This window comes from Globicephala melas, chromosome 18 (assembly GCF_963455315.2).
Source record: "Globicephala melas chromosome 18, mGloMel1.2, whole genome shotgun sequence".
NCBI classification, from domain to species: domain Eukaryota; kingdom Metazoa; phylum Chordata; class Mammalia; order Artiodactyla; family Delphinidae; genus Globicephala; species Globicephala melas.
Window position 1 is genome coordinate 23,958,413 of NC_083331.1, and position 225,950 is coordinate 24,184,362.

Sequence of the window (225,950 nt, forward strand, 5' to 3'; positions counted from 1 at the left end):
CAGTGAAGAGCTAGTCCACAAAAGACCTAAAGAAAAAATATTAAAAGAAAATAACTATTTTATTGATCTTAGTGATTCAAGCAAGCATTTTGTGCTAACTTTTTTAAATTCAGTCATTTACAAAAAAAAAAAAAAAGAATTCTGAGACGTAAAAATTTATTAAGCAATCCAACATGAATATTTGAAAAATACGAATATTGGCACCTTAACGAGATACCAAATTATTACAAAAATCTTTTTAGGTTCAAAATGATTATAAACTAGTTTATCCATATCTAGTCAATCTCACTGCCCTTTTTTATTACAAATAAGAAAATATTTGAAAGCCTCAATAAGAAATATTTCAAAAGCCTTTTAAAAATCTAAAGCAGAGAACGTCACAAAAAGAATCTCAGCCTTCTTGCCTCCTAAAAGTCACTCTATCCCTACAGCAACTGTGAATGCTCTAAACATTCTTATTTCTTGGGCAGAAAGGTTTAATAACAAACAAATGAGAATACGAAATCTGTACATATCAAATAAAATCAGATAAAAACAAAGCCCTTATATAGGAATCTCAACAGCATACCAATGACGAGAGTTCAAAAACATCCAAGTTAAATGATTAATACTGTAGTATTTAAAACACAGCACAGACATGTGTTTATACACACACACATACACATCCTCCTTGGGAGAAACTCTGAAACTAAGTCTCAGCTTTTTATCAATGCTTTAATGAAGTATCTTTTAGAGCTTAAATCAACCTGGGCATTAACCACTCAATATCCACATTTGACCACAGTAACTTGTCCCTTCATTCAAAATCTACTTGCACTACATGCCTATAGATACGGAGGAGAACAAGGCAAATATAGCCCATTTGGATCAGAGTCTTACAAGGAAAATGTTTTATTACAGTAAAGGGCAGGAGTGAGAACTGAATACTAAATCACTGAACACTAAAAAAACTGAATCAATAAAGATTTGAGAAATGGCTAATTAGTTTCAATCAAACTGGTCTTCTCAAGAATTACCTAGTTGAGGTTTTCAAGACATTTACTTAATATCAATTTATACTATGAAAACATTTATAGGCAAAACCACAACCTAGTCCCCTGCAGAACTGAAAAAAAAAAAACCCTAAATTTTAGTGGAGTTCTAATTTTATATTCTTCCACAACAGAGATAAAACTAAGTGTGTGTGCAGGCAGGCACACACATGTACCTCCCTTTAGAGATTTCTATATTCTGATTTTTCACAAAGAATTCTTTTTTAGACAAAAAATTCCTATTCTATTCTGAACTAAGAAAAATCGTAGTGGTCTCTTTAACAATAAAATTTGATTAATGACTGGAATTGCAGCAAAACTGTCAGGCAAGGGAGGTCCCCATAGCACAAGATAAAGAACCATACACCAGGATGCAGAAAAGTAGCATTTGTGTCCCTGTTGTACCTCTCATTAGCTTTGTTTCCTCTAGGTAAATTGCAATATCTCTGCATCTGTTTCCTCCATGTATATTACATAGGTGTGTATGATGTATATTACCTCGATGTATATTACCCTACTTACTGGACAAGTTTATTGTAAGAATCAAATGGAAAATTTAGGGGAGGCACTTGGGAAACCATAAAACATAGGTAAGAGAAAAATTAAATATTTACTTACGGACCAAAATGATCAAAAGGACCAAAATTCTCAAAACAAGGTGTAAATACACAGGTCTATGTAACCAAGGCAAGAAAATAATTCTTTTCTTTGTCCCAGGCCAAGTCACTCTCCTTTTTTTTTTCAGCTGCCAAAAACCCTCAGGGGCAAGTGGACTTGCCTCAAACTTCACATAAAACATATAAAACATAGAGGCCAACACAAGGGTGCCAGCAAAGTGAAACACTCAAATTCATCTCCTGAGTAAACCGGCACCACCTTTCTGGAGGGCAATTTTGTACTGCATGTCAGAACCCTGAAAATATTCCTATCCTATGACACAACCGTTCTATTTCTGGGAATTCATCAAAGGAACTGATGCTCCTGGAGCAGCGAGGGTTCTAAGGAGAGTTTATAATGCACCAATTGCTGTGCTAAGAGATTTCCTTGCACATCTCATTTAATCCTTAGGACTGGCAGAGCAGTACTCCAGTTCTACCATGAGAAAAACAGAGGCAAGAGGAAGGGGTTAACAATTCACCAGGCCCACACAGTAAGCAGCAGAGGGCTGAGATGCAAATCCAAATCTTCAAATTCTAGCACCCAGGCTCTTACCCTCTTCTCTATAGTGTATATAGGCTTGAAAAGCTGTTCACCACACTTCGTAATAGAGGGAAATAAAGAAGCACTCTAGATGCCAGAAACAGGAGAGAGACTGAATTACCTAGAGTGCAGTCCCACAATGCCAGGAGGGCAGCCATTACACACAACTTGGAAGGACAGAGGACCAGCACACAGAGCATCTTTACTTTCTCAGACCCCTAACCTTGCAGAGAGGGCGGTGTTGGGAAAAGAGATGAGAGACAGCAAGGACCTTTGCAGCTGCTGACTAAACTCAACAAGAGCAAAGATTAAACTCGAACTCACTGGAGGCTTCACCAGGCAAGAAACTACTGACCCATTACCTCACCTGAAGGTGGAGGTGCAACAGGCCAAGCCCCTGAGGGAAGAAACAGTCACACGGAAGTAGGGGAAGATCAAGGGGCTCTGATACAACATCCCGGATCTGACACCTCAAGCTACCCCAGTTCATTACCTGCAATATTCCTGAACAGCTGACCTAATAGAACACCCTTTTCAAAGCTGAGTACTAAAGAATCCGGTATGGACCTATGAAGAACCATTTAAAAACAAAACAAAACAAAAAACCACATAAGAGATATACTAAAGAAAGAAAAACACTCCAGACAAATATACTCATGCCACCTGAAACTCACATTATCTGTTTTTAGAATAGTACCTCAGAATTTATATTAATAAAAAAGAAACTAAATTTAATTCCACGTTTACACTCGCTTCACTCATTGAAGAAAAATACACTTACTGAATCCTACTCCATAGCTTTGTGTTCAACTTAAAACATAAGTAAAATATTAACCTCACAAAGAAAAAAAACCTATGAGAGAATATCTACGCAACAGTCCATAAAAGTGGATCCGGCATGAGATGACATGACTCATACTTCTGATAAAGCAAAGAAACAAAAATCATCTTTGAAAAGATACAAAGGCAGATGGGGGGAGAAAGTAACACAGTAGGGTTCCCTCACCATCTTTTATAATTAGAGAGAATGTAGTTTTAGACAGATTTCACAAATGGAGCAAAAATAGAGTATTTTCCCTTGGAACACCTTTATGTTACAATAATAAACTTTTCACTTAACGCTTTTTTGTTTTGTGTCCCATTCTTGGTGAGTAAACAAGAGTCCTAAATAGGGAATAACTAAGGGTGTTTCCCTAGAGTCAAATAAATTAAAGTGAACCTGGATAATTTTTAAAAAAGCAGATCAGAGGCAAAGTACAGATGGGCAACGCAGACAACTGAAAAGTAAGCTGCTGGAGCTCAGGAAAGCCACAGGATATAAAACCACCACCATAAAATAAATGAAATCCCCTGAGAAGCAGCAAAAAAGCAGAATAGATATTACAACCAAGAAAGTTTTAAGAAATATCACAGAACGTAAAAGAAAACAAATGAAAGATAGAGAAACAATTATAAACAGTAAACAGGTATTGGACACTTTGAATATATTACACCTACCCCTTTGATCCTGCGATTTCACTTCTGAAAATTTATCCTACATGTGTACTTGCACAAAATTCACAAAGATATATGTGAAAGAATATTCACGAAAACAAAAAAGGATGAAAAGCTAAAGATAACCTAGAAGCCCATCAATTCAAATAAATTATAATACTTTCATATGACTATTACCCAGCTGTTGGAAAGAGAGCAACACATACTGATGTGACAGCATGTCCACAATATATTAAGGGAAAAAGCAAGTTACAGGACAATGTAAATAGTGTGCTCTCTACTTGAGATTTTTTATTTTTAAAATGATATACACACACAACTGACACTCATGTGTGTGTTTGTACAGGCCTAGGAAATACTATGATAGATATAGACTAAACTCATGATAGTGGCCACTTGTGACAACTAGGATTTTTTTTAACGTCCTAAAATGTCAAATACCTATAATATGGAAAGATGATAGATTATTAAATAAAATAAGGCAGCTTCCAGCATGTTCACATTATCCCATTTTGTGTAAAACCTCTATGACTACATGTGTGCATTTATATAATACATGCAATATAAAAGAGAACATACACTAGATGGGTATAAACATTGGCTTTATCTGGGTAGATGCAATTATGTGTTTCTAGATGTGCATAAATTCTTTTATAATAAGAAAAATATTTCCAAAGTCTTTCCTCTCCTCTCCTCTGGCCTAAGTATTCAGGTCAGCATCATATATTTCTTGATCTTTTTTTTTACCATGAGCTAACAGAGCCAAGGACTCTCTGAAATTCCTTCCTAGCCCTCTATCGACAATACTGTCCTATTGTGACCCTCCTCCTCCTGCACTAGTTCTCTGACTTCAGTACCTGTACGGATCAGCTTAAATCTATTACCTCCCTCCAACAAGATCTGAATTCAGGAAGTCTACATGGAACCCAGAAATCTGTATCTTTTACAAGTACCCTATGTGGTTTCTGACTGAGAAACGGCTGTCTATCTATCTCTTTACCATTACATTAGTCTCCTTCCAAAATTATTTCATAACTCGTTACTCAATGACTAATAATTCTAACCTCCTCTTTGGTACTCATTTTATTTAGTCTTCCAAGGATATTTTATTTCTACCTCTGGTTTAACTATGCAAATAACTCCCCAACATATATCTCCAGTTCAGTTCTTGCATCTGAGTTTCAGTTCCTTATACCCAATTTTTATTAGATACTTCCAAGTAAATATCCCAGTTACTCCAAAATCAGCATGTTCAAAAACTGAATAAAACTTTCCTCTCTAAACAATCTCCTCCTGTTTTCTCTGTATCAGTAACACCCAGTAAACCAGTCAAGCCAGTAGGTCTTTCCCTCAGTCACTACTGACTATCACATCTAGTCAATAACCAAACCCTAACCCATCATCCTCCTAAACTTCCCTCAGATGTGCCCTCTCCTCCATCAGCTGAACTGCTACTTACTCTTCACACATCAGTTCAAGGACCTCCCTTCTTGAGAACGCTTGGCTCATCTCCTGTATCCCTCCTTGCCGGAACAAGCAGCCACCTCCTTTATGTTCCCACAGTGGTTTGTCCTTTATTCCTTTGATGCCATTGTTTGCATGCTTCCCTCCTTTTGTGAGTTTTGAAGACAAGTGTTTGTTATTGTATTTGTATTCTAGCACAGTAAGCATTCAAACGTCCGCTGAATAAATAAAAAGCAATTATTTTTAAAGAGCAAAGCTGACCTTTAAATGTTGGAATGGACACTTCTACATTTAATGAATTATTTGTGAAAATATAATTAAAAGTTTCCAATAATTTCTACTTTTATAATATTTATAATAAATGCTCCAAGTATATATTTTGGCCAAATCCCAAACGTCCAAGTGTTAAAAATATTCTGTTGAATATAACTAAATAGGGCAAAATATATGAAACATTGCTTTTCAAACATCAGACGAGAGACAACGCAAGACTATGATCCCTGAGAGAAGAGAAACACTTCCAGGTCACAACACAAGGAGAGGAAAGCTAAGCAAGTCTGCAGTCTCACCGAGCTGCAGAAACAGAGGCCGTAGTTTGGGAAGGCCAAGGTGGTTAGAACTTGCAGGGCAGATATACTGGAGGGAGAGCTCAGAAAGAGTGAGAGCTTTAGAGATCTGCAGGTGGGCTTCCCTAGGGTCCCTGACCGAATGCTGATCTGTGCCGAGTAGCTGAGGTTGGGGAAATAACGACTAGAAAGCAGTAGGCCAAACAACACCTGGAGCCAGACAGGGCTTGGGAACAGTCCGCATTCCCACCAACCAGAGTGGGAAAACTTTGTAATGTATCAGGTAATGGATGGACTCCTCAGAAGGGAATTGCTTTAGCTGAGGAACTAAGTCAGCACTACGCGGAAGGCTGTTCTGGACTCACCCTAACAAAGCTTAAAGGCGAGCCTCAAAACAACCCAACAGATTCCAAATGACCGACCTATTAACCCCAACTAAATCCAACACTCCTAAGGATTACAACAAAACTGAGCGAGCGACAGCATAAAATTCAGTGACTGGCACACAGTCAAAAATTATCAGGTACACAACAGAGGAGAAAAATATGACCCATAAGCAGGAGGAAATAAGTCACTAAGTGCAGATCCAGAAGTGAAAGAGATGATGGAATGAACAGAAAAGATGTTAAAACTATATTATTGGAACAAATGTGTTCCATACACTTAAGAAGGGAGAGGAAAACATGATCATGATAAGGAAAGAAACAGAAGAGGGAAGACACTCAAATTGAACTTCTAGAGATGAAAATAAAATACATACCAGATGCAATTATAACAGATTCGATACTGCAAGAGAAAAGTTCAGTGAACTTAAAGACCTAGCAATAGAAACTATCCAAAATGCTGCAGAGAAACTTAAAAACAAACAAGCAAAGCAGCATCGATGGCCCACTGTAAAAGGTGAATAACTGGAATCCTAAAACTTGTGGGGGGGGGGGCAAGGGGGCAATATATGAAGACAAAATGGCTCAGAACTTCCCAAAGTTGATGAAAACCAAAAACTAATAGATGCAAGGAAGATTAACAAACCCTAAGAAAAATAAACACGAGGAAGACCACACCAATATACATCATAACCAAGTTTCTGAAAACCAGTGATAAAGAGAAAAATCTTAAAAGCAACCAGACAGAAAAGTACACATTACATACAGAAGAACAAAGACAACAAATTTCTTATCAGAAACTATGCCAAACCATAAAATAAGACAATGGAGCAACATCTAAAAAGAGTGTCAACCCAGATATCCATACCCAAATATCTTTCAAAAATTAAGGCAAAATAATTTGAACTAAAAGAAGCTGTGAGAATTCATCCCCAGCCAACCATCACTAGAATCACTGTTTAAAACAAGAAAGAAAAAATTCCACAGGCAAAAGAAAAACAATACCTGATGGAAATTTGGGTCTAAACTAAGGGTAATACCTCAAAGGGTCAATATGAGGGTAATATAAAAAAATATTTTCTCCTTTTTTAATTCCTTAAAGAACAACTTTAAACTGACAATAACAATGTAATATGGGGTTTAGAAGTAAAGTGTATGATAAAATAACACATAGCATATGGTGTGCTGGAACTGAAAAAATACTGTCCCTACACTATACAAGAAGTGACATTGCTAAGTTACCTTGTAAACGCCAGAGCAACCATCACAAAAAACCAGAATAATACCTAATAGCAAACAGTGGTGTGAAGGGGATGCTATCCCTTTCTTGCAGATAAGGAAGCTGAGTCTCATCTTCCTAGGATGGCTATAAGAATGCAATTAAATAATACATTTAAAAACAGTACCTCATATAGAAGGAACTGAAATGTTAGCTCCTTCCTTGGGTACAGACCTGCTGTTTAACTTATAAAATCTAAAAATACCACAGCTATCAGTTATTACTTTGTCTTTCAAAACAATAGTCAATCATGTAAAAAAGATGTGACTGTAACCTAATTGATTATCTATTAAGATATTTGCTTCTCTATAGTTTCCTGTATACCAACAATAAACACAACTTTAAAAAAAAAACCCTAAAATATTGAGGCTGTGCTTTCAATGTGAATATGCTTCCTAGAAGGTAGAGTAATAATGTTCTTAACCTTATGCATAACTCCCACCTACAAGATTATTTTTAACAAAAAATATGTTCAGATTTTTAACTCAGGAACACAGTTTTCCTTATCAGTAACATCTGTGACGCCACGACTCTTAAGAGTATATGGCTGAAAAAGCATTTAAGCAGCTCTTGCAAATAGTAATAAGGCTCTACCCTAAGCTGCCAGCAGCAGGAATGAGTGAACGGATCTGCTTTGTAGATGGTCCAGTGCTCGGCACAGAGGAGACATTCTAAAAGCCTGTGCGGAACTTATTAACCGACAGAATACATGAGGCATAAAAACAGGAAGAGTGTGGAAGATAATTTCTAGGTTTCACGCTTGGGGAGCTACAAGAAATACCTGGCAGACAGCATTCTTTTATGTCGAGGTGCTATCCAAAGGGCACCTAAAAAATACATTCAGCTGGCACGGCGAGAGCTAGAGATGCTACTCTAGGAATCATCCGCATATCCAGAGCTTGAAAGCTGATCCTAGAGACAGGGAAGAAACAGAGGATCGAGAGGGAATCTAAGAGGACAACCATGATAAAGGGTTCCCGGCAGGTAAACGAAGAACCACAAATAAGTGGCAGTCAAAGCAGGTGAGGCAGAGATTCAGAATTTAGGGGTCACTGAAGTCAAGAAACAGTTTTAAGTATGGAGTGGCCAGCAGTAGACTTGTACACTCCTGAGGGCAGGAATGATATCCTTCCTTCTCCAAACGCTGCAGGAGTCCGCGCCACAGTGCCCGCCACACAGCTTGCCCTCAGTCACAGTCACGCCATGTTTTTCACAACAGAAGGTGCTGTTATTGCACCCATTTTACACATAAGAAAACTGAGGCACAAAACATTTACATAATTCGCCCTCACACACCTAGGAGAATCTGTCCTGAAGGAGATCATTGCTGAGAGCAAATTTAGCGCAGTACTAGGGAAAAACTCAAAACTGCAGGATGTTAGAAGTACACCAGAAGTACCCACCTTTTCTCCCCTTGTTCACACCCCCTGCACTAGAGAACTTGCAGTACCCAGTCTGAAAAAGTACAAACTGTGAGACACACCTACATCTCCTCCCCCACCCGTTTTCCCATTTCCATCTTCCCCCACCCTCAGCCAACTGGACTACAGGTAGGTACCTGACCAACTGAAGTATCTCTCCAGAAATTTCAGAATTAAGATATGGAGATATTTGTTGAGAACCATGCTACAAAATCAAAATATGTTGTGTTGTCACCACAGCAAACCAAAGTTTCATGCAAACCAAAGGTATGGGGAAGCAGAAACCAAGAGCTTTAAAGAGAGTCAATCTGAAAGAAACTGTAACAGACATTACAGAGTCATAGAGACACAAGACTATGTCATGTGTTTCCAGAGAAAAACTGGCAGAGTAACTGCCTCAAGATGTTCTGGTTTCCAGGACGCTGAGCTGGGCTTCAGAGGCAGTCCTGCAACTGTAGGACAAACGCCCTTTTTAAGTAAGTTAATTCAAATGGTTTCTGTTCCTTGCAGCCAAATAATCTCAAGACATCAGAAGAGGTCAAAGAAAAAACACTGGGTAAGCAGTCACTATGTGCTTCACAGTAACTTTGAGGTTTTTAGCTCTCCTATCAGGGATGAAGAAAAAGAGCTCCACTAACATCAATGAACAGATCTGCTGGACTCCCAAACACAAACTCTTTTACACGGTACCTCATTTTCATTCACATAACATGCAATCCATTCCAAGCCTCTATGCCATTTATCTTATTTTTTTCCCCATGAAACATTCTCAGATTAATCCAAAAATGTTAACTTTTCTTCTGTCCAGTCTCTAACCTATACATTTCAAATGCCTTTATGCTAGTATTTTATAATAAAATAAACTTGTGTATATATAAAGATGAGTGGCAGATCTGTTTGGTTTGTTCTTAAACTGATGAAGTGTTTTTGTCTCCTTGCTTTACCAGTTTATACACCCTTAACTCAAGCCCAGGCCAGCTTAGATCTTTTCCTGACCTGTCCCACCCCTCATTTCCTCCGAATGGCTGATTTTACTACTAAAATTCAGGCCACTTAACAGAAAAAGGATAATTCAGCTTACCTAAATATTTATCCTTCCCAAAGTGACTTCAATTACTTCTCAAAGGCACTATGAAACAAGTATCTACATCCTAAGCTTGAAACCCTTGCCAAACGGTGATAAAGACCAGCAAAAAATTCTGGTTTTCTGTCCCTGAGAATCAGTTTGCCAAGATGAAATGGCAGAGAACTTCTTAACTCTGTAACAGGTCTCTTTCGCCCATTCTCAAAAAGACACTGCTAAAGTTTTTCACATTTTCTCCAAGTATAGACAGCTCCACTGCCTATTTATAACTAGAAATTTTCCTAAGAATAACCTAAAATGTATCATCTGATTTGGTTTGATTTACTTTCCCAGACATTAAGTTCCTGGAATTTTTTTTAATTAAAAAAAGAAAGACAATTTAAACGTACTATCCTTTTACCAGCCTCAAAAGGCAAAGGAAGACTTCTTCAGCTTCTAGACTTATCCCAGGAGTTCAGAAGCCAGAGAATTTCTCACTGTGGTTCAGGGACTTCAGCAAGTCCCATATCCTCAACAGCTGGGAAATATCATTAGCCTGGAGGTAAACCACTAGGCCCTTATTAGTAGTGCAGCTATGTGGGTACAGACACTCATCACTACCAGTTCAGCCTGGGAATCCATTTGTTCTGACTGCCTTACATTCTCTGATCACTTATAAACTGTTAGTCACAGCTACAACTAACAGTGAAATTCACTGTCAACCTTTGGGTCAGTTCTGCCAGAAGGACCATAAAAAAGTATGCATAACCAGCGTACTAACTGAAAAACGTGACTGTGTATATAAAATGATTCATTAAATGGCACTATTTTAACTAACACTGATTGTGCTAGGAACTGTGCTGCCATTTATCCTAAAATCATAAATAATAATAACACATTAAAATCTTCTTTGCATTGCTGAGTACCCTAAATTTTCTGAGTACTCTATATTTTCTATTTCCAGACATATCAAAATCAGTATCAATCAATATAACATCCTTAACGAGGTGGAAATAAGGTAGGGAAAGCTTATGAGTTTTGCAAGGGGCTGAATAATTACAAAGCTGAAAAGAGAACCAGAATTTTTAACTACAATCTGCACTAAAGCCATTAGGTATGTACCTCAGCAGTATTTCTCACCCTGAAATTTCCTTAGCATCTTAAGCTAAACCACTTCCAGTTTAATAAGGTCTCCGAGGAGGGAAAGCAGAACTGCTACCACGTCATACCACTGTGGTTTAGGTTCTACTGCCATTGTCATTTTACCAACGTTTTTAATACTTTGGTCACGTACACTTTTTTTAATAAAGCAGTTTAAGTGCCTGGAATAAAAGAGTAAGTACACCCAATCCATTCGGAACATTGATGGCCAGCATTTGAGCCATGTAACAGCGTTGAAGAAAATCTGACAGCAAATCCAAATCAAAACACTCCGAGGAACTGCTGGACGCTTTCCGTTTTTGTCACAAGATTTGGTTTGTGCCTGGTTCCAGGGCTCAAGGGTTCTGACAGTGAAGGATGCTGTTCGAGGACAAAGTGCAATGTCCTCCTCCTCCATATGCTCCTGTGCGCGCACCACGAACACAAACTAAGCATACGCAGCAGCACGCACGGAGGGGACCCGGCTCTGAAGACCACCCTGGGGATGGAAACTAAGCTTGTCATCCAAGGGGGACGCTGCTCCGCCGCCACACTCGGACCCCTGGAAGACCCATCTCCAGCCCGAGGACACCCCTCCCCCACGGCCCGGTGCCTCGAGCTTCCTACCTCCGCCCCGCTCCTCCCGCCCTCCTCCCACCGCCGTACGAAGGCGCAGCTCGGGGCAGCTCCGAAGTCGGGCAGGGACTGCGGGTAGACGAAGGGGCTGGGCGCCCGAGCCAGGCCGCTATATCCACCGCGGCCCTACACCCCGCCTCCACCCCAGCCAACGGCGCTGCTCACGCCGCGGGCGGATCCGCGCCCGGCTCACCTGGGGGCCGCAGCCTCCGCAGCTCACAGGCATGTCACCGGCCCGCAACGACCAGCCGCACGAGCTGCAGAGCAGGCGGGCGCCCCCTCCCGCAGCGGCCCCCCAGCCCTCCCCCCCTCCCCGCCCCGCGGCCCGCCCCCGGCCTGCCCACCCCCGGCTTCCGCCGCAGCAACTCCAGCCCGCAACACCTCCTAGTCCTCACGCCTCCCACTCACTCACGCGAGAGGGTGGCACGCCTCTCGCGAGAAGAACCCCGCGCCAAAGCCCGCGCAAAAGTGGGTGGGCTTTTTTAAAAAGGAAAAAAGGAACAGGAAAAACCTTCCCACGTGCTCCAGGGCAGCTAGCAGGACCGCCCCGCGCATCATGTGACCACGCCCAGCTGCCCCTCCATTGGCCAGAATCCGCTGGGCCAGGGGAGCTTTAAACTCGAGGCTGACCTTCGAACCTGCTGCAGACGTCTTGCGCGCTTCCTGGTCCGTTACCTTGGAAACTGTTTAACCCTTTCCTCTGGCAAAATATCCAAGTCTTGGCTTTCTTTCTGCAGTTTTGGTTTAAGGCCCTGCCACCTTTCCTTCGTCCCCTTGGTTTTACCGCCTGGGGTCAGTTGGGCTCCCTCTTCGCCCCAGGCTAGCTTTGCTTTCTTCTGATTCCCGGGGCCCTTCTCATAGCGGCAGCCCCACCAGATCGGACGGCCCAAGAAAGGCTCAACCTTTGGGATAGCTCCGCCCCTTCTCCCCAGCATCTCTAGGGAGGATCACTCACAGCGCACCAGGCCAACTGCCCTATCCTAACCTCAACAATTAGCATCAAGGGATCTCCGGGCCCTAGTGCTCACCCTTCCGTCGTTACGCGATATCGGAATCGGGAAGTAAAAGCATTGGTCACGGAGAAACCAAGCTCTAGATGAAAAGCTAATATGTAGAAACAAGGTAGAATCAGAAGGGCGAATCCAATGATGTTGCAGTCTCCTCGAAGACGTCTATCCCTCAAGGGTGGAAATACCTGATAGATGAGAAAGACGTTTTTAAGTGTATCCTCATTATGAGTTTTGCCCTGGTTGGGAGAAAGGGGCAGGGAAGAAAGGGTATATTCGTATGTTCATTTCTTCATTTAACAAATTTTTGTTGAGCTCCTACATATGTTAGGCACTCCTCCAGGCTCTTGATTGAGCTGCCTCGAAGACAGATAAATCTAGGTTCTAGGGAGCTTATGGGGGGGAGGGGAGAAAAATGTCGTTAGTGTTAAGCTCTGTGCAGAGGAAATACAGTGAATGATGTGATGGTGATTGTGATGGGGTGACCCTTTTGAGGAGGAGACATTTAAGAAGTGGTTGGCTTAACAGGCATGCAAATATCAGAGGGAAGAGCATTCCAGGCAAAGGATACAGCTAATTCAAAGGCCCTAAATAGGGTTTGAGGGGGAAGGTATGAGAAAGTAAGAGGAAATAAGCTTGGAAATGTGCTTGGAGAAGTAAACAAGCATTGGTTACATCCTGTAGGGCTTTGTAAGCCAATAAAGGAATTAGGGAGTTTATTCTGAGTGCAGTGGAAAGCACTGGAGAGTTTTAAATAGGGGAGAGACACCTATGGTTTAATTTTTTTAAAGCTCTTCGCTGCGGAGAATGGATCTTAAGGAGACCACAGAGGAAGCAGGGAGATTAGGAGATTTGTAATCTATGTAAGAGAGACTCCTGAAAATTTTTAATTTCCAATGACCTTGACATTCCTATTCTAAAATCCATTAGGTCAGAGTCCTGGTTCTGTTTGCCTGTTTTGTTAAGAACATCTAGATATCCTTCAGTTACTGCTGTTTAATTACAGTTGGAGAAATAAATGGGAAATTTTGTTACTTGGGAAAATGAATGGCCCAAAAGGAAAGTCACCTTTGATTTGTTTTCCTCCATTTACAACACACAGATAACCACCTCTTCTGTCCAAAAGTCAGTTCTAAGAAAAACCAACATAAAATGATGTTCAATGCAGATATTTATTCCTAAGTATAAGATTTGAAAAGATAGAGGTTGAAGGCTAGAAAATGAAGATGTTTCACTAACAGAAACAGAAATCAGGAGACCTGAGTTCCAACTGGAAGAACTCATTAACTCAAGCAAATCAAAGTACCTTATCATCCTTGAATCTCAGCTTCCTCATACATAAAACAAGGCAATGAACTAACCTACACGCAAAGTGGTTAAGCCTGAATTACACTTTGGCATGCACACACCAGCAAGACGGAAGCTGAAAAGGGAAATGAAATGAATTTTTATAAAAACCTAACAGAGTCGTCAGCACATGCCAAATGAAATTGGAAGTGCGTGCGCGCGCGCGCGCACACACACACACACACACACACACACACACACACACACACACACACACACACACACACACACACACACACACACACACACACACCAGCTGAGGAACTATGAAACTGATGAATACAGATACCAGGAATGTTTCCCTAAGAAACCTTGGCCTTCTCAGAGTGTGAAAACGGAAGCATTGCCACCTGCTCAACCTCATACTCCCTTTCTCTGTAGCTATTTTGAACCTATGTAGTATTTAGTGAATAATGATGCACCTTTTCCTAATCAAGATTTAAGAACTAGAAAAGAAATGTTTAAAAGATCTGGAGCGATATTTTAAACTTAACACCTTGGTTTTAATGAAAATAAGATTTCAAGAAACATTGTATCTTTTTTTGAAATGAAAAGTGCTGAATGAGAAAAGGTATTATTTTAACACATTAAGATCATTCTTTTAAACTGCTGAAGGAACTGAGTACTCCTTTGAGTGCTGTTTGCAGTCCTTATAATGATTAACTGAAACAGCTGCTTGTTACTGCTAATTTAGATGAACAATGGGCTCAACTCTACCATTCTAACCTAAATTAAAACAGCCATAAATCCTCCCAAGTCACACTAGCAACACAGTCACTGTGGTGTCTCTTGCCAGCTACCATTATTTTGAATCCAACGAATGTAAAGTGAGAAGAAATTAGGGTTGAAATCCATTTCTACAGGTGTCCCTAGTTCCTGGATTGTTTTTATTTTCTTTTTTAACAGCTTTATTGAGCTATAATCCACATACAATACAATTCACCCAGTTAAAATGTACAGTTCAGTGGTTTTGGTATAGTCCCAGAGTTGTGTAATCATCACCAAAATCTTATTTTAGAACAGTATTTTCCCCCACAACAGAACCCCCATACCCATTAGCAGTCAATCCTCCACCTTGTCCCCAGCCCTAAGCAATGACTAATCTATTTATGCGTTTATAAATTTGCCTATTCTGGAAATTCCATATTAACAAAATTATCCAATATGTGGTCTTTAGTGTCTCACTTCATTCACATAATGTTTTCAAAGGTCAACCCTGTTGTAGCATTTATCAGCACTTCATTTCTTTTTATTGCCCAATCGTGATTCCATTGTATAGATATAGCACATTTTATGTATCAACTTATCAGTTAATAGGCATTGGATTGTTTCCACTTTTTGCCTATCTGAATAATGCTGCTTTGAATATTTGTGTACAAGTTTTGTGTGGATGTTGCTTATTCTTTTTTAATACTTTAAAAAATAAAATATATCCAGTTTACAAAGTCCATTTTTTTTTTTTCCCTAGCACAGCTACTTCTCTCCTAGCTTTGTCTTTTTTGCCTGCTGTTTGAAATATGTACACTCTATCCCCAGAGGGTTGGCATTTCTACTTGGGTAATTCACATCTGACCATGTCACTCCCCTGTTTAAAACCATTCAGTGGCTTATTATGGTTTGGCCCATGATCTTCCTAACTTTCTCCTCTGCTCTGATATCATTCTCCTTCTTGGACAAGTCTTCCTTTCGGTTGCTTGAAATAGGGCCAGACCCTCCCTGCTTCAGGGCCTTCCCACAGGCTGTTCCTTCAGTAGTAATGTGCTTTCTCTCTCCATCCCCCCTTAGCCTCTGAATGCCCATGAATCCTTCAGCATCCTGCTCTACTCTCATTTCCTCAAGAACTCTTGTCCTAACTCCCCAGACTAAGTAAGATCCTCCTTATCTAGGACTCTCTACTTTTTCTTCAAAGCATTCATCAACTTACAATGATTCCTATTGGAGTAATTATTTGGTTAATGTCTGTCTCTATCCTCCGCTAGATAGTAGGATCCCTGAGCAAGAACCACATCTGTTTTTAGTTATACATGCCTGGTACATAGCGGGTGTTAGTAGTTATTCAATAGCTATTCAAAGGAAGGAAGGAAGGAAGGGAGGGAGAGAGGGAGGAAGAAAGAGAGAGAGAAAAAGGAGGAGGAGGGGGAGAGGGGGGAGGAGGGAGGGGAGAAGTAGGAGGAGAGAAGGAAGGAACAGGGAGGAGGAAGAGGAAAGGGAGAAAGGAAGGAAGGAAGAAAGGAAGGAAAGGAGTTCTGTTTTACCTCTTTTGCTAGAATTGAGCTAAATTTTAGGCTCACGATGGAGGCTGTTGGGCCCACGGTGCCACCTCAGCAAACCAAACCTTAGAGAACTTTCATGTCCCTGTACATTGTCCACTAGACCAGAAACAGTATATCCAGTCCGCCAATCCCCAAATGCCAAGCCAACTCTGGACTTATTTCCTTGTTCCTTCTCTCCCCAAGCAAGATCAACTCTGTGGCCCCCCCCAATCAGATATTTTCTATTTTTCTTTTCCGTGTTCTTTATTCTTTATTCTATAAAAAGCTTCCTGGCTTCCACTCCATTTGGCAGTTCTCCAAATGGAGACCGTCTGCTTCATGAAGAGGTAGTTTATTTGTATCACCTAAATTGTTTTCTTTAATCTTTTTTTTTAACACCAGGAATCTTCAGTAAAGTCTTGATAAATGTTGTAAGCCCAATCTGTGCGGTGGCAAAGGGAATTAGTAGAAAGCCTGTCCCATGCTTGAGATGGTATAGCAGGGGACACACATGTCCCCTGCCCACGCTCCCTGCAGAAGGGGGTGTAGAGAGGGGAAGGCCAGTGGTGTACAGTGAAGCTGAGGCAGCAGAGTGAGAAGTCAGAGAACACAGGCTGTGTCTAAGTGCACCTAACATTATGCCTAGGAAAGCCTCACACGTCCCCAGGACACATTCTAGTGGGCTAATTTCTAGCAATCAAGTTAGTAGCTGGTGGGGTCTTCTCCAAAGTAATTTTGCTATTTAATGGAAATGTTACTTTCATTTGTTTACATAGCCTGACGGAGCCAAGACGTTTGGTTTATCAGCGCATGAAAGAATTATGGTCCAGCATGGATGAATGATTTGTTCTTGATCACTGGGGGCACTAAATGTCATAGTTCTGACTAAAATTAGCTGGTTCAATCTGGTTCTACCTTTCCACAGAACTAGGCGTGCTGCACAAAGCTAGCTACTCATTGTCATCCTCCTAATGACCTTTTGACTACAAAGGATACAGGAAAAGATAATAGAGCAGACTACCTTTTCTGGTGGTTGCTTTACAAACATTATTTAGTAATAATAAACCAATGTAAAACATTTGGAAAGTGGGAAAATATGAAAATTATAATTTCATCAGCCATTTAAAAACAAAAATGCTTTTTAAATTTAAAAGGTGAAGTTTCTCATTCATGACTGTTTTACTAGCATGTATATTACACCACAGTCTGTTGTATCGTTTATAACTTATACTTACTTTACTCTTTTGTAGTGAGTCTCTTGAAGGATAAAACTCATCTTAACCATTCTTATAACATGATACGTAGTAATTTTTTTTTATCGAAGTAGAGTTGATTTACAATGCTGTGCCAATCTCTGCTGTACAGCAAAGTGACTCAGTTATACACAGACATTCTTTTTAAAATATTCTTTTCCATTATGGTTTATCCCAGTAATGTTTTCATATATATATATATTAGTGAATAATACAGGTGATAATTCAGAAGTGCCACTCCAAATTAGACATCTTGAATTAGCAAAATAAATTTGAGTACTATTATATATCCTACTCACATATAATAATTCTTCTGATTTAAAACATCATAGGTATAGCTAAATTACTAACTTAACTTCCAATATGTAAAATACAGCTATACCATCTTTTAAGAAAACATAATGTATATTGTTTGAAATTCAAAAACAAATAATCATGTCTAAATGTAATTACTTCATAAGACAGTTTTTAAAATATCAGTGCCTTTCTGATTTTAAATAGTTGGTATAGAGTTAATTATAAAATAGAAGAGCAAAGGTTCATAAAACACTTATGTTACAGACCTTTCTAATTCAGAGAAGCACAAATGTAATCAAGAATTTTTAAAGCATTTAGCATAATTAAATGGAAAAATAATTTACAAAAACATTTATGTACAACTTTTCAAAAATGTCGTTAGCAAAAGGTGAAATAGACTTCCTCTTCATATGAGCCAACAGCATATATGTTTACTACATAAAAAAAGATATTAGATGACTTACCCTGGATTAGGTATCTAAAGGGCAAGGGAAGTCCTTTGAATATTGTCATAACCTTATGACAAGAGAAAACAGATCCTAGAACAAGTTGTTCCTGGGACTATCATTCCTTGTTGCTTGGTTGCTTTGCTTTTCAAATGAAACATTAACTTAACATGAGATAAGAGCATCTGTATTCATTAGTTAACTCACATGAAATTCAACAGAAATATCCTTATGTGATTAAATCTTTAAAAGTAGGTAATACTCATACATGCGAAATATGAATACTGCATGCCTACTTCTGGCCCCAGAAGCATTAAACACTGTAGTAAAAATCTAGGCTGAAAAATCACAGAACTTTTAAGATACCCTGAATGCTTCCCAGGCTTTAAGAAATCCCTGTTCTTTGTGGGATTTTAAGCCATTAAATTGTGCTAGAGATGTCTAGTCTAGCCCCATTCTAGTTTTTTGTTTGTTCGTTTGCGGTACGCGGGCCTCTCACTGTTGTGGCCTCTCCCGTTGCGGAGCACAGGCTCCGGATGCGCAGGCTCAGCGGCCATGGCTCACGGGCCGAGCCGCTCCGCGGCATGTGGGATCTTCCCGGACCGGGGCACGAACCCGCGCCTCCTGCATCGGCAGGTGGACTCCCAACCACTGTGCCACCAGGGAAGCCCCCCCCCATACTAGTTTTGATCCCTATTTGTTTTGGATCCCCTGGGGTTGTCCTAGAACAGATTTGCTCTTCTTCCCAGCAATGAAACCTGTGAAATCAGCCAACCTTCCAGAGGATAACTAGGAGTCCTCATAGTCAGTTCTCATGAACTTCAAAGCAACCCACCATCTCTGCTTTACTGGCCTACATCACTTCATGGTTAGCACTATCCTCTTCCTCTGAAGGACGTGGCTACCGAAATATAAAAATGCAACCTTAGGCTACATGAATGCTAGTATGATGCTCAGAACAAAAGAGGTGGTGGCCCTACTCTACTCTAAGTTAGTCAAGTCCACACCTGCATTAACCAGTGAGATATGACCAGAGGTGAGGGGGTAAGAAAATATGTCATAGGTAAAATTTCACCTGTGTATTTCACTTGGAAAAGGGAAGATTCACAGGGATATAATAAACTGAAGTCGAAATACTGTCATACAAGAAATGTCTTAGACTTCCGTTCTTCCAGAGGGAAGGGAGTAGATCTGAGTTCAAATATAAAGTGGAAAATAATTAGCAGTGTCTTAGAATGCAATGGGTTATCTTTATAAACAGTGGATGTCAAATTTCTTGAGCTATGTGCAATTTTTTATTTTTATATCTTGTTTTTTTGTATTCTTTTTTTTCTTTTTTGGACTAAGTACTCACGTTGAGCTTCACTTCCTCATGCTCATGCAATTTATTTTTAAGACACGCTTTTTAGAGCCCAAATTGGTAAGGGCCTAATCTCTGACTTTGTCACATTTTGCTCTTATTTCTAAATTGATTTAAAAGTTCTTCCTTTTTAAAGCCTGTCCTTATCTCACATTTGATTGTGCAGGTTGCTATCCTTATCAGTTGCTGTAATAAGATTCTTACAAAGATCTTGTCATCTCGAAACATCATGCCTAAAGGCAGGGCATAATGGGTGTAACAAGATTCCTACAGAGGTCCTGTTTTACACTCTAACCACCTGTAATTCTTGCTCTCTTTTTCAGATGGTCAGTAGCTATTCTGAAACTCCTGTATAAACTCTTGATGAAAATAAGATGTGCAATAAATAAAATATGATAGAATACCACACCACCTTTTGTGTATGGCTTGAGGAAATGTCATTCTTTTATGGGAAAGAGAAGTCAACATTTTACAAGGTACTACTTGGGCTTTAGTGTCAAACCCTGTGCCCTGCCAACTTCAATATTAGTCTGAATTTTTTATAACTGTTCTTAATTATCATGAACATTTCTTGCTCACTTTACGTGATTCTAAGAATTCAGCTAAGTTCCAAGTGGAAAAAATGTCCTCAGCTGATGTCTGCCAAAATATACATCATCCTATTCGATTCTGGATCATTATTACCTCTCCACACCAGCATCCTCTGAAGTGCTTGCATTTCTACCTGGTCTCTCCCGAAAAAGTCAATGCAGCGTTCTGCTACAGCATCCCTTCATTAAAACACGACCGGACAATGCCATTTTGCAAACAGAGAGCTCTTTCTGCAGACATAATTGATTCTCAGATACCATTCGGAATCTGTACACCAGTTCCTTCTGCCAGGACGCGGCAAACGCTTCCTCTCCTTGTTTTTAACAATCTGATTCACCACCTCCCCTGGGGACAGGGTTTTGTGACACCACAATGTTCCGTCCTCTGATCCAGCCTGTATTCCACCTCCTGTCCCTCCTCCTGAAATGGCAATAATATATGAAGAGACCAAGCAAATCCTCCACCTGCCCTCAGGGAGAAGTCTCTCTCAAATTACCTGCAAGCCATAGAAGATTGTCATGAATCCTGCCCTCTGTTCATTTGTTCACCACCTCGGCCAACTTGGGTTCTACTTTCCTTGACTCACGACTTCTAATACCTGCAGGTCAAAAAGTGAAAGTTACAGGATGTAATGATGTACAAGATATACATAAGAACAAACACCTGCTGGGGGAAGCCAAAGGCTTTCTGTGCCCCATGCCAAGCATTCAGTTTCCCTGGGCCACCTTCATGATGGATTTCCTCATTAAACACCCTGCCTCTCAGTGATATAACACCAACTTCATGGCTGTTCCAATAACAAGTGGCTCACTTCCACCTATGCCAGGAGCCACTGGGATACTCATATTGGTCATGTTTTACCTCTATAAAGGCATCAACAAAATTGCTCCAGTCTGAGGACCACTCCGTCCCCCCCAGGCCCCAGTATTTATATGCAGGGTCACTTTACATCCTGTTTTTGCCTGATACAATCATACACAATCCTGGTATAATCACAGTTTTTGCTGTTATTAATGCCTCTTTTCTTTCTCAAAAAAATCTGTTCGTAAACTAAATTATAATGACATCCTATTTATATCCTGCCTTAGACAGACCCTTTTTTACCTGCCAGGTCAAAATGGACCTGTCTCGGATACCACCCCAGACTGCTAGCCAGACAGAAATAACCAGCCAGACCTAAAGCTATATCTGCAGCCTCACTCTTCCCACTACCAAGGTAACTAATTGGTCATTTCTCCTTCCCACCATCTAAATTGTTTATTTAAATGTCATCCACACTTACCTCAGAATATCAAATATACATGAACTACATTTTCTAACCAAGGTACTTCTTGGATTTATTCCTCTTTGTCAGTGTTTGTAGCTATAGAATATGTTGAGGAATTCTAAGCCACAAAGGGTAACTGACAAGCTTTCTCAGGGAAGCCAAAGTGACCTTCAAATGTTATGTCAGCAGTGGTACCCAGGGGCAACCCTATTGCATGTTACTAATCTCAATAACATCCTGGTAATTTCACTCCTTACAACCTTTCACAAAGCTACATGGCACCCTTCTCATCTTCTCAGCATTAAGCCTATCATATTGGTGACCTACAACTACAGCTCCTAAATGCTCTCAAATTCTACAACTCTCAAATCAAACAGCCTCTCCCTTATCCTGCCAAATTCAAGTCCCACCCTTCACACTAATAAAAGATATTTAGGAATACATAGTTCATGTCATACCAGATTCTTGGATGCACTGGAAAAAACTCCAGTACTTCAATAAATGGTATACAAGCAGAAGACCAGAGCTGAGAGCCTACCATCTCATCTCTGCTTGTCATTTGGAGTCTTTGGTCACTGCCCTACACAGAAGATGCAGAATCCCATAATGCTGAGATGTCTACTGCCATCTGGTGTCTAGAAGACTAATTAGTCCACTTGGAGGAAGTGGCATCACCTCCTATCCCCAAAGGTCTGACTCCCCCTGAGAACTCCTGAAAAGACATTTGGCAGGAAGCCTCCATAGGATAAATTTTTCTCCACACTGACTCTGCCTAGCTCCTGCTTCACCCATTATCTTTGCCTCTATGCAACCTACTTGACAGCTGTGCTACTTGAAGGCAGACAGGGACTGTGTGTTGTTTATAATTGATGTTTCCTCTGTCACAGAATTAGGCAATAGGCATCGTTTGGGCAGCAGACTCATCTCTGCTGCCCCACTATATCTTTTAGCCCTCTCTTTTCATACGCTGGTCTGGAGGCTTGGTGCGAGGAATGGCAACAAAAAGTGGAGCTCTGGGATCAGAGTTAGTAGCCTTGAGGATAGTGGAGCTCCAGGGTGCGGGTGATCCAGTTGCTAATGAGTCTAAATCAGGCATGAGCTGTAGTAGTCTCTAAAAGTGCAATAAACAGAGAGGTCTTAGAAGAAGAAACCTAGGTAGAGCCAAAGAGGAATCTTCAGAGAGCAGAAAGACCACACTGTTCAAATGCAGGGCTATTCAGGAGATCTAAGGCAAAGGGTTGCTGACATGTTGTATTTCACAAGGCAAGTAGCTTGGAAGCATGCCATCCTGGGTGTACGCTTAAAGGACTCATGATGCCCCAGTCATCTCTAAGACAGCATTATATTTCCAAGAAATATAGACATATTATAGACCTTTAGGTCTAAGGAGTGAGGGAAGGTTAAGAGAGACAGCTGTGTCCTAATAAGTGGTTTTTATTTTGAAGGCCTGGATCTCAAGAGCATTTAATTTGATCAGTCTGACACAGGTTAGGAAGGAAGTCTGAAAGCTTAGCAAGTACTGAGAGCTGTGAATTTTCATCACTCTTAGCTGGGCTATCTATTACACTCATCCACTAGATTGGGACAGGTTTTAGACAACAGAGCTGGGTGGAAATCCAATCTGGAACTCAGAGTTCCATATCCCCAAAATAGTTCATGAATGCAGCAGGTGTCAAAGGATCTAACAACGAGTATAAGAGGTTATCCAAAAAGTGGACAAATCCAAGCTCAGGGAACCTAGGCTCCGGAGACACTCAGAAATCCAGGCTGACAGCTGGCAGGAACTAAGAATGTGTATCAACAAATAAAATAATCTCTATCCATATGGGTGCAGAAGTAGGACATCAGTTGAGGAAGAGAAATGGCCCAAACAAGGGAAGCTTACGTTCCTGGATCAACTCCTCAGTTACCAAGGACCTCAGGTTCAATGAAAAGAGAGGAATCAATCGTATGAATCAGCAACCAAGTTATTAAATGGAGACATAAGATCAGAGTGAACAGAAGTTTTGAAGTTAGGATAAATCCTAGAACCTGGTTCAGGTTGTTTTGCCAGGAGAATATGGAGGTAGATGATGGGAACTATAGTTTTAAATTATGAAACATTTAAAATAATAAAATAAACTAAAGGTAATATAACAGATTTTTTTTAAAGTAAAATGTTCCAGGTACAGTTAAAGCTTTATTCTCACTGTGCTTTCTCCTTCCCTTCCATAGGAAACCACCAGCCTGAAATTGATGCATATCATTACCACAAATGTTTTTATACTTTTACTATATGAATTCATAAACAATATATGCTATTTGAGTGTTTAAATTTTTACATAAACGGTATCATGTGGTGTGTACATATTTGGCAATCTGCTTATTCTTTCACTCAACACTAAAAAATCCAACATACTGATTGATGCATGTTTATGCGATTCATTGATTTGTATTAATAGACACGTTTATTTATGCATTCTCCTTTTATTAAATGTCTCTATTTTTCATTAATACAATCTTGCAATACACATTCTCGTACATATCTTTGTGCCCATATGTACATACCTAGGAATGGAATCGTTTGGTCATAGACCAGAGGTATCTGCAACTATTAAGGTACTACCAAATAGGTCTCCAGGTGGTTGTACTGATTTACATTTCCATTTGCAGGGTGTACGAATTCCCATTTTCTTTTATCCTTGCCAAAACCTGTGTTATCACACAGTTTTACCAACCTGAGGGGTCTAAAATGATATCTCATTTCCCTGCATTTTTATGACTACAGTATTATTGAGCATATTTTTAGATGTCTGTTGATATTGCTTATTCTGAATTCCTTTGATGGAAGTTGCCTGTTCGTACAATTTGCCCATTTTTCTAATGGACTGTTTGCTTTCTGAAAATCATTTTATGTGAATTTTTACAGAAGTCAAAGCATCATATGAAAAGATCATTAGTCATTAAATAAATGCAGAGTAAAGTCACAATGAGATAACCTCACCTACTAGAACTTACCTATTAGAACCGCCTTAAAAACTGACAATACCGGGACTTCCCTGGTGGTACAGTGGTTAGGACTCCAAGCTCCCAATGCAGGGGGCCCAGGTTCAATCCCTTGTCGGGGAACTAGATCCCACATGCATGCCAAAACTAAGAGTTCACATGCTGCAATTAAGGAGCCCGCCTGCTGCAACTAAGACCCGGCACAACCAAATAAATAAAAAAAAAAAAAAAAAAAAAAAGACAAAACCTGACAATACCAAGTATGATAAGGACAGGAGCAACAGGTACAAATACTCATTCATCAATGGTGGTATTGAAAATGGCACAGCAATTTGGAAAACTGTTTGGTAGTTTATTATAAAGTAGATATAGAGGCATATATCTACCATATGCCCCAGCAATCCTATGGTGTTTACCTGAAGGAAAGGAAGATACATGTTCATAGAAAACCTGTACACAATTTTTTATGGTGGTTGTATTCATAATCACCCCAATCTGGCAACATCCCAATTTCCTTCAACAGGTGAATGGATAAACAAACTGGTAAACTCATATAGTGGACTCCTACTCAACAATAAAAAGGAAAAACTACTGATATAAGCAATGAGATGGATGATCTCAAAATATTTTTATGCTAAATGAAGGAAGCCAGACTCTAAAAGCTATATACATATGATTCCATTTAAATGACATTTTGGAAAGGGCAAAAATATACAGAGAAATATAGATCAATGATTGCCACAAGCTGTGGGAGGGGGGATGGGTTGACTGGAAACAGGCCTTACAGAACTTTTTTGCAGATCAAACAAATATTCTCTACTTTAATAATAGAGCTGATTGCACAACTCTATGCATTTGTCAAGATTCATAGGACTGTACGGAATAGGATGAGTTTTCCTGTTTGAAAATTATATCTCAATAAACCTGACTGCTTGACATATATACACTAATATGTTTTAAATGGATAACTAATAAGAACCCAGTGTATAAAAAAATAAATAAAATTCAAAACCTCAATAAACCTGACTTAAAAATAAAATAAGTGATTTATAAGATATATGTATATATATTATATATACATGTATGATATGTGCTTATATATCATATATACATTTGTGTATATATATATATAATAGATACTAATTCATGGTAGTTTTTATGTTGGAAAGTATTTTTTCCAGTCTGTGGTCTTTTAACTTTTGTATGTTGTTTACTATTGAACAGAAACTTAACATTTTTATTCAGTGAGATTTTGAATCCTTTTTAAAAAATGGGCTACGCTTTTTATGCCTTACTTAAAATAATCCTTCCATAGCCCAACAACACAAAATATTCTCTTATAATTTCCATTTTTTTGGTAACATCTTTATTGGAGTATAATCACTTTACAATGTTGTGTTAGTTTCTGCCGTGTAACAAAGTGAATCAGCTATACATATACATATACCCCCATATCTCCTCCCTCTTGCTTCTCCCTCCCAACCTCCTTATCCCACCCCTCTAGGTGGTCGCAAAGCATGGAGCTGATCTCCCTGTGCTATGTAGCTGCTTCCCACTAGCTATCTCTTTTACATTTGGTAGTGTATATATGTCAGTGCCACTCTCTCACTTCATCCCAGCTTACCCTTCCCCCTCCCCGTGTCCTCAAGTCCATTCTCTAGTCTACAGTATTAGTATTACAATTTTTTATAGTAGTCTTGAGATGTTTAGTATTCTTATTGTCAGCTTAATGGGCATTGGCTTCTGTCCTTTAATTGGTTGTCACTTTTGCTGAATTTCTGCAGGGATATGTATTGAACAAATTATAAGAGGTAAGTTTTATGCTCTGTTGCATATTTCTTGTTATTAATTTCCAACTTAACTGCCCTGTGGTTGAGTCCCTAGTTTGTATGACCTGGGTTCTTTAAATTTGTTGACAATTGCTTGAAGCCCAGAAATCAGCCTTTCAAGCTCTAGTTTATTTTCTGTAAACTAGGGGCTTAGTGGAGAGGTTAGATCAGATCAGTGATTCCTAACCTTGGTCAAAGGTAAGAGTCATCCAGGGAGGGTGATCAAAATGGTGCCCTGACCCCTTCCCCAGAGATTCTACTTCCATAGGTCCTGGACACTTTTTAACATGCTTTTCAGATGATTCTTGGGAAGTCAGCTGAGCGTTGGAAACTGTTGAACCAAGGTTGCATTTTTAAAACTGTAGAACTATGGGCTGTGACCTGTTAGTGCAGTGGTTGGGCTGCCGTCTGTTTTTGTAAATAACATTCTATTAGAACACAGTCGTGCCCATTATTTACATGTTGTCTGTGGCTGTTTTCCTGCTGCAGTGGCAGCATTGAGTAGAACTGGAAAAGCCCACATGGCCCACAAAGCCCCAAGTATTTACTACTTGGCTTTTTACAGAAAAAGTTTGCTGACCCTTTCATTTGCAGGCTATAAAATCACTTTAATAGGTTGCAATCGGTATTTAAAAAAACAAAATAGAAAATATTAAAACACATTGCATGTGCATAAGTGCTGCTTTGTTAAACTTAATATGTAAACATATATGTTTATACATATATATGCACACACACATATGTATATATTTGTATATACTGGGAAAAAACGTATCTCTCACTGTGAGTAGCAGTCAAAAAAGCTAAAAAAACCCTAAACGGTAAGATCTTTGGTCCCTTCCCTTTGCGGACCTTCTCTCAGTTGCTAGGGCGCTATGGCAGCGTGGATTGGGGTGGGAGGGAGGTCTAGGGGGGAGAGGAGACATGCAGAGAACGTGCTTTACTGACACCACGCTTCTAGGGGCTGCGTCCTACTTAGTAAGTCAGTGTCTCTCCTTTAAGGAAAGGTAGTGCTCAATGCCCATATTTATCCATAATGTCATTGCCAGAAGTAGGACCAACCTGAGTCGTGTGAGGGTGTGAGGACATTTCAAATGGGACTAATACTAAACTTACAGGGTTGTGATGAGGATTAAATGTACATAGAGTGTCTCAAACTAAGAAGTGCTATACAATGCCAGGACGCTACAATTTTTCATCTGTAGCCTCTCTTTCTTGTGGTTGGAATCCACACCCCAGCCATAGACAAGTTCCAGGATGTTACCAACCATAGCACTGATTGTCACATTTTGTGAATGTACCAGCGGTGGCACAAGGACTGAGGGAGACAAATATCAAGGCTAGAGCTAGGGAAGGAAAGATAGAGTCAGATTCTTGGACTACTGTGACAATTCTTATTTCTAAAATAATAATAATAATAATAATGCAGAGAAATCTACTGTATTTAGATTTCCCGGTGAAAATTTAATTTCCTAGCACTATTCCATGGTCTGAATGTTTGTTGAAATCCTAACCCCCCAAGGTGATGATATTAGGCAGTGGAGCCTTTTGGAGGTGACTAGGTCATGAGGGCTATGCCCTCATCAGTGGGATTAGTGCCTCCCTCATATAAAAGACTCCAGAGAGCTTCCTGGCCTCTTCCAACATATGAGGACAGAGGGAGAAGATGGTCCTCTGTGAACCAGAAAACGGGCTCTCACCAGACACAGAATTTCCCAGTACCTTGATCTTGGACGTCTCAACATCCAGAACTGTAAGAAATAAATTTGTGTTGTTTAAAATCCACCCAGTCTATGGTATTCTGTGACAGCAGCCCGAATGGACAAAGACAGACGATAAACTGTTAGCTGCCAGGATTAGGGAATTGACCTTCTGATTAATCAAGAATTATGGCTATATAAACAAATGACTAAAGAATTATTACAGAATAACATATAATTTGCCTTTTAAAGTATAAGTAATTTAATACGGTGACTCAGAAAGTCCTTCAGAATCAGGCAGTGTCTCAGGGTCACCATGGAGATGCATAAAAGTTTTGGTTACTAGTGACTTGTTTTTAAAAGGAAGCTGTATAACAAGCTTTTTTTGGAGTTCAAACTCTGATTCATTTGTTTCCTAATTTGGTTAGGATTCTGCATAGTTTTCCTTTATATATAGTCAACTGCAGAATTGAAGGGGACCCCAAGATGTTCTGGTCCTATGGTGAAAACATTTTCTTCCTTACACAGAGTTCACATTCTCTCAGCCTCTGTTTGAACCCTTCTCTCAAAGGGGAACTCATTCAATGAGACAGTCCAGGGCATCTTTGGATATCATAGTTTTTCCTGTCAATTTCACTTGCTTGTCTCATTTAAAAGTATCCATCAATAGGTGAATGGATAATAGTATGTGTGTGTATACACACACACACACACACACACACACAATGGAATACTACTCAGCCATAAGGGAGAATGAAATTTTGCCATTTGCAGAAACATGGATGGGACTTGGAGGTCATTATGCTAAGTGAAATAAGCCAGACAGAGAAAGACAAATACTCTTTGATATCACTTATATGTGAAATCTAAAAAATACAACAAACTAGTGAATATAACAAAAAAGAAGCAGACTCAACCTAGTGGTTACCAGTGGGGAGAAGGAAGGTGCAATACAGGGGTGGGGGGAGTGGGAGGTACAAACTACAAGGATGTATTGTAATAGGCTACAAGGAGGTACTGTAAAACATGGGGATATAGCCAATATTTTGTAATAACTGTAAACGGAGCGGAACCTTTAAACGTTGTATAAAACTTGAAAAAATTTTTTTTTAATCTCAAAACTAAGGATGAGCAATCAACATACCTACATCTTACAGAACACACTAAGAACCAATATTTTGTAATAGCTGTAAATGGAACATAACCTTTAAAAATTGTATAAAAATATAAAAAATTTAAAAAGAACTTATGCAAGTCCAACTCCCCGCAACAGTCCCTCAAATACTTAAATCAATTCTACGTACAACCTCATCTCCTCCCACCTCTACCCCCTTTCCCCAACCCTAAAGTTTCTCTTTTTCAAGCTAAGAATCCTCCAGTCCCTCAACTAATCCTCCTGGGGCAGCGTCTTGCCCCACTTTCCACTGAATGTAATAAAGATTGCTGTTCTTAAAGAAGAGTGCCGTATTAGACTAAGTGGCCACTTAAGAAACTGTTAGCTCTCAGCTCCCAGTACACACTTTGATCGTCTGCTCTGCGATGCTGGGGTTAAGGCTCTTGCAATACAAATGGCATTGCTCCCTGCCAGCTGGTTTTCTACCCGCTCTGCCAATGGGCTACACAAGAGGGAAATTGGAAAGTGGGAGGGGAAAAGGCTTACTCTTCCTGTTTTGTTCACTGTTGCTGCCGGCGTCACCTGGGCGCCAGTTCTCACTCTGGAAGGGCAGTAGGTCCCATTCTCCAGCCTAGAACCAGCTTCATCCCACCCATCTCCCAGAAGCACCATCTGGAAAGCAACCCCTCCTCCAAGGTATGAGTCCTAGATCTGTGGAGCCCCTTTTCTGAGTCCCTGGGGTCTTTCAGGACAACTTCATCTTTTTCTTTTTTTTTTTTTCTTGTGGCCTCTGCGCAGCTTGCAGGATCTTGGCAGTTCCCCGACCAGGGATCAAACCTCTGTTCCCTGAAGTGGAAGCACCGACTCCTAACCACTGTACCGCCAGGGAATTCCCATAACTTCATCTTCTCTAATGGCTTCAAGCCACCAGATGAGGCTCCCAGATCTGTATTTCTTTCCCATGCCTCTCTCCAACATTGTCATGTATCTTATGGACATCCTACAGTCGTCTTAAACCCATGGATGCCCGAATATGAATTTGACCAAGGTACTTTCCTTTTCAGTTGGTAGAAACCTGGAATTCTTCTTTCCTTTTTGTTCATCCACCGCCAGTCTCCAAGCGCAGGCCATTTCATCTCAGTGTTTCTCAGATCTGTTCCCTCCTTTCCAGTTCCACTAAAACTGCCCTAAAGAAGTCCCTCAGGGCTTCCCTGGTGGCGCAGTGGTTGAGAGTTCGCCTGCCGATGCAGGGGACACGGGTTCGTGCCCCGGTCCGGGAAATCCTGCAAGCTGCGGAGCGGCTGGGCCCGTGAGCCATGGCCGCTGAGCCTGCGCGTCCGGAGCCTGTGCTCCTCAACGGGAGAGGCCACAGCAGTGAGAGGCCCGCGTACCGCAAAAAAAAAAAAAAAAAAAAAGAAGTCCCTCATTATCTGTTTCTTAGACCTCCAGCTGATCTTCCTGTCCTTAGTCCTCTGCAGGTCAATTCCACCCACGGAGGTCAAATCTGATTGCACTGTTCTGCCCTCACCTACGCAAGTTCCATCTCCGGTCTCTTGCTGTACTCCTTTCATGCTTCAGCAACACTGAGCTGTACCCACCATGCTGTTTCGCTGTCTTCTGCTGCACTGTCACCCCTGCATCACACACACTTACTTTGCCTGGCTAACTGCTTGAAGACTCAACTCAAGGTCACGTATCCAGGAAGGGGCCCCTAAACCTCCTCGAAATCCTCCCTTCCTCTCTGCTCCCCCCATACTTGGTTGCAGATTTTCATCACTGCACATAACACTCTGTGTTACAATAAGCTTTCTTTCTCACTAGACAGGACTATTCATAGATCACTTCCGCTGGAAACAACACCTGTCACATATTTGGTTCTTAACAAGTGTTTATTGGTGAACTTCAAGAACTCATTAAGGATAAATCGAATTATGTTTTTACCATGAATTCCCCCACCGGGCGGGATATTACTCAGCAATAAAAAGAAACAAACTATTGATACATGCAACAACCGGATGAATCTCAGGAAATTAGACTGAGTGAAATAAAGAAGTCACACCCTGTATGATTCCATTAATATAACATTCTTGAAATGACAAGATTATAAAATTGGAGATGGATTAATGGTTTCCCAGGGTTAAGGGTGGGAAGTGGAGGTGGGAGGGCAGTAGGTGTGGTCATAAAAGGGCAACACGAGGTATCTTTGTTATGGGTCCATGTGATGAGAAAATGTTTCAGCATCTTGACTGTGTCAGTGTCAATATCCTGGTTGCAATATTGTACTATATATAGGCTTGCAAGATGTCATCACCAGGGAGAAATGGGTAAAGGGTACACAGGATCTCTCTCTCTCTCTCTGTTATTTTTTTACAACTATATGTGAATCTACAATTATCTCAAAATAAAAGGTTTAATTTAAAAAAAAAGAGGGATTCCAACCAAAAAGAATGGAGACTTCACACATTGTCCAAATGCATTCTTTTTATTTGAGAAGGACGATCTCAAGGCAGTGCCCTTTGGAAAAGGCATCTCTCATCATCATGTACATCGAGATCAACCATTACTCTCGGCAAAGTACAAAAATACACACATCAGTGACTTTCATACAATAAATACATAATCATGCATCCCACAATAAAAGGCACAGAAACCTTAGTAGTCATAAAAATTACTAGCTACATTAACAAAGCCACCCAAATTATCAGTATAAGGAACTGTAACAATATATTCCAAAGGTGAAAACACATAAAACATCTTTAAAATAGTATGCAATAAATATCTCAATTGTATATATTTTAAAAATTATGCCATTGTAAACAGCATGTAAACAAACAAAACTCACGTTTTCTTACCATTATTAAAAGTCATTAGAGCTAAAGTTATAACCTCTGCTCTGTCAGGTATATTTCACTGGCAAGTGTACTAAGCAGTTTAAAGTTTCACTCTTTTCTGCAGCAAACAGAGCCCACTGTGTAATAAATAGATAGGATCTCCATCTTTCAGATACAAGTTTCAAAACAGACTACCAAAATGTAGTAAATTCTTATCTATAAATAATATGGCAAAGGCTAGATCCCAACTATCTTCTGCAATGCAAGGGACAAAAGGAACAATATTGTTAGGTTTTCAACATGATGATAAATAGGAGGTAAATCACGACTGATTATCTTTTTAAAAAATATTTATGTGGTTGCGACGGGTGTTAGTTGCAGCACGTGGGCTCCTTAGTTGTGGCATGTGAACTCTTAGTTGCAGCATGCGTGTGGGATCTAGTTCTCTGACCAGGGATGGAACCTGGGCCCCTTGCATTGGGAGCTCAGAGTCTTAACCACTGTGCCACCAAGGAAGTCCCATGACTGATTATTGAAAGGTAGAATGAATGTGCTGAATATGACGGTCAAGTGTCCAGCCTTCTGAGCCTCTTTCTTTTGTGGTCCTTTTACAACATCGAACGAAGAGTAAAGCTCTATCAAACTAAGAATTTCCTTTTGCTAGAGAACATAGAAATGGTTGATACTTTATACTGATGGAAAACGGTGACTTCCAAATATGCCTATCAAAATGTAAATGTACATACAAGTAAGGTTTTTTCCATACTTATCGACAATAGTTTTTTCCTTCTCATAAAGGAACCCAATTGCCTAACCATCAATAAATATTCAGAGAAGTTAATTTTTTATAACTCACATATTTTTGTTTTGTTTCATCTATATATCAGTGCATTGTGGCACAAAAATACCAGTAGTAGATTTACTATATGCTTAGGTAAGTATGCTACCTGTTACGTAGTATTACTCCCTACTCCCCATTAAAAATAACTGAGGTGGAAACATCAACCCATAACTTCAAGTAGAGCCTTTGAAGTATACCAGAAAGCACTATTTACTTTTTCCCTCTACTGTGGGTTCCCAATGTATACTTCATATATTTTGGTGTGTGTGTCATTAATGAGGATATATGCCTTCCTAAAATGGACTTAAAATTGAACTTGTGTCCTACAAACTCATTAGTCAGTTGGATCACACATAGCACCTATGGTTGTGGAAATGGGGTTCTATAGGATTGATGAAAGATGTACTTGACAAGTGATGGTCAAAAATTATTTGTGGTTGACCTGAAAATACAAAAACTGTGGACATAAGAATGGGATTACTTATTTATGACACAGAATTTAGTTTTTTGGGTGGAAGGTGACCACTTCCCTGAAAAAATCTGATGAATACTACTTGATTTAAAAACATGTCCTCCCAATTTCTTAAACAAACTGTAGAAGAATCATCATGAAAACGAACTTGAACTCTTTCAGACAAGAGCTATGTCTTATTTTCTTCGTATCCCCGGCATTAATCAAATGTCAAGTGTAGAGCAGGTAGAAAAATATCTATTAAGTGAGTGAAATAAGAGGCCATTTAATTACATGCAAATTTTGGATTTATTTAATTTTTAAAATTATTGACTTTAAAGGGCTGTTTCTTTTTTAGGGCGGGGCCATGCCAGGTGGCATGCAGGATCTTAGTTCCCTGACCAGGGATCGAACCCATGCCCCCTGCAGTGGAAGCGCAGAGTCCTAACCACTAGACTGCCAGGGAATTCCGATATAGGGCTTTTTATGTTAACCTTTATCATAATTTGGAGACATGGAATAACGCCTTTATAGAATCACAAAAGAGAAAACAAACCCTTAGGTAATAGTTTTTAGTCTTTATGTTCTATATGGGGTGATAGCAGTGGCAAACAAGCCTTCTTATATTTGCATAATAAAAAATGAAATAATCATTAACTATAGATGACCTGATATTGCACAAATTCAGTCTCTATCTCTGGTTGAAAACTATTTTTCAGAAAATTACACTTTCATTACCTTTTTAAAAATTCTTTCTCAAGTCTCATTATTTTGTGTAGGTAATTAGTGTATGTATTTATGTAGATTGTATACACTGAATACCTGCCAAAGAGAGAGATCATCTTTAGGGCATATTTATGGATTATGAATAAGAAGTAGTTGGCAGTTATGTGAAAATTTACTAAGCTTCAATTTTAGAAACAAGAATTCAGATTTGGTAAATATTTCTCATGAATAGCTAACAAATGATTATCCTTCACAAAGCAACTGCTCTTCCCTGCTGTTTCTCTTCTGTTGCTTCTCCCAGGGTCCATGCGGTCTTCTGAATACACATCCCCCTCACGTGGACTCTCAGGGAAGTCTAAGCGTTCATTTGTGAAAGTATAAAAATACAAAGAAGTTTGGGCGCTATATTACCTTCATTCACTCAACATTTATTAAAGTCCTATTACGTGCTAGCTAGACACTGAGACTACAAAGAGAAATCCAGTTGTGGGCAAGCAGATATATATATATTGAATTACTGAAATGTGATATATATATATTGAATTATTGAAATGCGATGTTATTTTAATAGAAGAAGTTTCAAGAGACTATGGAGCATGGATGAAATACTTAACCTGCCTGGGAAGTCAGGTAGAGTGTCATAGAAGGTAAAATTTGAACTGAGTCTTGAATGAGTTGATCTACAGCATGTGATTATGCCAAAGCACTGAACCGTGAGAAGTTCCAAACTCCTGGGTTACAAAAGGTCTCTAGAGGAAATGGTGGGTGACAATGCTAAAAATGGTGGGAAGAGGCAAGGTCATGGAGACCCTTATCCATCACGCTAAGGAGTTAGGTTGCCATGCTGTAAAGGAGGGAGAGTCTAGTTAAGAATTTTTAGCAGGGGCATGACAAAACAAATCTGTGTTTTAAAAAGACCAATCTGTCAACCATGTGGAAGATGGACTAGAGGCAGGGGAGAATGAAGGTAGGAAAACTGGTCGCTGAAAAACTCTGGCAAAAGCATAGGAGAGGGGCTTCCCTGGTGGTGCAATGGTTAAGAATCCGCCTGCCAATGCAGGGGACATGGGTTCGAGCCCTGGTCCCGAAAGATCCCACATGCGGTGGAGCAACTAAGCCCGTGCGCCACGACTACTGAGCCTGTGCTCTAGGGCCCGTGTGCCGCAACTACTGAGCCTGCATGCTGCAACTACTGAAGCCCGCACGCCTAGAGTCCATGCCCCACAACAAGAGAAGCCACCGCAATGAGAGGCCCGTGCACCGCAACGAAGAGTAGCCCCTGCTCACCACAACTAGAGAAAACCCGCGCACAGCAAAGAAGACTCAATGCAGCCAAAAATAAATAAAGTAAATAAATTAAAAGAAAATTTAAAGCACAGGAGAAAAAAATGGTAAAGGTTTGTACTGATAAAAGTCTGAACCAAGGCATTAGCGCTTTGCTTTACTGCAACTAATTAGAAATACAACATAAAATGTCAATTCAATTTTTGAGATGGACAAAAAATAAAATATGCAACTGTATAAATACTAAAAAAACACTTTGATATAGAAAAGGCTTTGGCTTATACAATTCCAAAGCAAGATTAAGTTAAGCCTGTGTTTTGTTCCATATTTTAGCTTATGAGTGTCTTGGCAGAAAAACATAATCACATAATGTTGCTATGAGAACTGTGTCATCTCTCAAAAGCTTTCTGAAAGCTTTTCAAGTAAAAGGAGGCAAGGAAACAAAAGAACTGCTCAAGTTTGCAATTCTTTCATGCTCGTCATTATGTATATTTAAAAATTGCTGCAAAATGGAAATCTGTAAACAGGGTAGGGTCTAATTAAAATGATAATTAATTTTAATTATACTAAGGTCAACTGTATATCAGGTCATTGCAGGAAGCAAATTTCCAGAAAAATAATTTTTTCCCATCACTGTACCAAATCATTCTGGAATCATCATTTAGAGATCTGTTATTATGAAAACTAAGTTGTGCCATTAAGACAGATCAAAATATATGCAAATGAGCTCTGAATCAGTCTCTTCCCTTATGTCATACAGCTTACACCCTCTTAAAATTCCAGCATTTTTAGGGGAGGGGGATGTAGCAGGAGCTCCAATGTCGTAAATAAATACCAGATTTAGCAAGGAAATCTTTAAGTCAAGGATCAGACAGTGACTGAATTCAAATGTCAGGGAAAAATAAAGTCAATATTCATTTACCCTTATCTATATTTAATAATTTTAACTAGGTTGTTCGAATTTTTCCCCCTTAATTGTACTTAGATTTCCATTATGGTAATAATTAAGACAATCTCTAGCTTAGTTTCTTTACAGGAAGTTTTGAAGGTACTTTGCATTGTACCATTCCATGGCCAAAGAAGGTAGATAGTGATGCATGCTTCAGATCAAACAGCAAGGAAACCATTTAGAATTCACTTAGTATAGAAAGTAAGTGACGTCACAGAGTAAAACAAGGTAAGGGAGTCCGGTATTCCGTTTTTAAAAACGCTGATTTAAAGAGACATTTTCCTCTTTGGGGAGTTAATCTAAGAAAAGATGTGAAAGTCTTAGCTAAAAAAAAATATATATATATATATTTATATATTTATAAAATTGTTGTCTGGGGTGAGTGTAAAAAAATTAAGTTACTCTAAATTTCTGAAGATTTTAGAAGTGAGTTTTTAGCCTATACTAAAATGAATAATATGAACCTGTAGTACACAGATGAACATACCCATAACCTTCTCTGGTGCTGATAGTACTAATGTAACTTCACTCATTTTAAAAATGAACAGAAAGGGATATTAATTTGGGCTTTTAATTTTCATGTGATGGGATAAAGTCTGGGAAGCTTTTCTACACATCTAAAACAACAGTGGGAAAGAAGTAGTAACTTTAAGTATGATTCACACTTAGCTAGTTTCTTTTGTAAAAGAAAAATTAACAAGTACTTATAATTGATAATATTGTGTGCCATTTCTAATTAGGGAAACCGAGGCACCAAAACATCTAGCTCATAGTAAGGACACACTGAGCCAGCGCCAAAGTCAGTTGAGGAACCCAATAAACCTAAACCATATTCCTATCTCCAGAATCACAGAATTTAGCTATTTATAATATTATAAATTTGAATACTTTTTTATTGTTTCAAATGAAAGGAAAATCCATCCTTGCTAACAAATTTCAAGGCTCTAAGCCTTGAAAGGTTCATGAAAATCAATCTCTTTACTCTGTATGGTCTGGTCTGACCTACATGTACCAGAGTTCTTCTTTGGGAAGTTGCTAAGCCCTTCTGACTAGTTCTCCCTACATCACTTACTAAGTTGAGAAAATTTGCCTCATGTAATAAACACAAATGATCAGGTTATCCAAACTACCTGCTTAATTGACTTCCAAATTTCAACAGTAGAATGGGCTCCCTAAACTCACTGGTTATTTTGAAAAGATACAGATACAATCCCAGACTTCACCAGTGTGACTTTTTTTTTGTTTTTTGTGGTTTTGTGCTCACCATACATCTCACACGCTTTGCATTTTTATAATATAAACTGAAAGATACCTATGTTCAAACTCTCGATTTCCAAAACTTTCACAAATTACCAAGCTCCTTTTTCCTTTAATTTCCATATAATGTTTCTCATATATTTTCTTTTTTCCTGCCTTCAATAATTGCTTGTGCAATAATAAAATTAATATAAAACTATGTCTTTTAAATTCTAGTAAATTAATTCTTAATCTTCTACTATAGTTCTTAAATAGCTTACATTTCATCTACTGCTTACACTGTAAACCAATAAAACAGTTGAATTTAGGGCTTATTAAAGTGATTTCTTTGGTATATGACACAGCCTCATGGTAAATCAGAACAGTTATTTTTCTTCCTTGAAAACGTGATTTTATTCTGTGTGGCATGTTGTGCTATTGTGTTTAACATTTTTAGTTTTTTAAAAGTTGAATAGAGAATATTTTCAAACAGAAAGAATTCAAAACTCAATTAAAATCTCACTGACTTAACTGACAGAAACAGACAAACCATTATTCCTCATAAGTACTCTGACTAAAGCAGCCCAGAGTCAAATGCAAACCTGTTAAAAATATACACCCTGAAACCTAGAGCTGGAGGTATGTGAAATTTGGAGGGTTCCAGATTTTTAATGTTCATTCAAATGTCATATTGGCAGTATAATCAACTGAGATCTCTTTTACAACAAAAATTGAAAATTTACTACAGAAAAGCAGTCCTGACTTGAAGATAAAATATATATTGGCAAAATATAGCATGATGAATCCCTTGGTTACAGTAAATACTTAATATTGGTGATTTCATTTTTGGCTTTATGCCTTTTTCCATATTTATCTTAAACATGAAATTTTTTTTTTTAACAAACTCCCTATTACTTTTCAGTTATCTATGATGGTAAAGAATCAGATTTTTACACGGAAAAAAACTGGGCATCTGTTTGACAGAAATGAGTACTTCAAGTACGTAAGTAAATCATTAACAGAGCTGTTACACTCTAAGCAACAGCAGTAACAAAGAAAAGATCTAGAATAAGCATTTTGTATAAAGATTACATTTCACGACATAATAAATAAATGCACTGATTTATACAACTTGTAAAAACCTTCTACTGATGATTATGAGTAATACTGTCTATTACTGACTTTGCTGATATCAGCACTGCCTCGCATAGAGTTTCAAAAGGTAAAATACTTGCCCCCAAAGCCACAAAATATACAAAGCTGGTTTGTTATTAAATACTTTGTCTGCCAGAAGTCCTACAAACTAAAATACATCTTGGCAGTTTGAATCACCAGCGTGACCAGTTTTTCGGTATAAAAAGATAAGAAAAATTTTAATATGAAAATTAATAAAACCAGTAAAAGGAGAAACCTGTTGTATAAATAGACATTTTAATGTAAAACTGAGACTTTCATTTCACTTAAGAGGAAGAAAAAATTCGATACAACTTACTTGAAGATTTGAAAATAATTATATTTTCCCAGCTCTAGATAAATATATTACTCCAATTTATTAGTCATCTTCAATATACAATATATAACTCACAAAACTGGGAATGTTACAATGCCAAAACCTTTCACAGCACTAGTTACCAGTTACCAGAACTGTAAGAAATCTTTAGCTACATATCAGCTTAATACTTAGAATATAGAAACAGATATGGCTAAGCAGTGGCAAACAATAGTGCAAACAGTAAGGACAACAAAATATATTTGTTTTCCTTTTTAGCTTGAATATCTAACTGCATTATCCTACTTCAGTGGCATTATCAACTGAGTATGAAACTTACGTTAATCCATTGAGAAAGTAACCCTATGTTCCTTTAGGTTTGATTAACTTGCTCTTGAAATGCAGTTCTATGAAATATCCAGACTATTCATAAATTCCTATACGATGAATAACTTGTAGCTAAAATGAAATATTTTATGTGGAGTTTTTATAACGTTTAAGTAGTGGCTTGGTTTCTATTTTTCTAACTAAAACTTGGAAGTGCATACAAAATTAAGAGGGAGAGGATATAAATATATGTAAATAGAATCTTAATTACATAAAGGGAATTAACCTGTTCATCTATATTAGTCATATGGGGTTTTTCTTAAACATCGTTACTGAGTTTAAGGCAGCCTCAGTTACTCTGTTAAACTTCTTTTCCTGAAAATAACAGAAAGAAGTATACAAATAGGTACAGTCCAGCTGTCTTTTTATCTCTCCGTTCTCTGTCACGATAAACCTTTACAGTTTTTTATTCTAAAGGAGATGTCTCTCAACGAAACTTGGAGGAAATAAAGAGGAAACAATAATAACAATAAAAATGAATGCTTTGTGTATTAGAAAAATCAATAATCATTGCCCCTTTAAAGTTTTGCTTGTTTCTTTAAAAGGCATTCTATTGCAAGGGCAACATATTCCCCAACTGACACAGAGATTGCTATACAAGAGTCACTGGGGAGATGCCATAGCAGAGAGAAACAAGCCCCAGGCCCCATGGCACTTGGCGTGGGGCAGTGAGGGCAGAGGCATGGCAGCCAAGCTCTGGAAACCACTTGGGAAGCTATTCCATTGACCAATAATATTGAGGAATCTTCACTTCTTACTCTTTTCAGCTGATTTAAAGAACTGCCACGAATATCATCGATCTCTAAACCCATTGTTTCATCCAACCTGCATTTGAAAAATGCAAGATAAGTTCATTTTGGAAGGAGCGAGCAGGAGAGATCCTAGATGTCAAGGTTGAAAGATGTAATGTTTCTACAGCTTAATGAAAAGCGGTATCTTTAAGGAATTCACATCTATACAACAGAAAAGCCCACTATGTTGTCAACCCAGTGGGAGATAATAGGTCATTTACTTTAGAAATGATGTAGAGACGTTTCCACTCTAATTTTCTAAGTCATAGTTTTGCATGGGTATTTCCTTCCTCAATTCCTGTTACAAACAACTTCTATGGAGATTAAAGTAGTGGTCTCTTTATTCATTAAAATTAGCTAAAGAATCTCTAGGCAATAATGTTTTGGTCATTATATAACTATGTAAAAATTAAGTAAAGGCTTACTGACCATATGTCACACTCGGACAGATCTTATTATAGAATTAAATAATTTGTATTTTGAGGGTCAAGAATATATTATTTTTCAGGCACTATTTTAAGGAATTATTAACTATCTGAAAATCAGGATAAGTTAGCATAATAAGAAAGCCAGACTTTAGTCTAGCAAAACATGCCTTCTTTTAGGGTCTTAATGACACATTCACTTTACGTGTAATCATTTTGGGTCTCTCTCTCTCTTTTTTTTTTGCATGCCTAGTGATTCATTTAATGTGTGCATGTGTCCTCAAGCATGAACTATGTCAATAGGATAATCTACTAATAAACGAAAGTGAGAAGTACAAGTTGGTGGAGATCAACCCGGTCTTTACTTATCTCAGTACATATTCTTCTGAAATGTTCCCTGTGACTTAAGTTGTGAACAAATGAGAATGTCACATGAGCAAATGCAGATTGTTAGTGACTTAGATGTGGGGTGAGGGGCTGGAGAGAGGCCAGTTGTGTTGGCCAATCTCCTGTGTGCCACCTTATCTACCAAAATATAACCAAAATATATACTGGGTAGGTAGGGCTCATCTAGAACCTGGATTAGGAATAAGGATTGAGAAGAAAACTCAGCTGGGTGATGAATGAGTTTCAGCTCATTTCTGGGACTAGTTGGAGAAGGGATAGAAAACAGTGGATTGGACAGCAAGCTATTCTGAGAAACTTCAAAGACCTCAGATCCCTCCTAGCTAGGAGAGAGAAAAGCGCATCTAGGCCAGGGCTAATCACCCAACAAATCTTATTAAAAGGAAGATCTTGACTCAACAGGGCTGGAATGGACTGAGATTCTGCATTTCTATAAGCTCCCAGGTGATACGGATGCTGCTGGTGCATGGACCACATTTTGAGTAGCAATGATGCAGAGCAGTGCTATGCAGTAGAATTTTTGCAGTGATGGAACTATTCAACATCTGTATTGTCTACTATGGCTACTGAGTGATGGAAATGTTGCTAGTGCAACTGAGAAACTAAATTTCTAATTAAATTAACTTTAAACAGCCACATGGAGCTAGTGGCCACCATGTAGGACAGCACAGATCTTACACATTCAGGGATCACCTCTTCTCGGCCACAGCAATATATGTGATGGTCCTCAAATGATCTAATCCATCAATTCATTTAGATTAGTAACTTTCCTTTTATAAAATGCAAATTGTAAAATCAGTTTCTTTACATTGTTTTCTTCCTAACACTTGGCTAGATGACCCACAGTGGGTGCTAAGTTGGGGCAAGATAAAAGGAGTCCGTTTGTAGTGGGACAGTTGATGAGGAAAGGGCAGTGCGTGGCAGTGAGAATTTGAGCAACCATCTCTATTGGGCACGTGGAAAAATGGGAAGCCAGGAAGTAAGCAAGAAACTCAGAAAGTGAGGTGGAGGGACAGATGGAAGAGAAAAATTGAGTACTCTGAAATTTTATTTAGGCCTGACCCTGTCCCTTTCTTGACAAGTAAGTTGTTCCTCAGGAAAACGAGCAGTGAAGGAAAATGAAAGCAAGTGGATGTGAGCTGTGATTCCCCTCCAGCCCTCCCAAATTATCTACATGCAGCGGAGTCTGGTGGGGAGGAAAGACGGCAATTACAGCTGGCAATCAGGCCCAGGCTTGAGCTTCTCACCTCAGCTTACACATGGACCAAAGTGCAGAGGCCCCACCTGCACTCCCCAGAGCCGGGATCAGGCCACGTGGAGAAGCTCTTCCTATCTTTGTTGTAACCTCATCTACCATGAGAAGCTGATTCCTCTGCGAGGCTGACACTGGCCTCTGGAGGCCCTGAGGGCACCATCCTGGCAAACAGGCGTGAGTGATGTCCTTTGGGTCCCACATAGCTATGCACAGACAATGCATACAGTGAAAAATGCTCTTATTCAAAACCCATTTGCTGGAAAATTCTAGCTAAGGATTCTGTTAACTGAGGTTCAACATATATAATGGATGTTACTCAAGAGTGAAAAAGCAACATCAAATACAAAATCTAATCATTTACATCTTCCTCTTAAATTCTGAACATGTGATAACTAGATAATCTTTCCTATTGGCAAAGGAGAATTTGGGGAGAGTGAAAATCGGTAACGATGTTTGCATTAATTCATTCTTTTCTAGGATTTCTTGCCTCCTTGCCTCCACCTTTCCTTTTTGTTTTTGTTTTTTTTTTTGTGGACAGGGATCCGCAATCTCAGCAGAGAGTTCTGAGAACACAGGGAAGTGCTTGAAAGAGCAGGACACTTTGCAGGGTGAGGGACTCTAAAAGGGACTGGAAAGGAAGACCTTTGATTTCATAAGTGTGGATAACATTAAAATTAACTGAGTAGCTCTTTGCTCTTTTAAGCTACCTGATACAATTCGCTTTGGAAAATTTCCATTTATTCACAACTTAGGTAAAATATATAGTCAGACACACTTGGTCAGGAACCTATCAAGTTTCATTTATTTTTCAGATGCCCAAATTTTGTGATTTTTACTGGTAAATACTCAAGTTATAAATAAGGATAAGCATCAAATATTTAAACCCTTTTGATATAATTAAATTATATGTCAGACAATAGCTCATTTTAAATGTTTTCCCATCTATATTTCTCTTTAAGCATCTGGAAAATAAATGTCTAGAAAATATCAATGAGAGTATAGTTTAGATTACATGTACACAAGTGTGAATGTACATATAAATGTATACGTGTATATATGTATATCTTTTGAGCACCTACCTAGAGGGCTACTTTGTTGAAAATTGTTAACCACTGGGTCAGTAGTACCCCGTCTACTTCTCTTATATAGAAGATTTTTAAACATTAGAATTAATTGTTTGGTATATAATGTCTAAAGAAAATTTATTTAAGGACATTTTTGTGACTTTTTGATATGTATGCCTTTGGCTTTCAAAGATTTTGATCATTGTAATGTTGACTCCTCATGCGCTAGACTGAAGTATAGTGGTTTACAAAAAGGAAAATAATATCTACCTGATAGGATGTAAGAATTAAGTGAGATAATAATAAATAATGGAAAGCCCTTAAGAAAAAATTTAAATCTCTTTTGTTGGGAAGTTTGTGTCAGGAGTCCCTTTAGCCAGTGGACGAGTCTGGGTGACCAATCAGTATACCAATCCCAGTTGAGACGTTGGGGAAATTCCTGGATGTCAACAGTCTGCTATATTATACATGCAAACAGAGTATTAAATAATTATTTAATTGAAATGAAAAATTTAAAACAGAATGTGGGAATTTTGGTACGGAGAGCTATAATAAGTTTTGTTAGGCAACAGAACATATAATTTTATGAAAATATCCAGAGAATTTTCTTAATGTGCACACCTACTGTTTATGATAGGTTGGTATAAAATTGGCTTGCATAAGATATATATCATTTGTTGATTAGGGCACAGACACATGTTCACAAATTCTTAGATATAGAATATTTATGCAAAATTCCACATCAAAGAACAGAAAAGTGCCTTTAGCCAACCAAAAGGTACTTAGGTAGTAATAAATTAAATTCCATTAAAACTGACATTAAAGCTAAGTGTTACATATTAAATGTGACATGCAAGAAACAGAAAGACAATTCAGGCAGGAACATCGTGCATTAAGATTTGCATTCATTCATAGTATTTGAGGGGTTTTAACCATATTCTTTGACCACTGAGAGCTAGGAATCTGAGGTGATACCAATTCAAAACACCACTTAATTTACATCTTAGTCTTCTAGCCAGTGATTTTAAGTAAGAAGCCAATGCCTCCAATAATGAAACCCAAGAAATTTCAGCTACATATTGTTATGTGTTTGCACGGTAAGAACATTCCATCTGACCAGGTTAAAGGAAAGTAAACATTGTGCAATTCCACCTTTTGGACAATGCAATTGTCTCAGATTCCTCCCACCTTTTTACTAATATGAGCAAATTTGAATGTGTCAGGTTTGCACAATAAGAAAATGGCTTTGTGGAATGTATTTTTGTGGCACAAAATATTTTCTAATACCTCAAATCAAACTTTTCACCCATATCAAGCCGTAGAGGTGCCTCAGTGGTGCTTATTTATCTAGGCAGAAAACTACAAGAACAGCCAATGGCTCCCAAGGACTTTGTATTAAGTAGCAATTACTTTCCTTCCAAGGAACAGCACCAATATGATTACACCTCAGACTGGGGGTGTGCTCCTTCCAAGCTCTTTAATTCCCTGGAGAATTCGCTTCATATGACCCACTTTCGGTATCCCCAGGTCCTAAAAATAAAAAAAAAAGGTAGAAAGAAAGAAAAAAGAAAGAGGAAGAAGTTTACTGACAAGAGAAAAACTGAGGATTAAATATTTAACTAGCTAATAACACAGTTAGCATTCAGCTCATTCGTTTTAGTTTACATTCAATGATTTAGGAAGTAAAAGTTAGAAAAGTAAGTTTATAAAACCAAAAAAACCCTGACATTAAAAAATTGCCGACCAGTAAAAAAATCACATCTTACACAACTCTTAAATGTAACATTCTCATAAGTTATACACAAGGGCAATTCTTTAAGAGTCAAAATTACTTCCTCTTTTTTCTTCTTCTTTTTTTTTTTGTTTTAAAAAACACAGGTCCGGGCTTCCCTGGTGGCGCAGTGGTTGAGAGTCCGCCTGCCGATGCAGGGGACACGGGTTCGTGCCCTGGTCCGGGAGGATCCCACATGCCGCGGAGTGGCTGGGCCCGTGAGCCATGGCCGCTGAGCCTGCGCGTCCGGAGCCTGTGCTCCGCAATGGGAGGGGCCACAACAGTGAGAGGCCCGCGTACCGAAAAACAAGAAAACAAAAAAACAAACAAAAAAACCACAGGTCCTTTTGTGATCTCTGAAAGAAGTGACATGTGACACCAGGGTATCCACAATTAGTCTTAAAACAACTATACATTTCCTTGCTAAAATATTAAACTTACAAGTGAGGCCTGATCCTCAGGGAAGACTCCAGTGCCCATGACCTAAATGTGGAATCCAAATGCATTTGAACTTGCATTTAGAGCCTTTGATTTGAGTGAAATATTTAAATATTGCTTATACTTCGTAATGTATAAGTATAAACAATTACATAAACATTGGTATGTATCTGTGGGTTGATGCTTTTCCTCAAAACACTTTTGACCCTTTCCCTCAGAATTCTTGTTTCTTAAAGGACTATCTTCCTAAAAAAGAACCAAGGAACCAATATTTAGTTTTCAGAAATGAATGGTGATTGCAGAGTGGGCAGCACAGAGCAGGAGCCTGGCGAACAAATACTTGTTGCAGTGATAAATGAGACCCATCCAAGACAGCCATAGTATTCGCTGTCTGAAAAACTAAAAGAGATGGTGAAGGCCTCCCTATAGCTTCTTTAAGCGTAATGGGCATCATCAATTTGTGTGAAGTCAGACAACTTCTTCACAAAACAAAGAACGTGAAATATTTGAAAATTAGGAAAAAGATGACTTTCAAAGCAGCCTAGAAAATATAAGGTACCACAAGATTATTTGTCTGAGAAGATACACACACACGCGCGCGCGCGCGCTCTCTCTCTCCCATATACTTTATGATCTCCTTGAATTCTATAGCAGCAATGCTACTGATGATTCTGAATCCTTCTGGAAAATACTCCTTCCACAGCCAGTGCTCTTTTTGAGCTTGAGATAATTTCAGGGTATCATTTTTACAATATTTAACTGACCCTGAAAAATATTTGCTCATATGATACCAGGTCATCCACAATTAGTCTTAAGGCAACTACACGTTTCCTGAGCGTGTGCTAAAACAGCAAACTTAAAAGCAAGGCCAAACCCTACAGGAAGATAGAAAGGCAGATGCATTTAGATTCTTTGATTTGAGTGGCATATTTTAATGTTCTTTATACTTTGTGATAACATAGTTATCTGATTAAGAAATACCTTTAATATTAAATATTTTATTTTAGGCCATGTGCCCACTGTATTCTCAAGAATAAAAACTTCTTTGAGAGATGCAGACTCTACCCAGAATTATTATTTTGGTGTCTCGAGATGAATGTTTTCCCTAGAGTTACACTAACTTCTTAGCTATATTTTCTTTAGTTTGAGTTCAATACATTCACATCTTCTAGGAGTTAGGCTGTGATAAAGTTATGCCATGATGTCTGTTATGTATTTATTTTTATCATATTCTTTAGTGTTGACTTTTTCTTTCTTTGGATGAATAGCTTTAACTTTGCAGAGGCATGCTTTGTAGATACTGTTACCCTTCTACGCACACATATACAACTTTCCAAATGGAGAAAACAAAAAACCAACCAAACAAAACCCCTGTGTCTTTACCATTTGCTTTGTTATCCCTCACTTTTTCCTACTGCCTTCTAGGAGGTAAAATAATGCAATCAGTTTATTTGTCTGTTAAAACACATTAGCAATATTTCCCCTTTCCCACCTTTAGACTGTCACATTGCTATCTCTAGTTGTTTTGATGATAAGGAAGTAACACCTGAGCCAAGATCTGAGGAGAGTTAGCCAGGTGACGGGGAGGGGGGGAAGCATACCATAGGAGGGTACACCCTTAAGGTGAGAGAGGTCAGTATTTTTAAGCAAATGAAATAGGGCCAGGGTGGAAGGGTATATAGCCCAGCAAGGGCCAGTATTCCATAGCAGGTTGACTATATAGGCAGACCTTGTAGGCCTCCCATAGACGCGAGTTTATTCTAACTGAAATGGGAAGCCACTAAAAGGTTTTAAGCAGAAAAGTGATACACCTGATGTTAAAATGTCACTGTGCAATGTGGATAATGGACGAGAGAGGGCACGAGTAGCAATGCGAGGGCCAGTTAGGAAGATACTGACCTTACACAGGCAAGAGGAAGGACTGTGGAAAGGAGAAAGAGAAATGTATGGAGATTAAAGTCAAACTATGTGATGGGTTTAATGAGTTAGGGGGGAAACGATAAGAAAGAGGAAGGTGCTAAATATGACCTTGGGTTTCTCTAGCTCACATCCCTGAGTTGCTAAGATGTAGAGCACCGGAGAAGGGGCAGAATGGGAGTAGGACAGGAGAGTAGAAGTTTGGTGTGGACACGTTAAGATTGACATCCTGTGTGATGGCCAAGTAGCAAGTAGAGTTGGTGATATAATCCTAAAGTTTACAAATGAGGTCACAACCTTGTGAACCCGTGATATATTCAGACAGTATTCGAAGCAATGGGAATGGACAAGATTACCTAGGGAGTAGGTAACCCTTCACCAACATTAAGAGACTTTCCTCTGAAGGGTCTGCTCCCTCTTACAGCTATAACCACAGAGTACGAGGATAGCTCGTTCTCTAGCTCGGTTTTGTTCCACTGAAGGCTCTTTCTGTAAAATTACTTTCCTTTCCCATTGCCCCACACCCTGTTTTAGAACCAAAAGAGTTAAAATGGACTATGTCAATAAAACTTCTAAAAGAAAAGTTTTAAGGGAAAGAATGTAATTTGCATTAAAAATAAAAACAACAAAAAAGTTTCATGAAAAACTAAATAGAAATTTTACTAACATAATTCTTAATCAGCAGCTCCTTTGTACTCTTATTTTTTTTCCAGCCAGGTCCTATCAGTCTAACTTTGACTTTTCTGTGTGAGCTTTGTTTTTTCACTCTGCAAATAACTGCTTCACTCACTGTGTGTGTATGTTTATATATGTTTGTATGTACATATATGTAACACATACATGTCTACTTATATACACACATAGCCTTTTCCTTGAACATACGATTATTCCCGGCAAATGGAATGCAAGCTTCTAGAGGGCAGATGCCACCTAGAGAAGCTGGCATAATATATTAATCAGTAGCTATTCAATAAATATTGCTGCCTGCCAAGGATATCAGAAGCTACACAAATATGTTCCACGTAATGATCCTCTACATTTAGTTTTTGGTGTATTCAAGTGTTGAAGTAATTTTTACTTTATGAACTGTAACACTATGTATTTTGCTATGTTCCAGATTTGGGACTCTCAACTAAGATAATTAGTTAAGCTATTATTTTATTATTATTCTGGCTAAAAATGTTTAGGTATAAGTGGTGTCTACTTTTGATGTGCTAAAACTTTATGACTCTGCTTTATAAAAATCTGTACTTTAGGTTACCCATCATGGGGTCAAAGATCTCTGCTAACGTATTTGTAGATAAAGGCACAACCGTTCATGAATTTATTACTAATTTACTGTCTCATAATTCCATGCATTTTAGAACCTGGTCTACAGGAAAGGAATCAATCCAACAAATGTTGAAGGCTTTGTCAGTTGCTTATGAATCAGTCTTGGAATTTTTAAACGGCAGCGTGGGGTAAGAAAAGATAACACTACAAAATCCTACTTCTAACCCTGGGACAGAATATGCTTCTTTGGCCATTTCTATGGTTGCGTCTCCACCCAAAGAATAAAAGGGAACTGCTGCAGACCATGAATTAATACTTTTCGTTCCCTGTCATAAAAGACAAATAGACTTTGGGCTGCCTTCTAGCAAAAACAAGGCATAATTTTTACTTCATTTACTAAAGAAAGTAATAAATTTATTTTTGAGAAGAATACAATTTTAATAATAAGTCATGGAAAGGAAATTTGAATTTATTTGTCTAGTTGTTCATGTGACCTCTGAAAGCTCAATTTTGAAACACAACCAAATCATAGGATTCCAAGTAGCCACTGCTGTAAGTCTCTCATCTAGTTCCATATATTAGAAAGGCTTTGTTATTGGCATTTTGAATTAATTTTTAGTTGTTAACCTTTAATTAGATATTTTCAGCAACAATATCGCCTTTCACGTTGATCCAAAAAAATGAGCCGATGGAAATATGATCCATTTGGAAATATTAGCACAGGAACAGCCATACCAATGGATGCAGAGAAAACTTACTAAGTTCATGCTAAGCTTTAGCTATAACAGTCAATGATTTTGACAGAAAAATATTGCTGACATTCTTGTTTCAAAATGCATACCAGGAACTCAGACCACAGGACAAGGCATATTAGATTACTGCACGTTTGCGTAACATAAGCCAAGCTATAAGCACAGAACAGAACAGCACAGGAGAAAGGAGTCTGTTTTGCAAGAAACATTTTAAGAGCAGAAGTAGCACAAAGGAAATACCTTAAGATCTCGCCTTTCCAGGTGCAAGAGTTCAGCCCCTCTGATGTCATGACGGATGAAGATTTCTTTGTACTCTCCCAAATTGAGCAGATCCAGCCAAGCAGCAACTTCCTCTGTGCCCCATTTCTGAACTACCAAAGTTAAGAGCAAAACCCCCTTAATTTCTACATGCTCAATGCATCACAAAGCACAGGTTGGCCAAAGAAGATGCGAAACAGAGTACAGCGGCAGTGCTAGCAAAGGGAAAGGTTCAAGGTATTGTCTCAACAAAACTGCAATTCCACGTTTTCCCATGCAAGTTTCAGACTATCAGTCAACACCAGGATCTGACTCTACAAGGACATTCACTGCTGCGCACCTGTGCCTTTCTCTTTAGCTCAATTTCCTCCTTAAAGCCATGCAAACTGCACAGTATGTATAAAAAATGTATTTCTCATGATTAGGATCAGTAGTACAAGGTCTAAATAAGCTCTGATGATTTCCTTAAGGACCATATATGAAACTTACTATAGTTTAATTAGCTACAAATGCTAATTAAAATTTAAAATCTGACACAGGGTACAATTTTACACAGATTTCTGCTTCAGGTCTTGCTGACTTCAAGTACTGCCTTTATTGGTTTTGATGATTACCATTATTGATAATTATACCAATAAATGTATTGTTAAATCAATTTAATGTCATCTAAAAACTGTCAACACCGCTTTCTAAGATTAGTTGGGTTGTTATTTTACAGTATGTACAATCACTCTTTTATACATTTTACCCAACATTGATTAGCTTAATAAAAGTCTCCTTGTTTGCCACATTTGGTTTCAAAATGCCCTTCAATAGCTGCTTTACGATTGTCAAAAATAAGGTTATGTATCACTTTTCAAAATGAGATGGCTAACTCAGAAGAGTTACAAAATGATTTGATTATGAAAGGCACCTACCATCATATACACAGAACTTGAAGGTCTTTAGCAGTAGTACAGCATTAAATTTAATCTCTAAGGAAAGGTGGAAAGGGAACTTGAAAGAATACCCAAGAGAGAGTTTAATCTTTGCTTGAGAATACAAGTGTCACAGTGGACTGTCATTACTGAGGGGCTGAAATGGCATCGTAAGTCCTTAAAAGAGAAGGAAGAGAATATATAACTTGAGGTGGACAATATATCTAGCAAGTTAAAGGAGTAAACGAAAGTTTCTACGTTCCATTTATCAAAATGATACAGATTTTGCACATTGAAGAAGGAAAACGAGTTACAAGTCTTGAATTATTGTTAGCAAGACGAAGACCCATCTAACAGACATGCTGACGTTCACTCAGCAAAGTAGAAGCAAATCGGCAACCACCTTGTAGACTTGTTAACTGCATGACTACAGACTCCTACTCGTGTTTGGATTTATTTTAGGTGTGATATGACTTTTTTATTATGGTAAAGTGAACATAAAATGAAATTCACCATTTTATAGTGTACAGTTCAGTGGTATTTAGTACATTCATAACATGCTGCAGTAATCACCACTCTCTAGTCTCAGATCACTTTCATCCCCTCGGTGATGAGGTGATACCACCTCAATACGTTATTTTTTTCATAATGTTATCCCTTCCCTTCCCGTGTGGATCACCTACCAGCCTGTGAACTTGTCTTCTGCTTCTGAACCTTTTCCTTTTTGAATTTGGGCACAATACGAAATACTGTGCTTCTGCTGTTTCTCTTGGTGCAATCCATGGGGGGCTCCTGTTCGAGTCGAGCAAGAAGAGAATTTTCTCAGGATATTAGGAGAAGAAAAACCCACTCTGATAGCACAGATAACATAGATGTAAGTTATCCACACAAAATATTGTTGAAGTGATAACTTCTTCCCCAAAAGTTCACGATGTTACGTACTCCTGAAAAGGTACCGATTCCCATAAGATGCCTTTGTTCACATAAAAGCTTTTTCTCGTTGGTTCAAGAAAAGTGCATCTGAAAGTAGTCTCCCCTGACCTGTGGTTTCCCTTTCCGCGGTTTCTGTTGCCTGCGGTCAACCACGGTCTGAAAATACTACATGGAAAATTCCAGAAATAAACAATTCATAAATTTTAAGTTGTGCACCGTTCTGAGTAGTATGATGAAATCGTGAGCCATCCTGATCTATCCCATCTGGGATGTGAATTATCCCTTTGTCCAGCGTATCCCATCTGTTGGTCACTTAGTAGCCATCTGAGTTATCAGATCAACTGTTGTGGTAGCACAGTGCTTGTGTTCCAGTCACACTTATTTTACTTAATAAGGGCCCTGAGGCACAAGAGTAGTGAAGCTGGCAATTCAGATATGCCAAAAAGGGGCTGTAAAATTGCTTCCTTTAATGAAAAGCTGAAAGTTCTCGACTTAATAAGGAAAGAGAAAAATTGTATGCTGAGCTTGCTAAGACCTACAGTAAGAACGAATCTTCTGTCTGTGAAATTGTGAAGAAGGAAAAAGAAATTCATGCTAGTTTTGCTGTTGCATCTCAAACTGCAAAGGTTATAGCCACAGTGCATGAGAAGTGCTTAGCTGATATGGAAAAGGCATTACATTTGTACAACAAGATATTCTGAGAGAGAGAGATACCACATTCACATAACTTTCATTACAGTATATTGTTATAATTGTTCTATTTTATTATTCGTTATTGTTGTTCATCTCTTACTGTGCCTAATTTATAAATTAAACTTTATCTTAGATATGTATGTATAGGGAAAAACATAGTATACATAGGGTTCAGTACTCCTCTGAGGTCCACTGGGGGTCTTGGAACGTATACTTCCTGCAGATAAGGGAGGACGACTATATTCAAAATGTATTTTCTCCTGAACATCTCTTTTTCAAAGGATGCATTCAAATTCTATTGTCACAAAGCGTACACATTTATAAAGAAACAGGACAAATTTTACATACCTCATCCTCATTTGGGTGTAAGATATAATAAAGCCAAGGGATCTCTGTTAATTTCTGTAGCTCCACCTCCACGGAATGCAAGGCATTGGATACCCGCTCTTCATGTGGAGATTCCAACTGCTATTTGACCAGCAGATTAAAAACAAAATAAAACAAGCCTCAGTGACCAACCTCAAATAGAATAAATTATTTTACTGACACTGAACATCCTCATCTCTTATCAGACGAGGCTAGATTGTTGTTGGTTTTAATACAAAAGAATATGGAAAAAAGAACAAATTATTTTATACTGAGTTCATTTAAGCAAATCTGAATAGATTTATTCCTTACTTCCCAAAGACGATATAAGTAGCTAGTGTGACTTTAATAATTTCACATAGAAAAGTATTACTTATGGTGATGTTTTTTCTATGTAAATCCAGCCCTCCTCCCTTCCTATCCATGCATCCATCCGCCCATTCTGCCGGCTTGCACTAGGGAGTAATCTCATTATTCTACTTCTTTGTGGCAAAAATCATTCTGATTTACATAGGTCGCTGTGTGAACAAATAATAATATTTTAAATTGGTCAAAAATGTGTCATATAATAAGAACTGCCTGGCACAAAAATCCTCTGGATAATTAAAATAACAGGTTAAAAAAAGACCCATGGATCTCAGAAAAATTTGTGACAAAAAGTTGTTGCACAAATCAGGGCAAAGCAAAAAGCTAAATGGCTTGTAACCTGGAAGAGGGCTAGCAAACTTTAAAGAGAATTTAACTGGTCACCTATTATCCACCCATTTGAAGCAGTTAGTAAAAGTCACTTACAAATTCAGTAAATGAATAAAGGTGAAACAAACACTGTTAGGTGCAGAATTGAAAGGGAGGTGACTGAATTCTAGTCCTGGCCTTTTTACTAACTATGCAACCAAGGGAAGATGAATTGATTTCAGGGGTCTTAAGTTTCCTTCTCAATAAATAGTAGAAAGTGACTACACACTTTCTAAGATCTCTTCCAGCTAATCAATACTTTTATAAACTACTTTAAAATTGTAGAGTACCTACATATAGGTTCACAGAATTTTAAGCTGAAGGTTCAGAGAGAATATTACTGTTATTTATTAGGGACATTATTTTTCTCCCTCTGTTATTCAAGGGATCTAGCATTTCTAGAAGTTAATAAAATTATGGAGATTTTCCACCAGGTCAAATAAAATTTACCACTTTCCTTTAAGTCTAAGAATATATGTCTTACAAAATTGATAAAATGGTTATTGCATATTCATTCTACAAGCAAAATGAAGCATATAACTTAGTTGCTCTCAAACACGACTGACTATTTTGATATCAATATTGCCAAATATTAAAAAAAAATTCACTGGTATACATTTCAAACCAAACATCCATATTTGACAATGACAGAAGAATTAAAAGTGGAGGGGAATCCTTATACGTTAACATAATATAATTGATTAATATTAACCAAGTAACATTTAATGGGTATTTTCAGTGTAGAGAGCTAAAATACAGTGTAAGTTATGCTTTTAGTTCTCGTCAATCAGAAATTATCTTAAATGTATTTCAAATAACATGAAAAAAATACATGTCCTTCATCCAATAATTGGGACCAAGGTCACAGCTCACTGGTTTTCCTATAGGACTAATTTTAGAAGAGCAGCAAGAAGAATTCAGGTTAATAATAGAAGTGCCAAGAATAGCCAAGAAGATTTTCCCATTGGTTTTATCAGAAGAGATATTCAATGTTTCTTCCTAAAAATTTCTCTTCACGACCATAGCAGAGGCAGCCACCTCTGGCCCCAAGGAAGTTATACTTGAGCTTCCCTCGGAGGTGGGTAAAAGCAATGGACTTCATGCAGCCTTGAAGCTTCTCTTCTAAGAGCAAAGGATGCTCCAAGGGTGATACATTTTACTCTGGACTCCAGTCAAGCAGATATTCCAACCAATCACTTACAGTTGGCTAGTCTATGGAACACACCTCTCGTTCTTCCACTGTGCCAGATGCTATGACTTTTATTCTCGCTTTTATTTAGATGTATACATCTTCCCAAGAAAGAGATAAAATTACAGTAAAGAGAAATGTTTTAAGATCATCACCTATCAATTAATCAAAATTGTTACAAGGAAGAAAACAATAGCTAATGTACCTGGCCTTCTACAGTTACAACAGCATGTGTGAATAACCTACAATGGAACACTAGGTGGCGAAAAGACCCAACGTGCTAGAACATTTCAAGGGTGAGGGAAGAAAGGCTGATTAGTAAAGGACTGAGGTCCATGAACTTGTGGTCTGATTCAGACTTGGCTGCAACTTGATTTCCAACACCAATCTTGAGTTAACCTACGAATAGGTCTAGTTCTTGAAATTTAGTTCTTGAAACACGGAATCTAGAAAGCATCATCTAAGCAAATCTAGAAAATAACAATCCTATTTCAAATGTTAATTCCAGGAACACAACTCATGATTTCCTCTACTTTTCTGCATTAATGGGTTAATGAGTCCCTAGGGAATGTCTACCACTCTCTGTAAAGTTCAAGATTCTCAAAGCCGACTTGGGGGAACATATGTATGCATATGGCTGATTCCCTTTGGTGTACAACAGAAACTAACACAGTATTGTGAAGCAATTATACTCCAATAAGGATTTATTAAAAAACAAACAAAAAAAAACCACGATGAGGGGAAATCTCTACTCCTGTTAGCCTAAAGTGTAACTCCCAGGTGTAGCCATAAATTTTCTTGAAGGCAAAAGCTAGGTAAAAAGGAAGCTCTAGGGATGGAGGCCGGAGGCTGCTTGTGCATTAGAATCTGATGAATGCGTGCTCCCTAATGAACACAAGAACCATACATTTATCTTCATTCTGATGTTATCCACCATTTCTTTTCCTTACCAAAGGAACCCTGCCAACTAGTAAAGACTCTGTTTCATTATACAGGGCCTTCACATTGATGGCTATTTCAGTGGCAGTGTCTCTCGTAAGACTCTAGGAAAAAAACAAAACAAAACATCAAAGACAAGTAGTTCTGTATTAAATTGGGATTCAATCATCAGCGAGTACTTTACACTTTACTCTTCCGATTTAAATTCACATCGCAAATACTTTAAAAAGTCTACCCAAATTCTATGGTAATTGCAAAATTTCACACTCACATTCGTTAGCATGATTACCTCTTCTAATTCTGTGAGCACAGAGCCAGAAGAATGCACTGACTGTAGTGAATACACCCAGGACCACATCTCCTACACACGAACATGTATATGCTGGCGACAACAGACACATATTCCCACAAGAATTAAGTCAAAGAAAATTATGTCTTAAAAGGGACATTATCTGATCATAATTAATTCTATCCATTGAGTATCACTCTCCACAGTTCCAACCGGATTGATTTTTAGATTTTAATAATCTTGAGGACTCACACTTATTTGTATAATAACTTAGGTAAATCAACTGAATAATTGAAAGGGTAAAAATAATGTTACCAGTTTTCTCTATGCCCTACATCACATTTCATCACATTTCTATTCTATCCACTCTATTATTAACTTCTACATTAGAAAATTAACTAAATTTACTGATTTAGTAAAACAAAATGGAGAATAATTTCAGTGGACAACCTCAAAAATGCATGAACAGCTCTAGTTAAATGCATGATATCTAGGCTTGCCCTATATGAAGGTGCAGGGGAGAAGGTAAAAAAGAGGAATGGCAGTACTTAAAAAGAGAAGGAGCACAAGGAAGATGGGAAGGTGACGAGTGATGGAAAGTGAAATAGAAAAAAAGGAAGCAAATTAAAGAGCAGGAGTGGAAACACAGCAGAAAAGGAAAATAAAGAAAAACCTGGCCACAATCGAATGATAAGCTTCTGGCTGAGACGCGTATAGACTAGTATTATGTTCTTTCAAAGGATGTGGCACATTTTGTATCAAGCTATATGTGGAACACCAAAAAATCTGCGGAATGGGCATTTACCATTGGCTCCTCACCTCTGGGAAGCGCGGGTTGGCTTTGTTCAGTGCGTGGGAGCATGCGTTCACTGCGTGCGCCAGCTCTTGCTCCAAAAGACAGTGGATGGTGGCTGCATCACAAATCCTGAAAGCAAAAACGAGGCAAATGGGCTTCCCTGGTGGCGCAGTGGTTGAGAGTCCGCCTGCCGATGCAGGGGACGCGGGTTCGTGTCCCGGTCCGGGAAGATCCCACATGCCGCGGAGCGGCTGGGCCCGTGAGCCATGGCCGCCGGGCCTGCGCGTCCGGAGCCTGTGCTCCGCAACGGGAGAGGCCACAGCAGTGAGAGGCCCGCGTACCGCGAAAAAAAAAAAAAAAAAAAGGTCATGAAAGGAAATTTATTTAATAACTGCTCGATTATGAATGGCATGGGGTAGATTTACAAAATTCAAACCCTATTGCAACAAAAAATACTAACCCCAAATCTTCTATATAAAAAAAGTTAGACCTAGAATCAGAGATAAGCATATTGAGGTGTTATTTGGAAGAAGAGGGCATAGTAACATTTCATTTTGCTGTATCACTGGAAAGTTGAGAGGGGTCCCAAATGTAGAGCGTAGACACATCTTTTATTCGCTGAAACTTCAACCAGGCACAAATACAACAGATTAGGGGAAAAACATTGCCACATATACCTTCTATATGCTAAGTGCTTTATATTCATTATCTAATTTAATATTCACAACCTAAAAGGTAGCTGTGGTTACCTTTCTCCACTTTATAGATGAAGACATTGAGGCTCAGAAAGATTTAGTATGTGATACTGAATCACATACTAAATCACATGCAGTGATAGAGCCAGGATTTGAATCTACGTCTATCCAACGCCAAAGCCTGTAGTGCCACTGTCCTCTGGAATATAAACCTTCAAGAACAGTCCTAGAATGACACGATTCTGGAGGCAATGAGGCCAAGAAGAAAAAGGAGGAGAGGGACTTCCAGGTGGTCCAACGGTAAAGAATCCACCTCCCAATGCAGGGAACGCGGGTTCGATCCCTGGTTGGGGAACTAAGATCCCACATGCCACGGGGCAACTAAGCCCGCGTGCCACAACTACTGAGCTCGGGAGCCTCAACGAGAGAGCCCATCTGCTGCAAACTACAGAGCCCATGCGCCACAACTAGAGAGAGAAAAAAAAACCCCGCATGCCACAACTAGAGAGAAGCCTAAGTGCCACAATGAAGAGCCCGTGCGCTGCAACTAAGACCTGACGCAGCCAAAAAAATAAAAAGGAGGAGAAGTTCTACTGATTGCTAGAAAATGATGTAAGCTTTGCAGGTGACAAGAAGGTAAGACTATCCTAATCCTTTTGCTTCTAACATCTTCAAGGAAAATGATCTTCAATCTGGAAAGGGAAGAACAAAAGAAGAGATAGAAGCCCCACATGGCTGAATCAAGAGTTTAATTCTTAAGGATCCTACATTGATATCCAAGGCACAAAGGAACTTGCAAATGTCACCTAAGCATCCTTACCAATAACCTTGAGAAATCATGAAGAAGAGGTTATTAACAAGAAGAACAGAGATAAATAAACGTTATTCTAATTTTCAAGGAAAAAGAAAGTTGTAAATCAACTTCAGATTAACATTTTCAACTGCTAACTGAATCTCCTCGTAGGTATTTCTAATGTAACTGAAATTCTGTAAGTCCAATATGGAACCCATCATTTTCCCTCTCAAAATCTGTTCCTCTTCCTGAATAATATGGCTTCATCAAAGGCACCTTAGTCTAACCAGCCATTCACTAGAAACCTTAGGATCATCCTGAACATGGCTGTGTACCAACTTTAGACCCTAACCTATCTTAAATCCTTCTTCTCCTTCCCATCTCTACTGCCTCAGTCCATTGTTTCCTAACAGGACCATTCTGACAGTGTTCACCCTTGCCCCAGCTTTGCTGTTCTGTGGACAGTGCTTCACATTGCTTCCAGAAACATCCTGATAAAGATCTGTCCCCCCCCACCGCCACTCAACTCTCTGTCCACATTTTCCACACTCTCAAATATACCACGTTAACATTTCAGTCACTCCAAACACCCTGAGATTTCCTAAAAGTACCATGCACTCACACTCCTCTGGGTTTTATTACCCAGGCTGGCTCCCATTCTTAGATTACTCCTTCTCTTATTCTTCTTTCAAGACTAGGCTGAGAAGTCACTTCCTCCAGGCAGGCCTCCCTCACTGCCTCTGGCCTCCTCTGGGCATCCACAGTGCCCACTGTGTGACATGTGACAGATCTTTGGCCACACATCTCCCTCCTACTACTCTGCCAGCAAATTATGAAGAGGGACTGCAGTCATCGTGGCATCCCAGTGCCTAATATGATGGTTGGCACACAGAAGAGGCTCCAAATTATTTGTTGAATATTGAATGAATACATTGTGAAAATTAATGAGTGATCCTGATTTTCATCATTTGCAAAATTTATAAAGAGATATGGGGAATCAAACTAGGTAGACCAAAAGCAAATCTGGTCAACCTTCACTTTTTTTTCTTTCTTAAATTTATTTATTTATTTATGGCTGCATTGGGTCTTCATTGCTGCATGTGGACTTTCTCTAGTTGTGGCGAGCAGGGGCTACTCTTCATTGCGGTGCGTGGACTTCTCACTGTGGTGGCTTCTCTTGTTGCAGAGCATGGGCTCTAGGTGTGACGGCTTCAGTAGGTGTGGCACGTGGGCTCAGTAGTTGTGGCATGTGGGCTCAGTAGTTGTGGCTCATGGACCTGGCTGCTCCGTGGCATGTGGGATCTTCCTGGACCAGAGCTCGAACCTGCGTCCCCTGCATTGGCAGGCGGGTTCTTAACAACTGCACCACCAAGGAAGCCCCTTTCCTTCTTTTCTATTTCAACATTTTGATCAGTGACCAGGTGAAGGTGTGGGAAAAATATGAGTGACCATGCTCAGAACACTGAATACACCAGACATGCTGTGCTAATAAGCACTTCACATGGTGGGTCTCACTTAACCTTCACAGCGACCTGGTCAGGCAGCTTGTATCCCCATTTGGTGGATAAGATTTAGGTGAGGAGGAGATAAGAAACTTGCCCACCGTCCCTCCTCCCCCCTGAAGTCTGCCCCTGGTCATAGTGATTTTTAGCCGTTTTGCATTCACAGAACTTATTATTTTTATCTTCTCTTTCTGTCTCCTAAAATTTATTTCTGTGGTCTCACAAACTCTGTGATACGTCTGCCAGAAACTGATTCTTGGACTCTTCCCACATTCACCCCCTGACTTTTTTTGGGGTTTTTTGCATGGTTAATGTTTGCATTTCCTTCTACCTCCCATAAACACTTAAAAATTATGAGGCACCATATAAGTGAGTAGTATAGTGTAAAGATTATGTGTAAACTGGGGAAATAATAATGGAAGGGTTTTATATATATATATAAAACATGACAGGGTTCATTAGGCGAGTTCTCCATTGTGTTTCAGGAAGTCAGATATCTGGCCTGTGGAGAACACAGGTCTGTGCACGTGTGTGTTGGAGGCGAGCTGATGAAAAAAAACAGTGAATACTAAGGCATAAATGAAGCAGCAAATGAAGAAGGAGGGTAAAGGCATCTCTTCTAGATACCCCAAACAACTGCAATGATGTATTAAAACTACAAAAACCAGGCTTTCCTGGTGGTGCAGTGGTTAAGAATCCACCTGCCAATGCAGGGGACACGGGTTTGAGCCCTGGTCCGGGAAGATCCCACATGCTGCGGAGCAACTAAGCCCGTGTGCCACGACTACTGAAGCCCGTGCACCTAGAGCCCGTGCTCTGCAACAAGAGAAGCCACCACAATGAGAAGCCCATGCACCACAACGAAGAGTAGCCCTCGTTCACCGCAACTAGAGAAAGCCTGTGCGAGGTAACGAAGACCCAACGCAGCCAAAAATAAATAAACAAAATAAATAAATTTATTAAAAAAATAATACAAAAACCAAAATTGGCCAAGACCAGCATTCTCACAGCTCCCAAGGTTCACAGGACTTCGGTACCTGGTGATGAGTTCCTCTGCAGCCTGTGAGCACAGCTGCATCTGAGACACCTCTTCTGTCGCCAGGTCAACTGCATGCTGGATGTACAAATGCGTTCGAAGAACTGGTTTACCAGAATCACACTTCTGCTTATCTTCCCAAGATTTCAGAGTGCTTTCAAAGGCCTATTTAAAATCAATATTGCAATGAATTGTTAGTTTAGAGCTCCGAGGCCCAAATAAATGTGTATTTAGATAGTACATGAGTGACTCTGAAATGACTATTGTTTTCCCTAATCTAACACCTCATTAAATCTATCATAAGTACAAAAAAGATATTTTAAAGTTTTCTAGTGGACTGCAACTAATAAAAAGTAATGTAATTGATGATGATGATTATATGACTGAAAAGTTTTTAAAAAGACAGCTTCAATTTATGCTTCAGTGTTTACTATTATATGCATAACAGACAGGATGGATATTGCAGCCTTATTTGTTATGGGTGTGACCTTAATTAAGAATACATATTCTGGGGACTTCCCTGCTGGTGCAGTGGTTAAGAATCCGCCTGCCAATGCAGGGGACAGGGGGTTGATCCCTGGTTCAGGAAGATCCCACATGCCGTGGAGCAACTAAGCCCACGTGCTGCAACTACTGAGCCCACCCACTGCAACTACTGAAGCCTGTGTGCCTAGAGCGCCTAGAGCCCGTGCTCTGCAACAAGAGAAGCCACCGCAATGAGAAGGCTGCACACCACAACGAAGAGTAGTCCCCGCTCGCTGCAACTAGTGAAAGCCTGCGCACAGCAACAAAGACCCAACGCAGCCAAAAATAAAATATAATTAAAAAAAATATACAGATTTTGGAAAAGGCAAAACTATAAAGACAGTAAAAAGATGGGGTTGCCAGGGTTGGGATAAGAGAGGATGGGTAGGTGGAGGACAAGTGATTGTACATTTGTCAAAACCTGTAGAATGTAGAACACAAAGAGTAATGTAAACTACTATTTTAGTTAATAATAATGTATCAGTAGTGGCTCATCAGCCGTAATAAACGTACCACACTAAAGCAAGATGTTAAGGGGAACACACTAGGGGAGTATAATAGGGGAATAGGGAGGTGAGGAGGTATTTGGGAATGGAATCAGAATTCTCTGTAGTTTCGGCTCAATTTTTCTCTAAACCTAAAAAAATAAGCTAATTATTTTAAGAACTAAATAAATATTTGTTCATATTTTAAAGCACAATCTAAATGTCAGACTTAAAAGACAGTTTAAATCTTTTCCCTTGGTTTCTATTTTTCAAAACAATTTAAGATTCTTTTTAAAGGAAAATTTAGAAGAATGTTGTTTTGTTACATACCCTGTCCCTTGTGAGCATCTGAGCTCTGTTTTTGTGCACAATTTTGATAATCCCTGGAGGCTGAACCCATGCTTCGCCATCCACCTGCACTGGGACTCCCTCATCACCAAATATAGTGATTTTTACTGTACGGCACTGAAATAAAACAAGTTATTTTAGAGTACAAATCATCCTGAGAAGCTGACACTCAGTCTTGTATTCACACTTGACTTTTAATCCCTTCTGTGGAATGTAATGTTATGCTTTTCCACTTAGGATAACACGGTAACAACTGACATGACAAGAAAGCCCATTATTTTACAGATGAATATACAGTGTAGGAGTCATTTGGAATAGCTTTCTCAGTGGCCCAAATAGTGAAGTCAGGTTTGAGTAGAGAAACCAACCTGGGCTATTCGATGGTGCTGCAGTTTAATGACCCTTGAAACTGCCATTTGCACGCTATCAAATATTGCAACGACTTCCAGGATCTTGTCATCAAATGATGGTGCAGCAAATATCTAAAAGAAAAACCGACATTACACTTCCATTGATAAAGTTAAGGTTTAGGTGAAGTGGCACTTCAAGCAATGTAAACTCTGCAACAGACATATTTTTAAAAACTTATAAAAACCATTAGCAGAACGGTAAGTAAATATTATTATGAAATGATAATCTAAGGACAAAAAAAAGTCACTGAACATAGCTTAAAATAAACAAACACAATAAAAATGTTTTAAAACCTACACAGATAAAATACTCCATGTCCCTCTTATAAAGCACTCGTAGGACCAATGAACTAATATGTTTCCAAATAATTCGTCTTGATATAAGATGTATTAAATACCTGTTCATATTAACTCAGATATCTTGATACAATGATGCATGCAACTTTAGGAAACTTTAAAATTTCAAAAGGTGATGCAGATTTCATAAAGTTAAAGCTAATGAACATGCAAATTATGATCCAATTCACTTGATATGTTCTAAGGGAAATCTTTCAAGGTGTTACAAGCAATGTGCGTATGTGCTTTATACCTACAACGACTTTTCAGCACATTTGAGAACATGAAAAGAAATCTCAAAGGATGAAAACACGTGGGCTTATTTTGCTTTGATGTTAAATGCATTTTCACAAAATCAACTTAACCTACAAATTTTCAATTTCAGTTGTATTACTTTGTTCCTTTTATGTCCTCTTTTACTATAACATAAATAATTATGCCTCTGAAAAAATATTCAGTATAAAGTAGTATCATAATTAAAATTTTTACTGAAAATATCAGGACACGAATTTGGGAACTTTTCGTTATCAGACTGCCTGGCTTTAAACCCTGTCTCTTCTACTTATGAACTGTGTGAACTTTGTGTCAGTTTCTTCACTGATAAAATTTAGATAAAAATTGAGGGTATTAAGTTATGAATGTGAAGCTCTCAGAATCCTGTCTGCCTATCTTTATTTATCTTAATCTCACTGATTTCTTCTCCTTAAAATATTTAAGAGTGATGACGGGCTGACAAATAATTGGTTGCTAATTTAAATTTTTATACTCCAATAGGATTGGAATATATTCACATTATGAAAATTAAAAATACTTTCCAATTTATTTTATACTTTAATCCCTGCCTGCACATTTAAGAGCCCTGAGAAATTTGTTCAGTGGAACCACTACATCATGAGCTTCAAGTCAAAGGGCTTATCATTCAGTGTATGTGACTCTTCAAAGATCATGGTAAACTTCTCATTTTTATTGCTATATATACTTCCATAATTGTGCCTTCTCTCATTATCTTTAGGACAAATGCATTTCTTTTTTTTTTTTTTGGTGCATGGGCTTCTCATCACGGTGGCTTCTCTTGTTGTGAAGCACAGGCTCTAGGCGTGCAGGCTTCAGTAGTCGCAGCATGCAGGCTCAGTAGTTGCAGTACGCAGGCCCTAGAGCACACGGGCCTCAGTAATTGTGGCGCATGGGCTTAGTTGCTCTAAGACATGTGGGATCGTCCCAGACCAGGGCTTGAACCCGTGTCCCCTGCATTAGCAGGCGGATTCTTAACTACTGTGTCACCAGGGAAGTCCCTGGAACAAATGCATTTCTTAGGTTGTGTTTTCTTCTTTTTTAATACAGGAAAGCATAAAAACAAAAATAGCCCTAAACCTCAATGGCCAAATGAGCCCTTTGACATTTCTAAAAATTAAAATAATAATAATAATATAAATCTGGAAAATTAAAGGTATAGAAAGGTATTTTGGTAAGCAGAATAATATTCTCCTCCCTGCCGTCCAAAATGGCCATGTCCTAATCCCTGGAACCTGTGAATGTTACCTTACATGGCAAAAGAGACTCTGCAGATGTGATTAAATTAGGGACCTTGAGATGGGGAGATTATGCTGGATGATTTGGGTAGTCCCAGTGTAATCACAAAGATCCTTAGAAGTGGAAGAGGGAGGCAGAAGAAGAGATCAGAGTAAAGCAACGTGACAAGGACTCAACCACCTTTGTTGGCTTTGAAGATGGAGGAGGGGACCCTGAGCCAAGGAATGTGGGCAGCTTCTAGAAAGAGCAAGGAAATACTTACATCATCTTCTTTAGTTCCGCCCCAAAAGTTAGTGCCTCCGGCGTAGCTGGGAATGTTCAACACTGCTATCCCTTGCAGACTGGGGAGAGGAATATACTGCCCATCACACTGTAAGGTCAAAAGCTTAGAGGTCAGATAAAAAGAGCAAAACCACAAGTTTGGAAGATACTAGAATACCAACGACAAAGGATGATGGAGGAAGGTTTGTGCATAATGTGTGCTTTCCTGTAAATATATTCCTCCACATTACCTTTATCTTATTGTTTTAATTTAAAAATTTTAAAAGGGTAAATAATTATAGCCGAAGTTGTTACAGAAAACCAAATTGAAAAAAATGTTTTACAAAACAACCGAAGTGTCCACTGACAGATGAATAGATTAAAAACGTGTGATATTATAAACTTGTGATATATATATAAATGGACTATTATTCAACGATGAAAAACAAGGAAATCTTGCCATTTGCAACAACATGGATTGGCTTGAGGGCATTATGCTTAGTGAAATAAGTTATAGAAAAAGACAAATACTGTATGATCTCACTTATACGTGGAATCTAAAAACAAAGCAAACAAACAAGTAAAATTAAGCTCATAGATACAGAGAACAGCTTGATGGTTGCCAGGGGCAAGGGGGTAAGGGGTGGGCAAAATGGGTGAAGGGAATCAAAAGGTACAAACTTCTAGTTATAAGATAAATAGGTCATTGAAATGTAAAGTACAGCATGGCGACCATAGTTAATACTCTATTGAGTATGTGACGGTTGCTAAGAAAATGGATCTTAAAAGTTCTCATCACAAGAAAAAAAATTCTGTAATTGTGTATGGTGATATTTATTAACTAGACTTATTGTGGTGATCATTTTATAATACATATAAAATACTGAATCATTATCCTGTACAGCTGAAACTGATATAATGTTGTATGTCAATTATACATCAAAAAAAGAAGAAGAAAACAAATGTTTTATCTCTTCTTTCCTCCAAAATCAGGCAGTACTTTTCATGAGTCTCTCCCAAGTCACTTAAGATATTCTTAATTGCGTAATAGTCATCTTTGTTCTTACTTTAAACATTGAAAGCAGGCTCTTTGAGGGTAAACTCTGGCTCCTAACCATCTCACCTAGCACCTCTCACACTCTCTGGTAGTTTGCTTGTGCTCTGTAACTAACTGGTGACTAGCTAAACTCAAGACTGAGCTTTTTAAGGAAAAAACATGTATGTCAGAAAGCACTTTACACTCCATGCCTTCTAATTAATCACGTAAATGAAAATGAATTACCACTTAAATTAAAAGAAACATACAATATCACATAGCTGGCAAAGTAATTACATATGACATATGAGTAAATTCTTACTGAATAGAAGGTTTAAGTCTTCGTTTTTAAGAGAGGAGTTTGCAGATGTCATACTTAAAACAGATGCTATATTTTCATTAAGTAATTCCCAAATTTAAAAATAATTAACATAATTTTAGAAAAATTGCATTTTAATGCCCAATGAAAATTATCTTCAACCTTTAGAACAAATGAGAATCCGGTCTGAACCCACTTTTCAAATATTTTAAATAACTGAGAATACTTCCTAACACTAACCCTTACAGGTGTTTTTACAACCTTTCTTTTCTTTTACATAAAAACACATTCAAAGGTCCACACTGTATCTAGGCACCTAGGGCCATTCGTGGCACATAACTGGTAATCAATGTGTATTTGTTAAATGAAAATATTTAGTGGAATAATAAACGTTTTTCTGAACCCAGAAATTGAACAAATATTATATGGCTAACAAAGGAAATGGAAAAAATGCTATCTCTGTAAGTATAAAAGGCATATTTAAAAAAAAATTCAGAGACGTCCTTAAAGATTTTATAATGGATACACTATTTGCAAGCATAATATGGAAAAAGATGAAAGCTGTCAGAAGTTCCACATACTTTGCTGAGTTTAATATATATGCATTAGGCAAAACACCCATGGTTAAGAGCTTAATATCCATTTCATAGAGCCTCATAGGAAAAAGGAGCAGTACAGATTCAATAAATTAAGGTCACCTGACTCAACTGTTTCTCTCATATTTGGGAGTAACTTCAGTAGTCTTACATTCTTTTATAATCTTCTCTATCTCCCCACATTTCCACTTGTGGTTCATAATGTGGCAAAATGCTTTAAAACTGCAGTTACACTTTTTTTTTTTCTGATTAGTGTCTGCTTTTTCTGCTCCTTTCACTAGGCGATGTGGTGTAGTGGGAAGATAGTGGGCCCGTTTTGAATTCTGTCATTTATTTGGGCAAGAGCCTTAAACTTTCAGAGCCTCATTTTGCCATACCTTGTCCATATAGTGTGGCCAATAAGGTAAGGGACAGGAAAGCATCTAAAACACATAGTAAGGAGTCAGTCAATGTCTTTCTTCAGTCATAATTACGAATTAATGTTTTATGGGGAAAAAACATTGGAGTTGAAACTTCGGCTTCTCCAGTTATCAACTGTTTGATTTTAGTTAGGCAAGTGACTTCATGCTTCTGAAATAACTAATAATACCTGCCTCATAAAGAATGAAAATAACTACCTCATAAAGTTTAAGAATTAAAGGTGATTTGTATTGATAGGAAGCATTTAGGAAACTTCAATTATTATGACTTAAAATATAGCTATAATAATTATTATTGAATGAACTGAACAAAGATAGAAAGTACTATTATATAACAAGCCAAATTTAACAAATTATGGAGACATGTTATGAGATTATGGAAATATGTGAAATTACAAAAAACATGAAGTAAAAAACATGAATTAACTATTTGTTATCATGTATTTCATTATAGATTACAGGTGAACATTGTTTTTTTCTTTCATGTATCTTAGTATTTAAAGGACTCAAAACAGTATTTGATCATTATTTCACTTAAAAAACAGAACAAGCTGCGAGATACATGTAAATTAGTTATATATGGACAAAAAAGTCATCCTTAAGAAAAAAATTTGAATCTTAACGACAGTTTTCATTCATAGGTCAAAGGTGTTTCTACTCTAAAATTAGGAAAATTTGATGTTACAATGTTATCCTGCATTTCTGGCATTCCCATGATTGTAGAGAGGATTGTAAACCTTACTCAAATGTTCTAAAACTCCGGTATGTATCAGATTCACAGTTTATGTGGCTTGAAAACAGGGTTTATGTTTGCATAATTCTTTTCAGTTTAAACTGTGATTTCTCGAACATTAGGTCGATGAATTATGATTCTGCACGAAAGCATTATTTTATCCATTTTGCAGATGGAGAAACCAAGGTTAAAGTCTTTCTTCTGCACAAAGTCAAGACACTTCTTCCATACAACACAACAGGGGAAGGAAAACTTCTGAGCAAAATGTTAAGAGTTTTTTTGCTAACAACTGGCACCTGGTGAAAGGGACTTTTCTGGGCAGAGTTTCCCAAGCCTTGGGTCTTCTTCTCTACCTTTATCCCAAGGGATCCGGCATCAGGGAAATGAATTTTTAAACAACGGACCTTCCATAGTCCATAGTAGCAGGTGTTTTGTTTGTTTATTTTTAACTCTGGCAAAGAATTCTCTAATTTTTCTACTTTACCTTTTGTGTATATTAACATGCTTTCATTCATCTTGTTTTACTAAATTTACTTTCCTTTTAATCACTCAACATAAACTTCTATGCTAAATGTTTTATTTGTGGATAGATTCAGATAGATTCAGGGGTCTGTTAACTGGAATGGTAAAAACTTCTCTCTTATGGTCAGCAACCTCTGAAATCTAGCATTGCACTCAATTATAAATGTAGATAGCAATCCATATTAGCAATACCCATGACATCATCACCATTAGAAACAGATGTTTTCTATTACATGACAGATGTTTCAGATATCTCTTAAGATCTCTGTTCATCATTACTTCAAAAGTATGGTACTTATTATATATGCTGTTAGATGTTTGTCATTTTATGTGGCAATGAAGAAACACATATAATACTCTATAACACTTTAAAAAATATTTTGTTAATTTATTTCAATATTATTTTCTTTTGTATGTATATATATTTAACTAATGCTTTAAAAATAATATTCTGAGCAGGGGTCCATAGTTTCACTAGCATGCCAAAGGGGTCCACAGCTCAAAAAGTGTTAAGAACCTCTGTTAAATGGAGATTACAAAGCAGCTGTGTAGGATATTGTTCAGAATTTGGACCACCAATAAAAAAGGACAGAAGTAGTACTTCTGCAGAGCTGAAGGCTCTTCCAGAAATAAAGGCAATGGAGTCATTCTGAATCCAGATAGTTCCCTAAATCTTAAAGATGCCCAGCTATGGGTCTTGATCACAGCACTTAACAAATTAGGGTAAAATGATCATTTGCCTATTTCCTTCTCAATTCAGGGCCAGGAACTGTGCAAGACAACGGGGATAACAAAGATGAACACAACTTCCTACCTGTCCTTCAGGAGAGTGTGGCCAACGAGGGGACGTGAATAAAGAAAATGAATGATTACACTACAGTCCAAAGGCAAGAACCCAAGTTGAGTAACGGACAGGGCTGCCAAGGATAGTGTTTACTAAGTGTGAGCCTTCCTCATTTTGTACCTTTTCAGCCAGTAACATCTATCTTAATTTTACAAGCAATGATAAATCAAACCAGCTGATCATGTAGTTATGCTCTAGAGTGGAAGGTAGAACAGGCTTATCTTTACTAGGACATTTAGTTGATAATGAATGAGCCAGGCACCTCTTGATAGTCTACGTTCCACTATCAAGATAACACCTAAAATAAAAACGTCCTGTTTAATACACTGAGTTGTCAACTTAAGATTTGCACGCTTTTCTGTATGCAGTCTATACCTCAATTTAAAATATCTAGTTATAAAAAGATACAAGATAGGAAAGACATGCTTATCAGCATAAACAGTGAGCCCTGGATCAAAGGTGAAAGAAAATAACATTCTAAGAAAGCAGTAGACTTTTCAGAGTCATGTCCCCAATTTTCTTTTTCCTGTTAATCAGAGATTAAATAACTTTTGCTGTCCTTAATTTACTATTTAAATTAGTTTAAAAATACTAAAAAGTTTAAATGCTCAAAATCTCTTTTCATTTAAGTAACTTGTTAGAGATAATTAAAACAAAAAATACATTTAAATTAAAAGGTTCTATTTACTATGATATTTTGAGGGATTTGTGAAACTTCAGGCATTATAGAATTGGGTCAGAATTTGGAAACTTAAAATGGAAAAATCTGTTTAAAATGCTATCCTGGGGACTTCCCTGGCGGTCCAGTGGTTACGACTTCGCCTTCCAATGCAGGGGGTGCAGGTTTGATCCCTGGTCAGGGAGCTAAGATCCCACATGCCTCTTGGCCAAAAAACCAAAACATAAAAAACAGAAGCAATTGGGCTTCCCTGGTGGCGCAGTGGTTGAGAGTCCGCCTGCCGATGCAGAGGACACGGGTTTGGGAAGATCCCACATGCCGTGGAGCAGCTAAGCCTGTGAGCCATGGCCGCTGAGCCTGCGCGTCCAGAGCCTGTGCTCCGCAAGGGGAGAGGCCACAACAGTGAGAGGCCTGCGTACCACCAAAAAAAAAAAAAAAAAAGAAGCAATATTGTAACAAATTCAATAAAGACTTCAAAAATGGTCCACATCAAAAAACATCTTAAAAAAAACGCTATCCCATATATATGTACTCCCATGGCCCTACCATTTCACAGAGCACCTCAATTCCATAGGAACATCCAAATTTCAGGATCTAATGACAATGGTAATTGTGTCACGCATATCCAGTGTCTATACCTCCTTTGGTGTGAAGTTGATAACCACGTTTATTTTTTCCCCTCAAGTGTTTAAACACTATTCAAGAGAAACGGAGGCCAAATCAGCTCCACAAAGAAATCTTTTTTTTTTTGAAAGTAAGATAATCTGAAATGTCTTTACTTCTAGATGAACTTACCTCAAGTTGAACTCTCTGTTCCAAATTCTTGTACGATCTCTGTAGTAACTCCCGGGTTCCGAGGACTCCATACCACATCAGGTTTTTAGTTCGGCTCCTGAAAATAAATGTTGGCAGAGAATTTCAGTATAACTATTATTTATTTACTCTTGAAAGGCAGAGAGAGCAAAAGAGGTAGTAAACGAAATTAACGTAAAATTACCTTTGCATAATTACATTATTGCTATTACCAAAATTACCTGCATTTTTCAGGGTGCTCCTCTCTCTTATTATTAAATTCTAATGAAATTTTTGCATCTAATCCAATCCCAAAGTAATTGTTCATGACACATTTTTCAGAATATCCATCTCTATAATAAGGAAAAGTACATAAAAGTCAATTTCTGGTTCCTAAAAACAATTACAATCTGCACACAAAATAGCACTTAACACCATTCAAGCCTCCATTTCTTAGAGAAGAAAGGGAAGCTTAGCAGGAATCATTTCCTATTCACATGCCATGCGCACGACCCCAGTACATGGCTGTGAGTTTCACTACATATGATGTAAAGTGATGGTGGGCAGGGCAAAGCAGAGACAGAGTCATGGTAATGCTTTTCTATTAATTGTAACAAAATCTTCGTTCTACCTCCCACATAAGCCCCTCACTATGCACACAGATGGGAGGGCCTTGCAGTCAGATGTCAATTGTCCTCTTTTTTTAATTAGAAAGTCTCCTCCACACTTGTACTTTTATTGAACATTTACTGAGCAGAAAACAACTAGATCGAGTCCCTTCTTCTAGGTGCTCTGGAAAGTAAATACAAAGGAGTACAGTAGTGTCCTTCAAGAGTGTCATTAGAGAAATGAGACATAACAAAAGCACAATTAAATACGGAAGTAAAAAGAAGTACATACTGAACAGCTAATTTTTTTTAAGGAGTTTTGAGAAGGGAAGGGACCAATGTGGGCCAGAAGCTTTCTGAAATAAGTAAACCTAGAGGTCGAATGTGGAAAGATGGCAGAATTGGCAAGACGGAGAAAAAATGAGGTGAAAGCAATAGGCAAAATGTGAGGAGGAAGGCAGTGATGAATAAAATATTCCAGGGAAAAGTGTGCAGAGCTGTGACTCACTTCGCCATTGGGTTGTTATCCAAGACCACGCACTGGAAGGGACCTACCTCAGATCATGAAAACCACTGTATTTCAAGTGGGTCAACGTACTCATCATTATCGACTTTTGAAATTTTCTGATGATCCTTTTTGGATGTGAAACTATATTTACTGCAATGCATTTAAAATGTTACCATTCGTATAAAACAGAAACAAGGAAAGCCAAAACACAATATTTGCAGGAGTATTTTCTTACACTGAATCTGGATCTGGGTCGATGAATGGCGTTGCACCGAAAGGATCAATATTTGCTAGTAACATTTTGTTGATAATAGAGCTCCCAGCAATTGAGGCAGCCAGTCCTGCTCTTAAACCTGGACGGAAAAAAATACAGGATCACATGTTAAGAGAAAACCAGAAAGAGCCAGTCCATTGTTTTTAGACCTAATCAGAAACACCTTGCTCCCAAAGCATGGCTTTCAGTCTCTGTTCTTCTCATTAGTCATAACTAAGAACTATGATGTTGGTAAATACAAGGGTTTTTTTTAAACTTTTTATTTTATATTGGAGTCTAGCCGATTAACAATGTTGTGATAGTATCAGGTGCACAGCAAAACAACTCAGCCATACATGGTAAATACAAGGTTGTTGATGCTTCTTGGGATCTATATGTTGTCATAAAAAATGAAGCAGGTGAGGACCTAAATAGGAATCTCTTTGTGACGGTTTCTTATTTACCATCAATGATTCTGTAACTTCAACAAGTAAATATTACTTCCTTTTTATTAGCAAATAAGGTAGTAAGCCTGTAAGGAATTTACAATAAAGGCTGAATTATCCAGAATGTCATAGAGTTATCACTCCCATACTCTCCAAACATAGATAATGATACTCAAGTAAAAATGTTGACATGCTAAGGTGAAAATTCAGTTTTGGTGTCAAGAATAAGTAGCAAAATATTAAACACAGGTATTTATGAATTTTAGAAGAATACAGTATTGAACATAAAAATGAAGCATTTATATTACCTCTAAATATGCAAAACTTCAAATTCATTTCAACAACTAGTTAGCTTTCGACTAACTAGTTACGGTATTCAAAGCTAACGAAGTTTATGATCTACAAACCCAATATTAAGGCTAGAAGCACTAAAGTCTGGCGAGAAGACAAAGGAATAGGGACCCAAGGGAACAGATCGACAAAAAGGAAAGAATAGTTCAGAAAAATATGTCATGCAATTGAGAAACACGAGGAAAAAAAGTCCTTTCGTTAGCAAACATTTCTTTCCTCAACAATGTGCTCCTCTTAGAAGACGTTCATTATGTAACTACAAAGTTTAGCTGATTATCAAATAATCAAGATGAATTTTATTCTGTCATTTAATTTCACAGTTTTGAATATGCAATGGTATACTCTGCTATGACAGTTCCCTTTATGTCTAAATAAGTAAACAGATGAACAAAACAACCATGCTGGTGAGAGAAAAGAACAGTTTGAAGAGGTGAAGAGTCATATTTCAGATGCCCCATAGAAAAGTACAGTATTTTCTAAAATGTTTTAAGGTTAGCCATATTTACAGCTTCAGCCCAGAAATGTTCATCCCAGGGCTCCAGGTTTGAAGAGAGATATGACCTCTAGACATGGAAGCCTTTCCAGAACCAAATGTGTTCTGGATTTATCTTTTTTATTTTAATATTTTTATTAAGATATAATTTACATACCATAAAATTCACTCCTTTAAAGTATATAATTCAGTTGTTTGTAGCATAAACACAAAGTTGTGCGATGATCACTATTAATTGACAACTTTTTATTACTCCCCCAAAGAAACCCCTTACCCATTAGCAGTCATTTTCCATTCCTCCCATTGCCCCCTATTCTCAGATCCTGGGAACCACTAAACTATCTTCTTTCTCTGTGGATTTGACTATTCTGGACATTTCATGTAAATGGAATCATATAATATGTGCCTTTTTGTGTTGAGCTTCTTTTGCTTGGCATAATGTTTTCAAGGGTAGTCATGTTGTAGCATATATCAGCGCTTCATCCTTTTAATGGTTGACTAATATTCCATTGTATGGATATACCACATTTTGTTCCTCCATTCATCAACTGATGAATATTTGGGTTGTTTCCACTTTTTGGCTGCTATGAACAATGTTGCTAAAAACAGTCATGTACTAGTTTTTGTGCAGACATGTATTTTCAGTTCTTATGGGTATATATGTAGTAGTAGAGTTTCTGGATTATATGTTAACTCTGTGTTTAACCCTTTGAGGAACTGCCAAACTGTTTTCCAAAATGGCTGCACCATTTTACATTCTAACCAGCAGTGTATGAGAGTTCCAATTTCTCCATGTCCTTGCCAATATTTGTTATTATCTGTCTTTTTTTGATAGTCATCCCAATAGGGTAAAGTGGTATCTCATTGTGGATTTGACTTCATTTCCCTGTGAGTAATGATGTTGAGCATCTTTTCATGTGCTTATCGGACATTTGAATAACTTTTAGGGAAAATGTCTACTCAGATTTTTTGCCCATTTTTAAATTGGGATATGTCTTTCTATTGTTGATTTTTTAAGATTTATCTATATATCTTGGATGCTAGTCCTTTATCAGATATATTATTTGCAACTATTTTCTCCCATCCTGTGGATTGGATCTCACTTTCTTGACAGTGCCCTTTGATTCACAAAAATCTTTAATTTTAGTGAAGTCCAATTTATCTTTTTTTCTTTTGTTGTTTGTGTTTTTGGAGTCATGGCTAAGAAACATTGCCTAATCCAAGGTTATGAACATTTATGTCTATGCTTTCATTTTATAGTTTCATATTTTTAGCTCTTACCTTTAAGTCTTTTATCCATAATGAGTTAATTTTTATATATGGTGTGAGGCAGGGGTCCGTCATAATTCTTTGCATGTGAATATCTAGTTGCCCTGGTACCACTGATTGAAAAGACTATTCTTTCCTCATTAAATAATTGTCTTAGCACATTTGTTGAAAATCAATTGACCATAAATGTAGGGGTTTATTTCTGGACTTTCAGTTCTATTCTATTGATCTATATGACCATTTTCATGGCAGCACTATGCAGTTTTGATTACTGTAGCTTTGGAGGAAATTTTGAAATCAGAAAGTGATTTTCCTTCAACTTTGTTCTTCCTTTTCAAGACTTTTCAGCTATCCTGAGTTCTTCGTATTTCCATTAAGAATTTTAAGGTCAGCTTATCAATTTCTTCAAAAACGGCAATTGTGATTTTGATAAGGGTTGTGTGGAATCTTTGGCTCAATTTGAGGAGAGCTGCCATCTTAGTAATATCTAGTCCTCTGATCCATGAACACAGATGTCTTTCAATTTTGTTAGGTCTTTTAAAATTTCTTTCAACAATGTTTTGTAGTTTTCAGTGTTCAAATAGTTCAGCTTCTTGGTTAAATTTACTCAGTTTTTTGGGTTATTTTGGATGCTACTGGAAATTATTTTCTAAAGATCTTCAGATTGTTCATTACTAGTGTACAGAAATACAATTATTTTTTATATATTGCTCTTTTATCTTGAAAACTTGTTGTTTTTGTTTATTAGCTCTAATTGTGCGTGTGTGTGTGTGTGTGTGTGTGTATATATTCCTAGGATTTTCTATATACAAGGTCAAAGCATGAAGAGATACAGTTTTGCTTTCTCCTTTCCAGTTTGAACGCCTTTAATTCTTTTTATTTTGCCTAATTGCCCAAGCTAGAAGCTCCAGCTCCAACAAGGCTAGAAGTGGCTAGTTTGGACATCCTTGTCTTGTTCCTAATATTAGGGAGAAAGATTTCAGCCTTTCACCATTAAATATGAGGTTGGCTATAGGTTTTTCATAGATGCCCTTCTCAGGCTAAAGAAGTTTTTTTTCTATTCCTAGTTTGTTGAGTGGTATTACCCCTGGAAGGTGTCGAATTTTTTTTAAATGGCTTTTCTGTATTTATTGAGATGATTGTATAGTTTTTGCTCCTTATTCTATTAAGATGGTATATTACATTGATTAATTTTCATATGTTGCATCAATTCTGCATTAGTAGGATACTATTCACTTGATCATGGTGTATAATTCTTTTTATATGTTGTTGGATTCAGTTAGCTAGGATTTTGTTGAGGATTTTTGTGTTACTATTCATCAAGGATATTGGTCTATAGCTTTCTCATGATGTCTTTGACTGGTTTTGGTGTGAGGGTAATACTGGCCTCACAGAATGAGTTAGAAAGTGTTCTTTCAACAACAACAACAAAAAGACACAAATGATCTTATTTCCAAAGCGGAAAGAGACTAACAGACAAAGAAAACAAACTTACGGTTACCAAAGGGGAAAGGGACGTGGGGGGAGGGATAAATTAGGAGGCTGGGATTAACATACACACACTACTATGTATAAAATAGATAACCAACAAGGATCTATTGTATAGCACAGGGAACTATACTCAATATTATGTAATAACCTATAAAGGAAAGGAATCTGAAAAAGAATATATGTATGAAACTGAATTGCTGTGCTATACACCTGAAACTTACATGATAATGTAAATCAACTACACTTTAATAAAAAATAAATAAAATGTAAGTTAAGAAAAGTGTTCTTTCTTTTTCTAGTTTTTGGAAGAGTTTGTAAGGGACTGGTGTATTAATTCTTCTTTAAACATTTGGTAGAATTCACCAGTGAAGCAATTTGGGCCTGGGCTTTTCTTTGGAGAAAGTTTTTTGATTACTAATTCAATCTCTTTCCTTGTCATAGATCCAGCTAGATTTTCTATTTCTTCTTGAATCAGTTTCAGTAGTTTGCCTGTTTCTAGGAGTTTGTCCATTTCATCTAAGTTATCTAATTTGTTGGCATGCAATATTTTATAGTTTTTCCTTACAATCCTTTCTATTTCTGTAAGGTCCATAGCAATGTCTCCTCTTTCATTCCTGATTTAAGGAACTTGAATCTTCTCTCTTATTTTCTGGGTCAGTCTAGCTAAAGGCTTATCAATTTTGTTAAACTGTTCACAGAACCAACTTCTGGTTTTACTGATTTTCTGTAATGTTTTATATTCTCCTATTTCACTTATTTCCACTCAAAACTTTATTATTTCCTTCCTACTGCTTGTTATGGGTTTGTTTACTCTTATTTTTCTAGTTTATTAAAGTGGAGAGTTAGGTTTTTGTAGTCATTCTACTTTTCAAATATAGACATTTAATACATTTCACTCTAGCACTACTTTAGCTGCATCAAATAAATTTTGGTATGGTGTATTTTTGTTTTCATTCATACCAAAGTATTTTTTAAAATTTCTCTGTGATCTGTTTTTCTTTGACCCACTTATTTCCACATATTTGTGCATTTCCCAAATTTCCTTCTGTTACTGATTTTTAATTTCATTCCATTGTGGTTGGAGATCATACTTTGTATGATTTCAATCCTTCTAAATTATTTAGAATTGTTTTATGGCCTAATATATGGTCTATCTTGGAGAATTTTCCATATGCACTTGAGAAGAATGTATTTTGCTATCGTTAGGTGGAGTGTTCTGTAGACATATTAGCTATACTTGTCTTATGTGTTTTTCAAATTTTCTATTTCCTTCTTACTGTCTAGTTGTTTTATTCATTACTGAAAGTGGGATAATAAAGTCTCCAACTATTATTATTGAATTATGATTCACCTTTAAAAATAATTTGTAGGAGAAATTGATTTTCAGGGTGTAATTTGGGTTCCAATCTACTCTGGAACGAATCTGGAAAGTTTTCACTGAGTCAAACAAATGGTACTTAAGGAGACCTCTGAGACATGTACATCTACATCCCATCCTTTCCACACAAGTCCTTTGGTTTCTGCTAATATTATCCTAATCCCAAGTCTTTATCCAGGGAAGGCTATGGAGATACATAAAAGGTAGTAGAATATAAGATCAAATTTACCATGAGTACCTACATGCAGATTCCTGGGCTCCACTCTAGAACTACTCGATCAGAATTTCTCAGGGCAGGGTTCAGAAACACTTGCTTTAATACTTCCTAGGCAACTCTTGTACACACCAAAGTCTAAGGATCTGGACTCTGACTTACAAGAGTACCAAGAACATTTTCTTAAAGGAATATTTACCTTTAAGAACACATTTCTAGGGACTTCCCTGGTGGTTCAGTGGTAAAGAATCCGCCTTACAATGCAGGGGACGCAGGTTTGATCCCTGGTCAGGGAACTAAGATTCCACATGCCGCTGGGCAGCTAAGCCCACATGCCGCAAACTACAAAGCCCACGTGCCCTGGAGCCTGCGCACCACAACTGGAGAAGAGAAAACCCGCACACCACAACTAGAGAGAAGCTTGTGCACCACAATGAAGAGCCCACACGCCTCAACGACAGGTCCTGCATGCCTCAACGAAGATCCCGGTGCCACAACTAAGACCCGGCATAGCCAAAAATAAACAAAAATAAATAAATAATAAATCTTAAAAAAAAAAAAAAAGAACACAGTTCTATAGTTCAGGAAAATGAGTACTTATACGTTTTCACGGAAATACTTAAAAATACACCATGTTTCAGAATCTGTACTACCTGGGCAGATTATTCTGGTATTGAGCACTGGGAGGTTTTCTTTACTGGTTGCCACAGCAGGACCAGAGCCAGAGTCAGTTTGGGAACGACTTGCCCGGCCATCTGGAGACCGAGGTGCAGTTTTAACTGTTGGCAAAAAGTCCAGATTAAAAGGAGATAAAGTTATAAAAATAAGCAAGTCCTTACACACTCATGACATGAAACAATTTCATACATGTTTAATCAGTAGAACCAAAAATAATTACATTGTGTTTATTCTTTTACCATTTTCTGTTCATTTTCTTGGGATTTACTATGTGGAAGGAGTCTGCCACAGTTAGAAGTCTTGATCTCCCATTTTGAACAGATGGCAATTAATAAAAAATAGATGCTTACCGTAATTAAAGGTCAGTGATACTCATAATTTGAATGTGAGAAACCCATTATTAAAAAAAAAGGAAATTCTGAAGCCTGACAATTTTTGAAAACGGAACATGTGTTGCAGTGTATACTACCAATGCAATCCTTTTCTCAAAAATGTTGGATAAATGATAAAATTTAAGGAATGTAATTCCCAGAGCTAACAGTGAAACATGAGTAGCATTTTCTTCTACACTTGGAAGGAAAAATATTATTTTTTCAAATGAAACCAATATACTTTTCCTGTACTTCCCAATTAATTATTTACTCAAGACAATGATTTGTCCAAAACAGTTTTATCATATTTTTATAAAAGCTCAATATGTTTAAAAAATTATTCCAAAACAGAATTACTCTCAAAGTAAACAACAAAAAGAGAGATTTAATTCTATCTAAACTGGGGCAATTTAATGGAGAGCAAATAGTATCTTTAACTAATTTAGGAGCGATTGGCAGGTGTTTAAAAAAACAGTAATCCTCAAACTCAATTTAAAAATACTCTAAAACTTAATTATCTTTACTCTCCCTAAGACTAATTACAAACTAACTATATTAATCTTACACACTCAACTCTCTGTTCAAAAACAGTCCAGGTGCACTAAAGAAAAGTAGCAGAACAGCCACTTTTTTTTTTTTTTTTTGACAGATGGGAGCCCTGGAACTAATTTCTAATAAAAATAACCTTTTGATATTCATCTCTGATAAAAAACAGAGTGTGTTCTAGTGACTAAGATTGATCTTCCATTGCAGGTAACTAAATTAATGTTTCATGGTTCTTCTTAAACATAACATTTCATTGATCATATTAATGTGTATTTTGCACATCTCAGATGTAAGAATTATTATATTATTCAATGATAATACAATGAATATGCTTCAAAAAATTAATGATTAATACAGAAACACTTCTACTGCTACTGATTCCCACTAAATTGGATTACTAGCCAAAAAATAAGATCAAATACTGCTCCCTAAAGACTTGTATAATCTATGCCTATTTCAATAACGATATCTACACCACTATATCTGTATTTTTTTGGTTTCCTTTGCAGGCTATAATGGAAGTGTCAAATTCATGAGAGTATATAGTAAGGTGGGATGGTCGCTGGTTAGAAAACCATTACCAATGAGTGCTAAAAAACCAATCCTCCAAAGAGAGCCATTCATTATGTCCAGAATGAGTAGCGTACAGGTACTGGAGTATTCTTGCATTACAGAAATATCTGGAGAATATTGCTCAAAACGGAGCATCGTATTTTAATGGGGTATCATAGTGACCAAATGGGTACAACCAGAAAAAAAAAGTATAAAATCATCAAATTAGATTGGTAAAACAATTTAGGAGAGAGAATCTGGAAAAGAAGATACAATGTGTGGGAAGAGACTATGATGCCATGAAAGCTGTTTTCAGTATCATTTCAGGGTTGCCGCACAGCAGAGTCATCTTCAATATCGTGAAATGATGTGTGTAAAATTGCTTTTAAACTAGCCATAAAGCCCTACACAAATGTCAGTAGTTGTTACTGTTAACATTATCATACATAAAAGTTTATTAATAATAACTGTAATCATGGGTAGAAATTTAAGGAAGAATATATAAAGCTCAATACATTAACAAAAAAAAAACTTCCTAAGAATTAGAGCTAACCATAAGAGGGGGACGAAGTGAAAGTGAGTAGTCCGAAGGCTCAATGACCATCGGGCAAGGTTGTAAAATATGCTTGCGTTGGATTATATTCTGCAGTGGGGCCATTTAAGGTCTAGAAGATCTAAGGTTATAAAATTGGGTTGTGTGCTGGAATAGGTACACATAAGGTCTAAAAGGACTAAGGATGTAGAATATAAAAGCACTGGTTGTATGTCAGACATGTGAGGTCTATAATATGGTCTAATTTCAAAGTTTCTAAGAGTTTTAAATACAATTAAGGACTACTCTTTCAAAGTTAGTGTAGTTAGCAACAACAGTGGAAGTAGTAACAATAATCATAATAGTGATAATGACAGCAAACACTCCTTTACAGCACAATGTACCAGGTGCTATTTTAGGCACTTAATGTGTGTTAACTTATTTAAAGGTCACAACAAGTAGGTACATTATTATCATTTTATCATCACTATTATCATTATAGCATTTCACAAATGAGGAAACCACAGAGAACTTAAGTAATCTATCCAAGTTTATATGTAATGAAAGTAAAAGCAAAAATTTAATGATGGCAAACAGTTGTGATATAATATCAATTGATTTTCATTAGTACTATGTAATTATTTTCATATTATCTTCTCATCTTCATTAATATTTCTGCTTGTTTTATTCTAGTAAATTAACACTTTTTCCCTCATACAACATGAAAAATTAAAAGTATAAATTCATTTTCAATTAAAACCTAAAAGGTAGAGAAATAGTTAATATTATTCAAGCAATATTATTCAAGCAACTACACAATAATTTCCTGGCAAAAATAATTTCAGTAGAGATAGGGTTGTAACTAGATGTCCTATGATTTAAAAACTTAATTTAGCGATAAGGATTATCAGCTATCTAGGCTGATCAATGGAACTCAAGGGACTGATAAATTATTTAAATGTCAAGTTTTATGCATGTGAGGCCTGCAGCTTCCATATTATTCTCAAAGGAATCTGAGGGTTAAAATAGGTTAAAATCTGCTGTTTTGGTGTTTACTCTTTCTTCAGGAAAATTAAGATACTTAGCCACATTTGGTCCCCAAATTCTTAGTTTATTATGATGATTTCTAGATCATGTGATAAAAAAGGGATGTGAGAGTACTTGACAACGGTCTAAATAATGTTACCTTCCTTATTTTAGCATTCATGAATATCTAAGCTTTAACTTCTGAAAAACCTTGTTAAAAATAAAAATACAAATAGTTTATTTCAAACTGATAGGCCTTTCAAAAACTAAAAGCAGAATTACATTTTATTTAATTCCAAAATAATCTTATCACAGTTTTCTTACCAGTTAATGACGCTTTTGCATCATCTTCTTTTGATTCATCTTTAGACTCATCTGTTTCTGTGCTATCGTAATCAAATGATTGATTAACTGGTTCAGAGGAGTGAACTGTCTGGTCATCCATCACTTTAAGTACCCAGAAGAGAAGTATGTTTGAACAAGCAAAAATAAGATCCATAAATATTAAAATATGCTTAAAAAAGGAAAATTGAAATAGAAACCCAAAGAGATTCCACATTCACAAATAAGCACTGATTGGCAATGAACTTTGGGGTCATGTGATGTCTGTTAAGTACTAGAGATTATAAAAGGAAATATTTTAAATTGTCAAAATTATATTTTTAGTGGAAGAGGAAAATAAAATATAAGAACTTTAGAGAATGAAATACAAGTCCAATTACAAGTTACAATCTGTTTCTGAATATTAATTATTTATATTAAAGTTAACTTCTAATCTACTACTAAAATTCTAAGAGAAGTATACATGTTACATTAATACAAAAAATTAAAATATAGGTGTAACTTTTATAAACTCTTAAAAAAGCAACATCAACATTTAGGAAATAAATGTTAAAATATTTTCAAAGTAGTTTATAGGTTTGATATTCTTTAAGAATTTAACAGATTCCAGTTTAAAAAAATTTTAATTTTAGAAATATGATTTAAAGGTAATTTTTAACTTTATTTTAATGTTTCCAGTGTACTTTATCTCTGAAACTTTTTAAAGTGTGTCCAGGCTGACCAACAGGAAAATTCCCTTGTGCTTGCCACGGGAATGCTGCTCCCTTCTTCAGAAGTTACTTTTGTTAATGTGTACCTTTTCCGGCCTCTTCAATGACTTGCCTCACTGCTTTCTTTAAACTGTTTGCCCGCAGCATTATTTCCCTCGGTTTGACAGTTTTCTGGGAGGAAGGTTTTGTAGTGTCATCCAAGAGTTGTTCCTTGCTTTCACACAAGGATTCTTCGCTGGACGATTCCACAGGATCTTCTTCTACAATGACAGGGCTGATGCCCGGGAGAACTGGACTAACCTGGGAATCTGTGTGCAAAGCCTGGAGCAGTTGTTCAAGCTTCTCATTTAGAACTGAACACTAAGAAAACAAAAACGCGGTAATGAATCTTCATTTAGTGGAGATGGAAAGTGATAGTTTAAATGAATGGTTTTTGATTTTTAGAGGAAAGATGCCTACACTGATATTTATCATTAATTGGTTATCTATTATAAATTATACCTTAGACAGCTATGGACTTAATAATTTATAATTTTTTTAAAAAACAGCACAATTATTCTGTAAATTTACTGATTTATACTTCCAGAACTATTCAAGCACCACTGCACACGTGAAAATCTTTACAATCTTCCAAAAGCTATTTTTCTTTAAAAGAAAACAACGAAAGCTTCACGATAAAGTGACACATTACATTAACAATTTACACATTATACAAAATTTGCTGTACATTATACAAAACATTGCATAAACTTTTTTTTTTAAGTAATCAACTTACGGCACTGCCAAGCCTGTCTGAGTCTTGTAAACTCACCTTCAAACCTTTGGCTTGCAAAGGAGTGACAGTACTTAAGGGATTATTGGCTCAAAGAAAGAGAAAAAGGAATATGCACAGGATAAGGAAGAACGATGCAGAACGATACAGAAAGAAAACAAGTACTGGGCCCTTGTTTCTTTCTGCTTTTCTTGAATTTTTAAGAGTAAAGAAACATTTAGAACTGAAGCTATTGATGCTACTGCCTAATATACAGTTTACCTCCACACAACTTCCAGTCCCTTCCGCCTCCCTTTGTTTTTGATGACATGCCAAAAGAGAGTTACAGCAGAGATAGTTATGAGAAAAAAGTGTGAGTACAGAGGGTTTCTGTTTTCTGAAGCTCTCCACAGAGCAGAAAAACAAGAGAAAGAGGCTGAAAACTTCAAATGTATATTTCTATTTTCTTTTCCTTCCACTCAATCAAACCACCATCTACAGCTGGGGAAGATCATTCCTTTGCAAAGCCCAGGAGAGCCAAGCCTTTTGTGAGAATGCCCTGTCGTGAACAAATGAAAGCAAAGATGATAGCTTTCAAGGTTCAGTAAACTATTCTTATTTTAGCCTCAGAAAGCTCACAACGGAAAAGAAGTATCTATAAAGAAAAAGGCAAAGCAAGAAACAGAACCCTGAAAGAGGCCGAGGATCATAACATCTGGGAAATCCAAGCAGTGATGCTGGGAGGGAACTTGAGTGGCCAAGGTTTGCCTGGAAGTGGAAAACCATTCCTCTTCCCGCTGGAAAGCCAACTTCCCAGCATTTCCCCCCATGTGACCCGACTACTGTGCATTTCTCCTTCAAAATGTCAATCAGTGGCAAAAAGGAGTTGAGTTATCAAGTTCGGCGTGTTGGTCTTCAGCAATGCAGTTTTCCTACATATTAAAGGGACTAACCATAAAGCATGTATTAAACCCTCCTATCTGATTCAAAAGTAATTTTTCTCTTGGTTTAAGATATTTTGGCAAGAAAGCCACTTAATCAAGTTAGCTGTAAAACACAGTTCAATATTAACACTGTCAGTAAAACACCTTCATGTCCTGAACACTTCCCGCTTACTTTATTGGCCACGGCATCGGCTGCAACAGCTCTTTCCAACGTTTTTTCATGCGCCTTCTCTACTTTGGCAACGAAGTCCTTTACAGTTTCACAAAGTACCCTTTGAAGAAAAGAAATTGTGCAATTCAGGAAACTCGGTAGGCTGATTTGCTTTGATTTACAAACATATTTAAAAATAAGCACAGTTAAGTAAACTGTTAAAATATCGGGATCATTTGTTTAGAAACCCATACTTGTATTTGCTGTGTAACATGTCCTATAGAAGTTCAAGACATTAGAAGTGATAAACGGATACATGAATAAACCTTGCTCTACATAATTTAAATAAGTCATTTTAAGGTTATAACAAGCCTTTCTCAAATATTTAAATTTTTAAAATTCTTGAGAAGAGTAGTTGTAGACCTTATTTAAAAAAGAAAGCATTATCTTCTGCACCTTATGTAACCTTATAACAGGACTTTCAGTGTTGAGCAGACAAGAATAAATCTGTCACTAATGGTGTCACTGTTGCTCTCTTATTCATTATATAGGTAACTATATTCTTCCTGAAGAGGAAAGAGGTTGTGCGTTATGCTGGAAACCAACCTGCCTCTTGACTTGAGTTATAGTCTCTGTAAATCCATTCATTTTTTTCCTTAAGATAACCAATGTAATACCATGCAGACTAACTGAATTTAGGTCTTGTTCGTGTCAGCAATATATGGTTTACTTGTTCCCATTTTCTGAGAGGTTTTTTTTTAAAATGTTTATTTATTTATTATTATTTTTTGGTGCATCAGGTCTTAGTTGCAGTGTGCAGGCTCTCTAGTTGTGGCACGCAGGCTCCAGAGCACTGTAGGCTCTGTAGTTGTGGCGCGCAGGCTCCCGAGCGCATGGGCTCTGCAGTTTGTGGCATGTGGGTCCTCTAGTTGAGGCACAAGGGCTCAGTAGTTGCAGTGCATGGGCTTAGTTGCCCCGCAGCATGTGGGATCTTAGTTTCCCGACCAGGGATCAAACCCATGTCCCCTGTATTGGAAGGTGGATTCTTAACCACTGGACCACCAGTGAAGTCCCTGAGAATTTTTGTCTACAGAATAAATTGCATTTACTTAATAACTTGTTTTTTATTTTTATTAATAAATCACATCTATAATGACTAATTAGTCCTTCTGAATCTCAGGAGATAACTCATGTTACCATTACTGAACTGACAAAATTACAAAGTCAAGGAAATGTTGACTTTATGTTGATGAACTACATTAGTTAACCTACTTATTAGCTATGCTGATGAAATACAGCTTTTCCATCAGCATTTTCAACATTTTAACATGGTTAAAAATAGCTTAAGCTACTGGGAATTACTATTTTATGAAACAAATATAAACATACACAAGAGGTTTAGTTAAAACCTTCTGCCTTAGTGTATCATTCAACAAGTAAATGGCATTAACAAAAGAAGGGAATTCTTTATTTTATCTAGGTGGTAGTTAAAAGAATGTAGATGTAAATGTGTGTGTGTATTATCTTTTTCTAATCACTAATAAAGTTGTACCTTTATGATTTGAGTACTTTACTGTGTATATGTCGTGCCTCAAATAACACAGTTTTTTAAAAGTAGGGAGAACTATTATAGATTTTCTAAGTCTTAGAGACATAAAACCCAAATGCAATACATGCCCTGTTTGGATTTTGATTTGAACGAATCAATTGTCTAAAAAAACCTTCAAGAAAATTAGGGGAAATGGAATATAGGTTGAGTAATTATTATTAATTTTATTAGACTTTTTAAAAAGATTATTGGATATACATACTGAAGGTGGAATAAAATGATTTCTGGGATTTGCTTAGAGATACTCCAGCAAAAGAAAGTGGGGAGTAGATGACAAAATGTTGATAAATACTGAAGCTGAGTGATGGGTATGGTGGGAAATCATTATACTAGTGTCTCTACTTTTTTGCATATTTGAAAAAAATCCATAACAAAAGTCAAAGTAAAAATATACTATTTCACTGGTACAAAGTTATTACACATTGTCCTCTCTTTTCTCTCTTGAACCTCTTTATGGCAAATCCCCCAGAATTTTAACCTGCTGTTGTACAGTTCAGGCATCTGGGTGGGCCTGGGAGCTCAGACAAGGGACAAGAGGGGACCAAGGTTGTAATAGAATCTGCTTAAAGGCAAATGAGCTAGTCAGGGAGGAATCCAAAGCCAGGCTAAGAGTAGAGCCTAGACAAGGAGCCAGGCGGAGGTCAAGGAAAAACTGTGAAATGCAGTTGGGTAAAACATGAGGTGATGATACCATCATTTAATACAGCACTCTGTAGTTTATAAGCTCTAATTTTATTTCATTACTCAAGTGAATTCCCCTAACAGTTCCATGAGGCAGGAAGGACAGGCATTCTTTCCATTCTTACACTTGATAAAACAGGCATAGGTCACAAAGCCAGCAAATGGTTGAATCTCATCTAGGGCCTCAGACTGACATAGTACAGCACTGTGACTGATGTCAGTGGTTTTCAAGCTGTTTTTCAGAAATATTTCAAGGATTTCACGAAAGCTTGATTAAAATTTCATTTAGAATATAATTTTTTAACATTTTAAAATATAGAATGTAAGATTTTAACATTTTAAAATAACTGTTAGGCATACAAGAGCTTTTACTTTAGAATTCACTATTTTTTGTGCAAATCTCGTACTATATTTAATGCAGTTTCCAGTTATTTCTGTATTTCATGTTGGTTACATGGTCGTAAGGAAATTGTCTTCGATTAAATAAAAATGGCATCCTTACGACCATGTAACCAACATAAAATACAGAAATAATTGGAAACTGCATAAAACATACAACTGCCACCTATAACCTTATTGCTTATTTCTCTGTTAAATAACTAATAATTTAATCCTATCCAATGTATTAATGCCAACAAAATAAAATTTTAGTTTTTTAATATTGGGATTCTGCATAAAATTTTATTTGAAAAAAGACAGTTATAAGTCAATTATCATCTTAAAGAAATAAAAAACACATAAAATGTAAAAGAGGCAGTAATCAAACACCCGAAAGCCAATATTAAAGCTTTGCTAACATCTGAACTAAGAAAGGTGGCCAAATAAAATATTTACTTAACTGTATTAAAGAATAATTCTATAACTTGTTATACCTTTAAAAAGTTTCCATTGCAACTTTCAATCTTTTCTAGCCACGTCCTCTAAAATGTCCCATAAAGAGGCACTTGACTCATAGGGCAAGGGTGGCAAATGCAAATGTCTTCCTCATAGAAGTCACTTAAGAAATACCAGAGGAAGTAACTTTGGTATGTGAATTTGGCCCAAGAGGAGAAAGACGATAGGGAGTGCTAAGGCCTGGGACAAAGTAGAGATTTGTACATTTCACCATAAAGCAATCTAACTAATTAAAAAACACCCAATCGAGGCATCAACCAAAAAACCCATCAGCATCACTGCCCATCAAATAAAGCGCATCTGGAGCCCACTAATCTGGGCAACCAGTGTGCTTCCCTTGCCTTTTGCTGTAAACTCTTTTCCTATTGCTCAGTCCTATCTCCTGTTGCTGAAGGTTATGGCGCCAAAAGTAACTGTCACTACATCTGTGCTTTGGTCACAAGCAAATTTGTTTTTCGTGATTTATTTTGTGTTTCCTTGACTTCTCTGCAAATTAAGTATGTAACATGTAAAGTTTGTGTATTTTTCCCTCCATCACTTCCCCACTCCCTTTCTTTCCCTTCCCTTTCTCTCCTCTTTCTGTATATCAGTAATATTTCCTTGCTAAGCCTGAATCCTAAAGCATGCTGTTACTTTTGCTCGTCAGTTGAAAATTTCAGTGGGTTTCACTCCTTCCTGTAGTTTGACTTTCCAGTTCTCATGACAGCAATATAGGGTGCTTCAAGACTAAATCCTAAATGCCAGACAGGCAACATTCAGGATAATAAAATCAAGGAGCTTTGGCTCCATGTATGGAATCAACTTAACTAAAATCTGATAACTTTGAATTCAAATATAATTACATCATTTAAACATACTGAGAAATGTCATTTTGAAAAATCTCATTATTATTTTCCTTTTCCTGGTGTAAACAATCTCTGAATAGTAGTGTTTATGGAAATAATGAATTATAGCGAAATGTGTTTTCCACATCATAATTAATCATAAATGTTTCTTTACATAAGAACTTAGATTAATCAAATTCTAAACATTCACTGTACCTTTTTGACAAAAATGTTTCGAATTAAGCCTCAAAAAAATAGCCTGTAAATAAACTCCACTGCAAATAAGATGCTAAGGTGGCTTTTAAAAAACCAGTGCAAATGTAGTATATCTAGTTCTATAACCTACTTCACAGGTATTTTGGGGGGCGGAAATCACGAAGAAATGTCATAAGTGGTAGGAAACAGCTTTCCTTTCATTTTCACCATATAACTATATCATGACTTGAACTCCACAACTCACTTGGCAGACGATATGACCACTGCATGTTCATCAGAATTGAGGATTTTTGTAAGATGAGCTGCAACTGAGTCTTCATAAATTGTCATCTGAAAAAATAAAAAACTCACACTGTATTATTGTTTCTGGCATTTATACAACTCAGTTATTACTGCTTCAAAAATGGGACCATTTTGACTCATCTGACACATGGCAATGGCTGTAATGAAATATAAATGGATTTAATGAAATAAATAATATATGTGAAAGAGTCATTATACAAAATAGATAAATATTTCCTTTCTCTGAAAGGCTCTTTGTTTCTGGAATTCTTTAATTCATATTCTTAGAAAAATCCATAAAATCCATTAAAAATTTCACTAATGTCAAATAGCTGAATATATAAAAAAAACTCTTACAAGTCAGTACAAAAAAAGCGAGACAATCTAATAAAAATTGGCAAAAGACTAGAAATTAAAGAGGAAGATAGGGCTTCACTGGTGGCGCAGTGGTTAAGAATCCGCCTGCCAATGCAGGGGACATGGGTTCGAGCCCTGGTCTGGGAAGATCCCACATGCTACGGAGCAACTAAGCCTGTGTGCCGCAACTACAGAGCCCACATGCCACAACTACTGAAGCCCGCACGCCTAGAGCCCATGCCCCGCAACAGGAGAAGCCAGCGCAATGAGACGCCCGCGCACCACAATAAAGACCCAACACAGCCAAAAATGAATAAATAAAATTTTAAAAGTGAAAAATAAATAAAAAAATAAATAAAGAGGAAGATATACAAGTGGTCCATAAGCAGATGAAAAGGTGATCAATCTCATCAGCCATCAGGGAAACAGAAACTAAAACCACAATGCAACACCCCTGTATATCTGCAGAATAGTTAAAAGGAAAACAACAGCAATGACTGGAAAATGCCATGTGCTGGCAAGGTTGTGGAGCAACAGAATGCTCGTACACTGCGGTGGAGGCATGAATTGATACAAACACTCTGGAAAACTGCTGGGTAGTATCTATTAAAGCAGAACGTATGCATAACACTGTAGGACTCAGCCATTCAACTTCTGCTTATACTCAAAAGAAAGGCAGGTGTGCTTTCCCAAAAGACATGTGCTAGAGTGTTCACAGCAGCATCCATTCAATAGTAGAATGGATAAAAAACTGTAGTATATTCGTGCAACAGAATACTACAGGGCAATGAGAATGCATGGTGTACCACTATGTCACAATACAGATGGATCTCACAGACATAATATTTAGGGAAAGAATTCAGAAATGAAGGCGTGTACACATACAAAATGATTCTATTTTATAAAGTACAAAAACGGACAAGATTAACCTATGCTGTTAAAAGTTAAGATAGTGGTTACTGGGGTGGGAGGTGGGGTGATGAAAGAAAGGGGGACACGGGGCAGGGGGCGGGTACGGGTAATGCTGCCTTGTGTCTGGGTGTTGATTACATGCGTTCATTTAGTTTCTGGAAACTTACCAAGCTGTATGTTTATGACATGTGCACTTTTCTGTATGTGTAATTCAATAAAAAGTTTTTAAAATGCTGAATGCATGTCATTCAATCATGTAAATAAGTATTTCTCTCAACGAAATAATCAAATGCTAAAGGAATCCCATATCCCCTGATCTATTTGACTCAAACTTTAACATTCTGTTGAAAGAACACATCTTCCTAATACGTAAAAATGTGCACAATATTTAAACAGCCTCATATTCAGAGCCTTCCACCAAATGTTTGCCTCTACTCTATTCCATGTCACACAGCTCAAAAATGTCCATTATAAACTATCTGCTCTATTCAAGCTGGCCTCCAATGCTCTTCTGACTCAGGTAACCTTTCATTGCTTTTTACCAATCAGCATCAGTTTATTCACACACAAATGAAGATTCAATTACCCGTCCCCCTCTAAAGCCTTCCTGACTAGCTTCTTCCCAAAGCAATCTCAGTCCTGCTTTACACCCATTGCCACCAATGGCAACCAGTGTGCTACTGATTTAAATTTCTATCTTACTGCCTTCAAAGGCAGAGCACATATGGAAAAGAAATTTTACCTGAAAGAAAGGAGGAGAGGGGAGGAACCTCAAAGTTTCACACAATATTGTATTGACTGATAAATCTACTTACTGATCCCTGGTCTAAACATTAAAAACCACATCTTTACAGTTAAGATCAGAAAAATGAAAATGTATCTTCTTAAAAAAGCAAAGGAAGGAAATACTCTTCCAAAAAATTGATTTTATTTCTTTTCCCTACAGGGTAGACCGTCATAGCACATAAGAGGGTCGAGAAAAACTATCAATTCCATTTGAATTTACATTAAAAAATCCAAGTTTTTGTCCATTAAAAGTAACCAAAGGCATAGAGTACAACCTTTTCCAGAGGAAAAGGAAATAACCTCTATATCCAAGGATAAAATTATTATTATTATTTTTAATAAATTTATTTATTTTTGGCTGTGCTGGGTCTTCGTTGCTGCATACAGGCTTTCGCCAGTTGAGAGCACAAGCTCAGTAGTTGTGGTGCAGGGGCTTAGTTGCTCTGCGGCATGCGGGATCTTCCCAGACCAGGGCTCGAACCCATGTCCCCTGCATTGGCAGGCGGATTCTTAACCACTGCGCCACCAGGGAAGCTGGGATAAAATTATCGATGCCACTTATTAAGCTATTATGTAGTCACTTAGCAGCCTTAGGAAGGTAAAGTAATAACAGTTGACGTTTTTTATAGTGTACCAGGCACTGTGATTAAATACTTTGTATGTATTTATTCTATTCATTGTCCTGTTTTACAGCCAAGGCACCTAAGGCTCAGGTGAGTGATTTGCCCAAGAACCACAGCTAATGAAGAGCAGACAAGCTACAAGTAGGGATTCTGGGGCTTATTCCATCACACCCCCCACACACACCCTGACCAAGCAAGTCTTGGTCTTTGCCTAATTGTATCTGTCAAATATAAATTTCATAATTGATCAGGTGTATTACTATAACAGCCTCCTGGTTGGGCTTCCTCTCCTGCCCCTTTTCAAACCATTCTCCACTTCATAACAGAGTGATTTTTTTTTCTAAAGCACAACTCTGATCATGCCACAACCCAGCTTAACACGTCTAAGTTTTCTAGAGGAAGTCAAAAGTCTTCAGCTAACGTGTAAGACTCTCCATGATCTGAACGCTCCTTTCCTCTCCTCTGCCCTGTCTTTTGACACCCTTCCCCTGCACCACACGCTCTAACGCTACAGAATTACTTGTAGTGCCCCAGATGTACCAAGGTCCTTACTATCAAGCTCTGCGTAATGCTCTTTTTCAACTAGCTGATTCTTACTTCTCTTTTTTTGTGCTGAAAACCCAGTTTAGGTACAACCTCCTCTGTAAAGACTTCACTGAACTTACCAGGCTAAGAACCCGCTCTTCTGTGCAATCATTATACCCTGAAAATAACTTAAACATTGCTGGTCATTTCCTTGTTTGGCCCTCCCACTAGACCAGGGATTCCCAAACTTTCTGGGCTCATGCATCCTTAGCGTCTTAGTAATTTCGTCACAGTGCCCCTGGGCCAAAAGAAATACTTAGTAGTAGTTAAGTCCAAACAGCTTAATAAGTATTTATGTCCTGACAACTTAATAACTATTTGAAAAAATAATACACATAAATTAAAAGAAAAGAAATACCTCATTTCATTCTTAAATAACTAGTCGTGAGCCTGTGGGCACTGTATACATCTCAAACCTTAGAATCAGATTGGACCGTGATACCCTCATTTCCTATTCAACACTAATTTTTGTGTGGAGTTTGCTTTATATCACAGCAGCTACTGAAAATCCAGCTGCACAAAAACATAATGTCATCAAAAGGAATGTAGTGCAACCTAATATTTAAACTGTGTACTACCTCAAGCTAGTAGTTTCTGTGATGTCCAACAGATGTTGAGTATTACAATGTTTTCTTTGAAATTTAAAAGAATCTCATGGTAGCCCTCTGAGTTCACTGAGGTGCCTGGCACACAGCTTGGCAAACATAGCTCTAAGCTGATTGAAACTAGAGGGTAAGTCTTTTATTTCCAGTCCCAGGTACCAACAGGCACTTAATATTGTTGAATGAATGAAAGAAAACATAAAGTTACAACTTCATAGCATGCTATTACCAAGCAGCTAGAAAACAGACAGAACTGAGGGGAAAGAAGTTTTATTATTCAGTAAGAGTAAATTTAGAAATAAACTAATCTGAAGATTTTCATTTCCAGAAATTTGAGGCCATTCTCTCCTGTGTTTTCAGGGAGTTGACTGGGGTACAGCAGCTCACACCTTCTCTTTGACTACCTTGGCATTGATAACAAGCATCTGTAGACTTACTAGACTTGTATGATTGGGGAATGATACAGAAGAGACCAAAAACATGACCTCTGCATCAAAAAGCTTTTAATCCAAAAAGAAAGCAGTAGGAATCTGGCTTCCAAGGAATACATAAGGCCAGAGGGCTTTGATGTCAAGATGTCCATTGTTCTAATACAGTTTGGTATTTAGATTAAAAGAAATTTAACAATACGACTTTTTTTTTTTAAGCCGTGCTGCACAGCCTGTGGGATCTTATTTCCGTGACCAGGGATTGAACGCAGGCCACAGCAGTGAAAGTGCCAAGTCCTAACCACTGGACCTTCAGGGAATTCCCTAACAATACTAATTTTTAATTCACTGTCTACTTTGTGCTAGTCATCGTACCAGATGACAATATAATTAATGGTGAGTGACAATATAATTAATGGTGAGTGAATAATATACATTGCCTGATCCATACAGTGTGATAGCAGTAAGATGATGGAAGGTGAAGGGGGCTGTGGAACTACTGAAGAAAGACACAGACGTAGGACTTGGGAGATGAGGGATGACCACTTGGAGTGAGTGGTGGACACCTGGAATGAGTGATACCTAAGCTGAGACTTGAGGTGAGAACAGAGTGAACTAGTATGAGGCCAATGGAGAGATGCATATTCATTCGCCAAGGGGTAGAGGAGAGAAGAACCTGATGGCATGGGGATTTTACATTAAATGTAAACAATACATTTTCTGATAGTGAGCATTAAGCAATAGAATCATTGTTACTGAAGGAAATCATGGAATCACTATTCTTACAATGTTCAAAAAGTACAACAACAAATAGAATTACTTAATTATGGCCATAAGGAATTAATCAATAAAACTGTCATGATTCCTTAAGCTCTATAATTCTATGGCGCCAGCAGAATGCTAACAGTTAATAAGAAGATCGACCACATTTTGTGGCCTTTTAGGGAAAATCGAAAAAAACAGTAATTTCACAATCATGCATAAGGGAATCCAAAATAAATATTTTACTTAAAAAATATAAGCTGGAACATTAGATTGACCCTACGAAGAAGGAATATTTAGCTCACTTTTATTTCAGTTTTCAAGGCAAAGAAGTCACACAGTGACTGGTCAGAGTGACAAAGAACACTCATTTAACCTGTAATCTTAAGGCACACTATCTCTTTGTTATGAAATACTTTAATAAAAAAGCAAAATACATGAAGTTTCATTCAAAACTCCTTTACACTAAAAAAGAGCTTTCTTCCATGTAGTTACGATTGTACCTCATATTTAGTGACTACATATATGATAAAAGTAAATTGTCTGACTTTATCTTATATGCTAGGAAATGGACATCTTGAAGTAGGAAGAGCAAAATAATGTCCCTTTTGTCTCTTTGGAGAGAAAATTAATAACATTTAAAAAATACTATTAAGAAAAAAGATTGGTTCCTACGAAAACATGTTTATAGTTGAATAAAATAATAATATAAACAAAAATGCTGCTGGAAAGAAAGTAGTAAATATATTAATCTTTCATAGTAATTACCTCTGGGTGGCAGGACTGTAAATAAAATTTTTACCTTCTTTTTTATATATTTTTGTATTTTCCAAAATTTTTAGAAGCAGTTTTTGCTACTTTTATATCAGGGAAAAAATTTAAATACAGTTAGCTTCTTTAAGAAATAGCCCATGTTTCTAGTTATCATTCCTTTCCTTAGTTTTGACATGATCCTAATTTTCTTGAGGACAAAACAAAGATTTCAACTGTAAAATAAACAGATGAATTTTCCTAGAGGGAAAAATAAGCTATCATAGATCAAATGGTCTTAGTGAGTCAGAGAATAATCCTTTGAAAATTAGGTTGTTTTAAATCTCCAGTGCTTTGAGGTTTAATCAGAATGCTGAATCTTTAAGAACGTCTAAAAACTGCAGTTATTAATGGTCTGTAGCAGGGATGGAATGAAGTGCACTGTCTTCCTTTGTTTTATCTCGATCCACAGACTTAACCTAGAGGCCTGTCCTGATGCATCCTCAACACAGCACGGAAAGCAGGAAGAGAGAAATTCTAATACAATATTCTGGTGACGAGTAAGCATTGATGAGTGTCTGGAGCTGGGCGAACATCTAATATTCAAACAGGTGCTCACGGGTGAAGCAGAAGATGAGTGAAAGCTAACAGGAGCCTGGCATCAGCTGGCTTCCCTGGAGCCCGGTTGGTACGAGTAAATAGGCAGGTGGAATATTCAGGGAGAACTATTAGGGTGGGAGCAAGGGAACCTGCATGCCTGGTGCTTTCCACACACTCATCACCTCCTTTAATCCTCCCAACACTGTGGTCTCCTCAACAGCTGAGGTCCATGAAGATGCGACCCACAAAGGCGAGTGATGTGGCTGAAATCACACGCCCAGGGTGGTTGTCATGAAAGGACACTAACCTAGATGGTAAGGATTCTTTCCTCTGGAGGAGAAGACCAGAAGCAGTCAATGAGACCAAACCCCAAACAAGAAAAATTACCATTAAGTGAACATACTACCATATCTTATATGTTTTTTATTGTTCAAGACACTCACCCCCGTTTTCAAATGACAAAGAGATAAAGAGTTAAAGTCTTACATAAAATTCTTCAGATGCTTCTGGAGGTTCTGGAAGTAGAGAAGCCTTTGCTGGCAATTTGAGTTCATAGGTCATTATACTCCACCTGAAGGGAGAAAAATCCTTGGTCTAAAATTCCTTTAAAATTTAATAAACTGACTTTGTTCTTACCTCACATACACACAGATGCACATATATTCATGAACTATGGTTTGCTGTGTCTAAAATAACCAAATATGGGAAGAGATGGACTTTTGGTAATCTCATAAAATGCTGAATTCATAATTTATGATTTCCATATCTTACCAATTCTCTGATTGGTGACTTCCAAACATCTGAAGGCTATGGCCCACAGTAAGAAATGCAGATATGTAACAAGACCTCTCCTCTTCACTAGGTGCAAAGCATTCTGACTTTTCTATTCCTTTCTGTTTCACTTTTTAAATAATGCTCACTGCAATTTCTAACTAGATTATATAAGTTGCTAATGGGTCACAACCCTAAATTCTAAAACATGTCCTAGATTAAACAAACGCGTAGTACCTACGAAAAATAAATCATTCTGCACGTAACAATCTGTCTTGCCAAAGCTTATACAGACATGAAATGAAAATTATGAAAATTAGATAAATAGTCCTTCTTACATTAAGAAAGTAAGCATGGGATTGAGAGGAAAAAATTAATAGAAATAATACTTAATTGAGGCAACTTTATTTCAATTAGCTGTAAATATTAATTTCAAACCAAACATTGAATCATTTGGTGTTAGAGAAAAGCAATCAACTCCAGATAAATCCAGTCTTCTATCTAAACTAATTTCAAAATTTGGGAAGAACAATTGGGTAGGGACATTATTGTTGTCAGTAACAGGATGTGAAATAAAAGGTCTTTCAAAGACACAAAGCATAATAAGAGCGGTACTGTAACACATGGATTTTAAGAAAAGCATATCACAGTGGATGCCAGTGATAGAACCTAGAGGAAAATCCCAAGATTAGCATCAGTATGTAAAGAGAGCCTAGTGCATCATTCAGACTAATAAGTCTTTGCATAAAAATTCAAATTCTGAGAGAATTCCCCAAAAGACACAGGTTATATGTTAGGATGTATAAATGAAATAGATGTGTATAGCTACTATTCAACTCTTGACATGAATACTGTAAATACACATTTGAACACAAAAAGTCATCCATCCCTTCATTCATACACGCAACAGGTATGTACTGAACGTCTCAAAGTGACAGTATTCCAGGGTCAGTCTGGAAATACAAAATTGAATAAGACTTTTCTAATAAAGCTTGTATTCTAGTGCAGTAACAGATGTAATACAAGCAACAAATAAAACAATTAAACTTTGTAAACTTTCAAATAGGGAAAATCACAATTGGAAACATGAAAGTCCAGTTCCGTATATCTGGCAATACTTCTCTGGTCAAAGGATGGTTAAAGAATTGGGAAAGAAATCCACCCAAATGTCCTTGCACCTTCCACGCTATACCTCCTCCCTTTATAGGCAATGATTGGAGCTGATGAAATAGGAGAAAGTGGCAGCACAAGTCAGGAAGGGATGCTTATTGGTACCAGCTAAGCAGAGTTGAAAGCAGAAGTTACAGACCCATTTGGTGAGTATGTGCATTAAACAGAGTGCAGTGTTGAAAGCCCCTGGGAAGTAGAGTCTGGATTTCATTGCAGACAGCCAGTTCAACCACTTATTAGCTACGTGACACTGCTAATATAAAAACCTCCTGAGCCTTTTCACCTGTGAGATGGTATGATAATGATATTAGCCATTTCTAAATGTACAGTGAGGATTAAAGGAGATGATACTCTATCAAGTAAAGTAACTAGAAGGGCCAGGCAGACAAAAAATACTATTCATTGTTACTCCACTGTCTCCGCAAGACCCAATTTTCATCTTTGTAAAACAGTCATAACAACGCTTTTCTTAGCCAGTGTTGTTTTGAGGGTCAAATAAATTAATATATATGAAAAAGCATATATGATGTGGAATATTATTAAACATCAATTTTTTCACCTGTTCTTTACAAATGGTATTCTTAAATTAGTAAGGAAAGCACTGGAACAAAATATTCTTATGTTTCTAAACAACAGTCCTAGCTTTTTAAATCCCCTTTGATTTGTTTTTTCTTGTGCTTTTTTGGGTTTTTTTGCAGGTCTGTATTAAGGAATTTTACTAAGGGGGTGTTGTTTCTCTGCTAACCACCTAGAGAAATTAATTTTTATAACTTACAAGGGAAAAGCACACACCCAGAGCAGAGGAAATGCCTCACAGCATTTCCTAGGTTGCGGGGAGAACGGTATTTAAATTTACAACAAAAAGCCATTTAAAATACCTTGTGGGGTTTGGTTAGCACTGAACTGGGCAGTCATCTGGGAAATCACCTCCAGGCTCCTTAAAGACTGGAGACTGAGTCCACTTTATGCTCCCAAACTACTGGGGGATCCCTCCCATGACTGGTTTGGGATAAACACAGGCAAATGCTTGCCAGCCCAGCTTTCTTTCTAAATCTTCTGTCAGCAAAAGAATCACCCATTACAACATTACCTTATGTCAGGCAAGGTTACAATTAATTAGGTTATAGCTTATTTTAGAGTAATTACATTTTAGATTGGTGGCTCCCTGATGGGATTTCGTTATTTTCGGGAAGAGTACCACAGATGGCTAATCCTATCAAAGTTGTTTTGATTCATGCTAGCTCCAATTTATAATGAGATTTTGACATTTGTGTCCCACTTGTGATGGAGGTTACTGAGCCCTGGTTGCTCCCTGTACCCCAATTCTAAACACCTCCTGCATAATACTCAGGGCACACACACTGCGATTGCTTTTTTACATGTGGGGCGTTTAGAGAGAAAGCAGTTAAGAGAGGCAGTCGAGGATAACATAAAAACAGTGATAGCTCCTTCATGTGAATCTGTCTTCCTAACACTTCCCTGTCCCTGGGAAAAGATTGTTTTTTAGTATTTTGTTGGTTCAATTCCTTCTCAATGTGTATAATTAAGAAGAGATATTCTAAAAAATCTAAAGTTTACATGTTTTTCTTAGTTTTAATGAAACCAGAAGATGAAGGGACCATACCTATTATACTCATCAAAAGCCCCCCCACTAACTATTTAAGCTTTCTGAGCCAAATAGCAGTTAAAAGTAATTAGTATCAACATAGCCTTCTATATTATCTTTAAAATAATGGATTCAGGGTTTCCCTGGTGGCACAGTGGTTGAGAGTCTGCCTGCCGATGCAGGGGACACGGGTTCGTGCCCCGGTCCGGGAAGATCCCACATGCCACAGAGTGGCTGGGCCCGTGAGCCATGGCTGCTGGGCCTGCGCGTCCGGAGCCTGTGCTCCGCAACGGGAGAGGCCACAACAGTGAGAGGCCCGTGTACCGCAAATAATAATAATAATAATAATAATAATAATAATAATGGATTCATTAAACTAGTTTCCTCATTTTTTTTTTTTTTTTACAATTCATTCATTCACTCAAAAAAACATATTTATTGAGTGTCTATTCTGTGCCAGGCTCTGTTCTAGACCTCAGGGGTGGACCCCCGTCAGGGGTTACCGTCAGTACAATTTTAGAAGAGAATTTGTTATTACCTGTCCAACATTTTGGTGCTGGCTCGTTCCAGCTTCTCAAGTATCTGAGGAAGTTGGGTGTCGTCATCGTATGAGCCTCCCCAGCCAAGAACCCGGGCAAGGTCGTTTCCTGTACCCAGAGGCAGTACTCCCAGCTGACACTGAAAGACAGCCCCACAGGAGACCTCAGACAAGTTGACACATAGGGACTCTGACATTTCTGTACATCACTGGTCAGCAGGTTAGGATAACTAGCAGTGAAAGGAATGACCACTTGCCTGTTTATTCAAGTTGAGCTTATCAATTTCTGACAAAACCCAACCTACACTTCCATCTCCTCCACAAACAAGAATCCGGAAATTGTCAAACTTCTGGAATAATCTTAAACTGAAAGAAAGAAGTATTTTATTTTAGTGTAAGTAAATAAAAATCACGTTCCCCAATTCTTTGTCATTCTGTTAGTTATTGGTATTCATGTTCAGATTAAATATAGGAACTCTTACATATGAATTATACTATAAAAATCAATTTGAGTGCAATGTGTAACTCAAGAAAATGTCTTAATCATAAAGCGGAAAGGAGATTATAAGTAGAAACGGAGATAAAATTAGGAAAAGAAGGGAGTGAGAAATGAGAAAACAAAAAAGAAGCAGAACCCAGGAAAGAGAATGAAAGGTAAGCGATAGGAGACGGTAAGAGTACTGACTTTTCTCTTTACTTCACAAGGATATGTTATTTCCATGAGTAGCATATTACAAACTAGGGAGAAGAATCTAGGGCACTGGTGCTCCTGAGTGGCACAGGGGCAGTTCCTCAAGAGACCCACCAAACCTTGCCCAATGTACCCCTGCCATACTCCCTGTAGCTGTTTTGCTTCCTCTTTTCCTATTCTCAGGTCAATCTTTCTACTTCTATCTTCCTTCATCTCAAATTTTGACACATTTCACCCTGAGAATGTACCTTTGTACACCTCAAGTATTGTGGAAAATCGAAAAAAATATGGAGACAATCTCGAGAAGTTTCACAAAGGGAGTTGCTTAGAATTTTAGAGGATGGGTAGAAAAAATAAATGTCAAACATGTAAGATATTGGAACCATCGAGGATTATAAAACAGATATGCTAGAAAGGGGGACAAAGCTAACCAGCAATGGAGAGACAAAGGTGAGGAGAGAGGCTAGATGAGGAAGTGCCAGGACACATGCAGGAGAAAGGAAGGGAGGTACGAGCACATAAGGAAAGAGCTGGGTTCAAATGAAGAAGACCAACACTCATGGGACCAGAAGGGCTTGAGACAGCAAGAAAAAGGCAATGGAAACGAGAAGGAAGACCCTGAAAGGACACAGTGAAAAGAGGCACAAAGAGAGACTGAGGAGAGACACAGAGAAGATAGGAGAGTGCTAAATCACAAAACACAAAGGCCTTCTCAGGAACTGGTATCTAAAATCTTCATTTCTACTTCTGTGTTTATGATTTAAGGTGACAGTGGAACCCAAGAGAAAAGCCGAGTTGGCGTAAGTAAATTATAAGGAGATCACAGGCTCTTGGGTCAGATGACACAATATCGCCTCTTCAACAAAAATCATATATATATACACTGTATATATATGATTCAAACTGAGGCACAAAATGTATTCAAAGTGCCTCAAGGCATATTTTCCCTCTTGAAAATATATTTAAGCTTTTCCCCCCAGATTTTAGGTTATACGACATTCCAGAAAGTTTGAAATGAACAATGAACAAAAGTACTTATTTGTCATGTATGGGAACTGAGTCTGAAATCCTTGAGGGCCTGTCCTTGAGGCCCACAACAGTATCTGTGCTTTGGTTAAATAATTGATTATTTGTATTATATGCAACTCAGTACTACCCTCCCATGCAAATCATTTTCTCAAGTTATTTTTTGTATTTCTATATTTACACAAGTTGATCTACTTTGTAGAGCTAAGCAAACAGAATTGTTTGATGTAGGATATATTCTGAAACATTTTCTAAACAAACTTTAGAACTTTCAGCACCCACGAAAGATATATAAATATCAAAAAGTTTATGTTAAAATTTATAATCAGAACTTTAAAAAAAGGGAGATGTCAGAAGATCAACACAGAGATGTCTAGATGAATCTGCAATTTTCATCAGCTGAAAAACCAAGTGTATTTCGTGCTCAGTGCTACATATCATTCAAACGAGATTTATCAATAATCAATTACCCTAAATGAGGACCGCCATTCATCAAATCAAACACCTGAGCTGGATTTAGTAACTGTTTAAATCGGCGAAGAAACTTTACTCCCTGATTATCTCCACTCTTAGAATTGACAAAAACCAACAGAGGACTAACACAGAATGAAAATGTTGCTCTACAGAAACCTGTTAAAAAAAAGAAACAAAACACAGCACAAGATCAATACGTACAGCCTTCTCTTTTTAAACTCTTAAAAAAACTTCAGAGGAAAAAAGATAAATTCATAAATAAAGAACCTTGTTTATTACTTTAACAATGTTATCATTTAGCGCCCCAAAAGGAGATAGGTTTATTATTTACACACTAAGACCATAGAACTTATCTTTTAAAATGTGCACTATAATGAAAAATCATACCAAAGATGGTAAAAGTATTAATCATACATAAATTGAGATCTACCACCTGCCTTAACAACACTTAATTATTAAGAGAAACCAATCATAGTCTATAAATTCACAATTGTTAAAGGATTCATGTTCATTTTCGGCATTACATTTAACTCCTCCTTGATAAGGCCTTAGAAAATATTTTTAAATTTTATAATAAATAACAGAACTTTGATATATCAGGGTTTGGTTGGGGGGCTGTTAATAACACAGGTTAACAAATCATATTTTCTGCAGCTTATAATATCTATGATATCCTCTGGCATCATTTACATAAAAAGTTTGAAAAGCATAAGGCACTTTATCGATGCAAAACATTGATAAGAGTTCATGGTAAAAGCCTTTGTAATATGGTTTGCTTACAAGGAAGTTATTAGTATGCTATTCCAAAACCAGTGCTGTAAACAGGTTCTTCAGTACGTACAATTAAGTTGTAAAATTCCAGAAAAAGTGAATGAATTTATAGGAGTATAAATTCCTACAATGAAATGGTAAGAAAACACATTTCAATAAGAGCTATGCTAACGGGCAGCTTCAATTACGGAGGGGGAAAAATTGCTTATAAAAAATTAATCTTTTCATATTGCATTTTGTTACAGAATAACAATTTTATTTGCTGAAATGTAAATCTTATACACTGTAATTTCACCACTGTGTTAATAGTTATGTTTTTACACCTTAATTTTAAAACGTTCTTTTATAAATTAAATGTACTGTTCTGCAATTGAAATGGAATTATTATATAAAAACTAACCAGAATAACCAATTACAGTTCTATTTATTCTAGGAAAATAGATGTACATATCAACATTTGATATACCAGGAATATACATACTTACACTACTGCTACATACCATCAGAATCGGTGCTGTTCAGTGCAATTGGAGGTATGACAGATACTCTACATTGGCCAAGTGGACATATAGGATGATATAAATCTTTGCAGGCAGTGTGTACCTAACAACAATGAAATAAACCTTCAGGAATCATAAAAACACATCAATGTTTTATTATGGTATAAATTATATCTAAGGAACTGGTAAATGAAGATCAAGTGCATCCCAAAATGTTCAGTAATTCATAAATTACTTTAATGGCACAATATTTATACTTCTAAGGAATGGCCTAATCATTTTAGAGATAGGAATTTGATGTGGTCTGTACAGCCTGTTTTCATGATTGTCTCAGGCAAGTAGTATGTAGTCAGTAAATGCCTGGTGAAGGGAAGGAGAGCGGAAGAGAAGAGGAAGAAGTGCAGAGGAAGGGAGGAAGGAAGGGAGGAGGAGGGAAGGAAGAAGGGAAGCGAACGAGTGAGTGTCAATATAATTGTCCATAGGAAATGATGATGACATCTACCTTATAAAATTCTTACAGAATTTAATGAAGATTAATACAATCTGTAATGTGTCTGCTCTTTCTGCAGTGATCTATAACTTGCTATTCACACATCTTCTATAATATTGTCATGTTATTATACTTATAAGTACATCCGTGCCTATGTTCTCAGCTAGACTTCTGGCTCTGTAAGGAAAAGGAAAAGGTCCTATTATTGCCCCCTCATCTTGGAAAATGATACACATCACAGGCACTCAGCAAGTGTGTTAACTCTATAGAACAAAAAGTTTCAAGGTCACGCAAGCAGGGCAAACGTATCAAGTAGGACCCAGGCAATTTAGAATAATTTATGTACTCAGCTAGAGAGCCTTTAAATGTTTCATTAGTAAGAGCAGGCACTTCCTAAAGCACTTATTTAATAAGGCTTTATTTTATTAGTCCTTTTAGAAAACTGGCATATCAATTAAACATGTATTTATCAAAACTTTTGAGAAAATAGTTGAAATTTAATAGCGATTCTTGTTCTGCTGATGACCTAATTTTGGACCATTTCCTGTTATGACTTATAATCATTAACAATCCAAATGGATTTTAGAAAAATGAGCAAGCACAGATAGTTTTAAAAGGAATTTAAAACGTATGAGAATCATAGGGTATTTTGCTCTATGATTACAACAATGTTAAATGAGAAAAGCAGAGATAAAATTGTATCTTCACTATTTTTACAGAAAAGGTAAAACTATGCCCAGAGATTGGACAACAGCTGGAAAAATTAAGAGTTATTAGGATTGTGGAACTATGACTGTTAGGATTGTGGAACTATGGTTTTGTTTTGTTTTGAACCAGGTGACTACGTTTAGACACTAGATGTTTTGCTGTTAGAAACTCATATTTTAAAGGCATCAAAGTATCATAATGGATAAATGACAGTGTATAGGAAGTACAAGATTAAAAGGCACGTAACAAAAGTGATGGCGGCCCAGAAACCTGCATGTCTAACTGACACATGGAATGATTTCATGCAAAGGTGATATTTAAGTTTGCCAGGAAAAAAGAGGAAAGACATTCCAGAATCATCCCTTCTACAGTCTATAATAATACTTCCGTCCCATTTGCGAAATTTTTAAAATGTGGCAGAGAGTAGAACAAGCAAGTAAAAAACCTAATTTAACTCCTACTGCTTTTCTAACTCCTACTGTTAAACTTAATAAAGTTTAAAAACTGCTGACTAATTTATCCCTCCCCCGCTTTCCCTTCTGGTTACCATAAGTTTGTTTGCTATGTCTGTGGAATAAATTAGGAGTGTGGGATTAACATATACACACTATGATATATCAAATAGATAACCAACAAGGACCTACTATATAGCACAGGGAACTATACTCAATATTTTGTAATAACCTATAAAGGGAAAGAATCTGAAAAAGAATACATAAACATATATATGCAGGTATAACTGAGTCACTGTGCTGTACACCTGAAACTCACACAACATTGTAAATCAACTACAATAGAAAAAGACAATTACTGACTAAACACAAGTAGCAACCTATATATTGCAGGTAAAGACAACTTACACAAAACCTTTCTAAAATAATTCATCACACAGATGACCTGCTTTCTTTTCAAAAAATTAGAAAAGAACAGCTGAAGTTCCAGAAGTAGAGAAATAGACTTCAGTAAATGCAGACTAATAAAAATAGTGGTAGATGCATACATCAGTGGTTGTCCCCCCAAAAAAGAAATCTTAGGTGGGATGGAATCTTGATTTAAAATCCTGTTTACGTGAGCACTCCTTTAAAATAAGGAACAGCAGAAGGGGGTTTTCAGGGTTAGGGTTGCACCAAAACTCCAAAGAGAGGTATCTAATATAGTCTGCATATTATATTAAATGGGATAAAAGAAATAAAAAGTAACATCTATGTCAATAAAAGAGGCAATCGATGAAGAATAACAAAAGCATGGGGATGAAGAAAATCATGTTCGATTCAAAAATGAAAAAGAGGGGACTACCTTGGCGGTCCAGTGGTTAAGACTCCTCACTTCCACTGCAGGGGGCATGGGTTCCACCCCTGGTGGAGAACTAAGATCCCGCGTGCCGGGCAGCGCGGCCAAAAAAAATTAAAAACAAAAACGAAAAAGAAACACAAGATTGTCTATCAGGCCTGACTAAAAAATTATAGGACTTCTTTTTCTCTGTGGCCTATGGACTCAATCGCATTGATTATGAAATCAACATGTCACACGCACATCTCTTGCATTTGCTCATCTTCACCGTGCTTATTAAAAGCAATGGTTTTCCATCTTTTTGTTGGGGGGAGAGGGGCTGACTTCCAAGACTCAAAACACGACCAAACAACTCTGCCCCAAAGCAAGACAATCAGCATCGTAATCAGACAGCATCACCCGGCGCTCAGGTGAGCACTCACTGCCTCCTCGTCCTGCTTTTAGCCCCACGTCACCCTCTGAGGGGCATGAGGTCACCCTCTGAGTTCCTGCACCGACTGCCCTCCTGCAGGGTGGAGGCCCAGTCCTCACACAGTCTGGCAGAGATGGGACCCTTGCTTGCCGTTGGCTCCACGTTACGCTGTGTCTGCTTCTCACCACTTTCTTGCACATGCAAAGAAGTTTTAAAATATTTACTTATTTATATAACATAAATGTATATAACCTAAATTATATCAGTGCACAGCCTACTGAACTCGGCTTCTTTCTCTCGGAGAACACACACGGGATTGTAGCAAACTTACACTTGGCCTGTTAATCAAAATTTGGTGGCTTTCTGTGGGTAACAGGTAGTAAAACAGGCTGAAAACAGCAAACCACTTAAGGGCGGCTAAAGCTTGATGAAAAACAATAAAACTGTGGGAAAGAGGTCCTCACACAAAGGGACAAGAGTAGGTGTCACAAAAAGGGCATTTGCAAAAGTAACCAGAGTGGAAGGAACGCATCTTGAAAAAAGATGAACCTTACAAACGGGTACGTGTACTACCAGGCTCTGCTCTGCCATAAATTCTTAGCTTTGTCTCTAAATCACACAGATGGAAAAGGTACAGAAAGAAACATTTTAAATGGAAAATAATTATAAAACTCTCACCATCGTTTTACACCAAAGGCATCTCCAGTCTTGAAGACGGAGAACGCTGCCACACGTTTTTTCACAGACAGCACACTTGGCACTCACGGGCAAGTTACCCTCGAGCCACTGGTGGGGCATAGCCAGCTGTGCAGCAGAAAGAAAGGGCAGTCAAATTAAAGACCATGGAGGACATCATTCTTAGCCAAGGGAAGAGATACAATGATTTCTTACTCTATGGAATCAGCACCATGTATCATTCGTGGCATACGTTCATTTCCCCCACATTTATTGAGCATCTATTATGCCCTGAGCACTGTAGGGATATAAAGATAAGTAAGACTAAACCCCTGCCCTGCAGGATTTGCAGTCTCGCTGAGGAGAAAGGCACATAGAGAGAATATCATAAAGTGACCACGAAGTGTTATCAGCGATTCACATGCAAGGCAGTCAAGGTTTTGAAGGTGGGGGGCACCACTGAGAGGAGGCCCCAAAGTCTCAGGAGTGAACATCTGAGTAAACGGCTGAGCTAAGCCTTAAAGAATAACTTAGTTGGCCAGATAAGGGTCCACAGCACCAGCCCAGCACAGCAACCACTCCTAAGCCCTTACACAACATTCCCCTTGAAACTTAAGAGCTGAAGGAAGCTACAAAGAACTGGACTGAAAATAAAAAGTCACAATCAACCAAAACCTTCCATCTAATCATAATAATAAACACTTCCCCTGAACCCTCTGTCGTAATTGAACTAATAGACGCTCCCACTTAATTTCCACAGGAGAGGAGAATAAAAGAGCGGAGGTGGAGGTGCCGGGGAGAGATGGGAGACAGTACTGAGTTTACCCCATCCTCGTTCTCTATGATGTCCTTCCCGATGGAGGCCAGGGTCGTCCACTTGCAGTTATTTGTTGCTCTCACTGCACACCTTTTATGAGCCTTGAACTTACACACTAAAAAAAAAAAAAAAAAAAAAGTGAACCATTGCTAAATGAATATGCACTTTTGGACCAACAATGAAAGGAAATCACAGCATGAAATTTTAAAGTGGTCGGGGGGCAGAAGAAAAACAATATTTGTAAAAGCTTCTATTACTCTTCAATGATATTCTAAAAAGCAAATATGGCTATGTGTTTATGAAACACTTTGATCAAGCTATAGATTGCTACTTAAAGAGATTCCACTTACTCTAAAAGAAGAAAAGAAAGGAAATAAATGCAAAAAAAACTTATTGAGGAGGAGGGAGACAACATACACACAACAGAAGAAAATAAAATTCAGTAATACAGGAGGGCTGGTAACAGTCAGTTTCTAAGTCTGGGTGCTGGCTACATGAATGCGTTTAATTTGTGAAAATGCAACAAGCTGTGCACACTTCTGATATTTGCTTTTTTCTGTACGTATAATATACTTAAATCAAAAGTTTGAAACTACCAGAGAGATAAAGACCAAGATAATTCAGGGGAATTTTAAAGTGCAAGTACGTCAAGAAAATATCCAGGCATCATGGGAAATAGGTTGACGAGGGTCACAAAGATGGCACTGTCTTGAAAGTATCCTGTTGGGATGACTACATGACAATGTAGAAGAAAGGAATGATGAAGTGACGTTCCTACTACAGGCACCGCTAATTCTCCCAGGCCATATTATCAAAAAGGTGCCTGCAAAGGAGAAGTAAGAGGAAACAACCGAGACAGAAGCCGCACATACATGAAAAAACAAATAAACCACAGATGACTTGAAAAATTAACCCTTGCTTATGAAAATCAGAACTTGACTCCTACTAAGCTTATCCATCCCTCTAGGGACACACATTATCCAAGCGTTAATGGATACTGATGTTATTATAAAAGAGTTTCTGACTTTTCAGGCGGCTCCTTATCACATGGTTTTGGAATTTCTACCAGTAAACCGTTAACAAATTTGAAATGACGGGTTACGCACCATTCTCTTTAAATTGTCCTAGTTTGATGTAACATGAAAACGAAGGGGTCAAGTAAAATAATTAAGATGCCTATAACCAAATGTTCAGAATGCTTCAAGTATCATGAATAGCCGATATATAAATGGCCACTTAAATTGAGCTGGTTTTTCCTTTAAAAATATTAGTCTATAGACACTGGCAATGTTTCATTTACCTGCTCTTTTGTGTACAATGACAAGCTCTTTCCTAGAAATCATACTATTTTTGTTATAAATGACTTTGTGACTAAGCACAGACTTCGTATAGGAAACAAGTTTTCAACTGAATTTTACTGCTGATAAACAACAGTATAAAGAAACAGCACCATAGGAAATTAGCTTAGTTTGAAAAAAAAATTTAGCATGACCGTTCCTTTTTGCTCCAAGTGACTTTTAAATTATTTAATATTTTAAACTATTTAAAAGTTGTCATCTGTTACTGTATTTCTCAAGAGCATGGTTCTAGTTTTAGTTCTAGTTTTAAACAGCAGGCTGCTTTTTAAGTACAAATAAGTACTTGATATTAACAGTCAGTATTTTTTCTAAGAGGTAAAGAAGGAAGTAAAAAGAGGGCAACAGAGTATAATTTCATGGCTTTTTGAAGATTTTGCCATTAAAAATCAAACAGCTCATTAAAAATAAAAATCACTTTTGTAATAATAAAGTTCTTCATGCAATGAGCCTTGAGAATTACAAAGTTGCTTAATACAACATATACAACATATAATGATAAAAAATAAAACAAACTGAGCTGTAACTATGGACACTAAGGAATGGACTTGATTACTAGGCACCTTAATTTGTGCCTAGTAATTAGCTGACAATTAATTTTCTCCAAACAAGTTATTCTGAAATAAGGCACTTTTTCCTGACCTGTAAATTCATTATTTTAAAACCATAAAACATAAAAAATATAGTGACATGAAACAAATTATGATTCTTTATTGCAATATTCAATCTTTACCACTTTGTAAGTGTTCATGGGTACTTAACATAAAAATAAGTACCCATGTGGAGATATTTATGCTGTTGATTTAAAAAAAAAATCACCACTTAACTTTTTATTCTTAGAGTGCTGTATAAATAACTGTGAAGCACAATTATGCTCTGAAACTATAATTAACATTCTCAATTGACTTACGGGATTATTTATGAAATGTATTTTCTGTTTTCTATTTTTCATTCATATATTTTGCATATGCAAGGCTTTAAAATCATAATTTTAGTTATTATTCAACACAAGACACAGACTCTTTACTGTGAAAACAAGGGCAGAAAGATTAAGTAAATTTAGTGGTGGCATTGCACACTGGAAGCGAGATTCCATTCTAATACAATGTTATTCATTGTCATTGTTGAATGAATTTTTCCTGTATTTGCATCTCTGTTATAACTTTTAAAGCGTCTTGTATTTTAAGCCCTTAGTTTTATCAAGCAACAGTTTATTCAGATTTCAAGGGGGTTTCTAAAGTTTAACTTTGCTTACAGTAAAAATATCCTAAATAACTACAGTCTCATAAAATAAAAAGGCAACTTTTTTGTATATTCATAAAACCCTTGGGATTTTTAAAACCTTCTGCTGCAGTTTTAAAAATACTCCATGGGCAAGACGCTGCAGATTTAAAAGTTTTATTAGCAGAGAAAATGAATACTAACATATATTCCCCTAAAAATATAATTTAAAAATACTATAATTGAGACTTTAAAAAAGTCAGGAACTTACTTAGTAATAGAATAATGTTAACACATGTATTTAAAGACTTTGAAGTTTTTTATTCTCACCAGCTAATATAGTTTTTATTTTTCTTTTAAAATGCTTAGAAAAATATTCAGTCATCCCACTATTAACTTCAATTCCTAAACAGTTAACTATATTTAATAACACATAACTCTCAAAACAGAAGGATACCACAGATCAGATCTAAGGCTATTTTAGATTTGATTTTTTTTTTTTAGCATTTTGAGGATAATAGACTATAAGGTAATAGTAAAAAGACCTTCAAAATAACCCCATATAATATTACAGCCCTAGTAGAGTTACAGGAACACTTTTAGATCACTAAAGTCATAAAGACCAATTATATCTTTGTTTGCAATCATTCTTTAAATCTAAAAAAAAGTTTAATGCCTCCTCCAAATTCTCATTTTCATGAATTTTAATGCATCAAGCCATGATGCAATCTGTAATTGTTTACTTGGTGAACTTCTTATATAACGCAGTTACAAATGTCTACCATATATTTGACTAGAAAAGTAGTGTTATTGTATGTACTCTCTCATTTCATTTTCATAGTACTCTGTGAGGTATAAATGACTATTATCCCCATTGTACAGATGAGGAAGCAAAAGTCTAAAAGGGTTAAACTACTCCTGGTCATAGTTTGTGGTGGTAAAACTGGAATTGGAACCCACGGGGTTTAACTACAGAGCTCTATTCTTATCCACTAGGCTGTGTCATTGTCATATTAAATAGCTGAAATACTGACATATCTTGGATTTTGTAATTTAAAATGAATTAAAACTATGACTCCATTTCTATTTTATTATTTACTTATGATATAGTTTTATTACAAGATTACCTAAGAATTTTTTGTATTAGAGAGAAAAGCTAAATAATGGTATTATATGTAGTTCAAAAGTAGTACACAGTGATGGAATCACTGAGGTATTAGATTAAATAAATCTAAAGAACGTATGAGTTTTCTCTTGTTGACTATTAATGTATTTCTTTTAAGTGGTTGCTGTTCTTAAATTTAAAAATAACCCACAAATCCTGCGATGAGAACAACAGCATAGACCTTATTTTTAGAAAACTTTAAAGAAATTTAAAAGGATGACATCCGTTTAAATTAAACATAAATGAAATAAAACATTTAAAACAATGCAACATAAGTAACAATCTAAATCCTGCCAAAAAGTATATACTGTCCTCACAGAAAGTTTTGTTCTCTGTAATTAAACAGAACAGAAAAAGAATACTAGAAAATTAGAAGGATACACAAAGTCTAAAGAATTTTCTTTAAGGGTAGTTGCTAGTTCCTCAGGAGGGAAATGCTACATTTTGATTTATACGTCCCTTCAAATGATTTTATGTTATCTTTTCCTGAGCCAAAATATTTTCCAAGTTGGTCCTATGTGTGCAGAGCTTCACTTTAAGCCACAGTAAAATTAAAACACTCTGGTCCCACTGACACACTCCCAGCTACTGCTTCCACCCAAGGGAAATGTCTTCCTATGATGACGTTTCTCTGTTCACAGATGTACCCGTCCGTGGCAGCGTGTTTACAGTAAGGTCAGTGTCATGGGAGAACAAACCCTGGATGTTACTGTACCTTCGCAGGACAGGCCATGGGAGGTGACCCCAGAAAGACTCTCTCGGCAGACGTTACAGAAAGTGGGTCGGGCATGGGAGCAGGCGTACCAGTTATGCATCCCTGAGAAATGTTCCACATTAAACTGGGCCACCTAGAAATGAGACGTTAGCACAGATTTGCAAAACAAGAGAACAGGACTACGTTTGGAATGTATATAGTTATGATTACAATTTCAAATCCACAATTTTTTTTTTTTTTTTGCGGTACGCGGGCCTCTCACTGTTATGGCCTCTCCCGTTGCGGAACACAGGCTCCGGACGCGCAGGCTCAGCGGCCATGGCTCACGGGCCCAGCCGCTCCGCGGCATGTGGGATCTTCCCAGACCGGGGCACGAACCCGTGTCCCCTGCATCAGCAGGCGCACTCTCAACCACTGCGCCACCAGGGAAGCCCTCAAATTCACAATTTTTAAAACTAAAACACTTTGCTTTAACTTAAAAAAAAAATCAGTACCAGGTTTAAACAAGTTGCTGAATGAATCTACACGTACTTTTTTTTTTTCGCAGAATATAACTTTAGCGCTACGGTTCACATTTATTCTCTAAGAACACGAGATGACAGGAGAGAGGCTACTTTACCTCGTAAGTTTCTCTGGTCTGTACAGACTTCAGCGAGCTGATCCAATCCTCCATCTCTTTCCTATTCTCAGCGCAAAGCATTAGTCTTCTGAATGGAGTGATTATCTGAAAGGGATAGTGCAACCTGATTGTTATTAACCAACAAAGAGAGATTATTGCAAGACCTAACAGCTTACAAGGTGGTACCATTTCTAATCTCTTGAGTCCTTACTTCCTTGATGAAGAAAGTAAGATTCTCTGTAAGGTAAGTGGATTTAGTTCTCAGTGTGATACAAGGTGGTCCAGGAAAGAAAAAGTCTAAGGAGACTTTTCTTCTCTTTGCCTTCATTGCTATTTACTTATCAGGCTTTCTAGCCTTTTACCCAAGGCTATGAACTCATATAAGCAGAATATTCTTGTTTCATGTAATATATCTTGAAAATGGATTCTAAATAAAAATCAAAATAATTCATAGTGAGCTAGAATTAACCCATATTTTTCAATATGGAAATTTTGAAAAATCAAAGGAATGCAATATTAAATGATTTCATAATTGGTTTATAATAGTATCAAGACTATTCTACTTTAAATAATGTTGGGTTTACAGATCCTTTCCATGGCCTATTTTAATATGATTTATGTGACGGATTTTCTTCCCATTGTGTAGAACTCCACTGTACTACTTTTTAGCGAGAACAGGGAAGAAGAATTAGCATATAAGTCCTTTAGTTGGCTTTAAGGGATGAAAATAATTGTGACTTTCATCTTTTTATCATGTTTCCAAAGAAGGCAAATTAATTATATCAAGAATCTTAAAGCAAGATGAATAAAACTTCATGCTGTTATAGCACCAGAAACTTCCAAGTAAGATTCTGAAATGACTTGAAAGCAGGCCCTATTTATGTGTGAATACAATATTCTGGTTGCAACCTTGAAGTTGCTAAATTTTAAGCATTTACTTCAAAGAAGAGACCATTTACTTATTTGTGAAAGAAAAGCAATATGTTACATTCCCACCTAGAACCTATTTCCAAATAATAAATTATATATTTACTTGTAGAGAAAATTAGAAATTTTCCCAGGTTAAAAGCCATTTGATCAAGTGATAATCTACATATTGCGGTAGAGAGAGCAGATTTCCCAAGTTACGGAAAAGCAATAATTATCTCTAAAAAAAAAGGAACCCTTCCCAAAAGGAGTAAACTAGCAAGCCTCAATCACTAGTGTTCATCTTAGAAAATAAGTCCATTATTCAAAGCTATAGAGCTCAGTGCAGTTGTAGCTACTCACCAGTCCCTGCTTCCTCTCATCTCTCATTAGTTTAGGCTACACAATCCTTCCATAGACTAAGGGGCCTTTAATACACTGGACAGGCACTCATGCTTAAATACAGCCGGCCAGACGTCACATGGATGTCGAGCATTAACCATTCAGCACTGGATATTTGTTAATTGCATATGAAATTGAACAGAACCTCACTTTTGCATTTTCTTCTGTTTTCCACTACGCTCCTTGGATAAAGCTTATTAGCAATTGGTCACTCCTCTTCCTCAATAAATAGTTAATGCAAAGAGCAATGCCTCCCTCATTACTTAGGAGCCAAATGGATGCTTTATTGCTTCAAAATGTTTTTCTAGGACAGCTCATGAAATGCCGCAGAGAGGGACCATTAAAGCATAATACACCCCTGGCTCTGATGACTGGCACAGCACTCCAGAAATCTCTGTGTGTCAATGGACTGACTGAATCAATCTGATATTTATCTGAATAAATATCACCTCTAGCATGTTTTATTTAAATTTTCTGCTATACTATATGATGTAACGCTAAGGATTCCCTCTCTCTCATTAAGATCTTAGAGTGAGTGAGACATGTATTACTTAGGTAAATAAACCAGGCTTTCTATTGTATTCTTCAATTTTGTTTTTTTGTTGAATTCTAAGTAAAGCAGGATGTCCGATGGTTTTAACTATCTTTAATGCCTTTCTATTCTTTAAAAGCCATTGTGAATTCAATAAAAAGAGGGGAAATGATAGAGAAATAGCTTCTAATTTTTCTTGTAGCTTTTGGAACTACATAAATGCCTCAACTCTAAAGGATTTCGGCAACATAAATCATGCATGTACCTCATACGCTGACGAAGTAAAACGTTTACATTTGCAATTTCTCCTTTTTTTAAAAAAATGTGTTTTAAAATAGGCAGTAATAAGTAAAGATCATGACATATTCTTAAAATAAAAGCTAAGTTTTTAAGAGCCAAACAGAAATTATAAATAATTGTGATTTACAAGCCTTGTGATTAAGAAATCTATTATAAAGTTACATTATAAGATGTTGACATAAGGAAAGAAAATCCTTCATAAATCGTGCGATGCAGAGATGTCTCGCTTTGTGGCTGCAGGGTGAAAAATACCTCAGGCAGCAGCCTCGGACCAACTGAAGACAAGGCTGGTTTACCAAGCAAGCCTGTAACATCTCCCAGATTGTCCCTTTCCTCTCTGGGCTAATCACTCCTCAGGCCTCCAATGCTCTGAGTCCCCTCCCCAGCTTTTACTTAAATTCTTCCTCATCGCTGACCTTTGTAGAAAAGAATATGCCAACAGTCCCATCTGCTAACTGACAGGCTCTAGCTGTATCCTCACTGAACCTCATTACACTACAGTAGTTCCTCATCCAAATCTTTGTCAGGAAAATATCTGAGGAGCCACAGACTCTGAAAATTATCTGAAATTTATCTGAAATTCTGAAAGCCTTTTTATTATGACAAGGGAGTAGGGTGGGGAGATGGAAGGATAGAGGTGGGGGCTATTCCCAGGGAAGACTCTCTGAGCCTGTTGGGGGCCAAAGCCAGGATGTTTCTAGAACTAGAGGACTCTTTAACTTTCTTGAAGGATCTGCAGTTTATCTACCCTAAAGTGTCCCCTAGCCCCTGGCCTCATCTTAACCCTTACTTTTACCCTCTCTTCCCACTACCGCAACATTCCCAAATGACTTTTTTCAGGCACATCTGAACTTACGTCAGTAATTAGTTTCTTCAAACTATAACCACCACTCCCATCTCAGGTCCTGGGAAATACACCTGTCATCCACCCCAGCATTTATTGAGTGTTTACTGCATGCCAGAGCCTGGGCATACAAACCAACCATATGGGCTTTGCCTTACCAATCTATAAGGGAGATGGGTAAGTAAACCAAGATTTGCCTGTCCGAAAAAGTGCTATATAAGATGGAGTACAAAGGAAAGACATCTAAATTCGTTTTCTAAGTGCTACTTCAAATAATATACAAACTCCACAGGAACAGAGATATTGTTCTACTTTGAGAGTTACTGGCCTCTAAGGGTTAATCCAACAACACTATTATGTTGTATAAGGATCAAGAATTTCTCAGTCTGGGAAAGCACGTAAATACATAAAACAGATATAAAACAATCTGGCATTAAATATATAAAATTCCATCAAAGAGTACCATTATAGTTAAGACTTTAAATATATAAACATGCACAGGAAAAAAACCCCAAATACCGTACTGGTTATCTTTCAGTGAAAGAATTGCAGATAATTTAAATATGATTTTTTTTTGGTTGGTTTATGGTTTCTAAAGTAAATAGGTAGTGTTTCAGTAACAAAAACATTCTTTAATTTTTTTACTAACAGAAGAATGGGAATTTAGAATTTAAAACTTTGCACTGTTCCAAAGCTGGAGTTTTCCAACTTGGCTGCACTTTAAAATCACATGGGAGACTTTTAAAAACCCCAAAGTCCAGGCTATGCTCCACACCAATGAACTCAGAACCTATGAAGGTGGGACTCACCTACCAGTTTTTGTTTTATTTTTTTTAACTCCCAGGTGAGTCTGAAGTGCAGCCAACTTTGGGAACCTGTGTTCTAAAGATATTTTATTGCAAATTCCCAACTGGAAACCACTCATGTAACAGCAGAGTGATTCACTGCCTAAACCCTGGAGTCAGACGGACTCAGGATGAATACCAACAGCATCCCTTCTTACGTGTGTGGCTATGAACGTTTCCTTGAGCCTCAGTTTCGTATCTGCAAGAGCTCTGCTGAGTGTGGTGTGGGTTAGAGAGACAACCCAAGCAAAGCCTTCAGCACAGTGTCTGTTACAAGCCAAGCCTCACTAAATATTAGCATCACAATTATTCTCAGCGCTGACAGGGATGACGTACATGTTTACAGCTTTCTTCTATAAGGTATATATTTCTTGTGTAAGTGCGGTACACAGACAAAAGTAACAGGAGCTTAGGACAAAAACGGAGGCATTTTGCCAACGGAATAGTCACTGACTAGCAAACCACCAAAATAGAAATAAAGATAATGACCTATGCCTTAGAAGACATTAGGAAAACATCAACAAACTCATTAAGAAGAAATGGTCTCCCCTCCCCTTCAATGCACTGCGTCTAACCTTACCCAAAGCAGGAATATAACGGCAAAAGGCTTACCAAAGAGCATGAGATCCCAGTACAGCAGTGAAAGAGTTCAGAATGCCGTCTCTAGTAGGTATCATGCCTAAACTGTTCAAGATAGAGGGTTCCTCCTTTTAACTCAGATTTCTGATTCTGCAATGAAGGAAATTCTGCAACCTTCTGTGTAACTTTAAGGGTCCAACAACTTCTTCTGTTCAAAAATTCTTATTTCTAATCTAAAGTTGTTTACAACATACTGATCACATCCGCACCCTGGCATACTTATTGTTGTATCTTTAGTGATTAATCCTGAATAGCCCTGACTGAAATAAGGATTCATTTGCAGTGAGAAGCCTTTCTTGGAGAGCAGGACAAACAAAAAGTTTAGTTGTGCTATAACAATGTTTGTTGTCTGTACTTACTATAACTTAGGGGATATAATTTGACTTTTGTTAAAGCCCCATCAGGTATAAACACGTGTCTTTATAACACTAGGTTTGCTATACCTGAAATTGCCTAAAGCTCAGTCTTAATATTCCTCTTCCATCCTTCCTCATAAAGTCTATATCCGTCTCTTAAATTATATATGTTCCTTTTTTTTCCATTCTTCATTTTTGGAATGAAGTAATTCACTTTAACAGCTTAAATGTGCCAAACTGCAACGTAGTTGCAGAACACTCCACACATATGTAGTGTTCTACAAAATACATCTTATGTATTCTGAGAGCAGAGATACTTCAAAGAGTAAATAGGGATCATTACATCCAAGGGCATAGGTCTTTAATGATGTGTTTGTACCTGAATCAAGAGTTTTTTCAAAACATAGACAACCACGCTCCAAGTTAGATTTGGTGAATCAAAATCTTATTTTGGGGGGAGACGTGGATAATTTCAGATGGAAATAACTGTATATTGGCAAAACTATACAGGTAATTCTGGTGCACACCCATTTATCAACCACGAAGGGTAGGTAACGGAAGCATCCAACTTTCCCATTAGTCAAAGCAGGATCTGGTCTAAAATAATGTAAAGAAAGTGCTCTTAATCTTTATGGGCCCCTATCTCCCTTTTCTGCACCCTTCTGCTCCCAAATTTCCAGTGTCTCATCTGCCCCTAGTAATATTTCTTTGTGTGGGACCCATCTGTAATAGCCTCCCACCTATAGCACCCCACGTGATATAACAGAGTTTACAAAGTGGTGATCTCTGAGGTTTTTGTGGCCATTTCTGTTGAACCATGAAGTGCTGTGTTGTAAAACAACAAGTTAATATCCATCACATTAGACAGGTTCTTTGCTCATCACAATACAAGCAGCTTAAATCTATTTTCTTCAGCTGGCCACTCCACACACGTAACGGTCCATGGAGGCATCTGAATTTGCAAATCCTATACAAACTCCCATGACTCCTTTGCCTTCTAGGGTCAGTGCTTCCCTATTTTATTACAGTCGCCTCAAGCCCCATCGGTTTTCTCAGGTGACAACTACTGATCTAAAGAGTAATTTTTTCTGAGGTGTTGATAGACGAGAAAGGTTTATTTTCTCCTAAGGGTGCCTGAAGTTTAACAGGAGACTTAATAAAAGTACAGAAGGTCACGACGAATGTATTTCTGGTACCAAGACCAAAGAAAGTGCCACAGGTATTTTCGACAGAGAGTGTAATTTAAATCAGATAGTATAATTAAAATAAAAGAATTTTAGATTAGGAAGAGACTTTCTCATACTGACGCAATACCATAAACATTATTCATTTTATAGCTGTAATCGCTGTGGAGTCTGCAGTAAGTGCTCACGATGAAAGACTAGGTTCCATGAAATCCTGGAACCCAAATTTCACAATATCTAAAATAATGTAAAATAACTTATAAAGATGTAAGGGACTAATGGTAAGACCAAGATCAACAGGTAATTCACGTACATGGGAGAACCTATCAATCTACAGCTGGAATTTATAAAGCAATTTTGCTATGCAGGCGGCACACTATGTAAATATCAGTAGGATGCTAATTCACATTGCTGGGTAGTTGAACTAAGGTCTTCCCTACTCTCTTTCAGAATGATCTAAAAATCTTTTCATATGTCTGTTTAGGACCATGTTTAGATTTATAAACAAACACACACAGACCCTTTACGGAGAGTATGTGAAGAGTCAAAAAGTATATCTGAAAATCATTCTACACTTTTGTTTTTGGCTGAGTGATCGTCCTCCTAGCTGATGAGTCCTTTCAGCTGAATAACAACCTACTGATCTTAGTGGGCATTCCTGGAATGTAGAGTAGGACGTATCAAACGTCCCCATAGGCTCTCATAATAAAGGGGGAGGCATTAGTCATGGACTTGAGGAAACCTGTCTCAAAGCTGCTTATTATCCTATCCAAGAAGAAGGTATATATCATCTGGATATGATATTAAATTCAAAAGTCAAACTACAACAATAATTACCTATACATTGATATAAATATTTGAGAATTCTGTGGCATAGATATGAAACGTTACTCCCTTGGGGCAAGATTCTACGAAAAAATGCAAGTATTGAAAAAATAAATTCTAATGGAAATTTATTTGTAAGTACATAAAACATTTATTCTGAAAAATCTACTAATTATAGAAAGGGAAAGACTCCTGGATGAGAGCAGAACATCTTTGCTAGGAATATGTGTCTTCTTATCTACAAGAACACTTGACTACAGACTTATGGCAAAAAGGCAGTAACACATTGATTCTTCAATCATCTCTGTAAATTAAGTCTGGTGTTAATTTTGTTACAACATATTGAAGAGAAAAAAAAATCTAGAAGCTCAATGAGTTTTCCACAATTACGTAACCCACTTCCTACATGAGGAGTTTAAAAAGTGTTACAGCAAATTAAAAAAAAAAAAAAGATTATTCCTTCACTGTAAAATACTGAATTGAGTAACTACGGTCAACTCAGTAAATCTCTTTCACAGCTTCTCCATACCTAGGCTTTTGTTTGAGAAGAAAGATGGAAAAGAGGTAGAGCTAAAACTGGCAACCATATTTTAAGGGATGCCTACTGAAGAATGAGGGGCCAATACAATGATGTGAAAGATCTGCTTTAAAACACTTTAGATAAAATAGGGAAGAGCGAATGGATGAAGCAAGTGTGGCAACAATCTAGATAATAGTAAGAGCTGGGCAGTGGGCGTGTGAGCGTTCATCACAGTTATCCTGAGTCTGTGTATATTTGAAATTTTTCACAATTAAAAAAAAAAATGTACCAAATGTTTGGGAACCCCAAGCAAAACCCTTCAAGGAACTAAGAAGATGAGGGACGTGGGTGTCTTAAGTCTCAGCTTGCAGGCCATACCCACCAGGACCCAAGCCTCTGACCTCCTACCTCTTTCTCCCATAGCAAACTCAAATTAGATGAGTAACGTGGTTCCCTTTCTCAAGTGACCTAAGATGTCCACAGGAGCTAGTGAAGTAAGACTTCTGATCGCTGACTGAGATGGGGTGGAAGTAAGCTGCAGGGAGCTGTGCGAATTTTACTTCCATCTAATTCTGGAGTTTCAGTGACTCTGCTTAAGATTAGTTCTGTAGATCATAAAAGTTGACTAAGGAATCATGGCTTCATAACAATGTCGTTTTCTGTGCTAATTTGATTTTCCTCAAATATAAATAAAACATAAATTCTGGTACCTGTTTCCATGAAAAAAGGAACCACAGATGTCAATACTATCAGTACCAATATTCTCAGTATTTCCACAGGATCTCACTTTCTAAAAAGCAAAGTTACCCTTTACTTGAATTTAAAAATATAAAATACTCTAAAATCAAAATTTTATTGAAAAGCATTTAATGAAATGTTAACACAATAAGACAGAGACGCGTAAGCTGGCAGAATCCAAATATTTTTCAAATGAGCAACTGAACTCAACATTATATAATTTATATAGTCTTAGAATCCTTACAAAAACTGTAAAAGAAACCAGCCTATTTAACATCTTTATGGGAATATCTTGTCTTTAAGGCTTTGTTTCATACTAATGGTCCTAACCGTCACTTCCCAGAAGCATCTGGTTCACTAGAGAGCCAAAGGTAGAAGGACATAGTGAAATCTTACAGGGTAGAGACGACAGTCCCTTTGAGGTTGTGCTCTTCTCCCTGCTCTCCCTGGAAAAAGAGACAAGGCGAAGGTTTCAGGGAGTCTACCAGGAAAGGCTATAAGTGTTACCTGCTGGAGTATGCTACTGTATCATTTACATAGATAAATTACTTGTACAATGACAAACCACTGTTTCTTTGAAGACTAATAAAGTTTGGATCCAAGTCAGTACTAAAAGTCTCTTAGAATTCAAATGAACTATAATTATTAATGTTAGTCAATCCCTATTGTATTAGTTTCCTATTGTTGCTATAACAAAGTATTCTCATACAGTTGTAGTAGTCAGAAGTTTAAAATCAAAGGTGTCAAAGGGCTGCATCCCTTCTGGAGATGGTAGGAGAGAATCTATGTCCTTGTTATTTCAGTTTCTAGAGGCTGCCTGCATTCCTTGGCTTGCGGTGCCTTCCTTGCATCATTCCAACCTTCTGCTTCCACAGTCTCATCTTCTCTGACTCTGATTCCTCTTGTCTCCCTCTTATAAGGACCCCTGTGATTACACTGGGTCCACTCCAGTAATCCAGGATAATCTCTTCCCAAGATCCGTAACATAATCACAACCACAGAGTCCCTTTTGCCATATAAAGGGGTGTTCACAGGTTACAGAAATTAGGATGTAAACACCTTTAGGGTTCATTATTCAGCTTACCACACCCACAAAGTAAATATAATACAGTCATAACTTTCGATATTGCAATAATGAACTGGTAAATCAATGACACCTCTACTATATTTTCTTATTATAGTCACAATTTTAATTAATATCCATGGGTGCAAACAACTTTTCTTCAAAGGAATTAATAATTACGTTCCTTAAAAATAGGAGGCTCTCATGTTGATAAATAAACAGAAGTATTACTCCCGCAGCATCCTACATTTTCAGAGTGCCTTGCTGTCAATATGGTCACATACATTATCTCAGTTAATCATCCATATCTATAGCTGGCCTACGTGATAGATAAAAAGAAATTTAGCCTGTTTAAAATCACAAACTCGTTAAATAGGAGAGCCAGAGTTTACAGTCAGAACTTCCGGCTTCATATCATAACCTCTTTCCTTGTTAAACCAGACAAGTAGAGCTTGTTTCTCAGCTGCCTTTATGTGCACCATACAACCCTGCTGAAAGTGAAATCTCTTGTGCTATAATTTGACCTGTCCAACTCTCAGAAACCAAGAGTCATCAAACCAATTATGTCGATTGAAAACAAAAGGGTTAGGATAAAGCAAGTTTCAGACTAGCAATAACAAAATAATATTTCCTGTAAATAATTAAGCTACAACTTCATTTAACTATATAATAGTATTTATAACTAAAATATCACTAAAAATACACTTAGCTCACCAAAATTGGTTTAAAATAAGATCTAAAAATTACTGATCAGCATTCTAAGAGGAGACCAAAATCAAGTAATATTTACACTGCCAATATAAAGCAAGCCTATTTCACAACTACCAAAGGGAATTAAAAGAATTCAGAACTGAAAGTCAGGCCACACAAATCAGCTGTGTAATTCTATGTAGTTTGCTTAGTGTTTGCAAGTTTGCAAGCTCCCCATGAGTCCAACACCCAAGTGTTTGAAAATCAGAGCTGACTAATAACCTGATAACCTTATCTAAGGTCCCACTTTCACTCGCCACCACAAGGCGCTATTCTCCCCTTTATAGCACTTTTCTCCACTTAGATAATAACATCTGGTTATTTTCGGACTCCATCCACTTCATGTCTGTTGCACAATTGTATTCTAAAAGTCAAACACACACATACAAACACACAAAACATAAATAAATAATAATAAATACAAGTCAAACATAAGTGTAGCACAGAGCATATTAATGTCTTAAGCAATGGGCAAAGATAATGGGTTAGATGAGCTATAACATTACGAGAAAAGTGCTGAAGGTTACCTACGGTGATAGTTTAAAAACTTACACTCTCTATTTGAATCCATCCATCAAACTACTCATTCAGTCACTAGAAAATGTAAAGAGTGCCTATTATATGCCGAGCAATATTGCAGCCCTGGAAATACTCTGTCCTTTCACTCAAGGAGCTCATGGTACAATGGGGAACACAGATACGTAATTTCAATATAGTCAGTTCCTGTCGTCTTCCAAACCATTTTGGCCTGACTTAAAAGATCCTTCAAGATCTGGACCCTTATCTATGCTCTCAGCACCCAGGGTGCAACTAGAATACAGTGAAAGGGCAGCTAACCAAAACTGAAGGATCAGGGAAAGCTTTGTGGGAGATGACACTCAAGCATTTAAGGATGAATGTCAAGTAAGATTTCGGAGGGGATGGGGAGGAAGCCAGAGAAGGGGAAAGGAGGAAGGGATATTGCAAATGAAGGGACACACAAACACACAGATGAAGAAAGGTCAAGGTAAGGACTGGTATTTTAAGTAGTGTGATACGACAATCACAGGTTGCAGAACAAAGAGAAACCAGAGAGGTAGTTACGAAAAACCTTTTAATCACACTCAGGAGTCTGGATTTGATCTTCAAAGTGACACAGCACTACGAAAGGACTGTAAGCAGGAAAGAGACACAAAATATTTTATTTTAGAAAGGTAACTCTGGCAGCAATGGGGTGGGTCAGCTGGGCAGTCAAGAGACAGGGGAGAAGACTCTTGCGAAACTGTGGGAAAGGCAAGACAGGACAAGAGTTCAGGGTGGCGATGGGGCTGCTGTGGAGAGAAGCCGTCTATGAAGACTGGAGCCAACAGCAGAGATGATTATGGGTTTAATAGCGTTTTCAGAGGCAGCATTAACGGGCCTTGGTGACTGGCTGTGAGAGATAATGAGGGAGCAGTTTAGATGATTCCAGTTTTCACATTTAGAATGAAAATCAGTTTAAAGCCCAAAATACTATTTATGGAGTAATTATAACAGGCCAGGACCTGTGTGTGCTAAAATATATCATATCACATATCATATATTATAGCATACCCTATTACATCATATATCATATCGTACCACATCAAATTTCATCCACACAACTCAAAAAGTAGCATCCATTTTACATTTGAGGAACCTAAGGCTCAGAGAGGTTTGTAACTTGTCCAAGGTCACAAAGCACACGTAGAATTTGAAACTAAATTGTGTCTGCTTTCCTAGCCATCTACTAGAGAATGAAAGAATAGCAAAGAATTTACTGGCATTATCCTAAAAGGACAGATAGAACAGGCTGTACAAGCTACTCACTTTTTCTCCCCTTAAAAGATAATCAGGGATACTACAGTTATATCTCAATCCTATATATACTTGTACATTCTTTAAAGATGAACAAGAAAAGGTACTGGTAAGATTATAATAATAAATTTAATTTACTAATATAGACAGGTTTCTGCAAACCAGACACCTTTGGAGAACAAAAGTTTGACAAGATTAGATAATCATATGTAGCCCTGTATTTGAAGTATTACACTGTCCATGGGAAACTGAAAGGTTTTTCTGTTTGTTCAGTATTAATTTTAGTAACAAGGAGCACAGTGATTTCAGAAATTCTTTATGGAGGCTGTAACACACACTTCCCCCGTAAACTAGCAGTGGCTGTGTGTTAATGGACACAGTAAAAGATTTACCACTCATCTAACATTTTTCGGCTGCACCAGCAGCTGGAATGACGCATTGGCCCCATTCCCTTGGCACCGCTCCTTTGGTTTGTAACCACACATTGCTCTGTACGGAACACATATGCGATGGGAGTTGTCAAAACAAAATAATCATCTTGCTTGTACTGCTCACGACAACACGAAAACATGTCTAAAATCTAAAATTTCCATTACATCATAATCATACTTAAGGAATAGGGAAGATGTTTGAATATGCTAGAAATGTAAAAAGAGCCAGGAAAACGATACTTAAAAAAGTACTTTAAATCGTTTTAATAGTCTTTAAAGCATCTCCATCAATCACCTACTAGACATCACCAGGCTATCTTACCATCATTTTAAATTCTCAGTGTCCGATTCACAATGTCTTCTTTTCAGGCCCCACAAACCTGCTTGTATTCTTGTTTTCGACCCTTAATTAAAGGCATCATTTACATACCGACCCCCCCAAATTCAACAACTCTACGTTAGCTTGCTCCTCTCCCTTCTCCCTTCCCTTTGGCTATAGTTCTCCTGACTTTCCCAAAACAACTCTCATCCATCCCTCCCTTCCCTCCTATTACAGGTGCTCTGATATGTACCCTTATCGTGGTTTCCTTGACACTGCAGCAGTGTTCAACTTGGGCTTCCTACTAGATCCATCACTCTTGTCAAATGCATCTGCTAGGAAGCTGTCAGAAAGGGCTCCCATGTAGCATCTAAAATTTTTTTGAATAAGTAATTTGTGGTACAAAAAATATTTCAGGCTTCCCTGGTGGCGCAGTGATTGAGAGTCCGCCTGCCGATGCAGAGGACACAGGTTCATACCCCGGTCTGGGAAGATCCCACATGCCACGGAGCGGCTGGGCCCGTGAGCCATGGCCGCTGAGCCGGCACGTCCGGAGCCTGTGCTCCGCAACGGGAGAGGCCACAACAGTGAGAGGTCCGCGTACCGCAAAAAAAAAAAAAAAAAAAAAAAATTCAAAATGTATTTAGAAGGAAAATTACCTCTCCCTTTTCGAGTGTGTCCCCAGCTACCAAGCGTCCTTGCTGAAGGCAAATATCTGTAAGCTTCTGTTACCCCTCCAGAGACACTCTTTGCATTTACAACACATATGTGGTCTTTTGAGGTTTAAATGCATGCGTGTATGCACACACACAGAGTGACATTTTATACATGCATGCTGTTTCACATCCGGCTTTTCCCACTGAATAAAACTTGAGAATTTGGTGTGTATTGTTACACAGAGAGCTGATTCATTCTTTTTCATGGTTGCATAACATTCTACCGTGTGATATATTTCATCATTCATTTCAACCAGTTTCTAATTTGCACATTTGGATTGTTTCCAATCTTTCCCTATTACAATGTGCAATAAATATCTTTGTACATATGTCTTTGCACACATAATTGATACATTTCATCACCTCTGCTAATTCTGGATGATGTGGGCAGTAAAGGTATTGATGAATCTAAAAGACTTGAAAAAACTTTCTTTACAATCTACTCCATAAAGTATGTATCTTTTTTTTTTTTTTTTTTTTTGCGGTACGCGGGCCTCTCACTGTTGTGGCCTCTCCCGTTACGGAGCACAGGCTCTGGACGCGCAGGCTCAGCGGCCATGGCTCACGGGCCCAGCCGCTCCGCGGCATGTGGGATCTTCCCGGACCGGGGCATGAACCCGTGTCCCCTGCATCGGCAGGCGGACTCTCAACCACTGCGCCACCAGGGAAGCCCTAAAGTATGTATCTTGATCGTATTGTGTTAAGGCCCAGGTTAAAATTTTTTTCAGCAGTCATTTTGAGTACTCATGTCAGTACTTGCTGGTGGGCATGCTTCTACCCATCCTGAAAAGGCACATGCAACCTAGAACATCGTCACAGGAACAACACTTTACCTGTACGAAAACAAAACAAAACAAAACACTCTGATTTTTACAAAGGTTTCCAAAGGGAGAAGGATTTGCTGCTTTGTCCTGACAGCTTTTCTTATATTATGAGCCTAACAAATAGGGAAGTCCTAATTGAGCAACTATGAAAAATTCATTATTGTTGGCATCTTTTACTGATGGAACTCTGAAAGAGAAAATGGCCATTTGTGCAGAAACCAGACCACATAGGCCAAACATTCAACGCTTATAGACATTAGATCCATAGAACATACATCCGTACAACGTAGAGAATACTGTGACTCTTCCCACCTGAAATATTAGCAGCAGGCCCATATGACTTCTGGTTACTGTCCCAGTAACTACCCACCATCAGACATTCATACTGTAGAGGGTTGTGCTAGATTATGACAAAGCATTAGTGAAGTGTGCAAAAGCATCCCATTTGCAGGGACAAGATACCCTACCAACTGATCCAGAGAGACCATGTCATTAGGTGATGTCCAGTGTCTGGATCAATGGAAGACATAACTCAACCTTGCTGGAAGGGGCCCAATTAAGCGCTGATGTCAAGGGCCAGGTTATCCTATGGCCACAGCCTCTACTCTAAGATGCCAGCTCTGTTTAATAGCGTCTTGATAATAATCTGTTTCTCTCCAAGATTTAAAGACCATCTTCTGCCTTGAGTCTCATAGCGGGGGGCAGCTTACAAGAAACTTCTGAGAGTATCCTAAGACAGCTGTCCGATCTTTCATAAACCCTGATCAGCTAACACAGCCTGAGTGTCAGGACTGTCCAAAAGCCTTCAGATCTGCTACCAGCAAGTCTCATCCTGTGACAACGAGAAAAACTAAAAAGGAACAATATCTCCAACCGGAGAGCAATCCACCTGCATGTTGTCAATAGGAAGGTCTTGCTTCTGATGCCCCCTGTCTGTTGCTGACTAGATTGTAATCTGTCTTCCAGGAGTAAAAACCTACCTTTGCCTGCATGCATTGAGATTTGATCTTGGCAAAGTTTAAACTGGGTCCATAGAAATGTTTAAGGCAGAGACTACTGAACTGAAAAATCTCTCCTTTAAACACTTTTTTGTTGCAAATTAAATTCTTACCAGAGACCTGTCACAATGCAGAGAGCAATCAAAACTGCTAATCCGGGCTTCCCTGGTGGCGCAGTGGTTGGGAGTCCGCCTGCCGATGCAGGGGACACGGGTTCGTGCCCCGGTCCAGGAAGATCCCACATGCCGCGGAGCGGCTGGGCCCGTGAGCCATGGCCGATGAGTCTGCGCGTCCGGAGCCTGTGCTCCGCAACGGGAGAGGCCACAGCAGTGAGAGGCCCGCGTACCACAAAAAAAAAAAAAACCCAAAAAAACCCCAAAAAACTGCTAATCCTCTCTCTTCCATTAAAGATAATTCACCTAATGACTATCACCAAAATTGACCTTGGGTGGCAACCAAGCAAGCACTCTAATCACTGCTAGCTGGTACACCGGTCTACACACCCTTCTTTCCACCTGTAAGGTAGTGAGGATTCACTAGGAATGGCCGGACTGGACTAAATCCTATTTAAAATGTTGATTACTGCTATTGCACCCATAAAATTCCAATATGCTATTCATCCTCATGGAAAAATCACAGGCTTTAAATATTAATGATCCTACTTGTTAACTACATAAATTTACAAAATTATGTTCTCTGAACCTCACCTCTTCATCTATTGAAGGGAAGGAAGAATAACTACTTCATGGGCTTAATGAGATAATGAGGTGAGATATAAACTAAAAATTACCTGCTATGTGCTCATTACTCCTTATTGCGGGTTACAGGACCGACCAAAGAGGTTTTGGAAATGAATAATCATTTATTTTTCTTATCTATATTATAAACACCTTAAATTTTTAAAACATGTAGAATAATAGTTTTTCCTTAGTACTGTTTTAATATTTCATTAACATTCAAGGAGGACTTAAAATTATTTTAATATTAAAAAAAATAAGTGGTTGTTTTAAATTCTCTAATGGAGCCAAAATCTGAAAAGCGTAATGACGTGTTCTCATTTTTAGCGCATTTCATGCCAGATGCAAGGCCAGATTCTGAAGTCATCAATAAGACCAGGTGTGATGAACAAAGCACCCCTTTTTGTGTGCACATCATTTGGGTTTTGTCAGCGTGATTCAAGACTGCAGGAGGCTTGGACCACTCATAAGGCCCAGGACAGCAAACATCTCTGGAATTTTCTGGAGCGTTTGAGCACCACCACGGCTCTTCACTATTCCCAGTTTCTTAACAGGGAACCAAGGATTCTGACTTCCTGGGAGATCTGGAACGTCAAACTCCTTAGAAAACAGGACTCTACCCTGCTGGTCAGTACAGAACTTCCAAGATACTAAAACTCTTCAAGATTCTGCTGTTTCAGTCAGAGGCCACAAGGTAAAAGGATATCTTTAGCTGATATCCAAACATTGATGATGGTTTTGGTTATTTTTGCTTTAATTTTTTTTTTACTAGTAGTTTATTTTCCCATGTTAGGCCTCTATTCCAGGTACCTCTGTGAGACAGGATATGATCTCTTACAGGGTTTGAGGTTTCCTTCTGTACCACAAATGGGGATCAGAGCTAACCTAAATGAGTATGGAACTAAGGAGCCTTCAACTAAGAGGCTTCAGCCATGTTAAGACCACAGTGAAGACCAAGTAAATCGCATAGCCCTTCTCCAAAAGGGGTATGGTGAAGCAGCCAGGCTGGCAGCATGAAGAGATCTCCTGTGGAAGTCTGCACAGCTTAGAAGCCTCTGTACAACTGGATGGCTGGTCAGCCTGGGGCTGCTCCTTTGAAACTTGAGCAACCCTTGCCCGTCATCACGCAGAATCTCTCAAAAGAGACAATGGACCTAGAAGTTTAAGTCCACGTAGCTACAGCTGCTGTCTCCAAGATCATGGTGCGAGTGATAGCATCAGCTCAGGACCATCTAGTTGGAACCTGGGAAAGGCCTAGTACGTGGAACGTATCAGTGAAATGCAGATTTACAACTAGCCCAAGAACAGGAGGCTGTGCAGCATGTAGCCATTCACTGGGAGCCTCAATACGGCACGGGCACTGTGGAGGTCAACCCTCCATGATACAGGCCTGACCTTTCATCTGGGTGGACGTCTTCCACTGGCCATCCCCAAGGTGCCTGAGGCTAAGGCTTCCCAGGGAACCAGCTTCATAAAACACTGGTGTTTAGGGTCAGGAATAAGCAGTTCTACATGGTTCACCATATTTTGGTGGCAGAAATACTGACACTGGGTATGTGTTTGCGGAGAAAAGTAGATGAAGCAGTCCAGAGGATTTTGTCTATGGAATCCTGAATGGTCAAAGAGTTTGCGTAATCTCTTCTCTTTCCTATAACTTGGGCCCCTGTGATGACACAGTTTCTAGTCTTAGTTGGGAGGCAGTTCATTGCTTTTTGTATCCGAAGAATCCTATTCTAAGGCCACATATTCTAAAGACAGGGACCTACTCCTGGAGGCTTTTAAACTTTTTCAAAATATGGTACTCAGTGGCCAATTCCTTTTAGTCACCACTGTATATCCAGAACCTAGCACAGTGTCTGATATATACAGCAAGCTTTTGATAACTATTTGCTAATGAATGAACGAATGTCTAAGGGCAGTTCTGGAAGTGGAGGACCAGGTGGGGAGTGGGCTGCTGTGCAACAGCCTAGGGGGAGAGGAAAGGTATAGAGGCAGCAGGTGCAGGTTACTGACCAGGAGCGCCATTCTCTCCCTGAGTCATGGATCTTCAGCAAGGCCAGGACAGGGTAAGGGGCAAGCGGTAATGCCAAGCACGGCTACTTAACATGGTACCCTGTCTGGGCCTCCAGGGACACAGTTCTCTCGACGATGAGCCCTCTTTCCCAACATTTTGATGGTGTCTATTCATACCATCATTCATCAGAGGGTCTGTCTGATGAAACTGATTTGGAGACCCATGGTCTGATCATGCAACCAAGCCCAGGTTCCCAGAGCTCCCGAGCTGCCCGAATACTCAAGGACATGCTCACTGGTTCTTGCCTTACTTTAGAAAGTCCATTTGAAAGACTTATGGAAGGTTACTAGTGATGGTGGAGACCTCAGTTAATCTCTTTGAAGGTTCATGGAAGAGTACTAATGAAGGTGAAGACAAAGACACACTTCTCCCACCCACACCTTATTTCCACCCCAAGATTTTAGTCTAGCAACAAAAGGACCAACATTTTCTTACCTCCTAAGACTCTGGCCTAAGGAAGCTCACCATAATGCTGAGAAGTATTTCTCTGGGATATACTCTTGGAAAAGATCTACATCACTCAATGAAAAGATGAACATGATACTCCCACAGAAACAATGCTAAGACATTTCATTTATAAAAGCCTGGCGTCAAAGTTATAGAAAACCAAATACAAATTTCAAACTTAACGTATAAATTATCAGATTCATAGTATAAAGTCTAAGCTAAACTGTATATAAGTCAACTTTAAAAGGGAAAACAATAACCCCTCAAATTGCATGAATGTGGTATCACTTGAGTGCAATACAATATTTTAACCAACATAGACATTAAAAAATATGAGGTTTGCTACTATCTGGCATCTAATAATTATGTGGAAAAACTGCAATGGTTAATCATAGGCAAGAATCATGTTTGTAAGACTTATTGTTGGTATAAAAATAACCTGAGTCATGATGTGTAGATTTCAAACAAGGATACACATGTTTATGGGTATATTATAATACTACACCACGGGGGAAAATTAGGAAACTGTGCTCTCTAGGCTAAAACTTGAAATAACACCTTTCTCTCAAAGAAAAATTAGAGTTTACAAATATCATTCATTCCTTCAACAAGACACATTCCTTCATTCATTTAACAAATATTTATTGTCTTTCCACTCTATGCCTGGCCCTGTGTTAGCCTTGGGGATTCAGTGGTGAAGAAGACAGTCTTTGTGCCTAAGGAAATTTCAGTCTCCTCCATCTCCCCTCCCACATACACACACCATGAAACAACAGCATTCTTGAAGGAAGGTCCCTTAGCTCCTGCTGTGTCCTATAACGAGACAAAGTGTGTAAAATGTCCAGCATGGAGTCGAGCAAGCTCTACATCCACTGCTCCTTGCCTACTCCCAACAAATGCCGAGAGCTGAGAGCCCCGAATTCTGTACTAGCTGCACACAGCTGTCAGTCATCCAACCTTGAGATAGTCATTTCAGCTCCTTGAACCTGAGTCTGCTCTGAGGACTCTCTTCTTGAAGGCCACTTTCCGATCACAGGGAATGAGATGACTAGAGATTTCTAATAATGGGCAGAGCCATTAGCTCACAAGATGCCAGTTCTATCAGATGACACAGTTATAAAGTTCTCTTTTGTGTAGAGCTGAAACGGTCCCTCCGTGAATTCAACCACGGATCTTTGTCCTGTACGCCAAACCTGTCTACTGCTCCTTATCCATAATAATCCCTCAAATATTGAAAAGATGTCACATCTTCCCAAGTCCTTAAAATAAAAAGTGCCCTTTGGGCTTCCCTGGTGGCACAGTGGTTAAGAATCTGCCTGCCAAAGCAGGAGACACGGATTAGAGTCCTGGTCCGGGAAGATCCCACATGCCGAGGAGCAACTAAGCCTGTGCTCCACAACTACTGAGCCTGCACTCTAGAGCCCGTGAGCCACAACTACTGAGCCCACGTGCTACAACTACTGAAGGCCGCGCGCCTAGAGCCCGTGCTCCACAGCAAGAGAAGCCACCGCAGTGAGAAGACTGTGCACCACAACGAAGAGTAGCCTCCACTCGCTGCAACTAGAGAAAGCCCACACACAGCAATGAAGACCCAATGTAGCCAAAAATAAATAAATAAAATAAAAAATAAAAAAGACTCTATGATTGACTTGGAGGAGAAAAGACAACTGAACGTGTAAAAAGCAACCACAGGAATACTGTATGAATCATACTCATTTACAACTCCACAATAAAGAGGCAGGATAGCAGAGCAGTCAAGAGTACAGACTGAGGCCATATAACCCAGATGGGTTCAGATTCTAGCTATTTATATGCATTGGATGTTAACCTCTCTGTTTCAGATTTCTCCCCTATAAAATGGGAAGCATAATAGAACCTACCTTATAAGACTGATATAAAAAAGTGAATGAGTGATCAGACATAAAGCAGTTATAAGAGGTACAGAGTAGACTAAATATTATCAAATAAAATAGGCAACTTATTTATCTAAGTGATTATATATTAACATGTTTATCTAAATGCCTGTTTTGCAATGTGCATTCACAAATGATATAAAAAGAAAATAACTTTTCATTATCTCCATGTATCTAAAGATTGAGTTATTAATGGATAAAAGTAAATTGACACTTCCTTAGGTTCAAAGGATGTGATATCTCTCTTAAGAGAGAAGATGAAGTGAATTATATTAACAGAGAGGAAGCTAAGAGGAAAACAGAATAAACAGAAAGTAAACATGAAAGAAACAAGTTCTTAACATTTTCCCCTTCCATGTAAACACAGTCTGCTCATTTCGACTACACTATGAATGCATAATTTTCAGCACTTTATGTGCAGTAAGAGTATTCTCTGTATTGGTTTGTTTTTATGTCTACTTTTAAAAACCTCATCAGAAGAGTCATCATCTAATGCTAATCAACTTTCGGTCATGTCTACCTTGGCAAGTGACCCCTGAACTAAAATGACTCTGTTTCAGTGCTCATTTAGTTCTAAAAATAAGTACTGCCACACGGCATCTGTTTCCATACAACTAAGCCAGCATGGATATGAAGTAACAATGGGACTTCAAACACACTTGTAGATCACTCACTAACAATGCTAAGGGTGGTTAAATAAACAAAATAAATTACCTCTGTATTTCTTTCTAGTTCAAAAAAAAAAAAGCTCTCTTTACAAACCTTCCTAAGAAGTTTTACCAATGTTGATACAATTTCTTTAAAAATGATGACTCACTTATTTAAGGTTTAGCCCAAACTTCATTAAAATTTAAAGAAAACAGTCATTTGAACAGTACACTTTGAAAGCCTAATGTATACCACATCATTGTGATGGCTTTCAAATCATTAAAAAGCTCTTCTTTAGCAAATAACATTTACCTAACAAGGAACAACTGTATTCCATTTGTTACAAAATGGTTGCTTTTCCCAACAATACTTATTAATATTAGATAAAAGTGGAAATAAATCTTCACTACACCTCTGAGAAATAGGCAGCATGGAATGTTTTCTCAAGATAAAGTTCATCCATATTCTCTTTCAAAATTCCCAAACTTTTAAAAGTTGGCAATACTGTCACTTGTGAAGGGAATCGAGAGATAATAAGTTTGTGGTAACAGTTGCCACCAACGTGTATCAAACTGTACGTGCTCATCACTGTGCTAGGTATTTTGGTGCACTATCACATTTCATTTAATCCTCATAACCTATGAGGCAGATGCCATTATTACCCTCAATTAAAGTTAAGGACACTGAGATTTATAGCAATTAACTAATTTGTCTAGGGTCGCCTAACTAGACACGGCCAAGCCATGACCCAAACCCCGACTGTTTGACTTCAGTCTTAAGCTCTGCAATTGGAAAAATTAAAAAAAAAGCTGGGGATAGACATGCCATGATTAGTGAGAAAGAGACAAAGAGAGCTGTGGATGTGAGAAGAAAGACAACAGAGGCAAAGACTCCAGACGGAAAGAATACTGTGCAAGAGGAAAGAGCCCTGAGTTAAACAGGAGATCTGCAATCCCTTCCCTGGGGGGCAACAGTATGACCAAAGGGAAATCAATTCTCTCTAGTTTAATATAAGAAGAGCACATTCACATACAGCACAGAGGTATGTTAAAGATAAAAAGGTTAAAGTGAAAATAAAACTCCAAAACACCATGCAAATATCAATAAAATAAAAAAGAAAATTAAAAATGGACAAAAAAATTAATGTTTCACTGATTCCACAGTTATAGAAAATGTCATGGCAGAATTTTAAACTACAAATAAATTAATTGTGAACATTAACCTAAACGCTCATAAAATGCCAATAAGGCTGTCTGGAACTGTTCTTTTCTGTTCCCCGATCACATCACCGACACCTAACGTCACAGAAAATGCATTCAACGTTAGTAGGTTTTGCTGTTGTTGCCTGATGCAGAAGACACTTGTAAAACCAGAAATGCAAACTTAGGTCAAAATTAGCCCAATGTAGGGTAATTAAAAAGTATACATGTATGTGCACGTGCATGTGTGTGTATTTAATTTATCATACCTATTTATTTTGACATTGTGAGACCTGGAGCAGAGGAATCCAGCTATTCTGTGAAACCAACAGACACTGTGAGATAATAAACAGGCATTGTTTTACGCCACTGATCTGTTACGAAACAACAGAAAACTAATACAATACCTGAGGCAATTTAGACAACCCAAAAAACAAGACAATTATTAACTCCAGGGATGGGAGCATAGGCCTGTTTAAAAGTAATCATCGTGTAGGTAGAACCATGTCTGTAGATCCTTTGACACCACCCTCAAGATGTCTGTGTCCCCTCCTCTGGAAGCTCAGTCAGTCTCAGTGCTTGCTCATAACCACAGAATGACTTCCCCAGCTAAGTCAGTTTCTGCCCCGCTCTCTAGAACACTCCCTGTAGAACCCATTTTAACAGAGTTTGACACTGGGTTTTTGGGTAAAGCACAGCTTTTCCACTTTCCATTTACTAATTATAGATTTTCCATTTACTATCATCCCTTGTCAATACATCATCCTTAGGGACTTCAAGGCAAAGAGTAGAGGCTGTAATGAGGCAGAATTCAGCTGTCGCTGGATTCCCCAGCCATAACACCACCGAACTACACCATTAACCTCTGACACGAACTGGCCAAAATAACACCACGGGTAGCAGTCACTGTTACCCAGGGAGGTGGAACATTTAAATATTTAAAGATAGGAAGGATTGTCAATGACTGGTTGAAAACATAACTCTTATTCCATTTTATACCCTGGAAAGTTCTACCAAATTGATTTGCTATAAACCTCTAAGCAATCTGCCTAACAGTTTAGTCTCGCATTTCTCGTCCAACAAACTTCAGAAACGAAGTTTGGTTGAGTGAAACATTGGAAATTTCTTGAAAATATTTCAACGAAAGTCTCCTCGTGCCCCAAATGAACTTTCATCTTATTAATTAAAATCAACAAATACTTATGGATAAGGTACTATGAGATAAAAATGTATAACAGTGTTCCTATCCTCAAGGAGGTTATAAGAAACATACGTACTTAGCCAAACACAAGGCAGAATATAGTAAGTTCTGTGAGAAGGTACAAAAGGAGAGACTGCATGCAGTTGGAGGTCCAAGAAAGAGCTGTACGAAGGATTTGAATAACCTCTCCCAAATCTTAAATTTCGGAACCCTCACTCAGACTGAACTCTAGATCCTTGTCGGGGAGAACCCCTTATCCACAACCCCACCACGAGTCTCCACAGAGGGGAGAAAACTATTGCTCACTTCCCAGGGAAGACAAGTGGTGAATCTGATAGGTTAATCGCCTTACCTGAATTTCACCTGGGAGGAAGGAAGAATAAGCACCATTTTGCCCTCCGGCCTCCAACAACTTATCAGAAGCTCTGTATTTAGTGGTTATTGGATCCTGTTCAGCCATTAATAAAGTCATCCCGTATTCCTTATGCTCCGTTCTCAAAAACCGAGAACTCACGGGGGAAGATGGATCAGTTACTGATCCCTCAAACACCCAACAATCCCTCTTTATCTTTCTGTCCAGTATGCCCTATAAACCACCAATCCTGGGCCAATCTAGTTGCTTTTCTTTACTCCTATCTTTAAGAAAATGCTATAGGCCCAGGAATTAAGACCATTACTTATCTCCAATCTCTGGTGGACACTAGCTACTACCTAGTAATCTTCTACTGGTCAGTTTCGATTCTTATTTTCTACAGAAGCTCCTCCAAACCCTCCTAAAGTCTTATTCATAGCATATGACCTCATCTGCAATTTCACTGAGAAAACAGTAGTGTTTGGGTTTGAAATATATGAACTTCCTGCCCGCACCTACTTCCGTAAACCTTCTGTCTCCTATTCAAGGCTCATCTCTTAACCTGTGCTCCGGGTCCCACCCCCTGCAGTTTACCCAGCAATCACGCTCCAACAATTATTTCCTTTCTCTCCTGCAGCTTCAGCTTTTGATTCTAACAATTCTTTCCTCTCTTCATATAGACACACTCAAAATTCATTTTAAAAACAAAGCAAAAGATCCTCAACAACAACAAAACCAGAAATGCCTCTTCAGACCTAAACATTCTTGTTGCTACATGTCTGCTCCTTTTTTTTTTTTCTGGTACGCGGGCCTCACTGTTGTGGCCTCTCCCGTTGCGGAGCACAGGCTCCGGACGCGCAGGCTCAGCGGCCATGGCTCACGGGCCCAGGCGCTCCGCGGCATGTGGGATCTTCCCGGACCGGGGCACGAACCCGTGTCTCCTGTATCGGCAGGTGGACTCTCAACCACTGCGCCACCAGGGAAGCCCTGCTCCTTCTTTTAACCGCCAAACTTGTAGGACAAGGAGTCCGTGCTGGCTCTCTCTGCCTTTCCACTTAGCATTCGCCATGCAGCCTACTGCATGCCACCCTCCACTGCAACTACTCACATCAGTGTGACCAAATGACCTCCTGATTCAGATTCAACAGACACTTTTCCTTTCTTCTTTGACTTGACCTCTCTACAGCATTTGATGTTTAACAACTTCCGTCTTGAAACTCCCTTCCACTGGCTTTTTATATATCACTGCCTCCTGATGCTCCTTCTATACTTCAGAATGCTCTCTCTCAGTCTTTATTGGTCAAACCTTACATTTTAACTTTTTCCCAGGATTCTATTCTTGGCTGTCCTCTCTCTTCTCAAACTCAACGGTCCCTGGGGAGGGGGTGGGGGAGGAATATTCACAGCATGAATTATCGCACATGCCCATAAATCAATAAGACTAAATCCGAACTCATTTGCTTCTTCTCCATCCCCTACCCTTACCAGTGCTTACCTCCATCATGGCACTGCTCTGTGTTTGTTTATCTGTCTGACCTCCCTGCCCTGGCACGCCTAGGGGATGAACACAAAACACTGCTGTCCATAGTGGAAGCTTCCTAGGGCAGGGGCTAGGAGTGTGGAAGGGGTTAGCGACCTAGCAAGAACAATGCACCTGAGAGGACCTAAGGAAAATGTAGCTGTAAAAGTATCCCAGGGACCTCCCTAGTGGCACAGTGGATAAGACTCCACGCTCCCAAAGCAGGGGGCCTGGGTTCGATCCCTGGTCAGGGAACTAGATCCCACATGCGTGCTGCAACTAAGGAGCCCACGGGCTGCACCTAAGGAGCTGGCGAGCCACAACTAAGGAGCCCGGGAGCTGCAACTAAGGAGCCCACCTGCTGCAACGAAGACCTGGTGCAACCAAATAAATAAATAAATATTTAAATATTTTTTTAAGAAAAAGAATCCCAGATGAACTTCACTGAACTACACCATGAATATCTTGAGGGAAGTGATATATATATATATATATGTATATATGTATATATGTATATTTTATTTTATTTCTCTGAATCCCTTGTGTTTATTAGCACGAGTGCCTAGCAATGGTGGATCCTCAATTCATATTTAATTCATATTTTTGTAATCAAAGTAGTAGAAAAAGTATGGGATATCTGAGATAAGCTTTGAAGAATTGGTAGAATTTCAACAGCTGTTGATGGAGGAGGGATCATTTAAGTCAGAGGGAATGGAAAAAGCATTAGGTTCAGACAGAACTGCTGGACTGGTGGGATGTATAAGGACAAATAATTATCAGTATGCTAGAATGCTGAGGAAGGAATTTACAGGACTTTACGGCGGAGTTACAGATGCAACCTGACAGGCGGTGGCGAGCCAGTGAGGTCTTTTAAGCAATGTGATTTGCAATTGGAAAAAAATTAACTGGAACAGAGGACACTTCTTTAAATAGCTGCCAGATGAATTACCTAAGTGAGAAGAAACGAAGGCCTGAACTACAGCAACTAGAGTAACTGTAGATTGAAAGGAGAAAATATTATTTTTAAGACTGAAGGTAAAAAACCAAACTTTTTGAATATTTAAGAACAGCGGAATTAGCTGAACATTAAAGGGAGGTGAAAATTTTAAGGCACTAAAATTAGAAGGTCTAAAAAGAAAACTATATAAATACTTTTAAAAAATACATTTAATACATTGGTTTATTGACCCAAACAATCATGACACGTTGGGTATTAGCGTCTACAACGTACTTATCAAGTTTACTGTTCTTGGTGAGAACTCCAACACGTGTGACACACAGCCGGCAATTAAAGAGGGCGTTCAGTACAAGCTCACGAAAGATCATTCTGTAACTTTTGAGGGGGGAGTTACCAGAGTATAACCATACCGTGAAGCTGTTGTTAGCATTTTTTGTGCTTGCTTCAGCTACACTGGCATCTGAGAGGTCAACTTCATCAAATATCAGAGACTGTTAATGAAAAAGAACACAAACATGTCAAGTGCAAACCTAACTGAATGCTCCTTAGTTTTTTTTTTTTTTTTTTTTACCGTCACATCATGACCATGAAGCTATGTCAGGAATTAGAAAGAAAAACTGAAATTACTGATGCTTGGTGAGTAAAACCATAAAGTTCAACGAACACATAAATTCCAAACTGTAAAGGACTTTAAAGAACTCCCCTGGCATATTGTTTCATTGAAAAATGCTCTGTGCTCTCCAGAAGCATCGTTTATGGGAAACCTACTACTCAGTGTATGACATACACACATACTCGCACACTCCCCACAATGAGAAGAACTAGTCCTGGCTCAGATCACGGACAGTTACTGAACTTTTTGAACGTGACCTTCCTCATCTGTAAATGTGTTCAAATGAGATGGTGCATGTGCTCTGCAAATATAAGATGACATTTCTTTTATACTCTTAAAAGTTTTATTTATTTATTTATTTAATTTTTTTTTTTTGCAGGCTCCAACATTTTTTTTTTAAGCTTAGAAGTGATTTTAATCAAAAAAGTTTCAGTGGTTAAAAACTCCATAGAACTAAAATCTTTAAAATGGACAATTGAAAAATTAGGAAATTCTAGTAAATAAATGTATCCTTCCCACTCTGAGTGAGTTGGTCCTTGTTCACAGTCATTCAATGTTCTTCCAGTGAGGCAGGTATAACACCACTCCTCTAGGACTGCTAGAAAGAGGCTCCCTTATCTAGTAACTTTTACCACCCAAGATCTCCAGGGGGTTATGCAACTCTACTTCAACCCAACCAATCTGACCGTAAGACTTGTTCCCTGACTGCAAGGAATTTATAATCTAGCACGGGAGCTGAAATAGACACAACTTGTTTTAAGTAAGGGAGACTACTAAAAGTGGAAGAGCAGACACTACAAAATGCTATGGAAGGTCACAGCAGAAAACAAATGCTTTCTCTTGTGAATAATGGAATGAAGACAATTTGGGGGGGACCTTAAAGAAAATAGGGAATTTCTTTAAGTGGAGATAGAGGAAAAATCATCCTGGGGATCGAAAACATGGGGCAAGGCTGTAGACTATCAAGTGGTCAGTGCTGTCTGGAGATAAATGTGAGAGGTCAGAATGGAGCCAGATCAGGGATAACCATGAACATAATGACTTTTAAAATAAGATTATTCTATGTTGTTATTACTTCCACAGCTGCATAAACTAAGAATTAGGTTTGTTTGTTTATTTATTTATTTTTTACCTCCTGGTGGACAACTCTACTAATTATATCACAAACACGTGTTTTTTAACACAGAAATGATCGATTATCCTACTGGCGCAGTAACAATAAATCTTAATATTTTTAAATTGAAGTATAGTTGGACATACAATATTATGTTAGTTTCAAGCGTACAACATAGTAATTTGACAATCAAATACATCATCAAATGATCACCATGATAAGTCCAGTAACCATTTGTCATCATACAAAATTATTACAATATTATTAATTATATTCCGTATACTATATATTAAACCCCCATGACATTTAACCCTCCCCTCTGGCAACCACCCATGTGTTCTCTGTATCTGTAAGTCTCTTTCTGTTTTGGTTTGTTTGTTCATTTGTTGTTTTCTAGATTCCACACATAAGTGAGATTGTACGGTATTTGCCTTTCTCTGACTTACTTCACTCAGCATAATACCTTCTATGTTCATCCATGTTGTTGCAAATGGCAAGATTTCATTCTTTATGGCTAATATTTCATTATATTCATTACAAACAATTGGTCTGTTCAGATTTTCTGTTTCTTCCTGATTCAGTCCTGGAAGATTGTATGTTTTGAGAAATTTATCCAGTTCTCCCAGGTTGTCCGATTTGTTGGTATATAGTTTTCATAGTAACCTCTTGTGATCCTTTGTATTTCTGTGATGTCAGTTGTAACTTCTCTTTCATTTCCGATTTTATTTATTTGGCCCTCTCTCTTTTTTTCTTGATGACTTTGGATAAAGGTTTATCAATTTCATTTATCTTTTCAAAGAACCTGCTCTTAGGTTTTTGTGGGGTTTTTTAGTCTCTATTTCATTTAATTCCGCTCGTAACTTTACTATTTCCTTCCTTCTACTAACTCTGGACTTGTTTATTCTTCTTTTTCTTGTTCCTCTAGGTGTAAGGTTAGATTGTTTATTTGAGATTTTTCTTGTTTCCTGAGGTAGGCCTGTATTACTATCAAATTCCCCCTTAGAACTGCCTTTGCTGAGTCCCAAAGACTTTGGAACACTGTGTTTCCATTTTAATTTGTTTGGAGGTATTTCTTGATATCCTCTTTGATTTCTTCAGTGACCCATTGGTTGTTACTGAGTTTGTTGCTTAGACTCCATGTGTTTGAGTTTTATTCCAGTTTTTCTTGCGGTTGATTTCTAGTCTCATACTGTTGTGGTCAGAAAAGATGCTTGATGTGATTTCAGTATTTTAAAATTTATTGAGATTTGTAGCCTAATAAAAGATCTGTCCTGGAGTGTTCCATGTGCACTTGAAAAGAATGTATATTCTGCTGTTATGGGGTGGAATGTCCTGTATATATTATTAAGTCCCATTGAGTCTAATGTGTCATTTAAGGCCAGTGTTTCTTTACTGATTTTGTCTGAATGATCTAATGACTACATTACATTGATGTAATGGAGTGTCAAAGTCCCCTACTATTATTGTATTACTGTCAGTTTCTCCTTTATGTCTGTTAATATTTGGTTTACATATTCAGCTGCTCCTCTGCTGGGCATATATATATTTAGTAGTGTTATATCTTCTTATTGGATTGATCCCTTTATCATTAGGTAATGCTCTTCTTTGTCTCTTGTTACAGTCTTTGTTTTAACGTCTATTTTGTCTGCTATAAGTATTGCTATCTCATGTTTCTTTTCATTTCTATTTGCATGGAATATCTTTTTCATCTCTTCACTTTCAGTCTGTGTGTGTCTTTAGATCTGAAGTGAGTCTCTTGTAGGCACCATATATATGGGTCTTGTTTTTTGTATCTATTCAGCCACGCTGTGTCTTTTGATTGGTGCATTTAGTCCATTTAGATGTAAAGTAATTATTGATAAGTATGTACTTATTGCCATTTTTGTGAATTGTTTTCTGTTTATCTTTGTTGTTCTTCTCTGTTCCCTTCTTCTTCTCTTGCTCTCTCCCCTCGTGATTTTTTTTTTTTTTTTTTTTGCGGTATGCGGGCCTCTCACTGCCGCGGCCTCTCCCGTTGCGGAGCACAGGCTCCGGACGCACAGGCTCAGCAGCCATGGCTCACGGGCCCAGCCGCTCCGCAGCATGTGGGATCTTCCCGGACCGGGGCACGAACCCGTGTCCCCTGCATCGGCAGGCGGACTCACAACCACTGCGCCACCAGGGAAGCCCTCCCCTTGTGATCTGATGATTTTCCTTAGTATTATGTTTATATTCCTTTCTCTTTATTGTTTGTATATCTGTTATCAGTTTTTGGTTTGTGGTTACCATGAGGTCCTTACACAACAACCTCTGTATATAGCAGTCTATTTTATGTTGATAGTTGCTTAAGTTTGAGCATGCTCTAAAAGCACTACATTTTTACTCCATCCACCATTTTATGTTTTTGATGTTATCTTACTTTGTGTATCCCTTAACTAATTATTGTAGATATATATGGTTTTACTAGTTTTGTTTTTTAACCTTCATACTAGCTATATAGGTGGTTGATCCACTACCTTTACTATATTTTTGCCTTTACTGATGAGATATTGTCTTTCATAATTTTCATATTTCTAGTTATAATTTTTTCTTTTCTGTTTAAATTTCTTTAACATTTCTTGTGAGACTGGTTTAGTGGTGACGAACTATAAAGTAGACAAGCTATTGCTTGTCTGGGGAACTCTATCTCTCTCTCAATTCTGAATGATGGCCTTGCCGGATAGAATATTCTTGGTTATAAGTTTTCTCCTTTCAGTACTTTGAATATATTGTGCCACTCCCTTCTGTAAAGTTTTTGCTGAAAAGTCAGCTGACAGTCTTATGGGGACTCCCATGTATGTAACTAGTTGTTTTTCTCTTGTTGCTTTTAAGGTTTTCTCTTTAGCTTAACATTTTGGCATTTGAATTATAATGTGTCTTGGTGTGGGTCCCTTTGGGTTCACTTTGTTTGGGTCCCTCTGTAATTCCTGGGCCTGGATGTCTGTACCCTTCACCAAGTTAGAAAAGTTTTCAGCCATATTTCTTCAAATAGGTTTTCTGTCCTTTTCATTCTCTCTTCCCCTTCTGGGACCCTTATAATGTGAATGTTGGAATGTTGGTATACTTGATGTTGCCCAAGAGGTCCCTTAAACTATCCATTTTTTGGTTTCTTTTTCTTTTTACTGTTCTGATTGGGTGATTTCCACTACCTTATCTTCTAGACCACTGGTCCTCTCTTCTGCATCATCTAATCTGCTGTTGGTTTCCTCTGGTGTATTTTTCATTTCCATTATTACTTTCTATCTCTTTGTTGAAATTCTCACTCTTCTATACTTCTACTGAGTTCAGTGAGTATCTTTATGACCATTACTTTGAACACCTTATCTGGAAGTTTGCTTATCTCCATTTCATTCAATCTATTTCTGAGGGTTTGTCTAGTTCTTTCATTTGGAACATATTCCTTTGTTTCTTCATTTTGCCTAACTTTCTGTGTTTGTTTCTACATATTGCGTAGATCAGCTACGTCCCTCGGTCTTGAGAGAGTGGCTTTGTGTAGAAGGTATCCTGTGGGGCCCAGTAGCATGGTCTCCCTTGGTTACCAGGGCCAGATGCTCCAGGAGTGTCCCCTTTGTGGGCTGCATGTGTCCTCCTGTTGTGGCTCAGCTGCACTTGCTGAGGGGGTGCTTGTACGCAAGGATGGACCCCAGTGTGGCTGGCTGCAAGGCCCAGTTGCAACTGTTGTGGGTGCTCTGGTGTGTGGGGCTGACCCCTGGGGCAGGAGCCACTTTAGGGGGACACTAGTGTTGGCCAAAGGTGTCCACCAGGTCTAACAGGGCAGGGGGCTGTTTTGGTGGGGCTCCAGTGCCAGCTGAGGGTACCCACCTTAATGTTTATTTTTGAAGGAACAGTAAAATATCCATTTTAAATGGAAGCTCATCATTACAATTTTTTTCTTCCAAAGCTACATCATTCTTATTTCATTCAATTAGTATATAAAAATTATTTAAGCCTTGATTTTATTTCACTGTGATTTTTATTTCTAAATGCTAGCATAATTGAGTGATTGTCTTGTGCCAGGTATTATGTAAGCACTTCATGTATGTAATTTCATTTAAGCTTCCTCTCAACAACATGCTGTCCACAGCCACTCCACTGGAATGTGCTAGAATTGGGATACAAACTCTTGTCTGAAACCAGAGTATGAACTCTTAGCAACTACAGCAATTCTCTCTCTCATTTCCAGGAAAAGATTTATGGGGTAAAAAGTAGCAAGAAAGGGGGGAACCCAAATTTAGAGTTTATTATATATAATAAGGTTACACTTAACTGTTCATTTTACTTGGAAGGAAAAAAGAAAGAAAGAAAACTGCACTAGGACCATCCTATAAGATTGTCCTTAGGGGAAATGGCATGAAACTGACTCAAAAAGACCCCCTTAGGATTTGGTCCAAGATGAATCACATTTATATGGAATTTATATCAGAGCAGTAATGATAGTGAGCCCCAAGACAAAAACAGTTTATAGAACCAAAATTTCAATTCCATCTACAGCCTTCGAGGGCTTGCAACTAGTATTCTCTCGAATTACCTTTGAGTCCTTTGCATAATAAAGTGTACGACCTCGAAGTTTGAAATATCGCTTTTTCCATCTTTGGAAAGAGCTGGTTTGCTTCAACAGCTGTCCCTCTTTAATACTGGTCTAGGGAGAAGCAGAAACACAACAACATGATTAAAATGAAATTCAAAACCAAATAAATTTCAAAATTAATGACACACTATCATTAACATTTTGAATATTATTTCTCATGCTTTGCAAATTACATGAGAGAATATTTTATTCTCCCCATCCAACAAGCGAACACATGTGCAAAGTCCCAAAGAGCAAAGGTGAATTCAACATGGTGACTCAAAGCAGTCATAAACACTATGGAAGACACATGCACAAAACTAATACTTTTCAATACAGTGTGATGAGTACATGTACATATATAAGTACATATATACTTGTATATAGTAAAATGGTGGAAGGGTGGAGGTGCAGTATAATGTAATGGTTAAGAAGGCATGGGCTCTGGAGCCAGAAACCTGTGATCAACGCCTGGTGCCACCACTTAGTAGCTGGATGATCTTAGGCAAGTCAATAAACTTCATGGCTTTATTTATTCATCTATAAAATGAGGATGACAACAGGACATACCTTATAGGGTTGCTGTTGTGAGAAATTAATTTTAAAAACACGTAAAGGTATTTACTGCGTGGCACATAGTAAGTGCTCATTAAATGTCAGTTACCATCAGCTATGTGTTATTGTAACAAACACATACTCAAAGCATGGTGCATGGCAACCCGAAGAAGGAAGCTCTGCCTCAGAGGGAGTCAGTGATGTTGTCCTCCCAGAGGAAAGCCTTAGGTGGGTCTTGAAGGAGTTTGTCAGAATGATAAGGAGTGGGAGAAGGGTATTTTACATGTGTGCAGAAGTAGAAAGGTATAAAACAGCACAGATATTTGGGGAATCTTCACAGAGTTTCTGGTTATAAACACAGGGTAGAGCTTGTAACGGGGAGCAGCAAGAGCTGTGGCTGGAAGAGGTGGGCAGGGGCTCTGGGAATCTGGGCTAGACCCTGTGCTAAGTGCTTTATGTATACAAGTTCATTTTATTGCCACCAACGACATCCTTGGAACCCCTCTGACTTCATCTAGTGTCTCTGCTTCACTTGGTCACCTCCATTCACAATGATGCTTTGCTTTTAAGTGGTCATGCATGCACGTCCCTTAGGACTGGACACTACCTATTCTCTCCTCCTGGACTGCTCTTCCCTCAAATATCCATCTGATTAACTCCTTCACCTCCTTCAAGTCTCTCACCTTCTTAATGAGACCCACCTCACTGACCTCCTATTGTACATGCTCTCCATATCTTCCCCCATCCAGATCTTATTTACTTCCCCACACAAAGTACTTTCCATCTTCTAATGTATAATGTAATTTACTTATTTATTTATTGTGCTACCCCTATTAGAATATAAGTTCCCTGAGTTTATTATATCTAATAAAATTAAATTTAATGTTTCATTTCAACTGGAAGGAAAAAAAAAAGGAAGAAGGAAGGACACTTTATTTATAGCAAACTAAACTTACAGCCTTCCTATGAGACTGTCCTTAGGAAATATGTCATGGGATTGACTCAAATAGATCCCCTTGGGATGGGGGTCCAAGATGGATCACATCTATCCTGAATTCACAGAAGAGCAGTAATGCTACAGTGAATCTCCAGGGCAAAAACAGCTTACAGAAGCAACATTTTATATCCATCCCACTGGACTGCACACTGATGTGTCTCGAATACCTAGAATATTATCTGGCACATATGATATGGAGATCCATATGAATGAATAGAAGATGCTGAGATTAAACCCATGTCTGTTTGAACTCCAGAGTTTATTTCCAACTTTCACACTATACTCTCTTTTATTACCAACAAGACATAAAATATTGAGAAAAGTTTGTTGTCTCTAATATGGTAGTTAGGTCACACTCATGTTTACTTTCAGTTTCATTAAAAGATTCCCTCTAGAGCCTGCTCTCAGATGGTCCTCCAGGAATTGTGAGAGCATTAAAATTTAATGATAACAAAATACTTTTGAAACTTCAGTACCAAAGAGCCCGACTTAGAATCAGACAGACAGACTTCAAGCCAGGCTCCGCTACACGCTAGCAGTATAGATCTGCGTAAGTTACTTCAGCTCTCTGTGCCCAGTTTCCTCCCCTAAAATATGGAAATAATAATGCCAACTTCACAAGCTTGTTGCATCTAATTTAATTATAAGATAATGCCTGGAGAGTACTTAGCACACTATCTGGGTTACAGAAGATATTTAATAAATGGCAGAAAGTGTTATTATGATATCGTTATGCTATTAAGTTCACGGAGTATTTGCCAGGCACCAAATTATAAGAGCTTCTTGGAAGAAGTGAATAAGTGTTTGCAGGCCTCTGTGAGAGCAAATAACAGCTGGAGCAGAAGGAGAGTGTCAAGAGATGAGGTTAAGGGAGACAACAGCCAGGCAATGCTGGCCACAGAGGGGAGCTTGCTTTTTATTCAAAGTGCAAAAAGCTAGTGAACTGTCTGAAGCGGGACAGTGAGAATGGGGAAATGGGTGAGATAGAGTGGAGGACCAATTAGGAGGCTGCTGCAGGAGTCCCAGGGAGGATAGAACTAAGGTTGTAGCATCACTGAGACCGACAGAAGTAGAGGAATTTGAGACGTTATTTTGAAGGCAGAATCTACCGGCCTTGCTGATAGACGTGAAGGGCAAGAGAGAGAAAAGAACCAAGGGAAAGTGTAAGCATTTGCCTTGGGCAACCAGATGCAGAAGACTGCGAGAGAAAAGGGTATTAATAAGGAAGAGTTAAGTGGTGAGCTGCCCTGCTGCAGCATCCGAAGTTACCCAGGGTAGAAAGTCTATATTCTTAAACTTGATCACAAAGTCTTAAAATGCTATAAAAATATAACTCATCCAGAGAACACATCTCTTGGCAATTCAAATTATAAAAGTGGGTGTTTTAAGATTTTTGTAAAGTTCTGTTGAAGGCAATGAGGAAGAAAAGTTAATGTTTAGTCTACTTATGTTCTATCAGGCTGTTTCTAAAAAGCATAAATAATCTAATATTTCTTCACATTGTTACTAATTTTCTAAAATGAAAACCTGATTACATTATGCCACTGCTTAAATCCTTCCTTAGTTCTATCTTTTTTTTTTTAATCGATGTATAGTTGATTTACAATGCTGTGTTAGTTTCAGGTATACAGCAAAGTGATTCAGTTATACACACACACACACACACACACACACACACACACACACATATTCTTTTTCAGGTTCTTTTCCCTGAAAGGTTATTACAAAATATTGAGTATACTTCCCTGTGCTTGTCTGTTTTGTACGCAGAAGTATGTACATTTTAATTCCACACTCCTAATTTATCCTATCTCCCTCTTTCCCCTTTGGTAACAAACATAAGTTTGTTTTCTAGGTCTGTGGTTCCTTTTCTGTTTTGTAAATGAATTCATTTGTATCTTTTTTTTTGCCTGCAGCATAAAGTCCAAACTTCTGTATGTATCAGAGAAGACCCCTGCATGATGCTGTCCAACCTTCTCGCTTGCCCCTCCTGCCAGAGGCTCCTCCCTCTGCCCTAAACGCCCCCTCCTCAATCGCCTGTCTTGAAAGCGCCCAATCATTTCAATTCTGATCTAGTGCCACCGCCTCTGGAAGACTTCCCCACCCCCTAGGAGGAAGTGAACACTCCCACCTTTGTCTCTCGAATGTGTCCTTCTCCTACCTGTATAACAGCACCTATGACAACTGAATGGCATGTTTGTGTTCCCACCAGGCTGTGACCTTCATGGAACGAAGACCATGTCCTACGTATTTTAATAATATCACCAAATAACACGTTAGCTGACACTTTAAGGCCTCCATAAATGTTAAACCAAACAACTTTTAAAGTGTAAAAGGGTATATAACTTTGTCTTTTAAAACGAAGATAGAATTAGGAAAGAAAACAGGAAAGAATGGCTATAAATGATTTTATGGTTTCCAGCATTCAGCAGGTCTGCTTCTTTTCACTGCATACAAAAAACAGCAAATACAATGCAAAAAAGTATATGTGGACCCCGAGGTGCACTCCCCGGGTGAGGGTTTGGGGAGAGATACTCAGAGGAACAGGAAAATGTCTATCTATGCTGGTATTATGGCTACTGATAATTTAAAGATGCTCCTTACATAGTCACTTTCAAGGCAAATAATTTATCTGTGTTTTACTATATAACTTTATGTCCTTTAAATCTTGCACAAGCATGGATTTATTTGCAGTGTGTGAGTCTGAGGAGAATACATGCATTTACAAACTTCTCTATGTTATAATATACAAACAGTCAATTTTAAATTCTTGAAGAAAGAAAAGAAAGAGAAAAACATCTGAAGCTAGCTTGCTTTCCTCTAGAGATGTGATTAAAAAGACTTAACTAGGAGGCAGTTTTTCACATGAAAGTTAATCCTTAAAATAAACGTCTGTTTATATATGGCAAGTTAAACAAACACTTCTCATAAAAGAAGGAGCATAGCGAAAATGATTAATCTGTAACAGCTCCTGCAAATATAACCATATAGGCAAAGCATGGTTCAGAGAAAAATGCTGTGGTTCGAAAAATCTCAAAATAATGAGCAAACTAAAGGAAGAAACAAGGAATCTTTCTTGAAAATCAAAATATTTATTATATTCAATATTAATGTTCAACTAGAATAACACATTGAACTTAGTAACAGACAGAAGAATTAGCTATGATCCGTTATTATTAACAATCTATGAAAAATAAGCATTCGATTTTAATTTTATTTTGTTCACAATTTCTAGGATAAGGGATGAGCTCTCCCCTCCCTCAAAATAAGGCTTAGAAACATTTGCGTTTAATGGCCACTTCGTCATATAATCTGGCAGAGATAGGTTTAGTACAATCTGACCTTCATGAAAAACCAGTGAAGTTGTATAGCCCCTAACCGTAATCCAATAACCCAGTTTCCAAAATATTAAACACAAAAAGTTAAATGAATGTGGCTTTGAAAAAAAAATCGTTTCAATAAAATAAGCTTTAAAAGTTTTAAGATCTCTCTTCTATCTGGCTTTCTGGGACTGTTTGCTGTCCAACGTCTTACAGCTGTGCAATCGCTCATTTCGCGCCCCTCGCTAAAAGCAAACAAAAGTAACTTCTCTTTTAAATTATACACACATGAGCGCTCTAGGATTTCACCTAACGTTTCAGAAACACCTCTGTGTCACAAGTTGAAGTTGTTTTGATGGCATACAGCTTCAGTGTCCTGAGAAGAGTGTAACTTTGCAAACAGCCCTTCAGTGAGCTAAAAATCTTTGAAAACATCAGTTACTGCCTGATTTATCCGATAAACGTACACTTTCCCATGTTGGCTTTTGGGGGGACATCAAACAGGTGTGCTGAAGAGCCTGATGTGGAGAACTGGAAACGTCAGTGATGACTCATCTTTCACAGATGCCTTCAAAAGTTCCAGAAGAATCTCGAGCTTCTCCTAGTCTTGCCCCAACACGACCCCTTAATTTCTCTTCCAGGGAATGGGAATGGAATTTGTTGTGATGGCAGATGTGGGCTGTTATGGACTAAATGTTTGGGGGGCAATCCTAACGCCCAATTTGATGGTACTAGGCGGTAGGGCCTTTGGGAGGAGACTGTGTCAGGAGGGTGGAGCCCACGTGAATGGAATTAATGCCTTTATATGTGAGACCCCAGAGCACTCTCCTGCCCCTTCCACCATGTGAGAACACAGCTAGAAGATGGCTATCTCTCCCAGTACATTGATCTTAGACTTCCCAGACTCCAGGACTGTGAGAAATAAATATTTATTGTTTAAGCCACCCAGTCTTCGGCATTTTTGTTACAGCGGCCTGAACAGACTAGGACAGGGGTCAAGAGAATTTTCACCACTCTATACTTTGTATGTAATCACTTCTTTCCTATCTCTTTTAACTCTCTATCTACTCCACCCTCCCAAACAGAGAATTAGTCTTTGTCTTATACCTTTCTTTGCTGTATTTGGTTATATAAGGTCCAGGAAAGCTGTCTATGTACAGAACCTATAACATCATGAGTCTAGACTTCCTTGAATGGTAAGCACCTTTAATTTTACAGACCTTAATTTCTAAAGTGGAAATATCCTTATATGCTGTATATCTTTATGTGCTGCTGTGACATGTGAAACAATGGATTTGAAAGGATACATAATTTTTTAAAAAGCTGGTATGACAAGATACCATCATCATTAACATTCGTCCCCGTGCTAAGCATTATTTATTACAGAACAGATCTTATCTTTCAATCCATCCCTTTCCACTCCTCCTGCCTTTGCCTTAGTTCAAGCTCCTCTCACTTCCTTGAACTCAGCAGTACCCTACATGTCGTCCAGGCGATGAGTCTTTCCCACCACCAGTCCATTGTTCCCACCATGGACAGAATTATCTATAAGAAATATTTTTGATCCCGCCAAACTCTGCTTTAATATGTTCAGTGCTTTCCTATCACCCACAGTGTAATCCCAGACTTGTGAGCTGGGCACACACTCTTCCTTCCATAAATGACCCACTTTCTGTAACAGCTTCATCTTCAGCATTCCTCCTAAATTCCTCTAACGGGAGAGGAAAAGAGAAGTACCTGCGGATCCCCAAATCCTCCATGCTTCCCTACGTCCAAGCTTTTACACGAGCTCTTCCTTCTACTCATAATAGTTTCCTCTGCTTCTTCTTAGAAACCTCCCACCCCATCCTATCATCCTCCAAGGCTCAGGCGGCCACCATATCCTGGGTGCATCCACAGCGCTATGCCCACACATAACTTATAGCATTAATCATGTAGAATAGGAACTTTAAACAATTCACGGCTCTCTGTCTCCTGTATCTTATTGATTTTTCCATCCTACACATATAACCATGGACTTGATACTAAGAAAATAATGACTATATGTTAATAAATTTATTCAATAATTAGGAAACAAAAAGTAAGAAATTAAGAGGACTAAAACATATTTTTCTGATGAGAACTTGAGGAATTAAGTGGAGAAAAATATTTCAATTTTTCTCTCTCCAGCAAGTCAATATACTGTCAGAAATCACAAAGGAAATAGACCTGACTCCCCAAAAAAGCCCTGGATTGAGTTCCATTTCTGGCTCCACTTACTAGATTTGTGGCTGCAAACGAGCAATAACATTTATGAGCCTAAGTTTCCCTACCTGTAAGGTGAAGATCACTGTCACCTGCCTTGTATTCTTCAGAGTTGTTAGGACAAAACAAAATGAAGTGTAAATATCTTTCATAGACTCCCAAATGCTGTATAAAGTGTCATTAATAAGCAAGGTACTATTTTAACAGGTCATACTTGTGGGAAAAGGTGTTTTTAGTGGGACTGACACAGTTCAATAAAGACAGACCATTTCTGAACAAGAGCCCAATGCTTATATTTAGAGAAATTATCCCACAAAGATCAGCTTTAATCACATAAAGTATACCGTTCCAAAATGTATAGTTTTCTGAACATTTACGTAAGAGAAATCAATCATGAAATTGTATTTAATAATGGAGCAGAGTTTAAAACTGCTATATAGTGTTAGTATTTTACTTTTTTAGAACATCAGGCTTATTTACCAGTAAGAATTAGAAAATGATGACAACTGCTGTCGGATAACTCCACCTGGATGCCACTGACTCTTCAAAATTCAATTAGGCTCAAACTGATCTCCCCATTAGATTAGAGTAGGGCCAGGCCCACCTTATTCACCACCGTAGCCCCAGCACTTACCATAGTTCCTAGCAGAGAGAATAGCTCTTAATTGCACAAAAGAATAAATGAAGTGAAGACTGATATTCAAATAAAGCAGTTGAATGTCTTTTAGAGGAAACTTGAACTGTACACTATCTTAAGAGCTTTTAAAGGAGAGCCTGGGCAGGAAATGGACAGCATTCTGAGAACTGCACCCAGAGGTGCTTATTTTGTGGCCATCTCTTTCTCATTTGAAAATGTCCCTGCAGCAAATTTAAGCAATTAGTTGTTGACTATTCTCTTGGGTTTTTCTTTTTTTCCCAAATTGAAAGCCATTCTGCTTTTATTCACTACCATTCCATCATTGCTAAGGAAGGCCATCTATCGCATCAGCATTAATATTGTATTTGGGTGGTATCCAGACTTACATCTATAAAATGTGTAAATCAATGATTATTTGTAATAAACTTTCTATCCTTCCCTATTCTATCCAACAGCTAAACTTACATTTGCTTGAAAGGTCAAATGCAAACCACACAGATCTGAATTCTACTCTACATCTCTAAACTAAAAGTCTATCTTCATCACCAGATTGCACTTTAACGTATGCATCTTCTATGACAATATCACTTTGTTCTTTTATTAGCTCCTCTATTTTTTGCCTGATTATAAAACAAGAACTATTTTTCTCCACACATATGCCAGAACTTATATTGAATGACTACTGCCCATCACCTTTTTTTTAAATTAATTTATTTTATTTATTTTTGGCTGCGCTGGGTCTTCATTGCTGCGCGTGGGCTTTCTCTAGTTGCAGCGAGTGGGAGCTACTCTTCGTTGATGTGCGCGGGCTTATCATTGTGGTGGCCTAGAGCCCGTGCTCCGCAACAAGAGAAGCCAGCGCAGTGAGAAGCCCGTGCACCGCAACGAAGAGTAGCCCCCGCTCGCCACAAATAGAGAAAGCCCACGCGCAGCAACGAAGATCCAATGCAGCCAAAAATAAATAAATTTTAAAAAATCTCTGTTCGTCATTATGATGATCAGTCAGTTTTAATAAACTCTCATAAACATATTTAAGTATAATAATTTGTATAAAACCTTGAAAAGATATAATTTAGCACTTTAATTGATATTCAGTCTGATCATTTACTCTTATTTAGCTCTGAACATTTTACAGATTTGGTGTTAGAATCTTTCTAAAACACGGCTTTAGGAAGTACTGTATCTCTATGTTCAAAATGTTTCTTTCCTCTGTATATGGAACCCCATTAGTGTACCACTCCTGCCCTCTTTCCACCCCACTGGCTCTGCTCCAGCCAGTGGGGGGAGCCATTTGGGTTTAATAACTGAGCATGCTCACTCAAGCTCTTCCCTTAAACAGATTTGATTTGCAGAAGGAGGCTAGAATAAGACCTCTGGATGAGGAAACGAGGAGTTGGGAGCTGCACTGGACACGACCATGTGGCGGGAAACGGGGGGCTGGAGGCGTGTGGACAGAAAAGAGCAGCCCTAGATGCTTAATCTTCCCCCTTCCTGAATAATGTCTCCAGCCTGCACCACCCCCCAAACCCATGCTGGCACCCGCCTGACCTCACTGAGAAAGTGAATACTGGCAGAGGAACTGCAGTGGCAATGATGAGGACATGTTTCCGTCAGGAGCCAGAGGATAATGCAGTGAGCCAGCAAGATCCCAGCTTACAGAAGAATGGAGACAGCATGTGTTCCCGGAACCAGTATTTAAGGATAACGCAGTAAGGTGATGCAGGTGCCTTGTTTACACCACAAAATATTTCCCTTTCTATAAACTGCCACTTGAAGCAGTTGTCCTCAAGCAGTTTTGTGTATCAGAATATATGACCGTGCACTGTTTTTTGATTTTTTAAAATTTATTTTATTTAAGTATAGTTGATTTACAATGTTGTGTTAATTTCTGCTGTACAGCAAAGTGACTCAGTTATACATATATATTTTTTTCATATTCTTTTCCATTATGGTTTATCACAGGATATCAAATATAGTTCCCTGTGCTATACAGTAGGACCTTGCTGTTCATCCATGCTACATGTAATAGTTTAGAATGCACTATATTTATAAATTAATGCATTCTAACAGACATTATACCAACATATTCTAATTACCCTCTATGTCAGCAGACCATCTAACGATGATGAAAGTAGTTTGTCCCCTACACTGGTTTGTAATTGTCTTGAGAAAAGCTATAGATATGATTACCTTCCTGAGACTGTGGTTATTTTGTGAAGTTTTATTTGTTCGTTCCTAAAATTAAGCTTTCTCTCCATTTTTAATATGTTCCTTCTTTAGGAGTTTCTAAATGTTACTTTTTGGATTAATATTAAAGTGATAAAAATATATGGTTTTATAAAGTGCTCTTATACTTTTATTCAAAGGAGAAGGAACAAAATGTCCATGCTGTGTACACATCAGATGTACTTTTTTTCATGAAACACCCTGAACTACAACACATTACCACAGGGTGGTAGTGGTGTTATGCCCGATGCCCAGCTTTTTCTTTCAGAGCCAGGAACATAGATGGACCTTTTGTCAGTTAGACGGATCCTTGCCTAGATCCCGTGAGTGGCACATAATAACTCTGCTGTGAAGGGGTAAACAAATCTATCCTTCTAATCCTGAATTCACTTCTTCCTTTATTAAAGGAAGGATTCACTCACTTCCAAGAATAATCCCTTTGCCTACACATGACATTTTGATGTAACTACTTTCCCACTCGGCCACAATGACACAACTATTTTGATGCAGGGGCATTTTGATGTGGCTAAAATAAACCACTGAACATTACTTTTTGTTTTTAACTAGTAAGTTTGCATAACAAACGACCTCACGTCATGCCCAAGTGTCGCACTATTGCTGCCCTGTGTTCCCAGTTCAGACGGCAGTGCAGCCGAGGGGTCAGTGGTCAAAGGGTCCAGACAGTCAGGGATGGGACGGGAAATGGGGTGATGCTCCATTTCCTCCTAGAGTCCTCTGGTTAGAGGACTCTAACAAGGAGTCCTATCTTTACCACATATATTTATCTCAGAAAGGGCTATTAACCAATCTGTGTAAAATATCTGTTTATTTTCTGGAATTTCAATTGTAATCTTCAATAATCTGCTCTTCGAGTTCACTGGTTCTTCCCCAGAGATTATCTGGGTCCCAAGTGCAAAAGAAAATCTGTTACATTTCTGCCAGTTCTCTGAATTCATTGATAGATGGGTAGGTAAGTAGATGCGTAGGTCAGTAGACAGGTAGGAAGGAAGGAAGGAAGGAAGGGAAAAGAGGAGGGAGGGACAGAGGAAGGAAGAAAGAAAGAAAAAAAGAAAGGAAGGAAGAAACAAAGAAGGAAAGAAAGAAAGAGAGGGAAGGAATGAGGGAGGCAGGGAGGGATTATTTTTAAAATCATAAACTCCACTCTAATGATGGTTTCAATCGGCAGGACTGATACCCCTAAAAGGATAACTCGGCTCTAGTAGATTTTTTAAGACCATCTTAATTGTTCCCCCAAATGAATAAAATCAAATGTGACTGTGCTCTGTGATCAGAACAGGGCAGAGTAAAGGTGAGAGACGAAGTCTGGGCAAATCACTAAGTAAGACGATAACACACACACGAATACCAACACGGGTTCCATACTTCGGTCCTAACAGTGTGCTCCTTTATCAGGATCCATTTCCTGTCCTCCATTTATTCCTCCTCTGAGATCTTCCCTGCCCTACTCTATCCCCTGCCAGAAAAACTTAACTCCTCCCTTCTTTGTGCTATGTTTGTGCATTGTTCTTACTCCTCTCTTTGCCTTTTAGTGTAGTCATCTGTTTGGCGTGATGCACAGGGGGGCAGAGCTGTACGGTCTGGGTGCAAATCTCAGCTCCACAGCTAACCAGTTGATAAAGACCTGGAGCAAATTACTTAACCTTTCTGTGCCTGAGTTTCTTGTCCTTTGAGTTGTGGATAATAACAACGATAACTAACTTGTAGGGGTGTGGTAAGGACTAAATGAGTCAATGTATTCATGTAAAGTATTTACAACACTTCCTGGCACATAGGGCTCAGCAGATATCAGTTGGTCTTATGTTATTCTCGCTCCTGTCCCTTATGAGGCAGTAACTCCCCAAAGGCAGGACCACGTTTACTCCATCTTTGTATCCCTGGTACCCAACACCATGCCCATCACCTCAGTGGTACTTATAATTTGTTTGTTAAACGGAACCGAACTCTTTCCTCTGTCTTCCATCTCTGATTGTTCCCTCTCCACCCGTTCTTTCCCCCAGCATGTCTGCTCTTAAAGAGTATAAACTTGTTTCACCTCTTGATTATGTCCCAGATTCCAATCTATGCTTGCCTCTCCTTTAAACTTCCTTTAAAGTCCTTTTTTTTTTTTTAAAGTAGAGTATTCTTATTGCCTCTTTCATCTTCTTCAGGCTTAATGCCTAGCTTTCACTCTTTCTTCAAGAAAACTGCCCCTTGGCTATTTCCAAATACATCCTACCTGCCAAATCTCTCTGGGTGAACTTATCCTCCCATTATGTCCTCTAAGTAGATACAGATCTCCTAAAACAAATTTCTCCATTTATTCTCAGTTTTTAAACTCTAGCTCCATGGAGATGCTATCACCAGCTGAAACTCAACAAGTATATTTTATTTCATGTAATATATGTTTTTGCGTAATTTTTAAAAACACATTTGTCTCGTCCAGGAAACCTAGATTCTAATTCTGAAACTTCTGGGAAATAACTACACAACACTGGGTAAAAGTCACCCAATCTGGAATTCAAAACGAACTCGGCACCTTCCCACGGCAGCTCTGCTCCTCTTCCTGTGACCCCATCTGTCAGCAGCCGCAGCAGCATTTTCCTAAGCACATAATCCCCAAACTTCTGAACTATCTTTAATTCTCTCTTGCCCCTAAATTCCTTAGTTTGCCATCAAAATGATTTTGAAACACGGTCTTCCTGTCTGTTCCTGCTGCCCGCGCCCCAATTCTGGTAGCTCCGTTATTTCTCACCTAGACACCTCCTATGATTTCTCCTATGGAGAAATGAAGAACAGCAGTGCAGGAAGAATCTCCTGCTGGAGACAGAGCTGGACCAGCAGCCAGCCTGCCACCAGTACCCATCCGTCATTTGGAAGTGACTGCTTCCCCTTAAAGTCTGGCCCGAGTGTGGAAAACAGCTCCACTCTTAATAGCCCATAATAAAATGGGGGCAAGACAGAACACCCAAACAAGTCTTTACCGAAGGCTGGCGATAACAAAAGGACGAAACACAAAGAAGACCTTGCCAGACAATATGAACAAAATATCTCTTGTTCTCCAGGCTTGTGAGCCCAGAGAGGGACCCAGGACCTCTGCGTCTTGGCTCTCCCAGCAGGTGCACACCAGATGTTCCCTGACCGCCAAGGAGCACAAGCTCAAGAGGCACCACATTCAAGGTCTCCAAACAAAACCCACGATGAGGAACCTTCCTCGCAGTTGTTTTTCATTCACAGGGATGCTGGCTTACTGCGAAGGCCTCAACTGAACAGCACAATCCAACAAACGTTCCCTATTGTTCATAAAAGGAAATCTAGTCCGCGCTAATTAATTCTCTAGACTCCTCTCCTCCAGAATTGTTTCCTTAAGATACAGCTCTCATCCTGTCGCTTCCCTGTTCAAAATCGTGGTTGGTTGTTCATAAACCACAGAGTAAAACAAAAACCCTGCGTCTGAGGCCCTTGACTGTCTACATCTTTACTTGACTTCGTAGCCCCCTCTCTACGTGCAGCATCCAGCCTCACTGGTCCTGCAGCTTATGCTCCCGGCTTACTGGTCTACCTGCCATTTGCTGAACAAAACACGGACCCTCCTATCTTGGGACCCACATTTACATGTCTTTCCAGAGGCCTGGAATGCTTTTCCCCAGGATCTTTCCTCCTCACTGACTCACCTCTAACTGCTGGGCTTAAACACCCTCCTTTCCAAATGCACCACCTATGTAGAGCTCACTCATTTGCAATTCCATGTGCTCGGTCCTCATGGAGCCCAATTTGCAAAAGGTAATGGATTCGCAGAGGAGAGCAATGTGCTAAGATTATGTTTACTCTAAAAAGCTTATCTCTCATTTTCAATATTATCAGTGGTACGTGAATTCTGAAAAATATATTAATTACAGTATGAGAAAAAAATGAATCATAAAACAGATCAACTTACCCACTCGGTCTGTAGACGATAGTTTAACCCTATCTCCCTAACCCCCAAAAGTCATTCTAGGATCCAAATTATTTTATTTCTTCCTCATCCTACTCAAACTCCAATCCACTTGAGAAAAGCTGTGTTGAGAAAAGTGAATGTTTGGTTTTTGGCCTGGAGTGGAACATTTCTTTTTCCCTCTCTTCAATTCACATATCCCTACATCTTGATGCCTATGTTAGGCCATATCACATATGTGTTATCTTTATTGTACACAGTTCTCCGTGTACACATAGAATTTGTCTGCTGAGGTTAAACAGAGCCAGGGAAGATTCTAAGGCTTGCTGTACTTTTCCCCTGGAAGGTGAGGCAACCAAAGACTACTTCGCTCCGATGCCTAATACAAATTCCTTAAGTTCAGAGGTGCCAATCAGGTTCTATGATTCACACATGAATTATATCGTATTTTACATATCTTTTCATTCTTTTAACACATATTGAATGCCTACTACATGTCAAGAACTATTCTAAGCCTTGGAGATAGAGCAGTAAACAAAACAGATAAAAACGCCTGCCTTCCTGGAGCTAATAGTATATTGGAGATCACACTTAAGGTTCTAGAAAGGGTTTTCACAACATCTAATTTCATTTTAACCAGAAATGAAAGGTGTGTATAATCTACTCATTTACTTATAAACCTCACTAAACTAGTTTGTAAGTATGAACCCAAAAGTCTGAAAATAGCATGCTAAAGAATACATATAAAAGTTTAGGACAACATCCTATGACCACTCAAAGAATAATTTCCTACATGAGAAAGTAAGTTATCACCTCAGAGTAGCAGAACCTAAATCCAAATGGGCTACAGGAAGAAAATTTACCACTCACTTCCAAAAAGATGCCTGTTTACTTTTATCAAATGTATAACCTGAGGTTATAAAAGTTTAAAAACTACGCACACATACGAACACGCACACAACTATACACATTGTTTTAGAAGGCCAAGGTCATGTATATTTTTTTATGAAAAGCACCTTCAGAAAAATTTTTTTCATAATGACTCTACTAATACTGCTTTACTACTAATATCAGTTTTTCCTATGGTGGAAAGATGGCAAGTAACTAAAGTCGGAAACGTTATGATGGGAGACTATAGGTCTTAGGCATTATATAAAAATTTGTTAATAAGTAAGCAGTCTCAGGATAGAAAGATTCTATGTAGATCAGAGAGAAACCTTTTATGAGAGAAACAGCTAGTGGTCTACCACAGTCCATTCTTCCTTTCCCCGGTACTTGGCCTTCTAGCTACAAACTCCATTTCCTGGCCTCCCTTATATGCAGCCATGTGACTAAGTTTAGGCCAGTGGGAAGTGAGTAGAAGAGATGGGGGCAACTCAAGTGTCATCCCCTTAGAGACACTCGGCCTAGGTTTGGACTATATTTTCCCCAGTTTCTGCTGGCTGGCAATGGTGATGACTTGGGCAACCTTGAAATGTGCCCACTGATGCTGCATTTCCCAGGTGCTGAATGTTTGTGTCCCCCCGAAGTTCATACGTTGAAGCCAAACCCCAGTGTGATGGTATTAGGAAGTGAGGCCTTTGGGATGTGAATAGGTCTCTACCCTCATGAACGGGATAAGTGCTCTTATAAGAGAGACCCCAGAGAGCTCCCTTGTCCCTTCTGTCATGTGAGGACACAGCTAGAAGATGGCCATCTACGAACTGGGAGGCAGGCTCCCACCAGACACTGAATCTGCTGGCACCTTGACCTTGGACTTCCTACCTCCAGAACTGTGAGAATAATTGTTTTTTTGTTTCTAAGCCACCCAGCCTACGGTATTTTGTTACAGCACCCCAAACAGAGTACAACGCGAACTCTTCACAGCTGGATGAACGCTGTGGCTAAGCTCTTGCACATGGGATTTGAGCAGAGGTCATGAGTGCCCTCTGGCCTAGGCCTTGATACATGGGCCTCCCTCCTCCAAGTTTTCTTCCTCCGCTTTCTGGTTGGAACCTGGAACATAAGGGACACCCCCAGGTAAGGACAATCCCTTGGGGAGATGGCAAGGAAACAACACAGAAGGAACCAGGGTCCCTGAGTGGCCTCATGTAGCAGAAATACTCACTCACCTCAGAAACCTTCCTTGGACTGTGATGTAAGAGAGAAACTTCTTTGTTCTCTCAGTCTCTGAATTTGGGGGGTTTCTTTGTTATTACAACTTGGCAACTCTATTATTCGAGCTATGTTAGAGTCATCCCACCAGCTCTGGACCACATGCCTCTGAACTGTTACTGATGAGAGAGGAATACATTTCTATATTATTTAACCCACTATATTTTGGGGTTTTGGTGACAGCAAGTTAGTCAACATATACTATGTTCCTACCATCTAATCTGTAATAAGTCAGTATATATAATTCTAGGAACAGGTACAAGACTCTACCCAGCATCCAATATCTTTTTCTCCTTCCTCACAGAACCCTGATTAGATACCCACTCTTTCTCTGCAAGTCATATGCTTAGGGGTTGCTGAACCTATTCCTAGCTCTAGCAAGTACATATTAATTAGTCTAATAAGTTGCTATGAGGATTCCTTTCCCCGTGCCATCTGTAATTAGTTCAGAAGTGGGATGAGACCTAATTCCAGCCAATGAGATGTGAGTGGAGGTCTGGGGGTGGCGAGGGACTGCTTTTGGTATACCAGAAAAGAGAGCCTGTTTTCTGTCTGCTGTCTGGATGTGACACCTAACTGATAAAGTATAACGAGAGTCCCCATAGAACAAACATAATAAATAAACCAATCCTAAGAACAAAATAGAAATAATATACTACCCCAGCCTAATCATGAGCTGAAAGAAACATATTTAATTACTAGCCCCCTAATAGGCTTAAAAGGCACTGGAACCACCACAAACAGAAAAGAACTCAGCTGTTGTTAAACGGCGTCTTCCATTCGCTTTACTCTTACTTCAAAATGGCAATCCACAAAACTGTGAGGCTTGAAGATTCCAAAACTAGAAACCTCAAATAAATCTGTAACAGTCTCCTGCTTATCCCAGACTACAGAGTACTCACGGAAAGAGCAGCAAAAATTCCACTTGCCTGATCCATTAATCCCTGTTGTTTCTCTTCAACGGAGCACATCGCAGGTTATTATCCTTTCGCTTACTTCTGATTAATTCTCAACACAGTCTCTTAAAAGCTTTTCTAAACATTCTGTACTCTCATCAAACTCCTAAATCAGTATAGCCATTACCCCAAATAAATAAGGCTCCCTGGAGTGCAAGCAGCAAAAACTGTGTCCTTCATCCACTGCACCTTTAATCCAGTCAGAAGCCTATGCCTTCCCCGTCATGGATGAAATCCATTCCAAAGCTTTGCCAGTCATTCACAAAAATTCAAAGTTCTCTGGTCACCTGTAGTCACAAAAACCATTATATTTCAGTAAGTAAAATGTCCAGCCCAAACTCGAAACTTTATTCAAAGTTCAAGATTCTCCCCTCCCCAGTCCAGGCTGTTCCGGAAAGCCTTCTTCTCTTGAATATGTCAGCTCCTTCCTTCCATTTACTACCCACAGTGCCTGTCTCCTCAAAGGGGCCTCTTCATGGGTTCTGCAAAGATTTTCCTTCTGGAAACGTCCTTGTGCAGCTCCCCCTAGTTTGGGCTCAAGCAAAGCCTCTTCAGGTGATCACTCAGAATGCCTGCCCACCCTCCAGCCTCTGCGTCTGATGGGCACACCTCTAGCCTGTACTGCAAAGGTCACACTGTCCCTGGTAGAAAAGGCTCTTGAGTAGGGCCACTCTTAATTTAAAAGATCACGCACCAGGCCTTCTCCTGGTCCGTGGAAAACAAACCCTGCTGCCTTGTTTTTTGTTTTGTTTTGTTTGTTTTTTACTGAAGTATAGTTGACTTACAATGTTGTGTTAGTTTCAGGTGTACAGCAAAGTGGTTCAGTTATACATACATATATACCTATTTTTTTATTCTTTTCCCCTACAGGTTATTGCGGGATATTGAGTACAGCTCCCTGTGCTATACAGTAGGTTCTTGTTGTTCATCTATTATATATATATAGTACTGTGTGTCTGTTAAGCCCAGACTCCTAATTAATCCCTCCTCGCCCCCTCCCTTACCACTTCCCCCTTTGGTAACCGTAAGTTTGTTTTCTATGTCTGTGAGTCTATTTCTGTTTTGTATGTAAGTTCATTTGCATCATTTTTTAGACTCCACATATCAGCGATATCATACGATATTTGTGTTTCTCTTTCTGACTTACTTCACTCAGTATGATAATCTCTAGGTCCATCCATGTTGCTGCAAGTGGCATCATTTCATTCTTTTTTACAATATTCCATTGTATACATATACCACATACCCTTTATCCATTCATCTGCTGATGGACATGCTGCCTTGTTATTTGCGAAAGCACAGCTGGCTCCAGAGCAGCCGAGCCTCTTTGCTCTGAAGCCAGGCAGGCAGGTAGAGCTCCAGCATTTGACCTCTAAACTCGTCTAGTCCAGAGCCAGTGTCCACACAGATCACGTCAAGAAAGCCAAGTGGGGCTTCTCTGGTGGCGCAGTGGTTGAGAGTCCACCTCCCGATGCAGGGGACACGGGTTCGCGCCCCGGTCCGGGAAGATCCCACATGCCGCGGAGTGGCTGGGCCCGTGAGCCATGGCTACTGAGCCTGTGCTCCGCAACGGGAGAGGCCACAGCAGTGAGAGGCCCGCGTACCGCAAAAAAAAAAAAAGAGAGCCAAGTGGTCTCCTTCCAACACCCTCACTCAGGTGAAAATGGAAGCATCGCATTTCCTCCCGCCCTCTCAGCCCCTGTCTTGGTCTCTTCAAGCTTGCCCACACCTTCAAGGTGGTGAACTAAGAGGTGCAAATCTTACTTGGGAATGTGGATATCACTGCCACCTATGGTTTGCAATCTTCTGGGGCGTCACCCAAAACTGAAACAGAGTGAAACCCATGCCAACGTCCTGTTTCTCTTGTTTATCCCAACATCCAGTATGTCTACCTCTTCGTACTTACTCTTCCTCCAATGTCTAGAACAGATCCAGTCCTTCTCTTCTCACAACTTTTTTTCCACACACCTCTTTCTACTTGGCCATTACTTGTTCCCCTACGTCTCTCGCTCTTGCCACTGTCAAATCTCTAGGACCAACTGTCTAAACTCATCTCTTCTGTTTTTTCGTCAGGCATTTCCTCTGACCATCTGTAGATATATTTTTTTCCTCCAGAAGTCTCTGAAACACAACTCAAAAGTCACTTGTGACCTCTTAGACCAGGGCTGTCCCATAGAACATCCTGCAACGATGGAAACGTTCTATCTGCACCGTCCCAGAAGCACTCGCGACACGTGGCTATTGAGCACCTGAAATGTACTAGTGAGACTGAAAAACTGAGCTTTTAATTGTTAATTTTAATTGATTTTAATTGAAATAGCCACACATGGCTGGTGGCTATTGTGCAGGACAGCACAGTCTAGACAAATCAAGTGGCTTGTTCCCAGTTTGCAATCTACCTTAATGTTACATCATTTGGTACTGCCAACATTCCTCCAAGAACTTTTCTTTAACCATTAGTTCTAGGAGACTTTTTTTTGTTTTTCTTTTGCGGTACGCGGGCCTCTCACTGTTGTGGCCGCTCCCGTTGCGGAGCACAGGCTCCAGACGCGCAGGCTCAGCGGCCATGGCTCACGGGCCCAGCCGCTCCGCGGCATGTGGGATCTTCCCGGACCGGGGCACGAACCCGTGTCCCCTGCATCGGCAGGCGGACTCTCAACCACTGCGCCACCAGGGAAGCCCCGAGGAGACTATTTTTAAAGAGTGTGCATAATTTAAATCAATGGCCTAAAGTAAGAGGCCAGAATGGGCTGGGGAAACAACATAAATATATGCAAAGAGTAATTAATCAGCAAGTGGTGTGTGCTTTGGGGAAGGGAGGAGACAGGAGTGAAGAGGATGAGCAGATTAGGGCACATTCTAAGGGCAGGGATTATTGGGGGCGGGGCGGGGGCACTGGGTGGGTAAGCTAGACATGGACCGACCGTAAGGACCACTGACACAGCTTGGGGAAAAAATCATGGAAATAAAAATTTAGAGCAGAGAAGATACCTACAGATGAGAAAACAAAGATGCGCTTAAGGTCTTGCTTTCCCCCACAATAGGGTTTGAGTTTCAAGCATTTAATTATAAGCTTCAGCGCTTTAAGAAAATTAACTCGGGCTTCCCTGGTGGAGCAGTGGTTAAGAATCCGCCTGTCGATGCAGGGCACGTGGGTTCGAGCCCTGGTCCGGGAAGATACCACAGGCCGCAGAGCAGCTAAGCCCGTGCGCCACAACTACTTAGCCTGGGCACTAGAGCCTGCGAGCCACAGCTGCCGCGCCCACACACCGCAACTACTGAAGCCCGCGTGCCTAGAGCCCGTGCTCTGCAACAAGAGAAGCTACCGCAATGAGAAGCCCACGCACCGCAATGAAGAGCAGCCCCTGCTCGCCGCAACTAGAGGAAGCCCGCGCGCAGCAATGAAGACCCGGTGCAGCCAAAAATTTAAAAAAATAATTTTAAAGAAATTTTTTTAAAAAAGAAAATTAACTCTAGCAGTGGGATGCAAGAGAGATTAGAAAGGAGAAAGTCTGAAGGTAGCTCTGATAAGCCAAGAGGAAGGCAAACTGGATTCTACAAGGTGGTTTTCAAATAATTTTAGTAGTGGATTCTCAGTGTATATGTGAGATGTTTTAGTAAAGTAAATTCATCTTTCGGTTTAAGTGGTTAAAATTGTATATTACGATATGAATAAAAATTGTATATTACAACACGACCAAACTGTTTCAAAATCCAGGCCTTTTTCCAAACATGACTATTGCATTGGCACCAGTCAACACTTTGGTGGTATCTAATGTGTAAAACTTCATACATACTTTGTTTGCCCATGCTGTTTCTCATTACTGTTTTTGAAATGTTTTCAAACATATTAAAAAAATGAAATCCAGAACAAATGCTTATTGATCCCGTGAAGCACCTCTGCAGCCTCCAGCATTCTGGGGAATACAGTGTGAAAATCATTCAGCCACAGGTTAGGGCCCAAGATGTCCAGCTCCATCACTCTGCTTTATGGCTTTCCATCGCAATTATCACCTTCGAACATGATGCACAATCTATTTATTTATTATACTTATGCTTTTCATATGATGATACATGATTTATATTTATATATGATTTTTATATGTCTTGTTCACTGCTGCATCCAATTGTGAAACAGTTGCCTGGCACACAGTTGATGCTCAATAAATATCTGTTGAATGAATGAATTCAATATCTTCTGAGCCTCCGCCCTCGCTTACTAGTGCTGCTTCGCCTGCAGTGAAAACAGCCTCAGACCCACCACCTTCTATTCCAGCAAACACTAAACTACACCCATTACATCCTCTGTTGTGTCAGACCTTCTCCCCCAGTGGGTAAACACCAACCTCCCATGCTGCCGATAGGATCCTATGCGAAGCACTTTCCTAACACATCCCACATTTTTCCTGAAATTTTCAAGGTCCATATCTCTGTACCCTGAAGGGGTACAGGCTCCTTGATGGCCTTTCTTCAGCCCCAATACTTTGCACACTCCCTGGCACATATCAGTTACTTAAACAAATAGGTTGAGATGCTAGAATCGAATGGGCAAACTGGAGACACATTACAAAGGAAGAATCAGCAAGAACTGATAACATGGGATACAGAGAGTAAAGAAGAGAGAGAGGAGGACGGCAAAATTGGTACTACCATTACAGAAAGCAGAGACACTAGAGGGTGGCCCAAGCGCTGTGATGCAGGACAAGCTCTTAGTGGGGAGGTTGTGGGTTGGAATGGGCCAGGAAAGAGCTGGTGAACTGGGTACCTTTACAGTTACTCACAAACCTTCTACACTCTGTCAATCAGGGTGGATGAGAAGATGAAGAGCTCAATTTTAAACATGCATTTGTGACAGAAGGCTATCCGAGCCGAGATGAAGCATCCTTTCGTTATCTTGGCCCAGAAGAATTTCTCTCTACTGTGACGTTCTATAGCACTAATATAAAATTTAGCATTTCATCATGTTCCCTGTGAATTTGTAATTGTTCCAACGAGAAAAGTTTTTGCTAAACCCTTACACACTTCAGTGTACTCCTGGGATGTGCCCTTAAATATATACAACTTAACTTTTCTCAATTAACAGTAGCTCAGAAGCACAGCCTTTAGCTTAAGAATAGCTCACACAGCACTAGCACATATATGCACTCACATATTTATTTAATTATTGGATTTTTAATATAACTCATTTTAGAAACACATACTACTTTTATTTATTTATTTATTTATTTTTGGCTGTGTCGGGCCTTCATTGTTGGGTCTTTGTTGCTGCGCTGGGGCTTTCTCTAGTTGCGGCGAGCGGGGGCTACTCTTCATTGCAGTGCGCGGGCTTCTCATTGCAGTGGCTTCTCTTGTTTTGGAGCTCGGGCTCTAGGTGTGTGGGCTTCAGTACTTGTGGCACATGGGCTCAGTAGTTGTGGCTTGCGGGCTCTAGAGCACAGGCTCAGTAGTTGTGGCACGGGCTTAGTTGCTTCACAGCATGTGGGATCTTCCTGGACCAGGGATCGAACTCGTGTCCCCTGTGTTGGCAGGCGGATTCTTAACCACTGAGCCACCAGGGAAGTCCCAGAAACACATACTACTTTAAAAAAAGTTAGGAGTAAATTATTTATACTACTGAAGTATTCATCGCATATTTAGATCACAAAGAGAGTAGCATTACACTACGAATTTAAAGAACGTGAACACATGAGGAATCATATACTTAAGAATCTTCTGATCTATTTTGGGGTTGTCATCAAAAAGAGTGGCTCTTAAAATATGGTCCAACGGCCACTACACACTAGCAAACTTTTAAGTATTAATTTTTAAATTAAGACATTCATTCCTTGAGATACTGCCAGTTACAGCAACACTCGATGGACCTAGAGAAGTGAAGTAAGTCAGACAGAGAAAGACAAATATCATATTATATCACTTACATGTGGAATCTAAAAAATGATACAAATGAACCTATTTACAAAGCAGAAACAGACTCACACATATAGGAAACAAATTTATGGTTACCGAAGGGGAAAAGGGGTGGTGGGGAGAGATAAATTAGGAGTTTGGTATTAGCAGATCAAACTACTATATATAAAATAGATAAACAACAAGGTCCTACTGTATAGCACAGGGAACTATATTCCATATCTTATAATAAACTATAATGGCAAAGAACCTGACAAAGAATATATATGTATCACTTTGCTGTACACCAGAAACTAAGGCAACGTTGTAAATAAACTATACTTTAATAAAAAGAAAGATATTCATTCTTTTACCACCTCTATGAAGTTTTAACTTCCCAAATTCCCAATTTAAAATGGCTGATTGAACACATGCTTTTAGCTCTACTCATTCTCAATACTTCAAAATCCCAGAAAGGGATTTCTAAAAAGGCATAAAACCACAAAGATAAACAAAATGAGAGAAGACAACAACTGCAACATTCTGTAAATGTAAAGCAGATGGATGAGTGTGGATGTACTTAGCACAATGTAAGACAGCAATGAGGAAAAGGTGAAAATCAACCCCCTTGAATGAACAATCCCCAAATGGCTTAAGAACTGACAGCACCTGGTGCCTCTGGATGCCAGATAAAGGTGAAGCTAAAAGGAAGTGGTTGAAAAATCTTGTTTAAAATCACTCAGCACCCCCTTTCATCCCTGCATCCCCCAACACCTCCACCCTCGATCTCTTCAACCTCAGCCTAGCAACTGCCCTCCCCAAACCTGGACTAAGACAGGAGGTTTATTCTGGAGAGGATCACACAGAGGATGCCTAGAATTGAAGCCCAGGCATAACTGAAGGCAGGGATATAACATTAAAAACAGGAGAACTACACAAAAGACTCTTTCCTCAATGGATGCTGGCAGCCAGGACTACAACTTTCCAGTGGAAGAGTCTTCTTGGGGGGATCTGACAAAGTGAAGAGAAGACTTAAAGATAATGGTATCAGAGGCCACCAACAAAATGGCCAACCTGATTATACCATGACAAGCCTCTACCCGCCTGCGCGCACACACACACACACACACACACACACACACACAGAATCCACTCAGCTTCAAGGTTCGTTCCCTCTCTCCCTCTCTCTCTCTCTCTCAAGCTCCTCCCCAAGCCTCCACCTCCACATACAAATACACACACACGTACATACATATATACGTGGATATGCGTCTAGCTAGCTAAAGACAGGAAAATGTAATAAAAGAGCTGGAAAATAAAGTTGAGAACATCTTCGAGAAAACAGAACAAAAAAACCGAGAAGATGGAAAAGGGGGGAGGGGAGGGGAATAGGAAAATGAGATGATGAGTGGAGAAGGTCCAACATTCACATAATAACGATTCCAAAAAGAAAGAACAGAGAAAACACAACGGAAGAGATCATTCAAGCCAGTTTCCCAGAACTGAAGACTGAAAGGGTGTAAAGAAAAGCCCACACGGTGGATGAAAATAAACCCACATGAATATTGCTATGAAGTTTCAGATTCCCTTGGAAAACAGAAGATCCTTCAAGCTTCCAAAGTGAATGGGGAAAAAGCTATATACAAAGCACCGAAAGTCCAGATTGTAAAAGAATTTCTCTGTTCTGGAAACTAGAGGATAGTGGAGCAATGCCTTCAATGTTCTGAGGGAAAAAATAATTTCCAAACCAGAATTCTAAACCCAGTCAAGCCATCAACCTAGTGTGACTGAAAAACAGAATCACCTTCGGACATGGAAACCCACCTGCCCGGGACCCTCTCCTTCCACATGCTCAGATGCATCATCTGTCTCTGTATAATCTCTACACAACTCTCCTTTCTCCTGTGGTTTTCCCCACTCCACCTCAAATGATACCTCCTCCTCGAGAGTGCTCAGTCAGGCAACCAGAACATTCTCTCCCAGTGGTTTGGCAACTTTAATCATCTTGCAAATCCCAGTAAGCATAGGAGAATGTGCAATGTATTACATTATTAAATTAGAGTTACTGAAATTCACTGGTGGGATAGAGTAAGCAAGTCTGGAGTGATTGTGGAAAACTTACCACATAAATGGGATCTGAACTGAATTTGAAGTTTCTCAAAAATGACTTGTCATGACCTTAAACTACTGAATTTGCATAAGTCAAAATAAAATTATTCATAAAATAAAAAGTTTCAACTCTTAAGAAAATAACAAACAACAGGGCTTCCCTGGTGGTGCAGTGATTGAGAGTCCGCCTGCCGATGCAGGGGACGCGGGTTCGTGCCCCGGTCCGGGAAGATCCCACATGCCACGGAGCGGCTGGGCCCGTGAGCCATGGCCGCTGAGCCTGCGCATCTGGAGCCTGGGCTCCGCAATGGGAGAGGCCACAACAGTGAGAGGTCTGCGTACCGCAAAAAATATATATATATTTAAATCATAAAATTTCTAAATAAATCTAATTGAATCTTTTTTTAGATTTATTTTTTTTATAAAGACGTTTCTTTTTTTTAATTGAAGTAGAGTTGATTTACAGTGCTGTGCCAATCTCTGCTGTATAGCAAAGTGACTCAGTTATGCACATGCAGACATTCTTTTTTTGATATTCTTTTCCATTATGGTTTATCACAGGATATTGAATATAGTTCCCTGGGCTGTACAGTAGGACCTTGTTGTTTGAATCTCCTTTTTGAATAAGATTCTTAAATGGCACACTGTTGCACACTTGTCTCTTAACTCTACCCGACGGATAACAGTCATTTCATTACACAAATCTATGTCAGTGAGAAACAGGAAAAATATAAACGCTTTATGAAGCATGAAAATTCAAACAAAGCATTACTACAGAGATACCAGGACAAATCTCTGTGAACTCTGTGGTGCTTTTCACAGACCCACACTAAATTCTGCTTTCTAATTCATGACTGAAAAAATGTATCTTTAAAGATGAATGTCGTATTACAAATCTGAGTCACAGTTTGCTTCTTAAAGCTTCTTAAAATCTAGAAGTGTAACCAAATCCGATCAATTGTTGCTGAGCGCTATTTTAACAATCACCTTTATATAGTTTCTGCAAGCTTTTCTAAATTGTCGTAAAATACACATAACACAAAACTGACCATCTTAACCATCTTTAAGTGTACAGTTCAGTAATGTCTGCTACACTCACATTACTGTGCAACCAATCTCCAGAACTCTTTACATCCTGCAAAACATAAACTCTATATCCGTTAAACAACTCTCCATTCTCCCATACCCTCAGTCCCTGGCAACCACCACTCTACTTTCTGTCTCTATGAATTTAAGAACTGTAGGTAGCTCATATAAGTGGAATCATACAGAATTTTTCCTCTTTGTGACTGGCTTAGTTCATCTAGCATAACGTCCTCAAGGTTTACGCACGTCGTAACATGTATCAGGATTTCCTTCCTTATTATGGCTGAATAATTTTCCATTTTATATATATATAATATTTAACACATTTTGTTTATACATTCATCCCTTAGCCTTTGGAATGTTTCCATCTTTTGGCTATTGTGAATAACACTGCTGTGAACATGGGTGTACATATCTTTTTGAGACACTGCTTTCGATTCTTTTGGATGTTTACAGAAATGCCTGAAAGATCTCTATTCTTACTGCTCTTAGAAGAAAATTAAAGTCTAATAATAAGTGAGCTAAAAATACAGACATCACACAAACACATCACTATGTAGTAAATATCTTTGGAAAGGTACTTCTTAAGTGCTACAGAAATTCACAGAGGAAAGAGCGAACTCAGATTATGAACTTTAAATATACCTGGATCTTCCAAGAGTTGAAATAATTTTTAAAAACTCATATTTCAATTTAAAAACTCTGCCTACACTAGCCTCAAAAAAAAAAAAAAAAAAGCATAGGACTATGTTTCAGAGCCTTAAATCCTAGCATTGTTTTTTCTGTTCTACTTTACGTTTTTTCCCAAAACAATCCATTCCATCCACATAAAAGACAAGCTCTGCTGCAAAACTACCACCTTTTAACATTTCAAGAAGTACGTCTGCTACATCATAGCAGCCTCATTGCGTCTATTTTGAGAACTATCAGAGCTTTCAAACCACCTACTGCCACAAACTCCAAATCACAATCACTGTACCTTTCCCCTTACATCGATGTATCTTAAAGTGTATTCCATGCAGCCATGACCATCCTGGGCAGTTTACGAAGGCAGGATTGCCATTATTTTGTGGGAGTTGGAGGGAGGGAGGGAGGGAGGGGAGGGGAATCTTTGAAACTATTTTATTTACAGACATTTTACAAATATGAAATGAAATATTATGATTTACAGTTATTATATTCTCAAAGGTTCCCTATGTCCTATCAACATAGTGTTGGTCAGTGCACCAAAGCTATTATTTAGTTGATGATCCAGCATGCCTCAGCTAACATTTTTATAATTTTACATTAATATAACTTAAATTTGCATTTTTTCTTATGTTGCATCATATTCTCAATTCATTAAGTGGATCAGTAGCTCAAAATGGATGACTGCTAGTTATTTCAAAGCAGGGATAAAAATAGCAACATAAAGTACCATGAGCAAGAAGAATAGTAAACAGAAATCCAGGGTGCATACACAATATCCATTTATGGGATTAAAGTTTATTTTATATAAACAGAGAATAGGCATTATGAAATTTTTCACTGGCTTAATATAGCAGGATTAATTTGACCACTACCAGCTGTTTTACCAAATTTGCTATACTTCTCTGTTACATTCAGAACCTAGGCAGTTATAAAGTCCTTGTAATTTTGTCAGGACACTGACAACCCAAATTATTATAAGTATATTGCAGAAAACTAAAATCTAGCATGCTTAAGCTACTAATCTGGAAAAAACAAAAATCGAATCCTTAGCTACCCCTCTACAGCCTACAAGGATAACTATATAAAATTGCACTCTAAGCCTGTATTGGTTGCATCAAATATAACCACAGAGGCTATTTTAATATTAGTTCAGGATGAAAAGAACATAGGCAGCGCTCTACTGAGCTAAAGCTTAAATATTACATTAAGGTAACCCACACTTTATTATGTTTATGTAAAGTTACCATTACTATCAATTTTTTGAAATAGTAAAGCTCTTTAAGATGAATGAGGCTATTGTGAATAACTTCCTGAAAAAAAATCCTGGTAGTTTTAAATATTTACACCTAAACTAAAAACACACAAGCACTCTTATATACAACACTGAATAGCAGATGGGATCATTTCCTACAATGTAGTAGCGAAGAAAAAAAGAACAGATTGTACTATTTCTGTTTGGAAAGCAATAAGATGAACAGCAAAGAACTTCCAAGAGATACCTGTGAATAAACAATTCAAAAAATTTTTGTCTTAGGTCACTTTATGGTGCAAATATTCATAAACACATAAAGTACACATATGTATAAATGTCTATGTTCTTTATATTAAATATTTAATATATTTACATAAATATCAATGACTAGGAGTTCTTGTATCACTATGTAAAGATTGTTATTTAAGTCTGGTCACCAGTTTCTATTATTCTACTATTCACCTTAATCTGCTCTCATATTTGATCCTATTGCTGTGGTCACCACTTCTACTTGGAATCCCCAGCTGCCCCTCTCCATGTGCCTCCTGCACTTAAAACTGGGTATAACACCAAGCTCACTTTTATTTCTTATTTTGTATAATTCTTGAGAAAATATGTTGGCTTCTGGGGTATTTTTTTCTTTTTCAATTTTTTATTTGTTCATTTATTTGGGGGAAGGGGGCTTGTTTCATTTTCAGTATTTCTTTTACGCTTTTAAAGACAGAGAAAGCCATCTGTCCTAGCTCGGGTGCCCGAGAAAACTGAGTCCCAGGCATTAAGAGGAGATAAAGGATAACACGAGGAAAGCAAAAGGGGTCACCAAAGAGAAGCGGGTGGATAGGTGGGCCAGCCATGAATTCGCAACCAGTGCGTCCGGGAAGCAACAGACACCACAGAGCATCCCATAAGGGAGAGGGCTGGGCCCTATCCCTACCCCTGTTGGGTTGGGTTTCCCAACCTCCGGCAAGTGTCTGGGGCAGGCAGGGCGCCCCCTGCCGGGCTGGCAGCTGCAGCGCCAGGTGAGGTGGCAGCTGTGAATCCCAGGAGCACCGGGTACAGTCAGCCCACTGTATCTGCGATGCCAATCCTGTGTATACCGACAGCCAACTGTACTCTGCCAGTTTATATAAGGGACTTGAGTGTCCATGAATTTTGGTATGAGGGCGCTGGAACCAATTCCCTGGATACCTAGGGAAGACTGTACTCCCTGCATTCTGAATGGTAAAATAACACAGCCTTGCATTCTGTAACTCTTTATGGTTTTTAACGTGTCTCCATTTGAATCTCACAGCTGAATAAAACAGAAAGAGAGGACGGCACGTCACTGGTTTACAAATGGAAAAAAGAATTTCAGTGACCTCACAAGTGTCACATCACTACGTACTGGTTTCACTGCCCCCTTCAAGTCTCAAGTTCCTTGAAGCAAAAAGCAAATCTTTTTAATCTTTTCTTTTTTTTTTTTTTTTTTGCTTCTCAAACATTTTAAGATGCTGACAACTGGCAGCATGCTTACTAAGATCCTAATTTAAATTCATTAACTTTAAAAAAATTCCCATGATCTTATCTAGTACTAGTCTAGCTAATGCAGACATTTCTAGGCTTTTTTCCTAGACCAAAAATAGGAAGAGTCTGGGCAGCCAGAGCCTCTGGCATAAATCCTCTCAACTCTCCATTATCCCAAAGATCTAGAACTGATGGCTCATTTTCACACTCTTCAATTCATTTCAAAAGACTTGCACCAAGTCCTATGCTGGGCCCCAGAGATATTTAAACCAAACAAGCAAAGGCTGGGGATTCTAGTCGGAAAACAAATATAAATTAATAATACAACTTGTAGAGTAAAGAGGAATATGGAATATTATTGATGCCTATGGGGGGGGGGACACTACCTCCTCCAACAACTTGGATATCTCTTAAAAAATTAAACAAACAGCATTCTAGAACCTGGTAAAAATGATGCTTTGAAAATACTAATGTGACTACTTGGAACAAGCCAGAATTATTTTACACACATTAATTCTACTACAGGACAAGCAATAAGATCGAATGATGCATGACATCCAACAAAAACACACTATAAACTAAAATATTAAACTTGAGCCTTTGCCTCTGAAAGGTATTAACATTGAGGAAAAACCCTATAATAATAAAATGGAAATTGATGGGTAAACATCATTTCAGATAATAAGGCAAACAACACAGGAAAAAAATATTAAGGGATATGAAAATCCTAAGAACATAAAGGTCACTAAAAATATAGTTGAAAGGTCTAGAAAAACATTACAAATGACAGCTTTACTTTTTACTATTATTTCTACCAATAAAAAAATATGTTTTCCTTTCCTTCTTTACTAATTCAGTTCAAAAGCCCAGCAGGTGGGGCAGAGCAAGGCGGGCAAGTAGGAGCTATTGGAGGTCAAGCAGGGTGATGAAGGTCTGTCTCTATACAGCCCTGTGGGGAGCATCAGTGGCTTATAACCCACTGAGTAAAATAGAAAGTCGTAAGTCCATACTGATGTGTGCAAAAAATAAATTGAAAAATAAATGGAGAGAATAGAAAACATTTCCTCAGTAAAATAGCAACTAATAAATATAGAAAATGATGAAATTAGAAAATCCAGTTGGCAAATACCAAATAACTGTCCCCCAAAATGCTACAGCATTTTAAAATATGTATATAAGATGATAAATGTGGAATGAAGAATGATCCGAGTTTTTGTTTTCCCAGCACTGCGTGAGTGAAGCAGCATAAAAATTAGGAGTCCGGCTCTGTGACTTACTGCCAGGACTTAATTCTTAGTTACTTCTCTGATTCTTGGTTTTCTCAACTGTAAAGATATATGAACTAGATTCATGGTTCTAAACTGTTAAATTCGAGAAATCTTTTTTTTTCTCTCCCCGAAGCAAAATTTTATATGGAAGCTACAGTCTATAAAATTTAGATAAGCATCTTGGGGATAAAATTTTCTGAGGGGAATTTAAATAATAACTAAAATGGGTATACTTAATGAAAAATGCTCAGAAATCTGGAGCTTTCAGATGTCAAGAAAAATATGTAGGGCAAGAAAAAAAAAATAGACATGAAGGGGCTTCTCTGGTGGCGCAGTGGTTGAGAGTCCGCCTGCCGATGCAGGGGACACGGGTTCATGCCCCGGTCCGGGAAGATCCCACATGCCACGGAGCGGCTGGGCCCATGAGCCATGGACGCTGAGCCTGCGCGTCCAGAGCCTGTGCTCCGCAAGGAGAGAGGCCACAACAGTGAGAGGCCCGCATACCACAAAAAAAAAAAATAATAATAGACATGAAGGATTCTGTTATAACTTAATATTGCAGACCTGACATTTACAGTAGGCAAGTTCAGTGGCCTTCCTAGAATCTAAAAGTCTTAGAGAAAGATTTCTAAAAGGTGAGTTGGTTCAGAAGCTAGTTTTCAAAAGATTATCAAGAATTGGAACTAGTTCATTCATTTTCATTACAGCAAGCATAATTAGCAAAGGATTCCACCAGAATATTGCCTGGTTACAGGCTGATACTGGAAGTCACAAAATACTAATTGAGGAATATCAGAACTGGAAGGGTCACTGGCCGCCTAGTCCGATCTTCTATCGCAGAGGACAGAAACCCAACCCATTCAACAAGTACTCACATATCTGTATGGCAGAAAACTCAGCATCTCATAAAGTACAGACATAAGGTACAGACTAGATCTAGAACTGGAAAATTAAATGCCTTCCCTAATACTCTTCCATTTGGTCTGAAAAACATGAGCTATTCTGTGGAATGCACCACGTCAAAAAGCGTAAAGGAGGCTTCCCCGGTGGCGCAGTGGTTGAGAGTCCGCCTGCCGATGCAGGAGACGCGGGTTCGTGCCCTGGTCCGGGAGGATCCCGCGTGCCGCGGGGCGGCTGGGCCCGTGGGCCATGGTCGCTGGGCCTGCGCATCCGGAGCCTGTGCTCCGCGGCGGTGAGAGGCCCGCGTACCGCAAAAAAAAAAAAAAAAAAAAAAAAAAAGCGTAAAGGAAAAGGACACCAATAGGTGAGGATAAAGAAATCTAAATAACAGTGTTTAAACAGAAACATAATTTTTCTATTTGGGTATAGGGAAAACTAAGACATTACATAATTTAACTTCAAGGATAAAGAAAGAATTATTCAGACATCCAGATAGAAAAAGCAATGTGAGGAAATCAGGCTGCTCTCAGATTTTTTCCACAATACAGAAGTCGAAGACAATGGAACAAAATTTGAAGGGAAGGAAAATGGGACTTATATTCTGCCAAGTGATTCATGTAAAAAGACAACAGGCAGACATTCCCAAACCTAAAAAGAAGTTAAAAAAAAAAACCCGTGCGCCATTCTCGAAAGGACTCGTAGGTATAAGACAGCTGCGGCAGTGGCAGAGGTGCTTCTAGTAGTAACAGCAGCCTCCGGACCCCTGATGGCACCGAAACACTTACAGTCCAGTGGTCGCCTCTATTTTTTACTCATCCAGCCTCTCGGGGATTTTTGTAAGGACCCAACTCCCTGAATTAAATCCCTTTCTGTTTAAAATACCTAGAATGTTTTGTTTCCTGCACTGAAACCTCACTGGTACAGTACTTTACTGTATTTATTTTTATTCTTCACAATCACATGTATCGTATTTCTTTTTGTAAAAACAAGACAGTGATTTTGTTTAAGCAAATTAAAAAAGTGGAAGCAAATATGACAAGATACTCATGCTGTTTAGTTCTGAACAGTGGAAATACGAAAGGCTAATATCTTCTTTTAACTTTTTCTATACCTTTTTCCAAAAATATTTCTCTTTGAAAGAAATAAATAGATCGTTTCACCTGCAGAGAGAGGATTAGAGGAGAAGGAAGGCTGGAATTGGGAAAACCACTGAGAATGCTGATGCAATCATCTTAAACTGCCCTTGCAGGAACACGTATAGCTAGATATGTTCATCCTAATTCTCTCTGGTGGAAATAGAAGTAGGTAACATTTAAATTTGATGGTCAACAGTCTCTTCTACTTTCTTTAGCTGGAAAAGCAGATGACTGCCTTGAACCAAAAGTCAAACAAGTTTGAGATGTTTCTAAACAGGCTGACCTTATTCACCCTAACATTTCCATTAAACAGATAGAAGTTCAAGGACAGGGCCAAAGATGATAAAAATTACTTTCCAATTTCTGTTCTTATTCAGATGAACAATATTCAGAAATTTGTATTTGTCATTCCTTATTAATCCTTTTAAAATTTCCTGGGTAGATGACCTTATTATTTCTTAGTATTGCAACACTAAGCCCAGTGCCATCAGTAATAATCAACAGTAAAGTTTCATACAAGCTTTCAAAAGCTCTAAACAGAATTGCACTAATTATGTATTTCTACTCTGAAGTTTGCAACATCATCCTTTTAAGTATTAATAAAGTGATGATCTAAACCATATCAGAAAAACAGTGTTGAAAATTCATAATATGGGCAGATTAATTAAGACTAGAAGCATCTTCTAGTCTTTTGATATACTATAGTTTCTCAAGGGGTATGTGAAAGATTTTATGAAATGGTCAAGTGGAGGGATTATTACAAATATAAGCAACTTAAAAGCACCAACAAGGATGTCTGAACTGCACTGCGAAAAGTGTGAATAAACATTACGGAGAAAGAGAAAGTGGTGCATAATTCTATATTCTGTCCTTGGCGACTTTCATGTTAACAGGATACAAGTCTTAGTTACAAACCACCAAAAGAAAAACACACACATACACACATTTAAAAACACATAAAACATTCTAATAACTTCTTTCTCAGTGCTATAGAAACTGGAGTTATATCAAATTATCTTAACTAGCAGGCCTTAGGTGCTTCCCTTGGATGAATTGTACTGGCACATCTGAATGGCATATTTTTTAAAACAATATTGTGTTCCTTATGTATTCTTGGAAAATAGCCATAAATTACTTATAAAGTAATCAAATTCACAACACTATATGTGAAAACTCCACAGTCACAAAAAATAGAAACAAAGTTAGAATAGTCAACTGTAGGGAATACATGGTCAACCTGAATGTGAACAGCAGTAAGATTTCGAGAAAATGGACAATAAAAAAGATTATAATGTTTTCTTGCAAAACACTCTACTGATATAAACATTTTGTCTTTCGCCTTCCAGCTCTATGTTGGAGGTTGATTTTTCTCTTCTTTCTTCAGCTGGTCATTGTCCAAAAATCCAGTGCAGAAAGTCTTCCATTACAGGTAATAGAAAATAAATTACTATGTTAGCACAAATTATACATCCAAATATACCACACATTGAATTCTCTTTGTTATATAATAATTCTCTTAGTCCATATGGGCTGTTATAACAAAATGCCATAGACTAAGTGGCTTATTAACAACATAAAGTTATTTCTCACAGTTGCAGAGGCTGGGAAGTCTAAAATAATGGGAAGTCCAGGGAGCCAGCAGATTCAGTGTCTGGGGAGGGCCAGTTTCCTGGTTCATGGACAGCTGTCTTTTCACTGTGTCCTTACATGGCAGAGGGGGTAAGGGAGCTCTCTGGGGTCCCATCAGTAAAGGCACTAATTCCATTCATAAGGGCTGCACCCTCACAACCTAATCACCTCCCAAAGTCCCACCTCCAAATACCATCTGCTGAGGATTAGGTTTCAACACAGGAATTTTATAGAGATACAAACATTCAGTCTATAGCAATAATACTTTTATTCTGTAGCCCAATAAAGAATTGAGCTGTTTCCTGTCCAACACAGTTGTCTGTTACACAAGCTATAAACAACATGAATAACAACTTTTACTAGCCAAGTAATTTTTTAAGCTTATTTTAAGGAGGCTAGAGTCTTGGTTTTGTCAAATCATAGACTGAATTTTGAGAAATTTATTTATAAAAGCCATTTGTACAATATTTACAATTTCCATCTGCAATTTCCAAAAAAAAGGTTATAAGAGGATTATATACAGTGATCCAAAATGGAAAGTGGAATCACATTGAAAGTGGGCTCATATTAAAAGGAAAAAGCTATTATTTTTTAATACATCTTTATTGGCGTATAATTGCTTCACAATACTGTGTTAGTTTCTGTTGAACAACGAAGTGAGTCAGCCATTTGCATACATATATCCCCATATCCCCTCCCTCTTGCATCTCCCTCCCACCCTCCCGATTCCATCCCTCTAGGTCATCGCAAAGCACCGAGCTGATCTCCCTGTGCTATGCTGCTGCTTCCCACTAGCTATCTGTTTTACATTTGGTAGTTTTTGAACATCACAAGATTTAAAAACAGAAATCAGTTACTTCCTTTTATGGGGCTATATTAACAATGAGTTAAAACTGAAAATGATACATGTAATAAATTATATAAGAAGTGGTTTTCCTTGGTCCTGACTGACGGATGCTTACAAAAAAGCTGGTTGAGTTAGAGGCAAACACTGCCCTACACAATCATGAGGAGGAATTCTGAGTACACCTTGTTTGTTGGTGGCATTTGTTTTCTCACTGGATCCATGCTTCCTTGCACCCCACAGACTATTTTATCAGGCTGCAGTCTGTGTGTTTTGAAAGTCATAAAACTTTGTACTTGAATCTGCTCTGAGTTTAGCCCACGCTTTACTAATACTAACTCCACTTTCATTCATTTTTGGTGAACACCTTTTCACATTTTCAAGGATAACTGTTCCAAAAAAATTTTCATTACTCCACAAAATTCTCACTACAACTTTTTCTTCCTTTAATGAGGAGACTGTGAAGATTATTTGGAATCTCTGTGAACTTTGCTGTCTCACCCCATCTGTTACCTCCTGAAAAGTGCTCTGTGCATCTGCTCTCTGCCTTCCCTTTTGTGTCAGAACTTGTATCCTTTCTCTTTTTTGAAGGCCAGTTCCTCCACATGTGCTCATCTTTCCCGTGGCCTCTTCCTGTTTCATTTACCTTTCCTGAATCTTTCCTTCTCCCCATGTCTACAAACATTGAAAGTCTGTTCTTCCTTAAACTATTCTGGAAAAAGCTATTATTGAGTGAGATTTCAAGCTTAGTACATTACACATTGTTTAAAATGGTTCAGGAGATTTAGAGCCTTCAAAAATAAAAACAGGGGACTTCCCTGGTGGTGCAGTGGTTAAGAATCCGCCTGCCAACGCGTGAGACACGGGTTCAAGCCCTGGTCCGGGAAGATCCCACGTGCCGCGGAACAGCAAACCCCGTGCGCCACAACTACTGAGCCTGCACTCTAGAGCCCAGGAGCCACAACTACTGAGCCCACACGCCGCAACTACTGAAGCCCGCATACCTACAGCCCGTGCTCCACAACAAGAGAAGCCACCGCAATGAGAAGCCCGCGCACCACAGTGAAGAGTAGCCCCCGCTCACTGCAATAAGAGAAAGCCCACGAGCAACAATGAAGACCCAGCGCAGGCAAATAAATAAATAAATAAATAAATAAACAGGAAGGTTCAATTAGGAGCATAGAAATCAAGGATGGAAATAGTTAACAGGGATGGAACTGAAGTGCCAATGAGTTTGTAGAATGTAGACAGCAGCCTGAAAACAGGAAAGAGGAATAGGAAGAAGCTGCTGAAACAGGTACCAGCAAGTGCTGATGCGGAAACTATGATAATGGATGAACAGCCATCGGTGCCTCATGCCGTTACTAAGAGAGTCCCCACCTTCACCCTCCTTAGATTTCAGTTGGTGGCTCCAGCAACCCATAGACACTAGTAAGTAACATTTAAGTAGAGTCTAAACAAACGGGCAGAAGCTATGGGGACTAGCTGACAAATCTATTGAGGGCTACGTTTCAAAGGGGCTTCTGAAAGAGTTGCAAGTTAAGGGAAGAGAATGACAGCATTTTACGTACAGATTAACGACGGTACAAAAATAATGATGGCAAAAGTCAAGCTGAGTACGTATCGCACTTTTACACTTAGATGTCTTATTCATTGATGTCCTTAGTCCCAGGAGACACACTTTTATGATCAAGTAAATATTTTAAAGTTCCTTCACTTTACACAGTGAGACACAACATAGCAGCATAACCACCATAAACCTGCCAGCCTGAAAATTAATATCCTAAATGTACTGCCAAATTGGAAGGATTATTGCACTTTCAAACAACACTAGTACATTTTTTTTAACATCTTTCTTGGAGTATAACTGCTTTACAATGGTGTGTTGGTTTCTGCTTTATAACAAAGTGAATCAGCTATACATATACATATATCCCCATATCTCCTCCCTCGTGCGTCTCCCTCCCACCCTCCCTAACCCACCCCTCTAGGTGGTCACAAAGCACCGAGCCGATCTCCCTGTGCTACGCGGCTGCTTCCCACTAGCTATCTATTTTACATCTGGTAGTGTATATATGTCCTTGCCAGTCTTTCACTTCGTCCCAGCTTACCCAACACTAGTAAATTTAAACGTGAACTTATTTAACATGTTGCAGAAATAGGACCTAAAGCAGGAAACTGTACAAAAGACACAGACAGCAAACTGAAGCTCACTTTTCCAAATCTCATCTCATTTAATCCTCATAACAACCCCAAAAGTTGAACTGAATTATCTCAATTTTAAAGTTAGGAAACTGAGGCTAAGAGATGTTAACTATCTACTATCATACAACTAGGAAGTATAAGAGGCAGACGGGCCTTTGTGTGCCCTTAAAAACTCAACACTATCCATTGCCATGCATTGCCTCTCGAATGCTGGGTGTGAAACAAAGCACCAGGTACTATTCATTTCAAGAATGACATATACCTTCATATATTCAATTCCATTTTTCCAAAATTTGTTTTGTTAAGCTCAAACTATGGATTTATTAGAAGCAGGTTCTGAGGTATTTTTCAACATTAAAAAGTCACATCAGATAGTGAACAGCTAAAATGTAGGAGCTGTGTTTTATTAATCTTTGTAATTCCAGAACATAAATAGTTCCTATGTCCAAGTTGTTTGGGGATGAGTGGATGGATGGATACTGGACGGTAGCCTGTTTTGAAACATTATCTGAGTCAGGAGATACACAGATACGTTATAGCGTGTAAGCCAAGGTAGGGTAAGGATGCCTTTTTTTCCCTTCCATATGCAGATTGTTTCAAGTGTCTTCTTAATAGTTATTTAACATGCCACTGATAAATAAAAAGTTTCCAAATATTTCTTTTGTTTATAATTTATTCCAAGGAGAAAGGGAAGATGAAATTTAGTGCTTTTCACAACTGATTTTGAGTGAGATACCTGAACTTTCATCATCCTCAGGATATAGATTTTGGTAAATGTGGTGACCTTACAGAAGATATTAAACTGTAAGAATAATAGGGTTTAAATGGCAAAAATCATGTTTTGAAGAATTACTTAATATGCCTAAGTTACTCTTTCAGAAACACACATAACTTCTGTAATAATTCTCTATGTCCAAAACACAAAAATGCAAATAAACCAGCATCCTTCAACTGTTAGGGATTTTCTACTTTGTATCTTAAAACCATAATGGCTCAATGAAAAGAAAAATCTTTAATTCAAATAGATCATAATGAGTATAAACAGAACTTAGTAAATTTTCTAATTACTCTTTCCTGTTACATACAGTCTAACAAAAGCACCATGGTTCTGTGTGAACCCTTGAAAAAGGTTCCATGAGTTCAGTGGACACTAAAACATAGCGTCTTAAGGGAAGGGTAACAAAGTAATAATAGCAGAGTACTAGAAGAAAAAGCCAGTATGCAGTTCAGTCTTGTCAGAATGCCATTCTTCCCTGGTGCCTGACTTCTAGCACTCACTGTTCAAGATTCACTTCAATGTGACCTCCCCTGGAAGCCTTCCACCCAAGAGTGCCCTCTACGTTTGCCTCTTATAGCATGCATCAGTCCCCATGTATATATATATTAACATTTGTACTCATGGCTGCCTCCTCTGATGAAAGAAGGGAACATGTTCTACTAACTTTATATCACCAGCACAGAATGAACCCTTAATAAATGGCAAAGAAAAAAAAGGGATTACTAGGCTTCATACCCTACTATAAAACATTGAGAGTGTCTATCAGGCAGATCCTGGTCTAAAATTGAGTTACTCTTACTACACAGATATCAAAGGGGAGGATGACTATTACCACAACAACTAAAATATGTGAAAGAATTTCTCAAAACTATACCTATTTCCTTATTCATTCAACAAACACTTTTTAGGCAACTGCTATGTGACAGGCAGTGCTCTAGGCACCGGAGACAGAGCAGGAAACAAAATAGACAAATATCTCTGCCTCCATGGAGTTTACATTCTGGAGTTAGAAGATGAACAATAGAGAAAATAAATAAATGTACAACGTAGGTATCAGACAGTAATCCGTGCTAAGGGAAACAAGAGAGAAGGAAAGGAAATTGGAGCATGCCAGACTGGGTGGGGTTTGCAACTTTGCAGGGCTTTGCCAGAGCAGGTCTCACTGAGAAGGAGACATCTGAGGGGAGAAGAGAATCTTAGATATTTTTTCCTTTGTTTAAAAACTCAATGGTAAAAAACATTATGTCCTATAAGAGGTTGATTATAAACAAAACTACAATAGACAATGCCTTGTCTAGGCTTTCATAATGAGATTTCACAATGTAGTAAATTTAGAAACTCTTTAAAACAGAACTAATGGGATGCCACTGTCTGATGACAATGGGCAGATCTATGTTTCTTTGCAAAGTAAACATTCTTTTTTCTTGATCATCACACAGTAAAGTTTGTTTTGGATGCTGATTTTATTTTAAACATCAAACTTGCTATGGTACATTATCTATATTCCTTTAATATTAATATAATAACTGACCACTATTAAGTACCAATTATGTTCTGCCCACTGTTCTAAATACTCCTATTATCTTATTTAAATGCTCACAACAACTCCATGAGGTAGGTACTATTATTGTCCCAGTTTTAACGATGAGATTGCTTGAGAGAGATTAAGTCACTCTCCCAAAGTCACTCAGGTAGTAAGTTGGACAACTGGGATTCAAGACCAGGCCTTTCTCAAAAAACAAATTGTCCTTAATCACCACACTCTACTGCCTTAAAGGAGCAGTTATGTTATATAGCATTTCAGTATACCTGCTTATTAACTGTCCAAATACAAACGTAATAGGGAAAGAGACCTCATAATAAATTCTTTTCTTGTAATTCAGATACTAAGTAATATGAACTTGCAGAAGCAAAATAATAGCCCCTATTTTTAAAGACGGCTTCAGGAATCTATTACATAAACACAGTGAGTAGTGATCCCAGAAGTGTCATTATGATATGGAAAAGGAAATAAAATGTAACTGATAAAAACAAAAGTAAACTGTATCCTTCTGTCTCTAAGAATATATCTAGTCTCAGAGTAGTTCCTTTTAAATTAAACCAACATAGGAGTGAGAAATGTATAATTGATTGCTAGATCAACTGTAGCAATAATTAATAATTAAACCCAAAGATTAAGAACTAATATAAAGTGTTGAGGTCAACACACACAATGATATCTGTTTGTTATTTCAAGCCTTTATGATCTTTCTGGGACAAAAGCCATTTTTCTATGACATGAACAGATTATCTCAAAGTCAAATATGTGTTTGGTGTAGAGAAAAATGGGTCCTCTTAATGAAATGAGTAATTCTGTGTTCTACCTTCAAAATTCCTCTTTTGAGTGTGTTGAAAATTAAAACACAAACTAGTTTCTCTTCTGACAGAACAAATTTTTTCAGTACACTATCCTGATTTGATGGGTTCTGAAGTGATGGGTTTCAACTCAAATACTGGCTTTGCTTTCATGGATAATAAAAAGTACTTTTAAAATCTCTGATAATTCTTTTCTCCTGAAGAACAAAAAATAAGGAGCTCAACAAAATTAAGTATTTGAATAAATGCTTTCTTGCAGAATCATTTTCTAAACTGGACTCCATAGCGCATTTCAGTTTTCCTTGAAAAACAGACATTAGTGATATTTTTCCTTTCAAGTGGTTTAATATACAGTTGATTCTCATTATTTGCAGTAATGTCCTATATAGTTGCCATGGAAACAACAAAAGACCTCAAATAGCCAAAGCAATCTTGAGAAAGAAGAACAAAACTGGAGGCATCATGTGCCCTGATTTCAAACTATATTACAAAGCTACAGTAATCAAAAGACTATTTTATTGGCATGAAAACAGACACATAGATCAATGAAACAGAATAGAGAGCCCAGAAATAAACCCATGCATAAATGGTTAATTAATTTACAACAAAGTAGCCAAGAATATACAATGGGGAAAGGACAGTCTCTTCAATAAATGGTGTTGGGAAAACTGGACAGCCACATGCAAAAAAATAAAACTGGACCACTCTCTTACACCATACACAAAAATCAACTCAAAATGATTTAAGACTTGAATGTAAGACCTGAAACATAAAACTCCTAGAAGAAAACATAGGTGAAAGCTCCTTGACATCTATCTTGACAATGATCTCTTGGATCTGACACCAAAAGCAAAGACAACAGAAGCAAAAATAAACAAGTGGGACTACATCAAACTAAAAACCTTCTTTACAGTAAAAGAAACAATTAACAAAATGAAAAGACAACCTGCAGAATGAGAGAAAATATTTGCAAATCATATGTCTAATAAGGAGTTAATATTCAAAATATCTAAAGAATTCACATAATTCAATAGCAAAAAATAAAAATATGATTAAAAAATGGGCAGAAGATCTGAATAGACATTTTTCCAAAGAAGACATACAGATGACCAACAGGTACATGAAAATGCACTCAACATCATTAATCATTAGGAAAATGCAAACGAAAACCACAATAAGGTATCAGCTCACCTGTTAGAATGGCTATTATCAAAAAGACATGAAATAACAAGTGTTGGTGAGAAAGTGGAAAAAAGAGAACCCTTGTGCAATATTGGTGGGTATGTAAATTGGTGCATCCCCTACGGCAAATAGCACGGAGTTTCCTCAAAAAATTAAAAATAGAACTACTATATGATTCAGCAACTCCACTTCTGGTATTTATCCAAAGAAAACAAAAACACTAACCCAAAAAGATATATGCACCCCCATGTCCATTGCAGCATTGCTTACAATAGCCAAGATTTGGAAACAACTTAAGTGCCCATCGATGCATGAATGGACAAAGAAGGTGTGATCACATCTTCTTTGTCCATTCATGCATCGATGGGCATACTGTTCAGCCATAAAAAAGAATGAAATCTTGCCATTTGTGACAACATACATGAACCTTGAGGGTATTATGCTAAGTAAAATAAGTCACACAAAGACAAACACTGTATGATCTGACTTATATGTGGAATCTAAACAACAACACAAGAACCAAAAACCAAAAAAAATCCTCACAGATACAGAAAACAGATTGGTGGTTGCCGAGGGCAGGGCAGGGGGCCAAATGGGTAAAGGGAGTCAAAAGGCACAAAAACTTTCAATTCTAAATAAATAAGTCATGAACATGATGTGATGTACAGCATGGTGACTATAGTTAATACTGTGTTTCATATTTGAAAGTTGCTAAGAGAGTCAGTTTTAAAAGTCCTTATCACAACGAAAAAATATTTGTAATTCTGTAATTGTGACAGATGTTAACTACACTTATAGTGGTGACCATTTTGCAATACATTCAAACAGTGAATCATGTGACACTTGAAACTAATATGTCAATTATAACTCAGTAAAAAATTGTTTTAAAAATATAAAACTGAATAGAACAGAAACAAAAGAAAGAAGAAAGAAAACACCTCAAAACTCAAAATAAAAAGTTGCTGTGAACACTGAATTAGCAAATACTGAACCATAGCTCCAAGGGGAAATGCAGGATTAAGTTCCTATGAGACATTCCATCAACTGATCAATACATAACCTTGTTTTATGTGTTTCTTTTAAAACATATTGTTGGTCCATTAACATTGAACTTATGGCCAATAGCACTATAACTCAAGCGTGAAGGAAGCTTAGCCAACTCACACATTTTTTTCCATAAAGTACACTGCAGCCTTCTTGCTTTTATAAACTAGAGACAGCATTTCAGCACTGTTTGGGGGCCATTTCAAACAGCGAGATCATCAAGAGACAACACAAAAATGTGAAAAATACCTCACTAAATAGATCACACAAAGGACACATGTTGACTGTATGGGAAGGCAGGTTTTCACCTGGTTCAGTCTCAGCTGGGGCCACGCACGTGTAGCAACTCAAATTTTCCACCACTCTATGCATGTCCGGGAACGACCACCAAAGCACCGCAAGTACCAACTTTGGAGTTACAAATAAATTTTAGCAAATAGGTGAATTAGCAAATACAGAACCCATGTGAATGATGAGGATCCATTATATAAAATGTTAAGTAAATGCATGTAGTATTGTTTATTATGTGAAAAATTATACTAAATGTTGTGCTGTGTTACACAATGATGTCAGCAAGTTGCACTGAAGGTTGCCGGATACCTGAAGGTATGACTTCTGACCTCACAGTGACGCAAAGGCAGCAATTCACTAATATTTGACATATGTTATCACTGACTTGGGCCATGTATTTTGTCTTATAATGTCAAATTACTGATAAATTTTAATGGTTTCTGCATATGAAGCATTTCTAATTGACATGCTTATACTCTGTGTCAGGGGCTGAAAGAAGGGAATTTTTCACTAAAGGAGTCCATTTTGTCAGACAAGTTCCTATTAGTGTTCTTTCAATACATTATAATTTGCTAAGTATTTTTTGTTCAAATAAGTTTTAGAAATGTTGCCAATAGCCAAGGCTTTTTATTATCAAAAATTTGAAGAGTTAATATTAAGTTTATTAAAAGAAACAAATTAAAAGCCTAGGTCAGTCTTAAGGTATGTTCAGCTTACTAGCCATATTTACAAACCTGGCAAATTTTAACCACCCTTTTTAAGGGCTATTGATTTTATTAGGTTATGCAGACTTCCAACTTCTAACATCTCAATAACATCTTTATAGTAATCTTATTTATAAGTAGGGATCACACCTGCAGGGGTTTTTTGTTTGACTTTGCTTTTACAGAAATGATAAATTGCTGAATTATTATTCAATTATTCCTTCATACAGAAGAAGAAAAATTAATGCATGCTGCTAGGTGAATAATACCATCCACCTTTGATTATTCCTACAGAAATGTTTAATTCACCTCTAGAAATATGAAGAATTATGCCACTTATTTATCAGACACATTTTATTAATGCACACCGAGTGGTATCTGAATTCCTTTGGTGTATGAGAATTCAAAAATTGTTTTGCATTTTTCTGTAATAAGATATATCCAAATTTAAAAACTAAAGTTATTTCTTATTATAAATGCAAACATGTAACCTGTAAAAAGAATTTAAAAACAGAAATAAAGAGAGAAGAGTAAATATCCATAAATCTGTAATACAATGAGAAACCACTGTATCTCTGTTATCTCCTTCCACGGGGCTACACATGGCTACACATGGTATTATAATCTCCTTTTTCTGTCCATTATATTGTGGGTATCTTCCATGTCAACATGATGTGAATTAATTTGTCTATCTGTTCATTTATGTACCTCCTGAACAACTTCTTTCTGCCAGGCACTGTGCACCTGAAGGAACAGTGATTTTTTGATAGGGATATAGCAAAATCATTTAAACAATGCTTTATTATTGGACATTTGTGTCATAAACATAATATGAGAATCTTTTTTAAATTTTTATTTTATTTTATTTAATAAATAAATAAAAATTTATTTATTTATAGTTGATTTACAATGTTGTATTAGTTCAAGTGTACAGCAAAGTGAATCAGTTATACGTATACATATATCCACTCTTTTTTAGATTCTTTTCCCATATAGGTCATTACAGAGTACTGAGTACAGTTCCCTGTGCTATACAGTAGTTCCTTATTAGTTATCTATTTTATATATAATACTGTGTATATGTCAATCCCAATCTCCCAATTTATCCTCTCCCCCTTACCCCCGGTAACCATAAGTTTGTTTTCTACATCTGTAACTCTATTTCTGTTTTGTAGATAAGTTCATTTGTACCCTTTTTTTTAGATTCCACATATAAGCGATATCATATGATATTTGTCTTTCTCTGTCTTAATTCACTTAGTATGATAATCTCTAGTTGCATCCATGTTGCTGCAAATGGCATTATTTCATTCTTTTTTATGGCTGAGTAATATTCCATTATATATATATACCACCTCTTCTTATTTTATTTTATTTTATTTTTTTTTTTTGCGGTACGCGGGCCTCTCACTGTTGTGGCCTCTCCCGTTGCGGAGCACAGGCTCTGGACGCGCAGGCCCACCGGCCATGGCTCACGGGCCCAGCCGCTCCGCGGCATGTGGGATCCTCCCGGACCGGGGCACGAACCCGTGTCCCCTGCATCGGCAGGCGGACTCCCAACCACTGTGCCACCAGGGAAGCCCCACCTCTTCTTTACCCATTCCTCTGTCAATGGACATTTAGGTTGCTTCTATGTCCTGGCTATTATAAACAGTGCTGCAGTGAACAAGGAGTGCACGTATCTTTTCGAATTATGGTTTTCTCCAGATATGTGCTCAGGAGTGGGATTGCCGGATCATATGGTAGCTCTATTTTTAGTTTTTTAAGGAACCTCCATACTGTTTTCCATAGAGGCTGTATCAATTTACATTCCCACCAACAGGGTAGGAGGGTTCCCTTTTCAGAATGAGAATTTTTCTAGCTAAACACAGGAGTAATTTGGGAAATCATCTGCCTTGCAACTTGGTTCATGGTGAGTTTCAATATGTCAGGATTCAACAAGCTTTTACTTTCTGTTTTCTTCCTTAGTATCACATTTTAAAATTGTCTCCAACCCTGAGACTATGCAATTACTCACCTTTATGTATTCTAGTACTTTTATGATTTAATTATTATAAATTTGATCTTTAACCCATCTGGAAACTATGTAGTCCATAGTGTGAGGTAAGGATTGGGCTTCCAGTTTTTTTAATTGAATGGTGAGCTAGTTGCCACAAGAGGAATTACTGAGTAATCCATCTTTTACACCACTGACTTGAAATATTATCTGTATAGTAAAATATATTCTTATATATTTACGGGCAAGTTTCTGGACTTTTTATTCTGTTCCACTGATCTCCCACTTTATTCCCATATCAAAGCCACATTAATTTTTTTGTAGCTTTGTGCTAAGTTTAATTAATCTGATTGGTTAAGGCCCACTTCATTACTCTTCCTTTTCAATATGTAACTAGATATTATTGTATGACCTTTCAGATCATTTCAGCAAGCCAAAATCCCAATAGCAAATGTATTTGTAATTGTGTAAAATTTACAGATAAATTAGGTGAAACTTAGACCATTCATTTGAATTCTTTTTGTCCCTCAGCAAAGTTTCATAGTTTTCCTGATGTTTTCATAATCGTCTTGATGTTCTGCACATTTCTTGAGTGTTTCACTAAAAAATGCTTGTAATATTAGTATTTTAGTTTATAGTGGGCTGTTCCTGTGAAGGTTGCTTTATAATTTGTTTTAATTGTGGTAAAATACACATAATGTAACATTTACCATCTTAAGTATGTTTAAGTGTACAGTTCGGTTGTGTTAAGTACATGCACGTTGTTGTGCGACCATCACCACCATCCATCCACAGAACGATTTCATCTTGCAAAACTGAACCCCTGTACCCATTAAACACTAACTCCCCATTCCCCACCCCTTCCAGCCCCTGGAACCGACCATTCTATTTTTTGTTTCTCTGAGTTTGACTACTCTAGGGACTTCATGTAAGTAGAATTATACAGTATCTGTCCTTTTGTGGCTGGCTTATGTCACTTAGCATAATGTCTTCAAGGTTTATCCATGTTGTAGCAGTGTCAGAATTTCTCTCCTTTGTTAGGCTAATGTCCTATTGTATGTATAGACCACATTTTGTTTACCCATTCATCCATCCGTTTTTTTTGGCTTCTATGAATAATGCTGCCATGAACATGGGTGTACACTGCTTTATAATTTAACTATTTTATATATAACATGCTCATAGTATACTATCGATGGTGAATTAAAGTGTACGTCAAGTCCCCAGGCTTTATCAGCCTGTAGATATACACGGAGTCACAATGATGACAGTGACCCATATTTTACTGGCTATTTCTCTTACTTGCTCACATAGGACCCCAGTCCTCTTCCTTTGCCCACGTATTTCCCAAGGAATGTCTCACACATGCTCACACTTTGCTTTAAGAATAAAGCCAAGCTCATGTGACTTGCTGTTCATTCCAGCCTCTCAGTTATACCACATATAATAAGACCCTTAAGGTACTGCTGCTGTATAGGGAATTTCTTCCTGTCGGCTCATCCTATCTACTCTCCTGCTCCATAACCAAGGAGAACGAAGAAGCTGATCCAACAAGCTAGAGTGCTTCTTCTTTAAGAGGAGGAGGGGAGGGCTACCGTGGTGGCGCAGCGGTTGAAAGTCCGCCTGCAGATGCAGGGGACACGGGTTCGTGCCCCGGTCCGGGAGGATCCCACATGCCGCGGAGCGGCTGGGCCCGTGAGCCATGGCCGCTGAGCCTGCGGGTCCGGAGCCTGTGTTCCGCAACGGGAGAGGCCATAACAGTGAGAGGCCCGCGTACCGCCAAAAAAAAAAGAGGAGGAGGGGAAAGACCATGAATACTCAAACGGGAATAATTTAGAACTGTTATGACAGGTATGGGTGATGATAAGGCAGAAGTGGTACCAGGGGAAAGTTGAATCTCCTCCTTCAACATTCCTCCCTTTGCTGTGGAATCTTAACTAGATTTATGATAAAATCTCTGTAAACTTCCCAACTTAACAAAAAGGTTTACAATCAAACAGCTCTGAGCTCTGGCATGCCAAAGGCAGAATAAGCCTGACATTTTTTTCACTATGACTGAAGATTTCACTAGCACCTCACTCACTTATATACTTGTAAGCACGGAGGCACCTTCTTGAAAAAGGGCCATTCACCTCAAGATGCTTGAATAACATAGCTAACATTTACTAGCATCTACTGTGTGCCAGGCATTGAGCTAAGGACTTGATCCTCACAAGAGCTTTAATACGAGGAAACCAAGGCTTAGAGAGGTCCTGTAAGTTAACCAATAAGAGCTGGAACTGGGACTCATGGGTTACTTCATGCATGTTAGGGTTTCATTTGCATGATTTAAAAAAATTCCAAACCAGATCTATTTATTTCTTTGAGGAACTGTTTGTTGCATGCTCTACATAAAATATTCTCTGTACTTTACTGATGGAGGGACACAAGCTGTGAGTACATGATCTCACGATTTCCCCAGGAAAACCGATTAGTAATGCATCTGTAAAACATATTTAAAATAATTAAAACTGGACAGCTTCTTTTGGTAGTCTTTCTTTTATCTTCTTTCTTCTTCTTTTTTAATTTGAATGACTAAAGTTTAACTCTGCAGTGATTTTCCCTTCCACCCTTCCTTAGCTGCTGGGTCCCACCCTTACTTCCTAGGACCTGCTTCAAGCACTCGTTGGATACCTAACACAAATGCCAGGGCTTGTCATGATAATCTCTCCTCCAGTATCCACCCTCAATTTCCCCATCCCCTCTTGCTTTGCCATATTTACAGAGACAAACCTTAACCCCGGTTTAATCCAATTCTCCACTTATTCCGTGCTTATACCCTTGCAGCCAAACATGGTCCCATACCAGGCTGGCAGTGCTTACCTTAAACTCATGGCCCCTCACTTCACGTGTGCCCTAAATGCCACGTGATACTCACACCATATTTCTCTACTCCATTCACTTTCCCACTCTCCCCATTCAAGTATTTCATACCTTTTCCTCTCTCTTCAGATCGCTAATATCTTCTCAGCTGAGGACCCAGCTTCTTATTCCACTAAGAAAACTGAAGGAATCAGAAAAGAACTTCCAGAAACGCTTACCACTGCATCTACCCAATACTATGGATAAACTGCCCTGCTCCCAGCAAAGGAGCTCCCAGCTACTCACAAGATCCCATCTTGCCACACGTATTTAAGAACATTGCTCCAGGAATTTTCCTCTCTTTCCTGCATCATCTAATCTTCCCTCTCAACTGGATTATTCTCCTCAGACCACCAATATTCTCTTCTTTCTCCTAAAAAAAAGAATCATTTCACTATTTTAAAGAAGCCCTCACTTGAGCCCTAGGTCTCTCTCTCTACCTGTGGCTCCATGTCTCTCCTACTTCTAAAGAGTTTGTTTTAGAGGCTGCTTTTATTTTAAAGATCAAACTTGCAACTGTATTCCTTTAATAGTACTATAATAACTAGCACCTATTAAATGTTAATTATGTACCAGCCACCAGGCTAAATATGTATATTGTCTCATGAAAATCATCACAACATGTCTGTCGTCCCCCTGACCTCTCTTGGGGTCTTCCCTGCTACTTACTCCCCCCGCCGTCACTTCGCTCCAAGCCACCCTCAGCCTCCTAACATTTTTGGACTGTCTCAGGTATGTTTCCACCTCAGGGCCTTCGCATTTGCTTTTCCCTCTGCTTGTTCTGCTCTTCCTCCAGAGATCCTCCTGGCTCGCTCTCTCAAAAAAAAAAAAAAAAAAATCAGTCCAGAGACATTGTGCAAACATAACAATTGTCAAAGTGTCCCCAAGACCTTTCCAGGGGTCCATGAGGTCAACACTCCTCTCATAATTTTCCTAAAACGTATACATGTTTTTAATATTCTGCACTGCACTCATAAAACACTGCAAATATAGTTTTTAAAAACCTAGATGTAGAACCATTTTATTAGAGATATGAAGTGGAGAACCACCGAGAAACATCAGATTTTTCTTTCTAGATCAGCTAAAACCACACCACTCAATCCCCTCTTGTCAATAGCACCTGAATAAATAAATAACAACTTCAGATAACCTGAGATGCTACAATACTTTGAAAGTATTTCAGCAGACGCCCAGTTTAACAGGAGTATTGTCTGAAGTACATGCCATTTATTCAATCTTCAAAAATATTTTGGAATTTTATGCCTGGATTTAGCCATAACTAAAACTGCCTTACTTAAATCCCCTCCAGAACTGCTGCCATGAAGTTGCCGTTTAGATCGTGTCCGGACCTTACAAGGGGAGACGCTGTAAGGACACCTCTAGCATTTGTGTTATGATGTAGGGGAGTGTCTACCTCACCCCTTCGTAACCCACCCCGTGAAGACTGGCAGAACACAACACATTCTTTGGGATCTAGAAAAACGGTTTTTCCTGCTAAGATCTAGAGGGCTTTTTCATCACTGACAATAACATTTTGTAAGTGATCCTGTTGCTCTGGCTGCCATGAAGCTTGGGGCCGAATTTACAGCTTATCTTTATTCTATTTATAAAATGTAAGTATATATATATATCATATTATATATAAATATACAACATATCTTTATATATTATATAATATACATAACATATATTATAGTGTTATAAAATTATATGTTGTGTTGTGCATGTTATGTATTGTGTATAATATATAAAACATTACTATATTATACATTGTATATTATTACATTATATTATATTTTATAAAGAGAAAGAGAGAGCAGAGTCTCTGCTCTATAGACTAACCCACTAAGCTTCCTTCTGGTCCTACACTCCTAGCTACCTTTTACCTAAGCTTGATACACAGAATTGAATGTAAACCACTTCAGATATTTTCAGAGATGTGGGGAAATGATGGTATAAAATAAATTAGGCAGAGAAACAGGAAAGAGGAGGCATTCCAGGTAGACGGAATAACTCATGCAAAGACTTGGAGGTGTGACAGCACCTGCCTGACTCTGGGAACAGAGAGGGGTTTGGCGTGACTGCCCACAGGACAACAGTGGCCAGGACTGGAGACCACAGTATTGACTCTGCCTGGTACGCTCTGACACCAGATATCTGCATGGCTCATGTCACTTCATTCAGATCCCTGTTCAAATATTACCTCATCGATCAGCTCGGTGCTTTGTGACCACCTAGAGGGGTGGGGTAGGGAGGGTGGGAGGGAGGGAGATGCAAGAGGGAAGAGATATGGGAACATATGTATATGTATACCTGATTCACTTTGTTATAAAGCAGAAACTAACACACCATTGTAAAGCAATTATACTCCAATAAAGATGTTAAAATATATATATATATATATATATTACCTCATCAAAGACAGTCTTTCCTGGACCAATTCACTCAAAATACTTTACACACACTCATCTGTACACACACCGCTCCATCACTCCCTCTCCCTTTATCCTGTTTTATTTTCCTTAATTATGCTTATGAACATCTGATATATATTTCCTTACATGTTTATTAACTTCTCCCTCAATAGACTACAAGCTCTAGTAAGCAGGCTTTTTTATGTGATTTTGCCATTCTAGCAACTACAACAGTACTCAATAAATAATGATTAAATGAATAGAAAGGTAGTTTAGCATTAAACTGAGAAAGAACTAGGAAGCAATGTTAAGAAATTTAGACTTTATCCCACCAGTAATGGGTAATGACTAAGAGTTGATGCAAAATGTATTATGATCATACTTCTCTTTTATAAAGATAGCTCTGGCAGAGGAGTAGCAGAGAAGGGACCAGAGAGCAAATCCATGACAAAAATCCACATGCTAAATTATAAAGTTTAAGTGAAGGTTGGGGAAACAGCAATAGAAATGAGAAGGAAGGAATGAACTCACCACAGATACAAGCAGTAGAGAAAGGGACAGTATTATATATCATAATAGTTAAATCAGGCATCCAGCAGGTCGCCTGATGGCTGGGTGACCTTGGGCAAGTGATTTCTCTAAACCTTGGTTTCCGTGTTTCTAAAATGGGGATAATATTTGTACCTACCTACTTAGTTTTATTATGAGGATTAAGGGAGATAATCTATGAAAATACACAATTGACCAAACTTGGTGACTGCTAACTGAGCTCCACGAGGCAAGGGACTGTATCTGCTTTATACACCACTGTTTCCCCAGGCCCTGGCACTCGGCCTAGCCACAGTAGGCATTGAACGCATATTTGCTAAAAGCAAATGAATTAATGAATATTATCAGCAAAACAAAAAATCAGAGTTAACTACAAGGCAAATCCTTCCTATAAAAATAATGGAGCAAAATGTGGCCAGGGAGGCGGGGAGCTTGTGTATTTAAATCTGTTTGTGAAAATATTGAGGCTGAGACGGTTACAGGACCCACCATAGGAAATGTCTAGTAGGCAAAGGGTCCAGATCTCAGGAGAGAGCACAGGCTGGAGAAAGATGGGTGCAGCTGGTAGTCAAAGCCTAACCTGATGGATCAGATCAACCAAGGAAAAGCAAGGAGAGTGAGAATCCTAGGAAACACACACATTCAGCATTAGCAAAAGGAATCAAGGACGGAGGCTGAGAGGGAGTAAAAGCTAATGAGAAAGATAAGAGGGATTAAACCTTGAAAGCAAAAGGGGAAGGCGTGGACTTCCCTGGTGGCGCAGTGGTTGAGAGTCCGCCTGCCGATGCAGGGGACACGGGTTCGTGCCCCGGTCCGGGAGGATCCCACGTGCCGCGGAACGGCTGGGCCCGTGAGCCGTGGCCATTGAGCCTGCGCGACCGGAGCCTGTGCTCCGCAACGGGAGAGGCCACAACGGTGAGAGGCCCGCGTACCGCAAAAAAAAAAAAAAGGTGGGGGGGAAGGCGTGAGAAAAAAAAAATGGTCAACAGTGTCAAAACTGCAAGAAACACAGCTGAGTGAAAACTAAAAAGAGACCACTGGATGTTAGCAATTAGATCATTAGTGACCTTTGCAAAAGAGGTTTTCATGAAGTGTCTGGGGCAAAAGCCAGATTGTGGGGGCTGAGGAAGGGGAGAAAGGGAAGGTGTAAAGATCAGTCCAGGATAAAAGCAGACGTGGCCATGGATGCACCTAAAAGCCTACCTGGCCAATTATCTCCACTACCACCTCCAAGTGGTCGTTTGTTCTTAATAAAGTATTTTTTCCTAAGACATTTGTAGCATATCTTACTCTAGAAACAAGGTTGGACCTCATGAAAGTTATCGAGGGAGTCCATCTTCACTGCTCTGGCAGTATGGGTTTTCGTATGTCCAAAGGGCCCTGCACGGTGGCAAAGACAGTTTTCCAAATTACAAAATAATGGTCTGTAAAAATATATAGTTTTGGGCTTCCCTGGTGGCGCAGTGGTTGAGAATCTGCCTGCTAATGCAGGGGACACGGGTTCGAGCCCTGGTCTGGGAGGATCCCATATGCCACGGAGCGACTAAGCCCGTGCGCCACAACTACTGAGCCTGCGCATCTGGAGCCCGTGCTCCGCAACAAGAGAGGCCGCGATAGTGAGAGGCCCGCGCACTGCACCGCGATGAAGAGTGGCCCCCGCTTGCCACAACTAGAGAAAGCCCTCGCACAGAAACGAAGACGCAACACAGCAAAAATTAATAAATTAATTATATATATATATATAGTTTTATCAAGTCCATTAAATAGTCAACAAAGGACAGTGGTCTGTGTAGCCTACTGATTCCAGTATTGAGAAGGCACGTGTATCAGGAATAACTGCATTATCAGGATTTTATACCAGTTTTGGAAAAGAATTATAATCATCAGGGATACAAAAGCATACTGTGTATTTCCTTAATCCTCATCCCTACCCTTTGAGGTCAGAATCACTATCCCTATTTTGCAAATGAGAAATCTGAAGTTCAGAGAAATGAAGTGTCTTGGTTAAGAGTATGCTAACTGTTGTAGCAAACAATACCCAAATCTCTGGGGCTTAACACAGTAAAAGGTCCATGTCCCTTTTGTGTCACGATCCAATTTGGCCAATGAGGCTTGGGGGCAGGATCACAGAGGCTCTGCTCTATGAGTCAGGGATCCAAGCTCCTTCCACTGGATAATCGACATCCGTCTGGCACGTGAGAGAAGGGACAAAGCATGGAGAGTCCCACAAATGGCTTCAGAAGCCAAGTGACAAACATCCTGCCCACGCATATTCCAGCAGCCCAAACTCAGTTTACACAGCCCCACCTATCTGCACGCGGGAACTGAAGTCTAAAAGCGGGCCAGGAAGGACAGGGGGAACCCAGATATTGAGGGGCACAGCATTCTCTGCCACGTTAAGTAACATGGTAAAGGTCACCTAATTGCACATGGAATAGCTGAGAAGCAAACCTGACACTACCTAACTGCCCCAAGGGACCCTGCTGTCCAATGGAGTTTCTCCTTGCATTGCACTGAACCCACTCCTAATTTTAGCATTTCTCCAAAGGACAACAACAACAGATGGTTATAGTTCGTGTTTGTATTTTTTTAATCTGTCTTTTATTGCCTGTCCTGCAATTCCCCTCTACAAATCAGTGGTTTTAGTCTTCTGAGGGGCATACCTGTGGACACAAAATTTGGGGAGCCCTCTGAAGCCCATCCAGACTATGGAATGCATGAACCCCAAGCAAGGAACTCTACACGACCTTACTGTTAACCTACTTCTAGCTTTCCACCTGCTTCCCCTCCACTCCCATCCCCCCACCCCACTTCAGCCCCACAGACCGCCTCCTTGTTGTAGCTTGTTTCTTGATCTTTGCAGCCTCTGTTCCTTCTGCCTGACTTCTTTCCGCCCCCACCCCCGCCAGATGTCTGCGTAGCTCATTTCCTCAAGGTCATTGCTCAGATGTCACCTTCTCAGGAAGACCTTCCCCTTCCTACCCCATCCCCGCTCCCATTCATGCTTCTTTTCTCCATAGCACTTCTCACCTTCTAATATACTATGCACTTTACATATTTATAAGTTATAAATTCTCCCTGCATTAAAATGTGAGCCCCATGAGGGCAGGGGTTTTCATCTATTTTGGTTTTGTTTACTGCTCTATCCCCGGCACCTATGACAGTACATGGACACCATAAATACCTTTTTGAATGAATTGAGGGGCAACAAAGGAGTAGAAAAGACAAGGGGCACACAGGTAGATGCGTGATGTTGAAAATGTTCTCATTCCAAAGCTGGTTCACAGGTGTTCATTTTACCACTATGCTTCACAAACCACGGAGATAGTATATATTCATACATACATATATTATTATAACATAATTTTAAAGTACTATATGAGTTTGTACAAATAATCCCACTCAAAACAGTGTGCCTGCTCAGGTATACACCCTGGAACCCTTTCTTAATCTAAATAAAAGAGTCAGGGCTTCCCTGGTGGCGCAGTGGTTGAGAGTCCGCCTGCCGATGCAAGGGACACGGGTTCGTGCCCCAGTCCGGGAAGATCCCACATGCCGCGGAGCGGCTGGGCCCGTGAGCCATGGCCGCTGAGCCTGCGTGTCCCGAGCCTGTGCTCCGCAACGGGAGAGGTCACAACAGTGAGAGACCCGCGTACCGCAAAAAAAAAAAAAAAAGTCAGATGGAGAAAATCGGGCCCTCAAAATGTCATTTTCATTCCTTAGCCTTTTATTTAAAAATAAATTTTACTCATATTTTTTCCTCAACTATGCCTTAATAGGCCAATGGAAAAGTACTTTATATAATTCTTTTTAGCGCTATACCATGACCTTTTAAAAACAGCATCTTACCTTATAAAAGTGAAAATAACAGTTTTCTTTGAAAATCTATTTGAAGTGTTAGATACCTATAAGCATTTCTTCTAAATTAGTCCTTCTAAAGACATTTTCAAAGCGATTCCATGATTTGTCCAACAGTAATTAAAATTAATATAAATTTCAGCTGAAATTTTTTATTCCACAATTCACTTTTCAAACATACCCTCTTTAACGTCTCACTAAAAACAGAGGTTTCGATTGCAAAAAGGCATTAGGATACCTAAAACATTGGTCACAGATACGTTCACAGATTAAACAAACGAATAAAGGGCTGGGCAGGAAGGAGGAGGGAAGGGAAGGGGGAGGAGAGGGGAATTTAGGGGAGAGGAGAAGAGGCAGGAGAGGTAAGGAGACACCCGCATACATCCATACTTGTACACTGTAGATGTGAAGTTTCAAAACCCAAGAAGCTTACGGGACTTAAAAGAAGACGTTTGGAAGCCATCCACTGTTCCAAAGTCCTGCTTTTGAGTTCCAACCCTGCCATTTACTCGGCAGATGTTCAAACTTGGTCTCAGTTTTATCAGTTGTAAAATTCATATGGTTTTAAGCAACTGTTCAATGAGATCATGTACATAAAACTGCTCTGTAAACAATAAAATGCTAAGGAGAAAGGTATCTTCAAATTTCTGACATAAATGCCCCAAGCTTTATTAAAAAAAGCTTTATTATACTAAATTATAATCTGATGGTTTGAGAAAGTCCTGGTATTCAAACCACACAGTGAGAAGGTTAGAGATTCCAGCTCCACACATGATAAAGTTAATCATATTTCCTTGGTGTAAAACAAAAGGCTTAGATAACTAATAATGACCTACTGTATAGCACAGGGAACTGTACTCAGTACTCTGTAATGACCTATATGGGAAAAGAATCTAAAAAAGAGTGGATATATGTAAACGTATAACTGATTTACTTTGCTGTACAGCAGAAACTAACACAACATTGTAAATCAACTATACTCCAATAAAAATTAAAAACGAAAACAAGAGGCTAACAAGTCTTCCCAATATCCTTCTAACAAAAAGCGGGGGGAGAGGGGGAGGCAGGGAGGGGAATTATTGCCATATATATTCATTTGAAAAAAATAAGTGACAATCTAAAGTAGAAACAATGTACATTGAATCTTAAATTAAGGCCATTATCAACAATGGCTATCGACCATCTTAAGCCACTTAACCAAATCAAAAATACAAATGTGTTTCAAATAATTAAATATTCACAGAAAAAAATACTCCATACCCAACAAAATCAAACTAATTTGCCAAGGGAAAATGTAATGGGCATGGACATACAACGAACATGTTATGGTCTTTTTCAAAGGTCTATTTTTAGACATGAAACAAACTCTCTTTAATTAAAACCTTTGCTGTATACGTATTTCCTGAGCAAGTAAAACCTAACAAATCCAATATGAGTGAAACACTGTACCCTGGAAACAGTACGGAGCCCCGAGTCATTTACAACAGTAGTTTCATATAACCTTCCATCACTCTCACCACAATAGCAAACATGCAACCTTAAACTAACTGGAAGCTTTCTAAATTTAGATACCTTCAAATAATGCATCTTAAGTTATATGTAAAGGTTTAGTAAATTAGCTATTACTTCTCTTATCTTTAATAATGGGATATCATGTTTAACTTGTAATCAAAATGGAAAGAAAGCTGTTATACCATATATTAGTGTACCAAGACTCAGAGTTTCCAGTCTATATTTAGTTCACATTAAAATGGAAGCAAAGACGCAAACCAAGCTAAAAATAAAATGTTCTACAAAGATGAGGGTTTTAAATGGATTGAAATCTAGCTATTTTTGGTCCCCTAAACACTGATTGCATTTCACAGCACCTTAACTTTGTAGTGCTTTGCAAACCGTTTTCCATCACCTAGGATAGGGATCAAAAAACTACAGCCCACAAGACAAATCCATGGGCCATATATACTTCTGGCACCTGATAGTATACAGCCCACAAGTTAAGAAGGTTTTTACATGTGTCAATGGCTTTTTTAAAAACAGAATATTTTTTAACACATAAAAATATTATGAACTCAAATGTTAACATCCTTTAATAAAGTTTTATTGGAACAAATGCAGTCACATTTTACCACATATAGACATATACCACATTTCAGCTTCCTATAGGTATTTAAGTATTATCTATAGCTGCTTTTATACTACAACAGTAGAGCTGAGTAATTCCAACACAGACTGCGGCCCACAAAGCTTAAAATATTTACTACCTGGCCCTTTATAGAAAAAGTTAGCTGATTTCTGCCTAGATGAATGTTAATTATTCTAATTCAAGGTATCTTCCTGCTCATCACCTATCAAAATGTAAAAACTCTTACTTGCCTTTCACATCATGTTGAGTTTCTGAACAATAAACCTGTTAATATTACTTTATTTCTTAACAATCTTCTGGCCTTGTTTCTGTTTCCCGTCCTATCTGGATCATTACCCAATCCAATGTTTCCATGCAGAACTGTGGCTAAAAGTCTTAAATAGTATTTTTGAATCTATTCTGTTTCTGTTTTAAATACTGGATATGAATCAGCATGACCCTCTAATGGGCTGCCACCTACAACCTGAAAAACACTGAGCAAGTCTTCCCTAATCTACTCTATCGAAGGTTTATGGTGAAAAATAATGTTTTAATCGCACAAATTGTATCTCATAAAGCAGTGAAAAATACAAATCAATATTTCCATATTGATTATACCTTACCATAAAGATATAAGAGTTTATTTATACATCCTTTGTGTTAAAGTAAAACCAAGGTACCAACTGAAGAATGTGGTGGTTATCCTTTTAATGGGCTGAAAGAGAGGTCCTAATCCAGATACAATGTTGCAAAGTTCTGAATATCTTTCCAGTGTTTAGGTATGTTTTACCTAAATTTAGAGACCCATTTATGGACATTAAAATTAACTGTAAGAAGACATAAATGTCAAAAAAATAAATGCGCGCATAATAAACCAAATTAGGAAATAGTTTTGACACATGAAGCTTCAAGACCTTAACCAAGATGAGTCAGTGTGAAAAAAAGTCATTGAGATGGCTCCACTTGTTTACACTGTTTGGCTTATGACAGTTGAACAGTCCTAGTCTATAAGCCTGACCAATGTTCCTCCAGCCACTTGCTGCAAAATGAAAGACTACAGTATTCATGGGCCAACAAAAAGCAAACCGACTGTCCTTCACACGCATGTTCAAAACCAAGCTGGTCTGAGGTTGTATCGGTGCTGTTTCAGAATGTCTCACTCCCAGCAAACACCTGTGAAATTCTCTACAATAGTAAATCTGAATGCAAAATCAAGCTTCTCCTTGAAACAAGACTAAGAATTTAGGGATAACAGCCAAGGGTAAAGAGAGAGGAAGAGATTTGATGAGTTACAGCTCCCTTTGGCTTCCCCACATCAGCACTATTTAAACTTTTGTATATAAGTGATTTTTTTTTCCTTTGGGGAAATCGAGGCACCCATAAAATTATCTAGCGTTTAGCACCTGGGTAGCTAGATGAGACTACCTGAAATTCCATTTAGCTAATACAGAGAAAGGAAAAAAGTGAAAAACAGAGAAAGAGAAAAATAGTAGAGATGACAGCAAGGCAAAGAAACAGGAGGAAAAAATGGGAAATGAAAACGGGAACAAAGAGCATACAATATGAGGATGTGACAAGGGTACTAAAATGTACATGAGCATTTTATTAAACCACACTAATTTAAAAGGCATGCCAGTCTTATTTATTCTTTATTTAAAAAGTACATCGTGGGCTTCCCTGGTGGCGCAGCGGTTGAGAGCCCGCCTGCCGATGCAGGGGACACGGGTTCATGCACCCGTCCGGGAGGATCCCACAGGCCGCGGAGCGGCTGGGCCTGTGAGCCATGGCCGCTGAGCCTGCGCGTCCGGAGCCTGCGCTCCGCAGCGGGAGAGGCCACAACGGTGAGAGGCCTGCGTACCGCAAAAAAAAAAAAAAAAGTACATCGTATCCACTGCAAAAAAGCTGAGATTAGTGTTGTCTTAAAATAGCCCATATTTCCTTTCATAGACAGCTGGTTAATTAAATGATGACATAACATGCAGGTTAAACCGTATGAAATTTCCCATGTTGGACCATTTTTAACAGCTTTATGGAGGTATAACAGACAAGTAAGATTGTGTATACTTAAAGTACACAATGTGATGATTTGATAGACATATACATTGTGGAATGATTACCACAATTAAGTTAATTAATATATCTATCACCTCACAGCTAAGAGTGTGTGTGTGTGTGTGTGTGTGTGGTGGGAATACTTTGCTATTCTCTTAGCAAATCTCAAGTACACAATACACAAGTTAGTATTATTAACTACAGTCACTATGCTGTACATTAAATCCCCAGAACATATTCATCTTATAATTGAAAGTGTGTACTTCTCCCCATTTTCCCCACCTCCCGGCCCTACTCTCTATCATTTTGACCTACTGACAGAGCAACTTCACTTAGCTCAACCTAATATAATGGAATACTTTGCCATCATTACAAAGAATGAGGTAGTCATAGTCAAGCATTAGAGAAATGATCTCCATGTTTCAAACAAACGAGATGCAGAATGTGTAGAGAATGTTCTCATTAGTATTTTTTAAATACTACATATTTACACACACACACACACACACACACACACACACATATATCCTTGTATGTGCATAGAAATTTTCTGGAAACACACCAAGAAAATGTCAACAATTGCCTCTGAGACAGAGACTATGTGGTCTAACGTGGGAGGAAGATTACTTTTCACTGGATACTCTACCATCACCAATATCCTCTCACACTGTCTGAACGTCTTACTGTATGTACTCGTTACTTTTTCAATTAAGAAAAGTCTGGATACCTTCCAAATGCCACAATTAACTTAAGGTTCTTCACTAACACTCAAATTATTTAAAACATTAACCAGCATTCACAAAAAGGAACACTTCACTTCACTTCACTTCAAATAAGGTAATTACTTAAGTTACTGGCTGTTTTTCACTCCAGACCTAAACTAGACACCAAACAGTTTTATGATCCTAAGGATCTTAAAGGACACTAAAATAAGTACTGCATTTTAACAATAATACCCATATATATGAAGCATTATATGTATGTATGTAATATATACACACAGTCATTCATTTAAGAAATACTTACGACCTCTATGCACAACTCACTCTGCTGTAGGCCCTTTGTATGTCTGTATATAAGTGCTTTCCAAAGAGAGAGCATATATGTGCAGACATATGTAAGCACATGGATATGTACGTGTAAATACGTGTGCGTGTGCCACAAACACCACCCCAGGCTGCTACATAACCAGGGCAGAAGATACCATTAGTAATCACAACTTGTGACACCTAGTGGTCCCTTGGTTTATCTTCAGGATATACAAGCTCCTGCTGTCTTAAATATGACTGAGCCTTGGGCTAATCTCAGGGCCTCCTTCTCCTCCAGTCTCCTCCATCTTACACACCTGTGGAAGGGATCAAGCGTGTCTGTCCTTTTCTAAAGATCTTTTCCCTTAACTCTCATCTGGATCATAACTGAAGACTGGAAACCAACAGTTAAATTTAGCAGTTCCCATTCTATGAATTCTGTCCACTGTCCTGCCCTCAACCCTGAGAATCAGTACCTGTGGTTAAGAGATGTAACTGATGAAATCTGTAGAAGAGATGAACAGTCTGGATTGGGGGGTTGGGACAGGCAGGGAGGACAAGGCCCACCAGTTTCAGCCAGTTTAGGCCCTGATTTCATGTGTCCATATATGATAATGTTGATGAACTTGTATGCACTTCTATAAGCTAGTATAAAAGATAGAACTTCTGAAATTCAATAAATACATCTTAGAAATTTAAGGAACGTTTCATTTAATGATCACTAATTATCCCTAATCATGGCAAAACATTATGTGCTAAATATTTTTGTGAGAAAGTTAAATGGAAAACCAAGAATAAACATGCTTTCTGAATTTACTCTTAGTCTCGATATAGATGCTTTACCCCAAACCATAGATAATATCAAATTTAAAGAGTATAGTCGTAGCTATCATCATGAGTTCAAGAACCCTTCAAATTTTAGTGGTACTCCCAACAAATTTGTTGTTTGACTTTACTCAATTCAAATTAGAGTTATCTCTAAATTTTCTTCCAAACAGTATAAATTTACTGGTCAATCTTGATGTAAGTATACATGGAATTTTTACCATTTCAGTTGAATGTATAAAAATACCATTTTTTTAAAACCTGCCATTTTGCCCATTATTAACACAGTTTTGGGAACTTTTTTTTTTTAACTAAGATTTCAAATGTTAAAGGTACTCTCTGTTAGGAAAGTCCCTATTTTGTTTAGCCTTAATCTTCTAAAAATACATTAAACTCCATATCCTTAATTTATCAAAATTATATTAAATTAAAAATGTCACCGTTAAAAGGAGGTTACAAGATGTGCACTTAAAAATGAAGCATCTTTGGGATTCCCTGGTGGCGCAGTGGTTGAGAATCTGTCTGCCTATGCAGGAGACACGGGTTCGTGCCCTGGTCTGGGAAGATCCCACATGCCGCAGAGCGGCTAGGCCCGCGAGCCATGGCCGCTGAGCCTGTGCGTCCGGAGCCTGCGCTCCGCAGTGGGAGAGGCCACAACAGCGAGAGGCCCGTGTACCAAAAAAAAAAAGAAGCATCTTTGACTCTTCCCTAAGTGCAGCTTGTTAGCAGTTGTGTGTGTGCTTACACATATTTATTTTAGAAAATAAGGAGGCAGGTGCAAACATGAATCCACAGACATATAATAAAAGTTCTATTTTCATACATGGGTCCATTAACCTTAGAAAACAAATTCTCATAAAAATAGGTATAGAATGAATTAACTTCTGCAAATTTATTCTTAAAGAGCACACATATCCAATGATTTTATTGGTTCCCTTTTCAAATTCCTCGTTAAAGTCCCCCCGTGATAACTGACTCTCAGAGTGATGATTTCTACAGTATGATGAAAATTAGAGTGTATAAATAATCCTTCAGTCAGTCGTAAGCATTTGCTATATATACATATAAAATCAAATTAAAACTCTCAACTTTGAGCCCTCACAGGTCAACAGTACCTGCTACATAAAGAGTAGCACAGCATGCTTATCTCCACGTGACACAAAGCAGTTACTTTTCATTATTAAAATTAACCATGGGTGTGTCGATAAGATAAGAACACTGCACTTAGCGGGAACCTAACTCGAGGTCTGTTGTTTGTGCCGCGTTAGGGTGCGGTTAACCGCGAGCATCATTTACCAAAGGGCAGCAAAGGGGCACAGGGACTGGCAGGTGTCACCTCCCCATCCACCCTCTCAGAGTGGGCCAGGGAGAGGCAGGCTGCTGCCCACGGGAAGGGAAGGTGGCGAAGTTCACTGCAGCTCTGGCTGGTCAGCCTGCACTTCGCTCCCTGCGCAACGCACTCTACCGAACCACTGCACGGCAGGTAGTACCAAAAATGAAACACTCCTTTTTAGATCCCTGAGTGGGAACTCTAAAACAGCGCTTCCGCTTTTTCCCACGCTCCCTGGTTCCTTTCTCCTCCGCCCCTGCCCACCCATCTCCCCCGGAACCCACCCTGGAGGCCCCAGCGCGCCGGCCGGGAATCCCTTTCTGCCGCGCGCCGTCCGGCTCCCCCAGGCCCCGCCTCCGGGCCCAGGCCCCGCCCTCACCTCGGCTCCACACTTTCCCGGGATCGCCCTGCGCCCCAGGCGCCCACTCTCCTCTTCCCCGCCCAGCCGCCTCCCGTCTTCCACGCTCCCCTTGGGCCCGCCTCACCTTGGTCCGGATCTGCCCCGAAGTGGACACTTTGCGGATCAGTTTCTGGGGTCCCTCTTGCTCCGCTTCGCTGTCGGACGAATCCTCTCCGGGCCCGGCCGAGGCAGTGGCGGGGGCTACCGCAGCGCCGGCCGCGGCGGCCGCTCCTCCCGCGGCGCCCGAAGGGTGGTGCTGGCCGCCGGCCCCCGCCATCCTCTCCGACTCCTGCGGGGACACAGCACCGCCCTGCGGGGGCGGCGGCGGTGGTCAGTAGGTGTGCTCTGCTCGAGCCGGGCCCGGAGCCCCGCGCCGAGGCGCCGCCGCCATCTTCCCCTCCCCCAGCCGGCCCCGCGGGGGAAGGGTCGCCGGGGACCAGACGCCTCCCGCGGCCGGGGCCCTCCAGGATCCCGCGCTCCGCTCCCGCCTGAGTGGCGACCGCGGTGGGGCGCAGGGGACACGGACCCAGGCCCAATGGGACGGCAGCGCACCCAGCCTCGGGATGTTACAGGGTTCCTGACCCGGAATACAACCGGCGCGGGTAGAGAGGATGGGAGCGACAGAGGGATTGGGACAACCTCCCACTTCCCCTAGGGTCTGGGGTCCCCAGGACGGACGGGAGGGCGGGGGAGACGCGAAGCCTCCGCAGCCCATCCCCGCAGGCCCGGCAGTAGCGAGGCTCCCTCCCTCGGTTCCCGGGCAGCAGCGGCAAGAACGGCCCCGGGAGTAGAAAGGGAACCTAGCTTCCTCCCGGCTCCCCTGGGTGCTCCCGCCACCTCCTGGACCCAGAATCTCTCCAGAGACACTTGGGCCTCGCCGCACAGTTCCCACGAGTAAAAGTCCCCTCCGGCCCCGAGGTGGATGGGCGCTGCCCCCTTTGTCTCCGGACCCCGGAGCCCTTCTCGGCTGACCCGTACCTCTCCCGCCTCCGCCTAGGGGTTCGGGTCCTTTCAGCTCTCCCGACCGTGGCCTTTAGTTTCTGGCCCACCCCCACTCCCATCCGGCGCACACGGAAGAGAAGAGCATTTTCCGGGAGGTTCCACTCGGCTCTGAGAACTTTTGGTTCAGAAAGAGCGATCCCTTTGGCTAAAAGGAAACTGGCCAGGGCGTGGAGAGACAAGCAAGTACCCGCAGCCCGAGACGACAGAATGCAAAATAAATATCTAAGCTGAAGCGCTAACCGAGACTGCCTGGAAGAAAACAATGCACTGGAGCTGTGTGAACACCAGTGCCCGAGCACGAAAACATTGGAAGTCCTGGGAGAGCCACTCCCTAACCCGGACTAGAGCAGGAGGAAATGGGATCAACAGGCGGCAGGCACCGCTCACAGCTCGTCCCCCGCGAGCGGGCTGAGCGGACACTTGGGAATAGCAGCCTCGCGGTGCGTTGTGCACGCCCCGTGCCAAAGAACCCTTGTAGGTGTGGGAGGGCTTCCGAGAGAAGAGACTAAAATGACAGATTCCTCTTGTCGTCCACAGGGAATTCCAAACTGGTGTTAGCTATGTTTTTAAGTAGGGCAAAAAGTCCCTGCCAGATTATGCAGTCTCTTCACACTTAAGGAAAGCATTCAGTCTCTTTAGCGTGTTCGTGCCCTTCAGGGTTCATTCGAATTTTTTCAACTGACATGACCTTTGAGGGTCCTCCAGACTAAGGGAGGGATGTTTTAGTTTGGGATTTTTGTTGTTGTTGTTTGTTTTTAGTTTCAGTCTTACTCTCAATAATTTGCTGTGACAGAACTAACAGTTCTAAGAGATTTTAAGAAGCAATATGCAATCCTAATACCACTGTCTATCCACACGGTAGATTAAATTGACTGAAATGTAAAATGTGCTGATTAGTTTGAATGTGCAAAGACAGGAGATTGCTGCCAGGTAATACTAATTGATAAAGGCTACTTCTCCAGCCTCAGTTGTCTTCTTTAGGAAGGGAAGGAGGTGGGAAAATAAACTTTAAGAGCTCTTATGGCTCTGTAAAAATGCAATTCTATATCTACAAAGAACGTACTGCTGAGAAGGGAATTCTTTCAGAGAAAAAAAAAAAATCAAAATAATGGCCTTTATCCCAACCCAACTGTTTGGTCACTGACAAGTCCAATGGTCTGACAATGTAAATAAGAGCGCCTAGTAAAGGGCCTTTTGAAAGACTAAACCTAGTTCAGACCTCTCTTTTAATGTAAAGAACCTGAGGCCCAAAGTCACAAGCGGGACCAAAGTCAAAATCATGTGTCTTATTCTAATGTTCTATTCACCTTACCACATCATACAACAAAAGTTAGTCAATTATAATATGTTTCTGTTCACACTTTAGGCTTTAAAATTTTATATAAGTAACATTTTCCAGAAGCCAGGCAAAGAGTGATTAAAGGAAAAGGCATTGTTTAATGTCCATGCCTATTCTGTGATCTTAAAAAGAAGACTGAATACACTTCTCACTCTGATTCAAACACTGATCGCTTAAAAATATTAAAATAGCTTCCCGTGCAAAAGCTCGGCAATTAATGCTTCAAAGTAAAGGTATTCGTTACTTCATAAAAAATTAACCTCAGTTATCCCTGCTCTTCAAAGACTCCTGTAACAAGTTCTAAAATTTGGTTGTGACTTTGAAAGCACAGCCAGTCTTAGCCTGCTCGTGCTAAATAAGTGATCCCTGCTCTACAATTTCCCTAGCACATACTCAGAGTGAAATACTGTGTAAGCAAGTGAAGGAATGTTGCATCATTTCCCACAAAAGGCAGCTCGTGAAAAATCCCTCTTTTCTTCAATCATCTCTTCTGAGGAACTGTTTCAAATAATCCCAGATTTAAAGTAGCTGACCCACTAGCAACTTTGCAGGTTTTATCTGCAAAATTTCCAGAATCAATATTTAAGCTGTATATTGTATACTTACAATGCACTTCGCTTCCCTTAAAAATATAATAGCAATGTCAAGAGCTCAATATTTGCAACCATTTTAATGTACCTCAAAATAGCAACTAAAACAAATTTCAAATATGTGGCATATTACATTATTTCTTTAATTTACAAGATTTCCTTGAATTTTTCCTTACTTGGCGTTTTCAGATTTTCAAATAATTTCTTAGATGTGTCTTACATATTTATTATTACTTTGAAATCTTTGTTTGGAACACAACATATCACAAACACACTATTACAAACTTGGACATAAGCCACATAGACACTACATTCAAAAAGAAATGGAAATAGAAGCTACCACTAAATTAGGTTTAGGTTTCTACTTAATAGGGCTTTCTGTCCCATTTAAAAAAAAAAAAAAACTATTATATTGAAGATGTATAAGTTAGAGCCAATTCTCATTCTGATACCAACTTTATGAATATTAACATTAATATCTATAGAGATTTTTTGAATTACATTCTTATTGATCACTACTCATAACAAGAGGTTTAATATCCATTTGCAACTTTTAAATCTCATGTTCTATGGTTTTACATTAAATATTATATCAAACATAAATAAGTCTACATTTATATTCTGAAGAACCCAAGTACATAGGCACTTTAAAAAGAGTTAGGTTCTAGGACTCAAGTTTCTAATCAATGGGAACCATGCAAAGAACACTGCAGGTTGAACAGGTACAGACCTGCTTTCATTCAAACTTTAAAACTACTTCCGTAATACACTATTCCACATTTAGAATTTAACATTCAAAACTTCATTAAAATTTCCTTAGTTGTTACCTCAACGAAAAAGATTTCAAAATTAATTGTGATATCAACTCCATGTACATATGCTCATCACTGTACCTAAGGCAAAAAACCTTTGGCCGTCTAGACTTAATACATAAATATACTTGTAAACACTCAGTTATGTTTTGGCCCTTTTTCCTTTGAAACTCTTCCCTTCCTAATTTTTCAGTAGTTCTGAATAGTTTCACCAGAGCCAACTACATAAAAATCATTTGGATATAAAAATAAATTTTAACAAGTCAAAGGTACTCTAGTGTCCCTGCACTGTTTAAGAACTACTTTGTAAATGCTCCCACACTCTTCTAAGTTCTGGCTAGAATTCTAACTATCCATTTTCCCCCAGGATATTATCTACAAGTAAGGGCTGCTTGGCTAAATATCTTCCTACCCACCTATTTCCAAAGTATTTTTTAATTAATTAGAAATTTAGGTAATGTCTCTGTTTCCACTGATTTCATTACATTCCAGACCTAGCATTAAAGAAAATACACAGACACCTGAATGCTAACATTTATCTTCTTGTAGGCCCAGTGCCCTAGGTGGAGTAATGATAAGGCTAACAGTTTATTTAAATGCCCTCACTTAACTAAATAACTTCATTTCATCTCCATGTACAGAAAAGTCACGATGGCCAGCAGCTGCTTCTCAGCTCCAGACATGGGTGCATTTCAAGTTAGACTTGCCGTTCTCTTTATTATTACTCAGCATCGATTCCTGATAACTATGTTTACTCTTCTGTCAGAATAGTTCTATGTAGAATCACATCATTTTGGGGTCCGGCAAAAAAGGATAAGGAAAGTAAATCCTTACATGTATGCTGGCATATACAGTAAGGGATAATGCAACAGGATCTGTGTGCTGTGAATACTGCCTGTTCAATATTGAATACTCCTTTTCATAAATGTAAATGAGTATACTTTTAAAGTATTAAAATTGCCTATATTTGAATTTAAAAAACAGATTTTAAATGACAGCAAAATAGAGTCCAGATCAAAGCAGATGTTCTTAACCCAAGGTCTTTGAGGGTCCACAGATTTGGTTTTGGGAATTCTGTGATTCCCTTGAAATGTTATTAAATTTTTATATGTGTGTTGCATGCGTACATTTTGGGGAGAAAGAGAGTTCATAGTTTTGATTAGATTCTTAAAGGGATCACTGATCCAAGAAAAGTTCAAGAATCCCTGATTTTGATGAAATTTGTTTTGAAAGGAAAACTGTCCTTCAACATACTTAGATTAAGTTGGTATTTCCCCACTTAGCTCCACACGTCTGAAATAATTAACATTTAAATACTCTATTTCCCCTAATTTACCCCTTCTTTTTTCTTGTATACGCCACTTTTCAGTAATTTGGATAACTTTTCTAAGAAATTAAGTGAGAATCCCCTTTATTAGTTCTTAGACTTTGTGTCAGACATAGCTGGCCACAGGGTTTCAAATAAAATCACTTTGTCAAAAGTATCATTTTATACCACACATGAGATCTCTGAAGATTTTTTTTTTGGACTCTCTGAATGTAAACTATTAATATGTATGAAACAAGACATTCTGTCTACTCAGAATGAACACTCTGTGAGGATTTAAGGATTTGTGCCTGTGCTGTCAGCTCCAACAGTCCTGGAACATAGTAGGTGCTGTACAAAATACCTGTTGAGTAAATAAAAAGGCTTTCAGTGTTTAAAGAAAATAAACCTAATTTTTTTAGGAGAATTCTGCAGCTGGACAAAGTGTCACAATTCATTCACGTATTTCTGTTCGGGCTCTAGCTTCAAAGGCTAATAAATGAACATTTTCATTTTCGTCACTATAAGTAAAGCAAAAATGAAAGTCTTCCTCTGTTTTTCTAGGCACAAAGTAGTTGAGGCATCAGCATCCTAAAGTATTTTTCATTGTGATTGGTGTTGGCTTAAAGTATGCAAGTTCAAAAAAGACTTCACATAGGAGAGTTTAAAAGTAAAAAAGTTACAAAACCAGGTCACTGAATTTAGTTCTCAGTGATCTTTGATTTAAACTCCAAAACTGAATTGTTTTTAGTTTCAAGAATAATTTAATCCCCAGGCATAACCACAATAGAAGAAATACGAGTAGATTGGCAACCTAACAACATGTTCAGATTTACAAAAGCAAAGACAGCTGCAGATACAGATGGATCAGAGTTGAAGGAGCTGGGAGTGTACATATTAGAAAAAAAAAAAAAAAGGATAACCAAGCCTAGCACCTGACCTAGAAGCTCTCAACAGGCAGGGGGCCAGCCTGAGCAGATAACGCAGAGTCCCTGGGAAAAGAGCATCCGAACATGTTGAACAAAATACTGATGAGGCCAGAAATTTCGGACGAGGCTTTTCAAATAGGTTCAAGAATTTCAACCAAGGCGGAGTAGCAAACATCGAGGCAGGACGTAGAGAGCCAAAATTCGATGCCAGGGAAAAGGCAGCCCACACAGGATTACAGAGCTCTGAGCGAGACGGGGGTTTCGGGGTAGAATCACTGGAGAGATGCGAGGTGATTCTGACTGAGTTGGAAGAAAGAAGTTGGAGTTTGAGGGACCAAATCCGAAGCCCCCCGGGCTCCTGATCCTTATCCTCGCACACACAATGCACATGCACACGCACACGTTACTCTGGCCCCTAAAATTACCCGACCTCTGCGTTGTATGGGCAGGGAAAATCCTCGTCGAAATCGAGGTCAGCTTCCCGCTTCATCCCTGGCAAACCCCTTGACCCCTAGAAAAGCCCGGGGCTTTAGCGGCGAACACGAGGCGGAGGCGTGGTTCTGGGCTTCAAGCCGCGATCCGCCTAGCCAGCGCGTATCTCTAGGAACCTGCGCGCCCAGGTGACGGCCCAGGGCGCGGTCTCGGGAGGGAAAACCGGTTTCCTCCGAGCCATGAACGCGGACCCACAGAGTGGGTTTCTCCTTTCCCCCTCCCTACCCACCCTCCTCGCTCTAAAATCAAGTAAAAAGTTGAGAAGTCGATGAAGCACGGAAACAGTCCTCCGAGGGCCGTGGTCAGAGGATCGCCGGCGGCCCCTCGAGGAGAGTCTCGGCTGGCCGGACAAAGGCGCTCCGGGAGGCGCGCGAGGAGGAGCCCGGGCGGCGGAGGAAGCGCTGTCCCGGCTGGGAAGCAGCTGGGGACCTCATCCCGGGCCATTTCCTGAACGGAACCCGGCCCGGGCGGAGGCGGGGGTGGGGAACAGAGGAGAAGTGGGAGGGGGTGGGCGCGGGCGCTGTACCCACCGGTTCCTCCCAGGCCGGGCTGCGGGCGCCGGGCGCGGGGCGCACGTGCTGCGGCTCCATCGCGCCGGCCCGCGCCCGCCGGCCGCCCGAGCGCGCAGACCCGGGCCCCCGCCGCCGCCGCCGCCGCCGCCGGGGCCGCTGGATGCGCTTCCCTCGCCGCGGTCCTCACGGCCGCTGCCGCCGCCGCCCCGGCTCCCGCCCGGGGCCAGCCACCGGCCCTCCCGCCGTCTCCGGCTTCCGCCGCGCTGCGCTCTCCCGCCCCCGCGCCGGTCCCTTCCTCCACCTCCACCTCTTCCTCCTCCTCCTCGGTCCAGCTCCGAGCGGTCCGCTCCCCGCCGCCGCCGCCGCTGCCGCCGCCGCCGCCGCCGCCGCCGCAGCCACCACCACCGCCTCCCACGGCCACAGAATCCGCCCCTCGCTCCTTCCTCCGCCCCCGGCTCCCTCCCCTTTTCCTCTCCGCTTCCCGCCCCTCCTCCCCGCCGCTCCCTCCTCCCGGCGGGCGGCCCGGGACGCACGTGACCCCCCTGTCAGGCCTTATAAGGCGCGGAACCGAAAGCGGCCGCCGGGTGGTCAGGGGCACCGGGCGGCAGTGGGGATAGGAGAGGCCTCCCCCGGGGACCGACGCCGAGCCGCAGCCGGGCGCTCGGGGAGCGGCGGGGAAAGCCCGGGCTGGGCCGGCCGATGCGCTGGCGACGGGAACGGCGGTGGCTGCGAGTCCCGGGAGACGCCTCCAGCGCCCCTCTCCCCGAGTCTCCCTCTCCCGGTGTCTGCAGCCAGTGCCCGCCTCCCTCCAGACGCCGGCGGCCCGCGCGGCAGGCACCTCCCCTCCTCTGGGCGCTGAGGCTTGAACGAAATCACGCTGGACAGTAACCGACTTCGACAGAGCGAGGGAGATAACTGCATTCCACAGCCGCTGTTGAACCAGTTGCTTTAGGGATGGTTTATTCTTTGTGACGTTAAAAGCACTGCAGATGGGTTAGCATCTGCCAGAGGGGTTAAGCTTGAGGGAGTACTTCTTTTATTCACTTTTAATGATTAACGGTTTCATGGGGAAAAAACCCTGCTAAGGAGTCGATCTGTCTTCCTATTCGAGCACTACCTTCAAGTTAGAGGGGAAGGGACTGGCAGTGACTGCTCAATAAATGGCAAGTCACCTCGTCCCGCCCTTTGAAAACAACGTTTCACACAGCGTTTCCGATCATCCTTTTGGCATCGAAGACGATTTCCATCTATTTCCAATCCAAGAATGGCTTTTCACAGGTTATTCCGTCTCCTGGACCTTCAGGCTCCTTCTGTCAGCATCTTCCCAAGGCCCCTAATCATGTCAAATATATTCACACATTTTTAAAACAAAATGAAATTTTCAAAACACTTAATTGATCCAGTCTGTCTCCAGTCCCCACCTCCTCACAGCCAAGCTCTTCGGGAGATAAACGCCTTTTCTCAATATTCTCACATCCATTTCTTCATCTACCACTCATTCTTCCCTGCAAACCCACTTCTGTGCTCACTCTTCTTCCGAGTCGACCCTGACAAAGGTCACCTATGGTTTTCAAAATTCCCTAAGCCGTTGGGTTGTTCCCCCCTCCACCTCCAATTCCCTTCTTATTTAAAATATCTGCAGCATTTGTCACTGGGGACCAGAACTTTTATCCTTGAAACTATCTCTTCCATTGGCCACTGTGACACTTCAGTTTCCAGTTCTCTAACCATCTTGCTCAGCCCCTTTGCCATCTCTGACATGTTGGAGTGCTTAAGTAGTCTGCCCTTGGTCTGTTTCTAATGCCTGGTCTATCCAGACCCACCCATGACTTCAACTACCAACCATGTGCTAGTAACTCGTAAAGTGTCCATCCCTATCCCAGCTCTCCAGTCTGTAAAGCCAATTTCTTATCAGAAATTTCTACCCAGACGTCCCACTGACCTTAAACTCAGCTTGACTAAAACAGGAGTTAACTTTCCTGCCAGTTGCCTGTTCTCTCTAGTCTCGTTCTAGTAAGTGTCTCCACAATCCGCCTAGTCAACCAAAGGAGAAGTCTGAAAATTGTCCCAGGCTCCCCTTCTCTCCCCCATTGCACCTCCGTGGACCAGACATTCCTGCCCATCACCTTCTCTCCATTTCACTGCTCTTGCCTGGTTTCAGGTCCTTTCTTTCAAGCCCCTGAAACACTGCATTCCTTTCCTCATTAGTTTCACAGCCCCTCAGCTGGTTACACCTCCACCTCTGCCATCTCTCACCTCATGGCTAAAATAAGCTTTCTAAAATGCAAAATCAAGCAAGTCATTCCCTGGATAAGCACTTCAAATGGCTTCATCTTGTAGTATGAAGTCCCAATACCTTAGCCAGCATCTGTTTCTCCAGTCTCATCAAACACTCTGAGTTCCTCGAATGCAGTTCCCTGTCAGGCCACTTATTTTTATACAGTACCTTCTCATGGAATACCCCTCCTCTTACTCAGCCTGTCCAAACACCGATCATCTTTCCAGAATCAACCTAAGAGTCACCTTTTTTTATGAAATCTTTTTTGACTCTGCTGGCCACTCTCTCTAGACAAAATGCACACCCCTCCCTCCATAATGCCGTAGAATACTTTATTAAACTCATTTTCTTTTACATATAATCTCTCTGATGACAGGTAATGTGACTGACGCCATCTTCCTAGTTCTCAGTACAGTTTTTTTTTGTTTTGTTTGTTTGTTTTGTTTTGTTTTGTTTTTGCAGTACGCGGGACTCTCACTGTCGTGGCCTCTCCTGTTGCGGAGCACAGGCTCCAGACGCGCAGGCTCATCGGCCATGGCTCACGGGCCCAGCCGCTCCGCGGCATGTGGGATCTTCCCGGACCGGGGTTGGCGCACGAACCCGTGTCCCCTGCATCGGCAGGCGGACTCTCAACCACTGCGCCACCAGGGAAGCCCTCAGTACAGTTTCTGATGCATGGGAAGTGCTCAGTAAATGTCGAATGAGTGAATTATATGATCGAATTTGACTTACTATATTTTTATGGCTGTAGAAAATGTTCCCCATGCATTAACTCCCAACTCTGCAAATAGTGTTATTATCATCTTTTATAGAGCTAGAAACTGAAACTAGAAAAGAATAAAGCAATTTGCCCAGGGTTCCACTGTATAAATTTCAAAGTCAGGACTATAACCCAGGTTGCCTAGTGAAGTTCATTAGGTGTTTATCGGTCCATTGTTTTTCCACCTTAAATTCTATTTTGTCTGATACAATTATCTTTCTTTTTCTTAGTGGTTGCCTAGTATACATCTTTCCATCTCTTCATTTTAAACCATTCTGAGTCATTATTTTTAAGTGTTTTTGTAAATAGCAGTTGAATTTTGGTATTATTTACTCCATCTGAGGGTCTGCCTTTTAGTAGTCTATGGTAACCAGTTTTCATTTATTATGTATATTAATTAGGGTAAAAGGCTCCTTCCTCCCTGCCATCCCTCAAACATAATATTTATATCTCTCTCATAAAACACTCTTGGGATAAGCGGTCCAGGGAGCTGGGTGGCTCCTTTGCCCCATATTGCTATTCCATCCTCCAGGGTGTTGCCTTTATCTACATGGTAGAAGCAGATTAGGGAATTCCAGCTTGAGGAAGAAAAAAGCATGGAACCGAAACCCAAAGGCCTAGGCCCAGAGGTGACACACTTCTCATCTGCTCATATCCCATCAGCCAGAACTTAGTTACATGGTCACACCTAGCAGCAAAGGAGCAGGAAAATGAGGCCACTAGCGGGGTAGCCATGTCTCAACCACAACTCTATAACCATGAAAGAAAGGGAATGGATTTTTGGTGAAAGCTAGCACACTCTGTCACATTATGATCATTATCTTTGAATTTATTACCACCCTCCCATTTCGTATTTATTTAACTTTCTTCCTCTTTGCTTCTTTTTTCTCCTTTCTCATCTCCTGTTCTAGTCGTTGAATTTTCTTAATATACTCCCTTTTTCTGAACACTTCTACTGATTTGGAATTTATACCTATTCTATTTCAGTTCTTTAGTGGTTACCCTTAAAACTAACGTACAGATGTAGCACCTAAGATTAGTCAATATGTTCATCCCCTTTCTTTAAAGATAATTTTAAACAAACAAACAAAAATAACTAAAACACTTTAACTCAAGTTCCTCTCTTATAAACTATCTATTGCTATCTTGTATTTTTTAATTCTCCCTGATGTTTATACAGTGGTTTTCTCAGAGCAGGTTAGGAGTGTTTTCTTTTGGAAAACTACGCAAGGAAGAAATAAAGGCAAATAGAATGAGATTTGGCCCTTTGCCGTTTGAGGTATACTAACATTGAGTGGACGGTGCATGGGATTTGCTATTAAAGTGAACTGTGCCCAAATTCCTGCTTTTCTACTTATTAACCTTGAGACCTTGGGCAAGTTGTTTCCTCATTGTAAAACGAGCCTAACAAAACCAATTTCCCAGTATTGTTTGAGGACTAAATGAAATACTGTAGTAAAAATGTCTGGCATAAAATAGGTGCTCCTTACAAACATAAAAAAGCTCCAGCTGAAAAGGAAAAGAAGTGGAGGGAATATGACTTTTATGTCACATAAATTAGATGGGGAACATTGCCCCTCATTCCCTCAATGAGGGAAGTCATATACTCTGCAATTAGCAGCTCCTGGAATTAGAAAACCATAGATTTTGCCAAAGTTTACACGTAACAGATTTTTTAAGCTCCCTTTTAAGTAAATGACCCTTTGTTTTTAATCCTCAGAACAACCACATGGGGTAATTCTTGGCATCCTCATTTTGCAGATGAGGGGACTACGTTTCAGGGATTAAGCAATTTGCCTGAGGTCACAGAACTTGTAAGAAACAGAGCCAGCATGTCGAGTTCTTAGCGTGTAGGAGTCCCATCAAAGATGTAGAAGAAGCAGGAATAGTGGTACAAAGGCAGGAGCAGTAAGGAGAGTGGACTACATACTCTTCAAGAACTTTGTTGGGGGGCGGAGTTTGGTGTTGGTTTGTAGTCTAGGGAAGCAATCATGTTTCTAGGCAAGTGGGAAGGAGCTAGTGGAAAGAAAAGTGACCAAATGCCAAAGAGAGAGGGACTTATTCCCGGGAGAAGGTCTGATGCCCAGGTTGAGGAACAAGGCTTATAGAACTCTATTTCTTCAGAGCTGATAATAGAAGCATCAAGGAAGAGAAACGCACCATAAATGTTAACTGTTGTTATGACCTAGACTGGAATCTAGCCGTCAAGTGTGTTTTCTTTCCCGTTGCCCCAGGATACAGCAGCTGCCCTCAGTACAAAGGTCTGATCCAGACCGGGTCCAGTCTGTCCCTCCCTTTCCCCGGCCTCCAGCCCAAGACACCCCTTTACTAGACACGTTCCTTCCTGCACCACTGCCTGCCCACCCACCCACCCAGGGGCCTGGCCAGTCTTCCTCAGGTGCCCCTTCCTCTCATCCCTACCCTAGCCTTTTTAGCCCGGGGAAGGACCTGAGGGACTCCAAGCAGAGGACGGGACAGGACCTCAGAAGCTTTGCCTGACCCAGCTGGTGGGTAGCAGCTGTCACTGAGCCCAGAACAAAGCGGGTGTCATTCTATCTGCCCAGTCCTGCCTCTCCCACTTACGCAGCCCTGCCGCTGTGGACACCCAGTGAGGCTGGCAGCAGGCCGGGGGTCACAAGGGTGGAGGCTGAAGAGGTGGGGGAAGGGTAGAAACTGGGGGGCTGGAAGAGTGGGGCTATTTGCATTTCATCTTCATGGAGGATGGGGGTGGGCACTGCAGCACCCAGAGAAAATATCATAGGGCCGCTAACTTGAACCTGAAAATCACTTAATGATACCTCTGCTTTTTGTGTCAGCCGGAAAGTGTCTCAAAACCTTACATTTTAATTTCTTTACTGATAAGAATTCATTGAACACTGACTTTGTGCAAATCATTAACGTTGGCTTTCCAGAAATGATGTTAAACAGTTCCCATTAGCTAAGTGTCTCTGGTCGTGAGGTGTGGAACTTTTAGAACTTTACAAATGGTTACACTGAAGCTATTTATTTAACGTATTATTTATTATTGTAATATTTTGGAATGTGTTAAAGGAAAATATTTTTTAAATCTATTACTTAGCAAATCAGAGGTATTCAGTTTATTCATTCAATAAATATGTACTGAGCACTTACTATACCCTGAGGCGGCGTATCAGGGAGATGGCTGGACCCTTAACACAGAGAGTGATAAGTGCCATGATACATGATAAGTTACCAGAGCACACGGAAGGGATGCCTAAGCCAATCTCGGATAGTTGAGGGAGGCTTCCTGGAGGAAGTGACATCTAAAGTGAGACCTAACTCTCATTCATTAGCTGGATCAAGTCAGGTATGGAGGGGTGGCGTGGAAGGAAAGAAGGCCGAGGGAAAGAACGGATTCTTTATAAGAGCTCAGAGGCAAAGGAGAGCTCTGCTGGTTCTTTCATGTTCTGAAAAGAATTGTCATATGGGTGTTAACCACAGTATGAGGTGGAGAAGTAGAGTTGCGGCTGAAGAAAAGAACAGATAATGGATCACGCAGGGCTTAATACAGCAGCGAAGGCTTTCTGAGTTCACATCTTTTTTTGCGGTACGCAGACCTCTCACTGTTGTGGCCTCTCCTGCTGCAGAGCACAGGCTTCGGACGCGCAGGCTCAGCGGCCATGGCTCACGGGCCCAGCCACTCCGCGGCATGTGGGATTTTCCCGGACCGGGGCACGAACCCGCGTCCCCAGCATTGGCAGGCGGACTCTCAACCACTGCGCTACCAGGGAAGCCCGGGAAGTCCCTGAGTTCACATCTTTAACATAATGATAAGAGCGAGCAGTGAGCACATCATCTGATTGATTAATGAATCCTTTGAACTCCGAGAAGGCAAGTTAGGTTTGATTATAACAACTTATTATCTTCCATCTTTAATACCTGATATTATGTCTTCAAAACTAGAGAGCACAGGTACCATTTTAAAAGATCTCTTTTCTAATAGTTTTTTTAAGAAGGCTAAAGAAGTAATGGAATCATAGGAGTGAAGATTGAAGCGGGGAGGGAGGTATTTTGAACAAGCTTGGAAATCCTCTGACTAACCAGTCTGGCATCTTGAAAGATCTGGAAATTAACAGTTTCCTCCAGGGTGGAGTAAGAATACAGGCTGGAGCAGGCTTTACCCTTTGGGGAGGGGGTGGGGGACACGGTTGGAAACTTATTTCAAACACAAGTTCTTATAATGTAGCTTTTAAAGCACTGCTTTGAATAAGGAAATCAAAGCGTATAAACAATTGCAGGTTCACCTGGCATATTATTAGAATAAGATATTCTTGCCTCACAGTCTAAAAACACACCCTATCTATGACTAGACATCAGATGAGTGTACCTACAGAGTGAACTTTCCTAAAGAGAAATTTCCTGTTGGAAACAGTCAGCGACTAGGCCACAGAATTAGTCATGTTGCTTAATTTGTTGAAACATATCATTAACAAGATTAAAGGCTTTCCAAAAGCTGGGATTGAAGGTAAAGGGTCATTAGCTGTGAACAACTATACGCCTCAAAATGAAGTGGTGATTTATGAAATTAATATTCTAACCGTTTCTTCTCAGTAGTAAAGATAATCGTAGGTTAGCGTTCTCAGCGAATTGAGAGAGAAGCAGATAGATTGTGACAGAAACCGAGGGCCCACCGAGGCCAGCTCTCCTCAAGGGTTCTTCAGAGATAAAGAAAATGCTGAAGCAGACAGCGTGCCTCCGAATTACTAGGAGGCTTTGTCCCAAACCGTGATGCAGTCCCTTGCTGAGCCAGGGTAGGCTGAGGCAGGCCTACAGTTGAGAACCAAAGCAGGCTTCTTTTGCCCTTTCTTCCTCGAAAAAACAAACTGGCTTTTCCTTGCCTTCTTTTCTTACTACTCTAATGGTGAGGAAAGAGCAGTCCAAAAAAAAAAAAAAATATATATATATATAGTCACCCCCTCCACTTCCCCAGTCCCCAACCTCTCCTTAACTCCTGCACGATCCAGCTCTGCCCTTCCCCACCACAGAAGCCAGTCTTGTCAAGCTCTCCGGCATCCTCCACGTTGCCAAACCCAATGGACCCTTTTCAGTCCTCACCTAACTTAGCCTTTCAACAATACTTGACTTTTACACAGTTGACCACTCCCTGCTTTTGGACTTATGTCCTTCTCTTGACGTCCATGTTTACAAAGAACCAGAAAATGACACTCGTTTAGTTTTCTTCCCTCCTCACCTGCCACTTCTTCTCCATCTCCTTTGCTGGTTCCTCCTCCTCTGCTCATCCCCTGAATGCTGATGTGTCCCAGGGCTCAATTCCAGGGCCATTTCTCTTCTCTATGTACACCTTCTTCCCAGGGACTCTCATGCAGCCTCACGGCTTTTACCTTCCAATTACACGCTGATGGCATCTACGTTTCTATCTCCAACCCTGACTCTTCCTCAAACTCCATTCTTATATATCCACCTACACTCTTGACATTTCCATTTAGATATCTAATAGGCATATTACACTTAACATATCCAAAACAGACTTCGCCTGTAACCTGTTTCTCTCTCCATTTCCCCGCACCGGTAAAAGGCACCAATATCCACACAGTAGCTCAAGTGAAAGACCTACAATAAATCCTCTTTTACCCTCAACCCCCATATCCCCCATCACACATGCTGACAACTTTACCCCCAGAATGCATCTCTCCATTTCTAGCTCTCTCCACGTTGACCCTAGTGCAAGCCGCCATGATTTCTCACTGGACTATTACACCAGTGTCCTTATTGGTCTCCACTATTGCCCCCCTTACTCAGTCCATGTTCAACATGGCAGAAAGAATGACTTCTTTTAAAGCATAAAATCATTTCAGTTATCTGATTAGTATTTACTAATGGCCTCAAATACCACGTGGAAGGTATCCAAAATTCTTGCTAACGTGCTGAAATTTTCAAGGTGTTTTAAATCTGTCCCCTGCCCACTTCTCTGACCTCATACCATGCCACTCTCCCTCTATTCGCTATACTCCAGCCACATTGTCCTTTGTGTCCCCCAAACATGTCAAGCATCTATCTTCCTGCCTTGGAGACTCTGCACAAGCTGTTCCTTTTGTCTGTGATGCTCCTTCCCTAGTTTCATGCAGTGTTATCTCCCCTAAGAGGTTGTCCCTGCCACTCTAACCAGAGTAGTGTCTCAGACTCTCTCAGTTACTTCACCCTTTTTTATATTCTCCACAGCACTTATCACGGCCTAATATTATCTTGTCTTTTTACTCTTTCATTTGTTTACTAACTGCCTCCCTTCTAGGATGTTTAAGCATCATGTAAGGACAGATCTGGTCTCGTTCACTGCTTTATTCTCAGTACTTACGTGCCCGACACATAGTAGATACTCAATAAATTATTGTTGGACGTACACTTTGTCTCAACGTCTAAAAGCTGACATTTGTATAACACCTGCTAGGAGTCAGAGACTGTTATAAAAATTTTACACATACGTCTTCATTTCAACCCCAAAGCACCCCTGGAGCCAGGTACCATGATTTCTGCACTTTACAGATGAGGAGAAGGTAGAGGTGAGAGGTAGGAAGAAGGAGCTGGGATTTCACCCAAGCAGCCTAGCTCCAAAGTCTATGCTCTTCAATACTGAATGATACTGCTTGGCTTACGTCGCCCACGGAGGCCTTCCCAGGTCGGGGAGGGGCCCTGCAGCCTATCAGTCCTCCTAAGAGCCCTGAGAAAAAGAGGACCGTAAGAGAAATTAGGAAAAGCTGAACACTATGTTAAGAGAGAATGTCATTCTGATCTTAGAACTTTGTGGCTAGTGCCGTCATAGTGGGATGCTCCAACCACCCCGTGTATGTGAGTGTGTGTGAGTCTATGTGTCCACTCCCACCACACCCCACCCCCAGTGCAGAGAGGGGAAGGAGAACGAGGGACAGCATTCCCCTGATTTGGGTGAGTCAGAGGGGAGGAGATCAGTACAGCAACGAAGAGCCCTGCCTATACCTCCAAGAGGCTGCTGCCCACCTGTGCCCTTGCCCATGAGTTATCCCCCTAGGACCCCGGACCCATGAGAAGGGGACTCAGCTGCTTGAGATCCACATATGAGTTTGCTATGTCTCTCTGGCCACAGCGCTCAGAGGGCACCTTTCACCCTTCCCAGGACATGAGACTCTTCAGCAGGGATTCTAGTTTCATCTCTGATCTTCCCTCTGCCTCTATAAATCACATCGAATCCAGTCACCAGTCTTGAACACAGAACAGTTCAATCTTGCAAAGCAGTCAGACCCAGGTCCACATTCTTTCCCCCTTTCACCACGCCAACCTGACCACTAACATCTCAAGCCACCACCGCTCTGGATCCTTTTCTCCTTCAGCTAAGTCTAGTCTGAAGCTAAGACTGTTTCCTGGGCGACAGCCCTCTATACATTTGTAACACCCTCTGCCAGCCCACAAAAGACGTCCCACTGTTTCTGTACCAATCGGACTCCCCTTAGCCCAGCCCATCAAATACTTTTTTTCAGTAAGGCCAATGTTTAGATTTTTGATGGTCTCATTTAGTCTTGCCTCTGTCCAGGAAGAAATTACTTTTGCTATGCGACAAGTCTGCCCATTCCTTTGTATTTGTTACTGATGGATTTCACCACTCTGGGACCCTGAAATCCTTAGCCACAATCTAGGCTTATCTAAGATGCACAGGGACTTCCTTTGGTCCTGCTGTCAAACCACAAAGGTCGCCAAGCCAGGCTTTGTTGCTCATTTCTCTGACATCTCCCCACATAATTACAGAGAACAGAGATCTGTGACTAGAACTAACCTGTGAGCTTGAGGTAGCAAGTTCGGAGAGACTGCTGATGAGCCAGAGGCCTTCCCAGAGTTGAATACTCCACTTCCTTGATCCTGGAGTGGCTAGAAGATGCTAGCAAAGATAGGAAAACAGTAAGAAGTTAAGGAGCATGACCTGGGGCAACCAACCCAGAGGCACGTGCAATTCACAATTTAAAAGCCACAATTCTCACACATCAAAACACTGTTTATCTGAGGGTGACCCACAGTGACCAGGTGGAATTTCACCACTATTGCAGATAACCAGTAGTAGGTCACGTGCAAGCAAAGTGGGTAAAGCTAGATAGAGAAAGGAAAAATCTGGCTAACGCACAGAATTTTAATTCTGTCTGTGGAAGTACACAACATTACTTCCCACCCATCCTCAAAAGGGAAGGGTTCTATGTATAAATATGAATTCCAGTGATATTCCTCTGCTCCTTCAATGACACACTATCATCGACTGAATCAAGTTCGAGTTCTTTGAACTT

At 39.1% G+C, this 225,950-nt stretch overlaps 2 protein-coding genes across 5 annotated transcripts in view; both read right to left on the minus strand.

Moving 5' to 3' along the window:
• Nucleotides 1-2,687, minus strand: part of AKAP11 (A-kinase anchoring protein 11) — a 25,229-nt gene extending 22,542 nt beyond the window's left edge. Inside the window, exon 1 of the mRNA XM_060287847.1 lies at nt 2,599-2,687. Within this exon, the coding sequence (XP_060143830.1) occupies nt 2,599-2,687 (89 nt within the window). The remainder of the gene's footprint in view (nt 1-2,598) is intronic.
• A 39,145-nt stretch (nt 2,688-41,832) lies between these two features.
• Nucleotides 41,833-215,015, minus strand: DGKH (diacylglycerol kinase eta). 4 transcript variants are annotated; one of them, XM_060288273.1, is made up of 31 exons: nt 214,932-215,015; nt 207,734-207,958; nt 144,253-144,363; nt 138,390-138,470; nt 111,925-112,029; nt 111,306-111,438; nt 106,858-106,964; nt 106,036-106,161; nt 102,458-102,560; nt 101,183-101,342; nt 99,253-99,361; nt 98,996-99,135; nt 95,397-95,481; nt 88,468-88,553; nt 84,021-84,120; nt 82,240-82,513; nt 81,426-81,548; nt 78,050-78,175; nt 71,737-71,854; nt 70,628-70,738; nt 70,389-70,485; nt 64,447-64,554; nt 62,277-62,390; nt 61,891-62,025; nt 60,552-60,715; nt 56,548-56,653; nt 55,451-55,543; nt 52,559-52,678; nt 51,268-51,376; nt 49,650-49,780; nt 41,833-44,789 (listed from the first exon to the last, which is right to left on the minus strand). In XM_060288273.1, exons 2-31 carry the CDS (start codon nt 207,923-207,925, stop codon nt 44,706-44,708), a joined length of 3,651 nt encoding a protein of 1,216 aa, XP_060144256.1. In that variant the 5' UTR covers nt 207,926-207,958; nt 214,932-215,015; the 3' UTR covers nt 41,833-44,705. The 4 variants fall into 4 exon arrangements, with proteins under 4 accessions (XP_060144256.1, XP_060144257.1, XP_060144259.1 ...); XM_060288274.1 differs by lacking the exon at nt 49,650-49,780; XM_060288276.1 differs by lacking the exons at nt 207,734-207,958; nt 214,932-215,015 and adding an exon at nt 167,867-167,875.
• Nucleotides 215,016-225,950: the final 10,935 nt, after the last annotated feature.

Coding starts and splice junctions, on each gene's coding strand:
- DGKH (XM_060288273.1), bottom strand. CDS start 207,925: ATGGCGGGGGCCGGCGGCCAGCACCACCCTTCGGGCGCCGCGGGAGGA. Junction 71,855..78,049: donor TACCAGAATAATCTGCCCAG/GTAGTACAGATT, acceptor TTTTCCGTCCAG/GTTTAAGAGCAGGACTGGCT. Junction 56,654..60,551: donor GCAGAGGAACTCATCACCAG/GTACCGAAGTCC, acceptor TTTTGCTTTCAG/GATTTGTGATGCAGCCACCA.